This window comes from Leptodactylus fuscus, chromosome 1, assembly GCF_031893055.1.
Source record: "Leptodactylus fuscus isolate aLepFus1 chromosome 1, aLepFus1.hap2, whole genome shotgun sequence".
NCBI classification, from domain to species: Eukaryota; Metazoa; Chordata; class Amphibia; order Anura; family Leptodactylidae; genus Leptodactylus; species Leptodactylus fuscus.
The window spans coordinates 114586073-114874430 of NC_134265.1; the positions used below are offsets into that span (position 1 = coordinate 114586073).

The 288358-nt window shown below is 41.0% G+C and overlaps 1 protein-coding gene across 3 annotated transcripts; it reads left to right on the forward strand.

Annotated features, from left to right (window-relative positions):
• The first annotated feature begins 26272 nt into the window (after positions 1 to 26272).
• On the forward strand, positions 26273 to 197275 carry SCARF2 (scavenger receptor class F member 2). Of its 3 annotated transcripts, none has more exons than XM_075276277.1 (11): positions 26273 to 26736; positions 104098 to 104156; positions 111365 to 111466; positions 114455 to 114974; positions 116711 to 116929; positions 120937 to 121065; positions 132255 to 132358; positions 152424 to 152541; positions 156139 to 156260; positions 191903 to 192055; positions 193294 to 197275. In XM_075276277.1, exons 1-11 carry the CDS (start codon positions 26516 to 26518, stop codon positions 194547 to 194549), a joined length of 3003 nt encoding a protein of 1000 aa, XP_075132378.1. In that variant the 5' UTR covers positions 26273 to 26515; the 3' UTR covers positions 194550 to 197275. The 3 variants fall into 3 exon arrangements, with proteins under 3 accessions (XP_075132378.1, XP_075132386.1, XP_075132394.1); XM_075276285.1 differs by having other exon boundaries at positions 156142 to 156260; XM_075276293.1 differs by lacking the exon at positions 191903 to 192055.
• Positions 197276 to 288358: the final 91083 nt, after the last annotated feature.

The window sequence follows — 288358 nt, forward strand, 5'->3', positions numbered from 1 at the left end:
AAGTTTTATGCAAATAAGTTAGATGATGCACCAGGGGAGGGGTCCTTCAGCTGCCAGAGCAGTGCTTTTGATACTCAGACCGCTACCATCTTTTGCCAGAGTTATCCTGTGCAGTGGGAGTTGATTTCCCCCTGCTATGACATTTTCCATCCTACTTGAGCAGCAAAAGCAGTGCTCCCGTGGCAGAGGGCATGTGCCAAGTGCCTCATTTACATAAGAAATCAACGTTTATTTTCTCCAAATCAAAATACAAAACAAAAGTATGATGTTGATCTCTGTAAAATGCTGTATTTAATGTAATGGAAAGTGATGGCTTGTGGGGAGGTGGTAAACTCCCTTTAAAGAATGTGAAAAGTGATGACACTGGCAGTGATAGATTATCATGTAAGCATTTTGAGCAGTCATGACCACCCTGGGAGACCGGAGCAGCTTGCCCAAACTGTCTATATGATTATCCGTCAGGGGGTGGTGTAACTCACCTTAGCCTGCAATCTTGCAAACTAGGCCTTACGTTCTATTGTTGTTATTTAACTTATCAATTTCTCAGCTGTATTCCACTGAAGTATTTTCACCTGCTGTATGTGCTTTGTCTTCAATATCTACCACAGTAAAAAGGGAACTTCAGTGAGTATCCATGTGTGTCCATCATCATCGTTGGACGACTTTGTGTGACTCACAGAGGTTGGCGTTTGGATGGTGAGAAGACAGAGCAGGCATAGTAGCGGTTATGGTTTTGATGCAAAGCCTAACAAAAGCAACAGCAGGAGCTGCCTGATAACAGCGAGCAGTAGAGACAGCTATTTCAAATCAGCACAGTACTGCAAGCCAAGACAGACCTCCAGATGCTTTCACCAGCGCTAGCTGCGAAGTCAGATGGACTTTGCTGAATCCGAAAGTCTGAACTGTCACCAACAGAATGCCCCACAAACTGAAATAAACAAAAAAAACACTACTGACTTATAGAGCAGACCAGTAACAGGTGAACAGAGGTACAGGCATGGGTCAGAACCAAGAGACATAAAATCTCAAGGCAGAAGCGATATCTAGAAGCAGGTCAAGGATCAAATCCGAGTACGTCAAAGGCAAAATCAGTAGGCAATAGAATATCCAAAAAGCAAGTCAAAGGTCAGAATGAAGCACACATGAACCCAAACAAAATGCAGAGCCAAACTAGAAAGTAAAACAAGTCATCAACCTGAGTCAGGAGGGAGGGGTCATATTAATGCCTCAACTGCTAAGTGACCGAGCCAGGAAACTTCTAAATTACATAAGTTTCCCAGGTTGACACGGAAACTTTAAAGGGGTAGTGGCTGAACTGATACTCCTGACAGCCACTGGCAATTGCCCGTTGTCTATAATGGTAATAACCCTTTAAGTCTTCCACTGAACGTATATATTTTTTTCTACTTATACTGCATATACAGTATGAACATATTTTTTTTTATTTGTCATTTTCACAACAATTTTCGAATGAAAAATTGTATCTTTGTTGCCAAATAATGGTTGCAATACAAGTCTCCCTTTCCTTTCCATAGAAGACTCTTGGCTAACTATCACTATATGCTACAAATGTAACAATGGGGACCATCTGCCTAGATAAATTTACCATCACGGCTGCTGTATTTTCCAGCTGATGGAACAGATTTCCACTGCTTAGAATGAATTTTTTTTTTTATTATCATAGATTTACGGCAGCTCTGTGTCCTTCATATCAGCCAAATGATCTGTCCATCTTTGCCGTGCTGTGGGCTATTGAGGAAGATGAATTTGCTGTTATCTACAGCATTGAACCGTACTGAACCGGAGCTATTATACACATTTTCTCTTATTGGGGAGGTTATTTGCAAGGTCTTAAAATGTGCGTTTACAGAAATAGCACCACACTATTCTTCAGTATATAATATACAGTAGTTAAAATGCTTCAGCATGAAATAGAAAGTGTTTTCCCTTCAAAGTGACCCTGGGTGAGCTGAATATCAATCCAATGTAGGCACCTTTAGCCATAAAAAGAGTTAAGGCAAACAATTTCTATAAACAAAGCAAGGATGTAATTATTACTCTTCTGGGATTTTGCTCGACATATGTTCAGAACACTGGTGCTTTGCAAAAAGACATTTCCATGGTTTAAAGGAATGGACTTTGCGGTTAGAGATCTTGTGATTTTGGCTTCCTGGTCCCTTGACTCAGCCCTTCATGTGATCTGGAATACATTCCTACTATTTTACAGGGTATTCCGGAGTCTTAACCCTTAGGGCACCTAAATACTGACTGTGTTCTTGGTTTGGGACCATATGATTGCTGGCTAATGGACTGGCTGCTATGCCATAGAAGATAGCAGTAGGGGGTCCCCATTTGTTGAGATCTTTCTACTAGCACAAGGTCAGTGTAGAATCAGAGCCCTATAACCCTACCATGTGGTACTCATGAATCTCAGACATTGTCATAAGGATACATAAATGCCTTTCATGCTTACTAGTGAACCTTAAGGTCTAGACCTCGTGCTCATGGAATATAAAGTCTAAAACTGAAAGCAGTTATTTTTTTAGGCGCACTATAGCGTTCCCTGCTTCTAGTAACAGTGTTTCTTTAATGTATAACTTTGTCAGCTGTTCTTTCCACTGGAGCATTGCCCTAGTCATGTGAATCCTGCCTGGTCAGGCCATTCCTTTATTACTATTCCAGAAATTGGGTATTTTATGTAACATGAAGTCTGTTAAACTCACTACAAATGTGCATGAGCTACACTGTCACGTATATATGTTTTAAAACTGGATTGAGTAATATATGCTGAAACCATTGTGTGGACTGCTAAAGATTATACACGGTATATTACATAATATTTAGATTTTTCTTTTGTTTTTTTTAAGACAAGAATCCAAATCAACCATCTTTGTAACTAGTCAACCTTGTTGCAGTACATACTGAATCCATGTATGTTTTAATACTACAGTAATTTAATAGTTAAAATAATGAATGCTTCCTTTTTTTTACAATAAAAAGGGTCAAATGTGTATTTTTGCAACTATTAATCATCTTTAAGGAATAAAATACATAATAAATGATTGTTTCTTTTTAGCCTTAACAATATAAATGTATTGAGGAATATAAGCAGAAACATCACGTTACAATGGACACAGTCATCAAATGTATAGCTCAAGGATGTAACATGCAAGGGATTACAGCTCAAGGTAAAATATAGCAAAATATTCAGCAATACAATAATACAGAAATGGGAAAAACACATAGTATTAAAATGGAAAGCACATAATGCACATTAGGTGCATGGGAGGACGACAGCCAGCCACCCTGCACTCCATTGAATCGATCCATCATATCAAAACGGATAGCATTCAATATTTCATTAATCATAATATCAGTAACCCGGTCCACAACAGCTGAAAATCGTAAGGACGAGGAGCGCTACTGGGATACAATATAATATAAATATATAAATTGGCCAAGGCAAAAGTCGTTATTTTTTTTTACTTTGTGGAGGCAGGACAGATAAAGAGCAGCTTTACTTGAAATGTTATAAATAGTCTCAGCTGATTTAGTCTAATTTATACATTTTGATTACTTCATATGAAGGATAAATGTACACAAGGAACACAATTTTATTTTTTTTTTATGTAGATTTTCAGCCCCATATAGGAATTTTTTCCTATCAGTATGTCTTTGTAGAAAGGGAGGAAATCCACGCAAACTCGGGGAGAACATACAAACTCCTTGCAGATGTTGTTCCTGGCAGGATTTGGACCCAGGACCCCAGCACTGCAAGGCTACAGTGCTAACCACTGAGCCACCATGTTGCCCCTCACAAGGAGCACAATTGATATGTGAAAAGGGTTCTACCTATTATTATCAATGATTCTCAAATACCAGAGCACACTTCTACTATAATGTATTCTAGAAAATTGAATCCCAAAGCACTGAACAAGTCCAGAATGAAAAGTGATGCAAAGTAAGTAGTAGCTTATTATTTTTAATGTTGCCATATGGCGGCCAAATACTACTTATAGTGCCCATAAAATGCCTACTGCAAAGGCCACACGGCTTAGGTCTGCTGCAGGATGTCTATAATTGACATTTATTATGTATTTATTTATTTATTTCTCTTACTTGTATAGACTTATAATATTCCACAGCACTTTACAGACGTTATCTGCCCATATACAGCTCACATTCCCTATCAGTATGGCTTTGGAGTGTGGGAGGAAAACCAAGCAAACACAGGGAGAATATACAAACTCCATGCATATGTTGTCTTTGGTCAGATTGAATCCTAGGACCACTGGACCACTGTGCTGGCATCTCACAGTGGACACATCCACAGCAAATATAGAGCTGACATCGACACCCTGGATTTTCAATCTTACCGTTATCTGCGTCATAGTCTGTTGTTTGCATGCATGCTATCCTTCTGTCAGTATATCTAAGTTATGTTTCTGTTTTATGCTGGAGTCTTCTCTGTAATTCTGTGAACACATTTAATCTTTTGCATGGGTGCATTCTTCCTTCCGTTATGTGTGATAGGTCTTTGGGCCTTCCAATGTCTGCACTTGGACTACTGTGTAGACACATATACAGTATCCATTTATAAAGTATTCTGTGGATATGTTTGTCCTTGCACCATGTTCACATCTCTGCTTCCATGTGGACATATATGTCCTTCTGTTTTCTATGTTTGGAAGTACACATGTCCATCTGCTATGTTAGGACACATATTCTTTCTTTGGCCATGTTTGGATGCAGGTCCTTATCTCTGCAAGGTTTGGATGCTTTGTCCCATCTGCTATATATGTATTGCTATCTGTTTGTACTGTGGTCTCTGGGCTTCGGCTGTGAATGTGTAGCATGCAGGGTTCTGTTGTGTATATAACTCTGCTAACAGTTGTGAACTCCTGTCAGTTTGTAGTCTGTGCACATATTCTGATCAATAATCAATCCAGGCACTTGATAATGTAGCTCTAGGTGAATATTTTATTCTCACACTTCAGTGTTATGTAGTCGTACATCAAAGAAATGTATGAAACGTGTTAACGTTTTTGGTCCACAAAGGACCTTCATCAGACTGGATTGCCAATGTAATTAGGAGAAGAAGGTGGAGCTAGATGAAGAGAATATGAGCGTATACCGCTATAGGAAGTGTCTGCACGACGCTTCAGACATTGCAGACACTTCCTATGGTGGTATTCCTGCACATTTTCATCTAGCTCCAGCTTCTTCTCCTAATTTCATTGGCATTGACTGATGAAGGTAGTTTGTAGACCAAAAACAATAACACATTTCATTGGATTGCATTCCTTTGATGTACGACTACATAGCGCTGAAGTGTGACAATAAAATATTCACCTAAAGCTACATTATCAAGCGTCTGAATTGATTATTTTGCATTGGGGGTGCATATTGCATTTGGGGTGAAACCCTTTCAGAGCACCATTACCATATCCATCGTGACTAATCTAACATGGACACATATTCTGTCTGCTCTGATTTTAGTCTGTATTCTCACTCTGTGTTTTGCCTGATTCTGTGGTGCACTCAGAGGAAGATTATAATAAGGGCAAAGTGTGTGTTTTTCCTGGGGCCCATGGCTGCAAGGCTTTCAGGCCCCAGAGTAAAATTAGTGGAGACATAAGTGTTACTTACCTCACCTGGGCTCCAGTACTGGTCATCATCCTCTTTAGACCTGTTCGGCCTCTTGAATGGTCAGGGACCTTTGAGGAATTTTATTGGGCCTCAGCAGTCACATGGGTCACAAACCTCAACGGTCCCTGACATCATTCAGGAGGTCAGGAAACACCAGAAGATGTCTAAAGAGGACAGGGACCGCACTGGAGCCCAGGGGAGGTATTACTGTTTGTTATGTTTACTTCCTTGAGCCTTTGCTTATTATACTCTTCATTCTGAAGAGACCCCAGAGTATAATAGTAGTTCATGGGTGGGGAACCCCAAAAACTACTGGTTCAGTACATGTGCCACAGGACTTCTGCAGACAAAGGATCTCTACGTGCTATACTGGACACCAGCGTTGGACACCGGAATGCCAAGGACAGTGAAAATGGTTTTCTTCACATGAAATTTGTGGACAAACCCTTTAAAGCTATGTACTTAGTAATTCAAGAGTAAAATGTTGATATTGGAGTAGAAAAATAAGAAAGTAACTTATAGTTAGAAACAGTAACCTGACGGGCATGGATGCTTAGAAAAATTACTGATGTTTACTTTAGTTAGTTCACAAGTGACCAGGGTTACTTATAGACCAGGAATAATCTCTGGTGCTCCTGAGAGCCCAATGAAATGGTAAGACTTGTTATCCAATAAGTTATCAGTAAGGCTTTGCGGTGGAAAGGGGGACTTTCGATTAAGTCATAAATAAGCCGTGGATTGACGGGAAGTGGTTTAAAAATATCCTGAAATGTTTAGTTTTCACTCTTGAAATTGAGACCCATGATAGATCAATACTTCCCATTCTTCTGAGATCACTTTTCATTATTCATATTATTGTCATCAGAGGACAGGATAACTAATTGAGGTATATATTGTAGTATTACTCTACTTCACTCTCTGCACAGCTCACCTACTTCATCTCTGCATAAGTCACAGGATTGCACAAATGACTCTCACAGAAGTTAACAGGTTTGTAAACATGCTTATGTGGCTGCTGTAGAGCAAACCTCTGAACTTTCGTTCACAGCTCAAAGCAGCAAATCGGACAGGATGGGTGCCCTCATAATAAAATAAAGCAAGAGTCAGTAATAAGAGAAGATAATGAAGGACAGTTGGTAACAATGTGGGAGGTTTCTTATGTAGCTGCCACAAAGCTCAATACAGAATGTCATACTACATGAAATTCAATAAACAAGAATGAGGAAGTCTCTATCATTATGGAACAGTATTACTATTGAGGGAACAGTACAGACGTCAATTGGCATTTTAGTGCCAGAATCAGAAATAGCCTAACTTTCTATTATCAGAGGAGGCCGTACTTAAACAGTTGTTTTTTAGGATCTCAACAATGAGATCCTTCCCTCCCAGGCACAAGAAAAATGGCACAGCGTGGCAATATTCCAGTCAGAATGTCTTCTAGCATTTGCTTCATTCATTATATATCATACATTTGCAATATGTTTGTATTTGTCAGGACGGGTTCACACCAGCGCCCGGTCTCCGCTTTAGGCAATCTGGTGGGTTTCTGTCTTCTGCCCCGAGAAACTGGACAGTGGACAAATACCCGGCAGTCCGTTTTCAAACCCATTCACTTGAATGGGTTTGCAAAGTGTCTGCCCGTGAGCGTCTTGTGCCTCTCCGTGGCTAAACTTTTTTTTTTTTTTTTTTTTAACCGGACACAAAGTCCTACATGTCCAGCTTTGTGTCCAGTGTAAAAAAATGGTTTCGCCGCGGAGAGGCACAAGACAGGGGCAGAAGACAGAAACCCACCAGATTGCCTCAAGTGGAGACCAGGCACTGGTGTGAACCTGCGCTCATTGTGTACATATGTTAGAAAAGCTTAAAGGGGTTATCCAGCTTCCAAAAATTATCTGCAAATACATCTACAGCAGTGCTAAATACTCACTGTTTCCATGTGCAGCCTTTTCTTGGCTTTTACTTGAGACTCCTTGTATCTCTGTTATTTACATGTGGAGAATATGTGAAAAAACTACATTTCCCATGATGCATCTGCCTACTCTCATTCTGTGTGTTTGCTGCTCACAGGACAGGGGAGGGGCTTGAATGAAAGCTCAAAGCATCATGTGACCTCAGATGTGGGAGTGATTTATTACCTGTGATTTCATTGCAGGGGAGAGTGGAGAAGGGAGGGGAACACACGGAGTGATGCATCATGGTAAATGTTGTTTGTTCATAGATTCACTGTATGAGTATAACTTTGATACAAGGAGTCTCCAGTAAAATAAAGTCAAGAAAAGGCTGCACAAGGGAACAGCGAGGATTTAGCACTGCTGTGGAGTATTTAATCTGAGTTTGGCTTTTGTTTCTATACCCTTTTAGTTTATTATTGGCATATAGCATCCTTGTTTACCAGTCTGTATTATGGACCTTACACCTGATCTCCTTTTATATCATCATAAGGTCTAATGATCAGTAATGTAACCAAGGATACAGTCTATACATGGTGTAAAAGTTGGCACAGTGACTATAGTAGATTAAAGATACTGTAAGTGTATTACATGAAAAGGATGTTTATATAAGTTTAGAATTTCTCTAAAAGTTCTTGTATTACTGTTGCTTCGAAAACATCACAAGGATTTTCAGCTTAGAGGGGTTGTCTGGGATAAATGGAAAGCCCTACACTAATCTAAAAACCCTCCCCCCTCCTAATTTCTAAATAACATAATCAAAAATGTATATTTACTCATATCCCTGGGGCAGTCATGTGACCTTCCCAGGGACATTTGCTGATTATCTGGTGACAATCCATTTCTCCGTTTCCAGAAATGAAACATCTCTACTACTCCTCCCTTCATCCACTCCATCATACTTACTTTCCAGGCTTATTCCTGACTACCGGCACTTGTCCCATGCTGCTCTGCGCTCTGCTGCTGCTAATCCATGCCTGCGCAGTAGAGGTGGATCGTCGTTGCAGAGCACAGAGCAGCGCTGGGACAAGAGCGTGCGCCAGCAGTCAGAAAAGTAGGAGGGGCCGTCTCGCAGGAGGAAGAGAGATAAGTATATAATGGGGTTGGGGATTAGGCTGAGTAGGTTGGGAAGAGCTGACAATGGGCGGGATAGCCAAGAAAGACAGGGAGGGGGTTATGGAAGAGAGGAAGGAGGGAGTAAGGTGAGAGGTAGCTAGCGCGTAAGTTACATAGCAGGAAGCTGAACCAAATAAACAAATGTAGAAGATACCAGGAGCTCCTAGAGACACACAGAAATCACTCAAAATACTGCTAAAGGTATATGGGTGCATTTATTAACCCACTAATTAATAGCACTAACAGACCTTTTTTAAAAAATAAATAAATAAACAGAACAAATAAACATTTTTTTTTGCCCGGAAAACCCCTTTAAGAATGAGGTTGTATTAGCTATTATGGAGAACCTGGAAACTTGATAGAGATTTCCAATTTTTTTTTTATCAGAGTAAAATTAATTGCATTAGGCATTGTCACTTCAAAACATGAAATTTGGCAGGGTAATAACTCAATAACATTATATTAAACATTAAAGAAATCATTACTTTAATTGTTATCCAAGACTCTTCTGTTATATAAAACATATTACCTTTTGCTTGCCAAAGTGTTTTTTTGACTCATTGCATGGACTATTATTGCCAGTTGTAATTGTAATCCAGTGAATTCTGCTTCAGGTATCCTATCCTACTAATATTATACATGTGAAAGTTTGTGTGTTTGGATGTTTGTGTGTTTGGATGTTTGTGTGTTTGTTCCTCAGTCACGCAAAAATGGCTGAACGGATTTGGATGAAATTCGGCATATAGCTAGATTATAACCTCAATTAAAATATAGGCTACTTTTTTATCCCAGTAAATGACATGGCTTCATGACTGTTATTAATTTTTGTTCACATACTATATTACACTGCTGTTCTCTCAGCTTCTGAGAAAGCCAGGGCTGTTATCTCTTTGTGTAAAAACACACTAACCCTCAGTGTACATACATTTGCATATTATCTGATCTGCTCCAGGCACTGCTGACACACTGACATGGGCAAACACCTTTAATCCAAATTGGCAGTTTGCCAATTATCAACATGCCTGAAAAAAGAAAATCTAATTTGTCCCAAACAACGAGCTCTATGAAGGTAGTCAGAAGTCACAGAGTCCCTCCTCAATCAGAGCTGACGGGGATAATCGGCGCCAACAACACGCTCATTATATGGTGTCCCAGCCAACTGCTGAGATACCGGAACAATCATGGGCACAGATCGAGGAATGAGTTCAGCGGCAGGCCAGCTTGACAGCTGCCGAAACGCCGGAGCAGGCGGATCATCAACACCAACAACACACTCATTATATGGCGTCCCAGCGAGCTACTGAGATGCCGGAACAATCACAGGCATGGTGTGAGGAACAAGGTCAGCATCAGGACAGCTTGAGAGCTGCCAAAATGCTGGAGCAGGCAAGTCATCAACAGCAGGAATTTGCTGAATATAGGCGGATCATCGATGCCAGCAACCCGCAGACGAAATCGCGGGCAGAAGCTAGTCATTGATATAAAAGCATACATAGACATGCAGAGTTGACACGCAGCACAATCCTGATAATCTGTTACATGAGCAGCAAACTACTGTACTCATCTATTTTCTAATATGTCTTCAAGTACCACTAAATGATCATAGTTTCAGAAGACTGGCCCATGTGCCATTAAATCGGTTGACCACAAAAAAGAAGAAATATTGATGAGCTATCCTAAGAATACCTGACCCCCAGCGCCTCCACTGATCAGCTGTTCTAAGCAGCTGACACACAAAGAATGGAACAGGAAGAAGACAGCTGTATTCTCTGTGTAGTAGTCAGATCAGGTGATGCAGATAAGTTAATGTGCTCCATTCTCTGTCTATCAGCTGCTGAGAAGAGCTAAGAGGTAAGGGTGGGGGTGTCAGACCCCTAAAGGTCTGATATTAGTCACCCTTCTTTAGGATAGGTAACTAATATTTTAGCCCAAGGCTAAGGTCCCACATTGCAAAAACGCAGGTTTTTTTGTTGTAGTTTTTTTGAGCCAAAGCCAAGAATGGCTATAACACGAATGAAAAATATATAGGAAGTACAGATACTTCTACCTTCTGCTCAATCCATTCCTGGCTTTGGCTTAAAAAAAATCACAGCAAAATCTGCAACAAAAAAAGCTGCGTTTCCGCAACGTGGGGCCTCAGCCTTAAGCTGTTTTCCAACTTTGAAACATACGCAGATGGTATTAATGGTATAAATATGGCCAGCATGTGACTACAGGGGTCAGTCAGTGGCTGCAGTGGTCAGATAACATACTAATGGGCTCAGCGATTGGAATCAAAAACCATGATGAAAGCGGGAGTACTAATGTTGGATCCATGGGAGAAAGAAGATGTTTTATACCATTTGCACTTACATTTTTATAAAAGATGGATAAACCCTTACATAACATGTTCAGACCTCAATATATAACTTCTCGAGGGTACTTGAGAGTTATACATTATGTAAGGGAACAAAGTAGAAGTGTCTTCTACCTCCACATTAATTCTTTAGTTTGTCCTTAAACTGGACATACACATTAGATGTCTCCAAACAATCTGAAGTCCATCATTCTACAGTGAGAAAGATTATTCACAAGTGGAAAACATTTAAGACGGTTGATAACCTTCCCAGAAGTAGATGTTCCAGCGAATTCAATGCAATGCTCCGAGAAATTGGAAAAAAAAAAACAAGAGCTGTATGTACTTCAAGACTTCTAGAACAGTGCCCTCTGGATAGACAAGATTAGAATTTTTTTCAATTACTTCAATAAATAATTAGGAGGTGGGGTAATAATGGGGGTGGGAGAGGGGAGTAGTTTTAGTGTTTTGGTTGGCTAAGGAGGAAGTGGTCAGATGAACTAAAACATAACTAAAAACTAAATAAACTGAATAAATAAGTAGAAACAAACTTGCAATAACTAGTATCTGGGATTCAGATATCAATGGATAGCAAAATAGTATTTGTATAGCAGCTATTTCAGTAGTCCCTCTTTTTTTTATTTAGCAGAGTGTTCAGATATACCTGTGTCTGTCATGTAAGTCACAATACCTTCAGAGAAGAAGAAGGCAGTCTAAACCATTTCTATATAGCCCTCATATAGTTCTGACACAGTTACTGAGATAAATAAGCTCTCCTTCACAAAAAGCAGCATTGGTGCATACAGTGACGTATCTAAAGTTTTGTGGGCCAGGGTGCAAACTTTTGTCCGGGGGTCCCCTACCCACTTCCTAGAGAGAATTCATGATATTGGCAGTTACGGGCATTGAAGCGATATCTCAGATACTTAAAAGATATACAGCTTTAGTACCCACAACTGCAGTTATCAAGAATACAGTGAGTGAGCAGCATACTGGGATAGTATTACAAGCTCTGGAGTGGACCCCAGACAGTGTTACGTGCTCCACAGTGGCCCCAAAAAGTATTACGTGCTCCATAGTGGCCCTCAAACAGTATTACCTGCTCCATACTGTCCCCCAAACAGCATTACGTGCACCACAGTGGCCTCCAAACAGTAGAAGGTACTCCACTGTAGCTGCCACACAGTATTATATGCTCCATAGTGGCCCCCACACAGTATTATGTGCTCAGCAGTGGCCCCCACACAGTATTATGTGCTAACAGTACCCCCCCAAATCCTGAACCCCCATTCCCCTTCTTATTCCCATATAGCCTACTCTCCCATATACCCCTCTTGCCCACACCCTGCCTGCACCCCCATTCCCCTCCTCTTGCTCACACAAAGCCTGCACCCTCATTTCCCCTCTTGCTCACACACAGCCTGCACCCCCATATCACACATTTTCTCTTCTTCCTTACATCAGTCTCATTCCCAGTAGCTTTTACACTGTCCTGTACAATCCAGAAGAGTGTGATCATATCCTAGTGGGATAAAGAACCTTTGATGATGTCATGATATCATCAAAGGCCCTTTAGCCCAATAGGATTTAGCATCTACCACAGGAAGAGCCCTGAGCGGATTCTCAGCCCAGGACAGGCGACTGTATTTTTTATTCTTATATACCTCCCCTGGGCTGGCATTTAATGGAAAGGGGCCCAGTCTGGGGCCTGGCCATTTCCAGCTGGCTGCGGGCCCCATACCCCTCTGAGCCCAGTCGTGGTCCCTGTGACCACGATGATTACTCCCCTGGGTGCATGTATAAAGACTGCACTAACTACAAGTAAGGTGTAACAAGCGCCTCAACATGTTTAACCTCTAAAAAAGATCATCAGGAGGAGATATCATACAAAAACTGCATTTCCTAGCTTTTTGATGGTAGAAAGTGGTACTCAGAGTAATGCCGCCATGTTATGTATCCACACTTATATAAGGCCCCACCTCTATACCGCCTCCACATGACTTCATGTGGCTTTTGAATGGTTCTAGCGACCATCACTCATCAGCCATACCTCCGCTGATGCCAGAGGAGTGGGAGGGGTTGTGGAATGAGCTGTATGTTATCCTACCAATTCGACATCGCAGTGTGGCCGAATGGACACTTGTGTAAGAGGCCACAGGAAAATGGCCGAATTGATATGCACAGTCAACTCTGCCGGCTGATGACGCGGCGGAGAGGGGTCAGCAGGAGAAGACAGAGGAGTCACTGGAGAGTTTTCAATGAGCACAGAAGATGCCCCCTTGGGCACCACGGTGGCTCAGTATTTAGCACTACAGCCTTGCAGCGCTGGAGTCCTGGGTTGGAATCCTGCCGAGGACAAAACATCTGCAAGGAGTTTGTATGTTCTCCCCATGTTTGCGTGGATTTCCTCCCATACTCTAAAGCAGGGGTAGGGAATGTACGGCTCTCCAGCTGTAGCAAAACTACAACTCCCAGCATGCATACTGGCTCTGCTGTTCTTGGAACTCCCATGGAAGCGGATGGAGCATGTTGGGAGTTGTAGTTTCCCAGCAGCTGGAGAGCCGAAGGTTCCCTACCCCTGCTCTAAAGGTATACTGATAGGGAAAAAATGTACATTGTGAGCCCTATATGGGGCTTACAATCTACATAAATAGAGATTAAAAAAAAAAAAAAAAGATGCCCCCTGTGCTTTATGAAGACTCATTTGCATAAGGAATACAAAAGAAAATTCTCAGTAACAGCGGTGCGGATCAGAAAAAGAAAGGTAGGAGGATAGCTTTTCTAAAGACTATTCTGACGTGGTCTTTGTAGAAAAAGGCATTCCCCCACGTCCAAACCGCAGCACAACAGATGGGGTATTCCTGCCCCTGTGTGCAGTTTAGGACAGGTGGAATTTTAATTACGTCAAATTAAATGCAGCCGTTATCCCCCCTATAAGAAGGTAAGAGGAACCTCCTCCCCTTGTGTTTTTTTCTGTCCTGTGTCAGGACAGGTGGAAGGAGGTTTCTCTTACCTCCTTACCTTCCTTTTGCTTCCCCTGGGCGTTCTTACCTTCTCCTCTGCAGCTCTCTGCGGCTGGAGCGCCTCCCTGTGAAGTCCGGCGGCTGCTGCTGCTGGGGCCGGCGCGCGTCTCTCTCTCCCTGCGCGTCGGCCCCTTCTGCGCATGCGCGTGCTCCGAAGCCGGTCCCGATGTCGGCCGGCTTCTGGAGGCTGTTGGAGACGCGCGGCAGCGTCTTCAGAGGAAGAATCTCCTCTGCATCATCTCCCCCCCTTTTTGGGATAGAGGGGGGAGATAAAAATAATAGTCCAGGGGAAGCAGGGGAGAGGGGGTGCCTGGGTTAGATCCAGGTTCCCCCTGATAATTGGTGAAATTTTGTAATTTAGCTTATGCTATGGGTTGGGAGGAGCCAAGGCTCTCCTCCCTCTCTTCTGGGGCTATATAATTCCCCTTGGCCAGAGCACTTGTGCTTGCTCTGCTGTGAGGATCAAGCTCTGCTGTTCCTAGCGTGTTATACCTGGTTCCTTGCAAACTACGGGTTTCTGATTGTGGTTGTTCCACGGTACTGTTCCAACCTAGCTAGGCTATGTTTTTTTTTATACCTTAAATACTGAATGTTGTTTATATCTTTTACAGATGTCTTCCTCTCCTAAGGATGACGAACCTCCGAGACGAAAGGGGACGGCTAAGCGTAGACATCTCGCTTGTAGAGGCTGCGACATTCCTCTTCCGGACGGTTATGAGTTTAGTAGGTGCCGTCAGTGTCGGGCCCCTCCCCCAGAAGAACCCGCTATGCGCGATATGATCGCCTGGGTTAAAGAGTTTGTCTCGGATACCATGCTTGAGATGAAGGATTCTCTTTACCATACCGCCAAAAGACCCCGCCGAGAGTCGCGGCCTTTGTCATACCCCTCTGAAGGGGAATCTAACACTGGAGAAGTTTCCTCCTCTGATGAAGATCCTGAGCTCGTGGGATCTGCTTTTCCTGTGGAAAGAATGCCAAAGCTGCTTAAGTCCATCCGTCCAGGCGGGCGTGATGTTGACGAGGGGGAAGCCTCGGATTCCACCTATAGAAGGCCTAAGGTCTTCCAAGTGGATCCAGCCCTGGCCAAGGCTATGGAAGCCGAGTGGAAACGCCCTGACAAAGCGTTTTTCCAATCCAAGAAGTTCAAACTGATGTTCCCCTTGGAAAGTGGTGATCGAATTGGCTGGATGACTCCTCCCAAAGTGGATTTCGCTGTAGCCAAACTTTCAAGGCGTACGGTTGTGCCATCAGAGGATGGTTCCAATCTGGCTGATCCTATGGATAGGCGTACTGAGTGTGTCCTCAGACGTATACATTCGCCTGCTGCATCTCAAGCCTCCATCGGAGTGGCCTCCTCCAAAGTCTCCAACAAGCTATGGTTAGACCTGGCAAGACTCCAGCGCGACATAGATGATGGGGTTCCCCGCGATGACCTGCTGGCATCCTTTTCATCCCTCCTCTTGGCAGCAGACTTCCTGGAGGAAGCTTCCACATATCAAGTAAAAGTGGCCACCAATGGGCATGGCCTTATCTGCTGCAGCCAGAAGACCCCTCTGGCTTAAACCGTGGAAGGCAGACAACGCCTCCAAATATAATATTTGCGCTCTTCCATTTGAGCCTGGCCGGTTGTTTGGCAAGCGTCTGGACGAAATCATGGAGGGACTTGCTGACAGTAAGGGGAAATCCCTTCCACAGTCATACAGGAATAGACCCAGCACCTCGTCTCGTGATAGAGGCTCATACCGCCAGTCTTCATCCAGAGGGCAGTATTCCAGAAGATCCGGGTTTCAGGCCAGAGGATCTGGCTGTCGCTCTTCTAAGGAAGAGCCCAAGAAGTCTTTTTGACAATTACTGCAGTCCATAGGTGGACAGCTCGCTACCTGTCGTGGGTCACTTAACAAAATACCTTCCAGCCTGGCAACAAAACATCCAGGACCCTTGGGTCCTCCAACTAATTCAACACGGATACCGCATAGATTTCGTGTCTCCTCCTCATGACAAATATATCGCAACCCGCTCTTTTTTCAATCAAAAGCAGGTGTGCCTGGAAAGAATGATCCGAGAATATCTGGAAAAAGCGGCCTTAGAGCCAGTGCCACCGGCCGAAGAGGGCTTGGGCGTATATTCTCCAGTCTTTCTGGTGCCCAAAGGAGGCTTGAGATTAATAATCGATCTCTGTTACTTAAACCAGTTCATCTGCAAACTACATTTCCAGATGGAAAACATCAAGTCGGTGGTCGCCTTCCTGCAACCTGGCGACGTTCTCGCCACTCTGGACCTCAGAGATGCTTATCTGCACATCCCGATTTGTCCAGCTCACAGGAAATACCTGAGGATAGCCGTTCCTTTGGACGGCCGGTTATGCCATCTACAGTTTGCGGCTCTGCCGTTCGGCATTACCTCATATCCTTACGTATTCACGAACGTCATAGCTCCTATTGCTGCTTATCTCAGGTTGCAAGGCATATTTGTGGTGCCCTACCTGGACGACTGGCTGCTGAAAGCTCGCTCAGAGGAGCTACTGGTAAGTCAGATGCGGTTGACCACTTCCTTCCTCCAGAACCTCGGATGGATTATCAACTGGAACAAGTCAGACATTGTACCCTCCACAAGGAAAACCTTCTTAGGTTGCATCCTGGATTCCATCCAAATGACGTGTCTCTTCCTTCCAAGAGGAAGGAGAAAATCAGAGCAGCGGTCAACCATCTCCGCCAAAACAGCCGTGTGTCAGTCCGAACTGCCATGAAAGTCCTTGGTCTCATGTCAGCGGCTGCGGACGCAGTCCCTTGGGCCCTTTGGCACATGCGCCCGCTCCAGAGCGAGGTCCTACAGAGGTGGAACCGCAGCCCTCTAAGTCTGGATGCACCAATCCGCCTGTCCCTCGATACCCGTCTGTCACTCAGGTGGTGGTCCCATCTAAAGGAAGGAAGGTCCACGGTCCAGCCAGTCTGGACCTTGTTGACTACGGATGCATCTCTCACCGGTTGGGGAGCCCATCTAGAAGAGATGCATGCAAGAGGGACATGGAGCTACTCGGAGAAAGCCAAGTCATCCAATTGGCGCGAGATCAGAGCCATCTACCTGGTGCTTCTATATTTTGCCCCCTTCCTTCAGAGGAAGGCAGTCAAGGTATGTTCGGACAACCTCACCGCAGTCCTCTACCTGAACAAACAGGGAGGCACCCGGTCATCTGCCCTCCTGAGGGAAACAAATCTAATTTTCTCCTGGGCAGAGAAGAACCTCACCCACATCATGGCAGTCCACATCAGGGGGTCCCTGACTGAATGTATTGGCAGACCAACTGAGCTGGGGTCTGACGGTGTCACTGAACAAGCAGATCTTTCTCCAGATTACTGAGATGTGGGATGTTCCAGAGGTGGACCTGATGGCCACCAAGTACAATGCCAAAGTGGAAAAGTTTTGCTCTCTCTACCTGGAGGACAAGCCTTTGGCGGTAGACACCCTGTCGATTCCATGGAGGTTCAGGCTGGCCTACATCTTCCCTCCACTTTCCATGATACCGAGGGTATTGATGAAAGTCAGACAGGAGCAGGTGTCTGTAATAGCAATTATACCATGTTGGCCAAAGAGGGCTTGGTTTACCCAACTCATTCAGATGAGTTAAGGGACATATAGGAGGCTCCCCCCAGTGCACAACCTGGTCACTCAGGGTGCCAGAGTATGCCAAGATCTCAAGAGGTTCAACTTGACAGCCTGGAAGTTGACCAGTCCCTACCTGGACTAGAAGAATTATCCTCAGCCGTCCGCAACACCATAGCCCACTCCAGGGCTCCAGCTACTAATCAGGCCTATCTCAGGGTCTATAACACCTTTAAAGCCTGGTGTATGGAGAAGCAGAGGTCTTATAATGATCCATCCACACGAACTCTACTGGAATTCTTGCAGGACAGTCTGGATAAAGGCCTTACTCCTGCCACACTTAAAGTGCAGGTGTCCACCTTGTCTGCCTGTCTGAACAGGCGCCTGTCACAGGATGTCTTTATATCCAGGTTCCTTAAAGGTGCAACCAGGCTAAGGCCTGCTACAAGTCCTCTGGTGCCGCAGTGGGACCTTTCTACTGTTTTGATGGGGCTTTGCAGCTCTCCATTTGAACCTATGCAGGAAGCAAGCCTTAAGCTTATGTCTGTCAAGCTGGCCTTTCTTCTGGCGATAACCTCAGCCAAACGTGTAGGGGAATTGCAGGCTCTATCAGCACATGAGCCTTATACAACCTTTTTCCCTGATCGGGTGCAGTTAAGGTTTTTGCTGGGCTTCTTGCCTATAGTAACCTGAATCAGGTTATTTCTTTACCTGTTTTTTTCCCTTCCCCCTTCTCTCTCGAGGAGGAGAAATGGCACTCTCTGGACCTGGTGAGGTGCTTGCGCATCTACCTAGAACGCACCAGGGAATTTAGGAAAGAATAAAACTTACTGGTTTCCTTTTCCGGGCAGTCCAAGGGGTCCAAAGTTTCAAAACCTACGTTAGCTAGGTGGATTAAGGAGGCAATAAGATTGTCATTTGAATCTCAGGGGCTCACTCCCCCAGATTTTGTTAAGGCCCATTCCACCAGGGCAATGTCCACTTCCTGGGCAGAGAGGCACTCTGTCTCCTTGGAGCATATATGCATGGCTGCTACCTGGCAGTCTCACTCCACCTCTGTTAAACATTACCGTTTGGACCTACAGAGGTCCGAGGCTACCACCTTTGGTCATAATGTATTGTCATCTGTATGCCGAGGCGGCCCTCCCTAGGGGTAATCTCGCTACATCCCCATCTGTTGTGCTGCGGTTTGGACAAGGGGGAATCGAGGGTTATGAATGATAACCTGTTTCCCTTAGTCCAAACAGCAGCACAAGTTTTTATCCCTCCCTATACTTACGAGTATTTATTTTTTACTTTATAATTAACACAAGGGGAGGAGGTTTCTCTTACCTTCTTATAGGGTGGATAACGGCTGCATTTAATTTGACGTAATTAAAATTCCACTTGTCCTAAACCGCACACAGGGGCAGAAATACCCCATCTGTTGTGCTGCTGTTTGGACTAAGGGAAACAGGTTATCATTCATAACCCTCGATTCTACTCATAGAATCCTTTTAAGTCTGAAGTATCACCCTGATGAACCTGGGTGAAATGTCTGCCTACCATCGTGTCTCTTCCATTGTTAGTATCACAGACATGGTCACGGATCTTATATAGTCTCCGTGTCTTGCCCACGTAATTGTATAGGCATGTGCATTTTATTAGGTAGATAACCCCATGCATCCTTTATTTAAAGGGGCTCTATCAGCAAAATTATGCTAATAGAGCCCCACATATGCGTGAATAGCCTTTAAAAAGGCTATTCAGGCACCTTAAATTTAATCCCCCGTCCCGTTTTAAAATAGAAGCATAAGAACATATATGCAAATCTTACCAAATGTGCACCGGGGGTGGTGATGCACGATGCCGCGTCATCTTCGGGCACGCCTACCTCTTCTTTCTTCTTGGAGCGACGCCCTCTGGTCCCGTCTCTTCTGCCGGCTTCCTATTGGTCTTCTTTCGGCTTGAGGTCTTCAAATCCCGCGCCTGCGTAGTAGTGCTTCCCTCCGGAGCGCTACTGCGCAGGCTCACTCGCCATTTTACTTAATGGCAGTTCGCGAGCGTGCAGTACGCTTATGTAGTTCTACGCGGACTGGCAAGTGAGCCTGCGCAGTAGTGCTCTGGAGGGAAGCGCTACTACGCAGGCGCAGGATTTGAAGACAAGAAGACAGAAGAAGACACAGAACCAGAGGGCATCACTACAAGAAGACAGAAGAGGCAGGCGTGCCCAACGCGAACGTCGCACTGTGCATCCCCGCCCATGTTGCACGTTCAGCTACGATTAGAATATATGTTTTAATGCTTTTATTTAAAAACAGGACCGGGATTTAATATAACATTTACGGTGCCTGAATAGCCTTTTTAAAGGCTATTCACGCATATGTGGGGCTCTATTAGCATAATTTTGCTTGATAGAGCCCCTTTAAAGAGAAACTTATACCACCTCCAACAAGTCTAGTTCTTTACATCAATTAATAGCTGCTGCTTCACCAATTGCGGCATAGTTAGATAATTTTTCCTGTAGCCACCAGTGTTCCCAAGCAATCAATGCTGTTAGTTTTGGTGCCTGATATGCTATATTTAGACCTCATGCACACGACTGAGTGTGTATCCGATGTGGGGCTGAGTTTGTAGTACGGTCTGAGTACATTCCATATGCATTCACATTTGATGGCGGCTTCAAACGTATTCTTTTCTGGTGACACATAGAAGAATAGGACCTGCTCTATAAAAATCCATTTCAACAGAATCAATCAGAAGCCCCAACAGACGTGAAGGCATAACAGAATGAACTGAGGATCATCCAATTGAATTCCGTTGCAAACTCAGCGCCACGTGGGATGCACATTTGGTCATGTGCATGGGGCCTTAGTACTTAGTACTGTTAAAAGGGCGATGTCCGGTAGGAGCAGGCAAAGGGTATGAGCTCTGACATTGTCTTTTTCTTATTGGATGTCTTAAGCACGCCCCCTTCCCTTTTGACATTAAAGAGCTTAAATATCACATCAGGCACCAAAACTAACTGCACTTGTGGCTCGGGAATGGTGGGGGCTAGTGAAAAAATACAACTATGCCCGAATCAGTGGAGCAGCAGCTATTAACATATGCTAAGAACTTCTTGGTGGTGAAAGGCCCTCTTTAAGTACTAATTGACCCATAAACCTTGTTAAACAAGCAAGTGGCATTGTAAGCTTAATAGTGTATCCAGCCTTAGCACCATATACACAGAGTAGACTTCATTCAACCAGTAGAAAAGCCAATAAGCTTCAAGCAGCCAGTGGGAAAATTGCACGCACAAATACACTCCTCAAGTATAATAGTAATTCTGAGAATTGCTTTTAAATAATTTCCTTTATATTCTTCCTATTATTGGTTTAAAACATACTCCTATAGGTAAAATGCTTTATTTTAGCAAATGGAGCGATAAAATCACATCATCCTCTTGACTGCATTTTGCAGAGCGTGTGGTCATTCAGGCTTCAAACTATAAACTCATGTATTTTCACCATAGTATTTACTTGCATATAAGAAGAATGCATACACAGTAATTTCCTGATATATAATAGACATCAATGTAAACGTTCCATTGTTATGTCTGTAAATGATATTTGTATAAATAAGACATTCTAATGTCAGAATCCAAGGATTATACAAGATGAGTAGTGCTACATCCATACTTCAGAAGACATCTGTACTATGTGGACTCTTGCAGGAAATTCCTTCACTGTCCGACAGGTAGTGCTCCCTTTACCTAGAAAAAGAGGCTCTTCAGCAGCTGCAGTGTGTATTATACAGTTATTTATCTTTAATGCAAACAAATACATGAATACACACCACAGACTCTACAGCCTTTCTCTATGAAAAGGATACAGGAGTTTCATATCAATCAGTGGTGTTATGGAAGCCGACCTCAGCCGGCCTTACACATGGAGTACTGTAACTGTTAACTGAGCGCTCCTTCGTCCAACAGCTATTTAAGATTAATTATAAACATGCAAGCTCAGCTTGGCTAAGCGTATATGTTTATTAAGAGTCAAAAACAGCGATCTGGTGTAAAGTATCTACAAAAGAAACAGAAAACACAAAAGAGAGAGCGCCAATCCGATCCTCGTGTTATACCATTTAGGCGTCATCACACACACAAATACTTGATCACCTTTTTAGGTTGTGAGGAAGTAACCACAACCTAATACCATGTAGAAAACAAATCAATCCGTCCGGCAGGGCAGCAACTGGAGATCCACCACTAGGACAGGAATCCAGGATGGACCAACCAAAACCAGCAGGATTGGGCAGAAGGACCGGTGCTCACCCAATATCTTTATCAGGAAATCTTTTTTATTATTGCAGTCAAATAAACACAATATGTTAACCCTCGAAACGTGTTGTACACTTGAAAAAGAGGGTTAACCCTCGAAATTTGTGTTGTGTATTCGCGTTGTGTATATTTGACTGCAATAAGAAATAAGATTTCCTGCCCAGTCCTGCTGGATTTGGTTGGTCCATTCTGGTTTCCTCACAGAAGAAACAGTATCATTCGTACCCAATCCTTCCTTTTCCCAAAGTCTGCTGTAATGAAGAGTAGGAAAAGTCCCATATGCATTAGGGCAGTGATGGTGAACCTTGTAGAGACCGAGTGCCCAAAATGCAACCCAAAACCCACTACTGAAAAACTACTGAAACTGAAAAAACTGCACCTTTTTTTTGTAAAAGATACTACAGTCAAATGTAGCTCTATGAAGTAGGAAAATGAAACCCCATGGGTCCAAAACCACCAAAAATCAGCGACGAGAAAAGAGGATGGAGGAAACCAGCTGGATGCCCAGAAGACTCCATTACAGTCTGGGGGTCAGTGGGTGTGCGCGGACAGGCTCACCATCATTTGAGTCCCCCTCCCATATCAATAATAGTGATGTGTGCCTTTAATAAGAGCAGAAACATACCTTTGTAACCACAAACCAATGCAGAGGTAACCTGTTAAGTGCAATAGGGGTGGGGCCTATTTTGCCAGCTTTGTCTATAGACAACTGTAGCGCAGGAGAGGTTGAAGATGGCAATGACAGCTAAGGGGGCAGCATTGGGTAGTGACAATTCCATAGAAAGTTGGGACATTTCCAAGTGTCTTAAACATTCCAGATTAGATCAAGAGATTTAAGCCAAATGCTGCTAAAGAGTGAATAAAAAAAAAAAAAAAAAAAACTCAGCAGAAAACAATGCTGCAAAAATACTTGTGTTTTATACTGCATTTATCATTATTTGTCTCTCTCTTCTAAGTCTATGGGGAAAACTTGGCTTTCCACAAGTAAAATTAATATTCTGCGTTTTTCAAAAATACATATGATTTTGAAAAGAATGGAGTTTTTGGTAACACTTTCTTCTGTACTGAGTGGACAAGATTAAGTGAAATCTCATTGATATTGCTGGGACAGTTCTGCAATATATGGCCTTATCCCTGTACAAACGGACATCTGCTGTGTCAGTGTCCTGGCCACATTTTTAACAGATAGCACGGGTATAGTAGAACGGGTTCAAATAGGGGGCTGTGATATCAGGGGCAAAATTCAGGTCCTAGTCCTGTCTGTTTTGTGGCCCGGGCTCATTGCAAAAATGAATTGGCCTGTGAAGGTCATGGGCGGCACAGAGAAATCATCCACGTGCTGCCCGTGCCATTTCACCTTCATATGCACTTAGCCTGAATCAGGGTTGGATCTTGGCCTACCTCCATTTAATACTAAGGGTCCATTCACACGGAGGAAAATGATGAGGAATTTGGTGTGGAATTTCAGCGCTGAAAAAAAGTCACCCCATGGGAGGCTTTTTTTTTTCAGCGCTGAAATTCCACACCAAATTCCTCACCATTTTCCTCCGTGTGAATGGACCCTGAGAGTGATTTTACACATAGCATTGTCAGGAAACATTCTACTTTTTTTGTATTTTTGTGGCATTTGTCCTGTTTTGTTTTTTTATTCTTCAAAAGATACTGCAGTCAGATGTAGCTCCATATAGTAGGGAAACATAAAATGCACCATGTAAAATTAATGTCATTGTAGTGGTTTTTTTTTCACTTTGGTGCATTTTAGGGTCTTTGTTGTGTTGAAATTAATGGCACAATAAAAATCACATTCACAATTTAGAAAAAAAAAACCCACAAAACAGAGTGTATGTATGTGAATAAAGCCTAAGAAGAGTAAAATCACTATGCAGTGCTGCTGAGGAAATGTGCTCAAGGATCACTGCTAGAGCTATGCTGTCAGAAGAAGCTGTGATTATGACTATACTATGATTGGTCCATAGTGCTTGTGGTTGGGTGGGACACGTCTGCTATGCCCCAACTTTCTAGAGAATTAGGGTAGAAAATCTGGAATTTCCTTCTACCACTCCTGCCATAGAAATGAAAAAGTTCCAGGTGCCAAAACTGACCAGACGTAGAGGAATATGTAAGAGGGATGACTCTCCCAAGGAATATCTGTTTGTAGGTTTATTTTTATTTCATATGAATATTACTGAGTCTTATTAGAAATGTCACCAATATTCATGTAAAAAATATATCCAATAGCAAAGTTCCGAGCAACAACCCTTCATCTGGCTAGGCATAATGCAAAAATACTGGCGTAGATACAAAATACATACATAGATAAGTATACATATATAGAAAGAAATTACAGAGACCTCACAATAGCTAAGGACTTAGGAACACTTCATCATTATATCTGAATATATAAAGTAGATTAATTAGAATACAGCAGCAGGCCTCAGAATAATGAAAAGGATGCAAGAGAACAGTATATACTGACTATACAAGGATACAACAGAAAAAAACAAACAAATAACATAACACAAAAAAGTATTTGCTAAAAGTAGTAATGTAATGCACTGAATATAATCCAAACAAGCAGTATATTCTGACTATATAGGCATATTTAAATTAGGGAAAAAATAGGAAAAAACTGAAAAAAACAAATAACAATATCAAGTAATATAAATAGCAATGCTAAAAGAAATAATATAATTCAGTGACTATAATGCAAACAAGCAGTATATACTGGCTATGTAGGGATATTTGACCTCCTGTACCTTTGCTGTATTGCTTCCTGGGATTTTAACCCAGTGGATGCCATAGCTGCTGGGTCTCCAAGGCAAACATTACCAATGCGCCATTTTGGGCTCGATCACTGGCCCACAAAGTGAGATCTAAACATTCCCCAAAATGGTATTAATAAAAAGTACATCCACCATATTCTGATTGTTTCAAGTTTTCCATTAGATTGTACGGAATATTATACGTTACCATTACAAAGTACAATTTGTCCTACAAACATTAAGCCCTCATACCGCTCTGTAAACAGAAAAAATAAAAAAAAAGTGATGGCTTTTGGAAGGCAAGGAGTAAAACCAAAAATAAAAATAATGGCTGTAGTGTGAAGGGGTTAAACCTATCTCTCCCCCCCCCCCTGTTTTTCCTTCCCTTTTTTTTAGCCTACATTGGTTATCCTTTCACCTTCTTACCATATTACTCTATAGGTTCCCCCTGATTGGCATTTCACATTTGACAGCCCTATCTGTTCACATTGAACCCCCAGACTCATTACCTCATATATTATATTTTTACCTTTATGCGATTTTATGCAGATATTATTATTGGGACACCCAGTTATATTATTACTAAACATTCTTTGCAGTCAGTGCATACTGCTTGTTTGCCTTCTATTCATTGTATTATATTGTTCCTTCTAACATTATATTGCCGTTTCCTGCTGTTATATCCCTGCACAGTTAGTATATACTATTTTCTCACATTACATATATATTCCTACAGTCAGTATATACTGCTTGCCTGCATTATTTTACTTCTTTAAACTATATTGTTATTAGTTTTTTCAGTTTTTTTCCTTTCACTGTCAGTATATACTGCTCGCTCGCATTACAGACAAGCTCTTTGCTTTGAATGTCCCCTACATAGACAGTGTATACTGCTTGTTTGCATTATATTCACTGCCTTTTTCCTTCTAGCATTATATTGTTGTTTCCTGTTGTTGTATCAGTATCTACTTTTTACCAGTATTATATGCTCTTTGCTTTAAGTATACCTAGAGTCAGTCTATACTGCTTGCTTTATATTCATTGTGTTAGATTCCTACTTTAGCATTATATTGCCATTTGTTTTTGTTGTTGTATCCTTACATTGTCAGTATATACTGTGTGCTCATATTCTATTCATTACTCTCAGGCCTGCTTCTGTATTATAACTAGTTATTAGCTGAGCTATTTCCTATGCAGTCTGTAATTTCCTTCCATTATGCATATATATATATATATATATATATATATATATATATATATATACACTTCTATATGTGTTCTGTGCCTATTACCTCAGATATACTCTGCTGAAGGCTTGCTATTGGATAGACTTGGATTTTGGTGCCATTGCTAATGTGACTCTCTAATATTCCTATGAAATAGAAGGACAAGCAGATATTCGTGTGGAGTGCCGTCCCTCTTCTTTGATATTTGACTCCTGCCATAGAAATCACTTCAAGCTGCCTGGCAGTCAGAAGGACTGAGCTCCATTTCCGTTGTGTGTGAGCTGCGGAACAAAAACAAGCCGGTCCCTCCTCATCCTCAGCACATCCCTGCCTCAGCCTCCCCTCAGCTGCTGCGCGCCCACTCACTGGAGTCCACGAGTCTGGGAACTTGTGCCCTGTCCCGGCAGCGGGCACTAGCAGTCACCTTGTGGATTGGATTCTTGATAAGGAGTTTGGAGCCTTCCCCTCATGCCCCCTGCTGAGATGCCCATCTTCTCCCCCCTGCCAGCTGCCTCTGGGGGACTTTGAAACTTTGCAGTGAGCTGGGTGTCTGGGATGCAGATTGAGCAATCGGCTTCTCTGGGTCGGATGGGGATGAGGAGAGGAAAGTTCACTGGGATGGAGGGAACATGTGTGAAGGAATGGACTCGGCTTCTTGTTAAGGGGACACCAGGGTCTTACTTCTTCTTTGTGGTGATTTTAATGCTTTGCTGTATGAGCTGTGGAAGTGGCCAAGAACTCAATCCTAGAGGAAAGAATGTGTGCAAGTCTGCAGGGTAAGCGCCTGTCCTGGGGCAGAAATATACGTCTTAATATATATATATATATATATATATATATATATATATATATATATGTGTGTGTGTTATACTATATATACTATATCCTACGCCACTGCTGATGTCTTATGTTATTTAAAGGGAGACTCTGAAAAACATTTCTAAAGTAATTCGCCCAAGAGTGCAATATAACGGGTATTATGCAAGTTATGGATGAAGGAATCTTTACTGATAACTTCTTGGTACATCTACAACTATAGCCAAGTTGTTGCTGGTAGCCATAGCAGAAATCCTGCAACCCCTCATGTCAGACTCTGGTAAAACTCTTAGAAATAACTTCCAGGCATATTTGCAGAAAGTCCGGATTGTCTTAAAGGGAAACTCTTTCAAAGTTTTACGTAAAAATAGTATTCCTGCTTTGACCCCTTCACATCTTACACTGAAGCAGTGACATCTCACTAGTACATGCCACTGTGCCAGGTAATAGTGCCAGGGCAGACAGGGATGCCAGTGACATACCTATAGGACATACTTATAGGATGGGGGGGGGGGGGGTGATGCTGGCTCAACAGCTGAGGTCTGAGAAAAGAAGATGGACGAAGATGCTTGAAGTCCTAGAAGTTTGGAATATTATAAAAGAGTGGGTGTAAGGATAAACAAATTTAACCTGGAATATTTAGTAACGCTGCGAGGAGGAGATTATATTGTGTCACAATAAGAAGTATGAAGAACTAATCCGTTCCTATGTATCAGTAAGTTTCCAATAGGAGGGGCCGCAGGGTTGCATAACATAGTATTGATTGGTTCAGTGTGTTCAGCACTTGTAGGCAATGGCACACACCATAGGAAGTCTATATCTCTCCCTCTAGCTGTGAGCTCTGCTGCTTAATGAAGAGTGACAGTGAGCACGGATTTGTCATTGACAGGCGGAGAATTGCATAGAAAGTCTTCAGAAATTACCACCAAACAGCAGTCATCTCTAAATGATGTGAATTTCCAGTTCCTTTAATTTTTTATAATAACTTGCTGTACCTGAGACTTTTCTAACAGTTAATTACGTTACTTCTCCTCAACACTTCAATTATATTGCAATATATTGCTTTTGGAAGGCAATAAATCTCCGCTAATGTGATGAATATATCCTTTACCTGAATTCTTTATGGATTCTGGAATGAAATCCTGGAAGGTATAAATTGTAACAAGTGGCAGAACTTAATTAGGAGATTAATACTTCTATTTTTGCCCTAATCATTTCTATAGCGACAGATTTATTTCTGTTGGGGACACTTAAAGAGTAAATGGAGGGGTCGGACATAATTACCTGCATTAACTTCTACCGTTTTTTTTCTATACAACTTTTGCCCCCTAGCTTGGAACGACAGCACCATCGCTAGCATGTTGTAAATTGGTTGATATGCTTTAGGGCCTACAATAGGATGGAAAGAAAATCCATAGCAGAAATCCGAGACTGACCATAGATTTCTGCCATAGATTTGCACGCTGATGTAGCCCGCTCAGTGAGGATTATCCAATGGGGGGATTTATTATAAGGGGAATTTTTAAAGTCAGTTTTGCATAGAATAGCATAGAATAGAATAGAATGATACTTTATCCCCATGGGGAAATTGGATAACGCTTGAGTCTGTGTTGCTGTATTTGCGCCAAATTTATCAAATGTTGCACAAAGTTTGATACATTTGGTGCATCTATAAGCCAACGCTATTCTGAGATGTTACTCCTCTTTCTATTCTACCCACTCCAATCTAGAGTACAGACAGCTGGATCCAATCCATGAACAAATGAACTCATAAAGTCACTATTTCGCAATGTTGTGACTTTTTACAGTAGAACTCTGCAGTGCAAGACTTTATATATTACCCCCAAATGGGTCCATTCACCGTACATCCTTGTCACACCCCCTTTTTGGAAAGAGGTGAGAATGGTGTAAAGATAGCACTTGGAACAATTTGAGCTTTGCATCTTTTTAACATCATAAAAGTGGTGACTGTCAGTTTTCACGTGGATTTTGGTGCAAAACACATGTTTCGGGGTCAAAACTCAGCAATACATACATATATATATATATATATATATATATATATATATATACACAATATATATGTATACCACTCTGAAGACTACAAGCTGTAGCTTACAGCTGAAAAAGATATGTGGCATTTTTAATAAGAGGGTATTTATTACTAGGAGCCTCACTGTCCCTGTGTGACATCTGTTGCTTTAAGACATGCGGTCAAAGTGATAGTTTAGCTTCAGTCACAAAATGTGATCATCATCAAGTGGAAGGTTATAGGAATGTCCTTTTCATTTTGTGCAAGGTCATTGACTTAAAAATGCAGAAATTGTTCCTGATGTAACTCTGATATTGTTAACATTTGGGACTTTTTTTTAGCCAGACGTGGTGTGTAACAGTGGAGTCATTGTAAAAATGTGGTGTAAGCTTTAATGTGCTCGGGAGGGCCTTCAGAGGGGAAATACAGAGTGTTAAGAAAGTTATTGCCGCCTTTTCCTTACATTGTAGCAGTAGACAGAGTTACATATTAAGTGGCAGGCCCAGTGTGCTCTCGGCTCTGCAGCTTTTTAACTGAAGACTAATTCATGGATTGCTATTCATCAGTAGTATTAAAGGAGGTTTTCAGGCTAAAAAGATTGATGACCTATTCTAAAGATATGTCATCTATATCAGATCGGTGAGGATCTGACACTTGGCACATCCACTGATCAGCCAATACACAGAGAATGTAGCAGGAAGCTGACAGCGCTGTTCTATGTAGTGGCCAAACAAGGTTACTACAGGTCAGGTTAGATTCATTTGAATGGGAGCTAAGCTACAGTGACTTGGTTCAGCCACTAGACAGAGAACAGAACTATCTGCTTCCTGTTCCATTTTCTGTATATCGGCTGCTGAGACTTAATCTGTGAGAGTAAAGGTGACATCCTGATCTGATATTGATGACCGATCCTAAGGACCCTTTCAGGCTCAGGCCCCACGTAGCGAACCTCAGCGAAAAAGCGCTGCAGAATCTCATCCACTTTGCAGCTTGGAACCCCAGCTTTAGGGACCTAAAAAAATAAAACATACTCACCTGTCCCTTGGCTTGTTCCAGCAGAAGTTGTAAGGAAAGGAACCAGGACGTCTCTCCCATATGTCACCTGTGACGTCCTGGGACCTTTCCTGGCCTCAGCGCTCACGCGTGACGAGGATTTCTGCCGAAACAAGCGCAAGACCAGACAGGGAACCAACGCCAGGGACAGGTGAGTTTGTTTAGTTTTTTTTTTTTTTTTTACCTTCCCTGGCCTCCAGGAAAAAATCTGTATCAAGATCCTTGTGGAGATTTATGAAGCAAAATAAGTCAGAACTTTGTCATGAACTGCACCAAGAAAAATGGGAATACATGGCTTGCATCAAATTTATTATCCGTTCTAGAAAAATTGGTTTGGCTAAAAGGATTTGTAAAATGTTCCAGCCAAGAATGTTTAGCAGTATGTTGTAAACGTAGCATATAACCAGCATTATATGTAATAAATGTATTGTAGTTTCTGTCTATTCTAGTTTTATACTGTCTAAGACTGAGACAGAACTAGTAAATTTCCCCCATTTGTTGGACACAGACTATATAAATAGTTTTGACAGTTGGCCATACAGTAACCAGTCATACTACAGAACTTTAAGTTCCTTGGATCCAATGTCAAATCTGTAACAGGCCCCCACCTACCATGTGCCATATATATATATATATATATATATATATATATATATATATATATATATATATATGGTTTTCATATGTGGCTGTCTGCCACATTCACCATTGTTATGTTTGCTAAGTTCCCAATGGCTTCCCCTGCACTCTTATCAGAATGTCCCTGGGCTCTGTTCACATCTCGTTCTACCCTCCCATTGGTGAGATTTCCTATTGCATACATTCAGCATGCATTGCCCTTAGGCTTCCATGATAAAAAAAAACCATACACCTTGTGGGATGTATTTTTACTGTAGACCATAGCACACAATAACACAACAGACTGTGCTTTCCTATACAGTAAAATAAATAAAATGTATTCTGATGCATTGTGGTTCAGAAAATAGCAACGGAATACTTTTTTTGCATCCACTGGGTAAATGGAGCCCTATGGATACAATCAGTGTATGTGCTGGGATCTTTTCGGAGCAGATTGTAAATATATATATATATATATATACAGTCCTATGAAAAAGTTTGGGCACCCCTATTAATCTTAATCATTTTTAGTTCTAAATATTTTGGTATTTGCAACAGCCATTTCAGTTTGATATATCTAATAACTGATGGACACAGTAATATTTCAGGATTGAAATGAGGTTTATTGTACTAACAGAAAATGTGCAATATGCATTAAACCAAAATTTGACCGGTGCAAAAGTATGGGCACCTCAACAGAAAAGTGACATTAATATTTAGTAGATCCTCCTTTTGCAAAGATAACAGCCTCTAGTCGCTTCCTGTAGCTTTTAATCAGTTCCTGGATCCTGGATAAAGGTATTTTGGACAAACAATTCAAGTTCAGTTAAGTTAGATGGTCGCCGAGCATGGACAGCCCGCTTCAAATCATCCCACAGATGTTCAATGATATTCAGGTCTGGGGACTGGGATGGCCATTCCAGAACATTGTAATTGTTCCTCTGCATGAATGCCTGAGGATTTGGAGCGGTGTTTTGGATCATTGTCTTGCTGAAATATCCATCCCCGGCGTAACTTCAACTTCGTCACTGATTCTTGAACATTATTCTCAAGAATCTGCTGATACTGAGTGGAATCCATGCGACTCTCAACTTTAACAAGATTCCCGATGCCGGCATTGGCCACACAGCCCCAAAGCATGATGGAACCTCCACCAAATTTTACAGTGGGTAGCATGTGTTTTTCTTGGAATGCTGTTTCTTTTTGGACGCCATGCATAACGCCTTTTTTTATAACCAAACAACTCAATTTTTGTTTCCAAAATGAAGCTGCCTTGTCCAAATGTGCTTTTTCATACCTCAGGCAACTCTATTTGTGGCGTACATGCAGAAACGGCTTCTTTCTCATCACTCTCCCATACAGCTTCTATTTGTGCAAAGTGCGCTGTATAGTTGACCGATGCACAGTGACACCATCTGCAGCAAGATGATGCTGCAGCTCTTTGGAGGTGGTCTGGATTGTCCTTGACTGTTCTCACCATTCTTCTTCTCTGCCTTTCTGATATTTTTCTTGGCCTGCCACTTCTGGGCTTAACAAGAACTGTCCCTGTGGTCTTCCATTTCCTTACTATGTTCCTCACAGTGGAAACTGACAGGTTAAATCTCTGAGACAACGTTTTGTATCCTTCCCCTGAACAACTATGTTGAACAATCTTTGTTTTCAGATCATTTGAGAGCGGGCTGTCCATGTTCGGCGACCATCAAACTTAACTGAACTTGAATTGTTTTGTAGAAAGAAATGGTCCAAAATACCTTCATCCAGGATCCAGGAACTGATTAAAAGCTACAGGAAGCGACTAGAGGCTGTTATCTTTGCAAAAGGAGGATGTACTAAATATTAATGTCACTTTTCTGTTGAGGTGCCCATATTTTTGCACCGGTCAAATTTTGGTTTAATGCATATTGCGCATTTTCTGTTAGTACAATAAACCTCATTTCAATCCTGAAATATTACTGTGTCCATCAGTTATTAGATATATCAAACTGAAATGGCTGTTGCAAACACCAAAATATTTAGAACTAAAAATGATTAAGATTAATAGGGGTGCCCAAACTTTTTCATAGGACTGTATATAACACTATGGGGGATGTATCATTGTTTTTTATGCCAGAACTTGAGCTCTCTGGTCCACCATTGTTTACCAGGTGTAGTACCCACCAATCAGAGATGTTAGGCCATGAATATTGTAGTCCTAGAAAACCACTGTAGTGTACTGTATGTCTTAAAGTGAATTACACTTTATGTTGCGTGTACCTGAAGAATGGTCAATCTCAAATGTCTAGTGACACATTTAACATTTAGGTCATATACTGTATATACCGTATTTTTCGGACTATAAGACGCACTGGACTATAAGACGCACCCAGGTTTTAGAGGAGAAAAATAGGGAAAAAAAATTTTCAGGCAAAAAATGGTAAAATATTTAATATATGGGAGTTGTAGTTTTGGAACAGCTGCAAGGCCACATTGACAGGTGACCCTGCAGCTGTACGGGGATGTATAGGGCGTTTTTTTTGTGGGGCCAGGTGTAGACCGGGCATTTTCAGACACAGGGATACCTAATGTATATGTTTCACAGTAATGTTATACTTTTATATGTATTCTAGGGAAAGGAGGTGAACTTTTATTTATTTTATTTTTTATTATATTTTTTTTAAGTGTTTTTTTTTTTTTTTTTTTTACTATTTTATTATCCCCCGCCTAGGGGGCTTGAACCTGCAATCATTTGATTGCAAGTCCCATAGACGGCAATACAAGTGTATTGCCGTCTATGGGAGATTCTATACATTACTATCGCGGAGGGTCATAGACCAGCCGCGATAGTAATATATATCTATGACAGGCCTGAGAGCCTTCATTATGCTCCCGGCTGTCATCGGAACAGGTCGGCTCCTGCGGCCTCGCCGTGCAGGAGCCGGCCTGCATCACTAAAGGTATGAGGCCGGGGGGGGCTAACTGACTGTCGGGACCTGCGGTGGAGGAGTGGGTTTGCAGCATGGCCGCGCTACTGCCACCGCTGGTTTTCTTCAGCGGCAGTAGTGCGGCAATCTGCAGGCCCCGGCAACTAAGACAGTCCCCGGCATCTGCTGTAATAGACCGGCGGATGCCGGGGAGTGTCTTAGCTGCCGGGGCCTGCAGTATTGTCACACTTCTGCCGCTGAAGAAAACCAGCGGTGGCAGTAGCGCGGCCATGCTGCAAACCCACATTCAGACTATAAGACGCACCCTCATTTTCCTCCGAAATTTGGGGGAAAAAAAGTGCGTCTTATAGTCCGAAAAATACGGTAATTCATGTGGCTGGAGTATATCTGCACACATCTGCTTGTGCTAGATGCTCATTCTTCAGACCTCGCGATTCGGTCTGAAGACACACCCTCCTCCGGACTAGGTCCATTCATTGGGCCTAATCCGGAGCGGAGTGCGCGGCTGGGTGCCGGTGCAGTGCACCAGCTTTCAGTCGCGGCTACCCCGTTTTTGGTCTGGAACCTAAGGGGGCGTCTGAACTTACCCTAACCGTTTTGGCTTTGGCCTACTCCTAAGGGCGTTGTCCAACTGGGCCCCTGGTTTTTACCATATTACGCTTGTATAGGCATTTGGTCTTTGTTGCAGAGAATACCTCTAGGAGTAGTCCTGATGTTAGTGACAGCTGTATTTTACAGCAATATCTCAGTCTGGTTTTATACATATATATGTTTATACACTTGTAGTACTATCATTTGTTTGTGCACTAAATGCATGGATTGTTAGATTTGGGGGCTAGCCATGACCTGCTCCCCAATCTTATTTGAATAAATTCATTTATAATAACGTTTTTGTCTATGATATATGGTATTTATGGTGTATTTATTAGTAGGGGCACATTTGTAGGACTTTCTGTTGTGTGGTTGGTGTCCCCTGTTAAAACGGAGGCAATTTTTCTGGGTAATTGTAGGCCTACTATATTACATATTTTATTTATATGCCTTAATTTTTTATTTTTTTTACTCATTCAGAACACAATATGGTCATAATACACCTTTGGTAGAAATTTTAACATTAGTTTAGCTCCAATTATAAGAGAAATGTGTTCTCCAAATAAACACTGCAGATCTGATCTGGGTACAGAGCAGATTACATGACTATCAGGCTGGAAGGAAGTCGCATCATGGCAGCCTCCATAGCTATACTCACATCTCTCCTTGAGTGCTGTGTATAGAGCACTCAGGAAGGCAGGAATGGGACTAAACTGTCCCTGCCTTGTCTTTGGGATGTCCAGCTGTTCCTGGTATGGCTTAGTATGTCCTTTTAGAGTTACCAATATCTGGACATAAAAAGTCAGCAAAAGGTTAAAGGGCCAGTAAACCCTATATGCAAGGACTGAAACACAATGCCTATGACCAGGACGAAGTGCGGCGGGCACAGGGATGACACTGGCAAGCACAGACATATGGTTTTAATTGTTTAAGTTTATATTATAAGGAGCTATTTGTAATACATAAGACTGTTTTCATACATACTTTTATATTCTTGCGTACAGATCTTCTTTAAGTGTCTTATGTTTACACCTGTTAGCATCAAAGCAGTGAATGTAGACACATTTTAGGAAAAATTTTGGTAACAATTTATATGCAGTAGAGATGAAATTTGACTTACTCCAGTGTTGGAACTTCCATAAATTCAAGCTATTATTTGTTATTTATATTTAGCACACTAGACATTTAGTTAGCTGAACAGATTACCATTCATATTATTGTTGTGTCCATATAGTTCAATAAGTAATTTTGTTGATTTTTATGCTAAAGAGACATTAATGTCATCAGGTTTGGACTCTTCCACAGAGGAGTAAGGGAATACCTCTGGCACTATATATACCACATGTGCACTGCATACAGATAGGTAGCATATAGCATCTTATCCAGTCTATGTGTCCATATAATAAACTGGCAAGACAATTCAACACTGTACTCCATTTATTATATGTAAAGACACATCAGGTCCCTGAGATGACATTTAGGTGCAGGGGTATACCAACCATTAGTTTTCCTCACCAGGCCCTGCCATCTTGGCTTGAGGCCAACTGCTGTGTGCTCAAGTATTAGTGGCTCAGAGCTATAAAGGGCCTAGTTCAAGGCAAGAGCCAGTCAGCAGACAACAGATAGGATCCCCAGGACAGAAATTGTGTGAGGCAAGAACCGGGTAGCTGGGTGATACAGAAAAAAGTTGCAGTTTAAGGAGTCTGCACATGGATGTCAGACTTTATTTGCATTTATTGTACATTGTACTGACTGGCCTTGAACTCTGGATATCATATATCTACCATCATATGTTTTCAGCCCATACTCACACAGTGGTTTTCTCCACCAGACCCTGTATCTAATATCACAATAATGCTCTTTTCTACTGAGGTACAGAACGACAAGACTTATAGAGAATAGAACTCTGTATTTTGCATATCACTATGGCCAGCATTTTCCTTTTTGTTGTTGGTATATACAGTATGTATTTAATATGTTTTTTCACTTGTTGTAAAGTTGAGTGTCTCTTTGTGTGGTAAAGCCACAGACACCCCGGGGTGGACAGCAGTGGCAGTGTGGTTAATTCATTTTGCTAAAGCAAGACAGGACTGCATTTTACAGAACTGTTAGACTACAGTTTAGAATAGAAGTGTATGGAAAGGGGAGAGGGAGGAGTGAGCAGGAGCCAAGTGAGAGAGAAGAGACAAGAGGCACAGATAGAGCCTTCTAGAGATAAATAGGAAGTTGCTGTCTCACTTCAAGTGCTTTTTTCACATCAATACATGGCATCACTTCTTTGTAATATTCTGCAGTATATGTATATCCTATTGATACTTCTGAGTGTGGGAGAGAGAATTAGATGAGCAGAATCTCCTTTACTAGCTGTAACATCTCTGCCTGTTCGGGCCTCTGCGCCACCCTCTGCTCGCGTCCTGCGGCGCAGGAGGCGTGTGCAGTTTGATAATCTGCTTAAAGTTTTTAGTCGCACTGTGTGAACTCAGCTCTAGATCTGTGATTGCATTTGCACCACACCCGTCTTCTGCCAATGTTGCCTCTGTCCATTAAGTATTTGATTTTGTCTTGCCTGTGATTGACAGCCTGCCTTCCTATCAGGTTCAGGGTGGGTTCTTCCTCCCCTATTTAGTCTTGGCTCACAGTCACACTGGTGCCGGTTATTGCCTCTTGCTTGCTGGTATCTCTTGCTGTTATATTACTTGTATTCTTATCCTTGACCTCTGGCTTCCCTACTGACAATTCTTTTGGACTCTGATTTGGCACTGCATCGCTCTCCTGTTACCGAACCCTGGCTAGCTGACCTCCCTTTGTTGTTGTTCGTCTTGTCTGCGTTTTGTGTTTCACATATTCAGGGAGGGACTATCTTCGTGGTTGTCGCCTATTACCTAGGATAGGGTCTGGCAATATGAAGGGAAAGTGGGGGGCTTCAGCTTAGGGCTCACTCTCTCTGGTGCCCCATCCCAGGGTTTAAACAGTTACTGGGAATTGCTGTCCTAGCAATTCCCTTACACTAGCTGTATATTTTCTATAGCAGATATCATGAAAACTAGTCTCCATCCACCAGCTCTGAGACGCTGAAAATTATTTATTTATTTATTTATTATGCTTACTTATATAGCGCCATCATATTCCGCAGCGCTTTACAGATATTGTCAGTCATTGTCCCATATAGGGCTCACAATCTACATTCCCTATCAGTATGTTTAGAGCCTGCGGAAGAGAAAACTGCTAAAAAAAAGATGAAGAGTACACATGTATACGCACTGTACTATTGATATATGAAAGTTTGTAGACAGGTCAAGTACAGATTAAAAGATGTTCCTATAGGCAAGAGAATAGTAACCCTTTTGAGGTGTGTCCAGTTTGGAGTGTTAGGCATAGTTCAGGGTTCTATTTAAAAACTTACAGCCATCTTATATAAAGCATGTATTTCAAGTCTTCACGAATCTCCCAACTTCTAAACTTTTCCTAAATTTCTTATAGTGCATGACAGTCCAGACATATGGTCTCCTTACCACTAATGCTGCAAGACCTATGGAAACAGCTGCATGTGGCTGTGCCACACTGCTTGTATATTATAGCAAAGTGACATAGCGAGCTCTATTGTTTCTATAACCCAAACCCAGGAGCTACAGCAACAGTGTAACTCACTGTGTTATGCTGTTTCCGGAATTGCCCTCTACTTCTATGGGAATTATTGAAAAAAGCTGATTCCATAACCCCAGACTGTCTCAGATGGCCACAGAGACTAACAAGAGAATACCCTTTTAGGGCTAGTTCACACGTGGGCAAAGGGGAGGTTTTTGACAGCGGAATTCGCTTCAAAAACCTCTCCTTTAACATGGTGGTCTATGTAGACCACTAGCTTTTTTTTTCCTCCTAGCGTTTTCCGCCTGAAGAAGGGACATGACCTTTCTTCAGGCGGAAAACGCCTGAAGAATTGCATAGAAGTGAATGGGAGGCGAAAACCGCGTGGTAAAAAACCGCGCGGTTTTTTGCACACAAAACCGCGCGGTTTTTTGCAAAAAACCGCGCGGTTTTCGCCTGCAGTTTCTATAGCACATATAGGAAAAAAAAAACCCTAGCGAAAACCGCTAGCGAAAACCGCGTCAAAAACCTCGTCAAAAACCGCGTGGAATGCAAAAAACAGCGTCAAAAAAACTCCTCGAGGTTTTTTACCTCGCACAAATAAGCTAGGCGGTTTTCACGTGTGAACTGACCCTTAGACTTTGATATATTGCACACCCAAGGTGTTGTGTTACTCTTTGGTTCCTGTTTTGTAAATGAAATAACCTGGATTTTACATATGTACAGATTTCAAGATATCGTTTTCCAGAGGTTTAGAAAGTTCTAGTACTGAGTGACTTTCAAACTTTTCCTGAAATGTATTCCTGCATGACCTGAGAACGCAGCGAAGCTAGGCTGGAATCTAAAGTCCTTGAAAATAAACATTCCAAGTTAAACATTTTCACTGTGACATGTGATATGTGACATGGAAAAACTAGAAAACATTGCAGATCTGGGAGCTCATGTGACATAATGTTAAGCAGATGTATTGTAAACTCTTTGTTTGCACATAGGTACTTGCATCCTGCTAGATAGGAACAGGTCAGAATGATGAATATAATACATAGAAGATGTGGTCTTGTGGCCAATAGAGACTTGCAGTATAGGCGGTCTATTGATAGAACCTTTTAGAAGAGACATCCTGTAGTGGCCCTACTGCTGCCATACTAGTGGGCACATTAAATAAAAACAACCCGCAGTAAAACTTGTTTTTTAGGTCTGGTAAATAAGCATGGTGCAAGTGTACAGAGCAAGCCTCTTCCTCCAGGACTTCTCCAAGTCTCTGAGAAGCTCTGACATTACATGTACCCACTTCCATGACTATTTCATTTTGTTCTCTTGACTATTCACCTTGGCATGACATTATTTACTATATAGCAACCTGACAAGGATAAAATAGGAAAGGAGAATGTAGTTTTATGACTGAAATCCATTTAACACTGGCGCATTGTAAAATGCTGACTCATAAGCCTATATAATTGTTGGATTGCAGGCCAGGTCCTGGTTCTAATTGCTCTTGGAATGTACTGGAGAAAAGTGTGATGTTGCCGAATGTGTTTAATGTAAACTGTATGCAAGGACCATATTAGAATCCATTCCATATGGTACATTCTCCTCGCTCTAAAGTGAGTTTGAGTATCGCCACATGTTACTTAAACAAAGAGGGGGTTGATGGATAAATATTGTCTTGTTCTGCAACACTGAAGGTCTGTAGTAAATGCTCTGCTCGGCTTATGCTATAAGTATTCTGTATCTTTTAAGGGAAAATCTGCTATCCGCTGTGAATAACTTTTAGCACATTCCGTAATATATTGTGTTTACACATACTGGTATACGTTTTGGATGTTTTGTTCATTTTGCATGTTACTATTATCCTTTATTGCATTTAATTTTATTCCTTTAATGCTTTCTGTTAAATAATGCAAAGAATAATATACGGTAATGGAAAGTGTTCGTTAGTAAACTGTACTTGTGACTAATTCATGTATACATCATTTCTTTGGGTATGGAGTGCCAGGGACCATCATCTACAGTAAGAATGCTTATATAGTGCAGTGAATGCACCTCAAAACAGTTCTGTATCCCCTCACAACCCCTTTAAGACATGTTTAGTTAAAGAGGACCTTTCACCATATCTGGGCACATGCAGTGCTATATACTGCCGGAAAGCTGACAGTGCGCTGAATTCAGCACACTGTCGGCTTTCCTGATCTGTGCCCGGTGTGAAGAGCTTACGGTCCGGTACCGTAGCTCTTCTATGGTCAGAAGAGCGTTTCTGACAGTTAGCCAGAGACGTCCTTCTGCCTCGCGGCGCCTATCGCACTGTACTGTGGAGTCGGGAGGAACGCCCCCTCCCTCTGCTCACAGCGCTCGTCCATAGACGAGTATTATCACGCTCCACAGCACAGCGTGATAGGCGCCGTGAGGCAGAAGGACGTCTCTGGCTAATGGTCAGAAACGCCCTTCTGACCATAGAAGAGCTACGGTACCGGACCGTAAGCTCTTCACACCGGGCACAGATCGGGAAAGCCGACAGTGCACTGAACTCAGCGCACTGTCAGCTTTCCGGCAGTATATAACACTGCATGTGCCCAGATATGGTGAAAGGTCCTCTTTAACAATGTATTTAGTATAGTGGAAGTATATTGCTACATTCATGTTTTTGCCTTTTATTTTGCATATGATTATTACTAAATTGTGTAGGAAAGTCAACAAGTGGGACCCACTACTTAACCGCTTAAAGAGGACCTTTCATGTCCTCCAGCACATGCAGTTTTATATACCGCTAGAAAGCCAACAGTGCGCTGAATTTAGTGCACTTTTGCCTTTCCCGATATGTTCCCCTGGTTTGGAGATATCAGTGCCATTAGTTTCAGCACCGATCTCTTCCCACTGTCAGAAGCGTGTTCCTGACAGTCTAGCTGGGCTGTGAGAAGCGCCCCTCCTGACAGTACTTGTCCATAGACTTGTACTAGAGGAAGGGGGGCGCATTCCTCGCAACTCAGCGTCATTCCTGGGCGGTAATGAATGTCCAACTGACAGTACAGGGCTATGAGCAAATACTGTAAGGGCAAGCGTTCCACACAGTCCAGCTAGACCATCAGGAACGTCCTTCTGATGGTGAGCAGAGATCTTGGAGAACTAATGGCACCAATATTTCCAGCCCGAGAGCATGTAATGGAAAACCCACTAACTGACTACTGTGAGAGTACACACAGACTACACGCAGCTCCCCCTAACACGCGGTTTAAGCTGTTTACAGCCAAGACTATCAAGTCTATCAGTGTTTCTTGTCTCCAGCAAATCCCCTGAAGAGCACCCACTAACTGACTACGAAATATGTTGGGAGAAGAATTAAATAGGGTTTATTAGGGACAGTTGTGGGGCCGCCCTTGTTAAAGTGGGAGTCTTGTTATGGGACCTAGGGATGCGTTTTATACTGTAGTATCTGCAAAGTGGGTGGGATTCTAGCTAATCCCATCCACACATTGTAGAAGTATATCCACATCAGAAATGCTGCAATTTCAAAAACTGTTGCATTTTTGTAAATCGCAGCATGTCAAATATATCTATGGAAACTGTGGAATTTTCCATATAAGTATAATAGGGACAAAAAATCCACAGAGGAAAACTCTGCAGACTTACTGTACAAAGCACTGTGGAAAAAAATGTGATGTGTTTCTGCTGCAGTCTTTCACAGCACTTTTTGGCTGAGGCCTATCACGTGGGACCTTAGCCGAAAGGAGTTGTCTCAGTTGGCCCATTTTAAAAATGAAGCTGGTATCATTTGAAGGACTGTTCATTTATAAGATGTGTCAGGTCCTCCAGACCTCTCTGATATAACACATACAGGATATCTAGGTTCTTTGATGTTGATGTACCCTGATAAGTCATATGGGCAGAGCTTGTAATAACCCATTTAACCATGGGGTCCACAGGTCTTGGTGACATGTATCATTGGCCCTGCAAAAATATATAGATTTTTGTTATTTTTTCCATTATTTCTAACCCAGAAAATATAAGTGTGATGTCTCATCAGTTTAAGATCTGGGTTATGCTATTTGACTTGGACAGTATAAATATTAGAAGTCAGCAGCCGTGTGTGTTTCCATGTCTTTCCGTGTGACAGGAATTTTGCATCTGCTATCAGATTTGACATTTCTTATGTATATTGACTATGAAAGACTTGTTGTTGTATATGCAGAATTGATAACTAGAAATAAATGGGATGCCACTGAGATGTGTTCCGATGAGAATCAATGTCACCTTTCTACAGCAAAGGCAGCAACTAAATCGCTGGGGTTTACCAAATCTACAATTCAGAGTTTTTACAATTTATAAACATCTTGGATAAATTCTACATTTCTTTAAAGGGTATTTTCAGGACACACATATTAATGACCTTAGGATAGGTCACCAATATGTGATTGGAGGGGGGATAACATCTGGGATCCCCAACTTCAGCTGGTTGAAGAGGTTACAGTGTTTGGGTGAGTGTTACTGAATACCAATCATAGTGCTGTACATTGTGTAGGGGCTGTGCTTGGTATTGTGTCTCAGCCCCATTTACTTGAATGAAACTGAGATACTGCTGCTGGAGTTTTCGGGTTCATGAATACTGGTGACATATACTTTATCAATATCAGACCAATGGGGGTCCGACACCGCAAACCCCATCCGAACAGCTGCTGGTTCCAGAACCGATGCAGAGAATGGCCATGCTCAGTTAGGTAGCTCAGCTCTTATTCACTTTAATGGGAGCTGAGCTTTTAGCCTGATACAGCACGTGCACATAAACCAGAGCTGTATTTCTGCCTCTGTTCTTTGTGTCAGATACGGCTGCTAACAATCAATATTTGGTGGGGGTGCCATTGTCAGATCAGTCACATGTCTAATATTGATGACCTTTTCTAATCTGAATCTGTGCCATTGATGTCATGTTCACTGGCCACATGGTACAGCAGCCTCTCAGTCACAACAAAGGGGCTGAGCTGCAATACCAAGTAAAGCCACTATGCAGTGTACTTGATATTTAGCAAAGGGGCCGCAGAGCTTACCTGAACACTACAGACTCTTTTACTAGTTGGTTGGTGGGGGTCCCAGTTTTTTCACCAGACACAGACACAGAGGGCAGCTCCACTCCAGAAATTCCTAATTACATGGTAATGATCTATTGTTAGGTTTTTACAGAAAAACTCTTTTTTTCAAGTTAATAGAAAATGTATAATTGAGCAATATTTTCCATTACCTCCTATACAGTGCAGCTGTTACTCCTAAGTTCTGAATCTTGTAAAAGTTACAGTCAAGGATAACTTTTGTTGACCGATACATAGAATGAAAATGCCACATTTTGTCCCAAGCCCTGGTTAAATTAGAATAACCCTGTATGCTTTGCATTGTGATAGCATAGAGAGATATGTGTCTAAATCTGAAGGTCTGAACAGTCTATTTAAACACTTCCTATGAATGTGATATGGCTTTAGTAAATCCAGCTACTATTCATGATATGTACACTAAATCATTTCAAGTCCTGGCTAAAAAATACTGTATCATGACTGTATTAATGTGAAATATGAGCACCATTCCTACAGAAATATCTTTATAACTCTGTCTATAAGGATTATTTTCTAACATTTCTAGACATGTTTATTTAATAGTCCTGCAAACAGCTGCCATGTTTGAAAATAGTAGAATATGGAATGGCTGTAATGTATAGTATTTATAGTATAGGTAGTCTGCTGTCCACAGAGTCTTAACACTCTTTATGTAGCATTTACAACAAATGGTGCTGTGTGGAGTTTCTATAGAAAAAGGAACAAAGGCGCTTGAAACATTGATGGAGATTTATCATTGTTGACCTAAATTTGTCCTAAATTCAGGCAGGCAGAAGATATGGCATAGAGTACCTTACAGTAATAAACTGCATATTATGTATGATCCCTTTTGTACATATGGAGAAAAACAAGTCTAATGCTAATGAGGTAGTTGGTGCACTGGGGGTGGACCTTCAGCTCCTTGGAGCAATGATTTGGTCACTCAGGCCTCTACCATCTATGCAGTGAGAATTGATGTTTCCACTGCTCTGATATAACCAACCCTACCTGATCAGCAAGAGCAGTGATCACAGTTTTTCAGGCTTGCCCCCAGCGTATCAATTACCTCATTTGTATAAAACGCCAAAGTTGTTTTTCACCAAATCTACACAAGTAACATACATAACAAAGGTATGATGTTTATCTCCGTAACATGCTCCACATTGTGATAACACCAGTTGACCTCCTTTAAATGCCATCTTCATTGGTCTCTTGCTGATGAATGGAGCAGTTGGGCAGATGAAAACACAAACTGCATGTAGGTGTTGCTCTAAGCCGGATACGAACCCAGGACCCCAGCAATGCAAGGCAACAATCACTGAAGTCAAACTCCTCCTAAATACAGTCATGTAAGGAGGTGGATGAGTTCTAATGATCAAGGGTCAGTTATGTGAAACTTTAACCTCACATATACAATTCAGGAATATAACATAAGGAAGGTTGTTTGGTTTACGCTTGAGAATGGTTTTTCATTGGTGGCTGCCTGCTGTTTAGTGTACATGCGGTGTGCCCACATTTGCCAGTGCAACCATTTTCTGTTATACATCTCTGCAACAAGATTGTTCTTCGACATAAAAATTGTATGTCCACTATTCCACTAGCAGCCCCTACAACAGCAGGTAGCTATGAACCAGAAGATTCAGGATAAACAATATATATGTCCCATATATTCTTGTATGTGAGATAGTGGAACTAAATGTTAATAATAGTAGCAAGAATAATAATAAGAAGATAAAAGCATTTTCATATAAATCCTCAATTATCACTTGTAAACAGTGGTTGCAATGTATAGGATCATCCTGGACTAGTTACTGTATAATGAGGCATTGGTTCTCTCAGTATTCTCTATTATTTGAGAGTACATTTTACTATTCACTTTGTAAAGCCAGAGAGACAGGAGAAGGTTTCTGAAATGTAAACATTTTACATGGCGTTATACGTCGGATTTCCTGTTAACCCTCCTATTCTCTGTGGGCCTCTCTGGAACTGCACAATAATTGTAGCTGACAGCCTAGGCTGGTTGCACATGCATCAATATTCATGTACCGCTTGGAACATTCTCTTCCTGCATCTGCCTGTATTGTTAGAACACTCTCCTCCATTTCTACAGGATCACGTGAATGAAAAGTTAACTTCACTCTCGGCAGAGTAACGCACAAGCAACTACTGTCTGTTACTGAGGCCATGTGTACTCTCACGGCTAATAAACTCCTATCCAGAAATACTAACGCACTTCTAGCACTCTCAATTGCTTCTTTTATGGTGCTGTGAAGAACCCTGAGTTACCTGATGGCCTATACATATTCATATACTAAGTGAGTTTGTGGGTCTTCCATACGTTGCTTATAACTGCTGGTGTTGTCCATGTAAGTTATTACTGGCATAGGACAAAGGTAGCATACAGAAGGAACTAGGCTACAGCTTGAGAAGTCATTTAGAATATAGGCCGGCTGTGGATTAATGGGAAACTGTCAACTGCCTAGAATTGAGTCCCTGTCCGTGCTGTGGGACCCCAGAGACAAGCTTGTTCGTGGGGGTTTAGAGGCTGCAAAGCTTGTGATCAGCTGAGGAGACAGGTAACAAGAGCTTGTGTTACATGCTTGAAAAGAAAGCACCATTGAAATAAATGTCATCCATTCCTCTTGCCATAAAGTTTCTGCTTCACTCTCTGCTTTATTCTTTCACGTTGCTTGCTCTCTTTCTTATTACTTTCAATGCAGTTCATCCAGAATAGTTGTCATTTTTCTTTTCCAGTTGAAACCTTCTAGGAAGCAACAATGAATATTTTCTATCGTTATTTTCCTTGAAATTGTTTGACGGCCCCCGGATGGGAAATGGTGGCTTGTTTCCAACATAGGTTACAAGTGTAACAGTAACATTTAAGAGAAATCCTAAGTCTTTTCTACATTTCTCAATTGGTCCTCTAGCAGGCCAGCGCTGAAGCCTGAGTAGGACTGGGGGAGGGGGTTGGCAGCGCCGCACCTCCCATGAGGTGCCTCGGGAGGGCGGCATTTTTGCTGACCTAAGCCAGTCCAGGACAAGCTGTCCTGGAATGGCTTAGCGTCACTGTGTCTGCAGCCCGACACGGGAGGCGAGCGGTGTATTGGGGCGGCCCTGCTGGACGCAGCGCTGCTCCAGCGGCCGCCCCTCACACTCAGGCAGAGAGCAGGTCCTCTCCCTGCCTGCTCTCTGCCTGCGAACTCCGCTCGGCCCGCCCCCTTTCCACTCGGCCCGCCCCTCAGCTCCGGGGGGGGGGGGGCTTTCTGACGTCTGCTTCAGGCGTCAGAAAGCCCAGGTTCACCCCTGGGCGTTGGTCACTGCTGGAAACACTATAGGTGTCCATGAACTAGTGGCATGTCACTAAGCAGTCAATGAGATGTCATGAACCACGTACTAACAGTGATCACGGATATAGAAATCATGGATGTAACGTGATGGAATGTGCACAGTCTCAGCCTCATACAAAGGCTCATTTATCTCCGTATGCTTAAGGCTGTGTCCTGGTAGTTATTTTGTTCTCGCTGGTGGGTTTACCAGTCTGTACTTTATAATCATTGATGTACTGGAAATAAGCTCTCCATAAACTCACTTCCAGGTGAACCTGTACAGGACTTATATTTATATAAAGCAGCCAATAAGACAAGGCATAGCTATAGGACAACAGCCTGAATAGGACTATCTCAGATAACTGAAAGTGTAATGGCTAAACTATAGTCACAGATCAAAGTCCTGCTCTAATGGAGCTGTTCTGAACAGCAGCCTCAATTTTGAGCTGAATGAACCATTGCTTTAAAATTCTCTTCTTCTCTCCTCCATATATGTTCAGACATCCATTGTGACAGCAGACATGCATTGTGATATCAGTTAACTGTGGGAGTCAGTTACTGGCCATCCCTGTGGTGATCCAGCCTTAGTGATGTCATAACTGTAGCCAGTGCCTATAGAGGTTACATAACATGTCCCAACACTTGATATCACGTCACTGCACACAGAGAAACTATTTGGGCCAAAATGTAGATTTCAAAAAATCTCAGAAAATCGCCTTACTAGCTGGGGAAATTGTGTCATTGAAACAGGAAACACGGGGCAGTCTTCTTTTAGATATTTGGAATAAGACTAAAAAACAGTAAGGCAAAAGAAAGTCTGCCTAGTGATCAGCTGACCTACTCATTAGCCGCCCAATGAAGTAGGATAGTTTGGACGTTATTGCTTGGCAATTTTTTTTTTATTTTCCATCTTTGTCTTCCAAACTTCATCACTTTTTTATTTTTCTGTCAACATAGTTATGTGAGAACTTATTCTTTGTATGACGAGTTTCACTTTAATTTCACACCATTCAGGGCTACATATAATATTAAAACTAGTTTTTATTATTTTTTTTGGAGGTCTATATGAAAAAACTACAATTCTATCTTAATTTTTTGCATTTTTGACATTCACTCTGCATTGAAAATGACATGGCAGCTTTGTTTAGCAGGTCATTATGATTATGGCGATACCATATTTATATTACTTTTATTATGTTTTACTAAATAAAACATAATTTTTTATAAATAAACAATTTTCCTGGGGTCACCGTAACGTTTTACTGTTTTGTTAAACAGTCATAAAACATTCTAATACAGCTGATCATTACAGAATGTTCTAACAGAGCTGAGCATGACAGAGTGTTCTAGTAAAGCTGGTCACTAGAGAATGTTCTAGTAGTGCTCGTCATTATGGGATCTTCTAATAGAGCTGGTCATTAGAGAATGCTCTAATAGAGATAGTCATTATAGGATCTTCTAGTAGAACAGGTCATTATAGAGTGTTCTAATAGAGGTGGTCATTATAAAGTATCTAATAGAGCTGGTCATTATAGAGTGTTCTAAAGGAGCTGGATATTATAACTGTCATAACAGCACAATAACAGCCTCTGTAAGGCTAACTTCTAGCAGGAAAGTTAAAGGGATTCTATCATGAAAATGCTATTTTTTCTCACTAACACGTAGGAATAGCCTTAAGAAAGGCTATTCTTCTCCTACCTTTAGATGTCTTCTCCTCACCGCTGTTCTGTAGAAATCCCGGTTTTCTTCGGTATGCAAATTAGTTCTCTCGAAGCACTGAGGGAGGTCCCCAGTGCTCAAACAGCACTGGGGGCGTCCCCAATGCTGCGAGAGAACTCTCGCAGCATTGGGGACGTCTGGAACGGCATCTTCGTCTGGAACGGCCTCTCTCCACGTATTCTTCCGCCACTGGGTTCAAACTTCTATGCATACGCAATCGGTTCTGCCATCAAGCCTTGGGTTAAACCAACTGCACATGCCCATGCAGGCGTAGAAGTTTGAACCCAGCGGTGTAAGAAGATGCCGAGAGAGACTGTTCCAGATGAAGATGGAGGCGGCGCTGGAGAGTTCTCTCGCAGCATTGAGGACTCCCCCAGTGCTGCAAGTGAACTCATTTGCATACCGAAGAAAACTGGGATTTCTACCGAACGGCGGTGCGGAGAAGATATCTAAAGGTAGGAGAAGAATAGCCTTTCTTAAGGCTATTCCTACGTGTTAGGGAAAAACAATAGCATTTTAATGATATAGAATCCCTTTAAAGAGGACACTCATGGCTTTTGTAAAAAGTTAAAATAGTTAAGATGGCACCTACACCATGGTGGGTATTCAGATCAATTGGGTGGGTACTCTCTGAAGTCACATGGCAGTGCAACCAGTAACCTTATGCAGAACATTGGCTCTGAGTTGTACTTTCACAAGAGCTGGAGGGCCACAACTTAGATACCACTTCCTCAAATGACAGCCTATTTGTACATAAAATGCAGTATTCCCCTTTAAGTGTATCTGATGATGTAGAAAGGATACAAATCACAGACATTTTAATATCAACTCAGGTATTTTCAATCGTGGTTAGAAAGTGTAGACTGGACAGCTATGTACAGACCTCGTAATGTAAACTGGAAAGTTTCTGCCGAGCACAATGTGAATGTTTAAAAATAGCCGGCTGTGGATGGGATGACTAATCCGCGCTTCTTGTTTTGCAAAGCTTTCTTTATTTCACTTTGGAAAGATTGTAGGGTTGAATAAACTTCTAGATTTAAACCAAATGGTAGCTGCATTTAAAGGACAAGTTCCTAATGTTAGAAAAAATATATTTTTCCAAGTCAGAATAGGATCACACAGCCATCAATGAAGTCTGCTGCTCTGATTTGTCATAGGATCAGAGCAGCGAACTGATCCGCCGACAGAATGGCTGCTACATGTGAAGCACCCTCCATCTGCATTCACCACAATGTTGGAAACAAGACGGAAGCTTTCTTCTGTTTTGTTTGTTTACTTTTTTAATGGAAGATAAAGTTGTACTTGCAGGACTTTTTCTTCCATCTGAAAAGTAAAGATACAACTGTGAATGCAGAGAGAGAGTACTGTCTATTGCTCTAACCGTATGACGGATCAGAACAATGGTCTTCAGTGACGTACCATTAGCCAAGCTTGCAGATAACTTTGAGATACACGCAAGGGTACATACTTCAGATGTGTGAAAATGGTTAACTGTATATTCCCAATTTGTCTTAATGAGGGTCACACCTAAGTTTATGTTTAGAAAACCTTGATTAATATTGCAGCTTGAGATGAGGAATGACACGGTAAAACTGCAGCCAGTATGCTTTTCCCTTCTTTGTCATCAGTGAAGTGCCAGTCCAGCTAATACATATCTGACAGTCTGGTTGCTATGGATGAGCTGCCTAACAGCCATAGCTTTATAAATATATGTATTTATTAGTGAACACATCCCTAGTAACCTGTCTTTCCCAAGTCCTGAAGGGGTCAAGACTAGACACAGGATGTTCATTACTATAGCTAGGTTCACACCTGCACTTGGTCTCCGCTTGGGAATTCCATTCCCTATTCCGCTTTAAAAATGCAGAGAAGATTCTTGCAAGCAGGACCTTTTACATTTTTCTGGCCATTTCTGACAGAAATCTGGCGGAACCCATTATAGTCTATGGGGTCCGCGGGTTTCCGAGAGTAACCGCTTTTTTAAGCAGAGTAGGTTTTCATTCGGGTGGTCTCCAAATGCAGGTGTTAACCTAGTGTATTGCATTTTGCTTTCCTCATCATGGTTGGATGAACGTTCCATTTGTCCCAGCAGCCGTATTTATGAAGTAAGCTGATGCAGGAGGTGGGGTTCTCCTAGTGGACCATCCCTAAAACTTAGCTGAGGACAGAGAAGGTTTAACTAACCATATTATAATGTACAATATTAATATAGATTGTACAGTATGGACAGAGCGAAATGAAGTGTTTATACATATTTGAGGTCAATGCTTTTTGTACAGATTGAAGTTCAGGTTGCGTACACATGAAACCACTGATATGGACATCACGTACCGAATGACTGTGGGTAATATTGTTTAATAAAGGGATTTTAGAGGAAGAGAAAATGCTAATTGTTGACTGGCGTGTCAGTAAGAGAGAAGGAAAGAATTGTGAAGATAGGTTAGGAATTTTGGTATTTTTAGGTTTTGAATCAGATTTAAATGTGTCTTTTTTTTTTACAGCAACCCCTCTTTCACTAGTGAAAACAGTCTACTTTTGGGTCATATTGTGTATTTAGCTCCTTTATGTATGTTAAAATGATACAGACACTACTATTTGTCGTACACTACCACATGGCACTGTGGTTTGGACTGCAGGTACTAGCTGTGATCCTTGTGCCATGCTCTACATGCTGGATGAGAAACTTTGATAGAAGCTGTCTCCCGGAAAGGAATAAATGCACAGTAAGCAATGGACTTTTACTGCCAAAATGTCTCAGTTGCTTTGGGAATTTATCCATTTGTATGAGCAACTTTAAATAATAGAAGTTTTCATACAAACCATCAAGGATCTGTTACTTTTGATATCCTTATGTAGATACAGTCTTATCCTGTGCGCACTACGCTTCAGGGCTAATTCAGGGATGCCATTAGTGTCACTAGTTGTGGGTATTTGAAGAATACAGGACATGAATATTCTGAGATTAAAATCCAGGGATAATATTTTAAAGAGGCTATTTCATTGGGAAAGTCATTTTTAGCGAAGCACATACTGTACTTGTATAGCCTTTAGAGGGTCTATTTCACATGTACCTTTTGTATGTAAATTGCCTCAGTAGTTTTTGAATAAGTCAGTTTTTATTCATATGCTATTTTTTTTTTTCTAAAATGAAGTAAAAGTTATATTTTATATATATGGCATGCTAGAATTTTATATCCATTTTTTGCATCTGTATTGAGCTCCTCAGCAGTCCAGAGTAGTATATTCCGTGCAACCTATAGTGCCTACTCTACACATATGATTGTATATTGCTTCACAGTTGGTTGAGCGATACTATTTTTTTTATTGTGTTAGTAAATTATAATGACCAGTACATAGTTTTGTGACTCCCAAAAAGGACGTAGCAGAATAAGTATGTGTAAGTCTCTTCTTAAGATAGCAGTAAGCTAACTATATATATATATATATATATATATATATATATAAACTCAGTGGCATAACAATGCCCGGATGGGTACGGTGCCCTTGTCCAACTGGAGATGGCCAAGGCCCCGGACCACTATTATAGCGGTCGGGGAAAACCTGGTTCTCAGACCGCTATACGTATTGTTAATGGAAAGGGGCCTGGCAACATTTCCAAGAGATGCCAGCCCAGGGAAAGTGACTAAAAAACCCCCAAACTTATACTCACCTCTCCTAGACTCAGCATCCTCTCCAGAGCTTTTCCGGGCCTGTGACTAAGGTCATGCATCCCAGATGTCACTGCTGGGGCCTGTGATTGAGCCCCAGCAGTGACTTGGGGTGTGTAGGCATAATGACATCAATACGCCCCATGTGACCACTGAGGCCCAATCACAGGCCCCAGCAGTGAAGTCTGGAGTGCAATACATCAGTCACAGGCAGAAGAGGACCAAGAAGATGCTGAAGAGAGCCAGACAGAGCGAGGATGCGCAGCAGAGGTGAGACAAGATGAGTATAAGTGTTTGATATTTTATCTGAGGAGACCCTAGAGTATAATAGTACCAAAATGGAGGGCCAAACCTCATAAATATTCATCAAATTTCATGGAGTTCACCAGAAGTGACTCTAGAGGGATTATTGGAAGCATTTACTATGTGGGGGCCGGTGTAGAGCATATTATACTGTGTGGGGGCTACTGTGGAGCATATAATACTGTGTGGGGGCCACTATTCAGCATATAATACTGTGTGGGAGCCACTATGGAGCATATAATATTGCATAGGGTCACTTTGGAGCATATTATGCTGTGTGGGGAGCACTGTGGAGTACATTCTACTGTGTAGAGGCCACTGTGGTGTATATTATACTATGAGGGCGCCACTGTGGAGCATATTATACTGTATGTGGTCCACTGTGGCACATATTGTACTGTGTGTGGGGGCCCTTCACTATTCACATCACATGCCTTCTGTTTTATAGAAGCAGTTTACGATTATTACATGCTGTAATAGCATCGCATGATTATTAAAAATCAGATGTTATCCAATATAAATAGTGAAGGAATCTTGGTTCATGCAAAAGCACTACAGTACCTTCGAACAGTTAATAAGCAGGGACCCTGTATGTTGGACTCCAACTAATCTCTTAAACTGTGAGGACCCTGCAGATCAGCTGTTTCCCACAGCATGCAGCTATCAGTACTCTTTACATGCAGGTACTAAAGCTGTATCCCTTTCAAATATCTGAGATACCGCTGCAGCACCATCACTATCAAGAATACACTGTAGGGATGGGGTAGCGGTCCCCCAGACAAAAGTTTGCCTTTGGGCCTACAAGACTTTAGTTACGCCACTGTATAAAATATCACTTTTACTGATAAATAATTAAAAAGGCTCTGCGTCATTATTTGCTAATATACCCCAATAATAACACCCTGGTATGACATCGAAGGGGCATGATGAATGGGAAAGCCGAGCGTCATGCTGGGGTCTCTAAATCTATCCGACTCCGGAGCATCTGTTTGCACATCCTATTGGTTACCAGTGCCCACCATCAGGGCACTGGAAAATACAGTTTTTACTGCACATCTTTAGGGTCATCTCTGTCTCTTAATTCATCTATACTGCGGGAATATGTACTAGTGGGTGATCTTGTGTATATATCCAGCTAATCATACTCTGTCCTGCAACAAGAGAATAATGGGTTGTTTGATTATCTTATTCCCTTTCCATTTCTTATCTAGTCACATACTGTTCCTTCGTATGAGCCCAAATTAATATAGTTTTGGAGAAATACATTGAGGAGATTTAAAGGAGATTTTCTGAAGATACGGGAGATACTTTTATTGGTTCCTGTAGCTATAAAGATTGAGCCTGGTGGTTAGATGTTTGTGAGGTTATGTTGCAATTTCTCACCAAACCCTCCTGTATTTTTGGCACATCATTACCTTTATGTGTGAATGCTTTCTTACAGTTTTCAAACAGTTAAATAATCATGATATCCCTCCTATTGTGAAAAGCTGAGATCTGTGACTTCCCTTCTAGTTGGCCTATTCCCTCCCCTCCTTACTTTCCTACAGGCCTTGTACCTGGCACCAAGCACGCACTCAGTAGTAGAAACCTTTTCTTCTTCATTTGTTTAACTTTCTCACTTTCGGCAGGGCCTCTGCAGGACGATTAATACAAATACCGTGTGCTATTCATCATTACACTTGCATAGTTTTCCCAGCTGCCCCATAACACATGGCTTCTGTATAGGAAGACAAACAGCTGCATCCTGTCAGACCCTGCTCTTATTTTATAGATAGCTGCATATAGAGCAAAATAAATATTTCTTCAAGGTTGAGTATTAAGAATTGTCACCATGTTTTAGATGCCATGCTATGAAAAGATTCACCAATAAATTCTGAGATTTCACGCCTAGCACAGTAGAAAATATGGACAGCTGGCATACACAATACAGATTCTAGGATTAATTGTAGCCACTTCCTTTCCTCCATAGTTTTAGGTAATCAGAGGAAATCAAAGCAATGCTATAAATAAGATTTTTTTTTTTACTTCTTTAGAAGACAAGCGGAAGAGCTGTCGTGTTGGAAATAAGATCATTTGAGCTGCTGAATATTGTATGCTAATATATGAGGGAACTATGAGAGATGTAAACAGCTTTGTTATGTAGCATCCCTTTTATACCTCAGCATTAATCATATCTGCATAAGAACCATGTCATCACGAATTCTTCAAAACAATAAAAAGGAAAAAAAATATGCAGACTTAAATTCAAGGTCAAATAGGGACAGGGTGTGTGTACAGAATTGGTAATGTAAGGTAAACATATGGAGGCAGGCAATATGCATTATAATCCATGTAAGCAGTATATAATATGGCCATAGGGGAGGCCATGTAAACATAACAAGGCGGGCAATATATACTGTAAACAGTATATAATGTAAATATAAAAGCAAGCAATGGTCTGTATAAGATAAGCATAAGTAGGTAGACTATATACACTCTTCAACATTGAACTTGCAACACCATGAAGGACAAGCCATAAAGTTACACAAATCGAGGACGTAGTAGATGTCGCTCAGATCTGCAAATGATGACATTGTCAAGCACCTAGCTCCAATCTGTGGCATATGGGATGGGCGTAAAAGCCCAATTGAAAGCAAAGTTCTTTCTAGTTCTTTAGCACTTGAAACCTCAAAAATCAGTTGAAGTGATGCTGGATGATTATGTGACAGAATCTGTCAACGGAGAGACCTTGATTTATCAATGTGGCAGATCACTACATACCTAGGCCAAGAAGATCATTCAGTGTTGTGTTTCCTGGTAAAAATATAAATATTGGTCCATGTCACCCTTTGAATATAATGGGAGGCAGATTCAGGCCAGAATTTGGAGCTCATTTTTAGGTATGTGAACATACCCTAAACCACCAGTGTCTCAAAACCTACTGACATGTTCCCTTTTTTCCCTTTATTTTAGCATTTTCATTTCTTTTATATTTTGACTTTATGCTTTTGGCATTTTTATGAATCCTATGAATATTATTGCTAGAGACCCAACTAATATAACAAAATGAACTGTAATCTGTAGAACTGTGCTTCTGTCCACTAGATATAGTCATATAAATCAGTTTGTGTTATGTGACTGATGTCTGAAAGACACAGGAAACAATGTGGCTAAATCCTATTGTCCTGTGAAGTAGTTCTGCTCTGAGTTCAGACCACATCTGGAAAATAAAAATAGCCCATGTCAAAATTCCAGCTCACTCTAATAAACCAGTGGTAAAGATTGATAACCTGAAGTAGCTCTTTCAAATACATCATTGCTGAGAGGTAGCTCCAGTGGTGGTAGAACCAAAGCAACTCAGCAATATCTGTGAGGACCCAAAGAAACATCCTCATGATCATGGAGGTTTAACCAGAAATACACAGTCCAGTCACATTAATGTGGCCACCTGTCAAAATCCAGAATAACCACCTTTCGCAGAGCGGACCGCTGCGAGATGTGCAGGAAGAGGGGATGTTGTGATGATGTTCACTGGTATGTCCCATAGATTCTCGATTGGGTTCAAATCCGGGGAATTGCTGGCCAAGGGAGTACGTTAATCTCATCCTGGTGCTTCTCGAACCACACACGTGCACTGCGAGCTTTATGACATATTGCATTGTCCTGCTGGTAGATGCCATCATCCTGAGGAAAAACATTTCACATGTAGGGGTGAACATGGTCTGCAAGGATAGATGCATACTTGTGTTGATCCATCGTGTCTTCCACAATGATGAGTGCACCCAGATGGCTGATGACACGTGCCTTCTGCGATTGGTTATTTAACGTTGACGTCAAAAGTAGGTGGTGGTCACATTAATATGACTGGACTGTGTACAAGTACAGTGCTCCAGATTGGGCAGGTTTATTGTGGCTGTAATATGAACAAAGTTTACTGGCTGCAAAAACTGGTCCTTTAAATGTCCTTCTGAATGTTGATCAGTCTAGGATTGTGTGGTGACCTAAGTTATGGTCAGTAGAACTGCAGCTATGTGAACAGGCCTACATAAAAATGGATGCCTTTAAGGGGATACTTTAAGTAGATGTTCTTTGTTGCTCTCTGGGACCACAGCTGTATGCCTGGATATAGCTCATCTATGAATGCATTATATGTAACACCTTTCGCCCACCCTTCTGAACAGGAGTCATATTTACGACTATAAGAACCTCGTGCTTCTTTGAACTCATTTTTGGAATGAAGCCACGACCCTGAGTACAATATTAGTTAATATCAATAGACTCTTATCTCCTTAAATCATACCTGCAATTATAAGAAACGTTGTTATATACCTTACTAAAGAATTCTGTTAACTTCACTTATTAAGGCTACATTCACACAAGCGCTGTGTAACCGTTCGAGGATTCCTTCCTCCATTCTGCTTGAAAAATACAGAGAGAAAAATCCTCAGGACTTTTCTGTCTGTATTTTTTGGGGCAGAAAAGCAGCAGGCCCCATTATAGTCTATGGGGTCCATGGGTATCTGCGGGTAACTGCTTTTTAAGTGGATTTTTTTTCTGTTTTTTGGATACACAAGCGTATTTGAAGTACATAAACAGCTGTATGCCTGGATATAGCTAATCTATGGATGCACTATATGTAACACCCTAGCATTAGCTTCTCTCCTCTTCCTTATCTTCACTCAGTCTGTTTGTTTACCTGGAGCCTTTATGGAAAAGGGAGGGGAAGAAGACATTGTGGATACAGAAGGGTTCCACAGAATAGTGCAGTGTAGCAGCTGCAGGTATTAGTTTGCCTTTTCCAGCAGGCTCCTCCAACCCCCTCTCCTCTCCATAGACTAGTATGTAAAAAGTAAGTCAGCTTGATAAATGGAGAAGGAAACATATTTCTTAAATGCGATATATGACAAAGCTTCTTATATTTATGGGTACTATTCATTTATGAAAACTCGTTTTATATTTGGAGGTATGCTTTAGATACTTTGCGCTGCTGTAAAAATCTGCATTTTCTGATTCTGATGACTTAAAACACCAGCTATTACATAAATTATTTAATTTCTGTGACAATAAGGAATGGGGGAAATTTCTTAATTTTGCTACATCATTTTTGGCCATTTACCCCAAAATCCATGGTCTGGCTGAGATTGGATCTGCGAAGTTAAGTTCAGCGTTGGGTGGAGTTGGAGTTGGAAAAAAGTTACCGACTCCAGCTTCAAACTAAAATGAATAATTATTTTGAATTATATTATACAATTATTTATATTGTATAATTAACTATATGCATAGTTTGTTGAATATTTGCTTTCATAGGAATATATTTAGTTTTTTACATGAATTAACAGAGCTTTACTGCTTCTATCTGACCATGACTGCCAGTAGTTGGAATTGGGGTGTGGAGACTGAATAGGAATTGGAGTTGTTATATATTACTATAGTTAGGAGTTGTTATATATTTCTATAGTTAGGAGTTGTTATATATTTACTATAGCTAGGAATTGTATCTGCCTCAAAATCTGCCGTATCCACCTCAAAATCCTGTCCAAAAAGATGGCTCTCATTGAAATCAATAGGAGCCGCTTAGGATTTTTTTCCGGGAGCAGTTTCTTTTGGCTCCCGGGAAAAAAAGCAGCGAGATGTTCATTCTTCAGGCCAAGTCACCTCGGGATTCGGCCTGAAGACACTCCCTCCTCCGGACTAGACCCATTCATTGGGCCTAATCCGGAGCGGAGTGCGTGGCTGGATGCCAGTGCAGTGCATCAGCTTTCAGTCACAGCCTCCGCCTCAGGTTCCGGTCCAAAAAACTCCATATGAACTTACCCTTATACAGTATATTTACTATAGCTAGGAATTATACTTCACATAAATTTTAATTTGGATTCTCACTTATATGAGTTTGGATTCCTTTTAATGACTGTCATATCTATAGCCAGTGTACAATGCACCAGTCTTAATAAATTCTTTGTGCTGCACCACCATATAATAATAGCACTGGTTTATTTACTTACTCTCTTCTGTATCCTTTTCCTCCTATTTTACGTTAACCCTGCAAATTTCATACATACTTTTATACAATTGTACATGGCTAGTTGTATGAGCTGGATGGTATGACACATGTGTGCTGTTCTGACATATGGGTATAATGAAGTAAGAGATTGATTTATTAGTCTTGTGCTTCTAGACTGGAGTGGGGGTGGGGAGTTGACCCTGCAAATTTCATACATGCTTTTATACAAACATACATGGCTGCTTTTATGAACTGGATGGTATGACACGTGTGCTGTTCTTGCATATGGGTATAGGGAAGTAACAAACACAGATTTATTAGTCTTGTGCTTCTAGACAGGACTGGGGGTGGGGAGATGACTTCTCCCACCCCTGAAACAACCCAGCTCAGGAGCCTTTTTTAATGAATGCTTAAAGCAGGAACATGTGCACATATGGACCCAGAGATCATAATTTACAGTTTCCTGTCTCACACACTCAGTTTCATGCTGTGAGCACCGCTTAGTTAATGAAACCAAATCCTGCTCAGAGTTTTTGGTTATTAGCACAGTTGTACCTCAAAGCAACAGTCCTGGACTAAGCTTGCCTGAGTTTTCAATTTCAACAGTGTATGGGGCTTGCCGAAATAATTTGAGCTGGCATTTCTCCAGTGCTGATAAATTGGCCTACACTGCTGACTTCATGCTGTTGCAGTCTAAGTGCAGTTAACTCCTGCTGGATAGACCTAGTCGGTGTAAATTTGGACTTGTGAAATCCAGTGGGGAAATGTGTTTTGTAAAGGGATAGCATTCACAGTAACCTGGAGCATTATAATTAGAGATGAGCGAACACTAAAATGTTCGAGGTTCGAAATTCGATTCGAACAGCCGCTCACTGTTCGAGTGTTCGAATGGGTTTCGAACCCCATTATAGTCTATGGGGAACATAAACTCGTTAAGGGGGAAACCCAAATTCGTGTCTGGAGGGTCACCAAGTCCACTATGACACCCCAGGAAATGATACCAACACCCTGGAATGACACTGGGACAGCAGGGGAAGCATGTCTGGGGGCATAAAAGTCACTTTATTTCATGGAAATCCCTGTCAGTTTGCGATTTTCGCAAGCTAACTTTTCCCCATAGAAATGCATTGGCCAGTGCTGATTGGCCAGAGTACGGAACTCGACCAATCAGCGCTGGCTCTGCTGGAGGAGGCGGAGTCTAAGATAGCTCCACACCAGTCTCCATTCAGGTCCGACCTTAGACTCCGCCTCCTCCGGCAGAGCCAGCGCTGATTGGCCGAAGGCTGGCCAATGCATTCCTATGCGAATGCAGACTTAGCAGTGCTGAGTCAGTTTTGCTCAACTACACATCTGATGCACACTCGGCACTGCTACATCAGATGTAGCAATCTGATGTAGCAGAGCCGAGGGTGCACTAGAACCCCTGTGCAAACTCAGTTCACGCTAATAGAATGCATTGGCCAGCGCTGATTGGCCAATGCATTCTATTAGCCCGATGAAGTAGAGCTGAATGTGTGTGCTAAGCACACACATTCAGCACTGCTTCATCAAGCCAATACAATGCATTAGCCAGTGCTGATTGGCCAGAGTACGGAATTCGGCCAATCAGCGCTGGCCAATGCATTCTATTAGCCCGATGAAGTAGAGCTGAATGTGTGTGCTAAGCACACACATTCAGCACTGCTTCATCAAGCCAATACAATGCATTAGCCAGTGCTGATTGGCCAGAGTACGGAATTCGGCCAATCAGCGCTGGCTCTGCTGGAGGAGGCGGAGTCTAAGATCGCTCCACACCAGTCTCCATTCAGGTCCGACCTTAGACTCCGCCTCCTCCGGCAGAGCCAGCGCTGATTGGCCGAAGGCTGGCCAATGCATTCCTATGCGAATGCAGACTTAGCAGTGCTGAGTCAGTTTTGCTCAACTACACATCTGATGCACACTCGGCACTGCTACATCAGATGTAGCAATCTGATGTAGCAGAGCCGAGGGTGCACTAGAACCCCTGTGCAAACTCAGTTCACGCTAATAGAATGCATTGGCCAGCGCTGATTGGCCAATGCATTCTATTAGCCCGATGAAGTAGAGCTGAATGTGTGTGCTAAGCACACACATTCAGCACTGCTTCATCAAGCCAATACAATGCATTAGCCAGTGCTGATTGGCCAGAGTACGGAATTCGGCCAATCAGCGCTGGCCAATGCATTCTATTAGCCCGATGAAGTAGAGCTGAATGTGTGTGCTAAGCACACACATTCAGCACTGCTTCATCAAGCCAATACAATGCATTAGCCAGTGCTGATTGGCCAGAGTACGGAATTCGGCCAATCAGCGCTGGCTCTGCTGGAGGAGGCGGAGTCTAAGGTCGGACCTGAATGGAGACTGGTGTGGAGCGATCTTAGACTCCGCCTCCTCCAGCAGAGCCAGCGCTGATTGGCCGAATTCCGTACTCTGGCCAATCAGCACTGGCTAATGCATTGTATTGGCGTGATGAAGCAGTGCTGAATGTGTGTGCTTAGCACACACATTCAGCTCTACTTCATCGGGCTAATAGAATGCATTGGCCAGCGCTGATTGGCCAATGTATTCTATTAGCCTGATGAAGTAGAGCTGAATGTGTGTGCTAAGCACACACATTCAGCTCTACTTCATCGGGCTAATAGAATGCATTGGCCAGCGCTGATTGGCCGAATTCCGTACTCTGGCCAATCAGTGCTGGCCAATGCATTCTATTAGCTTGATGAAGCAGAGTGTGCACAAGGGTTCAAGCGCACCCTCGGCTCTGATGTAGCAGAGCCGAGGCTGCACAAGGGTTCAAGCGCACCCTCGGCTCTGATGTAGGAGAGCCGAGGGTGCACTTGAACCCTTGTGCAGCCTCGGCTCTGCTACATCAGAGCCGAGGGTGCGCTTGAACCCTTGTGCACACTCTGCTTCATCAAGCTAATAGAATGCATTGGCCAGCGCTGATTGGCCAATGTATTCTATTAGCCTGATGAAGTAGAGCTGAATGTGTGTGCTAAGCACACACATTCAGCTCTACTTCATCGGGCTAATAGAATGCATTGGCCAGCGCTGATTGGCCAGAGTACGGAACTCGACCAATCAGCGCTGGCTCTGCTGGAGGAGGCGGAGTCTAAGATCGCTCCACACCAGTCTCCATTCAGGTCCGACCTTAGACTCCGCCTCCTCCAGCAGAGCCAGCGCTGATTGGCCGAATTCCGTACTCTGGCCAATCAGCACTGGCTAATGCATTGTATTGGCGTGATGAAGCAGTGCTGAATGTGTGTGCTTAGCACACACATTCAGCTCTACTTCATCGGGCTAATAGAATGCATTGGCCAATCAGCGCTGGCCAATGCATTCTATTAGCGTGAACTGAGTTTGCACAGGGGTTCTAGTGCACCCTCGGCTCTGCTACATCAGATTGCTACATCTGATGTAGCAGTGCCGAGTGTGCATCAGATGTGTAGTTGAGCAAAACTGACTCAGCACTGCTAAGTCTCTGCATTCGCATAGGAATGCATTGGCCAGCCTTCGGCCAATCAGCGCTGGCTCTGCCGGAGGAGGCGGAGTCTAAGGTCGGACCTGAATGGAGACTGGTGTGGAGCGATCTTAGACTCCGCCTCCTCCAGCAGAGCCAGCGCTGATTGGTCGAGTTCCGTACTCTGGCCAATCAGCGCTGGCCAATGCATTCTATTAGCCCGATGAAGTAGAGCTGAATGTGTGTGCTTAGCACACACATTCAGCTCTACTTCATCAGGCTAATAGAATACATTGGCCAATCAGCGCTGGCCAATGCATTCTATTAGCTTGATGAAGCAGAGTGTGCACAAGGGTTCAAGCGCACCCTCGGCTCTGATGTAGCAGAGCTGAGGGTGCACAAGGGTTCAAGTGCACCCTCGGCTCTCCTACATCAGAGCCGAGGGTGCGCTTGAACCCTTGTGCAGCCTCGGCTCTGCTACATCAGAGCCGAGGGTGCGCTTGAACCCTTGTGCACACTCTGCTTCATCAAGCTAATAGAATGCATTGGCCAGCACTGATTGGCCAGAGTACGGAATTCGGCCAATCAGCGCTGGCCAATGCATCCCTATGGGAAAAAGTTTATCTCACAAAAATCACAATTACACACCCGATAGAGCCCCAAAAAGTTATTTTTAATAACATTCCCCCCTAAATAAAGGTTATCCCTAGCTATCCCTGCCTGTACAGCTATCCCTGTCTCATAGTCACAAAGTTCACATTCTCATATGACCCGGATTTGAAATCCACTATTCGTCTAAAATGGAGGTCACCTGATTTCGGCAGCCAATGACTTTTTCCAATTTTTTTCAATGCCCCCAGTGTCGTAGTTCCTGTCCCACCTCCCCTGCGCTGTTATTGGTGCAAAAAAGGCGCCAGGGAAGGTGGGAGGGGAATCGAATTTTGGCGCACTTTACCACGTGGTGTTCGATTCGATTCGAACATGGCGAACACCCTGATATCCGATCGAACATGTGTTCGATAGAACACTGTTCGCTCATCTCTAATTATAATGACAATATGAAAGGGGTTAAAGGGGTTGTCCCATCACAAAGATCCTATCTATACTGCATGTTAATGTGAATGTAAGACTTTTCCTAAATACACTGCTTCAGCAAAACTGCTTTGTTTGTCCACTATCTTACTTTATTCATTTTTTTTTTTACACATCCCTTGACTTATCTGGTCATAAGTTAAGTGATGTATCTGCTGCTCTGAGGGGGGAGGGAGGAGGGGCTAAGTGCACGGGAGCGAGCCTGGAGGGGGGGAGGGGTAGTTTACCCTTTGGGGGTAAGGGGCCGCCAATACAGACCCGACATCCGCTGTAATAGAGAGGCGGATGCCGGGGACGGTTAGACGCCGGCACAGATGCCTGCAACATTGCTATGCTCCTGCCCTGCATGAAGCCAGCAGCGGCAGAAGCGATGCTGCTATTCCGGGGGGGGGGGGGGCGGCTTCATGCAGGGCAGGAGCATAGCGATGTTGCAGGCATCTGTGCCGTCGTCTACACTCCCCGGCATCCGCCTCTCTATTACACTCTCTTCACATATGCAAAGCCAGCGGCGAGATGTCGCTGGCCCTGCGTGCACGCTCATAGATGGTGGGACCTTCACAATGCGAATACAGACACGGCATCCGCTGTAATAGAAAGTGGTGGATGCCGGGTGCGACGTGGGAATACCCCTTTAAAGTGGATGTGAAAAGCAGCTAGTCATAGAAACACAACATTCAGAATTAAAAACAAAAGAACTAGTAAAAAAAAAAAAAAAACCTCTGCTGTAGTTACAGTAAAACAACTTTATAGCATCTGTTCTTTTGTTGTGCTGTTATTCCTCCTGGAAATGGAAGTTTACAGGCATATTTCCCTTATTCATGTGGCATTTTCATGGACACTGTCAAGCCTGTGCTGAGATTGTAGAGACAAATCTTATAGGGGCTCTATCACTAGGAAAAGTCATTTTTAACTAATCACACCTTTGCATAGCCCTTAGAAAGTCTATTTCACACCTACCTTTTGTATGTAGATTGCCTCACTGGTTTCTGAATAAGTCCGTTTATATTCATATGCTAATTAGACTAGTGCACGATAGATGGTGCACACCTCTCCTATTGTCTTCTATGGGAGACGGCTCCTGCTGCTGCTGATGACTCGCTTCCTGTTTGCTTCACACACATAGAAGATAATAGGAGAGAGGAGGCTGCTGGGAACTTCCTGTGCTGGCTGGAGGCTCATTAGCATATGAATAAAAACGGACTTATTCAGACACCACTGAAGCAATCTACATACAAAAGATAAGTGTGGAATAGCCTTTCTAAAGCCTATGCAAGCATGTGTTTAGATAAAAATGACTTTTCCCAGTGATAGAGCCCCTTTAATGACAAGGTATGCATACGAGCTGTAGAATTTGTAAGTCAGGACTGTTTGCAAAGTTGCCTCATTTTTACTTATTTTGATAGGCTGGAAAAATAAAGAAATAATGCAAAGATGAGCATATGCTTTAAAGTGAACTGTCATCAGGTTTGGGGTCCCTAAATCAGCAAAATGTGCTTATGCAGCTGGGGTTTAGCATCCCAAACTTGGTGACATGTCTGGCTCTGTTCGACAGCTTTTTAAACTGTGATCTGACAGTGATGAATCCTTTACCATTGGCACAGTGGACTCTTGGCACAATAACAGTGCAAAGTTGAATGTGCAGCAAAAATTCCACCTACTATTCAACTTAAAGAGGACCTTTCATAGTTTGGGGCACAGGCAGTTCTATTTACTGCTGGAAAGCTGACAGTGAGCTGAACTCAGCGCACTGTCGTCTTTCCCGATCTGTGCCCCGGGTAAAGAGCTATCAGTCCTGATACCGTAGCTCTTTACTGTCAGAAGGGCGTTCCTGACAGTCAGTCATGTACGTCCTTCTTCAAAGCAGCACCTATCGCACTGTACAGTGGATACAGCGGAATATTACAAGAAGAAGAGCAGGAGCAGTGCAACTCTGTATAGCAATGGAGATTTATGCACTGTTTCAGACCTTGAAATCTGAGTAAGAATGCTCATGAAAATTGTAATGTGGGGACATCAGTGGTTTTCTGCTGGACAAAGATAACTCACAAATTATGGAATACAATTTTACACAAGGCTTAACACAAGAGGACAACATGGGACGTTTACACTGCCTACTGTTTATGTCTACCATACCTCAAACTGCTCCAGCTAGAGTAAAGCGCCTGCTATTTAAATAAATGTAATTTTCTAGATTGTTGAATGTCTTGTAGATAAATTTCTATATTGCAATTTCTGGACCTTTAATTACAGAGATGTGTGCAGTGCAATTACCTTTCCTAGATAACTCAAATGATGAAGGGCGAGGGAACAGTGTCCCAAAATGCGTTGATCCTTTTTTTGTCACTGTATGATTGTCAAACATGCACAGTAAAAATGAAATATTACAGTAATAATTACTTTAATCTAGCTCTAGCTGTGACCTGAATAAGTCATTTTTGAATGTCTGCGCTTGAAATATGATGTCGACTTCTCTGAATTTTTAACACCACATTTGCTTGTCACATTATTTCAGTGCAACAAAACAAAAACGGTGTTTATTTATAATACTACAAGATATATCATTTAACAAAACGTATGGATGACTTATAAAAGAGCTGCCATTTCATCAAATAATTTCCTAATGAATGCTGCACTATTCCCATTGGACAGCCTATTTCTATGCATGAGCACATTCTGCAGAATCTTAATAATAATGATGCAATTTTACAGGCATAATGAGAACATTCAGTGCGCAAGGAATCATACCTTCAGTTGGGTCGTGTTCCCATTACAGCCGTGTTTCCTGGAGGAGGATTGTGGTATGGTTTACATGGAGTGAAATACCAGCTTTAGGCTAAGGCCCCATGTAGAGGGCCATAGTGAAAAAGCGCTGCGGGAAAAACCGCGGCAGCAGTGCATCATGTTTTTTTCCCGCAGAGCTTTTCACAGGAAGTCCAAAGAGGTTTCCTCTGTGGACTTTCTGCTTCCATTATACCTACGGCGTTTCCGTAGGTATAATTGACAAGCTGTGATTTCCAAAACCACAATAGCAGATGGTAGCTCAGTGGTTAGCCCCGTTGCCTTGCAAAGTAATCACGAAAGTACTAAAACAAAACTAATGAACAAGTATTGGTCACTGAAGAGACCAACTAAACTTCAACCTTAAACATAACTTTTACTTATAACATTAAAATAAAACAGTAGCCCCTTAAAATGAACAAATAAGATAAATAGATGCAATGAGACACAATATGTCTATGCAACAATAGATACTGAAATATGAGTTTCAATGTCCAGATGAATTAAAAAATGGCCCAGGAGGTCAGGTAAATAAACTCTCTTTAGAAATCCTTGATCACTACATCCAAAAGGAAAAACACAAGCAAATCTCATGTCAGTCTATATAATGAATAAACGTCTCATCCAAAATGCTACCAGTGGATGCTCCAACACGTTTCCCCTCCAAATTTCAGGACATTTATTTGAGGTCTAAAATAAAAGATGCCCCGTAATCAAGAAGCTAAGGGTATGTTCACATGGAGTTTTTTGCAGGTGGATTTTGACGCGGAATCCATCTCAAAATCTGCCTGCAAAAATGTTTCCCATTCGTTTTATTGGGAGCCACTCGCCTTTTTTTCCCGCTAGCGATTTTTTTCAGCTACCGAGGAAAAAAAAGTGTCATGCTGTATCAACACGCAGATTCCACACACGTGTCCACGGCCCGAGACAACCTCTGATTAGGCCTATTCATCTAGGCCTAATCAGAGGCAGGATGCCGATACACTGCATTGGTAACTTGTCGCAGGTAGCCGTGCTAAAAAGCCACACGGCGGAAAAGTTTTCCGCTGTGTGAACTTACCCTAAGAGGTAATAAGGCCCTAAAGGTGAAGGACCAAAGTTATCACCCTCAAAAATAAGAGGTCAGCATCCTGATAGTAGCGCATGCAATGTTGTGCAGTGTCATAGGAACTTAAACAGCCAGGAAAGGGTTGATTGGCCAATCTAGATTAGATCTGATAGCTCTGCACAGCTAGCAGTCAACTAAACATCTCTCTGATTGGGCCTAGGTATGACCCATAGGACATCCAGATGATGTAATGATGCCACCCAGATGTGAGCCTAGATGTAATGATGTCATCCAGGCACATGTCCGGATATGGACGCCATTTTGAATCCCCAACAGAATAATATAATATGGACATGTCAATACGTAAGCCGGGATGAGGCTGATAAGGAAATTAGCTGAGGTAATGACGTGATCAGATATACAAGCAGACGCAGGAACCATCTTAGAAACCCCCTAACCAATAATAAAGCACATTAAAAAAGGGGGAGAATAATATAACTAATATGCAAAGATGAATGGACAGACAGTCTTTTAGCTCCTGATCAATGTTCAGTTTTATATAGCGCTAGAAAGCCAATAGTGTGCTGAATTCAGCATTCCCAGTATGTGCCTCAATACTGGAGATATTGGTGCTGTCAGTTTCGGCACCTATATCTCCCCACTGTCAGAAGGGCGGGCCTTACAGGCTAGCATCATCACTGGGCTGTGAGGCACTCCCAACTGTACTCTCTCATAACCTTGTACTGACAGAGGGGGCATTCTTTACAGTTCAGCATCATCGCAGCGTCATTAACGCCACCGATACCTCCAGCAGTAGGTATTTCTCTGAAGGAGATCCGATGTAGTTTTAGGTCAAATTTATACAGAAATATAAAAAACTCTGAAGGGTTCATAAACTTTGTGGTACTGCAGCTTTGCCCCATTTTATTAATTTTTTATTGGGCCCGAGGTGCTGTAACTTATGCCTTTGGCATAAGTCCTTGTTTTGTATTTCCCATTTCTTGTTAACCTGCTCCTGGGTTCAGTTCAAAAAACTGCAGCAACATCTGCACCAAAAAAGCCACAAAAATTCCATCTGTGTTTTTAGTCTAAAGGGAGTTTTTGGTGCTTAGACTGTGGTATTGCAGCTTACCTCCATTCAGTTCAAGGTGTATAAACTTTAACAGCATGTGTGGTTATTTCTGGTAAAACAAACAAATCTACTGTGTTTAAAGTGGCTCTATCAGCAAAATCATGCTGATAGAGCCCCATGTATGCGTGAATAGACTTTAAAAAGGCTATTCAGGCACCGCTAGTCTAATTTTAAACCACGCTCCCGTTTTAAAATAAAACTATAAAAACATATATGTAAATGATAACTGAACGTGCATGCTGGGCTGTCATGCACGATCCAACATCATCTTTAGTCCCTCCTTCCTCTTCTTTCTTCTTCCAGCAATGTCCTCCTCTTCTGGATCTTCTCCGCCTTCATCTTCTGTTTTTCCGGCGGGTTATGTTCAAATCCCACGCGTGCACAGTAGCGCTCCCTCCGGAGCACTACTGCGCACGCACCACCAGCATTTTTGTTGTAGTTCTAAGTATCCTTAGAACTACGCGAGCATGCGCAGAACGCTCTCGAATGGCTTCATATCCGGAAGAAAAGAAGATGAAGGCGGAGAAGAGCCAGGACAGGAGGACGTCGCTGGAAGAAGAAAGAAGAGGAAGGAGGGACCGAAGATGACGTCGGATCGTGCACGACCGCCCGCTGTGCATGTTCAGGTATCATTTACATATATGTTTTAATAGTTTTATTTTAAAATGGGGGGGGGGTTAAAATTGGATTAGCTGTGCCTGAATAGCCTTTTTAATGTCTATTCACGCATATGTGGAGCTCATACAGCATATACAGCTCTTATAGTCCGAAAAATAACTCTGTATGTTCTTTAACAAAAAAAAACAACAAAAACCTCACCTTTACTAGAGATCCTCTTTAAGTTACTGCTGGGTGAGTTTTCTCACTTCACATTCAATCATCCGACTCACAAAATTAACAAGACAAAATATCAATATTTATAGATACATATAATATCACAAAAGATTCCTGTGCCGCCATAAATAATGATGCATTAGTCATCTGTTTACCTGTAGTAGACAAGTAACATAGTCCTGTAATGTCTATAACATAGCTCATAGAGCAGTGCAGCAGGAATGTCGCCAAACTTTACAATGTGGCAGGGCAGGTGGCCTGCCTGAATGAACACATCAAGCAACATTTCAGAGCTCAACCGTTTCTCAAACACATTGTTGGGCATCTTTAATGAGACTGAGCTGCACATAGGCCATATCATGAATAAGAATGACATCACTGGCCTGTGAAGTGGAAGTGGTGCTCACTGATCATTACTGCCACTTAGTGATGCGCCGCGGTCTCCCGCGGCTGATTCCAGTGCAGAAGATAGGTCACGTTGCTTCTTTTTTCCGCGAGTGGAACAAATCCGCTCACAGAAAAACGATATGCCCGGCTCCCATTGAATTCAATGGGAGGCAGTATGAACTTAGCCTAACAGGGAGTCTTGGTAAGGGTATGTTCACACATCAGTATGCCATCTGTCCGTTTGAATTCAGTTTGACACTTCAAAACGGACTGATACACATACTGATTGTATACTGACACCTTTTTATGCTGATAGCAACCATTCTCTGTCCCCTAGAGGACAGATAAGGGGATTAAAAGTAGCAATTGTAAACAGAGTAGAGATAAGGAGGACATAAGGACATTTATTATATCTTGTGAATTTTCGTGAATTCAAACGGACGGATGGCATATTGATGTGTGAACACAGCATTAGTCTGAGACACAACATTGGTAAAGGCTGATATTCTGCCCTCTCCCCCGCATATCTATCTCATCAGATTGTAAATAGTCTGTCAAAGCCTAAGCAGGTCAATGCATGGGGGCTGAGAGTAAGGGGAGAATGATTGTAAGGCATGGCACATTAAACCAGTAAAAAAAAAAAAATGGACATCAAGTAATTTCTGCATACAGTAACTAAAAAAATATATTTTTACCTCAATAGCACTGAGTCTCAATCATGTTTTATGCTTTATACTTATTATATTCAAACTGTGTCTTCTAAGATCATCATTCATTTCAGAATGAAATAATAAGCGTTGTGTCTTTCAGGTTGGTCAATGATCATTGCAAACAAGCTAAAGATTGTGTTCCAAGACATCTAAAACAGTAGCAATAACAGGGATGATGGACGCAAAGAACATTGCTATTAAAATGCCCTCTTAGTATAAATTTCTCTCAAATAGGATTAGAAAATGCCCTTACATTGGCACTCAGCAGAAGAATATTAGAGTTATTCGCTTTATACAAAGAGAATTTGTAAAGGCTTACTGCTGCTTGGCATGATATGTCTCAGAGTGGCAGATAGCCAAAATCTCTTACTTGTGGCCTTCCAGTGCTGGCGTTGACGCTCTAAAAACACTTGGTTGATGGAGTGTGGCCAATGGCACAATGCCACAGCATCCTCCTAAGTCTGCTGCTCCACCCAGCTCTTTGTACAACATAAATTGGAACAGCAAACACTTTCACAAACTCAATAGCATTTGCTCATACCCATAGATGTAGCAGAGCTGTGCTTGCTTGTGCAGGAGAGATGACCGTGTGCTGTGATATCATAGAGGATTGTCTGTCATTTCAAGCTATTATCAAAACAAACCCTTTGTCAAATTCACTTCTGCTATATTTTTTGTTAAAACAATGAAAATTACATTCTAAAAATACCAGCAACCCCCCACAACTTATACATATAGATAGTTCTAGATAAAACCATAGCAAAAATTTTACATAAAAATAACCTCATAAAAAATATATAGCAATCCGGTCCCTTCATTAATGTATATGCATGTCTTTCTTTTTTTTTTTAATGTGGATTGTGAGCACCAGGTGGGTCTCGCGGTCTATGTTTTTCACTGTTGGTGTATCTTTGGAGTGTGGGAGGATGTCCAGGCAGTCGTGGGGGGGTGTGCAGGTTCCTTGTGGATGTGGTACTTGGTGGTGTTTGAACTCGGGACTCTGGCACTGTAGTGCTCACCATCTTGCCCTGATCTGTTTTTAGCCTGTCTTTTGTGTATTAATAAACAACAGATCTCTTTGGAAATGAGGTTTGCACATCCAGGGATTTGTCTTTAATGTTTTACATGTGCGTTCATTAGGGCACACCCCTCGTGAGTGCACTCTATGGTCTGTATCCTTTATTTATGTCAGTATGTGGTTTGCTGTTTACACCAAACAATATATTTTGAAAAAGGAGCATATGATCTCTGAAACACATAATGTAAATGGTTTTATAATAAAGCAATTGAACTTGAAGACATCCTGGCAAGCGCAGACTATTTATTCCTTTGGCCCTTCTGCAGAAGATCCATTCACATTGCAGGTACTGTAAGATGCAGTATTTTTTGCTGCAGCGTTTCCGAAGCACTGAAAACACGGTGTTTCATAATGAGTGGTTTCAGCTTTAGCCTAATGCCCAAAGTAGCTAGCTGCAGCCAAAAAGCGCTGTGGAAAACACCACATCACTAAAGGTCCGCAGAGTTTTCCTCTGCAGACTTTCTATACTATTAGGGCTAGTTCACATGGGGCAAGAGGGGGCAGACTTTGGCGCAGAATCCTCCTGAAAATGTGCACCCTCACAATAGAGGTCTATGTAGACCGCTAGCGTTCTTTTTTCCACTAGCAGTTTGTTTCTGCTAGCGGAAAAAAGAAGCGAGCTGCCCTTTCTTCAGGCAGATTCTGCAGCTGATCCACCTCGCGACACCACCCTCCGGACTAGGCCCATTCATTTGGAACAGAAAGCATCCCAGCCACGACGGAATATGCACACATGGAATCCCCATGTGAACTAGCCCTTACAGAAAATACAGAAAATGGTAGTGTTTCTGTAGGTATAATTGACATACTGCAAGTTACAAAAAGTGACAATATTTAAAATCTCAGCATTTCCGCTGGGGATATTTTTCTGCAATGTGTGGATGGGATTAGCCAGAATCCCATCCACTCTACAGGTGCTGCAAAGACTGTAGCATTTATGTCCTGTCCAAATTGCACTTTTGCCCCTGCCTTAAAGGGAAATTTTCTTTCAGATTCTTTAATCCTATTCTGTGAGCCACATTTCAGCAAAAAAGGGCCATGACTTTTGCTTCTATGCAGATAGGCTTCCAGCATTTCCAGTCTCAAGTGCTAGGAATCATGATCATGTGATGCGTGGCTAGGTTCTTTTTGCTGCAATCTCTTGGAAAGGCTGGATTTTTTTTTCTCTTTAAGGGTGCATGCACACTACGTAACGCCGGGCGTGTATGAGAGCCGTACACGCCGGCATTACGGCAGACTGCCGAACACTTCCCATTCACTTCAATGGGAGCGCTCGTAACAGCGGCGTTTACGAGTGCTCCCATTGAAGTGAATGGGAAGTGTTCGGCAGCCCTGCTGTAACGCCGGCGTGTACGGCTCTCATACACGCCCGGCGTTACTCAGTGTGCATGCACCCTCACATGCTACTGACATAAAAAGAGGTGCACTGGGGAAATTTATTATTTGCATATTTTTTTGTGCTTTCTAGTTCCATTAATTTTTTTCCAAGGTTTATTTTCCTATGTCTTATGCACTAAAAAGGTGCATGGCGTGTAATAAATTGTGTGCTAAACCACCGTAAGGCTGGTGTCCCATGTTGCAAAAATGCAGTGTTTTGGACACTGGATTTTACATTACCTTCAAAGTGCATGGGAAAAAATCCACTTCAGCAATAAGGAAATGTTTTTTTCTTCTAGCACAGTATATGGACCTTGAAAAAACAGTTAGTGGTTTTTCAACATGATTTTTGCTAATTCCATGTGGATTTTCTGCCACGCATTGACTACATTAGTTCCGCTAGTGGAAAAAAAAACTAGCTACAGAGAGGCGTTTTTTCTACATGGATTCTGACAATTATTCAGCGCCAAAATCTTCATCAAAAACTTTGTGTGAATGGACCCTTAAGGAAACGCCGGCGTCTTCTGTATTAGTATAATCGGGGCAACAAGTTCACGGACTCTGCGGACTTTCTGTGAAAAACGTTACGTAATGTGTTTTCGCCACCGTCTTTTCTACAGCGTGATTTGGCTGGAGCTCAGTACATGGCCAAATAAAAAAAAAAAAAGTGCAAGAGGCTGGATGCATTCCTCCCATTGTATCTGTACAAAATAAAAAGGATGGCTGACATGGCTCTCCTAACAAACAGGGCTGTGAAGATGTGGAGTTGGCATCAGGGATAGTTTGGGTGGAGTCGAAGTTGGAAAAAAGCTTTAAACTCCCAACTCTGGCTTTCTACAAAAATTATTACTAATTTTAAATTATATTATAAATTATCAATATTGTATATTTCATTTGATGCAAATTTACCTTACTTGCATAGTTAGGCCTGGTTCACATCTGTGTTCGTGTGGAGGAACAACTGATTATGAAGATAATCTTGTTTCCCTTAGTCCTAACAGCGGCACAATGTGGGGTATTTCTGCCCCTGTGTGCTGGTAGGACAGGTGGATATTTAATTAGCCAATCAAATGCGTGGCAGGCCCTATAAGAGGGCACAAGAACCTCCCCTCTGCGTGTAAATACAAAAGTACCTCCATTACATTTATATACAGTTTTATACATAAGATATGATTCCCAGGGTGGGAAATCTTGTGCCGCTGTTAGGACTAAGGGAAACAAGATTATCTTCATAATCACTCGTTCCCTGTCGTCCTCAACAGCGGCACAATGTGGGGATATAGCAAGCAGGTCCCCAAGATGGGTGGGACAAACCCATGACAGAACTTAAACTGGTCTGGGCAAAGGCAGTGGAATCTGCCACTTGGTCCTTCAGGCGGTAATGCCGAATGAAGGTGGATTCAGATGCCCAAGAGGCAGCTGCATATATTTGGTCCACAGACAAAGCACTTCTTTCTGCCCGTGAAGTGGACACTGCCCTGGTTGAATGGGCATGAAGGAAAGATGGAGCCGACAGCCCTTGGGCGGTATAGGCGACTCTAATAGTCTCGGTAACCCACCGGAATATTGTAGCTTTGGCGGCTTTGGCGCGCTTGTTTTTCCCCGTGTAGCTGACCAACAGGTTTTCAGTCCACCTAAAGGGGCGAGTGTGCTGCAAGTAGATCTGCAGGCATCTAACCACATCCAGCTTGTGCCATCTTTCTTCTTCAGCAGAAGAAGGGAACGGAAAAAATACTGGAAGGGAAATCAGTTGGTTCCTGTTTACAGCAGATGGCACCTTGGGACGAAACCCAGGGAGGAACCTAAGCTGTACATGGTCAGAGAAAAAGGTGGTATATGGCTCCTCAGAGGACAAAGCTTGTAGTTCACTAACGCGTTTGGCAGGTGTGACTGCCAATAGCAGCGCCATTTTGCCGGTTAGCGACTTGAGGGAGACCTCTTCCAGAGGTTCAAATGGCTGGCCACATAGGGCGTTCAGGACCGGAATAAGGTCCCATTGGTGGACAGGGGTGTTTACCACCGGTCTCAGCCTAGTTGCCCCTTTAATAAAGGTGCTCACTAAAGGATCCTGAGACAAACGCCTCCCCAGATAGGCGGACAGGGCCGCTACGTGTACCTTGAGTGTGGCCGCAGCAAGACCTCTGTCTAGTCCGTCTTGAAGGAAGTCCAGGATCGCCTCCGTAGGGGGATCGGTGGAGTCCACTTGATGCTGCAGACACCAGGCATTAAAGATGTTACCTATTCGACGGTAGTTCCTGTTAGTCGAATCTGCTCTGGCGCTGGATAGGGTCTTCAAGACGGCTTGTGACAGTCCTCTATTTCTCAATAGGGACTGGTCAACCTCCAGGCTGTCAGGTTGAGTCTCCTCAGATCCTGGCATCTCAGCTCTCCTTGGGTTACCAGGTCTGGGAGTGGGGGAAGCCTCCAATATATGCCCTGACTCATTTGTATGAGCTGAGCAAACCAAGCCCTTTTTGGCCAGAACGGGATTATGGCTATTCCCGAGGCTTGGTCCTGTCTTATTTTTATCAATACCTTCGGTATGATTGGAATTGGAGGGAATATGTAAAACAGCCTGAACCTCCATGGGATGGACAGGGCATCCACCGCCAAGGGATTGTCCTCTTGGTACAGAGAGCAGAAGGTCCCCACCTTGGCGTTGAGTCGGGTAGCCATAAGATCGACCTCCGGGAGACCCCATCTCTGGACGATCTGTTGAAATACGTCTGGATTGAGAGACCATTCTCCTGATACGGTAATACCCTGACTCAGCTGATCCGCTACTATGTTCAGGGAGCCCTTTATGTGAACAGCGGATAACTGGACCAGATTCTTCTCCGCCTAGGCAAATATGAGATTCGTCTCTCTCAGCAAGGTTGGTGACCTGGTGCCCCCTTGTTTGTTTATATAGACTACCACCGTCATATTGTCTGACCGGTTTTTGACAGACTTGCCTTTCAATTCTGGGGCAAAGTGTACTAGGGCCAGGTACACTGCTCTGAGTTCCTTGAGATTGGATGACCCCAGCTCCGGACATCTCCATCGTCCTTGTACAGTTTTGTCTTGACAATGGGCTCCCCATCCCCACTGGGATGCATCTGTTGTCAACAGGGTCCACACTGTCGGGACCGTGGACCTTCCGTCTTTCAGGTGTATCCACCATCTGAGGGAAAGACGGGTAGCGGGAGAAAGGCAGATCTTCTTGTGCAATCCCCGTGGAGACCTGTTCCAGGTTCTCAACACTTCCATCTGCAGGGGACGCAAATGCCATAAAGCCCAAGGCACCGCCTTGGCCGAGGATGACATCAGGCCCAGGACTCTCATGGCGGTCCGGATGGTTACCTGCCGAGTGCGCAATAGGAATCGTGCACTGGCTTGGATTCTTTCCTTCCTTGGACTGGAGAGGAAGATCTGCATCGCTTCTGAATCCACTATAAATCCAAGGAATTTTCTTCAGGTGGATGAAACGATTTCGGACTTCTCCCAATTGATAATCCTAACTCCTGTAGGAAGTTGATGGCAAGGTTGAGCTGCTGGAGGAGGGCAGCAGGAGACTGAGCTTTCAGTAGCCAGTCGTCTAGATAAGGGACGATGAAAAGACCCTGAAGTCTGAGGGCCGCGGCGACCGGAGAAATCACCTTGGTGAATACCAGTGGGGCGGATGTGATGCCGAATGGCAGAGCTGTGAATTGATAGTGCTCCCTGTGGCCGGCCATAGCGACGGCAATCCTGAGGAACTTCCTGTGGAAATGAGCAATGGGGACATGTAGATAGGCGTCCTTCAAATCGAGGGTAACCATCACCTCTCCTGGCTGAAGAAACACAGCCACGGAATCCACGGTTTCCATTCGAAATGACCTCTTCCTGATAAACCGATTGAGGTACCTCAGATCTATTATCATCCTCCAGCCCCCGGTGAACTTGGGGACCAGAAAGACGGGGGAGTAGACTCCAAGACCGAGGTCTGAGGCTGGTACCTTCTCCAGGGCGCCCTTGGTAACATATTCGGCAACCAAGGCTTCTAGACTGGCCTGCTGAGAAGGTGGAAGAGTTTGGGTGGAAACGAACCGATCTGGAGGTGGAAGATGAAAGTCGATGTGATACCCGTGTTGTATGATCTTCAACACCCATGGGTCTTGGATATGGGTGAACCATGCTCTGGAAAAGGAGGAAAGACGTCCTCCCACAGGAAGGGGGGCCACAGGGAGCTGCCCCACGTCAAAACTCAGGCTTCCTCTTGGTGTCCTCCTTGGAAGCGCCACGACCAGCTCCCCTAGGGCGATATCAAAAACGCCGTTGTTGGGAAGGGCGTCTATAATTAGAGGAAGAACCTCTGCCTCTAGAGGGAGCATGTCTGCCCCTGGATGCTTGAGGTAGGGACCTTCCCCTACCTTCAGCTAATCCCTCCATAATGGCGTCTAAGCTTTGGCCAGACACCCTTCCCGGCTCAAAGGGGAGAGCACAGAGTGCTGCTTTAGACGCAAAATCTGCCCGCCAAGGCTTTAGCCAAAGGGGTCTACGGGCCGCAGTAGACAACGCCATAGATTTGGCGGAGATTTTTAATTGATGGCAGGAGGATTCCGCCAAATAATCTGCAGCCCTATGAACTCTTTTCATAGAGGCCAGAATCTCATCTCTGTCTACGCCCAAGTCTATATCCCACTCCAAGGCGGCTAAGCGGTTGCGCAAAAAGTCACCAACCATAGAGGAGGCTATGGCTACAGAGGCTTGCGCGGAGGAAGCTGAGTAGACCTTCTTCAGAACGGAGTCCGCCCTACGATCCAGAGGGTCCTGAAGATTTGAACCATCTTCCAAGGGCACCAGGGTTCTGCGGGACAGCTTTGCTACGGCCAAATCCACCTTCGGGGGAGGCCCCCAGGAATTCCACTGGGTAGTGTTAACAGGAAACAAACTCTTGAAGATCCTGGAAAGCGAATGTCCTTTCTCTGGCTGTTTCCACTGCTGCGCCATAAGGTCGGTCAGCGTGGCGTCCGCATGGAAGGCAATATGTCCCCCAGAGGCAGACGTGGAGGCTTCCCCGTCAACATCTCGGCCCACTGTAGACCGGATGGACTTCAGCAGCCTGCCCGTTTGTTCATAATGGAACGCAGTTCTGCTGGAATAACTGAGTCGTCCTCGGAGGAATCATCCTCTGCAAACCCGCAGGTGTTACAAGGGGGGGGGGGAGAGACGAGGAACGGAGCTCAGAGCATGGTCTCCTGGTGAGCTGAGACAAGGTGCAATGGATCCCTTTGAGGGAATCATCCTGCAAAACAAAAAGGAGAGTACAAGCAAGGGAAAAACTATTTACCCAAGCGATGCCCAAACTCACCATCTCCTTGACCCATGCCATCATATCTCTGGGAGAGGGCTCCACAGGTGGAGGACCTCTGCACCCGCGATAACGGGCCCACTCATAGCCTGAAAATAGGCAAGTTATAGGACCAGTAGTACCCCGCAGGGCACAACCTTTCAAGCCGCTACCTACCATCAGGGAGCTGTGTGTCGCAATCGAAGCAGGAAAGATGTTTCCTCTTGGAAGAGGTTTTCCTCCTACCATCCCCAGGAGGGGTAGTAGAGGATGACATATCCTACAGAGAGAGATAATAGACCATGCAACACTGTCACCATGACATCATACCAGCTTTTAAAAAAAGGGTAAATCTTACCAGGTCCTGTAGACCGGACAGCGAGGTGACGGATCCCAATAAAGTTTGCAAACTGGAAAAGAGTTCAAGATCAATGAACACCACAATCGCACCCCTTCAGCAGATACTGCAGGAAGGTCTCTGACACCAGGCCAGCCAGCCTCTTAATTCTGGCCGTCTGGAAGTGGGCGGAGCCACAATCAAAGCAGGTGAGGCAACCTGCCCAGACAACTACTCCTGTAATCAGGGGTCTGCAAAGATATACATTCCCCCCCACCAAGAGGCCCTTAACCCGGGCACTTACCCCCACATCTCCCCGTCTTTCCCGGCCTTTAATAAGGCCTGAATCTTCCCTGAGTGAGCGGCCGCCAGCGCCAGGCCGTTGCCATGGCGCTATGATACTTCCGGCGAAACCGGAAGAGCGCGCTTACAGCGGCCGGCGGGGAACAGGATACACAACAGTGTGGTTCCACCCGCCGGCAGTCCGCGCGGCCACCAGAGGCGGCATGCGGAGTCCCCGGACTCTCACCAAAATGTCAGGTAAGTCACAAAGAGCAGGGGAAGCGGAGGAGAGGGGGGGCAGGGGGGATAGAGGGGGGTAGCCACACATGGCTAACAAGCACCTTCTCCCCGCAGGGCACAGAAGGTGACAAGAAGAAAACAACCGCTCAGGAGGTGAGTGATCCTGCTGAGCTTCTCTAAGAGGACACAAGTCCTCCCACCTGTCCTCTGTCCACACAGGACAGAAAAAAACACGCAGAGGGGAGGTTCTTGTGCCCTCTTATAGGGCCTGCCACGCATTTGATTGGCTAATTAAATATCCGCCTGTCCTACCAGCACACAGGGGCAGAAATACCCCACATTGTGCCGCTGTTGAGGACGACAGGGAAACCTATATGCATTAAAAAGCGGTTACCTTCAGGAAACCCACGGACCCCATAAACTACAATGGGATCTGTGTGGTTTCCGCTCGGTTTCCGTATGAAACGTGAAGAGAAAAGTGCTGCTTGCAGGACTTTTCTCTCCGCATGTTTCGTGCGGAAACCAAGTGGAAACCACACAGACCCAATTATAGTCTATGGGGTTTGCGGATTGCCCAGGTAACTGCTTTTTAATGCGTATAGGTTTATGTTCGGGAATCCCAAGTGGACTCCCTGAACGGAAACCCAAACGCCGATGTGAACCAGGCCTTAAGAAATCAATCACTACATTTTTTGGGGGGGATTTAATACATCTGTTAGACCATGGTTGTCAACCTTATATGAAGGAGTTGGAGATGAGCTTCGGAAAATTAGACAAGTCAGAGTTGTTGCCCACTTTCTCCGCAGCGTGCTAACAAAACCAATGTCTTTTTCAGTTGAACGCAAGCGCTATATAATGTGTACCTTATGAAGATGTATAGACAACAGACATGGAGGATACAATCTCCTCTAACGGCCATTTCTGTTCTAAGTGTTGGTAAAAATTGCTGATTTTGTTACTGCAAAGTGCAATTTTTTTATAGTAAAGGAATAGTTTTAGGTTTAGTGGTTACTATATCTAGCTGAGGTGAAATTTTTCCTTTCTTATTGTACTGACTGGATTCGGGAAGATGCATGGCATGAATTTCAGCACATAAAAGATAAAAGTATGTGGAGTATACGCAGGATGTTCTTTCCTCTTGGACGGTGTGAGTTCACTGAGAAAGGAATGTACCATTTGGTACAATAGAGCTGTATACATCTGTAAGTAATATCACTATTTTATTAATATTACTAGACATATGCTTAGCAAAATTTAAAGGGAGTCTGCAGTTTTGACCTGTTGCAAGTATTGATCGAGCTATATAGTAATGTGGAGAGCGGTGTAAGCATACACATGGACATGGCTATGCTTCCTGAGTGACCAAGAAATCCAAGTTTGAAAACTTCTGACACTGCAAAATGTCCAAGAGATGTATTTTTCATGTGCATTCCCCAGGCCCTGCCCCTTTGTGTAATGGCGCTAGTTGTCTTCTGATCTGATGCTAGAGTTGTCACTTAGAGGGGTTGGGGGGATGTTCACTGCAGATAGCACAGGGGCTACACATGAACCCAGAACATGGATGACTTTTTAGTCATGCAAGGCCATATACATATGTATGTTTATAATGCTGTCATTGATCTCTGGGTAAAGCATTAAAGCTCTGGTAATTCTTTCCACTTAATGCCCATATGGGGGTACATAGCTGGAACCTTTAACATTCTCCTTGTTAAGAAGTGCCAGAACCAGCTGCTGCTTTCATCTTCTTCCTTTGTTGAAAATTTCCATAAACAGTTATTACATTTTAATTAACGGATGCAAATAAAAGATTTGCTATGTATCATACCAGTTCAGTGATCAGGACCATGCGGTAAAATCTGTTTGCACTCTAGGATGGAAAGCAAATCTTCCCCTTTGTTTTCCTGAGTGCCTATGGGAAACATGTATACCTTATCTCCAGATTCAGAACACATCTTTTATTTGTGCTGGATAGGAGAAGCCCTGTGGGGATTGCAGTCGCTTCGCAAATTACCGTGTCTTGGCAATCGTTTTCTGAGTTGAATAATTTCCGATAATGGATCACCCATAATAGTTTGCATGTTACATCTGGATGTGAGGATATTGGTTACAAATAAGGCAATTATTCTAAACCCTTGTGACTTTAAGTCACCAGACTACAATGCTTTATCTGTCTTTTATTATGCATTTGTTCCTGCTGTAGATAATTAGGTTATCAAGCCAAGCAATAAAATGAATATACATCAATTGTAGATCTCTTCCCATGGAGAAGTCTGGCTGATGTCCCTGTGTGTCATTAGAAGCCGTATATCACTGACTCTACATGCAAATCTGCTATCAGGTTATGTAGTCTGAGGGGTCATATACGCAAAATTGTTGTATTGCCCTGGTGGCAATTTACATGAGTGTCTATTCTCCACGTGACTCGCTACGTGCTTGTGATCAGTATAAACCAGTCTTATGTGTATGCCTTTCATTGCTTGGAATATGCTACTATTATTGCCAGTTCTACAATAATGCTAGCCAACAGTAACCCTAACTCTAGTGCTATCACTTCTGCATATGAAGCAAGCTACTGTATAAGTGTGTACGTGCCCAAACATATATACTATTACTGTGATAGAAAAGAGTACGATATTATGTGGGCATTTTATTATCAATTATTATTGTTACAGTGTATCAAATGTGTCTTTTGTATCAAGTGGAAATACTGAATATGTCAGAACAAAGGAGAAGTATTCCATAGTGTTATTCCATATTGTCATTACATTAATGTTATAGAAAAGTACTGACCACCATTGAATTGTATGACTGAGGCTATTTGCTGCTGTCTGTGCCCCTCCTCCCTCTCCATAGACTTCTATGGGCACATATAATTTGATAGTTCAGTGAGCTAACAATTCAACCTATAGGAATTAAGCAGATATTTCAAAGTGAAGGAGGGGAGTAGATGGAAAAGGGTCTGATAAGTAGAGAAAGAGGCATATTTTTCTGATATTATATATTACAAGACTTCTTAAAGCATATCCGGAGAAGAAGAAAATGCTAACTAACATACATCCATTGATTCTTGCCGTTCCCCTGATCAATTTGGTGTTTTTTCTTTGTAATATCCATTCACCCATTCAAAAGATGTGACCCATAAAAGATTATACACACGTGAACAAAATTGTTGGTACACCTCGTTTAATGAACCAAAAACCCACAATGGTCACAGAAATAACTTGAATATGACAAAAATAATAATACATAAAAATAGTTGACAAGCCACAAAGCTTCTGGAAGAATGTCCTATGGACAGATAAGACAAAAATCAAACATTTTGGCCAGGCACATCAGCTCTATGTTCACAGATGGAAAAATGAAGCATATCTTGAAAAGAACACTCCCTACTGTGAAAGATGGAGGAGGCTTTGTTATGTTCTGGGGCTGGTCATGGGCCTTGCAACAGGATAATGGTTGGTTGGTTAGTGGCAGTGAGAATAAGCATGTGATAGACCTCCATGTACAATACTGTATAGTCTATAAATGGATCCCAGATTACAGGCCATCCTATAAAAGCCTGTAGAGCAGACAATAAGCTATAGCAGTATATTACTGCTGTTATATAAGCCTTTATGTAAAATGCCTGCAAACGTATTTTCACCTACTGAATATTTTTTTTCTTTACACCCTCGAAACAAGGTTATTATGTGTGTGATTTTCAGTCTTTCCTCCTGTTCTGTACATTTACATTTTTCCATTATGCATGCCTTCTATTATCCTAGAACTTTTTCTTGTTTCTTTTTTCCATTGCACTGTGAAACTCCTTACATCTATTATTATTAAAAATGTCTCTCTAACACTTAATTCATAGTAGAGTATCTGAACATTTTCATTCACCACCTTTATTGTTTTCTGTGGCTTACAACTGCCTCCATATTTCATGAGTATTCCTGGCTCACAGTATAGCTCAATATTATTTCACTTTATCAGACTTGTCGTTGGTTTGTATTGTCAGCGGAAACTTCTAGGTGTTTCACACACCCGTCATACTAATCTTTCATTAATTAATGAGGATCTGACCTCTTCTGACCTATACCTTTATTTCTTATAAATACATTCTAATGTACTTTTTCTCAGAAATCTGCAGTGTTCTGTTCCTCTGTTCCTAGAAAGTTAGAAATAAATTGACAATATGCAACAATGACAAAACAAAAAAAGAATCACCACATTCTAAGAAATAGTCGATATTTGTGCATTGTAGAGGAGCATCAAAAGTGTAAGGTTCACATCTGTGTTTGGTATTCGGTCCGCTTGGGTACCCCCCCCCCCCCCCGAATGGAATACCGAACGCATTGACAAGCGGTGAGCAGTAAACGCACACAGACCCCATAGACTATAATGGGGTCTATGTGTTTTCCATGCGGTGTCCGCACTGAACATGCGGACAGAAAAGTATTTCATGAACTACTTTCCTGACTCGTGCAGACTCTGGGCGGAAACCACACGGACCCTATTATAGTCTATGGGGTCCGTGTGCATTTACTGCTCACCGCTAATCAATGCGTTCGGTATTCTGTTCAGGGGGGTCCCCATGTGGACTTCCCCAAACAGAATACGGAACACAGATGTGAACTAGGCCTTAGGAACATAAACGGGAAGAGAATGCAGTCTCACAGACACACAGACTGAAAGTGACAGAGAGTAAATGTAGTAGTATTCCCTCAGGTTTTTTGAGTGCTGAAGAATTTTCTGAAAGTGGATAAGTAACTTACAAACAGGGAAAAGGGTGCTACAGTCTGCTGAAAGGTGATAGAAGTGAAACACATTTTATATACTACTGAATTATGGAAAAAATATAGAATCGATAGAGTCTGCATTATTTAAAAAATACCAGGTGGTGACATTAAATGGTGACTGCACTGCTTTCCAGTAATATTGCTCAAGCTTCCAAAATGCCAGGCCTTGCCTGATGTATTTTATGCACAATATTCTCATTCTGGGTTCCTTCTAGACATGCAGTGTGTGGTTTCTAAGGGTTTGTTCACTCTAGCGCTTGTATTCCGTCTGCTAGCAGTCCGCATGGAGACCCCCCCGGATGGAATACCAACGCTAATGCAAGCGCTGTGCAGTTAAGCACACAGAGTCCATAGACTATAATGGGCTCTGTGTGCTTGTCGCGCACTGCCCGCACAATTCATTTGCAAGCACATCGCAATTCATTTGCAAGCACATCGCAATTGCAAGCACATCGCTTGCAATTGCGATTGCATTCTGTCTGGGGGGGGGGTCTCCATGCGGACTGCTTGTGGACGGAATACAAGCGCTAGTGTGACTCAACCCTAAGCTCCAGGTCAGTAGTTGCTTATCTAAAAATTGCCATTGTTTTACATCTTCACCACTTGTTTATCTTCAAAAGTTAGTAGTTTGTAGAGGGTGATACAACTATTCACAGGATAGGAGGTGTTCACACTATGGTTGGATTCCTTCAGCAGTGTCCATAGTTATTGTCCGTACAAGATTTTAGCAACGGACACTAGCTGAACTGTAAGAATTTCCATTCATTTCAATGGGATTTTATCTTGTGTCCGTTTACACCCAAGTCCATTTTTTTTCCAGTGGACAGAAAAATCTTACATGCAGGACTTGCCATAATCCGCCCCCTCACAATGGTGGTCTATGGAGACCGCTAACTTTCGTTTTTCCGCTAGTGTTTTTTTGCCGCTAGCGGAAAAAAGAAGCGACAAGACCTTTCTTGAGGCGGATTCTGCCTCAGGAAGTCAATGCAAGTGAATGGGAGGCAGAAATCACGCCCAAAATCCGAGATGCGTTTTTTTAAGGTCCATTCATTGTCTGGGAGGGAAAAAACAAAAAAACGTAAAAAAAACCGCCTTAGTGTCCAAAAAACGCATTTTTTTTCCGGAGCAAAATACGCCACATGGTATTCACATGTCAACTAACCCTATGGAAAGTCTTTCCTCAGCTAGTGATGGTTTATACAGAGAACAATAAATTACATTCAGAAACTATTGATAGGGAAATCAATATGAAATGTATATCTAGTGTGTCTGTCTTTAAGTGTGAGACATATACTTGCAGCTAGAATATAGTTTTTCTCTTGATTCTGTTAAGTTAGTTCAGCTTGGACCCTGAACCAATACTGGTGACAGCCGGAGAATGGTACGGCTTAGAGAAAAACGGTGTAATAAGGCTTATTGCTATAAAATGATAAGCTATTGATTAAATTACAGAATCTTATAAAATAAATATGGAAATTGATATTGAATAGACTTTGGTACGTCATACCACCAGATGGCCGTGTACTAACATAACCTTCCTTTTATACAAACATTAAGGGAAATAATTGAAATATTCATGATAGGGGTGGGATAATCTCATAATACAAATTTATGGAAACTGCTGAATCATAATGGTTAATCATTGTAATTGTAATTATACACCCATATATGTCCATATACGCCTACTAAAATTCCTATAAAAAGTGATAATATGCTCAATAAACTTATGCATTAGCTCAGATTCATTGTGTCTCTGTGTTCATTGCATCATTGATGCCTCGAGGCCTAAGCACGGTTTGGGGAATCCATCCGATATACCTATTAGTCTGACTTCAGACTACCTTAACACTATAGATGAGGTGGATACTTTCCTTTACAGATTTCTTTTGTTGGGCTTACAGGATATCTTTAGATTTATAAAATTGTTACAGTTTATGTTGGAAGAAATATTATTGTACATTATTAAGGAAGTGAGACATTTCGTGTACATTACCACTATAGTTTGAAGAAGTGACTTTTGTACTTGTTGTTTATTTCCAAGTTCCTGACATGTCATGTTTCTTTTTGCTTATTCATATCACCTGTTAGTACGCTACATTCATAACTTGTGAAATGAGTCTCTCAGGCTCGTGATGGCAAAATCTAAAAGGGGATTTGGAGACCCGGCTTAGGCCTTGTATTTCAATAATTAAATATTATACACACTTTAAAAACCAGTGAGCAGAATAATAAAGAGGGAAGAAAACAAAGTCTATGTTTCATAAAATATTGAGCAGTAAGTAAATGTAAAATAAATGTACTGAGATGCTGAGATATTAAAACTGAAATCAGGTAACATGAACTGAACTTAGCATGCTGGGCATACAGTATCTGAATATGGATGGCGAGGATTACACATCATGTCTGAGTTCTGTAGGGAGATTCTATAGAAGATATTGGCATGGAGCACAGTGTAACTAGATACAAAGGGCCAAAGAAATAACTTTTATACTAATACAACAGTGAAATGCATTCATCCAACATAAAAAGCGTTTGTGGCAACCATTAGCCACTGCAGGACAACAGAATAAGCTGGCAAGAAATTGCATATAGTAAAAGATCAACCTGGAGGCTGCATCATGCAAGTCCCCTATTATATAGAATGGTCTTACCACATGTCTGGTTGCTCCTTGTAGGGTCCTCCAGAGTGTTTTTCCTGTCAACATAAAAGACAAGAGCAGGTGAAATGCCAACGGGGTACACTATCACATAGATGGGAGTCAACGGCCATTAAACTGACTCTATAACAAGCATGCCCTAAAACAAATTGACCCTAGAATGCCCTCTCCCTATATGTACTTCATCATGGGAGTAGAAGGACTCATTAGGGGAACTGAATATAAGGCCAAAGAGCACCTGGAAGAGGAACAGCAACTCCACTTTGTAAAATGGAAGAGAGCTGCACTATAGTGGGTGAAATAAAATGAGGCAAAATGAATGCCATAAACAAACTAGGAGCCAGCACCTGGTAAAGGATACAGAGAGGTAGAGTTGGTGGAGGGAGGTGGAAGGTCCTCTATACGTAACAATGTATTATTCATTTCCTTACTTAAATAGCACCAAAATAGTTCACAGAACTTTACACATACAGTATTGTCATAATTGTATATTTAAGTAACAGCAATTGGAAAGCATCATTGCATTCTATCCAGATCCATTTTAATTCCAGATCTTTTGTGGTCTCTTTAGTTTTTTTTATTTTTCTCAGAATAAGGTTAGAAACCTTATGGTTTTGATTTTTCAAGGTGTTGTTTATATAGCAGCCGTGTTTGTGGCATTTACATAGTGACTCAAATCATAATTTAACCATTTGGAGGATAAAATTAACAAAACTGCATCTGGTCCCATACCAGGTCACTTGATTTATACAGCACAATGGCATCTTCTGACTCATGTAATGGTACCTTACTTTACTGTATATAGATGACAATAATAAATCAGAAGGCAGATAAGCACTGAATTCTACAGTTTTCCATCAATCATCTTTGGTTAAGTAAATTGTCAAAACGTGACATCTCTTGACTACTTAAGACACTCACCAGAGAATATTTCTAATGTTCATCTCTTTAGTACAGGCATAGGGATATGTAATTAATAAGATCACTCTCTCGACAGCTCCTGTACTGTATCCAGCCTCGGAGCAAGTCCTGGACAATTTACACAGCAGCTAGAAGACACTTTTCCTGTGCAAGACTGTGACACCCTAAATGTAAAGCTCACAGACTTACACAGAAAACAGGGACTTCTGGCTGCTGTGTGAATCAGACTGTCAATCACATAACCAAACAAAGGACCTTTTCAAAGGCTAAACACAATGACAAACCCACCAGGTGTTCAGTACACCATCTACTAAAGGGCTAAAAGTTAGCAATATTCTCTCAGTGGCTGAGTGGTTACCACTGCTGCTTTGTAGTGCAGAGGTCTTGGGTGCAAGAACATCTGTAGGAGTATGCTGCATGCTCACTGTGTTTGTTCTGGTTATTCCCACATGCCAATAATATACATGGCCTCTTGTAATAAAAAAAACTGATGTTAGGGATGATCGCCTGTATGGCAGCCACTGACTCCCCTACTCCACAATGCTTCCTATGACAATGCTTGTCTTTTGCTTTAAGAACTGGATGATTGTTGATGTGTCTTAGATGCTTGATTGTTACCTGAAGAAATGGGAATGATCCAGTGTCTGTTGGCTTTGGGGCAGATTGAAAATGAACATACCAGGTATCTATGGAATATCAGTTGGGCCGCAGAGGTGGACTTCATTCATTTTGCTTACGCTAGGTTCACACCAGCGCCTGAACTCCGTTTTCAGGTTTCTGTCTTCTGCATGCAGAAAACGGAAACCTGTCATGCCGAGTCCGGCCGTGAGCGGCGGTGAGCGCTTTATGCGCTCCGTGGCGAAACCGTTTTTTTATAACCGGACACAGAGTGCTGCATGTTTGACTCTGTGTCCAGTTAAAAAAAAACGGTTTCACCACGGAGAGCATAAAACGCTCACCGGCGCTCACGGCCCGAGACTTTTCAAGCCCATTCAAATGAATGGGATTGAAACATGCTTGCAGGTTTCCGTCTCCTGTACCTGTTTTGTGCAGGAAACGGAAACCTGCAGAATGGAGTACGGGCGCAGATGTGAACGAGCCCTGACTTGTATAGTGACAACATATTCTACAGCACTTTACAGACATTGACGGTCACTGTCCCATTTAGGACAGTCATAATCTAAATTCTCTATCAGTATTGTCTTTGGAGTGTGTGAAGAAGCCCACGCAAAAACAGGAAGAACACATAAACTCTTTGTTATACTTGGTCACATTCAAATCCAGAACTGCAGTACTGCGAGGTGACAGTACTAACCACTGAGCCACCATGCTGCATCAGGTGGACATTTATAGCATACTCTGGTGATGGGGATAACCATTTAAGCACAGAACCAAATCTGGCTTTAATGTTATCCAGACCCCAAGTATGGTTGTGCCTCACATACTGCTACAATATATCACTTATATGTGCTATGCTTAGGCATAGCACATTACTGCTTCCTACCATCAAGGATGCAGGAACTGCAGTTTTAACTGCAAACAATAGCGGCTGTATATATTTAATATCGTCCTCCTGAGGAGCCATGCAATATACATTGGCGAAACGCGTAGAGGAGCTATGAGGAGTACATAGCCCACATTAGGTCAGAATAGGAGAGCAGTAATATCTACTTTATGCCAAATCCATATACCCTTTCCTTCCCCAGGTGTGTAATTAATCACAGGGGTTTAGAGTGACTGTTATAACCAGTACAGGTTAGGGTGCTATATATATATATGGATGACTGAGGGGCAGTTGCTCATGGCTCTCCTATCTACATTCTCCTAATTGGGTCACTATCCTTCTATACAGTGACTACAGTTATATATTGAGGAATTTATTAACGCACACGGACACCATCATTCCGTATAGTGTGTGTCATTTCTCAATTTTTAGCGCACATTGGGGCTTTTTTTGTTTGTTTGTTTTTTATCTTAAAAATTAAAAGTTATGTTTTAAATTTACTCTTTCTGTGACAAAGTTAATAATTGAGTAAATTACCCGTCAGTGAATTAATATATCACTTATAGGTCAGCCTTTGAAAAAATAAATAAATAAATAGAAATCAAGGTACAAAATTATTGTACCGTGTATGCTATATGTGACCTGCAATACCATGCACAATACAGTTCCATATAGTGCACAATATTACACCACACTGAGCTCATTAAATAAGTAGATACAACAAGTTCTAGTAAATAATATATTGAAACCTTTCCCCTTTGCCATGAAAAATGTTTTCAGCATTCAAAATCTAATTGATATTGTGCGTTGGGGCATGTAATATTTTAGCAGCAAAGCTGATGAATAGAAATGTGTTCCTATAACAGACAGCACTTTTATGACCCATAGATGGTATTTGTTAAATGATTACATCACGGGTAATCCATTATACTCTAATCGTTCTGAATTTAGCTGTACAGAATTCACCTTTCATCGATTAGAAAGAAGCTTACATGAGAAAGCTGCTGCAACTTGCATTTCAGATCCATAAATCATTTCTAAACCTATTCAACATGGATGAAGCCAAATCTAATCACTATGAGAAATTACTTCCAAAGCATCACTTGACAATGTAGATAAAACGGTAGAGGCGACTCTCCATTTTTTCTATTCACTTTTATTTTCGTATTAGATGTACATTTAAGGTTTTCTCTATGGGTTTCCATGTTTCTTCTTTATTTGTCCAGTTAGAACTTTGTCCTTGGGCACCCCAACATTCCCATTTAAGGCCCCACAAAGTGAACCGCAGAGTTTTCCTCTGCTGTCTTTGTGATTATATTATACCTATACAGAAAACGCCAGCGTTTCCGTAGGTATAATTGGCATGGTGCGATTTGCAAAAATACCCACATTTTTGAAATCGCAGCATTTCCATGCAGATTTTTTCTGCAGTGTGTGAATGGGATTAGCCAGAATCCCATCCACTTTTCACGTACTATAAAACACTATGTTGTAAAACAATATTTCAACTTTTCTAAGCCTACCGTCCAGATTCAGAGAGAATTTGATGGTCGGCTTAGCCTGTATAATGTACAGCTCAGACTACTCCTAGATAAACAATGTGCATTGTCAATGTCATAGTTATCTATGGATTTAAATACAGAGATAACCAGAGACATTTGTCAAGCCCTGTTTGATCCTTATCAGGGATCAACAGCAGAGAGCACTTTCCAGAGCTATTATCTGTCAATCCCAGTGAAGGGAAGAAAATATAGGTGGCCGGGAACTGGGACTGAGCAGCTGACCACCGCAGCTAGATCTATAGACACTACTCAACAAGCTGTAAACACTGAGGACACATTCATCTGATCCGACAAACAATACTTCAGTTAGCTTAAGCTACTAGTATATATATGATCCATGGGATGAGAATACCCCTTTAAGTCTCATTGACGTTCTGTTCCATCACCCTTCTGAATACAAAGTATTTGAGGTATAATGTAGTCTAGCTTTGAGAAAAAAAAATAAGAGGGAGATCTTGTCCTCTTGTCTATTGTTTTTCCCACCAAAAGCAAGGAATTTGTTTGTTCATCAATAAATGAATGTATGATTATGATACTGTAATGTTTAATCCTGAAACCATGAATAAAAAGATTCATTAACCACATGAAGAATATTGATATTTCCAGCAGTCCTTAATTGATGTTTTGTTACAATGGTGCTGGCAGAGGATCGCTAAACCTCTTAATTCACTTTATCATGTCTCCCCATTGAAGTATATGACAATCTTTTCATTGTTAACTGTTACCTGCAAGTTATCATTAGTACATTGTTAATGGAGTGAGCATGTCTCTGTGAAATCTTTTTATCCCAGTTCTGATTATTATTAGTATTCCCATCCTGGATAGTGATTTAATATCTGTACAAAAATGGTCAAACCTCCAGCCTCAATAACGAAGATGGTTTGGTCATACCCTGTGTAGACTCATCCAGTTGATATGAGAACCGGTTATGAGCTCAACTGCATAAGTAGCTGGTTGCTATATGTTTTAGACACCAATCAGCAATTCTCAGTCAACCACTATGGTACAGTAAGTAGTTTACCTACGGTAGTTCCTAATTTCCTAGTTCTGCATTCAGATTTAGAAGATGTTATACGGTATAGTAGGCTACATCCCATGGAAATGACAGAATAAAGAATAACATGACCGAGACTGTGTCCATGAGCAGTAAGAAGAGTGGACATATTTCTGCACTATGTATAAAACATGTTTGTATTCAGTTTAATGTATAATAGTTATTCATGGATATAATTCAAGCACCATTTATCTTAGGTATGCTAGCAGCACACACCGTATAAGGCTGAGTGCGCACTGGGTTTTTTGGTCCGCCTTAGTTTCCAGACCAAAAAACGGGTAGCCACGACTGGATGCCACCGCAGTGCACCGACATCCAGTCACGCACTCCGCTCCGGATTAGGCCCAATGAATGGGCCTAGTCGGGAGGAGGGACTGTCTTCAGGCAGATTCACTAGGCGACTCTGCCTGAAGAATGAGCATGTTCGTTCTGTTTTCCTGGTGCCGAAACAAACGGCTCCCCACAAACGGCTATCTTTTTGGTCAGGATTTTGAGGTGGATACGGCCTCAAAATCCTGACCAAAATACTCCATGTGAACTCAGCCTTTTAGTCCTTCAGTTTTATGGTTTTTTACATTCAGCATTGCAGGGCCCCACATAGTAGGCCACAGGCAGGAAAAACCATGGCGGAAACACAGTGTCCGCTGTGGGTATTTTTCTGCAATGTGTGGAAGGGATTTGCTAGAATCCCATCCACTTTGCAGGGACTATAAAACTCTATGGTTTTTGCTATGGCATTTTCGTCGTGGTTTATGCTACATAAGGCTTCAGCCTAAAAGCTTTTCATTCTTGGTTCCTATTGAAGTTTGCAGAGTATGAACAAGTCTCCAACAGAGAGCGGAATAATGCTAGTTATGCAGAGACACCTATTATTTTAAAACAACAGTTTTTATTTCTGCCTAATCTTAGTAGTATTTTGAATAAATTTGCATCATTTTTAGTGTTTAATAGTTGGAATGGACATAGATGATAAGTCACTGTACCTCTAACTGAAGTCATTTATTGCATCACACTTTAGATGATTGTACGTGTTCTCATTACACTATGTCAATGTCATGTTCAACAACAATCTTTTTATTAGAGTAGATCATAGTTAAACCCAGTGCATGACCAATTAACCCCTTTACCGCTAGAAGTTAATTGCATACAAGTGTGCTTTACATTTGTACAACACAGACGGTCTTAAGAGAAACACATGTGCTGTTTTATAATTAGGTGTCAGCCTGTGTGACATATCTTCAATTCTCAGCCAATAACAACATACTGGAACTGGACAAAGCTATCTTGTGAATACTAGCTTGGAAAGGTTAGAAAGTTACTGTACTTAAACCAAGCTCTGGAGACAGTTTAGTGGGAAAGGACCAAATGCAGATCAAGCAATCGGACAGGAAAAATAACACCCTCTGGCTATTTCTTACTTAAGAGTTGGGAATTGCACAGTGTGAATAGTCTTCTGTCTGGGTTTAAACCCATCATTGGTACTTACTGAAAACTTGGAACATGCTGGGAGAACTTTCTAAGTATGAGGTTTGTAATGCTGCCAGACTAACTGGCTCTCACTTAAGATTTCATGATCCTCACCGGACAATCATAAACAGATTGTGCAATTTCAGCACACTTACGAGAAGATGAATTGTAAATTTAGAACTTTTAATTTTCTTGTACTAGCTAGTGTATGGTTCCAATTGACTATATGTAGGACTATGAAAAAGACTGGGTGTATCTTTCCAGAACTGAGAATTACTGGAGATCAACAGTCAGTATAATGTATGGTTGGCATTCTTATTCCTGGGTTGCTGCCCCAGAGAGAGCATGGAATTGTGAGAAACCCCTATGTGAACAGGCTTTTTTTTAGAGCACATACCAACCCTGATGCTATAAAGGAATCTGGAGTGTTTTTTACATATTTCAGTTCTGAATATTGACACAAATGATCTGGCAAAAAGAGTGTGTCAGACTAAAGTTTTGTAAATACAGCACCCTTAGACTTCTATAGCTCTATATTATATATTTGCATGTATCAGGTCAGCACGTATATGGGGCATATGAAGGTTTTTCTCTTGGAACAATATGGAATGTGTCATGTTTTACTGGATGCATAATAAAAATATTTTCGATTACAACTTTGAATAGTCTTATTTCCGCATTGTTCTCAGGAAAAATACTTTCATAATACAGGGCAGTACGGAGGCACCATATGGCAGCGCAAGTGCCTATGATAAAGGTGACTGGTTGTATATATGACATGTCCATGAACTTGTGTATTGACAAACTGGTGACAACTATTTAGGCAAAAGGTAGGACAGCGTACACATACCCACTATATGTGAAAGGCTGCACTTCTTGCATATCCAAGAATCTAAGTTCTAATGTCTTTGTGCCAGGTTCTCAAGTGAGTGATGGCTGCAGTGTCCAGTCACGAGACCAGTAGAGTACACTGAAGAGAATACCGCCTGGGCACTTGTGCCTGGCACCAAAAAACATTAAAGTACCTATTTAGCATTGCCAATAATTTTGTGAAAGTCTAAAACTGCTGGCAGACTCACTTTAAATAGTGATTCCTTTAGGGCCAGAGTAGCCCAGTATATATAAGTAAATCCATTTTTTAGGTCGGGGGCCCCCCACAGCGTTTTACAGTCATGTCAATGTAGAATTCCACACATTGCAGAAAAATACATCGCTATGATTTCCAAAACCATCAGATCTTTAAAATTGCAGCATGTCAATTATATCCACGGGAATGCTAGAGGTTTCCCCATAGGTATAATGGAAGCACAAGTCTGTAGAGGTTTCCCGTCACTTTCTGTGAAAGTGCTGTGGGAAAAAAACCACAATGCGTTGCTGCTGCTGGTTTTCCTGCTGTTCATCTTTGCTGCAGCTCGCTATATGGGACCTTAGTCTTAGAGGGAAACTGAATTTAAAAAAAAAAAAAAAAAGGTTTAACAAGGGTATATACTGTGTGACTTGAGATCTAAAGGGTTAACCGGTGCCAATCCAGAATCTGTATATTTAGTTGACCAGAATAACCATATACAGTAGGTCCTAATTTGTTGACAATTTGTTGAATTCGTTAAGCTGTTCTTAAGTAATAGTGCAGAAACAATGGAGTGAAAAATCCTTGCTTCATTCTGGAGTATTGGACATATGGTAAATGAAAGATTTTCATTTTTGCATTGAAATCCATATATTGACATGACAATTGCTTTTTGTCTTTCTATAATGTAGCTCGCTGAAGTGATTGGACAATTAACCTAATAGCTGAGTAATGGCTTTCCTATAGAGGAGTGGAGGAGGCTGTCATGGCCGCATTACATCAGAGGCCGATCACTGATTACTCTTCTACCCTTTGGGTATTTTTTGGAAATGAACAAAAAGACTCTTGTGCTATTACTTATCAAAGGGACTCGATATAATCCATTTGATTATATTCTGAGCAGGATCAGGATGTGCTTTACTTGCACTCGCACTCCAAATCAGTATCTTCTCAAAAAGAACGGAAAATTGGCCAGTCAAGGACTGCAGAAGTATTCAATCTAAATGGTTGTACCAGATGGGTTATTAATGTGAATGCTTTCTTTGTCCCCTTAAGTGTCTGAACACGCTGGATGTTATACATGTAAAATGTAAACAAGTGAAAAGTATGCGCCATATATCTTTTTATTAGTCTGCAATCTTTGATATTCCTGGGTTCCTGGAAAGGTCTTAGCTCTCTGTCAAAGTAATTCTGTGCATGTACCGTATGCATCTTTTCAGCAACAGTTATTCCCCGTGCTCATGTATTTAATACATATATGGATTATAGCTGCAGAAAATGAGTGTAAGCAAGCTTTCAAAGGATATTCATTTGGCTATAAAGGAAAAAATGCAGTCCAAAACCAGTTTTTGAGTTATGAATATCTCATAGCCAGCTATATCAATAGAAATATAATATACACAGGAAAAATGTAAAGCAGTACTAAATGTACTGGCATCTGGATGAATTTTATAGCAGGTCCAAAATGCTTTCCAAATCAATAATAGCACTGTGTAGGGGCCCAAAGTAATCTTCTTATGTGTATGTAAATCAGCCAGCAAGTGTTCCAGGGCAGGCCCGCTTTACCAGATTTGCATACAGACTACTGTGAAGCAGACAGAGGATGAAAATGTCATTCCAAGGTAAAAGGGCAGTGCTCGGGCAGTGATTCCAAAGAAAATCACTTGTGGATGTCTGTAAGCAAGTTTGGCAAATCAGACCCGATCCCCAGTGCACTTGGAGGCTGATTTGCATATATATCATATGAGAACGTGATTTTCTTTGCTTTGCTTCCATCAGTTTGCGGACTCAAACTATTAATGGCCCCTAAACTGCACTATTATTGGTTTGTGTTAGGACCTGATAGACTCCCTTAGGACAGAGGCCCAGTGTTTTAGAGCAACTGCAAAGTGGATGGGATTCTGGTTAATCCTATCCACATATTGCAGAAAAAAATACAACAGAAAAGCTACGATTTAAAAACGCCCAAGTTTTTGTAAATCACGGCAGGTCAATTGTACCTATGAAAACACTGGCATTTTCTGTATAGGTATAATAGAGGCAAAAACTCTAGAGATTTTCTGTGAAAAACGCTGCGGAACAATCCACAGTGCATTTCCTCTGCACTCTTTTCCAGTCTTTTGCTGCGTGGGCCCTTAGACTTAAAAGGGTTGTCTGGGCTTATTTTTTTTATGGATGGCCTATCCTAAGGATAGGCCATAAATATATGATTGATAGGTAAGTCGATGGATGCTGAGCTGCAGTGAAGGCACTATACAGTGCCTTTGACAGGTCCAGTGGTGGAGTGTTGGCGCCCTATCGATCATATATTTAAGACCTAGCCTGAGAATAGGCCGTAAAAAAATAAGCTTGTACCCCCCCTTTAAACATATCATAAAAATCGTTATTTGGGATACACTTCTTTAATCTTAATGCTGGGCATCTTTCATATTTGCAGATGAAAAAATGTATAAAAACATCCAGCGCCAAAAAAGTTGATTAAAACATAACCTTTACTGTGTTCACATTAAAAGTGATTGCAAAATGGATCCAAAGTGCAAAAATAAACCGAATAGCTTACGCGTTTTGGGACCTCTTGGCTCATCCCTTACTCATAGCTCAACTGCATAACAACACAAGAGCAATTTTTAAATGCCATATTGGCCCCTCCCACCGTTAAAAGCTAACTCCATAAATGTGTGATACCATCATCCAAGAGAGTTTCTTATTCTCACATTGCGGTAATGTAGCATGTAGAACTAATATCTTGTAACCATTTTCGAATCAAAGCACACAATATAGATTCTATAGATTCTTTTGTTGTTATTCAGTTGAGCTATGAGTAAGGGACGAGCCAAGAGGTCCCGAAACGCGTAAGCTATTCGGTTTGTTTTTGCACTTTGGATCCAATTTGTAATCACTTTTAATGTGAACCCAGTAAAGGTTATGTTTTAATCAACTTTTTTGGCGCTGGATGTTTTTAGACATTTTTTCATCTGCAAGTCATTTCCTTCTCAGTCAGGATTTGTTCCGAGCAGCCTATTTATATATGCCTTCATTCCATGTCCTATATTGGGTGTGAGCGATATTTTTGCATCTCTCATATTTGTCAGACTTGCCTGCTAATCATGTCTCTTACCCAGTTTTAGACATATGCCATATACAGACATATACAGTTTACCTCTGAAGGCAAACCAGCCAATGGTTTCTTGTTCCAGGCTAGAAAGGTATGCTGGTAGTTGTAGTTTTTCAGCCACATGTTGGGAAACAATGGTTTAAGATTATATGCACTTTTGTACTTTGCAAAGACCCTAAGTTAGTGTACACAGCACCTCTGCAGATCTATGTGTCTCCATGAATTACATGCTGCAAACAACCCATGCATATAGTCTGCTCCTGCAGTCGTGTATTACCCCCTTACATCTGTAACCTACAGACAGTAGAGACAGGGTCATGTAGAATAATTGCTATGAATCAAGTATTTCTATAAATACAATACCTTCTTTATTAAATGTCTCTTTTACAGCTGCTTAGCTATGCTGTTCAATGTGTCTTATACTTCTGACTTTTCATAGCAATAAAAGCACTGAAGAATGGGAGAACACATTACAAGGACTGCTACACATTATATTTTATTGTGTTTGCTTTTACCTTTTACTGCTTAAAATCTACTGGGTACTTTTAATTAACATACATAAAAGAAGAAAAATATATGTTTTACAGATCATCAAGATCTCAGTCACTGCATAGAGCAAAATACAAGTTATGACTTATTGGCACCAGCCACGTGTTCGCTCTGTGTCCATGATTCTGCATAATCTGTTCAGTATTTTCCATGTGCGCTGTGCAAAACCCCATCAGCCTGTGGCAGTTTGGCTATTGACCAAGTTGTAAATGATACTTTCCATGTGTAATTCTTTAAATGGCAAACATCTAAAGGAGTCATTTAGTGAACTGAAAAAGAAAGAATATGTTAATACAGATATGTAGCTTTCCAGGCCAGGAGGTAAATAAGAATCTTGCACTCCTCTCCAAGCCTGTGCTAAGCCAACCAGTAATAATGATCATTTTCCTCATGTATTCAACAAGAAACAGAAAGCAAGTTTAGTGATGCTCATAGACGTCTTCCGATGTGTGATTTGGAGAGTGCATGCTCTATTAGGGATGTCCTAAGAGTCCCCTTTTCCTATGTGCCAGGGGTTACAGGCACTGAAACTTTTAATAGGTATCCACATGGATTTTCATTCATCAACTGCAATTTTTGTTCTTCAATTCCTCCTTATTTTCAAGATGCCTGTCTGCATTCACAACCACAGTATTTACATTGAGTGTTTTATAGGTGTTCATCTGAAGTGTGTTGGAGTAAGATGCGTCATATGTAGTAAGAAACACACATTAATAACTTTGGTTCATCTTGTGTCAGTCTGTGCACCACAAAAGCAAATGTCAGCCAATTTCTGCTCTAAATTATAGCAAATCTGTTACCCACTTTTCACAGGTCACAGAGGAATCACAAAACTGACACAACAAATATTTTTGCACAAATGAGGCTTGCAACTGCAACTTTTTTTTCAGGAATTTCCTTGCCCAACTTCCCCATATACATGCACATGCAATTTGGTTGAGCTGGATCAGGCAAGGGGAAAAACAACTGCTAGAGTCCTCTCCCTGATAAAAAAAGGGAGTGTGTGATATAGGATTTGCTTCTAGTGCTTTCCCCTAAATGTTTGGAGTCTGTATCAGGACATTTACAGTTTATTCAAATGCTGCTGCCCATGCCGATCTCTCAGCTTGTAGTATCCTATGGTTTCTAGTATGTGGTAAGCATGGACAGCAGTAGAAAGAAATTTGGCAAGCAATACTCCAACTGTCTTGCCATGTACACCCACTCCTCAAAAGACAAGTTCTGTTACTAACCGTAAATGAGGTAATTGGCGCTAATGTAGAGTAGAATAGTAGGAAATGTCATTGACAGTTTGGAAAAAAGCTACAAACTCCCTATAGGTCCAATTGTCAGATATTTCACTACTTCACATGTGCATGTTGTTCCCTGACCTAATTGAAATGGATCTTTATAAAAATATGTGTGTGTGTGTGTGTATATATATATATATATATATATATATATATATATACAGTCCTATGAAAAAGTTTGGGCACCCCTATTAATCTTAATCATTTTTTGTTCTAAATATTTTGGTGTTTGCAACAGCCATTTCAGTTTGATATATCTAATAACTGATGGACACAGTAATATTTCAGGATTGAAATGAGGTTTATTGTACTAACAGAAAATGTGCAATATGCATTAAACCAAAATTTGACCGGTGCAAAAGTATGGGCACCCTTATCATTTTATTGATTTGAATTCCCCTAACTACTTTTTACTGACTTACTGAAGCACAAAATTGGTTTTGTAACCTCAGTGAGCTTTGAACTTCATAGCCAGATGTATCCAATCATAAGAAAAGGTATTTAAGGTGGCCAATTGCAAGTTGATCTCCTATTTGAATCTCCAAGTGGCAGGCCAAGAAAAATATCAGAAAGGCAGAGAAGAAGAATGGTGAGAACAGTCAAGGACAATCCACAGACCACCTCCAAAGAGCTGCAGCATCATCTTGCTGCAGATGGTGTCACTGTGCATCGGTCAACTATACAGCGCACTTTGCACAAATAGAAGCTGTATGGGAGAGTGATGAGAAAGAAGCCGTTTCTGCACGTACGCCACAAATAGAGTTGCCTGAGGTATGAAAAAGCACATTTGGACAAGGCAGCTTCATTTTGGAAACAAAAATTGAGTTGTTTGGTTATAAAAAAAAGGCGTTATGCATGGCGTCCAAAAAGAAACAGCATTCCAAGAAAAACACATGCTACCCACTGTAAAATTTGGTGGAGGTTCCATCATGCTTTGGGGCTGTGTGGCCAATGCCGGCATCGGGAATCTTGTTAAAGTTGAGAGTCGCATGGATTCCACTCAGTATCAGCAGATTCTTGAGAATAATGTTCAAGAATCAGTGACGGAGTTGAAGTTACGCCGGGGATGGATATTTCAGCAAGACAATGATCCAAAACACCGCTCCAAATCCTCAGGCATTCATGCAGAGGAACAATTACAATGTTCTGGAATGGCCATCCCAGTCCCCAGACCTGAATATCATTGAACATCTGTGGGATGATTTGAAGCGGGCTGTCCATGCTCGGCGACCATCTAACTTAACTGAACTTGAATTGTTTGTCCAAAATACCTTTATCCAGGATCCAGGAACTGATTAAAAGCTACAGGAAGCGACTAGAGGCTGTTATCTTTGCAAAAGGAGGATGTACTAAATATTAATGTCACTTTTCTGTTGAGGTGCCCATACTTTTGCACCGGTCAAATTTTGGTTTAATGCATATTGCACATTTTCTGTTAGTACAATAAACCTCATTTCAATCCTGAAATATTACTGTGTCCATCAGTTATTAGATATATCAAACTGAAATGGCTGTTGCAAACACCAAAATATTTAGAACAAAAAATGATTAAGATTAATAGGGGTGCCCAAACTTTTTCATAGGACTGTATATATATATATATATATATATATATATATATATATATATATATATATGGGTTGCTAGGTGGGGTGGCAGACACAAAAGTCAAGATTCTTTAGTCCAAAAACAAAGGTAGAGTTTATTTTAACTCAAAAAGGTACAGCAACAAAAGGAAACAATACAAAAATAAATACCTGCCTGGCTAGGCTCTAACTAAACATAAGAATAGGTTACCTCACCTATAATAACAGAAATCCAAAAGCCAGTAGAATCATTCAGAACACAGCTCCAAAAATATGACTTCTCTGTTTGCTCTCCAGCCAAACTCTGCCAAAGTGTTGCTGCTGGAGCTGACTTCTTAAGCCTCCTTGACGAGGATACTCTCTACAGCTGAGTCGCTTCCAGAACATCCCAAAGTGTGGACTGGAGGGGGGTGGAATGACAGGTCCCACTACCATCCTACCTGTCATTCCTAGAAATCCAGCCCAATACTGAGCATTTACCAAAATGCTCAGCAGACGAAAGTTGTCTGCTGAGAACAAACATCCCTATATATATTTAGATGTACATACATACCACTCATGTATGTGATCAAATTGTGTATAAGCAAAAATGAAATCTATCTGTAAATCCTTAGACCTTAACAACTATACAGCTCAGTACTTGGAAGTATTGCTGAAGCTGGTTCACACACCAATAATTCTTTTGTGTTTAGGATCAATATACACTGCATTGCAGCATTTGCCAGAAGCATTGTTGTCTTGCATTTGGAAAGATGCTTGGCAGGTTTGAAACACTAAGTAGATACAAAATGCTCTCTCATGTATCATAGAAAGAGGCAAAAAGTGAATGTGTGTATATATATATATATATATATATATATATATATATATATATATATATATTTGCCAATCTATGTTTTGGGCTGGGATGTTGTTCTGGTGGAACACAGGAAACACTGATCTAGAAGGAATTCACCTGGCCGCCACCAGTGATTAGATGTGCTAGGGCATTTAGATGTGGGCCAGTTGATATCAGGGGAATGAGTGTCTGCCAGGGAAACACTTCCAACAACATTACTCGATAACTACGATGCTTTACTGCTCACACTGGGTAGAATGAGTATCAGGTTTCATGTTGTGTTCAGTGTTTAGTCTGTGAAAACAAAATAAGAGCAAGGAAGCATGTACATAAGACTCAAAAATTATGTAAATTAAAGTATACTATTATTTTAACAAGATATGGATTAAATAGCACTTTAAAATTTGGAAAATGATCAATACTTATTGTTCAGATAAGTATTAATTGCAATAATGTTGTATCTGCCACAAAATGTGATCTGAGTAGAGATGGGTCAACCTCTCAAGATTCGTTTAGTTTTGGATTTTGGTGTTTCTAGATGTCAAGGGAAACTGAATGGAAAGCAGTGGATACAAACTTCTTTTACGCATTTTAATATTTGAAATGCTACCAAAATTGCCCATGGTTTTTTAGACATGTGGTAGCTATATTGCAAAAAGCAATGTTTTTATAGAACAATTAGCCTGTTTTTATGTCTTGTAAGTGTTACAGGCTTGCTGTTATTTGGGAGACAAATTTTTGGCTGTGAGACTAGTTGAAAAAATGGTGAAGAATTGGTTTTTCAAAATGAAAGCCTGCAACTAGTTTCCCGTCCTTTTACGATGCCACCATTATCTTGCTACTCAAGCCAGATAAGGACCCGCTGGACTGTGGCTCTTACAGACCTTTTAAGTTTGTTGAATATTGATTATAAACTCCTGGCCAAAATGTTGGCTAACAGACTTAACTCGGTAGTCCTAGATCTGGTCCATCCCGACCGAACAGGTTTCATGCCAGGTAAATCTACGTCTGACAATCTCAGACGCGTCCAGGTGGTGACCCAGATTGGGTCGCTATCTTCTGATGATTGGGCGATAGCCTCCTTGGATGCAACCAAGGCCTTTGACTTGGTCGAATGGCCTTTTCTTTTGCAATCTCTACGTAGATGTGGATTCGGGGATGGCTTCATCACTTGGGTGTCCCTTCTGTATTGTTCCCCTAGGGCGGCTTTGTCCATCAATGGCTCACTGTCCCCATATTTTTCATTGGGTAGAGGCATGCGGCAGGGCTGTCCACTCTCACCGCTGCTGTTTGCCTTAGCTGTGGAACCCCTGACCATACTTCTCAGACGGGACCCTGTTTACCAGGGTATACTTATTGGCTCCCGGGAGGAGAGAGTCACGCTTTATGCCGACGATCTCCTTCTCTTTCTAACTAATCCTTCTGCATCATTGCCCCGTGCTATGGAGCTTATAGATAAATTTGGCAATTATTCAGGCCTACGCACTAACTGGGCGAAATCCTCTTATATGCATATTGGTCATACCTCAGCAGCGGTGGGAGCTGGAATGATGTGTGGGCTGCCGGTTGTTCTGGCCTGTAAATACCTTGGCATAGTGATTCCTAGGGACCATAAGAGGTTCCTGGACCTGAATGTATTCCCACTCTTTTCACATGATGTGCCCCTATCTGTTGCAGGTCGGATTAATCTGCTTAAGATGATAGTTCTGCCCAAATGTTTATATGTTTTGAGCCATTCAGCTATGCCCATGCCTCTTTGATTCTTTAAACAGATGGACTCTTTGATTACTTCTTTTGTGTGGGGCCACTCCAGATCCAAGTTGAGATTGTCTGCTCTCCAGAAACCGAAACAGCTCGGTGGTTCATCTCTTCCCAACCTGTTTCTCTATCATTTAGCCGGTCAGCTTCACTTTGTCAAGCCTTGGCTTTCCCTGAAGCCACTCCGGGGCCCCAAGGCGCATTTGACTCACCACCTGGACTTGCGTATCCTGTGGCCAGTGTTGGAACAAACTTGATTGTTTAGAGGCAAACTTTTGCCCCTTCACACTCTGGCAGCACAGGTTTGGAAGCAGGCCCGGAAAGTGTCTTCGTACTCTGACACCCCTGCGGAGACCCCCCTGTGGGACAATCCTGGTTTACCTGACCTTTATGAGTTACCTGATGCCCAGTCCTGGTCACGATATGGTGTGTATTCCTTATCAGATCTGTACGTACAAGGAATCTTTGTTACATTTGACTCTCTAACTGCCTCACGTGAGATTCCCCGCCATCAATTCTTCTGCTTCCTCCAAATTCGACATGCCCTCTGCTCTTTATTCCCCACCCAGCCGAGTGCTATCTCTGAATACCCGCTAATTGGTGTGCTGTGCTCTCAGGGTCCAGGGGGCCTGATTTCTGCTCTTTATGAACATCTCATTCATGTGAAAGTGTCTTTGACCGAGGCCCCGGCCCTGACACACTGGCGCACCAATATCCCAGAGCTGACGGATGAGACATTTCAAGATACTTTGGAGTCTCCTCTATACGTTTCACCCTCGGCCAATAACAAGCTGATTCAAATATTTATTTTACACCAATGTTACCTAACCCCGGTCCGTCTGCACAAGATGGGTCATTTGCCTGGCCCAAATTGCCTCAGGTGTCCGCATCCCCGCGTGGATTTCGGGCACATGGTGTGGAGTTGCCCGACTATGCAGGCCTTCTGGAGAGGGGTGGTGGATCTCCTGGCTGATGTTCTGGGTTGCCCTGTACCGTTCTCTCTCAAGGTTTGCTTATTTGGTGTGCTGGAGGAAGAGCTGTGGCAGCATCACGTCCGGATCTTTCTATGACAGGAAGGCCATTGCCCTCCAGTGGATGGCCCCACGTTCTCAGTCAGTACCTCAATGGCGGAAACTGGTTAATTTGATCCTCCGATTTGATCAGATTATATATAAAGGTAGGGGCTGCTCCCAAAAATTTACTGAGGTTTGGGCAGCGTGGTGTGCTTCCCCGGTTACCCCATACTCTGCCCGCTCACTGCGTTTGGCCTTGGGCGCTTTTATGTCTTAAGACGGGTCATCCGTTGGATGGACCCGTAGCCCAAGTGTTGGTATACCTTATGACTGCTGACAACGAGATGCCCTGCTACTTGTTGCACCTTTCAGTGTTTGGAGTGAATTTGGACTGAGACGAGATGGCGCTGTGGTAGTTTGTTTGTTTGAGATTTTTCTGTAATTTATTTTATGCTCTTCTGTATATGTACGAGTACTCTCCTGATTGCATTATCTGTTTTGTTATATCACCTTCAATAAAACAAGTTAAAAAAAAGAATCACAAGAAATATGGGAAAAAGCTGTTATAGGTAAAATCCCTTCAAAAGACAAGTGGACACTCACTCCATCTTGAGAATAAAAGTTTAATCTGAGGAGCCGACAAGGCTTCTTCACTGTAAGGATCTGTGGAATAGCCTACCCCAGGATCTGGTCACAGCTGACAGCTTCAAAAAAGGATTATATGTCTTTAGAGGAAAATAGCATTGATCCTTTTGGAAATATATAGAATGTCTTGCCCTTTTCCAGCCTCTGGTTGAACTTCATGGACATATGTTTTTGTTTTTTCATCTGTACTATGTAACTTGTGCAGGTAGTGGCATTTATGGGGTTATATTAGTCATAAATGGTGAGAAACATAAGAAGTGTCAATGTTATTGTATTTTGTATATTGGTGCCTGTATAGTATTCTCCACATGCCTAGATTCCTAGTCGATGACTGTGACTTCTGTTCTCCATTCCTTGATGACATTTCACATTTCAGTGGCATGTTTGGTGGGTTGGTGAGAAGGTGACGTCTGACCAAGCCTCTACTATCCATGTGGTCTAGCTTGCTTGTGGTATCTCCTCATTTTTCATAGTGCCAAACTGTTCTCTTCTCTTCAAAAAATGTTTTTAAATTTATTTAAATTTTAATATTGTACTATTTTTTTCTCTTTCTTTTTAAAAATACAGTGGTCCTAGTTTTGTCTGCTGCACAGGATGGAAACAGCTTGGAGAAGAATGCCCAACTGGTGAGCATGAATATATTGGTGTATTGTAAAAACTAGCATCCGCTAGTCCTACAACCTTTACCATGAATTACTAAGGGCTGGTTTTGGCAAGCTTTTTTTTTTTAATTTTTCTTTGTAAAGAGTAGAAGGGTGATTGGATAGGATAGGTAAAGTACAGGTGAGTGGTTTGCCTTCTTTGCTGTAGTCTTGATGGAGGTAAACTTGTTAATGTATACCTTAAAAACATTAGCCAAAGTGGTACAGCGCTTATTGTCGCTCCTGAACCCTTGCCCTTGAAATTTTGCATTGGAGCTCAGGAGCTTCTGTAATGCCTCTGACTTTCACAAACCAAGTTTATAGGAACCATCTATTGTCTGAATATTATATACTGTAATATTGACCACAGTTTGTAGACTCAATAGCAATACATCCATCATCACTGACAGTCGGCTGTGCATATAGAAAATCTTTACTAATCAGTAACCAATGTAGTTTCGGTTTCATACATGTGTGTTCCATAGAAGTCTTATAAAACTGGACACATACATCAGAAATCAGAATAGTCTGCTAGCACTGCCTACAAGTAGGAAAAATTATATTATTATGATTAATCTGCTGAAATTGCAAAACCTTTGTGAACAAAATTGGAGAGATCCTAGAATACTGTGATGTAATGTCTTTATTCAGTTAGCTGCAGGGGCGTAACTTGGGGTGCAAGGGTGCAGTCACACACAGGCCAGTGGTCTTAGGGGAGGCAAGGTTGATTAAACTTCTTTGACCTCTTATTGATTTCAAGGGTCATAGCTATAGGGAATACAGCAGTAGCCCTGAACCCTAGATGCACAAAAAATCCCTCTCCCACATAAAATATACCACTATTCTAAATGACATAATGTAGGAATGGGGAGTTTCAAGTTATGCCTCTGACCATGAGCCTTTATCATAGAATATTAAACCTATATATCCACAGACTGCTATTATGGCAGTTTATAGTCTGCCTATAAAACAGTTTACAGACTGCATTCATGTGTAGAGGATAGGTGTCTTATCTGTGGGGGTCTGACTGCCTGCACCCTCACCATTCACAACACTAGGTCCCTAACCTCTGTGTTTAAATGGAGCATGGGTTGAGCATATGCATTGTTGCTCCATTTATGTCTATAAATCCCACAGTAGTCCTATAGATCAGATCAGGCACGTATCTCCTATCCTGTAGATCCAGTACATGTTTAAATTGTGCTACAATCCCTTTCATAAAAGGGCTTTAGAGAAACTGCAGAGAATATGGATTACTCATATCCTTAATGTAACTGAATTAACTCATTTTTATAGCTATCATAATTAGAAACAGAAAATTAAAGAGGACCTTTCATATCCTCAGGGCACATGCAGTGTAATACTGCGCACTATTGGCTTTCCCGTTCTGAGCCCCCACTGAAGAGTTGCCTGTACCGTAGCCTTTCAGTGTCAGGAACGCCTCCACAGTACTAGTCTATGAACGAGTACTGTCAGGATTAGGGTGGGCGTTCCTCGTCACTCAGTGTCAAGGCTGGGCAGTATGGAACTTCCCCTCTCATGGCCCAATGTCTGTTGAAATGAGTCTGCTGAAGGACCCCAGCACATGCTTATTGCACACAGTGAAGCCATGGTCAGTATACTTAGCTTCACTGCGCATGCTCTGCACATCGTGTACATGCGCAATGTGTATTGACCTCTGGTGATTACAGACATTTGGCGTCCTAAACCCCAGCTTCTTAAAGACATGCTGGTGCTTCAGTGGAGCCAAAACAGCAGACTGGTTCTCCTTTAAAAGCAAAAGTGGTACATGGGAATAAAACAGAAGGAGATTAGTTTACCATTATGTGCCTCCAGTCACCTGCTGTACACACTTCTTGTTTTATATTCTTCTGACTGTCCAGTACATCTACATCAGCAAAATAACACTGCAGTATATCTATATGAAATAGAGTTTACTTCAATGGACTATTGTCCAGACTTTCATTAGATTATCCAATATTTTGGCTTTTTAAAATCCCCAGTGCCTATTCATATGGCATATTTACATAAGTATATTTATTTAGCACTTCTTAATAGAAGCCTGATTTCTGACTACATAATTAGAGCTAGAATATTACTATATAATAGTTGCACATTTTATTGTGCCACAAATTGCATTTCTGTCAGATCACTAATATCCGAATTCTGAGCTGATCCAAGTCAATCAGTAAGGCAATTTCCTTTCTCAGCCACCAATGGTAAATTGCCAAATCTAAGACTGATGATATTACAATGTCAATCTGCAGCTTTTTTTCTACTTGTAGAATGAGATGGTATAGCAGAAGGGGCACGACTTAAAATGAAAAATGTATTATTACTTGCTGGCTATTCAGGTAAAAGGTGCTCCATTTAAAGGGAGTCTGTCAGCAGGAAAATCTGTATCAAACTAATGATAGTGTCTTTTGAGGCGGCTTTTATAGTTTCCAAAGATACCTTTCTTATTCTGTATTGTACCTCCATTTTTATCAAAATTGACATTTTATTCTAATGCAAAGTATGTTTGGAAAGTGTAGAAGCAGCCCTACAAGTTACTGTCATTGGTTTGATACAGATTTTCCTGCTGACAGACTCCCTTTTAATCTGGCTATACATATTATAATACAGTTTTTGGGGATAGCTGTTTACCCTTTTGTTCATAGGGGGAATAAACCGCAACCAGAGGTACCTGGAAACAGGTTTTTCTCCTGTCTCTATTTACAACATATGCCCAGCCAAGTGACCATGTGTGTGAGAAAGGAGGGGGATTAGGAGAAATAGCTATCAGCTGAATAAGGTTGTGGACAGTTTAATAGATGAACATCTGTAGTCTGGGCCCCATCTGACACCCATTTCCCTATTAGGAGTGGGGTGACAACAGGGGTTGTGAAGCCACTGTTTCCCATACCCATCTGCACCTTTACTAAATGCACTTTACTGAAAAATGCTTTGTGTTCTGTCTTTTTACTTTTAGCCTAGTGTGTCCTGAAGTTAATATTACAAAAATATATTTAGACTATTCTGAGGGGAAATTTCATTGTTTCACTTGACTGATTTTAATAGATATTTGAAAAACATATATGGAAAATACCTTGGGATAAATATTGTTCAGCGGAGTCATACAGAATTACATTTGTCCCCCTCCCCAACATAATATCATATCATTGTTCTTTTATTTACACAAGCCGCACAACTGTATGGAGAACTGAGCAACTGTTTCCGATGTGTTATAGTTCCCTTCACCATTGTATTCTCTGCCATAGCTATGTCTCTGCCTACTGCAATTTACATGAGGGTTCTCTGCTGTACTGTATACCATATACCAGATACTTTATTTGATACACACATAGACAAAATTGTTGGACTCCTCATTTCATGAAAGAAAAACCCACAATGGTCAGAGAAATAACTTGCATCTGACAAAAGTAGTAATAAATAAATAAAAAATTCTATGAAAATGAACAAATGAAAGTCAGACATTGCTTTTTGCTTCAACATAATTTATTTATTTTTTTTTTTTTTTATAAATAAAACTCATGAAATAGGCCTGGACAGAAATGATGGTCCAGTTATCTTGAGTTTGAGGGGTGCCTTTTCCAGACGGCATGTTTCAGCTCATTCCAAAGATGCTCAAGAGGATTTAGGTCAGGGCTCATAGAAGGCCACTTCAGAATAGTCCAATGTTTTCCTCTTAGCCATTCTTGGGTGTTTTTAGCTGTGTGTTTTGGGTCATTATCCTGTTGTAAGACCAGCGCCGCACCTCCCATGAGGCGACCTGAAGCGAGCGCTTCAGGCGGCGCTATGTCAGGACCCCAGGGAGGGCGGCATTTTTGATTACCTAAGCCAGTCCAGGACAAGCTGTCCTGGACTGGCTTAGCACCGAGCGGTGGTTTGGGGAGGCCACTGGAGCAGCGCTGCTCCAGCAGCCACCCTCACGCTAAGGCAGAGAGCAGGTCCTATCCGTGCCTGCTCTCTGCCTGCGAACGGCGCTAAGCCCCACCCCTTTGCTCAGCCACGCCCCCTTCGTTCAGCCACGCTTTCTGTAGTTCGCCTCGGGCGGCGAAAGGGGAAGGTTCACCCCTGTGTAAGACCCATGACCTGTGACTGAGGCCAAGCTTTCTGACACTGGGCAGCACAATTCTCTCTAGAATCCCTTGATAGTCTTGAGATTTCATTGTACCCTGCACAGATTCAAGACACCCTGTGCCAGATACAGCAAAGCAGCCCCAGAACATAACAAAGCCTCCTCCATGTTTCACAGTAGGGACAGTGTTCTTTTCAAGATATGCTTCATTTTTCCATCTGTGAACATAGAGCTGATGTGCCTTGCCAAAATGTTCGATTTTTTTGTTTCATCTCTCCATAGGATATTCTCCCAGAAGCTTTGTGGCTTGTCAACATGTAGTTTGGTCATTATTACTTTTGTTAGATTCAAGTTATTTCTGTGACCATTGTGGGTTTTCTTTTATGAAACGAGGGGTACCAACAATTTTGGCCATGTATGTATGTGTATATATATATATATATATATATATATATATATACACACAGTCCTATTAAAAAGTTTGGGCACCCCTATTAATCTTAATCATTTTTTGTTCTAAATATTTTGGTGTTTGCAACAGCCATTTCAGTTTGATATATCTAATAACTGATGGACACAGTAATATTTCAGGATTGAAATGAGGTTTATTGTACTAACAGAAAATGTGCAATATGCATTAAACCAAAATTTGACCGGTGCAAAAGTATGGGCACCCTTATCATTTTATTGATTTGAATTCCCCTAACTACTTTTTACTGACTTACTGAAGCACAAAATTGGTTTTGTAACCTCAGTGAGCTTTGAACTTCATAGCCAGATGTATCCAATCATAAGAAAAGGTATTTAAGGTGGCCAATTGCAAGTTGATCTCCTATTTGAATCTCCTCTGAAGAGTGGCATCATGGGCTACTCAAAACAACTCTCAAATGATCTGAAAACAAAGATTGTTCAACATAGTTGTTCAGGGGAAGGATACAAAAAGTTGTCTCAGAGATTTAACCTGTCAGTTTCCACTGTGAGGAACATAGTAAGGAAATGGAAGACCACAGGGACAGTTCTTGTTAAGCCCAGAAGTGGCAGGCCAAGAAAAATATCAGAAAGGCAGAGAAGAAGAATGGGGAGAACAGTCAAGGACAATCCACAGACCACCTCCAAAGAGCTGCAGCATCATCTTGCTGCAGATGGTGTCACTGTGCATCAGTCAACTATACAGCGCACTTTGCACAAATAGAAGCTGTATGGGAGAGTGATGAGAAAGAAGCCGTTTCTGCACGTACGCCACAAATAGAGTTGCCTGAGGTATGAAAAAGCACATTTGGACAAGGCAGCTTCATTTTGGAAACAAAAATTGAGTTGTTTGGTTATAAAAAAAGGCGTTATGCATGGCGTCCAAAAAGAAACAGCATTCCAAGAAAAACACATGCTACCCACTGTAAAATTTGGTGGAGGTTCCATCATGCTTTGGGGCTGTGTGGCCAATGCCGGCATCGGGAATCTTGTTAAAGTTGAGAGTCGCATGGATTCCACTCAGTATCAGCAGATTCTTGAGAATAATGTTCAAGAATCAGTGACGAAGTTGAAGTTACGCCGGGGATGGATATTTCAGCAAGACAATGATCCAAAACACCGCACCAAATCCTCAGGCATTCATGCAGAGGAACAATTACAATGTTCTGGAATGGCCATCCCAGTCCCCAGACCTGAATATCATTGAACATCTGTGGGATGATTTGAAGCGGGCTGTCCATGCTCGGCGACCATCTAACTTAACTGAACTTGAATTGTTTGTCCAAAATACCTTTATCCAGGATCCAGGAACTGATTAAAAGCTACAGGAAGCGACTAGAGGCTGTTATCTTTGCAAAAGGAGGATCTACTAAATATTAATGTCACTTTTCTGTTGAGGTGCCCATACTTTTGCATCGGTCAAATTTTGGTTTAATGCATATTGCACATTTTCTGTTAGTACAATAAACCTCATTTCAATCCTGAAATATTACTGTGTCCATCAGTTATTAGATATATCAAACTGAAATGGCTGTTATAAACACCAAAATATTTAGAACTAAAAAAGATTAAGATTAATAGGGGTGCCCAAACTTTTTCATAGGACTGTATGGCGACTGTGTGTATATATATACATATATAACCGTCTTATATGTCTCAATATAAAATACTTGGCTCCTCTTTTTACAAGTTGCAAGATACATAGTCCTATATTCACAGCTGAAATTCAGCAGAATGCAGTTAGGCCTCATTCACATGTCTGCCAATATGTTAGGTCTGTAATATTCATGAACAACACCCCACTGTGCTATACTGCAGATGATGTCTTATCTGTGGATGATCCACTATTCAGGTCCATGAATAACAATTTTTTTGTATAATTTCATACAAAATCTGTGAGAAGCAGACAGTGCACATGTGCTGTCCATGATGTTCACAGACTCATAGACTTTAATAGACATAACGGTTTAGAAAAAATAACGGAGGTCTGAATGTGTTCATTACATAAAAATGGGCCTACACACAGTAGGTTAATGTTACAAATCTATAGCCAAAAATTATTTGTGAACTAATAAAATATGAAACTTTATTTTGGGAATGGAATATTTTATCATATAATGCATTGGTTATGTGAATGCATCCATTATTTTCTATGGGACATGTGTTGGCCGTTAATAAATGGTTAGCCCATGGCCAGCAAATCCTGTTGTGTGAATAAGGATTTAGACTGTATAGTGAATCTGTGAGGGGGAGTTCACACTACCGTTACTAACGTCCATCGCTGTCTCCCGTCATAGAATGACAGCAATGAACGTTCCCATTGATACTGATGTAAATAACACGACGGAAACTATCTTCTTCATGTTTGTTTCCTTTCTAACAGAAGATAAAATCATGCATGCAGCAAGACAGCAACGGACATTCGCAATGGTAGTGTGAACGCCCCTTAAGGAGTTACAATTCTATCTAGTTCAACATATAATTTGTTTTGATTTGTTGAAAAATAAAAATCACTATTGAGAAAGATGTCAGTTGTCCTTGTGTGACACAATGTTCTCTCTTGATATGTGATGGAATTATGTCTTGTATTTATTCTATTTGGTAACTCTCCAATAATGCCATTGTCATGTTAATTGTTTCCTAGCAATATGTGAAGGCAATTTTACCTGTAACGAAAATGAAGTCTGTGTCCGGCCAAATGAATGTCGCTGTCGTCATGGCTACTTTGGTGCCAATTGTGAAACAAGTAAGGATTATTTGTTCATTTATGTAATTGCATCATAATGACTTTTTATCAATGACAATTCTATGTATTATAATGATACAATACTGAGTTTACATAGTTCCAAAATCACATTCTGTATGACCAGGTTTAAGGAATGTCTCATATTTAATTGCAGTTTTACTAAAGGGAATATGTAAGTTCCTTTTCACCCCCCAAATCACCATTACTAAGTATCTCACGCCTTCAATCTCATGTATTGAACCACTGTGTCTTTCTAACTTCAGTCTTCCGTCACCATCTACAGAAAAATATTCTGCATGCAAATTAGGACCTTAAAGTCAAGGGGGTGGAGAGGTAACAACGCTAGTGGCTGACTATTGCAGTGATGGTAGCAGGGATGAGGGCCATTAGTTACAATGGAAGGGGTTGTGTGTGTGTGTGGGGGGGGGGGGGAGAACATCATTTCTCCCGTTAGCTCTCCGCCCCCTTGACTTGAGGCACATAGTTTACATACAGTATAAAAGTTATTTTTTACAGATGGCAGCAGCTGACTGGTGTTATAAAGACACTGGGGAACAAGACATGAGGAGAACTGATGGTGATCTTGGGGGTAGAAAAGAGCTGATGGCTTCCCTTAATATTCTGTAAATATGAAAAACAGGGTATGTTCACACTACCGTTATTGCAATCCATTGCTCTTATTCATCATAGGATGAGAGCAATGGACATTGGCAGTAGTAGAGTAACTACCACAGATGGGGCCTCCTCTGTCTTTGTCTGTTCTCATTGAATATAATGTAAAAAACTTAATGGACACTTTTTTCTGTCATGCTTTTTTACTTTTGTAATGGACAAAAAAAGTCCTGCAGTCCATCTTTTTTTTTTTACATGGGTGTCAATGCAGATGGACACCAGACAGACAGCGCTTTCTCTGCATCTATTATTTACTGTCCATTTTTCCCATTCTGTGACAGATGAGAGCAACAGACATTAAATGACAGTAATGTGAACTCACCCTTAGGTTGTTTTTTATGCTAACTGTTTCAGCTTACTTTAGGGCCAGTGGTGTAACTACCGCCATAGCAGCAGAGGCAGCTGCTACAGAGCCCGGGACATTAGGGGCCCGATGACAGCCGCTACCGCTGCTATCATTATACTCGGGGGTCTTTGCAGACCCCCGAGTATAATGTATAATGATCAGCGGACCGGGAGAGGTAAGAAACATAAAAAACACTGTTAATTACCTCTCCACGATCCTGCCAGGCCTCCTTCCTGACGTCCTTTTTGACGTCACATGAACCCGGCCTGCGTCCCGGGTCATGTGACATCTGACGTCATTGAAGAAGGCCGACAGCGGAGAAGACAGCGTAGGAGCTGGGTACAGTTAAGAAACAGTAGTTTTTTTATATTTTTATTCCTCCGGGTCTCCAATTATTATACTCTGGGGTCTGAAAAGATCCCAGAGTATAATAATTGTTTATGGGTGTCCACAGTGGACATAATACTGTGTGCAGGGGCCACTATGGGGGCTAATACTGTGTGCAGGGGCCACTATTGGGGATAATACTGTGTGCAGGAGCCACTATTGGGGAAAATAGAATGCGCAGGAATACGTAGGAGGGGGTCGGTCGAGGTCTTCGCGTCAGTGTCGGTCGGGGGGGAGGCCCATGTCAAAAGTTCACCACGGGTCCCCGCCATTCCTAGTTACGCCACTGTTTAGGGCAGTCATATTGGAGACACACTCCTACTTCTTGTATTGTTTGGACACAGTGTGTGCTTTATGGCAGCTGAAATGAATTGGAATTATTTGATAGAGAATATTACATGAAGTGTTGGCGTACAGCCCCTTTCCCCAGAGACCAGAAAGTGATGGGGAAGTATATACAGAGCCTTATCTGTGTGTATAGTATGGATGTCCCTCATTAACTAGGCTTTGGTCCATACAACGGAGCTGTTATTAAATAACCCATCATATTATGATAGTGAGATGATTCTCCTTGTCACCTATAGAGGATAAGCTGGGTTAACATATGTGTTTAGTTTGTTCTTCTGCTCCATCATAGGAATGCAGCAAATGAACTAAACGTTAAGAGAGTTCCATCTAGTGATGGACATCAACACATAAAAAGGGACGCCATTGGCTATAATAGGTTCCATTGGGTATCTGTTTTCTTCATTTTATTGGCCAAAAAAGTTGTTTGTAGAATATTTTTGTCTGTGATGTTGGATTTGGACTTTTCTCAAGGGCCTCTGACGCAAATATGAATATAGTCATATATAATTTATACACGTGAACTACAAAAACAAGAAGTGTAAGCCTATTATGATTGCCCTAGTATGTGGATAGCCATATAAAAAACAAGTATTATTGTATACTCAACAAGAAGAAAGAAAAATAAAGTTAGAAATGTCTCAAATGAGTATTGAATGTACCTTATATTGCGAAAGTTACAATTTCATGATTTTGAGTGATGTACTTTCATGCTTCATCTTTTCACAAAGTAAATAATATGCTATAAAATTGCAGTAAATTGATAGCACTTAATCAGTTGCTGTAAACTAGCCAGAGATTGCATTGCCGAGAGCAGTGGAAAGATGAGAAGTTTTCAGACATTTTACAATCAGCTGTACATCATGGATTGCCCTGTACAGTGTTTTAAAAAGATTTCAGTGTTACCCCAAAAAATCCTTTCTTCAAAAAGAAATATGGAACAGAAAAAACAGTCTGTCTTAAGAGGTCAACATATGTCAACTTGATGACATGTTAAAAGCATCATATCTATTAGTATTCCATAGAAAAATTGCAGTAATAATAATAATAATAATAATAATAATACATTTTATGTATATAGCGCCAACATATTCCGCAGCGCTGTACAATTTGTAGGGTTATTAAGCTTTTTCTATATATGTATTTATTATATGTATTGGATTACATTTGTTTAACAAAATGTATGTTGGCTATTTATAAGAATGGATAATATGTTTTATTAATCTTTTATATATTAGAGTGTCCAAGACAGTTCTGGGGTCCAGACTGTAAAGAAAAATGTGCCTGTCATCCTCATGGACAATGTGATGACATAAGCGGCCAATGTACATGCAATCCAAACCGATGGGGACCCAACTGTGAGAATGCCTGTCTCTGTAAACATGGCAAGTGTGACCAAGAGACTGGAAAATGTACTTGTGAAGCAAACTGGTGGGGACCTCAGTGTGCGACTGCCTGTTACTGCAGTGCAAACTCTGTGTGTGATCAAGCCACCGGGAGATGCATTTGCCACCAAGGATGGTGGGCTCGGAGCTGTAACAACCAGTGTTCATGTAACAACTCGCCATGCGATCAATTGACTGGACGCTGCTTGTGCAGAGAACGCCTATGGGGCTCACGATGTGAACGAATATGCCAGTGTTTCAAAGGGAAATGTAATCAGTTGGATGGAACTTGCACTTGTGAGCCTGGTTATAGGGGCAAATATTGTCGGGAGCCCTGTCCAGCTGGACTGTATGGTCAAGGCTGTAGGAGGCGGTAAGGAGACATTAAAATTTGAATTACTTTTGTAAAAGATGAACAGAGAAATAACATGATATTTTTACTCAATTGGTTATATGCAAAACAATACTTAAACAGGACCTTTCATGTCCTCGGGCACCTGCGGTTTTATATACTGCTAGAAAGCTGACAGTGCTCTAAATTCAGCACATTGTTCTTTATAAACTTTAGCTGATAAGCGTAATTGTGATTGAGGGCGGGTTCACATCTGTGTCTGGTCTCCGCTCTCAGGTTTCAGTCTTCTGCCCGAGAAACTGGACAGGAGACAGAAACCGACAGTTTTCAAACCCATTCATTTGAATGGGTTTGCAAAGTGTCCGCCCGTGAACGTCTTCTGGTCTCCACAGCGAAACCATTTTTTATTAACCGGACACAAAGTCAGACACGCAGGACTTTGTGTCCGGTTTAAAAAAAAAAAAAAAAACGGTTTCGCCACGGAGACCAGAAGACGCTCATGGGTGGACATTGACTGCCGGGTTTCCGTCTCCTGCCGGCAGAAGACGAAAACCCACAAAGCAGAGAACGGGCACAGATGTGAACCTGCCTTTATATGGTTATTATTTGTCATTTATTATTATTGTATAATATTATTTTTAGCTTAAATTGTTTTAGATGTATTTTACATAATGTTTTGGATCTGCTTGTGCTTCCACAGCAGCCCTTTTTGGCTTCCTAAGGCCCCACCTTGAAGAACACAGCTATAAATGTTTTCTTCCACAGCATTTTTCATTACATTTTTCTCTGCGATTTTTCTTCTCTTATTAAATCATATTCAATTACTTGTGTCCAATACTAAATTACATTGCAAACTTAGGGCCCGTGCACACGGAGTTAACGCGAGCACATTTTAGCATAATACACGTGTATAGAATACACATGTTAAAATAACACTCCCATTGACTTCAATGAAATTTTTTACACAAATTTCTTTTTCATTTTGGATTTGGTGGCCAAAGTTTGCTCAAAGACAGAAAAATCAGAGGAGAAGCTCTCTTCTTCATTGGACAAGCTGAATGGATTTGAAGCCGCCTTTGCAGATCCAGAGAATTCACTTGTTTCTGCTGCTTTAAATACATTTCTGTTCTGTGTCTGCACCTTATAAAAGGCACAAGACACATGAAAAGGACATGTGCATGGAATTTATCAACTGCTTGTGCCCAATTAGTGAATCACGCCAGAAACTAAAAGGGCTCACAAAAGGCGCAACTGCGCAAAATTTTGTTGAAAAGAGGCGCAATTGATGAATAACCCCCATTGACTTGTATTGGGTCTGTTAGGCCATGTATATATTACCAAGCTTTCCTACAGACATATACATATAAAAATTGTCAGGATTGTATTTTTACAACAACTAGTGAATTTTATTCAGTAAAATAATGGTTAAAGTGGTATTTGGGTATTTTTGTGCTAACAAATAATGGCATATAGATAGAAATTGCAGCCACTTGCTGATCTTTGGGTGTCTAACAACAGGGACACTGACTAAACACAATAACAAGGCACTTTCACTGAACAACGCCACATGGATACCTGTGATGTTGTGCACAGAATAATTCCAAGAGTTCCGGTCTCTTCAATTTGCTGTCATTTGCTGCTGGTAGCCCCCTTTAAGCCCTAATACTTTTGTGTTCTTTGTCATAGATTCTGTATTATAAGTGATTCTAAAGATGATCTTTGCAACTTGAATGAATCTAATTTTTTCCTTCTTCTAGGTGTGGTCAGTGTAAGGAACAACATCCATGTGCAACTCCTGATGGCAAGTGTGTTTCATGTGAACCGGGCTGGAATGGGACAAGGTGTGATCAAGTTTGCTCCCATGGTTTCTATGGTCACGAATGCTCCAAAATATGTCCTGCTTGTAAAGATGGACACACCTGCAACCACCTTACTGGGAAATGTTCACATTGCAATGCTGGCTGGATGGGTGATCGGTAAGGAGAGACGTATAGATTTTACCTAACTTAGCAGTGACAAAGATATGATAGACCAGAAAGCCAGAGAAGGTGTTTAAAGACAAATTAGGTTAAATGAGATGAAAACTAGACTATAGAAGGTATGAGAAATGTCATGAAGACCATTCATCAAAGGCTCTATGAGAATTGTGGTTTTACACATCTGGCTAGCATTCTTAAGACTTGTGCAAAATGATATGCTTAAGAAGTACAGAAAGAAGTAAAATTGCCTATTTCAAAACACCTTCTCTGTATACTATAGAGAGAGAAAGTGTGTCAAGTCCTGCTCTATTTGGATGTGGTCCAAATGGTGGATATTTTACCTTTCTACAGCTGCTTACAAAAGTTGAAATAAATTAGTAACTATAAGCTCTGTATGCAAGGAAATACAATCATTGTCTTACAGAGACCCCCTTTAGAGGCTCCAAAGTAATTGGACAGACGGCTCTTCAACTCATTCCAGAGAATCACACAAAATGTCTGGAGGTGATATTTCACTGTTGGCCAGTGTAACAATCCAACATTAAGTGGAAAACAACTCTGGTGGACGAGAGAAGAATTGTTTCCTTGGTGAAGAGCCCTCATAAACAGTTGGCCAGATCAAGTACTTCCTCCAGGGGTAAATGCATCTGCGTCAAAGTCAAAACCAGAGGGTTTGAAGATGTAAATCATTAATAAGCCTCAAAATAGGAAGGAACCAGATTAGAAAAAACAAACAAACCCCGTTCAGTTCATATGGACACATTAGACAAAGATCAACTAGAATGGTTGGAGATAGAAAGAACTGCTTATAAACCAAGCCATGTCACCACACATGCCAAGCATGTTGGATGTAACGTTACAGCATGGGCATGTATAACTGTTGACCTGACAAAAGCCGCAGGTAGAATTCTGCATTGCATATGGCTATATTGTGTGCACACGTTCAGCCAAATGTACTAAACCAAGTTGTATACTGCTTCATAGTGTAGATGGACAATGACCCAAACCATAGGGCGAAGTAACCCAAGACCTTTTGAATAGTTGCCTAGATAAATCACCTGACGTCGGTCCATTTAATAACTTAGTACACTTTCCAAAGATAAAACTTAAAGGGGCTCTATCAGCAAAATCATGCTGATAGAGCCCCACATATGCGTGAATAGCCTTTAAAAGGCTATTCAGGCACCGCTAAAGTTATATTAAACTACGCCCCAGTTTTAAAATAATACCCTAAAAAAGAATGTGATCTACTTATGGATCGTGCACGCTGGGCGGGCATTCAGGGTGCGCCGTCTTCTTCATCGACGCCTCCTCTTCCTCCGATGTCTTCGGGTCCTGTCCTCCTCCGGCGCTCTCGAACTGACATTGATATAAAAAAATGGCCTGGGCGCATGCGCAGTAGCATGCGGCTTCTACTACGGCTACTGCGCAGGCGCCCAGGCCATTTTTTTATATCAATGTCAGTTCGCGAGCGCCAGAGGAGGATGGGACCCGAGGATATTGGAGGAAGAGGAGGCGTGGATGAAGAAGACGGCGCACCCTGAATGCCCGCCCAGCGTGCACGATCCGTAAGTAGATCACATTCTTTTTTAGGGTTTTATTTTAAAACTGGGGGGGTAGTTTAATATAACTTTAGCGGTGCCTAAATGGCCTTTTTAAAGGCTATTCACGCATATGTGGGGCTCTATCAGCATGATTTTGCTGATAGAGCCCCTTTAAAGGGATTCTATCATTAAAACCTCTTTTTTTGTGGATAAGACGTCGGAATAGCCTTTAGAAAGGCTATTCATCTCTTACCTTTAGATGTGATCTCTGCCGCGCCGTTTCTTAGAAATACTGGTTTTTACCGGTATGCAAATTAGTTCTCTCACAGTGATGGGGGCGGGCCCCAGCGCTGAAAATGTGATGGGGGCGTCCCCATTGCAGCTCGAGAACACGATCCTGCGACACCTCTATCTTCGGCTGGATCCTCCCCTTCTCTGTCGTCTTCCTCCTGCGTCATCTCCAACGCCTGCGCAGTTGGCTAAGGAACGGCGCGGCGGAGATCACATCTAAAGGTAAGATACGAATAGCCTTTCTAAAGGCTATTCCGATGTCTTATCCACAAGAAAAGAGGTTTTAATGGTAGAATCCCTTTAAAGGGTACCTGAGTTTTCATGAAAAGTTGAAATATGTGCAGGGTCTTGCTGGGTAATCTGTATAAACCTTTATATAAACCGTTTTTCTGCTGCTAATAATCACATTATGGCAGAAATCCATATTACCTTTGACTCTCAGGCTATGAGCATGTATAGTAAGGAGCAGTTTGCCCCCCTTCCCTATCCATTACTGTCGTTACTGATACTGTTCAGCAATTGTTCGAGGAATAATTATACAAAGTAAATAAATAGCTGAGACAAGCCCAAGTGACCATAACGTAAAAAATCCAGGAACCCTAGACTGTAAGTACGGTCCAAATACATGTAGTCAAGCAAATAAAACACACAAAAAAATAAGAACTATAAGAACAGTCACTAAAGCTGCTTGTTGTCTGTGAATAATATCTCAGCTGTGATCACACAAGCAGCCAAAAGTAGTTACAAGTATGAAGAAGACTTTTCTACATTGTAAGTTGTGAGATATGCAGTCATTTGCACAGAATAACAGTTTGCAGACACGCTGTGAGGAGATAAAACAGACCCTTCCCCTCCAGATGTCTTCTTTATCTAAAGTATCAATGGACAGACTTCCCTGGTAACAAAGGAGTGAAATTAGATAGAAGGGAGGCATCTAGTAACAGGAACTGTAGAGAAGTTTTTCTGGCAGAAAGCCACCATATTTTTAAATTAAATAAAGTGCATTACATTTTGGTCCAGGTTCACAGGCTCTATTAAAAGAGACTAAGTTGCCTGAAAAGTTAGTGATCATTTAAAAGGCAAGCAGTAACTTAAGATGGCTACAGTAAAGGCTATTTATGAAAGTGGTTGTAACATGGTCATCTGATTTACAGATAAATTCCTTCTTCATTGTAGTAAATGAATTTCATCTAATATTATAGATAAACTAATTTCCCAATCCTGCTATAAAAATATTTTGAGCTTAATGTTTTTTAACATTCTAAATCTTTATTAAACACACATTTAAAAACACATTAAAAACGCATAATTAATGGATGGATCCACATAAGCCCTATTACAACTTACTCATAAGTACCAATAGCTGGATACTAAATCACCATAGTACATGTAATGGAACAGAAGTAAGGTAACTTAGCCATAATACTGCACTACTGTGCCAACATACTATAGTACAACTAACATGAAAAATAACACCAGAAATGAACAGAGTTGACTCGCCCAAAATTAACACTAAGCTCTGGCGTCCCAAGGTGTATTTTGCTGTGGCTTTTTCAAGAGGCATTGCATTTTCTTTTTTTTTTTTTTTTTGCTTACTTATATAGCGCCATCATATTCTGCAGCACTTTACAGAAATATTGTTAACACTGTCCCAAGTAGGGAACACAATCTAAATTCCCTATCAGTAAGTCTTTTGAATGTACCATCATAAGTGGTACTATGGGACCTTTTTTGTACCGCTTTTATACCACAATTTGTGACATTTGCACCACCATGCCACTTTAACAAGAAATGGACTTGTTGGGGCAGTGCTTAGCAAGAGGGGTGTGGCATCCCAAAGCCCAAGTTTACTATGATCTATATTAGAAACTGCCATAAATTGAGGCTCAAATCTATCCCAGCGCCTACTTACTGCCATACAGAGTAAGTGCACAAAGGGCAGGAGATAATAGCTTAGTATAAATTGGTACGTTTTACTGATTATACAGACTAGGACATATGGCCAGAAAGCCTTTAGGATTATGGATTGACACATTGACCCAGTAAAACTCATTTCAATAGGCCACGCTATGTAACTAAAAGTATACTGATGCATTATTACATTTGGATTTGATTCCCGTACATGTATATAAAATAATGAATAAAAATGTATAATATTTTTTTTTCCAGGTGTGAAACAAAATGCCGCAATGGTACGTACGGAGAGAACTGTGCTTTTGTCTGCACTGACTGTGTTAATGGAGAGTGCCATTTTGAGACGGGGAAGTGTCTTTGTAGTGCAGGCTCTCATGGACCATAGTAAGTGTCAGTGCTCTCCTTCTTTTTCACATCTGTTGAAGAGGCATCACTTTAAGGGGCTTTTCACAGGAACAATTTTTCTGTGCGAGTTAGGTCTGCAAAAAAATGGACATCACACATATCCATTTTATTGAATAGAGCTGTTCATAGTTTTTTTCACAGACCCAAAAGATCGTGATAAAAAAAAAATCATTGCATAAGTAAGGTTTCCTCTACTCCTCTCGGCCATGCAAGTCTGTGAGTCAGTGTTTTGTCCATATACTAAAAACAAAATCTAGGTTATAGGCTTGAAAAAGGCAGCTGTACACTGCTGAAACATGTTGCCTTTAGTTTTACTTTTACTTCATTTTATGTTTTCATAAATTACTAATTTTTACTATGGCAGCTCTTTTAAAAGTTAATTTTTTCCGGAGAAAAAAAGTTCCTCTGTTTTTACATCTAATATTTGTTAGCCTGTATAGAATTTCTGGGCTAGTCTGAATTACACCGCTTGCCTCACGTCCAAGGCTGTTGAATTGGAATCATAGAGTCAGAGATGGAGTCGGCATTGGGAAAAGTTTTGGGTGGAGTGTAAAAAAAAAAGTTACTGACTCCAACTCCAGCCTCAGACTGAAGTGATCAGTTATTTGTGATTATATTAAACAATTATTGATATGGGATAATTGATTAAATGCAGATTTGTGGCATATTTACTTTGAAGGTAAGAATCACTAAATAATTTTTAGTAAGTAGAAAAGCTTTACTGATTCTGTCCGACCTGGCTGTCCACTATTTATGTAAGAGTTGGAGCAGGAGTCGGGCTATGGAAAAATAGAGTCGTCAGATTGGGTAGTTTGGTCTTTCATTTTCACAGTCCTGCTCGCTAGTGGCTCAGGCCGCTTTTATTGAATAGCTAAACATGGGAGTGCCACAAAAAAAAAAAAAAAACCTGATAGGAGGTGTCTATCACAAAGCCCATCTCAAAAGAGAATAGGCTCCCAACTTCCACAAACCTCCAGAACAAAAGACACCAAGACGCCTGAGGCTACAACTGCCTCCTGCTGGAACAGGGAGGTTACCTACTCTAGTTTCCTCATGGGCTCTCACCCAAACAAATACTTCCAGGGACTGCAACAATGTCCACCTCTGCTGAAGCAGAGGTGAACCCAAGGAGCAGGGAAGGAGGGAGTCTTACACAACAGTAAGTTTGGTCCGCAAATGGTCTGCAATTGTGGGTTCTCAATTGCGGACCATTTGAGGACACATTGTATTCAGTGCGGCCTCTTACACCACTGAATATTTTATAGAACTCTATGGGCGCGTGCCGATGGACACGGACGTGTGCGGAATGACATTTTGAAATGAAATTTAAGTTGTTGATCAGCAATTTGCGGACTGCAAAAACCTCTTGTAAGACCAACCTAAGGGTCACACAACTCTTTCCCCTAGATCTCAGGAGGGACCCACAAGTGGCTGAGACTGCTGCTTTGCCTCTTCCAATTGGCTGCCATGTATAAGAAAATTTGCAGCTGAAGATTTGTAGAAATCCAGTGTAATATTGGATTTTTCTTGCAGGAAGGAGAGAATGGTAATATAGTAAATGCAACTAAGCTCAATGCATTAGCCAAATGAGCTTGAGTTAGGGATTATTACATGTTACAAAACAAACGCTTGCCTCTGACTGACATAAGGTGACACTGCTGGTCTTGCTCTGATTTAGTTTTGACACCTTTTCTCCAAAAGGTTTACGTTAATATTGTTTGTTGAATTTGACAGGTGATAGTGACTCATAGAGACTGCCAGGAAGTCACTCACTCACCAAACAAAGGAAACAGGCAAGATATAGTTGGCCCTGTACACCATTGTTTCACTAGACCCCTTTAATGGTATAAATAGCTACCGGCTGTGTTGTTTGTTTGCATTTCCAACACATTTTACAGTCTTCTTTTCTATGCCAAAAGATATTAGGCAAAGATTCATGTTCAGCACATGATATGCGGAAATGTAATGAACTTAATTTAAATATAAATGACTTGTGCAGAGATAATCTGAAGGTCTGAACAATTTCGATGTATTTTCCAAGTTTCTAGGGGAGTTATGTAGGCCTGTTTTGCAGATTAAAGTTAGTCATATAGAACAGATGAAAACAAGACATGGTTTTCTAAGTAGAAACATATGATAGGATATTCAGTGACATTTTTCATTGTACAATATGGGAATGTTACCAAATAAGGTCAAGGGTTGAATAACTAAAGAATCAAACAGGCGTTATGGTAATTTCAAGTACAACAACTCATAAAATATGATCCATGTGTTACAAGAAACAAACATTGAAAGGTGGGTACAAATCTGCCCAACACGGCAACATTTTCATTAGGACAGGTCAATAAATATCCATCAGCCCCCCTGAGTTGTATATATGGACGTTTCATTATATCTGAATATGGAGAAGTTATTACAATGCACACCTGGTCAAGACATAGTAAACCATAAAGGGCTCAATAGTCGCCAGACATAACGACTTCCACAAAATGAATGCTTGTACCATTATGGATTTACCACCATGTTTAGTCTAAAATAAAAAGATCATGAGAGAGTCTTAAAAACTTGAGTGGTTATTAGGGTTGCCATCAAGAATTTTGTGCTTCCCCCTTTCCCCCAGCATATATTCTTGTTTCACATCCTTGTGATTAGGTACATGACTGGTGGTGGGGTAACTAGATGACTAGATGTGTGGGAAGTGTTTTCCAACATTTTCAGACTTGGATATCACTGGGAAAAAATTTTCCTCGGTGCATCATAACAAATAATATCAGTAATATAGCATACTTCATCATAAGTGCAGTAGTTCCTTCAACACAGTATAATGCTTCCTGATGGAACCCACACAATAAAATGCCCTCCAGTGGCCCCCACATAGTATAATGTTCCCCAGTAGCCCTCATACACATTATAATGCTCCTACACAGTATGATGCTCCTCAGTGGAGCCCACACAACATAACGTTCACCAGTGGCCCACACACAGTATAATGCTCACCAGTGGCCTCCAAATACATTATTCACTCCTTCGGAACGTTATCGTTTACAATGTTGGTCATCAACCAACTTCCCCTGACCCAGAAATATCCATGAAAACATTTTCTTTTTGTAAAGGCTGCTTTATATGTGCAATTTTATTTAGTTTGTCTAACTCCTCCAAAGAGCAAATGGAGATTATTAATAACTCAGATGATAGAATCAAAATCGGGAAGTTCATTAGTAAAGAAACACTTTGGTAACTGTTCTGACAGATTTGGGGCAATTTTTTTTCAGATCTCCTCCATGTAAAGCAACAGTTTCTGTCAGATTTCTCCACTTAAACAGAGTTTCATTTAATCCATAATCTTCTCGTACATATGGTTATGATTACTTTAGTATTTACCTAGCACAACCTTTAGGTTAAAGAACAGCTTATAAATTAGTTCTATAAATTTTCTCAGCGGGGATTGCTTACATTTACCTTTTTGTAATAAAAAAAAAAACTCCAATAGCATAGCTGTTCAGTATGTGAAAAGATGAAAGGTATGTGGAAATAAATAGTATGCAGAACTCCACATACCAAATGCATTGAGAATAAAACCAAATTCAAAAAATGGCATCACACTGGTGCCTTTATATTTAGATCAGCTGTATATTAAGAGGACAGAAAAATACTGACTGTTCGCAGATTAGAATTGCTTTTTTTATGAGTATTAAAATCTAATTTCCTGTATTATGGAGTTATTAAATGTATTAAATCTTCTACATTGAACTCTACCTTATTAATAATTGAAACGGAGTCTGTCAGCAGGAAAATCAGTATCAAACTAACGATAGTATCTTGTAGGTCGGCTTCTATACTTTCCAAAGATGCATTTCTTATTTTGTATAACTGCTCCGTTTTCTTGAAAATTTGATTTTTAATTTTATGTTTATGCAAATTAGCTGAAGAGGCTTTAGGGTCATCTCTTTGCTTGCCAGAACTTTGCTCTCCACTCCAAATAACGACCTCTAATGGCAGGCAAAGTGGGTGATGTTGCATAAGCAATGGTTGGTAGTGAGGGGCGATTACCTAGAGCAAAGAGTGGAGCCTCAGCTGGAGAAGAAATGCTCCAAAATGACATTTGAGCTAATCTGCATTAAAATGAAACATTGATTTTCATGAAAATGAGGCTGCAATACAGAATAATAAAGGCATCTTTGGAAACTGTAGAATAAACCCTGCAAGGTACTGTCGTTAGTTTGATACCAACTTTCTGCTGATAGACTCCCTTTAAAGGGCCAAAAACCTATACCATGAATTGATCATGGCTATAGAGTCAGCAGACCAACTCATCTATTTTTCCACAGCCTGAATCTGACTCATTCATAAATGAGTGATAGCCATGGTTAGTCAGTAGCAATAAGGCTGAATCCAGAAGAGGTTACTTTGGTTAGGATTTTGAGGGCGTATTTGCTTCAAAATCCTGACCAAAAAGACGGCTCCCATTGAAATCAATGGGAGCCGGTCAGGTCTTTTTTCCTGGAGCCGTTTGTTCCAGCTCGGAGTAGAGTGTGCACTGCACCGGTATCCAGTTGTAACTACCCAGTGTGTACTCAGCCTAAGGCTCCCCCGATTCATTAATAAGCTAATGATTGACTTCCTATGAAAGTAATTATGTAACAAACTATGTCTTTAATGTATTTTATAATATTTTATAATATAAAAAATTGTATGTTAAAACATAATGAATTATTTTATTTTGAAACCGGAATCAACTTTTTTTCCCTTCACTGATTCAACCCAAAATTGGTCACAACTCCTACTCCACAGACCTAATTCTACACAATCCCATATATATATATATATATATATATATATATATATATATATATATACACACACTCACCGGCTACTTTATTAGGTACACCTGTCCAACTGCTCGTTAACACTTAATTTCTAATCAGCCAATCACATGGCGGCAACTCAGTGCATTTAGGCATGTAGACATGGTCAAGACAATCTCCTGCAGTTCAAACCGAGCATCAGTATGGGGAAGAAAGGTGATTTGAGTGCCTTTGAACGTGGCATGGTTGTTGGTGCCAGAAGGGCTGGTCTGAGTATTTCAGAAACTGCTGATCTACTGGGATTTTCACGCACAACCATCTCTAGGGTTTACAGAGAATGGTCCGAAAAAGAAAAAACATCCAGTGAGCGGCAGTTCTGTGGGCGGAAATGCGTTGTTGATGCCAGAGGTCAGAGGAGAATGGCCAGACTGGTTCGAGCTGATAGAAAGGCAACAGTGACTCAAATAGCCACCCGTTACAACCAAGGTAGCCAGAAGAGCATCTCTGAACGCACAGTACGTCGAACTTTGAGGCAGATGGGCTACAGCAGCAGAAGACCACACCGGGTGCCACTCCTTTCAGCTAAGAACAGGAAACTGAGGCTACAATTTGCACAAGCTCATCGAAATTGGACAATTGAAGATTGGAAAAACGTTGCCTGGTCTGATGAGTCTCGATTTCTGCTGCGACATTCGGATGGTAGGGTCAGAATTTGGCGTCAACAACATGAAAGCATGGATCCATCCTGCCTTGTATCAACGGTTCAGGCTGGTGGTGGTGGTGTCATGGTGTGGGGGATATTTTCTTGGCACTCTTTGGGCCCCTTGGTACCAATTGAGCATCGTTGCAACGCCAAAGCCTTCCTGAGTATTGTTGCTGACCATGTCCATCCCTTTATGACCACAATGTACCCAACATCTGATGGCTACTTTCAGCAGGATAATGCGCCATGTCATAAAGCTGGAATCATCTCAGACTGGTTTCTTGAACATGACAATGAGTTCACTGTACACCAATGGCCTCCACAGTCACCAGATCTCAATCCAATAGAGCATCTTTGGGATGTGGTGGAACGGGAGATTCACATCATGGATGTGCAGCCGACAAATCTGCGGCAACTGTGTGATGCCATCATGTCAATATGGACCAAAATCTCTGAGGAATGCTTCCAGCACCTTGTTGAATCTATGCCACGAAGAATTGAGGCAGTTCTGAAGGCAAAAGGGGGTCCAACCCGTTACTAGCATGGTGTACCTAATAAAGTGGCCGGTGAGTGTGTGTGTGTGTGTGTATATATATATATATATATATATATATATATATATATATATATATATATATATATATATATGCTAAGGGGGGATTCTAGTTGATCATCATTGCCCTGCAAATCCCTACATTTATTTGTAATTACCCTAAAGCCTCTCTCACATGCACACGGATTTTTACTTTGTGTACTAAAAAGTGATGTCAATTATAAATATTCTGGCAATCCTGCAGTCCAAAATGTAGCTTTAAAATCAGAGATTCTTTGTTAAAAGCAAGGTATACATGTTGTGCGTTTCAATCAGTAAACCATAATACCCATGTATTTCAAGCAATACACTTGCCGTTTTTTGAGCCATTTGTTTCATACCATACTATGATTAGCAGCTTAATGTCAGATAGTTTCCTGACATGAATATCGAAAGAGGATTTCTACTGGTAAAACTCATCATTTGTCAAGATTTCAGTACTTTTAGAGTTGTGAAGTTTTAACACAAACCTAAAATGTTGGAGCTAGAACTCTACTGACTTTATGCCATAGTTTGTCAGACCTAAATTGGGATCATGTATTTGTTTAGTAGTCACCTTCTTGCTGCCATTTGAGACAAGTATATAATAAAAGAGGTAATTTGTCAAGCCCTGAGCTAAAGAATTTGGGGAGTCAAAAAGCTTGTTTGCAGAAAAAAAAACTGCAACATTTTGCATTTTTACACCACTTACTCCACACCTGATGAAATGTGGCTGGGAAAGTGAGCATGGCTAGTCTGTCAAACTGTCAGGCCAAGGCACCGCATTGCGGAAGCTCATCGTGTTTACGCCACGAGGGGCCCCGACCTCAAGACAATATAGCACAAGCTCACGCAAGTAGGGGAAGAAAGTAGAGTAACATCTCAGATGTTGTGATATTTGACACATACTGATATTTGACACAAACTATGGTAATACATACTCCAGAAAAAATGACTTTGAAAATTGCTGGTACTGGCCATACAGATGCATACTTTTGACACTAAGCTTAATGTGGTTGTTCAAAAGTTAATGTTGAATTCCCAGATTTAGGATCATCAAACATAAGATCGCTGGGGGTCTGACAACTGACCTATCAATTGTTCAGAGCACAGAATACAGGGTTAGAAGCAGAAGTATAGTGGTCATGCTTTGCTATTGCAGCTCCGCTTCACATGCAAGTGAAATAAAATTAAAAGAAGTAAATAAAATATAATTCTTATCACACAAGGAGATGGCATTGTAGAACAGATTTTCTATTTGATCTCTTCTGAGTTGTTTTTTTATGTAGCTAACATAATGGTCATCGTGTCCTAGATGGCCATCTGTGTTTCAGTATTATGCAGCATGCATGGGGGAGGAAAGTATACAGTTTGGGAAATGTATGCATTTAATACATTGCATCACAATAGATAGGAGATCTGATATATGGTCTCTGAGAGTAAAATCAGTTCTCTGTTTTCCTTTGAAAGAAAATGTCATTGTGATAAGACCATGAAGCATGTCATGCATCTTCAAGATTCTATTCTGTTTTTCTATTATTGCCATTCAGGACTTCAAAGTCATATAAGAGACCTTGTGAGGATTTTGATATTGAAATGTGATCGATATAGATCTCTTGTTGGCTGCTAGAATAACCATGAGGAAATCCCGAATTGTTATAAATTTAGAGGTTAAGCACGGATCAACAATAAGTTCTTTCCCTTTTAAGGGGGATGGTGACACACTATGTATCCGGGCCACAGGTGCTTTCACTTATAATGGGGGGGCGGGGGATATGTATCAAATGCAGTTAATACTGCACTTATTTCTAAACCACAGGTACTGTCCCTTATAAGGAAGGAGTGACATACTATGTACCAAATGCAGTCACTTCTAGGATCACAGGTGCTTTCCATTATAAGCGGGGGGGGGGGGGGGGGGGTCATGTGACTAGCCCCCATTCACTTGCATTGAGTTCAATTCTTTCGTGTGACATCTGTTAAAGGAAAAGACACCCTGGGGCGGATAAACTCATAAATATTCACCAGAATTCTGTAGTAATTTGTGCTGTAAATCTGTTGCTGGGCCATTTCAATAGATTAGTGGTTCTTGTTCAAAATTTTCCTAAGTGGCCGCCATGTAAGATCCCTGACCTCCTTAATCACCAGTAGTACATGCAAATGAAAAAAAAAAAGTTCTAATTACGTAACACTTTTCCCACGGACGTACCTGCAGTCTCAAGTTGTAATGATGTTTGTGACTCAGTGCTTATCACACCGAAGGCTGAATAATGGAGCATGGAGCCTATAGCTTTTGTGCTCCACCATTGTATTCAACTCTATCTGTGCCTAGTGACACAGAGATGAAAATGTTACCTGCTACCTGAAAGAGCAGGACAGCACCAGTGGGACCATCACACTCAATCAGGGTCCGTCAGACACATCACGGTTTTTCCCACAGTGCTTTTCACAGACAGTCCGCAAAGTTTTCCTCTGCAGACCTTCTGCTACAGTTCTACCTATAGGGTAACCGCTGGCGTTTCTGTAGGTATAATTGACATGCTGCAATTTCCAAAATTGCAGTGGTTTTGGAAATCACAGAATTTCCGCTGCGTGTATTTTTCTGCAATGTGTGGATGGGATTTGCTAGCATCCCATCCACTTTGCAGGGACTGTAAAACACCACGGCCATACAGTGGTGTTTGTACCACGTGGGGCCCTGGTCTTAAAGAAGCAATTGTAAGGAATATTACTGCAGCAAATTATTTCAACATCTACACAGTTTGTGTTTTTGGTGTTTTCCAGTTATACCAGTAATCAGGCTCAATGGTTACAAACGTATGCTTAGTGTGCTAGCTTTTTCATTATTTTACCCATTATTTTTTATGGCCTCAAACATACACCCATGTATTGGTTGCGGGCCTGTGTATGGGGCTTTGATCACATGGCAAAACTAAAGATACGTCCTATTCCTGTCCATTTTACACCACAAACTAGCTTAATCAAATCAAAGGGTCCATGGAGGCACTGGTAGCACACAGATAACATCCATGTGCCATCCATTCTGTTTTACCAAAGACCTGGCACATTCACATGTTCATGTGCATACAGCTTTAGACAATTCAGACAGGTAGTCTGGAAATGTGCCAGATTAAAGACAGTGACTGGATGATAAATGTGGCATATCTTCAGACCATCTAGTTTACGTTTATACCACTTTTAATTTGGCTTACATTGAGCAAGAATCTTTTTTTACACTATTTTGGTGCATTTTTGCTGCATCGTGGCACATTTAAGGCTAAGGCCCCATACAGTGTGCCACAGAAAAAAAGTAAGTATAATTAACATACTGCAATGTCCAAAAACACATCGTTTCCACTGTGGGTAATTTTCTGCAATATGTGGATAGGATTTGCTAGGGGGACTGTACGTCGCTGCGTTTTTTGCCGTGGAGTTGACACCTCAACCAAACTGTATCATTTATGCCATGTGGTATGACATGAATTTTCTGAGAATCCAAACCCACACGCCTAGCATGACAAAAGTTTTAGTCCAAACTAGATGCACCATGAGGCTACAATGATGTGCCATGTTTACACCAATGTCTAGTCATAGCTACAAATTATTTCTGCTGTTTCTTATAGGCCTCTCAAAAAATTATCAAAAAAATCCCCTCCCCATTGAGTTTTGGTGGCTTCTTTGGCTTTGGTTCTAAAAAAAAAGCACTAGAAACTCAATGGTGGTAGTTTACTAACTTTTCTATGACAGACATCTGGCACATTAGTGGTGCATCTTGTGAGCACAGTCCATATATGTGATGTTTTTCTGCAATGCTCCTCGCTACATTTTTAAGCAATGAACAGAGTAGGGGGGTTTTCTCCACCATGCTATAGAAGAATATTGCCATTTTAGCATCTAAGTTGCAGTTGCAACAAGAAAGCAAACTTCCATCATGATAGAACCCTATGATAATCTAACTTTGCTTCAGCAGAACTACAGACATCTGGCTGTTGCTGCCATAACACAGAACCTAAAATACATATTCCAGCCATGTGCAATCAGCTTTATTGGTATATCAGCATTACGAAACAGCATAAAACTGCCAAATATTGATGTACAAAAGCAAATAAAATAAAGCATAAAACCTTGCTCAAAATCAGAATAACAAACATTATGTAGGAAGAAGCTTTTGCTATGCACAAAAACATTCCAGCCTCCCTTGCAGGGTACAATATATCTTTCCATGAAACGTTCTTCTCCTAAAATCAGTCCGTGTCACACAACTACTTGGTTCCCGTGGCACTCACTCTGGATCCACGTTCCCTTATTGTTTCAGCATGCCGACACTACTCCACATCTGGATTCTGCTCTGTACTATTTATGTATTTGATTGTTCATGTATTCATTGTTTTCCTAAATAAGAAGTGTTGCCAACATTAGCTATGGCTGTCTGCTCTAGTAGTATACATCATCCACATGTGTGCCTGCAGACTTCTGTCACAAGATCATTCCACATCAATGTGAAATCCGTGTCCATGGGAAATAGTCGAAACATGCCAGGGAATACATAAATATGTTTAGTGCCATGGCACACTGTCATTTTTCTTTGTTATTGTGATTTATAAGGCAATTTCATGTACAGTTGTAACCTTGACAATAGCACAGTTTACAAAATATTAACCTGTTAATAAAACATATGGAATTTCACAATGTAAGCTTTGTGTTTTTACCTCTAGGCTATTTTATAGCCGTCCTTTGTTTATTAACTCCATGTATTTTGCTTTGCGTCTGCACTGCTTCTCGCATTATATCTGTTTCATGTATTCCATTTATAAATATTGAATATGTAAGCCGCGGAGCATACTAATGCCAGTGGTGCCCATGCACTGGTTCACTTATTCACAGCGCCATCTGTAGGATTTAAAGCAATATTCATAAAAAATCAAAATGCAGACAATTGTATGTGATCTATATTCTTCATAGGAAGCCAGAAAGCTTGTTCTTTACTTTGTTGCTTTGACGTCTGTATTTTAATTCCAGACACTTGTTATATAAATGCCTATTACAATATTTATTCCAAATGTAACACTATTGTTTGTTTCATTTGTAGCTGCAACCTGACATGTCCAACGGGCCAGTTTGGAGTTAATTGTGACCAGATTTGTAATTGTCATGACAATAAGTGTGATACTGTTACCGGAGCCTGCCACATGGGTAAGTCTAGGACAAGATATTGATTCAAATATGGATCTATACTCAATATTGATAATATTCTATGTTCCTGTAGTTGTGTTATGAAATGGTCAGCCATTTATACTTGAAAAAAGAAATAATGCAGATAGACATATCAGATAAAATTTATCATGCAGTTCTGTCTCAGGCATATATGGAAATGGTCTGATTATTGGCGGAGGAATGTAAAAGAGCTTCCCCCAATACCCTCAAAAAAAGGCTCTCAGTGGCTTCGTATGGGCCAGTGACTTACAGACATGCCTCATGACAAACTAAACATTTAGCCCAGTTGCACGGTATATCATTGGGCTTGGCCAAAGAGAAACAGATTAGCCATTTTGGTGATTTGACCACCGTCTGTGTTGTTGTGACCTAGTTGTTAGGAAGTGTCGGGAACAGCGGTTATTAGGTTAGGGCATGCACACATGGCCTGTCATTGAAAACCAAGTACCATTATCTACATTTGCAGTGGTGTCATGAGTAAGAAACTTGGGACTGCTACAGACTGGAACTGTATTGACTTTAGAGATTAATCCAGGTTCTGTTTGAGAGCCAATGACAGTTGGGTTTGAGTATGGAGCCTCATGGTGAGCGCTTCAATTCTGCCTTTGCTGTGGAGTGACACACTGCCACAACTGCTGGTGTTGATACCTGGTAACACAGCTCAGGTAGTGATACCAAGACCTTAGCCCAGCAATATGTACAGGACATCCTGCAGCTACATGTGTTGCCTGTCATGGCCGGGCTTCCACCTGGCATTTTTCTGCAGGATAAAGCTTACCCACACAGTCAGGATTTCTCAGGAATATCTCTGCCAGATTGAAACACTTCCGTGGTCTGCCAAGTGGCCAGGTTTATCATTTGACAATGGGATGTCACCAGTTAGGGGTGTGCACATTTTGAGCCTGTAATTATTTCAGAAATTAGGGACACTACCTAGTCACAGCTTATTGTTCAGGGATACACCCCTTTGCTAGTGGAATAGTAACGTCCAGTTGTCAATTTATTTAATATCAGAGGAATGGCACTTTTATAGAAAACATGCTTTAGAATTCATATTTGCTGAACAAGTATTTGCTAAGATAAACATGTTGTGAGCATTACCAGGACCTCCTTAAATGGAATCTGTCAGCAGGAATTGACCACCCAAAACAGCTCCAGTATCCTATAAAGCAGGTGGAACGTGGCAAGTGGTTGTCAGCTGATACAATCAGATACTCCATACCCCAAACAACCACTGTGGTTTGATTGATGTCCCTGAGTACCGGGACATCACTATACAGCTTTCCTGAAATTGCATGCACTGTCGGGATGAGCCTAATGGAGGTGCACACCTTATTTTCCTAGCACCTGATTCTTCCAGGACACTTGCAGAAAGCAGAATAAACCAAGGAATGTCTACCTAAGTAGAAGATGCAGAATCAGGCGACCAAAGAGTATGACTGTATCAGCTGACTCTCCACCATTTGACAAACGGGATCATTTTGGGAAATGTGTGCTTTATAGCAGTGTCCCATTATAAATAAGTTACTTTTCCACTGAACACATATGCCTTTTAGAGTTAATGCACTACGAGTTGTATGGAGTAGTGTAGTAATTCTCACACACGTAGTAGATCTATGGGGTCATACTTCTTTACGCCTTCACTCCTAGACAGGTGAGTTTAGTCACATTTACATGTAATCAAGGAGAACAAACAGATGACATGTTATATTGTCTTTGCTATGTATCTGATAACTAAAGGATGCAGCGGAGTTTAATATTAATGCCTGTGACCTCATTCATTTAGTGCTAATTCATACATAATTCAATGGCCCAGCTATCTGTCCGTCTTTTATCGATCAGTCAGTATGTCGCAGTCATTTGGAGGAGTGATGTACATGAACGCCGTCTCTTCTAATTAAACAGTGCTTGCAATCTCATTTAAAGTGTAATTACGGAATGAAATAAAGAATGCATGGAGGTGAGGAATAGCTACTCCTCTGTGGTTATTTTCTGCAGACGCAAATTAGTTTTCCTCAGGCTACCACAGGCTCTCTCACTAATAAATACATTAAGTAGACTCAGGTTTGCTAAAGTTGGATAAACCAAATGATGAATTAAAGACACTTAAAGAAATCAATGGCACTAACGGTACATTGGTGCGTACTTGTCAATGCTATTGCGCCAATGTTTTGCCACAATTACTATGAAAAGAGGGGTGTTCTTGCATTGCACCCTATTTATCAAAGTGGCTGATGCTGTTTGTTAAATCTGGTCTTCAAATCTTCAAACTATCCAGTTTTACTTTACACCACTTATTAGTTAGCATACTTTCCATCAAAACCAAATTTTGGGAGCACAGGCCCAGATTTACTATTTTGGTTCCAACTAGAAACTGGGGTAAACATGGTACATCTTTGGTGCAGTTTGGTCAATCTAGCTTGAGCTAAAAATTTTCAACTAGCTAGACATGTTGGTTTGGAATCTCAGAAAAAGGGTGTTAGGCTTAATGCATCATGATGCGCCAAAAATGCACCAAGATTGTTAGAAAATTCTGGCTCAAAGTAGACAGTCCAAGGGAGAGTTTTTCCTACCATTGCTAATGTCCATTGCTGTCTTCTGTCATAGGGTGACAGCAATGGACATTACCTGTCACAGAGAATGGCCATGTTTGTTTACTTTTGCATGCAAGACTTTACCTTCTGTTACAAAACTAAACAAACATGACAGAAGATAGCGTTCATCATGTTGTTTACATTAGTGTCAATGGGAATGGACACAGAATCAGTCCGTGGCCGTTCTTTGTGCCAGCTAATGCCCATTGCTGTCATTTATGATGGAGACATCAATGGACATTAGTAACGGTAGTGTGAAATCCCCCTAATGATACGGAATATTTATGATCCAGCAACAGCCATTGTGATTTAATATGAAGTGTTTCAGACACACTTGTCTACGTTTACACTGACTGTAACTATTAGTAAATCTGGATATTTTATGGAAGTATTTTCTCCTAGAAGCAATGTCGTCAGGACAAAATATTAGTTGGGTGCTAGTGAGAAAAATGTTCATATATTCTTCTGGTTTCAACTAAAATAATTTTTAGTTTTAAGGCTAATGTAGGACCTTTACTGACTCAGCACTCAGCTATCTGTTTTCTCAGCCAAGGAATATGTGGGAATATTTTGTCTAGTCCACTTATATCTTCATTTTCTGTACAATTTTACCGATTGAGACTGAGGATGACCATAATGTTGGGTATGTGAAGGCCAGCTCTGCGCCAGTAATAAATTGTAAAGCACTTATGTCAGGATGACGCTCATGCAGTTTGGCAGCTGAACCAGGTGTGTAAGGACCAAACATTAGCAAACACCGGATGTGTGGAGCATCACAGCCACTTATACAACACTGACCACATATGCACAGAGGGTTACTTTATACCTAACAGGACCATTCCAGCAGCGGAGGGAGGAAGTGTTTTATCCAGCAGGCAACATAACAAGCATTTTATTTGCTCCTCCTGGGACACCGCTTCTTGGCTCAACTTGCTTGGCTGAAGTTGTGCGTCTGATATTGGAAAGAGTGTGGAAAAGAATAAGATTTGCCAATTGAAAGGTTGATTTATTGGACGTTAGAAATACTTGTTACTGTAATCCTTAGTACAATAAATTTTGGTGGGTCTTAAAATATGCTGAAAGTCATTTTTTATTTGATCACAGGGCAAACACTTTCTGCTATTGACTTGTTAATGTTTTAAGAGTGTTTTATAATGGTATAAAAGTTCATTGAGGAGAAAGTGTTTTTGGGAAAGTGCCTGGGCGTTGATGTCATACTCGGGGAAGCAATTGTTAAACTAATTTATTTGGAAGGTTTGATATGAGACTGAATTGTTCCTATATAACTGTGCATCAGGGTCAGTTTCTTTTTTCTTATCTTTTACTAGTTAGGGCTGCTATATGTCTGTTTTCACAGTTTAAAGAAACACACCAAACAAAGCTGATACATGATTTTAAGCCTTGTGCCGGATTTTAAAGGGTGGTACGCAATAATTTCTCATTAGAATTCTTTGAATGCCTGTGTCATATACAGCCGCCTCAGATACTAAATCTGCATTGGAGTTTTACTTTAACTACAGTATTAATATTCAACTAGATACTGGACACTTGAATGCCACACATTTCTTGAAAGGATAATCCCAAAATTAAACTTATCACTATGCTAAAAGATAGGTATCAGAGGTAGGTGGTCTGGACAGTGGGACACCCACCAAACAGAGGTTTCATGTCACCCCATATGAATTAATTATGCCCGCTGCTGCCCATTCAGCTCTTTGGGACTGGCAGGCATAGTGTTATACATGGCCTCTCTCGGAGTCTTGGACTGGCAGCACACACACTTGACTACCAATCATATAGGGGGTAACAGGACACCTATTTCATAATTGATGGTGCCCCAAAGGTCAGACTAATATACCTATTTTATACAGGATGTCATAGTAGAGATGTACAGATGTATCACATTACACACATAGAGTCTTAACACTATTCTTTCCATTGGCTTTTGCTGTTTTCTGTGATAAAGATTAGAGATGAGCGAGCACTGTTCGGATCAACCGATCCGAACAGCATGCTCCCATAGAAATGAATGGAAGCACCTGGCACGCAGACATTGCCGGCGGCCGGCTGCTTAACCCCCTGCGTGCCAGCCTCTTCCATTCATTTCTATGGGATGTCATGCTGCAGAAACTCAAGTTAATTCTGATAAAACTGTATATGATAATAAATGTTAATAAAAGTGAAGTGTGGATAGTGAGAAATCACAGAATTTACCAGCATTTTTTCCCAATGACCTCATATATTAAAAATGTACATAAGGTACACAACACACATGGTTTCATATAAATGAATTCTAGGGAAATTTCCTACAACTGTTTTATTAAAATCAAACTTAATCACAGTAAAAAAACATATATTTTTGGTATGAATATTATATGGTTCTAACCAAGCATGTGGCAGCTATTAAATTTCTATGGCTAGAGTTAGCCTACTGTGCTTTAGAGTAGTTCTCCTGTTTCATCTAAACAAAGTTCTGTTCACATCTTCGGTCACTATGAACACCATGACAGAATATCATGGACTTCATTATAATTCAGCGATGTCCCATAAGTATCATTGAATGATTCCTATTACAGGACAGAAATCTAGAATTCAGAACACAGCGTTTCACTGCATACCGCTTGCAGTTGAGTTCGGTATTCCATTCGGGGGTGTCCTCCCTGTCCTCCCGAATACCGAACGCAGATGTGAACGAAGGGACAGCCTTTAAGGATTTTCTGGACTGTGTTGTCCAAATATACCTCACAGCTGAAAGTTTACTACTTTTTTAACCAGTCTAGATAAACCTCTATAAGCTAAATATAATGTGTAATTCTCTGTCTCCATCCCGATATCAATCAATGTACAGTACTTGTATCAGCGCAGGCTGTAGAGACAATTTAATTCAATGCTACGCCTCTATGGTCTTTAGCTAATAATAGGTAGTTGTTTTGTGGACTGGAAATGGTGGATTAGTTTGCTCTTAAATCTTTCTGTGCAAAAGTTATGAAATCATTCATGAACGAAATCAACACATCGTGAAACATTCACCAGAATAAAGCCATTAAGATCCCCCCCCATCCGTAGGCAGCCAATTTCCCACGTCTCACAAGAGAAGCACATACATCTAAGAATAGAACTGTGGGCCTCTTCGTAATTGACATCATTTATGCTGAACATTCTGCTCATTTCTCCCCATGTTTTCATCTGGTCTGAAAGAGTTACTTTGCTCCTTTGACGTTCTACAGAATAAAAGGTTATTACAAAAACAACTTTGCCGAATTCATAATAGAAATTCAGATGCGTAGTCAGATTACTTGCAAGTTGCATTTTCCCAGAGGTAGAACACCCACACAGCACTATAAAAATTAACATTAGACAAAGCAGACAACATCTGAATATAATTTCCAGAACCTCTAGTTGTTTGGAGACATTTTGGCCATCTTAGTTTGCTTATTGTGAAACAGAGTAAACTGGATAACATAATGGCAAAACATATACAATGGCTAGGACAAAGAATGATTGAAAAATGTGTTACCAGTGAAATCTGATTGGGTGATACAGTATTTGCAACTCAATTATTTTAATAGCAAATATTTATACGAGTACTAACTTACCCTCGTGTGCAGTATATGGAGAATATAGTAGTTAGGGTTATTTTTTTTATAGTGTGCAAGCTTTTGTTTTGTCTCTTGGAAGTAGTTCCAAAGTTGTGCATTCATATAAGATACTATACTATAACCCTATAGTTCTGTTTTTCTGTAGCTGCTAGCAGAACAAATAACCCATTGAAGTCAATGGGAGGCTGTTTTTTGTAACGTGGATTCCACACCAAATTCAGCGCCATTTTCCTCTGTGTGAATGCACCCTTAGGGTGCATTCACACTACGTAACGCCGGGCGTGTATGAGAGCCGTACACGCCGGCGTTACAGCAGGGCTGCCGAGCACTTCCCATTCACTTCAATGGGAGCGCTCGTAACAGCGGCATTTACGAGCGCTCCCATTGAAGTGAATGGGAAGTGTTCGGCAGTCTGCTGTAATGCCGGCGTGTACGGCTCTCATACACGCCCGGCGTTACGTAGTGTGAATGCACCCTTAGAGTAAGTTCACACTACCATTATTAACTCCTTTGTGACCAGCCCACTTAAATTAATGGGCTGCAGATTTGGTCCTTGTGTCTGCAGTAGTGAGGGAAGATATTGAGACTGGTTTGGTGTAGATCCCAATGAAGTGATGACCATGGTAAACATGGGGTTCACATAAAAGTTTGACATTAGCAAAGTTTGACACTGCTTGTAGATTTTTTTTTCTCCTCTCAATGTGCCAGATTGGTCTTGAGAGAAGAATCAATGTGCCAAGTAACTGTAGTATGTCTGTCATAAAGACACAAAAGTGATCAAAAAACACACATCTACCTCTCCAAAAGTAGTCTCAGTTTAGGTAGTGCTATATTAGGTAGATAGTTTAGGTAATAAGTATATACATTAGATCAGATTGGGACTTTCAATCAATTGTTAATTATTAGAGATGAGCGAACAGTGTTCTATCGAACTCATGTTCGATCGGATATTAGGCTGTTCGGCATGTTCGAATCGAATCGAACACCGCGTGGTAAAGTGCGCCATTACTCGATTCCCCTCCCACCTTCCCTGGCGCCTTTTTTGCTCCAATAACAGCGCAGGGTAGGTGGGACAGGAACTACGACACCGGTGACGTTGAAAAAAGTAGGCAAAACCCATTGGCTGCCGAAAACATGTGACCTCTAATTTAAAAGAACAGCGACACCCAGCTTCGCGTCATTCTGAGCTTGCAATTCACCGGGGACGGAGGTTTCCGTCCAGTTAGCTAGGGCTTAGATTCTGGGTAGGCAGGGACAGGCTAGGATAGGAAGGAGAAGACAACCAACAGTTCTTATAAGAGCTAAATTCCAGGGAGAAGCTTGTCAGTGTAACGTGGCACTGACGGGCTCAATCGCCGCAACCCAGCTTTCCCAGGATCCTGAATGGAATACACTGTCAGTGTATTCCCGTATACCCGATATATACCCCCGATACCCGTTCCAACGGTGTGCCCCCCCACCTTCACCCCAGAAATACCCTGCAAGTCCCCTAGCAATAGAATTGGGGCTATATACACCCACTATTTTTGCTACTGCCATATAGTGCCATTGTCTCACTGGGAATTCAAAGAATATATTGGGCTTACATATAACTTCAATTCCAGGGAGAAGCTTGTCAGTGTAACGTGGCACTGACGGGCTCAATCGCCGCAACCCAGCTTTCCCAGGATCCTGAATGGAATACACTGACAGTGTATTCCCGTATACCCGATATATACCCCCGATACCCGTTCCAACGGTGTGCCCCCCCACCTTCACCCCAGAAATACACTGCAAGTCCCCTAGCAATAGAATTGGGGCTATATACACCCACTATTTTTGCTACTGCCATATAGTGCCATTGTCTGACTGGGAATTCAAAGAATATATTGGGGTTACGTGCACCCACAATTTTTGCTACTGGTATATAGTGCCATTGTCTGACTGGGAATTCAAAGAATATATTGGGGTTATAAATACCCTCATTTCTTGCTACTGGTATATAGTGCCATTGTCTGACTGGGAATTCAAAGAATATATTGGGGTTACAAATACCCTCATTTCTTGCTACTGCCATATAGTGCCAGTTTCTGACTGGTAATTCAAAGAATATATTGGGGTTATAAATACCCTCATTTCTTGCTACTGGTATATAGTGCCATTGTCTGACTGGGAATTCAAAGAATATATTGGGGTTATAAATACCCTCATTTCTTGCTACTGGTATATAGTGCCATTGTCTGACTGGGAATTCAAAGAATATATTGGGGTTACAAATACCCTCATTTCTTGCTACTGCCATATAGTGCCAGTTTCTGACTGGTAATTCAAAGAATATATTGGGGTTACGTGCACCCACAATTTTTGCTACTGGTATATAGTGCCATTGTCTGACTGGGAATTCAAAGAATATATTGGGGTTACAAATACCCTCATTTCTTGCTACTGGTATATAGTGCCATTGTCTGACTGGGAATTCAAAGAATATATTGGGGTTACAAATACCCTCATTTCTTGCTACTGCCATATAGTGCCAGTTTCTGACTGGTAATTCAAAGAATATATTGGGGTTATAAATACCCTCATTTCTTGCTACTGGTATATAGTGCCATTGTCTGACTGGGAATTCAAAGAATATATTGGGGTTATAAATACCCTCATTTCTTGCTACTGGTATATAGTACCATTGTCTGACTGGGAATTCAAAGAATATATTGGGGTTACAAATACCCTCATTTCTTGCTACTGCCATATAGTGCCAGTTTCTGACTGGTAATTCAAAGAATATATTGGGGTTACGTGCACCCACAATTTTTGCTACTGGTATATAGTGCCATTGTCTGACTGGGAATTCAAAGAATATATTGGAGTTACAAATACCCTCATTTCTTGCTACTGGTATATAGTGCCATTGTCTGACTGGGAATTCAAAGAATATATTGGGGTTACAAATACCCTCATTTCTTGCTACTGGTATATAGTGCCATTGTCTGACTGGGAATTCAAAGAATATATTGGGGTTATAAATACCCTCATTTCTTGCTACTGCCATATAGTGCCAGTTTCTGACTGGTAATTCAAAGAATATATTGGGGTTACGTGCACCCACAATTTTTGCTACTGGTATATAGTGCCATTGTCTGACTGGGAATTCAAAGAATATATTGGGGTTACAAATACCCTCATTTCTTGCTACTGGTATATAGTGCCATTGTCTGACTGGGAATTCAAAGAATATATTGGGGTTACAAATACCCTCATTTCTTGCTACTGGTATATAGTGCCATTGTCTGACTGGGAATTCAAAGAATATATTGGGGTTATAAATACCCTCATTTCTTGCTACTGCCATATAGTGCCAGTTTCTGACTGGTAATTCAAAGAATATATTGGGGTTATAAATACCCTCATTTCTTGCTACTGGTATATAGTGCCATTGTCTGACTGGGAATTCAAAGAATATATTGGGGTTACGTGCACCCACAATTTTTGCTACTGGTATATAGTGCCAATTTCTAACTGGGAATTCAAAATGCGCAAGGCTCCCGGAAAGGGACGTGGACGAGGCCGTGGGCGAGGTCGGGGGAATGGTTCTGGGGAGCAAGGTAGCAGTGAAGCCACAGGGCGTCCCGTGCCTACTCCTGTGGGGCAGCAAGCATTGCGCCACTCCACAGTGCCAGGGTTGCTTGCCACATTAACTAAACTGCAGGGTACAAACCTTAGTAGGCCCGAGAACCAGGAACAGGTCTTGCAATGGCTGTCAGAGAACGCTTACAGCACATTGTCCAGCAGCCAGTCAGACTCTGCCTCCTCTCCTCCTATTACCCAACAGTCTTGTCCTCCTTCCTCCCAAAATTCCCAAGCTTCACAGAACAATAACCCCAACTGTCCCTGCTCCCCAGAGCTGTTCTCCGCTCCTTTCATTGTCCCTCAACCTGCCTCTCCACGTCACGATTCCACGAACCTAACAGAGGAGCATCTGTGTCCAGATGCTCAAACACTAGAGTCTCCTCCATCTCTGTTCGATTTGGTGGTCGATGACCAGCAACCCACCCTCATCGACGATGATGTGACGCAGTTGCCGTCAGGGCATCCAGTTGACTGGCGCATTGTGCGGGAGGAGGAGATGAGACAGGAGTTGGAAGAGGAAGTGGTGGATGATGAGGACACTGACCCGACCTGGACAGGGGGGATGTCAAGCGGGGAAAGTAGTGTGGATGTTGAGGCAGGTGCAGCACCAAAAAGGGTAGCTAGAGGCAGAGGCAGAGGTCAGCAGCTTAGGCGAAGCCAGGCCACACCCGGAATCTTCCAAGATGTTCCAGTTCGTACCCAGCCCCGAAAAACTCCCACCTCGAGGGCACGTTTCTCGAAGGTGTGGAGTTTTTTCAAGGAATGCGCCGAGGACAGATATAGTGTTGTCTGCACAATTTGCCTCTCGAAATTGATTAGGGGCTCTGAGAAGAGCAACCTGTCCACCACTTCAATGCGCCGTCATTTGGAATCCAAGCACTGGAATCAGTGGCAGGCAGCAACGGCAGGACAAAGGCCGCCTGCCGTTCACGCCACTGCCACTGCCTCTGCCACTGCCTCTGCCACTGCCACTGCTGACTGTGCTGGCGATGCACTCCAGAGGACGAGCCAGGACACCACTTCATCTGCCTCCGCCACTTTGTTGACTTCTCCCTCATCCTCCCCTGTTCCTGTCTTATCTCCTTCTCCTGCACCATCAAAAGCACCATCAGGCGCTTCTTTACAACAACCCACCATCTCTCAGACATTGGAGCGGCGGCAGAAATACACTGCTAACCACCCACACGCGCAAGCCTTGAACGCCAACATCGCTAAACTGCTGGCCCAGGAGATGTTGGCGTTCCGGCTTGTTGAAACTCCCGCCTTCCTGGACCTGATGGCAACTGCGGCACCTCGCTATGCCGTCCCTAGCCGTCACTACTTCTCCCGGTGTGCCGTCCCCGCCTTGCACCAGCACGTGTCACTCAACATCAGGCGGGCCCTTAGTTCCGCGCTTTGCACAAAGGTCCACTTGACCACCGACGCGTGGACAAGTGCATGCGGACAGGGACGCTACATTTCACTGACGGCACACTGGGTGAATGTAGTTGAGGCTGGGACTGCTTCCCAAACTGGCCCGGTGTACCTCGTCTCCCCGCCTAACATTCCTGGCAGGGACACGAGAAGAACACCCCCCTCCTCCTCCTCCTCTACCGCCTCCTCCTCCGCCACCGCCTCCTCCTCCGCTGTTAGATTGACCCCAGCTACGAGTTGGAAACGTTGCAGCACTGGCGTTGGTAGACGTCAGCAGGCTGTGCTGAAGCTGATCAGCTTGGGGGACAGACAGCACACTGCCTCCGAGGTGAGGGATGCCCTCCTCGATGAGACGGCAATATGGTTTGAGCCGCTGCACCTGGGCCCAGGCATGGTCGTTTGTGATAACGGCCGGAACCTGGTAGCAGCTCTGGAGCTTGCCGGACTCCAACATGTTCCATGCCTGGCCCACGTCTTCAACCTAGTGGTGCAACGTTTCCTAAAGAGCTACCCCAATGTTCCAGAGCTACTGGTGAAAGTGCGGCGCATGTGCGCCCACTTTCGCAAGTCGACAGTAGCCGCTGCTAGCTTAAAATCTCTCCAGCAACGCCTGCATGTGCCACAACACCGGCTTTTGTGCGACGTCCCCACACGCTGGAACTCAACGTTTCAGATGTTGAATAGAGTGGTTGAGCAGCAGAGACCTTTGATGGAATACCAGCTACAAAACCCTAGGGTGCCACAAAGTCAGCTGCCTCAGTTTCACATCCATGAGTGGCCATGGATGAGAGACCTTTGTGACATCCTACGGGTCTTTGAGGAGTCCACAAGGAGGGTGAGCTCTGAGGATGCGATGGTGAGCCTTACAATCCCGCTCTTGTGTGTTCTGAGAGAATCCCTGATTGACATCAGGGATAACTCAGATCACACAGAGGAGTTAGGGATAGCATCCGATCCGTCACAGCTGGAGAGTAGGTCCACACATCTGTCCGCTTCACTGCGTTTAATGGAGGAGGAGGAGGAAGAAGAGTTGTCCGATGATGTAATGGTGATACAGGAGGCTTCCGGGCAACTTCGAATCGTCCCATTGTTGCAGCGCGGATGGGTAGACATGGAGGATGAGGAGGAAATGGAGATTGAACTTTCCGGTGGGGCCAGAGGAGTCATGCCAACTAACACTGTGGCAGACATGGCTGAGTTCATGTTGGGGTGCTTTACAACCGACAAGCGTATTGTCAAAATCATGGAGGACAACCAGTACTGGATCTTTGCTATCCTTGACCCCCGGTATAAAAACAACATCTCGTCTTTTATTCCGGTAGAGGGGAGGGCCAATCGCATCAATGCTTGCCACAGGCAATTGGTGCAGAATATGATGGAGATGTTTCCAGCATGTGACGTTGGCGGCAGGGAGGGCAGTTCCTCCAGTAGGCAACCAAGTTCTCACCGGTCCACACAAACGAGGGGCACACTGTCTAAGGTCTGGGACACCTTGATGGCACCCCCTCGCCAAAGTGCCGCCACGGAGGGTCCTAGTGTCACCAGGCGTGAGAAGTATAGGCGCATGTTGCGGGAATACCTTTCCGACCACAGCCCTGTCCTCTCCGACCCCTCTGCGCCCTACACGTATTGGGTGTCGAAGTTGGACCTGTGGCTTGAACTTGCCCTATATGCCTTGGAGGTGCTGTCCTGTCCTGCCGCCAGCGTCCTATCTGAGAGGGTGTTCAGTGCAGCCGGTGGCATCATCACTGACAAGCGCACCCGTCTGTCAGCTGAGAGTGCCGACCGGCTCACTTTGATAAAAATGAACCACCACTGGATAGAGCCTTCATTTTTGTGCCCACCTGTGTAAAGCACCCCAACATGAAACTCCATGTCTGTACTCAACCTCTCCAATTCCTCCGCATCCTCATACTCATCCACCATAAGCGTTGCACAATTCTGCTAATACTAGGCTCCCTCCACCCTGATTTCCCCCAACTCTGCTGGTTAGAGGCTCCCTCCACCCTGATTTCCACCAACTCTGCTGGTTAGAGGCTCCCTCCACCCTGCTTTCCCACAACTCTGCTGGTTAGAGGCTCCCTCCACCCTGCTTTCCCACAACTCTGCTGGTTAGAGGCTCCCTCCACCCTGCTTTCCCACAACTCTGCTGGTTAGAGGCTCCCTCCACCCTGATTTCCACCAACTCTGCTGGTTAGAGGCTCCCTCCACCCTGCTTTCCCACAACTCTGCTGGTTAGAGGCTCCCTCCACCCTGATTTCCACCAACTCTGCTGGTTAGAGGCTCCCTCCACCATGAATTGGTCCAAACTGGGCTGTTTAGCGGCTCCCTCCACCATGAATTGGTCCAAACTGGGGTTTTTAGAGGCTCCCTCCACCATGAATTGGTCCAAACTGGGCTGTTTAGGGGCTCCCTCCACCATGAATTGGTCCAAACTGGGGTTTTTAGAGGCTCCCTCCACCATGAATTGGTCCAAACTGGGGGTTTTTAGAGGCTCCCTCCACCATGAATTTGCCCAAACTGGGCTGTTTAGAGGCTCCCTCCATCATGAATTGGTCCAAACTGGGGTTTTTAGAGGCTCCCTCCACCATGAATTGGTCCAAACTGGGGTTTTTAGAGGCTCCCTCCACCATGAATTGGTCCAAACTGGGGTTTTTAGAGGCTCCCTCCACCATGAATTTGCCCAAACTCTGCTGGTTAGAGGCTCAATCCACCCTGATTTTCAAAACAAATGTTGGTGCCAACCTCAACTTACTACAAGGGCCAAATTCACTGCTGGTGACAAGCTCTCCTCACTGCAAGTGCCAAATACACATGTTTCAAGGTGTTTTCCTACTGTCAGAGAGGTGGTATTGAGTGTGTAAAGTGTGTAGTTGTTAGGCTGTAATGTTGGGGTAATAGAGGGTCTTTGGTGTGTTAGATGCCCCCAGACATGCTTCCCCTGCTGTCCCAGTGTCATTCCAGAGGTGTTGGCATCATTTCCTGGGTTGTCATAGTGGACTTGGTGACCCTCCAGACACGGATTTGGGTTTCCCCCTTAACGAGTATCTGTTCCCCATAGACTATAATGGGGTTCGAAACCCGTTCGAACACACGAACATTGAGCGGCTGTTCGAATCGAATTTCGAACCTCGAACATTTTAGTGTTCGCTCATCTCTATTAATTATATAATAAGTTATTTGAAATTGGGTGATTTATGTGGGGCTTTTAATACTTAAACCTCAAAGACACCTCAAAACTGAACTGGACCCTAAAAAAAATAGGCTTTGGAAATTTTGTTGTAAAATTGCTGCTAAACTTGAAGAGATTGTCCAGGAAATACAGTTTTGGATGCTGGCGAAGGTGGACAATAGAAACCCCCCCCCCCCCCCCCCAAACAAAAAAAAAAAAGAAACAAAAAAAAACAACAAACAAGACAAAACAAAACATACTCATCTGTTTCCAGGCCACTTCCCAGCTTCGCAGCACTCAGGGGCTTGTTCCAGCGGAAGTCCTCACCGCATGTGACTGCTGTGGCCAATCATTGGCCTAAGTGGCCTGAGGAAAGGACCCGGGATGTTACAAGTAATGTATGTGAGTGACGTCCCAAGTCCTTTCCTTAAGCCACTGATTGACTTCAGTGGTTACGTGCGACAACAATTTCCACTGTAACAAGCTCTGGGGAGACGTGGGACCAATATTTACCACTAACTAAGTGCAACTAACTACAGTCCTATGAAAAAGTTTGGGCACCCCTATTAATCTTAATCATTTTTTGTTCTAAATATTTTGGTGTTTGCAACAGCCATTTCAGTTTGATATATCTAATAACTGATGGACACAGTAATATTTCAGGATTGAAATGAGGTTTATTGTACTAACAGAAAATGTGCAATATGCATTAAACCAAAATTTGACCGGTGCAAAAGTATGGGCACCCTTATCATTTTATTGATTTGAATTCCCCTAACTACTTTTTACTGACTTACTGAAGCACAAAATTGGTTTTGTAACCTCAGTGAGCTTTGAACTTCATAGCCAGATGTATCCAATCATAAGAAAAGGTATTTAAGGTGGCCAATTGCAAGTTGATCTCCTATTTGAATCTCCTCTGAAGAGTGGCATCATGGGCTACTCAAAACAACTCTCAAATGATCTGAAAACAAAGATTGTTCAACATAGTTGTTCAGGGGAAGGATACAAAAAGTTGTCTCAGAGATTTAACCTGTCAGTTTCCACTGTGAGGAACATAGTAAGGAAATGGAAGACCACAGGGACAGTTCTTGTTAAGCCCAGAAGTGGCAGGCCAAGAAAAATATCAGAAAGGCAGAGAAGAAGAATGGTGAGAACAGTCAAGGACAATCCACAGACCACCTCCAAAGAGCTGCAGCATCATCTTGCTGCAGATGGTGTCACTGTGCATCGGTCAACTATACAGCGCACTTTGCACAAATAGAAGCTGTATGGGAGAGTGATGAGAAAGAAGCCGTTTCTGCACGTACGCCACAAATAGAGTTGCCTGAGGTATGAAAAAGCACATTTGGACAAGGCAGCTTCATTTTGGAAACAAAAATTGAGTTTGGTTATAAAAAAAGGCGTTATGCATGGCGTCCAAAAAGAAACAGCATTCCAAGAAAAACACATGCTACCCACTGTAAAATTTGGTGGAGGTTCCATCATGCTTTGGGGCTGTGTGGCCAATGCCGGCATCGGGAATCTTGTTAAAGTTGAGGGCCGCATGGATTCCACTCAGTATCAGCAGATTCTTGAGAATAATGTTCAAGAATCAGTGACGAAGTTGAAGTTACGCCGGGGATGGATATTTCAGCAAGACAATGATCCAAAACACCGCTCCAAATCCTCAGGCATTCATGCAGAGGAACAATTACAATGTTCTGGAATGGCCATCCCAGTCCCCAGACCTGAATATCATTGAACATCTGTGGGATGATTTGAAGCGGGCTGTCCATGCTCGGCGACCATCTAACTTAACTGAACTTGAATTGTTTGTCCAAAATACCTTTATCCAGGATCCAGGAACTGATTAAAAGCTACAGGAAGCGACTAGAGGCTGTTATCTTTGCAAAAGGAGGATCTACTAAATATTAATGTCACTTTTCTGTTGAGGTGCCCATACTTTTGCACCGGTCAAATTTTGGTTTAATGCATATTGCACATTTTCTGTTAGTACAATAAACCTCATTTCAATCCTGAAATATTACTGTGTCCATCAGTTATTAGATATATCAAACTGAAATGGCTGTTATAAACACCAAAATATTTAGAACTAAAAATTATTAAGATTAATAGGGGTGCCCAAACTTTTTCATAGGACTGTAAGTATAGTGTATTGGAAACTCTCACAGAATTACATGGATATGTAGAAACATTCCAAAGTTATTACTACATAAAGTGACTCATGTCAGATTTGAATAACGTGGCTGAGTCTTGAAGGTCAAAACTGCCTGTGTCCTTAAGGGGCTAATGACCGTTGCTCTCATCTGTCATAGGAGTGACTGATACAGACAGAGCACCCATGAAAAACATGAAGGAAACTTTCTTCTGTCATGTTTGTTGCTCTTCTAACTGAAAAAAAAGTCATGCATGCAGTACTATTCCTTACATTACAGAAGTAAATAAACATAACAGAAGCTGCTGTCCAACACCTGTAATACATGACAATCATGATAAAATGCACCCCGTATCCCTTGTGAATAAAGTGGCCATCATGCATGCACAAAGTGTATAAGACTGACAGAGATAACCAAGTACTCTATACTTGGCTATCTTTGTCGGTCCCACAAAAGTTGAACGGAGCAGCAGTGAACATGGGGGACACAGAACACATCTTCTATTCATGAGGGGGACACATTTGAAGAGTTATAACTTGTTTATGGCTTCATTGAAAAATTTGTATGACGACTTGCAGGATGAGTTGTACTTTCCATTGGCACCATATGGAGGTACATATAATTTATAGATTGACTTTGATTCATTGTTTTGGAGAGGGAATGAAAAAAAACCCAAAAAACGGAACAATTCTTCCATTATTTTTATGTGGTTTATTTTTGCTGAATAAAAAGGAAGAATTATTTTTGGGCCACCTTTCTAAAAACTAAGTTTTACATTTTTCAGAATGGAGACTTGTTTTTGGAAGGACGAGTTGTATATTTTTTGCCACCATTTTGGGTTACATTTAGGGAGGACCTTTTATCACCTCCATCTCTACCTGCATAATTGCTAATACGGACCTGAGGGCCATAGTAAAGCATTGTACCCCCACAATTGTGCCACAGGGCATGTCATCAGTAATAAAGAGAGCCCCAACCCTCTGTCCTGCTCTTTAACTGTTATGGCCGTTTTGTAGTGGTATCTACATTGCAACTGGACCTGATGTTATAGATCCACCCTGCTTTCTCCCTACCACTGTATTGCCTTTTCTAAAACAAAGTGACATATTGGATGTGAAAAGACAAGTGGTGAGAAGTTAACCATACATATACAAATAATTGTTTTTATTGCCCCTTTTCTTTTTTGTCTTTCTTTACTAGAACTCTGGCATTTATATAGGAAAATATTTTTTGACATGTCACTGATGTCCACAAAAAAATGTGTCAGATGTGGTTTTTACCGTAATGTCACAATACAGAAAAGAATGTAATTACATTCTGGTAACCATTTTGATTGTTCTAATAAAATTTTTTAAATAAAAAAAAAAAAATAGTTTTGATCTAAAAATGTTCTACCAATTTTTGTAGACATTTCCTATGCAGACTAAGTCCTTTTCACATGTCCACATATCACTTAAATGTGGCGTCCGTATTTTCCGGGGAGACTATAAGTACCAATTTATTTCAATATGTGTATTCAGACATCAGAGGGTTTTTTTTTGCAGATCGTAAGTGTGTAAATAACAGAAGAAAAAAAGGATAACATTTGTGTGTGAAAAGCAGATTAACCATAGACAGCAGACCACTTACAAATGAGGAAGGTGGGTGTGCTGTCCATGAATACCACAAACTTCATATGACCGGTGTCACCATGCAATGACTAAGGGCATATGCATACCTGAAATGTGTGTTTCTGTGCTCTTGTTTACCATGCTGGCTTTTTCCCATCCTAAATAAAATCATAGCTTTTACTTAGCACAATTGAACGCCATGTTCTTCTGCAATTACCACCTTTCAGAAAAAGGAAGTTATGCTTTTTTTTTTTTTTTTTTTTTGGAGACAACTAATTGGTTTGGGCACTTTTTCTGTACCATACGGTCAAGCTGCTCCCACAACAGTGCAATGGGGTTGAGATCTTGTGACTGTGCTGGCCACTCCATTACAGATAGAATACCAGCTGCCTGCTTCTTCCCTAAATAGTTCTGGCATAATTTGGAGGTGGCTTTGGGTCATTGTCCTGTTGTAGGATGAAATTGGTTCCAATCAAGCGCTGTCCACAGGGTATGGCATGGCATTGCAAAATGGATTGATAGCCTTCCTTATTCAAAATCCCTTTTACCTTGTAGAAATCTCCCACTTTACCAGCACTAAAGCAACCCCAGACCATCACATTACCTCCACCATGCTTGGCAGATGGCGTCACGTTCTTCCAGCATCTTTTCAGATGTTCTGCATCTCACAAATGTTTTTCTATGGGATCCAAACACCTCAAACTTTGATTTGTCTGTCCATAACACATTTTTCCAATCTTCCTCTGTCTTATTTCCGTGTTCTTTTGCCCACATTAATCTTTTCCCTTTATTAGCCAGTCTCAGATATGGCTTTTTCTTTGCCCTGAAGGCCAGCATCCCCGAGTCACCTCTTCACTGTTGACGTTGACACTGGCATTTTGCGGGTACTATTTAATGAAGCTGTCAGTTGAGGACCTGTGAGGACTCTAATGTACTTGTCTTGTTGCTCAGTTGTACAGTAGGGCCTCTCACTTCTCTTTCTACTCTGGTTAGAGCCTGTTTGTGCTGTCTTCTGAAGGGAGTAATACACAACGTTGTAGGAAATCTTCAGTTTCTTGGCAATTTCTCGCATGGAATAGCCTTTATTTTTAAGAACAAGAATAGTCTGTCTGTTTCACGTCAAAATTCTCTTTTTCTGGCCATTTTGAGATTTTAATGGAACCAACAAATGTATTGCTCCAGATTCTCAACTAGCTCAAAGGAAGGTCAGTTTTATAGCTTCTCTAACCAGCAAAACTGTTTTCAGCTGTGCTAACATACTTGTACAAGGGTTTTCAAGGGTTTTCAAAACATCCATTAGCCTTCTTACAGATTTAGCAAACACAATGTACCATTAGAACACTGGAGTGATGGTTGCTGGAAATGGGCCTCAATACACCTATGTACTGTAGATATTTCATTAAAAACCAGACGTTTGCAGCTAGAATAGTCATTTACCACATTAACAATATATAGAGTGTGTTCCTTATTCATTTAATATTATCTTCATTGGAAAAAAATGCTTTTCTTTAAAAAATAAGGAAAATTGTAAGTGACCCTAAAGTTTTGAACGGGTGTGTGTATATTACATGGTAATTTACTTTTTTTTATTAACATTCACCACTGAAAGCAGTTTCACTATACAGGTTCTTTTACATGCCTCAATATGGTATTCCTTTAATTCCACTAAAATTTCTATTTTTTGGTAAATACAATGAATGAATCCATCCCACTTGACATTTTCTATATCGCCTTTGTTCTACTTCTGTTCTAACTTGTACTTGTATGTAATGAATGCCTTTTCATATTTCACTAATTGTACAGAGCTTAAGAAAGGGATGAGGGCTAGCGAGATACTCGGCTATTAGGATTATGCATAATACCTTGTATTATTTCTTTTCTTTTGCAGAAGCCAATCAGCGTATGGGTGTAATAGGAGCCGGCGTACTTGTTGTAGTTCTGCTAATTCTCCTGCTTTCATTGTTATGTTGCTGTTGTGTCTGCCGTAAGAAAGAAGAATCTGCAGAGTAAGTTCATAATTTCAGTATTATTGACCTGACATTTAACAAATAGCAATGTGTATCACCAATGCATGTAGTCTATTGATCATCAGTCATTATTGTTGGACTAGGGCCAGCTATGTACAATAGGTAGACATTCATTTTAAATTAAGTTGTATATTTAGTTGTTATCATTGTACTCACTGCATATACAGAATCATTAATATAGATTTAGAGATTCTTTGTCAATCAACCAATAACAAATAGTCCCTTCCGTCAATTGTCTCCAATGTCATCTGTAAAAGCAGTTGTTTGAAGCTGGATTATTGAAGATACTCTGGTGTTATGATCAGACAGTCTGAGGCTACTTTTCCATCTAACTTGGACTCTCCATAGAAAACTCTGTCGCACCGGAAATCAGCGGACAATAAAAGCATTCAATAAAATTATGGCTTTTTCGTAAACTGCTTACAGTTTAAGAACAACAGACACCCAAATAACCCTAGTATTGTCAATGGCACTGTGTCCACTATTTTATTGTATTGTTTTTGGCCCTCCAATGGACCAGAACAATGGAGAGCCTGGCGTAGAGGTGAACCTAGCCTTACCCTCCCAAGAATTATCCTCTTAGTTACAACTATAATTTACACATATATTAGGTTTACATGTCTAGAGTTTCAGAAATCTCATTCTTGAGAACTGTTTGAGTCTATTTTGTGTTATGATTTGGGAAAAGTCCTTTCCTAAGGAGGAGAGCCCTCCTACAATTTTTGTACTGGGACCTAGGAGAAATAAAGCATACGTAAACTTTTAGATGGCCATTTAAAGATGAGTTGTAATGTGTGTACATGAGGATTACAAAAGTGCTTGTTACATTATTTGTATACGCCATTTATTAACAGTTATTCCCTTTCCAGACTTTGTCTCTAATTCTTAGTTGCATTGAGTTGCATTGAGCCAATGAGCCAAAATGTGCAGTCTATGATGTCTCATGTCTGCACATAGAGAAACAAGATATTCTGTTCAGTAAATTTCTAACTCACTCAGAATCGGCATCATATAGGACAATATAGAGAAGTACTAACAGTGTTGATGTGAACAAAGCACTTGGAAAGCTCACTATTCACTTCAGCATCATGCCTGTATATGTCTCGTTTCACTTTCCCTCTCTCTCTCTCTCTCTCTCTCTATCTCTCTCACTCCGTTCCCATTCTCTAACCTTTATTGATCTGACAGTTCATCATGGGAGACCAAGATGAATACAGTAGAGACTTCAAAATGAGTGAAGCATTAAGGGGGTGGTTTGATAACCTATTGTAAGGGAATTGCTAGAAGAGGAAACCTGTGTGAGCTGACAACCTGTATATAGGAAGTCCAGGACCAGCCCCAGACTTGATTGGTAGACAAGCTGTCAATCACACAGATAAGGCTAAGATTAACTATTTGGAGAACAGAGGGAAACAAGGTACAGGAGATGGGTGTGGTGGAAATACAATTACAGAGGATAGATAATAGAGCAGTGTTCACAAAAAAAAACTCTAAGCAAAGAATCAAACTGAACACACCTCCTGCACCACAGTGTGCGAGCAGAGAATGGCTGTTAGGATGGGATCTCGCAGGCTTCCCGTCCAGCGCATAGCGCCACCTGTGGGACAATCCAACCCTCGCCCTCGGCGTCATGCAGTGAGGTGTCTGGAGGCTAAGTCCAGCTTTCAGCCTACTGAGCATGCTCAGACCTTTTGGAGCCACTCAGAGGCTAAGTGCCATTCTTCAGAATGGTGACAGAAGGATACTGTCTGTGGTGACCTCCATGCGGGAGAACAAATTCCACCCCATGTATGGGACCTTGATGGGACTTTGCAGCACTGTAAGTGACCGTCTGCTTCACCCCAAGTGTGAGAAGGAGCGCTATCGCAGGTCCTTCCTTCCAACCGCGACCAGGCTGTATAATCTACATCAAACCAAGCGAAGATCACTCCACGCAGAGAACTAATGATTATGACGATGACCATGAGGTCTTCCTCTTTCTCTTCCGTTTTTCCTTAGCTGCTATGGACTCATAGTATATCTTCTCTTCTCAGCATATGCGTGCCTACGTCTGTATTATATTACTGTGTATTATCCTGTAACTGTATTACCATGCTGCTGTAACATGCTGAAATTTCCCCAATGTGAGACTATTAAAGGATTATCTTATCTTATCTTCCCCTACTGAGCACGCTCAGACCTTTTGGAGCTGCTCAGAGACTAAGTCCCATTTTGCTCATACTGAGCATGATCGGTGAGGTCATGACCACCGCCCCTGTTGGGCGGGTGACTTGCCTTTCTATAGTGTGAGCCGACGCCCGCCAGGTGCTCACACTTTAACTAAAATTGAGACAGGAGGTCAGGGGGTTCCTGTGAAAGGCAGGTTGTCAGGTCAGGGATCTTAGGGTGCATTCACACTACGTTTCCTGAAGCTTATTCTGAACGTAAAACACGTTCAGAATAAGCGGCGTATAAAGCAGCTCCATTCATTTCTATGGGAGCCGGCATACGAGCGCTCCCCATAGAAATGAATGGGCTGCTTCTTTCACTGCGAGCAGTCCCATTGAAGTGAATGGGAAGTGCCGGCGTGTACGGCTCGGCATGAGCAGAGCTTGCCGTATACGCCGGCACTTCCCATTCACTTCAATGGGACTGCTCGCAGTGAAAGAAGCAGCCCATTCATTTCTATGGGGAGCGCTCGTATGCCGGCTCCCATAGAAATGAATGGAGCTGCTTTATACGCCGCTTATTCTGAACGTGTTTTACGTTCAGAATAAGCTTCAGGAAACGTAGTGTGAATGCACCCTAAGTTAGGATTCTTTGGCTCTGCCGGTAGGGACCTGTATTGCCTATAGAACTGTCCATCAACTTGGTAGCTCCAAGCTTTTGTGGAGTCCTTTGTGTTGCTGACCAGGATGACGGTTAACCCTTGGCAGCCTTTCCTGTGTAGCCGGGTGAAGCAGTTGCTGGGTCCATCTCTCTGCTCATAGTTCACAGATGACTTTTGCAAGGCTTCATTAAGCTTCACTCAGCAGCTGTACACAGGTGCGCTCTCCCAGTGAAGTTAACTGGTGAGAGTTGATTGCAGGCTGTTCACACATGAACCGCACAAACACCACTGCCAGTGCAGTTTAACTGGTAGTTCGCTTTGCAGACAGATGGCTGCTCTGCTAGGGCTTGTGGACCTTACTGCAGTATCTTGCAGTCTAGCGGTTCTGTCAACGTTAAAAAAAAATATTAATTTTATATATATATACACAGAACCGTAACAGTGGCGCAGAGACCTGAACAGGCAGAGACCTTACACATATATTATAAGGCTTCTTATATTCACCTACACCATACATTTCTGCAGAGTTTGCCGAAAAGTTTGTGACCATTTACTTTACACCTCTGTATATACTGCACTGCTAACCCATGAAGAGGACAGTCACTAATGGTTCCTAGAAATGATGATTATGGTTGCGCACTCAAGTTCTTTATGCTTTATTAAAAAAGACTGTTTATTTCTTATCACAAGAAAAATATTTCTAGTTATTCAACATTGCATTCTATGATACCAAGACCTCTAACGTGAAAACTTTCTTCTGGCTACAGCAGAAATCAGGAACAAGTAACAAACAAGAAACCCCCTCGACGCTTCTGTGGCCGCTTTAGCCGAATCAGCATGAAGTTACCTCGAATTCCCTTACGCAGACAAAAACTGCCAAAAGTTGTAGGTAAGATTATTTATAATGATTTTTCAAGCTATTTCTCCAATGGATTCAGAGAAGTTTTTCTGGAATAGATGGAGAATAATTTACTATGAAGATGATAGATTGCAGTAACAGAGTATTGAAAGGGCAGAGGTTAGGTCAACAGAGCAAACAGAGGATGAGCTGAATTTGTCACTGAAGTAGAGCTGAGATCATAATGTGCTGCTTGTTATCTGTCATTTTCCGCAGAGCTATAGGTAAACCTAGGATGTTTCTTCAAAGAGAAAAAAAACAGGGGTTTGTTCAAAATTAAAAAAATATGTATCAAAAATTGCAACACCGTGGAATGTGATAAAGCTAGGTTTATTGAAGGGGTTTCCCAACAAAAGAAATGTATGGTGTATCCACAGGCTACGTCATAAATGGTTGATCCTCCACCTACTCCTACTATCCCTCTAAAATTAACCCTACAAAATATCATCCTGTAGATATGCCATAAATGTCTTTTGTGGGTACACCCCTTTAGTACTATGATCACACAGTGTGAAAAAGGTCCAAGACTGGCTTATTAGGCTCTATTCGCACACCATAATGTGGAAGCATTTTAGCATTGTTATTTTGGCTGAAAATCCTATTCTGGCTGTGCCCCAAATTAATATAGGACCATGCATCAGTTTGGCTGGCTGAATTGAACATGTAGTGTCCATGTATAACACATTTTATGTTTTATACTTTTGTACCCTGGTTTTCGCACTTTTCCAGCTTTTCTCTGGTTACTTACAAGTTATTTAGACATTCATATGCAGCTGTGTAAACCAGAGTGTTTGTGCTCTGTGTTTTTTAGAGGGTGGGTGGAGTTAGCTGTTTGCTACAGTTCGGGTTAGCTGGTAGCTAGCCATATGAGGGGGTACCGAAAAGTTTCCAGAAAAGTTGTTTTTGAAGCATGTATTTAATTTTTTGTACAAAATTCCTTCAATCTCCTTCAAAGTACTCTCCTTTAGCAGCAATACACTTGCAAAATCTCATCTGCCATTGTTCAAAACAATTTTTAAACTCAGCTACTTTGATGTGTGTAAGCGCCTCCATCGTTTCCTCTTCACCTCCTCCACGTCAGTGAAACTCTTCCCTTTGAGGTTCCTCTTCATTTGTGGGAATAAAAAAAAGTCACTGGGAGCCATATCAGGTGAATAGGGTGGGTGGGGCAAGACAGCCATGCCGTTTCTTGCCATGAAAGTGGTCACCGAGATGGCGGTGTGGGCTGGGGCAATGTCATGGTAGAAAAACCCAATCACCAGACTGCCACATTTCAGGCCTTTTTCGCCGCACACTGTTGCGCAACCTCTTGAGAAACCACCAAGTAGAAAACCTGGTTGACGGTCTGACCTGTTGGAACAAATTCCGAGTGCACAATCCCTTTTGCATCGAAAAAACAAATGACCATTGTCTTCACATTGGACTTCACTTGATGAGCCTTTTTAGCGCGGGGCGAGGATGGCGTCTTCCAGTGGCTTTCCGGGTCGAAAGCAAAGCACCAAGACTCGTCTCTCATAATAATTTTAGAAAAAAATTCTGGGTCGGTTTCGGCATGTTCTTTCATGGCACGGCATGTTTCGATGCGACGCTCTTTCTGTTTATCAGTCACGAGCCACTGCACAAGCTTTGCATTGACCTGTGACATGCCCAAATTCTCCGATAAATTGCGCTGAATCGAGCTCCAACTCACTCCAGACAACTCTTTGAGTTCCTCAATGGTTCGTCGTCGATCTTCATGCATGAGCTCGTTGATTTTTTGGACACTTTCGTCCGTTCGGGAAGTTGACGGACGTCCAGAACGCGGTTGATCATCAATTGACATTTCACCATTTTTAAAGCGGGTGAACCATGAGTAAACTTGAGATTGACACATAGCGTCATCCTTGTAAGCGGTCTTCAACATTTGAACAATTTCCGAAGCTTTTTTCCCCGAGCAGAAAGCAAAACTTCACAGCTGCGCGCTGCTCATAAAACTTCTCCATGAAGAAAAACGACGGCTGGACAAAACAGCTCTTGCAAGAAAATTCACTGCAGGTAGACGAAACCTTCCGCATCAACGCCGCTTGGCACACTGACTGAGAAGGCATGGTTGAACAAATAACTAGCTGCAGAATCGCGTACTACAAAAACTGCACACGCAGCATCTGGAAACTTTTGGGTCCCCCCTCATAGTTGAGGACACTGGTTTGTAAGCAAACTCCTTAATTAGTGGCACTTAGGCCACAACAGGCAGTTCCATGCCAATGGATCCCATTGCTCGCAAAAAAAGTCTTGTTTTTAAGTGAACTTCTCCACTGCTTTATTAGTGAGGAAACCTGGTGTCCAGGCATCTATGGCCAAAACGTGCCCTGCATTTCCCCAATAGTGGCACAAAGAGGGGACCGAGTCCCAGGGGTCGCCCCAGATTACAGTGGTGGGAAGAAGGATTCTTCTGAGGACCCTTCAGTGGACTAGAGTTAAGAGTGAAGGAAAGATGGCACTTACATTTGTGTTTGTAGAGTACCAAAACACCACTTGCCTTAAAGGGATTCTACCACTAAACCAACATTTTTTCTAATTGTCACGTCGGAATAGCCTTCAGAAAGGCTATCCGTCTCCTACCTTGCTCAGTCGCCTCCGGCCCGCTGTTCCGTAAAAATACCGGTTTTTACCGGTATGCAAAAGAGTTCTCTCGCAGCAATGGGGGCGGGCCCCAGTGCTCAAACGGCAATAGTGGTGACACCATTGCTGCCAGAGAACTGTCTCCAGCGACACCTCCATCTTCAGCTGCAACCGCCTCTTCTGTCTTCCATCTGGGTCAAACTGCGACGTCTGCGCAGTTGGCTCTGCCAGTAAGACACCAGCAGAGCCGAGTGCGCATGTCAGCCGGTAGACATTTTTGGGAGTCCGCCCCTTTATTGAACTACAAGAGCAAGAGCGGCCTCCCAAATATGGCTGCCGGCCGGCATGCGCAGTCGGCTCTACTTGGTTCTCACTGGTAGAGCAGACTGCGCAGACGTCGGAGTTGACCCAGACGGAAGACAACGAGAGAAGGGGAGGGTGCAGCTGCCGTTTGAGCTCTGGGGCCCGCCCCCATTGCTGCGAGATAACTCATTTGTATACCGGTAAAAACCGGTATTTCTACGGAACAGCAGACCGGAGGCGACTGAGCAAGGTAGGAGACGGATAGCCTTTCTTAAGGCTATTCTGACGTGGTAATTAGAAAAAATGTTGGTTTAGTGGTACAATCCCTTTAAGTTAATTCATAGTAACAATGACAAACATTTGTAATGCGCTCTTCTCACACAAGAGACTGAAAGTGCAGGGAGCATTGCGGAGTAGGGGAGCTAGTTCCTGCCTTACAGCTGCTCATCCCCAACACTCACAGGGGTCATTTGTTTTACGGGAAACCAGTATCAGTATATTTTTGGCATGCGGGAAGAAACCTGAGTATTCGTGAGAATCCCATGCAAACTCTATATAGAGATTGTGTGTGGTTGGATTTGAAACCAGGACCCCCAGTACTGTAAGACAACATTGCTGACCAATGATTTACCATGTACCCTTCATTTTGCCTCTATCACTGAAAGAAGCCTATTAGGTAAACCATATCACAAGCATTTCCTGTTCAACTACCATTCTGCCTCCTGTGTTTCATCTGCACCCACTATGAAGGGCATCGTCTGGAGACGCCGTGGAGAGCTATCTGCTGCCTGCAACATCCTTCAGCATGACCGGTTTGGCAGTGGGTCAGTAATAGTGTGGGGTGGCATTACTTTGGAGGGCCGCACAGCCCTCCATGTGCTCACCAGAGGTAGCCTGACTGCCATTAGGTACCGAGATGAGTTCCTCAGACCTCTTGTGAGACCATATGCTGATACGGTTGCCCCTGGGTTCCTCCTAATGTAGGACAATGCCAGACCTCATGTGGCAGGAGTGTGTCAGCCATTCCTGCAAGATGAAGGCATTGAAGCTATGGACAGGCCCACCCATTCCCCAGACCTGAATTTGATTGAGCACATCTGGGACATCATGTCTCAGTCCAGCCACCAACGTCACGTTGCACCACAGACTGTCCAGGAGTTGGCAAATGCTTTAGACCAGGTCTGGGAGGAGATCACTCAGGAGACCATCCACAACCTCATCAGGAGCATGCCCGGGCATTGTAGGGAGGTCATACAGGCATGTGGAGGCCACACACACTACTGAGCCTCATTTTGACATGTTTTAAGGACATTACATCAAAGTTGGATCAGCCTGTAGTGTGTTTTTCCACTTTAATGGGGGTGACTCCAAATCCAGGCCTCCATTGGTTAATAAGTTTGATTTCCATTGATGATTTTTGTGTGATTTTGTTGACATCACATTCAAATTTGTACAGAACAAAGTATTCAATGAGAATATTTCATTCATTCAGATCTAGGATGTTTTATTTCAGTGTTCCCTTTATTTTCTTGAGCAGTGTGTATACCTCTATATAGGAAAACAAAATAGCTGTAACTTTCTCATAGTGGGTACTAAAATAAACCAGATACTACCTTTACCAGTTTACCTGATTTCAGTAGTTTTTTCAGCTGCGTATTCTTGCTGCATGGAAGGATATGATGAGGTGAGAGGAAGTAGTAAAATACCGCTCATTTACTATATCCTGTTTGCGCACTGTTTATTTATTTCCCTGCAAGGTCAGGCAGTGGCGTACATTTCTCATGAAACTGTCCCTATTTTATTACATTTCACCCTGTAGATGTAATAAAGAAGGAAATGGAGCACATTTAACAGGTGACTTTTTTCAGACTAACATTATTTACTTTGTCATATCCAGTCTTCAGAAGCGAGCATTCAGACTAAACACTGGTAGATGGGCTGGATTTCCGGCTTTCAGCACAAAATTACTCATTAAAAAGCAATCCAAAAAACGATAATCTCTGTGTGATGATTTTAGTATCAAAGAAAAATAATTAATTGGTTTAGTTGAATGAAATAGCTTTGCCCGGGGATAAATTGCTATTAATCTCTGTAAGGATATTGTTTACAGATTATATGTGGCAATTATAAAGTGGGATATCACAGTCATAGTGCAATAATATCCTTGTTCCCCTAATCTCTTGTAAGGCAAGAGTATAATAACTATAGAAGCAGGAAAGCAAATGCCATAAGCTCTATGCTCACCACTTTCATGTTCTATAATAATCACTTTAGTGTTCTCCGATACCATGTAGCCCTACATACTGTCGCTCTAACATATCATACCTTATGTCTTACAGTCCTATGAAAAAGTTTGGGCACCCCTATTAATCTTAATCATTTTTAGTTCTAAATATTTTGGTGTTTATAACAGCCATTTCAGTTTGATATATCTAATAACTGATGGACACAGTAATATTTCAGGATTGAAATGAGGTTTATTGTACTAACAGAAAATGTGCAATATGCATTAAACCAAAATTTGACCGGTGCAAAAGTATGGGCATCTCAACAGAAAAGTGACATTAATATTTAGTAGATCCTCCTTTTGCAAAGATAACAGCCTCTAGTCGCTTCCTGTAGCTTTTAATCAGTTCCTGGATCCTGGATAAAGGTATTTTGGACAAACAATTCAAGTTCAGTTAAGTTAGATGGTCGCCGAGCATGGACAGCCCGCTTCAAATCATCCCACAGATGTTCAATGATATTCAGGTCTGGGGACTGGGATGGCCATTCCAGAACATTGTAATTGTTCCTCTGCATGAATGCCTGAGGATTTGGAGCGGTGTTTTGGATCATTGTCTTGCTGAAATATCCATCCCCGGCGTAACTTCAACTTCGTCACTGATTCTTGAACATTATTCTCAAGAATCTGCTGATACTGAGTGGAATCCATGCGACTCTCAACTTTAACAAGATTCCCGATGCCGGCATTGGCCACACAGCCCCAAAGCATGATGGAACCTCCACCAAATTTTACAGTGGGTAGCATGTGTTTTTCTTGGAATGCTGTTTCTTTTTGGACGCCATGCATAACGCCTTTTTTTATAACCAAACAACTCAATTTTTGTTTCCAAAATGAAGCTGCCTTGTCCAAATGTGCTTTTTCATACCTCAGGCAACTCTATTTGTGGCGTACGTGCAGAAACGGCTTCTTTCTCATCACTCTCCCATACAGCTTCTATTTGTGCAAAGTGCGCTGTATAGTTGACCGATGCACAGTGACACCATCTGCAGCAAGATGATGCTGCAGCTCTTTGGAGGTGGTCTGTGGATTGTCCTTGACTGTTCTCACCATTCTTCTTCTCTGCCTTTCTGATATTTTTCTTGGCCTGCCACTTCTGGGCTTAACAAGAACTGTCCCTGTGGTCTTCCATTTCCTTACTATGTTCCTCACAGTGGAAACTGACAGGTTAAATCTCTGAGACAACTTTTTGTATCCTTCCCCTGAACAACTATGTTGAACAATCTTTGTTTTCAGATCATTTGAGAGTTGTTTTGAGTAGCCCATGATGCCACTCTTCAGAGGAGATTCAAATAGGAGATCAACTTGCAATTGGCCACCTTAAATACCTTTTCATATGATTGGATACATCTGGCTATGAAGTTCAAAGCTCACTGAGGTTACAAAACCAATTTTGTGCTTCAGTAAGTCAGTAAAAAGTAGTTAGGGGAATTCAAATCAATAAAATGATAAGGGTGCCCATACATTTGCACCGGTCAAATTTTGGTTTAATGCATATTGCACATTTTCTGTTAGTACAATAAACCTCATTTCAATCCTGAAATATTACTGTGTCCATCAGTTATTAGATATATCAAACTGAAATGGCTGTTGCAAACACCAAAATATTTAGAACAAAAAATGATTAAGATTAATAGGGGTGCCCAAACTTTTTCATAGGACTGTATATATTCATATACAGGCAGTTATTACTCTTAGTTGTTCATAGACAGTAACCCCGGTCCATATCCTCTTTTGGAAAAAATGGACATCATAAACTAAATCTCCTCGGTCAGCACACCTTTGTGTCCCAGAATGAAGAGCAAATCTGTGAAAGTAGCTCATATTATGACCTATACATCCATGCTCTATATGGATTGCAAAGCTAATGCTACATGTTCCTTTCAGTAGCCAAGGCTCACATAAATCCCCATCAGGTTCAGTTTAAAATAGAGGATTGTCTTAGTAGAAATCCTTTTTAATCTATATATACAATATACTGAGCTTGCAGATGCTTTCACCACCTTCCCAACTCCAACTCTTTGCATCCTCCTTATACTGATTCCAGTGCAGCTGTAATTTCTTAGGGAATGTTCACACGGTGGAAACCTTTTCGGCCGTATGACTTCTCCCCACGGCTAGCTGCAACGGGGATGTCAATGTAGTGCATCGGCATCCCGTTGCGGCATTCCGCTCCAGATTAGTCTCGAGCTGCGGACGCCGCGGCTGACTCAGGCGTGGAATCCATCGGAAGATAGGCATGTTGAGGGGGGGGGAAGCAAGGGAGTGCCATTGAAATGAATGGGAATCATTTTTGCAGGCGGATTTTGAAGCGCATTCTGCGTCAAAATCCGCCTGCAAAAAACTCCATGTGAACATACCCTCACTCTCACCATTTACGCCACATGAGCAATCATTCTGTTAGTTCTTTACTGTCAGGTGGGCGATCTTGGCTAAAGTAGAAAGTCAGGGACCAGAATAAGAGGCGCAACACTTATGAAAAGATACAAATAGTTGGAGTTGGATCAGGTGGGGAAAGGTTCTCTTTAAGCTCCTTTTACAACTGATGTCTTAATTAATTGTGGGGGGCATTAAGGGGTCATTGTACTGTGTATGGGGGCACTGATGGGTCAGTATAAGGAGCTCCTAGATATAACTTTGCTTCAGTGAAATAGTGACCAGGATTGTACAGAACACTTTCCACTAAATTCTGTGAAAGTTACAGAAAGAGACAGTAATGCAGCGAGGTGACAACTCCTTTGAAGTGTATGGAGAATGAAGCTCACTTTCTTTCACTGCCAGCATTATGACCAGCACATTGTTGTGGGTTCAGTCAGGACCACCATCATATATAATGGAAATTAAGATCTGGTCAGTATAATGGGGATGGTCTCCTCTAAGAGGTGATCTTTTGGGGAGGTTTCACTATAGCCTTGCAATGACATACATAAGAAAATAAGGAACATGTAGCAGTTAGGACTGCCATTCTGACAAGCAAAAGCATGCTATTAATAGTCAGACGCATATGACAAGTAAAAGCATGCTACTAGCCCGCCGCATATACATTTGTTACAGAATTACAAATTGGAAAGGCCTTTAAAGGATTTAACTTGTCTGGCCTTTCAATTACAAAGGGCCAATAAATTGCTTCCTTTACCTCTTGACTGCTTGGGAAAACTTCCCCACATATATTCTGTTCTGGGATGTAATAGGACAATATATTATGTTTGCACAGCCGGCTCACATGATGATTAATTAGTTGTGACCATAACAAGGCAGATGTTCTGAAACCTTTCTCCCCTGTCAGCCCCACACAAGGGGGATTGACCAGGCCTCCAATTGATAACAGGAAAAACTACTTATTAGAAGAAACAACACAAGTCGGGTTATCGCAGTAAGTGGGAATTAAGAACCACTCAGGTTACAATACAAACTGATAAGGAACTTAATGTGTTTTACATTTTTTGTAAGCAAAATGGAAATGGATTGGTTCCGTCTGATTTGAGATAATGTCTATATTTACATATTGTACTTTTCTCTTATCTTGAGAAATGTAGCTTTGTCCAGACTCTGGTAACTGTGGAAATTACCAGTTATCTTTAGACTACTGCATGTTTGTCTGCTCTCTAGTATATTAGTTCCCAGTACATAGTGGTGGGTCATCTCAATGACAGAACCATTTATGCAAGCTGTCTCAGATATGTGAATAGTCATCAGTGCGATGTATACAAACAACGCCATCTTTACTATAGTGATTGAGGAGTATCGACATAAACTAATCTTCATTGTTGCAGTCTGGCAGCTTAAATTACAAGTATTTGTAGTAGGAGGGTCAGTGGCCATTTTCATGGTAGGCCAGTTAATCTATCAGTAAATTTTTGGAATGTGGGAGAAAACAGAGTACCCAGGAAACCGACAGTGAACATACAAACTCTATGCAGATGTTACCCATGGTCGGATTTGAACCCAAGACCACAGCCCTTGGGAAAACCCTTTTGGGATAAGAAGCCAAAGCAGGCCCTACAGGTTGCTGAGTGGAAATTGGGCTCTGACTCATAAATGTTCATAACTCTGAATAATCATCACACAACTGAAATAAAGAAAATGCACAATGAAATGAAAAATCACAGCAAAGCTTCTTTTAACATTTTGCTCTCTTTGATCATATTTTATTTCACATTTCAATGAAACCTATGAGAAATATATTAAGAATTCTTATGATAACTTTTCCCAGGAGGTAAGCCGTTTCTCCCTTTCTGCCATCTCAGAAAAAATGCCTAGCTGTAAGGAAACTGGCTGTAGAAGTAGCCTCCCTCCATTTCTTGGTCTGTAGTTGGAGACTTGGAACACCAAGCCCTGGACCTGAGGTGATCTGCCAACAAAAAAAATTGAAAGAAATTAGGAGGAAAAAAATCTACATGGCTGCTTGATCCAAGAAAATGCAGAAACTCATCCAGACAGATAACCAGTGTGGTTTTCATCAACTTACTTTTATCATTCATTTCTAGTTTTAGTGTTCTTTAAAACGGGGTTTGTTGGCATTTTGATTTATGGAAATCTATGAATCCGAGGCATACAGAAGAGAACAAGTCATTTATTTAGGGCCATCACCCTTTTATAAAGGTTAAAGCTCTCAGACACCATCTTCTGGTCTGTCACAAGATTCTAAAATAAGAAATTCTTTACAGGATAGAGTACAATAGTATATATAAAGTTAGAATGTCTATGCAATGTAATAAAAAAGGCTACTTTGAATGTCACCTGTCAATCTAGTACCTGAAACTAAGAAAAACAACCAAACACTGGTCTACATTATTCTACTTGCAGTACACTACCGCAATTTTAGCAAGATGTACAATCCCAACAGAGTGAGAAAAAGATTGGTTTGCATTCAGTATGCATTTGTATAACCCAATGAGAAGGATTTGCTTCAGGAATTTAAACACCAAGGTCTCTAATGATTCCCTTAACAAATGGCTCCTAGATCAGAGAAAATGCACCAAATCTGAGACCAATTCCAAATGTTTTACTTATTAGAGGGAATTTTTATTATCTTATGTACAGATGGCTGTTCAATCTATCCAAACCTCTCTCCTATTTTCCTGTAATATTTCCTATTCGTTGGCAAAACAGCAGATATTTTATTTTGCTTATCTAGTAGGAATGTCAAAAATTAAAGCTCTTTGGATGAACGACTCTGCTCTATTCACACAGATTACTGACTTGGAATTTGCCCAGAACCCATTGGTTCCTTACGTGATAGTTCCAGTAATGGATGGGAACTCACTAAAACATTCTGTGCATATTTTAAATACAAACAGATGCTCAGAAGTTGGAAATAAGAAGCAAGCTTTACATTCAGTGCATCTTAGTGCTCACTGTGATGTGCTGCATCTCTAAGGTGCATCTGGAAACCATTTATATGTAGAAAATGATGTGTTTTTTAATGAATTTATTTAGATATCCTCAAAAGTTAAATACATAGCAGTATGATGAGTGTACATTGTACTTTCCAGTTCCTAAAATAGTGTTCCTACCAGCACCCTTCCTAATCTTGTGTTTCCCCAAAGCCAAAATGTGACACTGAACACTCACTATTCTTGGCTTTATATGCAGATCAAGAATTAATCAGATGGCCAGAATTTGACCATATTATATGAACCAATTACGGCAGCAAATCTTATCCCAGGCGCAGGTCTAATAACCCAAACTCATAGCATCATAGATTCCTATAATGCTGCTAATTTGGGTCATTAGACCCAAAGCCATAATAGGATTTGTGGACTTAATACAACTCATATAATGCTGCCACATTACAGCCATCTGAAAAACCCTAAGAGTTAAATTGTATTTGGCTTCTATTTTTCAGGTAACCAGGGCAATCGCAACCCAGAGCTATAGTGAGGGTTTACTTTATCCAGAACAAAGGTTACATGTAGCACCCTAGTCCTGAATCTTTATAGCCCTATCAAGGCGGAGGAAATTTTTGGCACGTTTGTAGTACCAAGCACCCAGGGTACATGTTCTAGTAGCCTTCTTCTACGCTATGCCATAGGTACCAGCAAGCAATAATTGACTGTGACAGCGTTCCACACAGCTCAGCGCTGTTTCTGGGCGGTAAGGAACAACTCCTCTGACAGTACAAGGCTATGTTCATTCGGGAAGGGGGGGGGGGGTTCCTCACAGTCCAGCAATAACAGTAGGCTGTATAGCCCACCCTCTGATAGTGAGGAGATATTGGTGCCATTAATTCCAGCATTGGGGCACATTGTTGGCTTTCTGACGGTATATAAAACGGCACATTAATGAAGACATGAAAGTTCCTCTTTAACCCCTTCCCAACATCCGCCATAATAGCATGGCGGATGCCAGGTGTTTAACTATGGCGACTGCCCGGGAGCCCGGACGGCCACCATAGCCACCTGGTATCTGCTGTTTCATACAGCAGACACCATACGCTAATGCCAGCGGTCGGAGCACGCACCAATCGTGCGTATTAATCCTTCTGGCACCTCGATCAAAGCTGACCGAGGCGCCATTTTCCTGGCAGCGCATGGGCACCCCCATTTTGACGGTTATCGCTGGTACCTGGAACAAGCTCCAGGGCCGACGTCACGTTGGCATGACATCTAGGATCCTTGTAAAGGCTTGTCTGCAGTGATTCTGTTTTGCAGGCTAGTCTATGTAGCCTGCAAAAGAAATAATGATTTTTTGCGATGCATTAGCATTGTAATGCATTGCATTAGTGAACACATTCCCTGGGGTTCAAGACCTCTAGGGGTCTAATAAATGCAAAAAGAAAAATATATAAATAAATATAATTTTTTAAAAAAAAGTATTAATTCAAATCACCCCCTTTTCCCTAGAACACATATAAAAGTACTTAAATACTGTGAAACACATACATATTAGGTATCCCTGTGTCTGAAAACGCCCGCTCTACAAATCTATAAAAATATTTTTCCTGTACGGTAAACGCCGTAGCGGGGACAAAAGTCAAAAGTGCCAAACCAACGTTTTTTCACAGTTTTGCCTCTGATAAAAATTTGAATAAAAAGTGATCAAAGCAATACCAATTCCCCAAATAGCAGAACTGAAAAGTACACCCGGCTCAGCAAAAAAAGATGCCCTATACATCCCTGTACACGGAAGTATAAAAAAGTTACGGGAGCCAGAATTTGGCGACTTTTAGGGAAAAAAAAATTGGCACAGTTTTGGATTTTTGTAAAGGAGTTAAAATGGAAATAAAACCATATAAATTTGTTATCTCCAGAACCGTGCCGAAACATAGAATACAGGTGACATGTCATGTTGGCTGCACGGTGAACGCCGTAAAAACGAGGCCCGTAAGAAAATCGCACAAATGCACTTTTTCTTCAAATCTACCCCATTTTGAATCTTTTTCCAGCTTCCCAGTGCACTGTACAGAATAATTAATGGTGGTATCATGAAGAACAATTTGAAAACATTAAGACCTCTTATGGCTCTGAGAGCTAGGAAAAAAAAGTTATGGGGTTTGGAAGGGAAAGGGGGAGACGAAAAATGGAAATCGAAAAATGCCCTCGACGGGAAGGGGTTAAAAATACACATGCATTTAAAAACCTTATTTACATGACCATGTTCCATCTGTGAAAACGTGGTCTGTGTACAAGTCGTATTTCTCAGTCTTACCATCCATGACCAATTGAATGGAACCCACTGTATCGTAGAGAGTTATGATGCATTGAGCTCTTGAATTTTTAGGAAAAGCTGCCCTTTGTGTGCACGAGGAATAACACTATTTCTGCAAGGAGTTTGTATGTTCTCCTCATGTTTGCGTGGGTTTCTTTCAGGTACACTGGTTTCCTCCATCATTCCAAAGACATACTGATAAGTGATTGACAATGTCTGTAAAGCGCAACAAAATATGATGACACTATATGAATAAGCAAAGTAATAATATTTTTCTAGAAATTCTATGACTTGTATCTTGTATATTTTCACCAGTTTTCTCATCTGCAGGCTCTATCTCTAATTTCTCTAATTCTCAGTTGTTCCTGTGCTTTAGAGGATTTTATTTTCTGACACAAGAATAAGTCACATTTGGCCTAGTTTGGCCTGAAGCTCATTTTTCTATCACCTGGTCACCTAGAGAATCCAATGATTTCCTTTCTCTTCCATTCATCTCATTTTACAGGAGGCTACATGACTTATATTACACATGACTATAAGTAAAGTCTAAGGAGAGTGGATTGGGAGGCGTGAGTAGGAAGTGCAAAAGAAAAAATAGGTTTAAATTGATGCTGGTACAAAGTAATGTCACAGGCAGTGGATCATTGACCCTCTGCACCACCTAGCCAGTTTGGCGATGGGCCACTCCCAAGGGCATTATCTAAGTAGTCCCCCTGGTCTTAACCCTTTAGCCACTGTACAGGGATGTGGTCTTTGAACTACAGGTCAGTATTCTCTATATATGTGTTGCATGATCCTGAGTGAAAGAGAAAGTAATGGAGCAGAGAGTCCGATACTTACCGTGAGCTGTCTCCACTCACCAGCTGAAAGCGAAGGGCAAACTGCAGATTTAGCAGTTTTAACACTCTTCTCCTCTACAGGATACAAGTCATATAATGGACAGAAATAGTGTGTTTCCACATGGCAGTTTAAGACAAGTATACTTAAAGGGGGCTAGTTCACACGGGGCCAAAGGGGCGGATTTTGACAGCGAAATCCACGTCATAATCCGCCCCTTTACAATGGTGGTCCATGGAGACCACTAGCATTCTTTTTTCCACTATCAGCAACTGCCGATAGCGGAAAAAAAGAAGCAAGCTGCCCTTTCTTCAGGCGCTTCCGCCTGGCAGCCGCAACCTCTGGCGTCGACCCATTCATTTGAACCGACTCCGGGGTGGGGGAATCTGCGACCACGACATCGTGGCAGGCGGGTTTTGACTACATTTTGATTTGGCTCCCCAAGTCAAAATATGGTCAAAATCCGCCCCACTGCCCCCTGTGTGATCAAGCCCTAAGTGTGTTTCCAGCTTAACAGGGAACCAGAAAGTATATTAGATTGGTGGCATGAGTAATACAAGAAAATATTTGTGAGGGTCCTTAAATTATAGGATATTGAAAAGGAATTAATGTAAAGCAGCCCATACACATTACATGGATGTTGACTGAACCTATTTTATCAGGTTTGGCCAACTAATGTGTATGATGTACTCCTGATTCTCCCAAAATGCAGCTGATGGCCCAATATTTTTCTTCTTGGGGGAAATAAGGCACTGCAAGGCAAGATGACGCTCGTCTGACAGCAGTCATGGGTATAGTCTTCAACCAATTTAATTTATTTTTTAAGGTGTGAGTTCTAAAATCGTCCATACCTGTTCTAGAAGCTGGAAAACAATGTAAAATGGGGGGTTTTTTTATCAGTTGTTATATTAACATTTGAGAGGCAAACATGTCTATTTCATTAATGGGACCTATAAAATCAACATTGGGACCCACGATGCTGTAGCATATTTTGTTATAAGGGAAATGACTATAAACTGATATTATACTGTTTTGATTTATTACTTGTCATAGTTTTTTCAAACATACTGAAAAAAACAGTATTTCACTTAAACAATGCATCGGGCCTTCATCATCCACACAAAGTGAATAGTATGGAAAAGAGATCTGTGAGGTTTTTCTTGCAGTTTGATTTTGCTCTTAATGTTTGAATTCTGAAATATTCTAAATCAATAAAATATCATTTTTAAACACCATAAAATATTTCAAGCTTTCAATGTATCTTCCCATCTAATCTAAGATCCTTGTCAGAGGGACCATTTTGTCTTAAAATATAACTCATAGCTGTTTTTCATTAGTGATACATACAAGTCAAGTAAACCACAGTTGTTATGGTTTTCTCAATAGAGACCTTTTCATGAAGTTCTTCCATTTTTTTCATCACAGTCATTTTGTTTCACACAAAACAAAGGGAGAGAAGGGGAAATGCTATCCTCAATGTCTGTTTTTATTGCCAGAGGCAAAGTGTTATTTCAGTGAAATAAAATGTTTGGTCAGAGGCCCTGTTTTCCTTGGCAGTCAGTCTTTGCCATGTGTTTGTGTTATTATACAATGTGCATCTAAAAACAAATCTACATATCAGTGGAAGTAATGTAACAGATTCAATTACCAGAGAGATGCCATGTAGGAAAGACAGCATGTTTATATGTGCAACAAGGCGTTACATCTGCTCACGTACAGTATCTAACAGGGAAAACTTACACAGAAAGGATATGTATACACTGTATGTTAGATATATGAACTTGTTACTTTGTAGTGTATTTGTGAATAACCTTCAGAAGGGGCTAAACCTTATACCTGTGTACAATACAATACAGCGTACAATACAGTGAATTGGACACAGTATTGTTTTAATAACTGAATCTTTTTTGTTTTAGTAAATAATTGTATCCTCTATAATATACTAATTCTGGGTCATCTTTTCTTATAATGCTCTTGTGTGCCTCTGTTATTCCTTCTACAAATTTATGAATAAATTGACAACTGAATGTTACCAGTTGGAGGTTTGTCACTTCACAATCTCATGCTGCCCTATCAGCACTGCAGGAACACACTTCTTTGACAAAGGGAACAGTAACACCAAGTTGCTATATATTTCTAGGGCGAATAATAGAGGAACGGCTCAACATACAAGCAAAGATGCTTCTGAATTGTTATCTCATAGAGAATACAAGTATTTTAAAACTGGAAAAATGACAGCTTCTCTTTATCATTGTGAGAGTTTGCTTTAATGGAAAATGTTTGTTTGGCTGGGGCCTTGATTTTAACATAAAGGTCTTAAAATTGTAACCTACATAGGGCCATAATTGTGTCTTAGCCCTAGTTTACTTGTTTGACATGTTTCACCTTAAAATATTGTGGCCTGTATATCATGAGTGGATTTTTTATGCCACTTTCCTAACTTGACTTACTTTTTCACGGATGTGTTTATTTGCGACAAATGCATCTCACATGTCTTACACTGGCACATTTTTTAAGCCAAGTTAGAAGAGCAAATTATAAATTGGGCATAAACCTATGCAAACTGTAAAGCAGTTTCGAAAAAGATCACTATAAAAATGGCGCACAATTATAATAAATTTGGCGCAATGAAGAAAACATTGAAAAAGCACTAAAATATGCCACGATTAAGGCACGCACAAATTGAATAATAAATGGCCTTGTTATTTTTTTTTTCATTTCATAGCTTATAGAATACGTTATATTTGGAGAGTGTTGCATTGCATAGTCACAGTTGACTATTTTGAGAATGGGACAGTCCAAGCAATAGGTGATTTGCTCTTCTTTAGCATTCCAGTAAAAAGATTGGAACAAACCCTTCCTCTTGTTATGTTGTCTGATCTTTAAGATGTTTACGCAATTTTGTTTAAAAAAATGCTTGAGATAGAAAGTTCATAGAGCATCATGCAACCAAGTGTAGCCACTAAGATATAGATCTCTGACCAAAAACATCCACCAAAGATAATACAAGAAAAGGGCAACCTTAAGAAAGGCTCCTGATCATGGACCTGAAATGTTAGCCATGGGATAAATATCACTAAGTGTGTTTTTTCACCTTTTTGGAGTTCTACCTCTTTCTTGGATGGATAGATAGATAGATAGATAGATAGATAGATAGATAGATAGATAGATAGATAGATAGATAGAGGATCAATAAAGATGTCTAATGGGATATTTCATTTGGCCTTCATTCATTGTTTCTGGGTGTGTGAAGTTAAAATGGACTTGGCACTGGATAGCACTGCAGATTTCTTCATGAGAAAATAACTGTCTGGGTTGTTTTTTTCTATATTGAACTATTGAGATAACCTCGGCTTTAAAAATGTTTTGATTTTAACAAACATCTCTACCCAACAGCTGGATATATTTATAGCTCTGGTAGCAAGTATATAAAAATTTCCTGGATGTCTGCTTGAATTTACTCAAACTGTATATATAAAGTTACTATTTATATTATTTTTACTAAACTCCCAGCCTATAGATAACCTGAAATATCATATAAAATTATAGCCCACTACTGCCTGCTATGAGAACTAGTGAGGCTATGTTACATTTCACTTCATAAAATCTGTTACTTTCATCCGTCATAGGTGAAAGCAATGGACTTTGCAATGGAATGACATATACAGATGGAGCACCCTCTATCTGTATTCACTCCTGTGTAAAAAATGGCGTAAGCTTAATGAACAGCAACGTGAACTCAGCCTAAGGGAATAATACAAATACACAAAAATATGAAAATCAGTACAGAAACACTTATTGCACAAGACTAGAGATGAGCGAACAGTGTTCTATCGAACACATGTTCGATCGGATATCAGGGTGTTCGCCATGTTCGAATCGAATCGAACACCGCGTGGTAAAGTGCGCCAAAATTCGATTCCCCTCCCACCTTCCCTGGCGCCTTTTTTGCACCAATAACAGCGCAGGGGAGGTGGGACAGGAACTACGACACTGGGGGCATTGAAAAAAATTGGAAAAAGTCATTGGCTGCCGAAATCAGGTGACCTCCATTTTAGACGAATAGTGGATTTCAAATCCGGGTCATATGAGAATGTGAACTTTGTGACTATGAGACAGGGATAGCTGTACAGGCAGGGATAGCTAGGGATAACCTTTATTTAGGGGGGAATGTTATTAAAAATAACTTTTTGGGGCTCTATCGGGTGTGTAATTGTGATTTTTGTGAGATAAACTTTTTCCCATAGGGATGCATTGGCCAGCGCTGATTGGCCGAATTCCGTACTCTGGCCAATCAGTGCTGGCCAATGCATTCTATTAGCTTGATGAAGCAGAGTGTGCACAAGGGTTCAAGCGCACCCTCGGCTCTGATGTAGCAGAGCTGAGGCTGCACAAGGGTTCAAGCGCACCCTCGGCTCTGATGTAGGAGAGCCGAGGGTGCACTTGAACCCTTGTGCACCCTCGGCTCTGCTACATCAGAGCCGAGGGTGCGCTTGAACCCTTGTGCACACTCTGCTTCATCAAGCTAATAGAATGCATTGGCCAGCGCTGATTGGCCAATGCATTCTATTAGCCCGATGAAGTAGAGCTGAATGTGTGTGCTAAGCACACACATTCAGCTCTACTTCATCGGGCTAATAGAATGCATTGGCCAGCGCTGATTGGCCAGAGTACGGAATTCGGCCAATCAGCGCTGGCTCTGCTGGAGGAGGCGGAGTCTAAGATCGCTCCACACCAGTCTCCATTCAGGTCCGACCTTAGACTCCGCCTCCTCCAGCAGAGCCAGCGCTGATTGGCCGAATTCCGTACTCTGGCCAATCAGCACTGGCTAATGCATTGTATTGGCGTGATGAAGCAGTGCTGAATGTGTGTGCTTAACACACACATTCAGCTCTACTTCATCGGGCTAATAGAATGCATTGGCCAATCAGCGCTGGCCAATGCATTCTATTAGCGTGAACTGAGTTTGCACAGGGGTTCTAGTACACCCTCGGCTCTGCTACATCAGATTGCTACATCTGATGTAGCAGTGCCGAGTGTGCATCAGATGTGTAGTTGAGCAAAACTGACTCAGCACTGCTAAGTCTCTGCATTCGCATAGAAATGCATTGGCCAGCCTTCGGCCAATCAGCGCTGGCTCTGCCGGAGGAGGCGGAGTCTAAGGTCGGACCTGAATGGAGACTGGTGTGGAGCGATCTTAGACTCCGCCTCCTCCAGCAGAGCCAGCGCTGATTGGTCGAGTTCCGTACTCTGGCCAATCAGCACTGGCCAATGCATTTCTATGGGGAAAAGTTAGCTTGCGAAAATCGCAAACTGACAGGGATTTCCATGAAATAAAGTGACTTTTATGCCCCCAGACATGCTTCCCCTGCTGTCCCAGTGTCATTCCAGGGTGTTGGTATCATTTCCTGGGGTGTCATAGTGGACTTGGTGACCCTCCAGACACGAATTTGGGTTTCCCCCTTAACGAGTTTATGTTCCCCATAGACTATAATGGGGTTCGAAACCCATTCGAACACTCGAACAGTGAGCGGCTGTTCGAATCGAATTTCGAACCTCGAACATTTTAGTGTTCGCTCATCTCTACACAAGACCTTTCATTTGTGGTCAAGTATGAATGTCAATACAATTGAGAATTTGTGGTGGACTTAAAAATAGCTGTTCACTCATTTCCTCCATGTAATCTAAAAGCATTTTTAAAGGGTCTAAGTAAAATGGTAACAGAAATGTAACAGATATCTATCAGACTATTACAGGGGCTAGACTATGGTTACAGGGAGAGGTCAAGACTACAAGCCAGACTGCCGTCAGAGGGTACTGCAGGCTTCACAGCTAGACTAGTTATAGTAGGTGCTGCAGACTCCACAGGTAGACCATGGCTTTAGAGGACACTGCAGACCACACAGCTAGACTGCTTCATAGAGGTGCTCTATTTGGGGGAGAGAGGTAAATATTATTTCCTGACATTGAGTAGTTAAAGCTTGGAACAGACTCTCAGCAGATGTGGTAAATTTAAGCATACCAGGGATAAACACATGTCTAGCCTAAGATAAAATGAAAATAATATGGTTTCAGACAAGATAGATCAATCTTTTATGTCCTTGGTAGGCTAGCAAACACTTCACCAGGATTTACCTATCCTTTAAGTGCAAGGCCTAATACTTAATGCTCTAATATAAAAAATATATCCCACCACTGCCATCAATTGACAGAGATTGAAGCTCCCAAACAGATATATCTGCTCACTGTATACTAATTCTATTAGTATACACCTTATCACACACACCTGCAATTATACAAAGGGGTACTCCACTTCCACACTCCCTTCCAGCTCACCTGTCAGACTATGCTACACAGCCCTAAGCAAACCCTATTGCACATCTACACACAGAAATGCCAGCCACCCGCTAATAAAGGGTAGACAAGACACCATCATACCCACACCAGACACAAAAAGGGTAACACGGCTAGCGATAGTAACTCTCTTCGAAATTGTGAGGGCATTTTAGATCAAAATTCACTGTGAATCTTTAATAATGTCAGAAATTCCTATAATATGTGTTTCACTGAGGGGGGATTGACAAAGCCACCCATAGGAATATTAAAATGTACCTTTTATTGATAACCCTTAAAAACATGAAAAAAATCGGTAAAATCACGTTTCACCAAAAATACTTTTCCTAAGGTGAGAAAATACTAGGGGAGCTTGCTATATTGTTATCTCATAAACAAGAGCAGCTGACTCCCTTTACCATAGGCGGTCTTCACTCCCCATAGAAGTCTGCAGCAGGACCTTATTATGATGTAGGCTCAACAGCAAGTCCCCCACCACTCAGAGGTCACTGGCCTAACGCCAAACCAACCGAGAGGTGAAGGGGCCGATGGTTAGGTTCCTGCTCAGACTGCCGTTATGGGCGGATAGACTACACCAAAGCTGTCTAGTTTAAGACCCTACGCATTTGGCTCTACACTACTGTTTAATTGGCTCTGCTCCAGACTGCATAAGACTGCTAATACAGACAGTGGTCCAGGCTACACAGTAAAACCGCTGTAATAGAAGATGGACCAGGCTACACAACAACACTACTGATGTAGACAGTGCTCCAGACTACACGGTAAGACAGGTGTAATAGAAGGTGCACTGGGGTACACAACACTGATGTAGACCGTGGTCCAGACTACACAGTAAGACAAGTGTAATAGAAGGTGCGCTGGGGTACACAACACTGATGTAGACAGTGGTCCAGACTACACAGTAAGACAGCTTTTAGTAATGTTTATTATGTTCCACCCTCCATAACAGCTATGTTACTGTGAAGTCTGGGCCACTGTCTATAATATTAGTGTTGTATATTCTGTTCCACCCTCTATGTTATAGACACTGGTCCCGACTACACAGGAAGATATATTTTGTAGAAGGTGATCCAGACTATACAACAACAGTACTGTTATAGGCAGTGCTCCAGACTACACATGGAGACAGCTGTTATATAAGCAGATCATACAGGGGTACATCTGCAGTATAGTGGGCATTTGCTGTTTTTTTTTTTTTGTTTTGTTTTGTTTTGTTTTTTCTCTGCCCAGGAGGTACTGCAGGAGACAAAAAAATAAAGCTTATCAACATATGTAGCAAAATATTTACAAAAATACATTTTAAGGCAAGTTTTTATTTTACTCTTGGAAACTGCTTTAATTTCACATTACAGCATCCTCACTTCTGAGATAAACAGGTGGTTCAAAGGTTCTGTGTACCTGCTGTGATCAAAGCTCAAAAAAGTAAGGCAGGTTTATTCTGAGCACCAGAACTCAATATACCACCTTAACAGTAAGATACACTTGGTAATGCTTTGATCAGAGTTAGCAAAGAAGAATCTTGAAGTTGTCATTTCTAACCTATGCAGATGATAGTAATTTAAGTTTCCTTGTATTGTATTTGTCTTCATGAAAATGTATGCAGGAGCATGTGCACATTTATTTTCCTGGTGAAAGAAACATCAATCCTTTGCAGTTGCTACCCATCATATTTTAGAAATAACCTTATATCAATATTATTATTATAGCAACATAAAATTACTACTTTCCTTTTTCTTTCAGTTCAATATATATTACTCTAAGAAGTTTGCTGGTAGAATTTATTATAAGTAATGACCCAGGTGCACACAGAAAATAAAAATCCCTTTCTATAAATCGTTACATCTCTAAAACGACATTTGTTGATTGATTTGAAATGTCTTCTAATAATCTGAGGATTTTTTAGGAAACCAAATAATTTCAACACTAAAGTAAACACTGCAAGAAAATTATTTATTTTTATATATAAACTTACAGACACTGAGGGCTTAAGCCACATTACGGATGTATAATAGCTATTTTAGCGTTGTCCATCACAAATCTATTTAGACACATTAGTTCACTGTGTTTATTCACATGTCCATGTTTTTAATGGTCTGTTTTTCATGGGTGTTAAAAAACTTGTCCATGAAAATAGTGGTATATGAATTGAAACCCATTGAAAATCATGGGTTCTATAACGGCCATTAATCACTGTCATGTACTTGCATGGAAACACACAGTTGTTTTTCACTGATATTAGGTCTGCGCATTTTTCAAGTGGAATGGGGGACAGAATCCCTGAATGGGCAACAAGCGCAAATGTGAGCTCAGTCTTAATGAAAACATGACCATATATCTAAATTTCCTCCTGCTTTTTACCAGTAATCTCTGCTGATATTTAACTAAATGTTTATTCGTCCTTAGGGAGCCCTCACATGGAGTTTACGCTCCGCTGATTCTGAACGTAAACACATTCAGAGTGAGCGGCATAAAAAACGGGTCCCATTGACTTGAATGGGTGCCGGCATACGCGCACTCCCCATTGAAATCAATGGGAGGCTTTTTTACCTATTGCTTTCAATGTGATACGTGCGTATCACATTGAAATCAATAGGTAAAAAAGCCTCCCATTGATTCCAATGGGTAGCGCTCGTATGCCGGCACCCATTCAAGTCAATGGGACCCGTTTTTTATGCCGCTCACTCTGAACAAGTTTACGTTCAGAATGAGCGGAGTGTAAACTCTGTGTGAAGGCTCCCTTACAGTCATAATCCTTACACTTACAGAAAAACACTTTCTGTTCAGTATGTTTTCAGGGAGTGTTTCTTTGAGTCTATTCCCTTGTGCTATGACTGAAAAATTATTAGTATATACTATAAATACAGTAGTATACACAAGGGGGTGGTTACACATTTAACTAGCCCTTTGCAGCTCCCTCGCACTTCCAAATGATGGCCACCGATGCTCTCTTTCTGAGCTGGGACATGATGATGATGATGATGATGATGATTCATCATAATCAACATTGTCTCACCGGTCTGCAGTGACACAGCAGGAAGAATGGCAGTGGAGATCAGGAAGGTCCTCTGTCTTCAGCGGCAAGTCATAGGAAGGGATTACCGCCATGCTGAGTCCTAAGAGATTTGAATAAGGAGGCACGACTTAGTGTCACAGCAGTAACCTGTGGTTACTCTGACATTTAACTAGTTGTCCTTTACAGATATTATATCTAATAAAGAAGTAGTTGAAGAAATAAAAAACTTTTTTGCTCAGTAATATCTGTGTTATTGTGGACTTGAGATTAAAAGTATGGTCCCATTCATTTCTAGGGGCCCAAGCGCACAACTGTAATTTCTGCAGCCACGTGTCTGTGCCATAGACAAGGACTTCAAATTACCAAGCATGCCCTACTTTTGGCAGACCAGTGTAGGAAATGATCTATGACTGCAGTTGACGTACTGTTGCAACGTGGACATGTTTTTGCGCTGATTTTGGATTAGTATTTGCGGACTGTAAATCCACAATGGTGGAGTAAAGTTTTTCAGGAAATGTTTCTCTATACAAGCTTATCCCCTTTGTATGGTCTGGGATTTGTCATGATCTCCTTATTACGGCCGTTTATCTTCTTATTCATGGTGCCCTTGCCTGATAACCTGTCCAAAATAAGGAAATCATGGCTAAGTTTCTGACAAGTCCCAGACCATAGAAAGTTCCTGCATTCATGTTCGTATCCTTTGGCAGCTGATCAATATAATATACTCTCTGAATTGTTTAGAGAACCTTTAAAGTTAAGGCTCCATGTAGCGGGCCACAGCAAAAAAGGGCTGCAGGAAAAAACGCGGCGGGGAGGGGACAAAGACAAACTGAGTGCGCTTGTCCTCAAGATGGACTACAAGCTGTATCCATTTGTAACAGTGGTAGGGAAAGGGGAATTTCGTTGGCTTTTTATAGTGATGCATACAATATTAATTGCTTTCAATGGGTGAAAACTATATTTTATAAAGTACTTCTATATGAAATATGATTGTTGTTGTGGGAACCCCTTTAATGGGGCACCGCAGCCTGTTTTCTCCTGCAGATTTCTTCAGCAGTTTGTGGATGACATTGCTTAAACTTGATACACGCTGTGTATACTTTATAACAGTTTAAAAATAAGCAGTTAGATAAGTATCTAATGTGGGTGTAATTTGCGTAACTCGGAGCCTTAGGCCAGGGCCCCACATTGTGAACACGCAGAGTTTTGGTTGTGATGGAAACGCATGTTAAAAATGCTGCATTTTACATTAACTGCAAAGTAGATGGGATTCTGGCTAATACCATACGCACATGGCAAAAAAAAAAAACATGCAGTGGAAATGGTGCAATTTCAAAAATGCTCAGGTTTTTGCAAATTACAGCATGTCAATTATACCTAAAGCTCTTGGGCAACATGGTGACTCACTGGTTAGCACTGCAGCCTTGCAGCACTGGAGCCCTGAGTTTGAATCCTGCCAGGAACAACATCTGCAAGGAGTTTGTATGTTCTCCCTGTGTTTGCATGGATTTCCTCCTATACTTCAAAGACATACTGATGGGGAAAAATGTACATTGTGATCCCTATATGGGGCTCACAATCTAAAAAAAAAAATAAAAAAAATTAGAGGTTGCATGGGCCGCAGTGGACCCTGCAACCTCTATAAATAAAATAAAAAATTATACGTAAAGTTCTAACCTCCCTGTCCCCAAGAAGGTTACAATTCAGATATGTATACCACATTTCACCTCACTTCTAAAAAGGACTCCAGCAGCCAGTTGTATTATTATTGAATGTGTTCATTTCTCTTCAACAATTAATACTCTATTAATACTATGTAAGATTACAGATATGTAGCTATAGCATTTCACTGTAATTCTCAGCTATCTGTGTGGGTGTCAATGTACAGCATTGATCACTTGGTGTATGGAAAAGTGGATTCTTATGATCAGAAAGTGATGTACTTTGAGCACAGATAGTACTGCTTTCCTGTCTCTTACTGTGTGATGGTTGTACTGCAGTCTCTGTACATACAAGTAGATTGCATACCAAATAGCTGCTTCCATGTGTCCTTGTTTTCTTAGGACTGAGGAACAAAATTAGAAGAATTAGATTCCTACCATTGTTCTAGACTTAGATGACATCCTAAAGGAAAGCCAGGAAATCTTTGAGAACAACTTTTATGTAACAGCCATGTCCGGTGTTCTTTTTCTACAATACGGGGTAGCCCTGCTTGTACTTTACTGGAAATCATGCTCTCACTGTATGACATGTTTTATAGATGGAGCTTTGCTTCCATTCACTTTGGCTCTGTGCTGTTCAGATTGGAGAACTGGGATACTGCCAACGTTTCCTCTGGATTCCTTGTGCATTGAGATCATATGACCGCCATATGATTAAACAAAGAGTTGTGGCTTAAAATGGAAATTGTGTAGCTAGCTAATATATCTGGTCATCTGGTGCTAGATCATTGCTTTGTATTTGTGGTAGCATCTGACTGAGGAAAAAGTATGATAGAATAAGCTGTTATAAAGGGAAAATCATCAGTAAAGAAATAATGTAATATATTGTGATATAATGAGGAATATCTTATATAAATACACTATAAAAAACTGAAGGACAAGTTTGAGTATGGAGTTATAAATTCTCAAGTGTTGAATGCCACAAACTGTGAACTGCTGTAACTAATATAACAGATCCATCTTCGGTCAAAAAATTGCTGGAATTTTAGTTTAAAAAAAAAATCCATTACAGTCACTGCTGTTCCTTAGGATATGTTTCTGTCTTTTTTCCATTTTTGTTTTTTCTCCAAAAGGACCAGAAGAACAAAATAGAAAATGCAGGATGTGAACATTGCAATAGAAATACACCAAGGGACATTCATGAAACTTTAAATGAAAAATTGTTTTTTCTTACAGTGTTCTTGAAAAATGAAAACTCCACTGTGATTGGTTGCTATGGACAACAAAGACTGTTTTTCCTTTAGACAGTTTCTTAAATCTCCCCCAGTATGTATAGAAAGGTCAGTGCAGAGTTATGCCTCAATAATGAATGTACAGGCTAAGGGAGAAGAAATTTTGTAGCGACCCTGCGTCCCCCATTGATTTTAATGGGGAGATCTGTTCCGCTCAGTTGTCACATAGCAGGATAGAACCTGCTCTATAATTAACAGAACGGAGCCTTGGACCCCCCCCATATTAAGACCCTTGGCCTGCACACTCAATTGTGTACATGAGGCCTTAGGTTAGACAGTCTTAAAAGGTGCCAAATTTATCTCAGCAGTTCAGGTAAGCTGTCCATTGCTTATTCATGCACAGGAAATAAAAACTGATTAGAAAAAGAAGATATTTCACTGTTTGGTTTTAATAAGAAAATATAGAGGTTATTCATTCACTTTAAAGATCCATTTTGTATAAGGAAAAATATCTTTGTACCATGTTAGCCAGTGGATATGAAATATAAAAAAAAAAATTTAAGCAGTCTTCAGCAGTTGATACCTTTTTTTAATGGCTAACTAAAAATTATGACATATTGCAAGCTTTCGGGACTACTAAAAAATTCCCTTCATCAAGGTGCCTTCAGATATTGTTATACCAACCTGATGAAGGGACCTTTTTAGTAGTCCCGAAAGCTCCCAATATGTCATCATTAAAAAAGGTATCAACTACTGAAGACTCCTCAAATTTTTTTTTTTATATTTAAAGATTCAGTGGCTTGCTGGAAGTCCCTCCTCCTGGCACATAGGGATCATGCCCCACTACCCCCCATTTTGCAAGGATGTGGATAATGACTATTGGACATTTTCACTGGAATGGTTGCTTATCTTTTTTAGACCAATCTGCAGAATGGTCAATAATATTAGTAAAAAAAAAATGTGGTAAATTATCTTTGGCTTGCTCTCTGAATTTCAGCTATGGGGTCTTTTTGTCTTTTTTTATTTTAGAAAAGGTGTGAGATGATAAATCACTCTTCTGCGCGGAATTAGCCCATTTATTGAAGCGGCAACCTAGACCATAGAGTCAAAAAGTAGCACTGAACACTTGTACTACAAACAAAAATATTTATAAAGTTTACAATTTACACTGCCCCTATCCTGTCCAAACTTGATGTCTAATATAAAATATGTGAACTCTTTTAGAGACATAGCACCCCTTTTAACCTACATCTATGACTTCTCACCCAGCCAAACCAGTATCCCACTTTGCACCAATGAGGGGCAATAACTTCAAAACAACTGTCAGTGGATAGGTCTCTTAATTTTGAGAAAGATGTTTTGGTTTAACTTTAGTCCCAGACAATGGGGATAATTCATCATTCCCTCTACATGAGTTTTCTGGCATAGAGGGATGATATTGAGTCGCACGTTTGGCGTAAGGCACAATAAGTCCTGTTCCACACTTCGCCAGTGACAGATTTATTTTAATTCATTCATGCCAGTTTTCTGGCATGAGTTAGAACTGAAATTTATTCCTGCTCCTACCTTGTGTAGATTTCCATTCTGGCACAAGGATGTCTGATAGATTAATGAAAAGGCCAGCGCCTCTCTATAAACTCCCCATTCCCTGTGCCAGTCAGGCCATTTATAAAAAACTGGCATATGATATCTTAATAAATTTGCCCCAATGTCTCTAGGTTTTGTAGAAAACTAGGCATTGAGCTATAGGGAGCTACCTTCCAAAAGGTGGCACTAGAGTGAGTTTTCCTTTTTCCATCAAGGAAAACTTATTTGCGTATTCCTTTTAGTGATATCCGTTATATGCTACTGTAATAGCAATAATGATTATCACAAGATAGGAATGTATAATACATAGCTGACAGGATAAAATTCTGAAAGCCAGAAAAAACGTTCCCCAATGACTGATGCCACATAAGAACATTTTCACAAACATGCATACAAAAACTGGTTGGTTCATTCCTGTGGTTTTGGTGTTTGCTAAAATATGCATTTTAGTCCAAACTTTGACATTTTTTGCAGTTTTTGTTTATAAATATTTTGCTCAAAATGAAGGTGGTTGGGTGTATGCATTATTGAGCTGTATCTCTATAAATAGTATGTTATGCATTCTCAGAAAATTTAGATTTTGGTAGCATGGTTGGTGTTTGCCATGTGTACCACAATTTATATCTTTAATACATTTATGGTTTACAGCCAAATATTGCATGGCCACTGTTTAAGCATTTTCTTAGGCCTAGTTCACATCTGCGTCGGTAATCCGTTCGAGGGAGTCCACATGGGGACCCCCCAAATGGTCTACCCTATGCATTGGCAAGTGGTGTGCAGTGAAAGAACACGGACCCCATAGACTTTAGTGGGGTCCTTGTTCTTGTTTCAGGCTGCCTGCACGAATCATGTGGACAGGAAAGTAGATTGTGAATTACTTTCCTGTCTGCATATTCCCTGCGGAGATCTTGTGGCAAGCACACGTACCCCATCATAGTCTATGGGGATCCGTGTGCTTTCACTGCACACCGCTTGCATATACATTTGGTAATCCATTCGGGGGGTCCCCATGCGGACTCCCCCAAACGGATTACCGATGCAGATGTGAACAAGGCCTAAGAGAACAAGCTATTGTTGATGTAGATGCTTGTGATATATAGTATATGAACTTTGAACATTTGGATCTATTACATTCATATTGTTTTATGTAAAAGTTTCAGATTGGATATGAGATTTTGCCCAGGTTTAATGCATTGTTTTTACTTTGCTTGTCATAAAGTGACATGGACATATCTGTGAACAACCTGTCAAGTTTGCTTGCTTTCAGTAACTATAATATAGCAGTGGTTCTCAACCTGCCAGGGGGTATGTGCCATGGCTAAGAACCATGGTCTATATTACTTGTTGAACTGCATGCAGGTCCCTCTGCCTAGGGCAAATTCCTGGGCATGCCATCCTTACTTTAGAAGCACAATGAGCATTTCCGTCAGTACTGATAAGGTTGCTCAGCACTTATTACTCACCTTCTTCTCCGATGTCTATTTTGGAGAAAGTGCCCGTCACACGTGACCTCTGAAGCCGATCAGTGGCCTCAGCAGCCTAAGGAAAGGACACAGTATGTCACAGGGGAGGTTTCCGAATGATGTCCTCTTAGACCACTGTTTGGCCTCATTGGTCACATGCAATGGGCACTTTCTCTAAAACAAGACACTGGAGCAGCACGACCAGACCATGCTGGGAAACACCGAACCACCAGGGTCAGGTGAAATTTTTTTTAAAAATTATATTCTATTCCCCCCGCCTCATATAGAAAAAAAAAAAAAAAAAACAGTTATCCTGGATAACCTGTATAAGTAAGGAGGGTGCCAAATCCATGCATGGGCCTTAGGAATTGGGGACCTGCATGCAATGCAGAATGTGATATAGAAATCACTAAGGGCCATTATGTTACATGTGTGTGCACTGTGGGGACTTTTATGTTACACATTGGGACATAGTGGGTTTTATTATGTTACAATGGGGGGCCAGCACGTCACTGTTATAAATGATTTATAAGACATCACTTTGGGGGTACTTGGTTGGGATTTTTTTCTCACTAGGGGTACATAACTTGAAAAGGTTGCTAAACACTGGTATATAGAATATAATGGTGCACTTATTATCAAGGCGTCTTATCTCTGTATTTTGTAGGTTATTACATGTTCAAGCATTTCCAGCTTAAAACTGGTTTGTCCATTTCTAGTGATTTTTTTGAAAATCTGAAAATTATATCTTAAATCAAAATTGCATGAAGGAGCCTGTGTGTATAAAGTGCTGAGCTGCCGGCCAGGTGTCTATTTAAGAAAAAATGTGTGGTTGTGGGTTTAGTATAATTTTATTTTGTAATCAAGGTTTAATTTGTACATGTCAAACATGTGAAAATTGTCAGAAGTGCAGAATGTCTGGAAAGTCTTGGCAGTGAAAAGGTTAAGTCGTTATGGTGAAATAGTCTTACAGAACTCTTTCATTGTAAAATATGGCCAAGTAATGAGGACAGAGGGGGGAGAAGTGTTGCAGGCACATTGAATAATGGTGAACAATTAGATTAACCCATTGTAAGCTTTCCAGTATACTGTAGTAATTTGGCTTTATCACTTATAGTGTGTGACTAATGGTGCTCATAATAGGAACCACTAGTAATTGTCTAATATGTGCGCTATAAAGTAACAGAATTTAGCTACCTTGTGCATTACAGTCAGTTTGATATTTTCTGATAAACATTGTGTATGTGAAACCCTATTTCACTCGTATATCATAGGAGGTTCAAATTGAATAAAGACCCTTTAGCAGTCAACAGTAAAAATTTCTCATGTAGTTTAATCTACTGTATGGAGAAGTCCCATCAATTGTACACTTGAAAATGTCTGAGTTGTGAAACCTCTGTACGTTGCACTATTATTTATGAAGACCTTAAGTGTTTATTTGCTGAAGGGTGTCACAACCTGCCACAAATCATCTTCTCTGCAGAACCAATATCTTTACTAGGACATTGTAAATGCACAGGACACTTTACAAATAGAAACATTTTTGTAGAAAACAATACAATATTCTAATAACCATGTATTTTGATTTAGGTATTTTTGTTTACCAAATTCTAATGTTATTTATTTATCTGCAGTTCTGTAGCACCAACTTATTCTACTGCACTGTACAAGAATTGTTACCATTCACATAAATCCTGGGGGGCCCATAATATAAATTACCTATTTTAGAGATACACTTTAAGAGCAATTTCTTAATATACCTAAACATTTGGATGACTTTTCAGAAAAACAAACTATTTCTGGCCATTCTATGACTTGTATTCTACATTTGGTGGAGACTACCTACTGTGATATAACTTATACATAGTAGAGGGAAAAAAACTGGAAATCCAGAACCTTAACTCTATCCTACTCACTTCAAAGCAGCAGCAGTACTATATAGGACATTACAGAGAATTATTGACCAGAAATGATATCAATAAAACTCATTGGGTGGGATGGAGAACTTACGCTGGGTTCACATCAGCGCCTGAACTCCGTTTTAAGGTTTCCGTCTTCTTCATGCAGAAGAAGGAAACCTGTCATACCGAGTCCGGCCGTGAGCACCGGGGAGCATTTTATTTTTTAAACCGGACACGGAGTACTGCATGTCCAACTCTGTGTCCGGTTTAAAAAATCCGGTTTCACTGCAGAGCGCATAAGATGCTAAAGGCCAGAGACTTTTCAAGCCCATTCAAATGAATGGGATTGAAACATGCCAGCAGGTTTCCGTCTCCTGCCCCTGTTTTGTGCAGGAAACGGAAACCTGCAGAACAGAGTACGGGAGCAGATGTGAATGAGCCCTTAGATGTGAATGAGCTATCTGCAGCCCCATGTCTGTGCTTGTTTCTGCTTCTCTCTCATTCGGCTCCTCCTTCATCCACTCTCCTGTCTTCATAGACTTCTATAGGCAGCATTTATGTGATATCTGGTCTCACAAAGGAAGGGAAATAATAGGAAGGAATGGAAGAGCCTGAATAATAGAGAGAAAAATATGTTAAAAAGATATATTACAATATTTGTTAGATTTGCTTTTAGTGTTGATTTGTTAGTCACCATGGACTCCCACTATGTTTTGGGGAAAGAAAAAAAATTTAAATGTTGCCCATGGATGGATTCAACCCCAAACCCCAGAGTGTTGCAGTATAACAGTAATGTCCATTGAGCTGCTGTCCTGCACCAATTCTCTAAATTTATCAGATGTCTCCGTGCTCATGTGCCTTGCTTCAGGACACGCTTGGCTGCTGTGCTTTTATCACAGGTCATAGTCCACTTTTGTTTTGATGCCAGTGAAACTGCAGTATTTTCTGCATTTACATAACATGATGGTACATAGACATCACATCAATATACAGGGAACTAGAAATGGCAGACCGTATACCCACTACACATTTTACATATGACCTCACAGTTTATGTATAAACTGTGAGGTCGTAAATATGTTTCAAGAGGTTGTTGGTTCATTTCGTCCACATGGTAAACTATTATCATTAAATTTGGTTTCCTTTATACTGGAGCTGATATATTAACCAAGCCTGCTTCTGAAGACTGCATGACCTTACTTTATACTACTAAAATGAAAAGCTTTTCTAAGCTTGACTATTTCTTACATAAGAAACAAATAACTTTTTGACACCAGCACCACTTAAAGTCTTGTATTGATCATTTTTCAGTAAAGATGTTCCTATTTCTCCAGCAATATTACAGTGCAGCATACTGTATGTAATTGTATTCCAGACCATATCTTTGAATGTGCTTTCTGCAGTGATACATTTGTACTTTCCACTTGACAATTCTTGTCTGAATTACTTGAATTTTTGGTTATGGCCTTTAGACCTTGAATTAAAATTAAATTGTTGGCTTCTAACTTCAAAGAGGATGAGCATTTCTATAAGTGTGGCGATGTTCTGGCTGGAAGTAGTCAGAAGTCAGGGAAAGCTCTCAAGCTGCTATGGAGAAAATATTCTTCTCTTTTGACCGCTGTGGCTACAAAGAACACTAATATTTTTGATAAACTATTTTAAGGATCATAGTGCAAGAAAGTGCTTTTTCTTAGCCAATCAGCTCAATGCTGCAGCATGAAATACATGGTTAACATTTAGATAATGTTGAGACTTTTTTTTTCGCGATTGCATTTCCCTTACATTGTTGTTTAGCTTTATTTGAACTCAACATCTGATTCATCTTTGCCAAGCAGGCCAATTGCTCCAATATGGAAACACTCCTTGATTCTTAATACAGGGTGCAGACTACCTTTGTCTAGGGCAGTTTGGGATTTCCTGTGAACACATTGCTGCAGAACTCATTTCTTAGTTGCAGGTGCTCAGGATTATTTTACCACTCCGCTGGCATTTTATCAAGGTTAAAGCTGCAAGAACAGGCTGAGGGTGGGAAGTCCTGTCTCTGACAAACGTTTTACATTTAAAAGCACGGATTTTGCACTATTTAAGCAGCGTAACACACCAGGCAGCACACTTTAGGGTGGATTAAGCCACATAAAGGTCAGACGCAGGCGCTTTCATTATTATGGTATCACTACAGTGCCCTACTATTTTTATTATTTTGCTTACTAAAGTGAAATCCCTACTTCATGGGGTCAGAGCTTTGATTACCTTTCCTTGGTCTCTAAGTCATACAAATATTAAACAGAATTCTATTTCAAGAGCCGGGAGAGTTGTGTTGGAAGACTCCTTGCATCCATTAGAAAGGTTAATCATCAGAACACAGGCACAGTAAGCTAGTCTTGAGGATGAAGTACAAATTCTCCTAAGAATGCTGCATTTCGAGCCAGATAAAAATTGAGTCTTTTTGCAGCATTACAATTTTGCAGTCTCTCTGAAACAGCATAAGTGAACAAACAATTTATATTTTTTACATTATTCTACACAATAAAATGCAAATGTAGTTACTTGGTAAGGTTGGGTTCACAACTGCGCCCAACTGCACAAACCACAAAAATCATCGGAGAGGAAAGTCCTGCGTGAAGGACATTTCTCACTTTCAGTTTGAAAACAGTCAATGGGGTCCATCAGGGTCTTTATGTAACAGTTGTTTTAGCAGTCTTGATCTCCATTGTTTAGGTCCCATAATGTGAGTGTGAACCTAGCGTCACTTAACCTCAATGCAGCATCCCAGTGGACACTGCTTATAATATGAGATGTTTGCATTGTTTTTGTCTGTGCTACTGTATATGCATATAGTTCTACAGATTCCATGTGTTTTTCCTTGTGTTAGGGATCATTCCACTGTGAAGATGGTACACCCCTCCTTTTGAGAGAGGTTGGTCCACCCACACCAACTGGTGGCTGGGGTAAGGTGAGGAGACTGATAGTCTTCTGTGAGCAGGCAAAAAGAGTAGTCTACTGAAAGAGGGAATCCATGATGTCCTCTGGTGAACGAAGTGATGTTTAGAGATTTCTGTTAGAGCCTTAGCCCAATGTCATCTTTTCTGCAGCCATGAGACAAGGAAAGAACCTGCTTCCACCCTACAGGAGAGGAGAGAGAAGGAGAGAGTGCTAGTTTGGTGGAGAATTTGAGGTGTACCAGAACCTCACAGTCTACACCCTACATTATGCCAGGACTTACTCATTTACAGTCCCTATACCTAGTGGGAGAAGTAGATATATAGTGTTGTCAGAGTGGAGACATAAGACACTAAAAACATCTTTTACTGGGAATTCTCTTGCTGAGAAAACCATTACCAGAATCCTTACCACCCTCTACCGTGGATCTCCCATTGCACTAATACCCCCACATGGAATCTGCTACTGCTATCTCCTAAATCATTCCTACTTTTACCATCGAGGGCCTTTTCAACCACTATCACCTGGCTCTTTGAAAGTAGAGGACTCCTACAGCTGGGGGAACTACCAGCACTATGAGGTACACCGCAGGCCCCCTTAACACTGCCCCAACTTGGGAGGTGGGCTGAAGGATTCAGTTGCCTTTTTCTGGCCACTCTTGACTACATTGACTAGTACTTCCATCCTAAAGTTCCTTCCAGTGGGTTGCAGCATAAAGCTGGTTATAAACATTAGATCACTATCAGCAAAATTGGTAATGTTTTATTAAAACAGCAGACTATCTAGTGTGTGAGAAGTCTTTTCTTGTCAGCAGATTAAGAATTAAGCTGTAACATTTACAGACTCAATTCGTAGGTCACTGATATTGGTGACAAATATAAAGAGTGTTTTGTTGCTGATACAGCATGACTGATCTCTGATGGTCAATGATTAAGGCTACTTTCACTCTTCAAATATTTATATGGTCATCAGTGGATCAGAATAAAGGGCATTAAATATGCCATATGGATGTAAACATGACACTTTCCATTTATATCCATCACCACTGACTTCAATGTTAAAATAAAAATGGAAGATTCCTTCCATCTTCTATTTTTTTAGGTTGAAAAAAAAACTCAGAATGTTGTTCTTTTCCTACCATTTAAAAAAAAATCTGACATATGGGGCTCACATGTTTATTTTAACATAGCAGTCAGTCATGATGGATACAATGAGTTTGTTCAGTTTCTATCTGTCAGTCTAGGAACTTTAATGATCATGGTTCTGATTCTCTTATGGATGAAGAGAACTGAAAACAGTAGTGTGAAGCTAGCCTTATAATGTATGGTATATACATTGTTCTCATCTCACCCATGTTGGTCAACAGTAGATATAGCTGTTATTACTTGGTGGTCAATTAAGCTTATCTGTCTGTAATCCCTGATTGAAATCATCCATCTAAACCCAAGACAGGTGCTAAAAATGACTACTTGGTAATCTGGCTGTACATCTGTTATATAGCCAGGAGAAAACTTACCATTTTACAAAAAAACTGGATGACCCTTTGAATATCAAGAACACAAAAATAAATAGTAATAGCCTACAATACCTAGGTTTTTGCTGCAGACTTTGCAGGTACAGAGTGTTGATTATAATATTGAGTAACTATTAATATTGGTCATTTCCATGTCAATGCCATGAAATAATTCCATACTTAATGTATCATATGAAGTGATTGTATTCATCACTACTATATTATTAGCTCAAACTACAAGCTATTAGAAGGTTTCCCACCAACATTATCACATTGCATTTTGCTTCATTTCAGTGGCTCATCATGACATGGAGAATACATTTAACTGCAGCTTCATTGAACCACCATCTGTTGTTGATCAGCCATCTCCTTCATGGTCATCCCGTGGTTCTTTTTCATCCTTTGATACCACTGATGATGGACCTGTGTACTGTGTACCTCATGAGGGTGAGTGAGACAAACCATTCTGCTGTATAACTATCAAAATGTATACACATGTGGAAAGTTCTTCCTCCCAACCGCAATCAGGCTACATAATCTACATCAGTCCAAGTGAAGATCACTCCGCACAGAGAGCTAAATGATTCTGAAGTCTTTCTTCTTTCTTTCTTCTCTTCCTTAGCTGCTATGGACTTCTAGTATATTTTCTCTTCTCAGCATACGTGTGTCTACTTCCGTAATATATTACTGTTTATTATCCTGTATCTGTATTACTATGCTGCTGTAACATACTGAAATTTCCCCTCTGTTGGACTATTAAATGATTATCTTATCTTATCTTATTACAAATGTGTTCTTCCTTACCATTCTCTTGGTTCCAGATATCCAGAGATGAGTGACATGAAATGACAAGATTAGAATTAAAAATTGCTCAGCACCCCGCAAGAAAAACACAAAAAAGTAGAAGAATAATACCAAAATTTAGAAAGACAAATTTGGTAACAGTATCTTGTAAAAAAAAAAAAAAGTGATGTGTCTTTTATCCAGCAGCGTATATATGCACTGGTTTGACTTCAGTGATATATTGGTCATAATGAGAATGAGTGGATTTTTCCTCCTAGGCATACATGCATTGATTCTCTCCATAAGTGTGGTCCTGTCTTTCTCTTTTTTTACAAGATACAATGACATAAAAGTTTAGGGTTTTTCAAAGCTCATCATCTTGTGCCATTCATCTCAGGCTATCTATCTACACATCTATCACAAGACAGTGGCACTTTACAATAGATGCCTCTATAAGATGCCTGTGAGCAATAAAGACAGTATACACAGAACAAAGGTTCACGGGTGCTGTTTGCTACATACACAGTCCTGTTGAAAATGGTAGAAATTGTGTGTCCTGTCAGTCAGCAAGTCATCTGCAATCAATGGTGCCAAGGGTTCGAGGGACAATCGGTACCAGCTGAACTTCAGAACAAAAACAATGTGGAGAGCACAAGTGGTAAGATATAGCTCACAGATGCAGTGACTAAACGGACCAGTTTCCCATGAAGACTCTGCACAAATAGCGATAAAAAAAGTTTGTTTCTTCAGAGTACGTATGTCTTAACTGCTCAAAGACTTCTTGCAGATATATTACTACTACCTTTACATTAAATGTGCACAATTATAGTCACGTTGTACCTTACTTTCTTATTCCTCATATTGATATTAATTTGATAAAGTTATTTGGTTTTATATTTTAGAATCAATGACAGACTGCAAAGAAAAAGGCAATACCAGCGTTCTGGAAAAAATGACCCCTCCAGTTAATGAGGAGGAAGCTGGGGAATATACCTACTTAAAAGATTCGGGATCTCCTAAATCATCCCAAGTTGATAATAGTGAAACTCCATTACTGAAATCTTCTGACAGTGAAAGATCATCATGTGGTTCAGGATCAACTGGTGGCGCATTGTATGCTAAAGTTGCAAGGTTATCTAAACAATCGAAAGATGAAGATGAGGCCACATTGGATAACAGAAGTGCTACAATAGGTGCAAAACCCCCATCTCCAGAAAGAACAAAACCACCTCCTCCTGATCCTTCTACAAAGCCAAAGGTTTCCTGGATTCATGGCAAGTTTAATTCAAACCAGTCCAATTCATTACCAGCATTTAATAAATCTCCAGATAAGACACCCACTAGTACAGACCATTCAGAACAAAATTCAAACCTTAAAGACCATCATAGAAAGAGAACCCCCAGTGATACTTGCCCTGCTGGTCAAGGCAAAAGTGAAGACAAAGTCATCATGAGGAATAAGGACAAGGGGCAAAAGCACTTGAAGGATGTAAACACTACAGAGAACAAACCTGATGAATCTCTGTCTCCATCCAAGTCAAAGCACAGAAACAAAAGCCATGATCACATAGAAAGTATTAATGGGACAGTTCAAAATGCCCTAAAACGAATAGGAAACCTGCATATTGACAAAAAGAGTGGTGATAATAAAGATGCACCAAAAAGTCCAGACCACAGCAAGTCTCGGGCTGAGGTTTTTCATCCTCATTTGTCTTCTGAGGCAGCTTCCTTGCTGGCTGCACAATTAAAAGAAAAAACACAAAGCCTTAACCGAATAGAGAGCAACAGCAATCAAAATGGTTTAGGCCCCTTAAAAACACAAAAAGAGAAACCTACTCCTCCACAGAAAGCCAAGCGATCTCCTGCAGCCATCAATAACAAGACCAGCAAAGCAATTCTGCCCACAACCACCAATCTGCAAAAAATGATCAGTCCAGTTTCAGAATCAGTATCAGCCACAGGAAATCTGCTTGAAAAACAAAACTCTAATAGTAGCCAAGAGCAGCCTGCATCGGTCAAGGAAGAGACTGGCGAGCCAACCGTTAAGAAAACACCTATTAAGAAGCCTCCGAGAAAGAAAAGCAAAGATGCTACTTTAGATACTGATGGAAAAGTACAACCAAAGATGGCCATAATGCCACCACAGTCAGTAAAATAATGGTGAGAGAGTTGTACGTGTTGGTAACACTCCTAAAGGGGCATTACAAGGAAATATCTTGACTTCTGCAATATACTTTGATGTATTTTGCTATAGCCACATTTGAGCCAAAGAAAACTGAGAATGCCTTTGTGATGAGGGCGCATTCATGCGGCAACAAGGTTGTCGAATTCAGTTGTTCGGAGCCAAGGAGATACATCAGTGGCAAAACTTTTTATGAAACAAAATCGAGAATACCATATATGTGCCTCTATATGCAGATTCTAATGTCGGTGCATACCCATGGCAAAAGAGCCATGCATAAGAGGGAAGGATGGTCTTACAAGGACACATATATCTCTTATCCAACATAGAGAGAATGTGGTAGAAATACACCAGCAACTATAATACCTTCATGGTATTGATTTGTCAAAGAAAGACTATTTAGCAACTATTTACAGTTCTTATTGCCTACTGCCAACCTTGCCTTTATTATTTAGATGCTTTTTCATACTTTATTGTTTGAAGCAACTAAGTTATTTAAAGAAATGCTTATTTTTGTATTCTATTGAAAAGTGAAGATTATGAAGGATCTTTTGCAAGAGGGATCATAAAACGCTATCAGTCAACATGAAATGCCAATGCTCAGCATAGCTGTTGACTCTCAACCTTAGCATCTGTCTTGTAAAGTGCATAAGCAGTGCTTATTTTTAATATAAAATACTTTATGAATCTGTTATAGTTATGCAGTATTGGATAAGCTAGGTTTTTTATTCTCTTTGCTTGGTTATTTTAGACCAGGATCAGTATTACCATGGTTAGAATAGCCTGGATTAAATGCATCAGCATACAGTATATTAGGGCATGATTGCTGCTTATGGATGGACTTCACAATAGACATATATATCTAAATGAATATTTAACTCATTCTTATATGTACTAAAGGCAGTCATATCACATCATCTAAAATAATCTTTCCAAGAATACAGAATAATAGAGTTCACAGGGGAGTGCAGTTCAGCCCAAGTGATTTGCTGGGCACACTTTCTTAAAACTGGTTTTCTAGGATCCCAAAAGAAGGGGTTTTAAGTGGCTGGTTTCTGGTGTTGCGCTGGTGTAAATGAGGATTACCTGCCGTACTGGACACCATTCATAGGCAAAAGTGGTGCTGTTTCTATGGGAAATAACAGACCAGTTTTACTGATTCTGGGCATTGCTTCAGTCAATATCATTTTCAGTATTTACAGTGCTAAAGGGGTTATCCAATTTCTGCTATTGATGGTTATCAGTAGTATATCAGATTATTGTTTACATCCTGGGAGCTGCAGTACTCACTTACTGTACAAACTGTAGCACTGTCTCATTGAAGCACTGGACACTACAGTTTGTACTACGAGTGCGCGCTGCAGCTCTTTGCATATAAACAATACCAGAAGCTGTGCTATCTCGGGACAGCTGATCTGTGGGGTCTCAGGTGTCAGACCCCTGCAAATCTAATATTGATGGCCTATCCTAATGATATGACATCAAATAGCCGAAACTGGATAACATATTCCTCCAAGCTTGTGTTAGAATTTATTGCATTACGTATCCGCACACAAGAACTCACAACATTCTCTTTCAATCTACTCTTTCAGTCAGTTTTTAGCTTTCATGATTGATGACGAAAAAGGTGCCGCTATTAAATGGTGTCGAATGAACCAATGAAAGCTAATGTAGAAGAAGAATTCTGCAGGACCCACCAGTTAGCTGGCCTATGGTGGTTTTGCGTAAGTCTACACTTTATAAGTGCCTTTACAGATGGCCGTAGGCCAGCCTTTCCTTATTGTAAGATCTTCCAGTATGTTATACAAGCAATGCCCACTGCTACAGTATCTCCCCAAACCTCTCCAAAACATGCACACCATACTTATTACAGAAGAAGAGCTCCTGGAAGAGCAAAAGATCTGAAATGTTGTAATTGAAAATATTGATCCTCATTTCCCCCACAATTCAAGGCGCAGTATACACTCAAGATTGTCAGCAGATCAAGTTAAAATCATTGCAGTCCATTGACATTAATCTACTGTATGAGGACAACCTAATGGTCTCGGTACTGTGGCTGCTCTTTATTTTAGATGTGCGTCTCTCAAGTAGATTTCTCAGACCTGAGACCTGTATAAGTGTAGTAAATGTATCAGATCAGCATATTTATAGCTGCTTAAACTCTAGGTCCAACATTTCAACAGAATCATTGCAAACGTCCCTCCTCTGGAGTCTATTTTAGAAATTTTGAATCTATTTCTGCCAATGTGTATGTTTTTTGGCTGAAGTTACAATATTATTTTTGGACAGGTTCCCACTCACAAAACAACCATTTGAGAAAATGTATATATTTCTTAAGTAACAGTAATCTTAAGTAGGCTGAAAATTCAAGATTCTTATCGAGTATTTCAGCTGTATCGTAGTGTCAACAGAATCATTGGCTTTAAATAACTGAATTTTTCTAGTAATGACTTCGAATAAAGCCGTCTTCCAGGCAAAGACTTATCCTTAAGATAGGTCATCAGATGGGTGGGGTTTTGACACCAAGAAGCCCTATAGATTAGATGATATCAGTATGTATGGTGTTGTTAAAACAGTATACAGAGCTGGAAGTAGACAGTGATTACTGAAGCTCATCTTTTATTTATTAGAATGGGACCCGAGCTGCAGTAGTCACTGCCACTACACTGTTTTAATAGACTATAAACTCCAGCATACTCCAGTTAAGATATAAAATCACTTCACCTTTATTGCTTCATCTTTAAAAAAGTTCAATGCACATGAAGTACTTTGTCGCGGTAGAATTAACGCATCACAGGTGGAACTATGGCCTACGCGTTTCGGATTACTCCTTCATCACTGTTTTAATAGCACAGTGGATCAAATGATCGGTAGGGCTCCTGAATGTCACAACCCAACTAATCTGATTATGATGATCAATTTGAATTGGGATTTATTATTGTTTGCATGGAAAACCCTCTTAATCCCAAATATCATTGATCTAGAATGGTTGACTTTCGCGAGCAGAAAAAGGAACCCATTGACGTTAATGGGAGGCTTTTTTTTCAGAGCTGAAATTCCACACCAAATTCCTCACCATTTTCCTCCATGTCAATGGACCCTAAGTTGGCCATACACCTTCACTAGATATCAGATGGATGATCATTTGACCAACAGATATTCCTCTATGTGTATATGTTGTCAGTGGGGATGTGTTGCTGCTATTCTCGTCTGGCAGTGACATATTTCCAAGACAAAAAATCCTGCATCTTGCAATCCTGGATGCTGCATTAATAAATTGTCTGATTCTTCTTTCCCATACTTCATCATCCATTAGGAAAGTTGGGAGGCCTCATGCACAAGATAGCCGTTTGGATTTGCTGTAATCATCACATTTTGCTGACTTTTATATGTATGGGGCCCATTTGGCCTTGCGACTGAGGCAGCCATATAGGGTGTATCATTTATCACTAGTGAAGGGGATGCCACTAGTCCTAATGTCCTGGGCAACAGGTACTCTGTACCAAGATACTTTATGCTTTGTGCCTGGAAAGTCTGCTGCACAGGAAAGAATTTCTTTATATGATTGCCTGGACACCAGAGGCCCCATGTTGCGGAAAGATGCTTTTTTTATTGTAGATTTTGCTGTGGTTTTTTGAGCCAAAGCCAAGCGTGTTCTTCAACAGGAAATATATAGGAAATACTTATTTCCCTTCTGTTTAATTCTCTCCTGGCTTTGGCCTCCTCCTCAAAATCTGGTCTAAAAAACTCCTGTGTGAACTTACCCTTAGCCTTATAGAGCTGTTTTATGGCAGTATGTTTGTTCTCCTACTGATATTAAATGTACTTATTGTTGACACCTATGCTCACCCCGTCCCCGTTGGAGATTCACCAGGCATATGTATGGTGGACAGTGTCATAAATAACTTTACAACAAGTAGGATAATGAGGGATTGACCAGTATTTGATTGAAAATTGATCAACCATATTTTCCATTACTGCTTACTTGCATGAAAATGTCTTTCGTTTAAGAGTCACTTACCTGACAATAATCTGTTCTCAAACATTCTGCTGCTAACCGTTACCTTCCACTTCTTACAGTTATAAAATGTAGCGACATATGCAATAATATCATGTTCTGCCTACAGGTATAACAAAAAAAAGGTATAAAACCGGCAGTTATCTTATCAAGTGTTTTTCAATGATGTCTGACTGTAGATATATAATATAAGAAATCATATTGTACCCAGGAACTTATTTCAGATCAGGTCTGTCCCTATTGTCATATGCACCATACCACCATGTACAGTATAAAACTCCTTATGTTTTTTATGCTTTTTTCACAAACAATTGTATGTGGTTTTGATTAAAAATGATGTATTTTGCTGTCCTGATAGCTGGCTCTATATTGCAATTACTGTATAGCATTGTAATATTTAGGAGAGACGGCTTGAATATGTCATTTGAATACAATTTCGCCTTTGTTAGTTTAGGATTTATTTCATGTTTGTCATCTCGTGAATGTGTCATTGTGGGTCAAATCGGGGTTAGGCTGAAAGGTCAAGCTGGTTTTGACTGATTCCCTTGTACCTGAGAACATAAATTACTTTCTTGTAAAACTGAAAGCTATACACTGCCAATATTAAGATATTGGTGATGGAAATTTCCTATTTATAACCTGACAACTGAACCAGTGTATGAGTTGATTTTCTGTAAAGTTGTTTTCTAGTAGCTTTAGCTACTATTTTGTATTGAAAGACTGGTACTGCACCTGATCTTGTTGCCCCAAGGAAAAGCTTTGTTAATAAATTTCTTTTAGTTTCCATGTTTGGCTGGGATGTTTGTATTATTAATAAGTTTTATGTCTTTTCTTTATGATATTAAACTTTGTTGTTAATATTGGTTGATATTAAATGAGTAAAGTAATTTTACCTCCCCTATAACGATCTTCCAAAACAGGATGCAGAAGTTTTTGTTTTTTTTCTGGCAGTGGAAGACAAGTTTGCAGATAGAAAGAAAACTGGTAAGTGACAGCTTGTGCCATTTTAATCCAGGAACTAGGGCATAAATCTATTGGACGTAAGGGATTGAGTGCAAAACATACCTTGGACTGGATAGAAGAACAATACACACACAATAGGGCACAAACATTTACAAACCACAAGTAATAAGATGGTTAATAAAACAAGAAGTTAGAAGCTATGGCACCAAATCATTAGGTATAAGGAGCGATGTTGAAAATGATCTTACCAGGTCACTCATTGGTATATACAATGAACCATGAGTTCAACAATATAGGATCTCCTATATCTCTGGTTCTCCGTCCAATCCTGCTTATGCTTGTTCTTTTTATGTTAATGTAATCTTAAGATCAAATTAATTTGTCCATTATGTACCTCATTAGTTTTAGAACATCACATTAGACTAGAAGCATCTTTACTATGGATATTCAAGATATGTATGCATAGTAAATTAGATTTATAAGTCTATAAGGAAATGTTTAGCAGTGAATTAAGTACAAGCCAAACACATCAAAGGGATCCAATTTTTAAAAGGGAAAAACAGGAAGACCAAACCAAATCACTTCAATGAAAACAGGCCAAATCACTTGTATAAATATCAGAAAAGTAGGCCAACAGATGTTTCTCAACGACTTAAAAATACAGTAAATTGCATAGCACACAAGTAAATGTTTGTCCCAATGAAAAGAAGTCATTCATAACAAAAATGTGAACTGACTGCCATTATGTTGTAAATATAGTTTCTGCCAGTTACTATTTCAGATGAGTTAAACAATATAAAAAAGCAATAAACTGACAGAATGCCACATTGTTTCATAGTAACCTTGAAAAGACTATCATGTATTTTCTGCGCCATCTCACCTTTCCACTTCTTTTCTTGGTAGTGATAAAGTGGACAGTTGATAAGGAGCTGAACCTTGATGGAACCGCAAGATGACTAATGCCAGTTTCTGGTTTAAGTAACTCCTGGAATAGATGTCCATTTTTGGATCTTTTGAGATATGCAAAAATTAAGAGGCCTTTGCCTCTTAATATTCTTGGCATGCCTAGTCCTGGTCAGTCATACTCTAACACTGATCTATAAAACATTGGTATTAATAAATGTGCCCAATAGTAGTCAGGCATTCAGAAAAATACCCTGTGCCACTAACATGCTTTGTATTTTTCACTAAATATGATTTCTACAACTCAAGCTGGAATGATTTATCATACATTCTGTCCGATCCAGATCGATAACCTGGAGCAGACAGTCCAAATTCAATAGTTAAAGGAGTTATCTTACCAATCCTGTTAATTTTTTTTTTTTTTTGGGGGGGGGGCTATTAACTCTGCTATGAATGCAGCACCAAGAAAAGCTGCCACATGCCCTGATGGACACAGATTCGCCCATCCTCCCTTCCAGGTGCTATACTTTAGCTCTGGATGCTCAGTGGTAAGACAACCCAAACAACCCCCTCCTTCAGGCTCTGCAATTTATTCCCTATCCTCTGGATAAATATGTTTTGTGGTATAACGCCTTTATGTTTTCTTGGATCTGAATTGTAACATTGCACATCCAGCTCACCATAGGCAATAAATTGAAAGACCTGGTTTGATCTACTTTGCAGAAGATACTGCAGACATGTAAATGAATAAAAAGTTCTGCACTCCTGGATCTTCAAAATAATAATAAAAACCTTATAAAAATAATAAAACCTTTTAAATTGCATGGCCCATGTACTATAGTATTATGTCTAAGGGCAGTGTGTCAGAATGGCTATGTACATGCGGATTTAAAGGCTCTAATATACTTCATTTTATGAAGCTCCCGGGAGTGCTGGATTTTTGCTTCATTTACATACACTAAAGTACAGTTACAAAGTTTCTTTAAAGGCATTGTTCACATTTGGTAATCTTTGCGTTCCTAAGGGTTCTCAGTTCTGAATGGCCAAAGGAGTCTTAGCAATTGGTATTTTCTCCCCTATCTTGTTTCAGTTTCTTATGGGCAATGAAGTTCCCGCCTATATTTTCAGAAATGTATTAAAGGGAACAATAGACATAGAAGAGAACAGATGTGCTTTTTTATGTTATATTGATTTATGGTACAAATACTTTTATAGAGTAGGCATAGTTGAGGCACACATTTCCTCCTTGTATTGGGAGCAGCAGTAATTAAACATTAGCAATAGACTAGTACACTCTCTAGGAATGACTAAGTACAGCTCCCTACAGACCAGAAAGTAGTTAGCATTGTTGCCTTGCAGAGCTGGACTCCTAGGTATATAATATATGCGTGGAGTTTGTATGTTCTCCCTGCGATTGCATGGATTTACTTTGGATGCACTGCTTTCCTCCCATACTCCAAAGACATACTGATAGGGAATGTATATTGTAACAATATACTGTACTTAAAGGGCTTTGGAATATCTTGAAATAAACAATAAATCAAGGTAGTGGGGGAGATGCATATATAAAGCCTTATGTATATAGTGGTACGATCTTAAATTATCTAGTAGTCCAATAGTACAATAGAGCAGAAAGTAAGTCCTTGGACGATCCACTCCCAAACCCAACAGCAAGGGTGAAAGGTGACCTGCAGAAAACAGGTAATTTTAGGACAGAGTGTGTTCTGTTTTTATAGGGATACTGGCATTAAAAGATAACATACCCAAAAACAAAACAAATGTTTAGAATCCAAATCTGCTATAAATCATTTTCTGATGATACCTGCTCTTCAAATAAAAGAATAAACTGTTATGGAAGTATTGAACACCTCTATAGGTAGAAGAATGGTAGGTGAAATAGCGTTAGCATAAATATTAAAGTCAAAGCCCTACTGCTGCTTTAAACTGAAGACAAGAGGGCCATTCATGGCCTAACAGCCAATGCTCTGTGTGCGGGTCATGTAGCTAATGTATCATATGCAGAATATTTGCACTCTCAAGGGGAAAAGCATGGCAGTAAAGAAAAGAAAATGCCGATCATGTGGCTCATAATTGGATCCAGATGCTGTCAAAGTGATGACATAGTGCTGTGCTTTCCACACGAAGGCAGACTAAACAAGAAAAGAACCCTTACAATTTACTTCGTTTATTCAAGCAAAAAGAAAAAAAAGACACCAGCCACGTATTTGTACTTTTCTGAATCCTGTAAAACTTATGCCCTTGAAAACAAACTATAAAACCTTCCCATTGCTTATACTTACATTTAAATGCACATTATTCAGTATCCCCCACATTGCAGATTTCCCTGTCAAATGACCCTTTGCCTGTCCTTTCAACCTAACCTGACCCTCCAGGGACAACAATGTGTTTCTTTCCAAGTTATGCATACATGTAGATTTAGTCTGACGGGTGGGACACTAGTAGTCACAAGGTATATTGTCTCCATTATACTGTCCATATTGTCTTCACATTAAATACAGTGTATTGAAATAACCCACAAACCTTGAGGCTCCATTCACACGGAGGAAAATGGTGAGGAATTTGGTGTGGAATTTTCCACACTGAAAAAAAAGCCTCCCATTGATTTCAATGGGTTCTACTAGCTTTTTTTTTCACTAGCAGAATTTTCCACTAGAGGAAAATTCCGCTATTGGGAAAAAAATCTAGCAGAACCCATTGAAATCAATGTGAGGCTTTTTTTCAATGTGGAAAATTTCACACCAAATTCCTCACCATTTTCTTCTGTTTGAATGGACCCTGAAATGTCTGATATAGTGGACAATGAACTTCAACCCCAAGTCCAAAAATATTGGGACGATGTGTAAAATGTAAAGCAAACTAGAATGGAAAGATTTATAAATCTAATATAACCATATTTTATTCACAGTATAACATAGAACACATAGAAGATTAAACACATTTTTCCATTTAATTAAAAAAAATAATTTATGGCAGCATCGTATCTCAAAAAATTGAGACAGGGTTAATAAAAGGCAGTAAAATGAAGCCAATGAGAAACAGCCAGAGGGTCAATTTTCACATAATTGTGCAAAAAAAATTATGTTAGAAAGGCAGAGTCTCTTAGAAGAACAGATGGTCAAAGGTTCACCAATCTGTGAAAAATTGCACTTAAAAAATGTGGAACAATTTCTGAAAAAATAATTCTCAACATAGAATCACAAAGACTTTGACCATTTAAAGTACTTAATATAATTTTTTAAAAAACCTCACATAACATAGAGAAAGCCATGTGCACAAGGGTCAAGGGTAACAATCAATATTAGATGCTCATGATGTTTGGCTTCAGGTGGCACTGTATTAAATACAGGCAGAAACCGGTCATGTAAATGTGATGAAAGGGCCCCACTTTTGTATCTTATTAGTGAATAATTGAATATATATTTATTTAAAAACTCATAGACTTGCATAGAGAATACCTTTCACATATGAAGAGGCAGATTTAGGCTGAGGCCCCATGCTGTGGAAATGCAGCTTTTTTTTTTTGTTGTTGTTGAGATTTTGCTGAGGTTTTTTGAGTCAAAGCCAGGTCTGAATTGAGCAGAAGGTAGATTGAGCAGCAGTGGCTCAGTTGTTAGCATTGCAGTCTTGCAGCGCTGGAGTCCTGAGCTCGAATCCTGCCAGGAACAACATCTGCAAGTAGTTTGTTTCCTCCCATTCTACAAAAGACATACTTAAATGAAAAAAAAAAGTACATTGTGAGCCCTATATGGACCTCAGCCTTATTCTGGCCATACACATTAGTTGTTAGACTGATGAAGTGACAGAATGTGGGCTATCTGCTGTTAGTTGGTCGTACATTAACCTATGACAGTTCGTCCCAGAGAGTCAATCATTAACTAAAGATGGCCTAAAATCTGTTGTGCTGGATTTTTTTCTCCCATCTGTCTGCTGTGACCTCTTGTGTATGAGCGGGACTGACAGACCTCTAGGAGATTTTTATATTGTGGGCATGTGTTTGTACTACTAACACACCCACAAAGTGTCAGTCATTTCCTGTTTTCAGCACTTTATTACCATTGGACAACTGTTAGTCTAACTGTACACCCATTACTAGTTGGCTTAGATTACAACAAAATATGCATCAAAACTTTGGTGGATTTTTGTGCCTATAGTGTCTCAACTTTGTCCACATTCTGATAAGCAACACCCCATTACCACAAATCCATAACCCTTTTGTATACAAGTTGTGCCTAAAAACAATCTAAAACACTTATAAATGTGGTGCAGGGCATGTTAGCAGGTTTTTGAGTCTTATTGTTGGTCACATGACACAGATGACACCAGAAGGGAGTGAATAACTTTCAATTACAGCCAACGACAATTAATTACCTTCACTACAATGTAAACCGTATATGCTTTTTATATGCCAGAAAATACACATTTTTGTTGGGGTGCTTCTTTAAGGCACAATGCCACTATCTTTCTAATGTCTGATGCAGTTCCTCCTGCCAATTTAATAGACTATGTTTTATACTTTACTCTCATATTGAAAGCAATTAAACTTTAAATTAACACCTCTCCATGAATTGTAGGGTTAATTTTAATAGCACTTACACTACAATTCACAAAACACTGTTTGGTAAATAAGGGAGGAATATGATAACGAGTTCCTTTCAATTAAAATTTCAATTAAAACTAAATCAATTTGCCACCGCTGTGCTGAAATTACAAACTTTTGATGAGAAACAGCACCAGTGTACTTTGACAATCAATTTTACTGCGCTGATTACGTTTCTCCGATAATTTGGAAAAAAACTTTTCAAAAACTGTCTCAAAGTAGTTTAATAAATCAACAATATTGGTGTCAATAAATCTCCAGTGCAGTAAAGATAATGAGAAAATCCTGCGGTGAACATAGGATGTTCTGAACTGATTTTAAAGGTGTTTGATGGACTGCTGTGTTTATTAAGATTGTAAATCGTTAAATGAACAAAAACTACATAAGGTTTTCAATTATAGTGTTTTTGTTTTCCCTTTTAAAGAAGCTTGAACCAAAGTGGTACCATGTCAGCTGTGAGAACAGGTTTCTTTTCTTTTTTTCTTTATATAGATTCCATTCTTAATTTGTATCTAAATACACACATGGACAAAATTGTTGTTACCCCTTGCTTAATGAAAGAAAAACCCACAATGGTCACAGAAATAACTTGAATCTAACAAAAGTAATAAATAAATAAGTTCTATGAAAATAAACAAATGAAAGTCAGACATTGCTTTTTGCTTTAACAGAATTTATAAAAAAAATAAACCTTATGAAACAGGCCTGGACAGAAATGATGGTTCCCTTATCTTAATATTTTGTTGCACAACCTTTTGAGGCAATCTCTGCAATGAAACGATTCCTGTAACTGTCAATGAGACTTCTGCATCTCTCAGCAGGTCTTTTGGCCCCCTCCTCATGAGCAAACTGCTTCAGTTGTCTCGGGTTTGAAGGGTGCCTTTTCCAGATGCCATGTTTCAGCTCCTTCCAAAGATGCTCAATAGGATTTTTGTCACGGCTCATAGAAGGCCTCTTCATAATAGTCCAATGTTTTCCTCTTAGCCATTCTTGGGTGTTTTTAGCTGTGTGTTTTGGGTCATTATCCTGTTGCAAGAACCATGACCTGTGACTGAGACCAAGCTTTCTGACACTGGGCAGCACATTTCTCTCTAGAATCCCTCGATAGTCTTGAGATTTCACTGTACCCTGCACAGATTCAAGACACCCTGTGCCAGATGCAGCAAAGCAGCCCCAGAACATAACAAAGCCTTCTCCACATAATTGTATTATATATATAAAACACAGAACTGAGCTAGTTGTATAGGCAAGGTACCAATATAAGTAGTAAGGCTACAAATATAAAAAACATGAAAACTTGGTAATCTTCAGTAGTTGATACCTTTTTAATGGCTAACTCATAATGATGACAAATGGCTGACGTTTCGGAACGCAAAAGGCTCCTTTATCAAAGTAAATTTAAAAACATTTCTGAAGGAGCATATTTATATACAGAGCAGGCACAAAGGGTGTTAGATTTCAGGAGGAGGGGGGGTTGTTAATAATTGGTAGAGACAATGTAAACACTTATAGGTCCTTATCAGTTCACACGTTACTGTAAAAAGACATGAAACCCTGTGATGCATTAAGTCCACACTCTAGTGTCTGAAGCAGTGTCATGAACTTATACTCATGTATACGCCGTTCTCTCTTTGATCTGAAATTCTCTCTCAAAACCAGAATTTTCATGTCATTGGTGATGTTGTGATCCCCACAGGAACATTTCCATGTGGAAATAAGAGGTGCAAAACCTGCCCCCACATACTCACAGGAACATTTCCATGTGGAAATAAGAGGTGCAAAACCTGCCCCCACATACTGACCACTGACAGGATAGAGATACCTAACTCGAACAAGGAATATAACATTCCAGGTACCTTCACCTGCAGCACTTCCAATGTAGTGTATTTAATTATGTGTACCAAATGTTCCACCGAAAATCTGTATGTTGGAGAGACCGGACAGCAGCTTAGACTGCGTATGAACTCACATCGCCATACTATTAAAGAACAAAGAATTGACCTTCCCGTGTCAAAACATTTTTGCAGTGGGGATCACAACATCACCAATGACATGAAAATTCTGGTTTTGAGAGGGAATTTCAGATCAAAGAGAGAACGGCGTATACATGAGTATAAGTTCATGACACTGCTTCAGACACTAGAGTGTGGACTTAATGCATCACAGGGTTTCATGTCTTTTTACAGTAACGTGTGAACTGATAAGGACCTGTAAGTGTTTACATTGTCTCTACCAATTATTAACAACCCCCCCCCTCCTCCTGAAATCTAACACCCTTTGTGCCTGCTCTGTATATAAATATGCTCCTTCAGAAATGTTTTTAAATTTACTTTGATAAAGGAGCCTTTTGCGTTCCGAAACGTCAGCCATTTGTCATCATTATGAGTTAGCCATTAAAAAGGTATCAACTACTGAAGATTACCAAGTTTTCGTGTTTTTTATATTTCCAACCCACTGGCTAACACGGTACAACAACGAACATTTTCCTTTTAGTAAGGCTACATTCACACAACTGAGAAAAGCGTCAATTTTTCACATCCATCTTGCATCCGAGGGGCATCCATTTTCACGGAACCCTCATACAGTTGAGTGTATGGAGAGGTTTGTGAAAATGGACAAAAATAGAACATGAATGATATTTTGATGCTCTATGACAATGGACTGTCAAAATACCAGTCATGTGAATAGTTCCCATTCACAGACATTTAACTTAATGATGCTCTGTGATGTCCTTTAATAAAAATAAAAAATCTCAAAGGATATCATGGTGCACAGCAAGACAGCAATGAAGGATAAAATGGAGGCCTATCCTCTTCAGTTTTGAGTCCGTCTTTTGTCTCTGACACAGTTACAGCCACGCCATGAATAAACCTTCTCAAGGGAACATCACAGCAGCTCTACTCCCAGGATCATAGTGTGCGTGGCATAATGTAGACTTTATTTCAGACAGCTCAGCGTTATTTTGATTTGCTCATGGAACTGGTATGACTATTTCTCCAAAGTGTCCCAAAAGCCATTTTACAACAGAACAATGCTGTGTGTGCTATGGTCAGCAGCTTCCCTGGCCTAATGTACTATCATGGCCTGTAGCATTTCTAAACCTGTCTCTCATCGAGCACATCTGGGATGTCATTCATCACCAATTGCAAAGGGAGTTGTCAGCCATTAGTGATGATTTGCATGCTGAATTGCATTCCATGTCCCCAGACGGCCATTAATAATCTCATTAATAGAATGCTAAGGCAGGTAAGTGTGTGCATTTCTGTTTGGTGCTTATACTTGATAATAAATATATTGAGATGTTTAGGATTTGAATTTGTTTTTTATCATATGCATTTGCATAAACATGTTTATTGATCCTGTGATTTGCATAATTCCAAGATTTTTCCTTCTTGGTGTTGCACTTTTAATGTTGAAAAGTGTAATTTTTGCAAATAGCCGTGCACAACTTTAATAAATTTGTAGCATTTTATTTGACTCTCCTAGATAGCATTACCTTGGCTGCAACTTTGTGTCCTCCTCGTAATGACCATAGAGATGAGTACAAGTAGGTCATAGAGAGGATCATGCAGTTATAACTGTTCAGCTGCATTGTTCGTTCCATCAGTATAGGACTGAGGTTCCTTTGGCACACCAGATTAAATGATTTGGATGCCCACCCTTCAACAACTTCTAGCACCCTTTAATTTTGGAGTCTTCTGCTGGACCTTCAACGTGTTAGAGCTGGGACTCATCAGAGGATCCTCTCGCTGCTCTCTCCGATTATGTCTAGGATCATTCGTTGCCTAATTGTGTTGATGATAAACCAACCAGCCAGCTGATTGTATTTTCCATGCAGGAAAAAAAAAAAAGAAGCAGACTATCAGCAAGACCTCATCTTATGTATTCAGGGATTTACTCCCGATAATCTGCGCAGCCTGGTTAAGGAAAAATCGCAGTAGTGATCAATGTGTTTCTCATCAATTAGCCCTCATCCTGGTGAGAGTGGTCAGAGTAATAGAACCCTTAGTGTTATGAAGAAGGCCTCATGGCACTTCTGCCACCTCTGCAACCCCTATAGCTGCACCATCATGTCTATATGAAATTTAATGAAATTGGACTTGACATATAAACAGCAACAGATAATCCACCGTGTGTTCTATGTTTTATAATCATAGTAAAGTTAGAGGAGTCACAATTAGAGACCTTAAAGGGGTATTCCTTGCTGTGTGCTCTGTTCACTTCCTGGTTTACTCAGTACATTGGTGGGCGGGGTTTCACTTGCTGTCTCCCAGGCAAAGCTCTGCTATCTCTCTTCATAGCAGTGCATGTTTGCAGTCAGTAATGAGGGACTGGTTGTAAATAAATTAGTATTGTATCACTGTAAGATGCACTATATGAAGCTGATGTAGCAGAGCTGGATTTGAGTCAGCTTGCATTACATACAGAGGTAACAGACTCCTTATCTCAGCCCTTATCCACCAAATTCAATTAACCGACTGATAACTGAAAGAGCAGGAGATAAACATCTCAGAAATACAAGCTGCTCCAAGCACTCAGCTTCCCCTCCACTCCTGGAGCAGTGAGCTACGTCTTGCTGAGGAGTTCCTTGATCATTGTCACATAGCAATAGCTCTAACTATTTTTTATTTTTCCATCCATATAACTACATGAAGGTGCTTGTAGTTGCCGTGTATAATGGCACCATTATGGAGTAAAAAGATTTTGTTGACTAACTTTTATTATTCATTTCCTCTTTCTGGCCGGGAATAGAAACAAAAATTGTTGTTTTCAATTTTGCACTATTTAGCGTGTAAAATAATACATTTGTCCTCTGGATTAATACAATGACAGTGATACCAAATTTATACTTTTACTGTTCTTGCACAATAAAAACCCTTTCCCTTCTAAACTTATTTTTTGCATCACCACTTTCCGTTACCATAACGTTTTTATTTTTTGTGGCCACATAATTATTTGAGTGCTTTTTTTTTATGGGAAAACCTGATATTTTTATTGATGCAATTGTAAGGAACATAAGACTTTTTGTAACATTTTTTTGGAAACAGACAAAAAACAGACATGGTTTTTTTCTTTTTCAACTTTTGTTTTTACATGATTTGTACATTTTTTTTTGAAACTTTTTATATTAAACTTTAATTCTTTTTCTCTTATTTTTTAATTTCCCTCCAGATGACTTGAACTTGTCTTTTTTTGATTGTTTACATAATACATTGCACTTCTTATGTAGTTGTCAGTATTATGTTGTCAGTATGAAACTGGCAGGTACTGTGTTAGGCCATGCCTCTGGCATGACCTAATGGCAAAGACTGTAGGCAGATCTGCCATGTAATAACATCAAAACCCAGACTTACTTTTGCCTAAAAAACCATTTAAAGCTAAAGCCCCATGTGGCGTCCCGCCTCAAAAAAGCACTGTGGGAAAAACCGCAGTGGCAACGCATCACAGTTCTTCCCACAGCGCTTTGTACAGAAAGTTCTCAGAGGTTTCCTCTGCTTCAATTATACCTATAGGGAAAATGCCTGCTTTTTTGTAGATATAATTGAAATGGTGCGATTTCGAAAACCACAATGGATTTGGAATTTGCAGCATGTCCGCTAGTGGAAATGGGATTTGCTAGAATCCAATACCCACTTTTCTAAAAAAAAATGCTGCAGAAGAAAACGCAATGCATTTCTGCGGTGGTGTTTTTGCAGCGTTTTTTGTTTTGTTTTTTGCTGTGACAGTGGCAAGACCTAAACACTCAGAATCAGTTTTTACACACCTGCGTGGTTCACCAGTTTGTCAGCATAGACTGCTGATAAAAGGTGTATTATCAGTCACTAAGGGTAAATCTATACATACAACATAATGAAGTCAAATAATAACTGTACGTGACATTGATAAATATTAAATCATTTTCAATATTATTACTAAATACATTGCAACACAAAAATTGAGCATACTGTGAGTAATGTAATAGAGGTTAATTAATAAATCTCTATGAATCTGAAATCATTTTGTTTTATTGTAAAGCTCCACTAGAGCATCGACTCAATCTCATCACATAAGATTAAATAAGGACTTTGATATGTGAATTAAAATGTTCTTATTAGTTTGATAACTTCAACTTCTAAAGATACAATTATGTATAGTCTTCCCCTTGCGCCCCATAGCTCTTCTAGAGTCTCCTTTGCAGTACATTGGCAGTGTTACTTGTTCCTCTCTGGTTCTGTTGTGAGTGAGATAGTAATCTGAAAATTCCACTCTTAAATTCAGTTCAGCCTCCTATCATAGTGTGCAGAATGAAGTAGCTACAAAAACATATGTAAATCATAACACAACTTTTAGGCCATCCACTTTGCAGGTACTGTAAAATGCAGAGAAGACAAGACATTGCATTTTCGCAACATGGGGCTTCAGTTTTAAACAACTTTTGATTTTCTGGTAGCTTTTGTATTAGTAATACATTTTGTAATATGGTCTATTAACAAACTTTGGCTTATGCACTTCTGTATTCCCTTCCCCAGTTTTTCTGTTGTCATCTGAAATATGTGTACTGTTGTTCCATATGACATATATGACGTCACACATGACAGATGAGATTTTCAGCTACTAAGTTGTTCCTCTATTATTTACAGAAATATCATCAGTTGAAAACACAAAACACCTGACTAGAACCCTGTAGTTTGCTGCCACAGTGGTGGCCATGTTGTTACTCCTATGTAACTACTGGCAACATTTTAGTTTAAGAAATAATGTAATAAAGGTTTCATGGTTTTAATACTCAAGAGTGAAAGTGTAACCCCCTCACAGGAGTTGCTAATGGTTATTTGGCCATAAAAGTGCTTTACATGTTATGATGGTTAGTATATTGTATGTTATCATGTTCATGTTGTATTCAGTTGTGAAATGTTTTCAAGCTATTGTTCTCTAGTATCACTTGTCCTGGTGAGTTGTGGTCCCTGTAAGGTTAAATATAGCACCACAAAGTATAGTGGGCGGATCTGTATGTGGAACAGGAAATAGTCATAGCAGAGAGAGGAAGTAGTATTCTGTAAGCAGAAGTACGTAGTAGTGTGGCAGTAGCCAATTTGTGTTTCTGACACTGTGTGCTGTTAGGAATTGCCACAGCAGCAGGGGAGAAGCTGTGTGACAGCGCCCTGCATCACTATCTGTAAGAGGACAGGATTACAACTGGCTAAGCAGAGCTACAACCCTGGTAGCCTGCACCTACCTCTACAAACTAACTGAACTCCTGCAGTGGACCTGAAGTTGGAACTGCAGACATTTAAGACTCTGCTAATGCATGGGGAGATTTCAGCCAGCTACAAGCCACTGTGCCACAGCTCACTGCTACAGGACAAGTGAACCAGCCTGTTACAATAAAGCAGTAAGTACTTCTACTGATCCTGGCCTGGACATTGCTTTTCTTGCAGATAATCCCTAGGCTCCAGCTCCCAGTTGGAGAGGAGCACTGGCACCCACATCACCATCTCAGCCCAGGGACCTGCGAATGTCTCTTTACTCCAACAGGTGTCACATTTAACTCACTTTACCTATTACCCTGTGCACCTCTCTTGGGAGTTCTGGTGCCTATAAGGTCACCGTGATAGTCCAACTTCCTGCACAGCTCTCCTGGGGTGGTTGCAAAAGATCTGCCAGATCCAGACTGTGTTTTCAACTGGTTATATCTCTGGAAATAATATAGGTAGAATTGCAATCTTGATGTTATATCAAGATGGGAATCTCATCTTTCATGTGACACTAGAATAGTGACATTGTTCTAGGATTTGTAATGCCCAAAATATAATTGTTTGAAGTGACCTCCTTCATCCTCAGTTTCCCTGCATTATACAAGCCTGTACACCTAGTGAAAAACAGTACAGTACACAGATTTCAGGAGATAGAATAAAGAAGGGACAGAAAGTAATTATCAGTACGTGTTGACAAATGGATACAATACTCACTGGATAAAAACCTTCAATATGCTTACTTAGGCTTGTCATCTTAGCTAATGTCTACCCTACTACGTTTAGCCTTTTTGTAAAGGCCTTATAAAGATCTGCCCTGCACTGTTGTGTAACATAAAAATAATCCCTTCATTCACAAGCTGTTATAATGCTTTTTTTTTTGGACTCCATCATTTACAGAGATTTAATATAATAGGGAAAAGCAGTAGTGTTGAGGAGAAGCAGGATATGGCACCTGCACAGGGATGGACCCCTTGTTTTCCAGTATCTCAGTATACAGCACTCCCTCACATCTCCCTAACAATTAACCAGTAAGGGCTCATTCACACATGAGCACAGGGGAGGTTGTTGACAGCGGATTTCGCGTCAAAAACCTCCCCTTTACAATGGTGGTCTATGCAGACCGCCAGGCTTCTTTTCTCCGCTAGCGGCCGGCTGCTGCTAGCGGAGAAAAGAAGCGACATGTCATTTCTTCAGGCGGAAGCCGCGTGGGCTGAGCCGCGCGGCTTCCGCCCCCCGCAGCACCCTCCTATGTCGGCTCATTTATTTGAGCTGACAGCGGAGGGGAAAGCCGCGACCGCGATGGTCGCAGCAGGCGGGTTTTGACCAGAGAGAGACGCGGCTCGACGCGGCTCTCTCGGTGTCAAGACCCGCGCGGGCAGTTCACATGTGAACTAGCCCTAAGTATTAGCCATGCTTTTCATTAGCTTAGGCATTTACCCACAATCTAATACACAGTGGAAAGTTGTTATTAAAGGAATAAAGCTCCCCCTTTCCCCCAAAAAACGCTTAAAGTGGTTGTCTCATCTCAGTGTTTCCCCTCCACTTCCAGGTTATCCGCTCAGTTCAATAGCATACTCCATACAATGTTATGCTTGCATTTATGTAAATCGCAGCATCCTAATTATACCTACGGAAACACTGGTGGTTTGTGAAAAGTTATGATAGGGACAGAAAGTCCGCAGAGGAAAACTAGGTGAAAATCGCCATGGGAAAAACCCCAGTGGAAATGCATTTTCCCCTTGGCCTTATGCCTTAGCCTCATGTGGTTTTATATCGTTCTCCTTCTAACATCATAAACATAAGTCAGGGCCACTGTGCTTTTGGGTATGAAACATTTTTATGTTGGTCTCCTGTTGGTAGTTTTTTATGAAATGCAATTAATGATGTTTTCATGAAGATGGTTTTATGAAGTTTTTTCACCTGTGGAGAGTTGGACCCTGAGCAAGGCTAGAGTCACATCTGCACACGGGTCTCCATTGTTCGGATCTGTCAGAGGACCCAAACAATGGAAAGCCAGAATGCTAAAACAGCGGTTACCTGCAAACACCCATAGACCTCATAGACTATAATTGGGAGTCCGTCGAGTATCTGCCATTTTTACATTGAATACTGAGGAGACAAAAGTCCTCCATGCAGGAAGATTTTTGGTGGTTTCTGTGGCGAAGTCTCCAACAGAGACTCAGACGCAGATGTGAACCTAGCCTAAGATAAAATTTCTCTTTAACGCTACTCACATTTCCTAACTGCTTCTTATGTGTTCATCACTGTTAATGTTACATGTTAGAATAACATTATTGAATGGTCTCATATCTTTGTTTAAATGAAACTATTGATACTTCTTTTTATTATACCAGTAGAACAATACCCTAAATATACAAATATTAACGTTTTCATTGTTTTAATCATCACATCTATATGAAATGTAAATGTTAGGCTGGACTTTGACAGATAAGCAGTAACAGTGAGTCCATCGTGTGGTCTGTGGTTATGATTCATAGGAAAGTTACATGAGACGCTACTACTGGAATTGCTAGCAGGCATTTTTTGCTCCTGCACTGTAAATAAACACACCGTCTATCTAGTTTTCACTATTAAATAGAACTCTTTGGAGGTCATGTCTTTTAGAAAGCTCTTGTTGCTTAATAGCTGTATCATTGCTTTAAGCCCATATCTGACTATTTAAAAGCCCCCAAATCCCATATATCTTAATTCAATGTCTACTAATCTTGTAAAACTTGGAGATTAGGATGTCATACTCACACTGCCAGATAGGACTGTGGATAAGTGCTCTTGTGCAACTGTTATAATGTCTGCTTGTCTACATGTAAACAAGAGGAACCTTTGGGCTGTGCATCTATAGGTTGTACCCAATCTAAAATTATAATAACTGATAAATAAAACCAACTTCCACAAAAAGGTTTACGGCTAAGGCGCCACGTAGACTCCCACAGCAAAAAAGCGCTGCAGGAAAAACCATGGTGGCAACGCATTTTTTTTCATTATGTATGGCAGTAATTCTTTCCTAGCCAATCTCTGCTAGTATGTAGGTAAAAAGTCACACCTTGCTTGAGAAATTAGGTTCTTAGCCTGCTGGTGTTTCTGTAAATGTGTTTCTGTTTATTGCTTGATTTACTGAGTTTAAATTTAGCTTGTTCTTTACTTTGTCCCTAAATGCTACCACTCTCTTCAGTCTACCCATTGTTGACTCTGTCCTCTTCCTGGCCACTGAATTTGTGCTGGTAGCATTGACCTCGTGCCTGTTTACTCTGTATGTACTCTGCCTGCCCTGTCTATATATTTGCCTCTGACCTTGCATGTAAACTATCAGCACTGACCCCAGGCAGTACTCAGAATCAGCTTCTGTTGGATTCCATAATGCTCTACACCATAGTCCATTACCTGCCTGTTCAGCTGTCAACAATAGGACCACTTCAAGAGGTTACAACTTGGTGTTCTTGCCGGAGCAAAAGTCTAGATCCCAGTATGTAGGTTAAACGGTGACCCTTAGGACAGGCATAAACCAGTGGCAGCACAACATGTTGATTGTTACAAATGCCAGCACATAGTCTTTGAAATATCAAAAAGTAACTCTATCATGCAGTGCCCTGTGGTGGCATAGTATAGACAAGACAAGCTGAATATATAAATATAGAATTTTATGAGAAAAGATTCAGAAAATCTTGTATTCAATGAAATCCCTGTTTTTTCTATTCTTATTGGTCCGGTGGGTGGTCCTACTCAGTAATAGAGAAACTGAACCACACTTACTTGATACTAGTAAAATACTAATAGAACAACAACCCACACGTCTAAACTCCATGAGAGGGGTGGATGCCAGCATTGCACGCAGATAAAACAACTGATCACAGGTTTTTCACTGATATCCAAAATGAGATACACATAATCACATGACACTTATGGACATACACACAAACCACATACAAAATACACCAGTGCAAAATTGGACATTTCTTATGGGGCCACTACACAAACATAAAATGTAATGTACCCATGCGAAGCCGGGTCCTCCTGCTAGTTTTCTATATAAATCTGCAAGACCTTGAACTGTGAAATGTTTTATCATATGTTATACTATAGAATTATTTACTATGAGAAATACAGTATAGCTTCAGATATGAAATATGGCGCCTCATGACGCATAATACTGCTTTATACATACTTGCCAAATACTTGCAAAACACACTACCAGATTTATTTCAACAAATTTTCTGCAGACCACCCCCAGTTTATGGGCCGAACCTCCTTACACAGACACAACAGTTACTCAATGAATATGTCTATGGATGCCGGTGTAGAGTCTAGAAGACCTGCATCCTGGTGTTCTGGTATTCATGGAACGTAACTTTACAGGAGGCCCTTGAGGAACTTCTACGTACCTGGAAGATTTGCCAACTTTTCCGGGAGTCTGGGAGTTCTCCCCTTTTTCTTGGAGTCCCCCGGACATTTCAAGAGAGTTGGCAAGTGTTGTTATATAACACATATGAAATATAAAATAATCTATATATTAAATAAATAGGTTTGTATTTTTTGGCACTGAGATTTCGTAGTCCAATCTTTGAAGGTTTTCAGAATGTTCTACCGTATTTGGTGAACTGAAGTAAATTGAGTTAAATGTGCACGTCATGTAAGGAAAGGACTTCAGTACTGAATCATAAAAGACTCTTTTCTAAAGTGTTAAAATTTCTCTGGCATACATTATGCTTGCCTTTGCAGAAAATTGTTGAATGTGTTTTTTTATCCCAGCCATATTTTTCTTTCACAATAACTAGCAGATGTGGTGGGTCACATGCTGCAACTTCCATGGTAACCGAAAGATCTCATTATTCGACTAGGCCTAACTAGCTGGCTCTAGGACAGGACTATTGAAGGACCTATTTTTATGTGAGAACTGGCATGGCCTTGAAACCTGCCGAGTAATATGATGTTTAACTTGGAGACAGGCTTATGGTTTTTTTCACATTCCCTCCCCCTCTGTTACAATATGGATTTCTGTCAAAAAAATAAAACATTTGTCCAAAACCATGACATAAACATGGAGTAAACCCAGCGACTTCTGCGAAGTGCAGCTCCGACAAACAACATTGCCCTGGTTTCCACTGCAGGGATAGTTTAAAGCAGTGAAGAGAACAAAAAGCTATTCTAATGAACCTTTGTAAACTCCTTGAGGTAATGACGGGATTGGGCAGACGACTGTAACTTACATTTAGAGATCAGACCTCTAGACTGAAGACAGTAACAGGATTCTTCTGTGGTTCCTTGTCCTAAATGTTAAGGGAGCACTAAACCTAAAAATGATGGAATAATATACTGGAATATTTTTGTTTCCTTGTATTTTCTGTGTTTAGTGTTATGTTAGTTTCACGCTAGCGTCGCCTCTCTGTTGTTGAGGTCCGTTGGGAAGCCAAACAACTGAAAAGTGGACCACTAAAACAGCAGTAGTACACAGAGTCTGAATGGCCCGATTGACTATAATGGAGTCCATTGTGTGTCGCAATGAATGAGAAGCCTTGACATTGATTTACCTCATGGTTATTTAACCTTATTGGCAGATGCTGTCAAGCACTGGTATGTTTGTAGGATGCTGGTCTTATTGGGGTGCACGTTTGGAGGTGCTGGATAGCCAAACTAATCTAATAATATGGATGTGATCAATAAGTTGTTCCTTGGCACTGAACGCCTCACTTTATTACGTGACCAGCAACTACTATCTAATCGTCACCTATGTGGTATTGTGTGCAGTGGCGCGTATCTAATCCTCCGGCATGTGGTATTGTGTGGAGAGGCGCATATCTAATCCTCTGGCATGTGGTATTGTGTTCAAAGGCACATATCTAATCCTCCCCTGTGTGGCATTGTATGCAGTGACATGTATCTAATCCTCCGGTGTGTGGTATTGTGTGAAGACGCATGTATCTAATCCTCTGGCGTGTAGAACCGTGTGCAGATGCGTGTATCTAATAATTTGGTGTATGGTACTGTGTGCAGATGCGCGTATCTAATCCTCCCCGTGTGGTACTGTGTGCTGAGATGCGTATCTAATTCTCTGGCGTGTGGTACTGTGTGCAGAGGCATGTATCTAATCCTCCCCTGTGTGGTATTGTGTGAAGAGGCGTGTATCTAAACCTACAGCGTGTGGAACTGTGTGCAGACGCACGTATCTAATCCTACGTCATGTGGTACTGTGTGAAGAAGCGTGTATCTAATCCTATGGCGTGTACAACTGTGTGCAGATGCACGTATCTAATCCTCTGACGTGTGAAACTGTAATCAGATGCGCGTATCTAATCCTACGGCATGTGGTACTGTGTGCAGACGTGCTTATCTAATCCTCTGGTGTGTGGAACTGTGTGCAGATGCGTGTATCCAATCCTCTGGCATGTGATACTGTGTGCAGACGCATGTATCCAATCCCCCAGCGTATGGTACTGTGTGCAGACGTGCGTATCTAATCTTCCAGCGTGTGAAACTGTATGCAGACGCGAGTATCTAATACTACGGCATGTGGTACTGTATGCAGACATGCATTTCTAATCCTCTGGCGTGTGGAACTGTGTGCAGATTTGCATATCCAATTCTCTGGCGTGTGGTACTGTGTGCAGATGCGCGTATCTAATCCTCCCTCGTGTGGTACTGTGTATAGATGCGCGTATCTAATCCTCTGGCGGTGGTACTATGTGAAGACATGTGTATCTAATTCTCCAGCGTGTTGAACTGTGCGCAAATGTGCATACCTAATCCTCCCCTGTGTGGTATTGTGTGAAGAGGTGCGTATCTAATCCTCCCCCGTGTGGTACTTTGTGCAGACACACGTATCTAATCCTTCTGCGTGTGGAACTGTGTGCAGACACGCATATCTAACCCTCGGTCATGTGGTCCTGTGTGCAGACGCACGTATCTAATCCTCCCCTGTGTGGTATTGTGTGAAGAGACGCGTATCTAATCCTACGGCGTGTGGAACTGTGTGTAGACACGTGTATATAATCCTACGGCATGTGGTACTCTCTGCAGATGCGCATATCTAATCCTCCCCCGTGTGGTACTGTGTGCTGAGACGCGTATCTAATCTCTGGCTTGTGGTACTGTGTGCAGAGGCATGTATCTAATCCTCCCCTGTGTGGTACTGTGTGCAGACGTGTGTATCTAATCCTATGGCGTGTACAACTGTGTGCAGACGCACATATTTAATCCTCTGGAGTGTGGAATTGTGTGTAGATGCGCGTATCTAATCCTACGGAATGTGGTACTGTGTGCAGACATGCTTATGTTATGCTCTGGAGTGTGGAACTGTGTGCAGATGGAGTATCCAATCCTTTGGCATGTGGTACTGTGTGCAGACGCATGTATCCAATCCCCCGGGGTATGGTACTGTGTACAGACACGTGTATCTAATCCTTCAGTGTGTGGAACTTTGTGCAGAAGCACGTATTTAATCCTCTGGTGTGTGCAGACGTGTGTATCTAATCCTCTAGCGTGTGATACTGTGTGCTGATCTGTGTATCCAATCCTCTGATGCGTGTATCTCAGTTTGGATATCAGTGTTGTATTTTGCATGTGGAGTGACCGTGTGTATTGCAGTTGGAATATGAGTGAAAGACTTGCAGGTTTGTATTGGCTAAGGGGGGGGGGGCACTGTGTTTGGAATGCTGTATCACAGCAACAGTACGTCCGAGCGAGTTGGAGCCTGGTCTTAAACCTTCCTGGATACCTGAAGTATCTCTGTACCAAATTTGGTGAAGCTCGGTCCAGTCGTTTGGTTTGCAATAGAGAACAGACAGACAGAAATTCATTTTTATAATATAGAGAGATACTTTGAAACAGGCACATAGAGATACATTATGTGGTCATTGCAGTCTATGGGTGTTGTTTGATCCCTAAAATCTGTCACTAGTCTGAAGCGGTCAGGACTTACCTTTTACTTACCATTTACCTCATGTGGGGCCCCGGCAGATTTCCGTTTTATTTTACTGGGTAGCGTATCATGGTACCAAAAAGCAACATAAAATTGATGAAAAAGAACAAAGCTTAAAATCTCCTGCACACAACAAACCTATGGGACTGTGTCCTTAGCTGCATTTGTTCCTCTATATGTCACCCTGAGAAATAATTCTTTGTGGGCAGAATATCTGCATAATCATGGCATCCTATGGAGAAGGACATGATTCCCTTTCTCATTAGAAGAATACAACAGCACTCCAACATTCTTTGGAGCCTATTTTAGCCCTTTCAGTGGCTTAACCCAGGACATGCCTATCCTGAGGAAGGGTATATCTGCCTGAAATGTTACACTATGTTGATTATCAGTATATAGGCACCAGTTTCTGAATCGGATGTTCTATATTTGAATCTATTACCGCATGTTATGTGCAGACTGGATGTACAATATTCTGCGGTTGTTTATCTTATATGGATCTCAGTATTATTTAATAAAAAATAAAATAACTTGTAAGGTCAAAGGAAAACTGTTGGAGTGCTGCATCATTCTTCCAATGTGATATTGTGTTTGTATCCCACTGTGAAAATTGCACCCACTACTACAAAATATGAGTGTGCTACCTATCCATTGAACAATGATTCTCTCTCTTTCCAATTCTTTATTACTTATAGTCTCATAATAAATTGTATGGAGGTACAGAAGAACTCCATATACCTACATGGGGGCATTCAATGGAACTTGAATTGATCCATAAAATGGCATGTTAAAACGTGTGTGTATATATATATATATATATATATATATATATATATATATATATCCCGAACTTCCCAAGGAAAGAAAGAGGGACAAAATAAGTGGTGTATGCAGTGCAGCAATTTTACATACTGTAAACCCTTCCTCCAATCCCGTCCATGCCTCTTTTGGTTTCATCCATTTCCAACCAAATCTTTGTGCCCTCACACACAAAATAATGCTCCATTAGTGGCCCCATATAAAAATGTGCAAACAAAAAAAAGTGAATACCTTGGCCCATTCCCTCACATTCCACTGACATCACTACATTGCCCCTACCTGCTTCAAAGTTAAAGGGAATAGAGACAGGGGCTGAAGGATACTGAATTCTATGTGTGTACTCCCTGGATGCAAATGGGATTGAAGCTGAGATATTACACTTGGTGCCTAAGACAAAGTAACAGCACCTGATTCCAGAACTGTCCCTTGAATCTGGGATGGTTGGAAACTATATGAACCAACAAGCTATATGCAAATTACTGTCATAGTTTGAATTCTAAACAGATTGTTACATTTTTTAACATGCCCAGTATTAATATGAACAATGGGGTCAGTCCATAATTGGCCCAAGCATAATCCAACAAGAGTAGAAGGAAGGCTACAGGGCTTGATATCATAATGACATTTCTACTCAAATACTGGCTTTAGAAAGTATATACCAGTCCAGTGATGCTTATTTCCTTGATAATAACACTTATAAAAAAGTAATGAAAACCATGGCACAGAAAACCTCACAATAGTTTATAGAACTAATTAAACGTAACCATTTATACTTTCTCCTTTCAAAATGGAAATGGTAAAAAATGATTTCATAAATCTGTCAAATCTGCAATATGCTATTTTATTTGTTTCATTTAGAACAGTTTTATGTATGTTGTAAAATATTTTGTCGGACCAATTTAAAAGTGATTTCTGTAGCGATCAATAACTTTTATACAGAACCTGTGGGTACTTTATGTAAGTGAACAACGTGAAACGTCTAGTCACACACTGCTAAATGGAGGAAGTTACAGGTACATTAATACAAGAAATATCTGAAAACATGAATAGGATTTATGCAATTGTCTGAGACAAAAACAGAATCTAAGACCTTACTTATTTTCCCAGCTAAAATGGCATAGCACTAAGAGCCATCTTATCTTCACATGTTTCTGTAATGTAACAATAGTCTAAACCAATTACACACTGTATAGACAAAAGTTTTGGGAAACCTACTGTTCACATTCCACCTTCAGATTCTGTGACATTCCATTATCAATAAATATTCATTAAGAGTTGGTATACTCTTTGCAGATAAAATATCCTCAACTTTTTTGGAGAGAGTTTGTGGGGATTTTTACCCATTCATCCAGAATTTGTAAGGTCAGACCTTTGATGTTGGGCAGAGGGTCTGCTCACAATATCCATTCTAATTTATCCAAATGGTGTTCAACCGGGTTAAGGTCAGAGTTCTGTGCTGGTTAATTAAGCTCTTTCACACCAAACTCACTATATGATGCCTTTATGGACCTTGTGTTGGAACAGAAAAGGGCCTTCCCCAAACTATTGCCACAAACTTAGAATCATACAATTGTCCAATATAACTTGGTAGACTAAAGCATTTATGTTTCCTTTCACTAGAACTAAGGGGTCTAGGACAACCCCTGAAAAACAACCGCATAGCATTATCTCTCCTCTGACTACAATGTAGTCAGCCAGATTACACTGTTCTCGCACTCACCAAACTCAGACTCCATTTAATAGACTTCCAGATATTGAAGTATGATTAGTCACCGTACAGAAGCCATTTACATTTCTTCATGTCCATTGGTGGCAGGCTTTATACCAGTCCATTTAATGTTCCCTCCTACTCAGGGGTGAACTAGCCCCTTTCGCCGCCCGAGGCGAACTACAGAAAGCCGCACCCCCCCCCCGGAGGAGGGGGCGTGGCGGAGTGTGAGGGGGTGGGGTGAATCAAAGGGGTGTGGCTTAGCAGCATTCGCAGGCAGAGAGCAGGCACGGAGAAGACCTGCTCTCTGCCTGAGCGTGAGGGGAGGCTGCTGGAGCAGCGCTGCTTCAGTGGCCTCCCCAATCCAGTGCTCAGTGCTAAGTCAGTCCAGGACAGCTTGTCCTGGACTGGCTTATATAATCAAAAATGTCGCCCTCCCTGGGGCCCTGACATAGTGCCGCCTGAAGCGGTCGCTTCAGGTCGCCTCATGGGAGGTGCGGCGCTGCTCCTACGGAGCATCAGTAACTATGATATATGACAAAATGTTTACATTTATGCACATACATATTAAACTTTCACTATGTCTGTGATTCAGTGTTGTTTAATGTGGTTGTGTCTGAAGGCCTATAAACCAGTATAACTTGGAGCTTTAGTTCTGTTTTAGATGTGATCTGGTACCACACGTGGCTTGTGGCTTGACTTCTGGCTCCCTAGTGTCAGCTGGCTCAGACGACTCTCTTGTTTCAACCAAACATTTTACTCTCTGAAGATGTGACTTATCTTTAGGGTTGAGTGATCGGGATCAAAAAAGATCGGATCCCGATCAATGATGAAGTAAATTTCATGATTGCAACTGGGTTCCGATCCTGCCTAAAAAAGATTGGGAACAGAATTCCAACCCTGATCACTCAACCTTACCTGCACAGAACCGCTGCCGCTCCCCTGAGCCGGGCCGTTGTTCTCTGTATTCTCCTCTGTCATTCACACGCCGGCACTCACGTCTCCCTGCCCTGTATCCGCCCACACTCTACTACACCACAACAAGCCCCTTCTCCCAGCATCAGTAACACTAGGCTGGTGAGGCGGGGGCTATTACGGCACTCTGCCGGTGTGTGAATGACAGAGGAGAAGACAGAGAAGAGTGGCCGGGAGCTCCGGGGAGCGGCAGCGGTTCTTGTGCATGTAAACGGTCAGCAGTGAGGACTAAGTAGCCAGCCTTCAATTTATGGACTCCATGCTGTGTAGTGAATAGGATTGTTTTTAAAATCCAATTTTCGATCATTAAAAAATCCCATTGACTTGCATTAGGATCGGAATTGGGATTGGGTTCGGATGGAAAATGATGAAAATCAGATTTTAAAAACGATCTTGAAATCTCAAGATCGGCTCAACCCTACTTATCTTGTTTCAATCACTGGTCAGCTCTGAATACTCTGGTGTCATGACACTCAGCGTGCCCATGTTATCTCTGTGGCCCAATCATAGACCTCAGAGGGAACCCCAAGCCATGACGTCACAGGAGAGTGCCAGATGCTTCGAGGAAACAGAGGCTGACACTGAACACCACAAGAAGGCACAAAGTAGGTAACAGAAGGTGAGTGTAAAAGCTATTTTTTTCTTTTTTGTCACCTCCCCCAGACCTCTACCTATTATACTATGTGGTTTGAAGAGGTCCTTGAGTATAATAATTTACAATGATACAATGTGCATTATATTTAAATGCCAAAAATACACATTAGGTTTGTTACGTCTTTTGTGTAATACTTATGACAGTGCCTTTTTTTATTTTATACTTCTATAAACTTCTGTAAAGTTGTGAGACTGCAGTGTCTGGGGTAGTTACTATGCAGACATCCCCATTATTTGCTTTTTGTTGTTCAATAAATCATCTTAAACAATTCATTTAAGCAATTAATTTAACAACTATGGCACAAAACAGCAAATGAAAGAAAAATACATTTATTTTCATGCACAACACATCAAATCATCTAGAGTTTGTTTTGATCAAATATTCACATGATCCAAGAGAACACATCCGTCTATTATATTGGCTGATACTGAATAGTAATAAATAGATATGAATTAAGGATTCCATTAGAATGTGATATGCTCACTGCTAAATCACAAGCTCACAAAATAGAGTTGACACAGACAGTAAGCCACAGACACTTTATTTCTATTTTTTTTATATATATATATGAAAAAAAAAACCTGTTAATGTTATAGATTACCAATCTGAGATATATATTAAATTGTGAAATTGTGTATATTTGCAAATGTAGTTATACTTTCATCAAAGACAAACATAGCCAACTCCAAAATTGTGCAGGAGAATCTGACTCAGTGTTTTTCTAAAGTCTGATATTTTTATGGCATGGTTGTGTCGTCTTAAGCTTTATTTTATCTCCTGTTAGAGTGGCTTGTTTTTCTTAAGTAGAAGATTGCAGAAATTCAGTTGCTCAATAGCCCACAGGCCACCTGAGGATATTGGCAAGGGAAGTATTTAATATAAATTAAATCTAGACTGCTGCTTGGCCTATTTTACTATTATACTAGCAGGCAAGATTTATTACTATCTTTTAGTTTGTTATTGTTTTTTAGCCACTGATGATGTACTTAATGTTTTATGGACTTTTGTAATGCAAAAAAGTACAGCTGAGAAATACTCGGTTTACCTTATTTGTCCTTAGTTGTTATTGTTCTATTTAAGCAGCAACTTGTTTCAATAAGATTCAGCTAATACAATATCCAATATTTGCCTAACTAGCCTGAAAATACAAGGTAAAATCTGTATGTATTAGCTAAAATGTTGCGAATGTGCACACAGCTATTAAAGAATCATTTCTGCCTTACCCTTGGTTCACATATGCGTTTGGTAATCCATTCAGGGAGTCCACATGGGGACACCCTGAACAGACTACTGAACGCATTTGCAAGCGTTGTGCAGTGAAAGCACATGGACCCCATAGATCGCCACACGAGTCATGCAGACAGGAAAGTAGATTGTGAAGTATTTTCCTGTCCAGATGCAGAGATCTCGCGGCAAGCACACGGACCCCATTATAGTCTATGGGGATCCGTGTGCTTTCGCTGCACACCGCTTGCAAATGCGTTCGGTACTCCATTCGGGGGGATCCCCATGCGAACTCCCCCGAACGGATTACCGACGCAGATGTGAAGGAGGCCTTAGACACTTTTTGTGTCTCCATCAACAAGAAGCATAGCTTAGTGGGGAAGGGCTGTGGGATACCAAGAAGGGGCATAACTTCAATGTGCTTTTGCACCACTATAGCATCTTTAGACTAGTCCATTGTAAGTTTACTCTGTCTAAATATTAGGCAAAATGAGTAAATCCTTGCAATGTTGCGTTTTATTAGCCAAATCGAGCCAGATCAGTATTAAAAACTTGTACCGTGTTGAAAGGTTATACATAGCAGATGATATGTAATATCCATAAACAGTCTATTTTCTACAGTAAATCTATATATGATAGATTGCAGTCATCGATATAGCAATGTAATGAAAAATGTATCTTCCTTAATTTTTTTATTTATCTTTTCATGTGTCTAATTTCTTTTATTTATTTTTTTTGTATATTTTACAAATTGTAATGGACACAGCTCGGATATCATTCAGCTATATGCAGCCATAATAACAGATCTCTTATTAAAACAAACACTATATGAATATTTGCGGATTTGAATTATTAAAACCTTAAATTGACTTTGGGATGTTCTGGTTTGATGCCCAGAATCAAAAAAAATTTACTTTCCATTCTAGTATTAAAGTATACCAACATGGTGCCAAGGAAGTACAAAAACAAGGCTGTCATGTAGCCACTTTTGCAATGCAATTGGTTTTGACTTTTAGATCTCCAAGTCAGCAGATATCTCTTATGGAAAACTGTGGCGCCAGTCAGATAATTTTGGTGGTCTGGGTTCAGATGTTTAATAGATAGAGAGGTTTGATATTTCTCAGTTCTAATTTATCTAACAGTTGGCGTCTACTACTAAAACTTTAAGACGTAGATGAACAATTCAGGCAATCCTGCCCACAGTCACTATTATTTATATCACTTTATTTATCCCAATGTTGAGATTTTTTTTTTTTTTTTTACATTTTGTTATTACCCGTGAGTGAAAGTCAGTTGATGGATCTAGAGAAAGTGATGACCGCAGCTATATAGACTGGGAAATTTTCTGTAATGCTACTTCCTGACCAGGTCACATATAAGGCAAGGCCCCACGTAGTGGACTGCAGCGAAAGAGCATTCACAGATTCGCTTCACGTTTTTTCTTGCAGTGCTGCTCACAGAAAGTCCACAGAGTTTTTCTCTGTGGAATTTCTGCTTCAGTTATACCTATAGGAAAACCACCAGAATTTCTGTGGGTATGATTGACATGCTGCAATTTCCAAAAACGCAACGGTTTTCAAAAACACAGCATTCTGCTGCAGGTATTTTTCTGCAATGTGTGGATGGGATTCACTAGAATCCCATTCACTTTAAAGAGGCAGTAAAACGCTGCAGTTTTTGCCATGGCGTCTCTGCCATATGGGTCCCTGGCCTTATATAGCTGGCCCTGGTCTTTCTTGCAAGTTGTCTACCAGAGTTTTTGATTGGCGAAGGAAAGGAAATACCAAGGCCTTCACTGTAGGGTTCTTTATTAAGTGACAGATGTAGGTACTGTGGGGTAGAAACACTTGATGCCAACAGCTACAAGCAGCTCTCAGGGCCCCAGGTGATGGCCGTTGGGCTTCCACTAGTGCAGGGGATATAATGATTACCTCATAGAACGCATATTATCACTTAACAGAGTTTGGCTTGTGCCCCGTTTCCGAGAACCAAGAGTCAAGGGTGCCAACGCGCCTTCTTATCTCTAACTAACCAGCTGTATGTGTAGACCTCTGAAGAGAAAGCTGCTCTTCTCTTGACAGCTGCACAAGTTCCACCTCCCTGAGTAACCACGCACTTCAGTGGGTTGTACTACATGAGAGTAACACACAACTTCTGCTGCAGTGCAACTCTTAGACCCAACCTTGTTCAACCTACTAATACCTGTTACAGGATCCGGCCTCTGGAAAGCATCTAGCGCATGACCAGGCAATGACCTGTACCAGCCTAAGTAACAGACAGTATTCAGTACACCTCCTAGTGCAAGTCATATACCAGCACAGAACAATATGCAGCACAACCTGAGTGACAAAGGCTAAAGAAAGCCAAGCTGTGTCACACTGCTCCAAGACTGTGCCATGGTCAATCTTCACACACGGTGTGGACACTGGCTGAAAGCTTCCCCTGCCTATCTATGCAACTGTTTTTGTAGGCCAAGGAGAGAATATCTAAATAAGGTGTGAGTCCATGCCACCTTATTACCAGCGCCGCACCTCCCATGAGGCGACCTAAAGCGAGCGCTTCAGGCGGCACTATGCCAGGGCCCCAGGGAGGGCGGCATTTTTGCTTCCCTAAGCCAGTCCAGGACAAGCTGTCCTGGACTGGCTTAGCACCGAGCGGTGGTTTGGGGAGGCCACTGGAGCAGCGCTGCTCCAGCAGCCTCCCCTCACGCTCAGGCAGAGAGCAGGTCCTCTCCGTGCCTTCTCTCTGCCTGCGAACGGCGCTAAGCCATGCCCCCTCCGTTCGGCCACGCCCCCTCCTCCCGGGGGGGAAGTGGCTTTCTGTAGTTCGCCTCAGGCAGCGAAAGGGGAAGGTTCACCCCTGCTTATTACCTTACAAATGATTACTGATATATCATAGCTGGGCACAAAGCCTGCCAGAGAATATGTTGCATTTATGATTAGGCATGGGCAGTGTAGAAAATACAAGCTTGATAATCTCCACCACTGTGTTAGCAGCATGTGTGCAGTGCAGGTAAATGAAGCATAGATAGAATAAACTCTATTTTGCACTTTTTGTTTTGAGTTTAAATGGTGAGGAACTCGAACAAACCTCTTACACAGGGGCTCTTTGCTGTCAGCATCTGCCAATGAAGTGGAGGAATCTGTGTTCCGATATTGCATTGGGGTCTTGGAGCTTCAAATTACTTATATGCCCAGCTTGGATCTGGAATTGTTACACTGTACTTCAATGCAAGCAATAAGATTATATATACTGCTTCAAGATTCATTGGTAACTCCTAAGGAATAGTGAAAAAAAAGTTTTGCAGTAAAAATGTGGTGACTGACTCTGCTAAGAGACTGGGCCTGTGATGGTGGCTTGGCGGTATTCCTGCACAGGCTTTGCAATTTGGAAATGTCAGAAGGGATGTTTTCTTGGAAGGTAGCCACCAGCGCAGAGCCTGCATACTCTATCCTTGGAGTTAAGGAAGCTTTGTTTAATGGGAAACAGATTACTTCTCTCCCTGCAAAGGAAGTTCTGTGGTTAAAAGGTTTCAGCTTTCACATTCTTTTGGAGCTGTTCATGAACCAGAAAAAAAATACCCTTTCACCACTATCACATTTATTTAGTGCATTTCTAACACCAGCCGATGAGTCCTTTATGGTGTATAAATACACACAGGGCTCCTCCATATTTCTTATAAGCTAATATGGTCATCTAACAATTCTCATCACGACTGTTTTATTTTACACATAGCCTTATATAGATTCCTATCTTCTCATCTGTTTACCTTTATTTTGCTGATGTCTTTCATGTAACCAATAGCAATACCAGAGAAAGTATATATTAAAACCAACACATGGCTGCCCAGAGCAGTGCAAAGGAAGGGTCAAATATTCTAAAAACATTCAAGTTAGTTCATAGTCTGAGCAGAAGTTTGTTCATATTTGACCAGAACATGTCTTGTCTCCTCTGTTATGATACCAGGTAAACTTTTCTGTTTATTCTTTCAAACAGGTTGAAGGAGTTATCCAGCTTCCAACATGTATTTGCGAATACATCCACAGCATTGCTAAATACTCACTGTTCCCTTTTACACCCTTTGCTTGACTTTAGTTTACTTGCTGTCTTGTGCGCATGCTCCTGTAGACTGGTCCTGTTGCGTGCCGCGGGCAGAATCGAGGTTTGGCTTTTTTAGCCACACCTCGGTTTCAGTAGGCTGGTCACGTGATCGGATCAAGTCCTATGCAGTGGGTATACGCCGATTATGACAGTGCGCCTGTACTTAGCCATACATCGGGTTCAGTTGGCTGGTCACATGATCGGGTTAAGTCCTACACAGTGGGCATGCGCCGACTACGACAGTTCGTCTGCTTTTTCCGGCCCCTGCCTGTGTGCAGGTAATTGGTTTATTACTTGGATTGGACCTTGCGATTTTCTCCTCCCACCCCTCATGTCAGGATAGATAGATATATATAGGTAGCTATGCCCACATAACTCCACCCCCGGAAGAAGGCCGGTGTCACGTGCCGAAATGCGTGTCAGGTGAGCTATACCCATACAGCGGGGTCCTGTGCTAGCACCTTTGATCACCTAAAACCATGGGTAAGATATGCTATTAACATTCTTTGATACATATTAGAGACGGAGGTGTAGCTGAGGATGCTCTTCATTGAGTTTCTTACTTAGTGTGCAATACTTTTTGTATTTACTTTTCTGTGCACACATAATTGGATAGATATTCTATTTCAGTATATCTTACTCAGCAGCCTCCATATTGTAGTGGCTTCTTGTTCTATACTTCTTCCTTCTTTATACACTTGTGCTAATACAATATATGAAGGATATTGATGATACTCTGTTTACTTGTTGGTCTCTCATGGTGATCTGTGCCACAGGTTCCCTTCCAGGGTTGCCCTGTTTTGTACAGTATGTAGTGTCTGTGTCTATGTGTGATATTTTTCATATTTATATGTATTTTTAGATATTTTCATTAATAAAAATATTTTTATATTATTCATATGTTGAATGTCTTGACTAATTGGACTCTGAGTCTTTTTTGTCTGTATTCCTTGTATCACTGTTATTTACATCCAATGAATATGTGAGCTAACTACATTTGCCTTGATTCATCTTCCTGTTGTCACGCTCTGTATACCACCCTCTTCTCCACTCTCCCCAGCAATAAAAAGCACTGTGGGAAAAGCTGTGGAGGCAACGCGTCACGTTTTGTTCTCCCAGCCCTTTCCTCAGAATATCCGCAGAGTTGTCCTCTGCAGACTTTCTGCTTCCATTATACCTATAGGGAAATGCCAGTGTTTCTGTAGGTATAATGGACATGCTGTATTTCTCAAAATATGTAAAATAATAAAGATGGATCAAAATGCATAGTCAGCGTATGAGCTTCTATGATTTCAGTTTCTTTGCCAATGTTACTTAGTGAAATGGTAACTGAACATGGTTGTAGTCACTAATAAAGTGCTATAATATATAGTTACATAGGATGAAAAAAGACACATGTCCAACTTCAGCCATTCTCAGACTCGTCAAAATCCCAGGAGTCATTATGGTCAATTTCATCTCATAAGGAAAATGGCTCTGTACCCCAAGACAGTCAGTTTCCCTTGACCAAGTTAATTCAATACTTCTCTTATGAATGTATACTGTTCAATGCCAATAATATGTTTCCTTATTTTTAAAGAGGATCTTTCATGTGCTCATCAATGTGCAGTTTCATATACCGCTAGAAAGTCTACTGTGAGGATTGTACTCTAACATAGCCTTGTACTGTCAACTATGAGGAACGCCCCCCTCCCCCTTCCCAGTACAAGTCTATGGAAGAGTACTGTCAGGGGGGACATTCCTCACAGCCCAGCGATGACGTTAGGCTGTAAGACCTAACCTTCTGACAGTGGGGAGATATTGGTGTCGAAATTGATTGCGCCGACTTCTCCAGCACTCCAACACATCAGCTTTATAGCAGTATGTAATATCACACATTAATGAGGATATGAAGGTTCTCTTTACTAATGGTTTTGTTTTTGCCATTACTACTCTTTGTGATGATAGGACATTATTAATTTTGATTTCTCTTATGCCTCATGCATATGGCAGAGCTTGAACAAACCTTACAGTGCCTGCATACATTGCTTTACTATGGACATATACAGTATTCCTCTAGATGCTATGCTTCTTGGGAAAGATAGTACATGGCATAGTTTTTTTTTTTTTTGTATCCAAAAGAGTAAGCCTCATCCTTCTTCACATGTGATCATGAAGTATAATATAGCCCCTAAAAGCTGCCAGCTTTGTAAAAGGTTATTAAACTGTAGTGTGCCCAGGCCCTTTATGTGAGGAACCTATTGTCTTACTCACTGCACCAGTCTTGGTTTCAATTCATTGTGGCACATTTATTAAGCTACTTGCACCTATTTTGGCACAAATTGAAATTTCTGTGGTCTCTTTCTGTCCTGAGCTTTATTTATGGAGCATTTGGAGCTTTTTTTTTCCAGATGTTATGCTGCCCTCTCCTCTTTTGCTTTTTGTTAAGAGAAGGGGGCATGGCCCAAAGGGTATTTATGACAATTTTAACCACTTCCGGACCGCCCATAGACTATAAACATCCGGGAAGTGGTTGCCTAGTTCTGACAGGACATACCGGTATGTCCAATCAGAACACAGCAGCTGCACAGAGACTGTGCAGCTGCTGAAACTGGGAGCCAGCTGTAACTTCAGCCGGAGCTCCCAGAGAGAAGACGGAAGGTTTATTCCCTTCCCTGCCATCTCGATCACTGTGTATACAGCGCTCAATGAGCGCTGTATACATGGCTATGGGCGCCGTCATGATGCGGCCACCCTCCGACCCAGCAGTCACGTGATCCGCCGGGGCAGCGTCTTGCAAGAGCTGCTGGATCCTACAGGACCCAGATCAGCTCTGTAAGTCTAAAGAACAGTGTGCAGGAGGCAGATGTTGCAGATTTTGCTGTGGTTCTTTTGAGCCAAAGTCTGGAGTGGCTTGAAAAGGAATGGAAAATATAAAGGAAATATGTAGACGTTTCCCTTCTGTTAAATCCAAAAACTGCAGCAAAATCTGCAACAAAAAAAGCTGAGTTTCACAATGTTTCCTTTTATTGGCCCAGCTATACCCATTTGAACCCTGCCCAGCTGCCCTAAATCTCTTAGCCTACTGGCCAAATTGAAACCCTGTATTTGATATGCCACAATACAAGTGATTTACAGTAATAACAGATGTAATTACAGATGTAATTTTACATTTCAACTACAATTTCATACCTAAGCTTAAATGGGTGGACCATTCACACTGTGTTCAGACATTACATTCAGAACGACCATTTCAAACATTCCACCACATTTATGCTACAAACATATGTAAATGTAATGTGAGCATAGTTAAGTAAAGGTCCAATGAAGTACTGCACTGCGGCCTAATAATCCATAAAGGTCATTCTTTGGGCATTTGTTCAATGATGAAAGTCAATTTGCACAATGGCCTTACTGTGTATGTATATATGTATAAATCATGAAAACTTTCCATTGAATCATGAAGCTAAAGAGTGGTATGAACCTAGCTTGAAGGATAGTTCACACGGCCCAATTACTTGACCAATTTTCAGAAACGACTAGGCCAAAAATCATCCAAAAAAAAATGTCATTTTGACATAGCCAACCATTGAGCAATGATTGAGAATGAACATTCCTAGGAACTTCAGCTCTGGATCTCTTTGGTTCATTTAAATCTTTAGCTATTTCTTTATATTTTGTTCATCCATTTTCCCCCAGTAGTGTCTAAAAGAGGACAACCTATTGAAATAATGAAAAATAATGAAAATCTTCTGCATTCACTCTTATCCATTGGACTATTCTGTGGTTAAGTTATCTGCACTATAACATTCTCGATTTAATGATATCATAACCCCAGAGGGAATTCACTGCCGTCAATACGGTCTCTGAGAAACGCCAGATGTATGTTATCATTATTAATTTTGTCAGCATTTCCTCTAATTAGTGTAAACGGAACTCCCACCAAATTGTCTTTTCATCTGCTCATGATTGGTAAACATGAAGAATGCTTTAAATCTATGGACATTTACAAGAAAGCCATGTACCAAAAATCAATCAGTTCTTAATTTTCTGGCATGCAAACCAGCGGCTATTTAAACCTTGTATACAAGTCCCATTGAGGAGCTTTCAATTAGATTGGAATGTGGCTGTAAATCAGCAGCGCAGTATAAAATAAGCATTCACAGCAGTCTTTTTACACGGCTACTATAGGGAAATGTAATCTACTGATACATATTTGATACAGAAAGGGTCAAAGTGTAAACAGTTAAGTAGTCTTTAAGACAGGATAGAGTAATTTATCTTGGGAAGATTCCAGATGTGTACAAGCACTTGTTCAGACAGGTATACTGTTACATAAGGTTTCACATCCAAAGGATTAAACATTTTTTTCCAAACTGAAAGTGACACTTTGCACCATATATATAACTATTTAAAAAACTAAAGATGACACAAACTAGAGGTTGTCACTTAAGGGGTGTCTGCCACCACCAAAATCATGTCTATACTATTTATATGCTGTTTTAAGGGAAGTTATTGACGTAATAAGCGTAATATTTTGGAATCAAAGTATAATTTTTCTGTTGAGAAAATCCATTTTTAATCCATATACAAATGAGTTGTTCACTGCATTGGGACTGTTGCACAGTTATCTTGAATGAGAGGCAATACACAAGCTCAACTTGCAGGTCCAATTCATGTTCTTATGCCAGTTGCAGACAACTGTGCTACAACCAGCCTGCTGTGAATTATAAGCATGGGCTGTACATGGGAGACACAGGGATGTCCCTATGTGCCGCCCATGCATGTGCTGTGCTTTCATTAAATGAATAGGAGCCACTGAAGAACAGGCTGCAATATAGGACAGGAATAGGACCTGTCCTATCTGATGTGGCCCAGACTGTCGACCCTCACATGGGACTGTTAAAATCATGGTTGTGTATATGGACCAATAGAAAAGAATGGGTGAGTGTGCTCTCCGTGAAATACACAGATAGCACACTGACCCACACCATGGTCATCTGCAACTGGCCTTAGGATCAGTGGAATTATCTGCAAGTTATGACCTAGCCAGAGGATAACCATCTCCTAAAAGCCACCTCTCATAACCAGAGAATGAGAATGCGCCAATATGCCAAAATACACAACAAAGTAAAAACAAAGGCATAAATGCATACTACAAAAAAAACCTTACAGCAAACCATAGTGGCCCAGCTACAACACCCACAAACAAGCTCGAAAGGCAAAAAAGCTTTAGAAATAGACCAAGTAGCCTCAAGCCACAGCTCTGTTAGATTTGGGTTGGCTGAAAGCTGAATATTATGGGGATTGGTATCAAATTTGGTTTTGTTTCCAGTTTGAGCATTACAGCTTCAATGGTAAAAACACACACACATGTAGCAAAACCTGCTGATGTATTTGCTCCTTAGAGACCCTCTCTCTATATATATATCATCTCCCTGTGTACATACTTGTATAGGAGATAATTCCACTATGTTCTTTGTCCTATCATGCACTAGTTTTCATGTCTCATGAGTAGTCTTGGTATACCTTGAAAGAAATGCATATGGGGACTTGGACTTGCTAGAGCTTTAAGCATTAGGACTACTCCCGGTTATTATCCTTGTATAGGCAGGAGTCTCTAAGGGGGGTTCCGGGCAAGGGTGAGGTCCAAACTAGGGTAAGGAAGGATGCACCTCAGATTTCTGGACTACTCTTGAGATCATTGAACCTGTAATGTATTTGACTCTTGTACCTATATCATTCGGCTACCTTGTTGAAATCCCAGTAAGACCAGCCAAAGCCTAACAGATGTGATTTGAAGCTTCTTGGTCTCTTAGGTTTTTTGCCTTTCAATTTAGTTTAGTTTATGTTTTTGGATTTTGGCATGTTGGCGCATTCTCACTGATATTGGGCCTTGTAGAAGATGGGATCTAGCATTAAAAATGTAGTTCAATATAAATGAAATAGGGTGCTTCATACTTGGTCTCATGATCTTTTTTACTTGCACTAAAATGTTTTTTTTTTCCTTTATTTAAACCTCACGTGTTTTGCATTTTTGATCAGTGCTAGTCATTTTCACTGTTGTAGAAAAAACACAGCACATATGTTAATGTGAGTAAAAACAGCACATATCTAATATCATTCTTGGCAGGTTATGGAGGCAGATCACAGCTAGAACACTGCCTAGAGTTCGTTCTACTTAAGCCAATTTAAGGCATTCATGTCATGAGACAGGAATCACATGAAAGCTGGAGTAAATTTTTCTATAAGGCCTGGTTCACATCTGTGTTCGGCATTCCGTTTACGGAGTCCGCTTTGGGACCTCCCGAGCGGAATACTGAACATATTGACAAGCGGTGAGCAGTGGAAGCACACAGAAAGCACTTCAAGAACTACTTTTCACTCTGCATGATTATGTGGACATATATTGATGTGGACACCGCGCGGAAAACACACGGACCCCATTATAGTCTAAGGGGCCCATGTACTAGCACTACTCACGACTTTTTAATGCTTAGGTATTCTGTTCGGGGGTCCCCAAGCAGACTTCCCAAACGGAATACTGAACGCAGATCTGAACCAGGCCTAAAACTTATATTTTTACCTAGGTAATCACTGCTATGTGCACAATGTACAATAACCCAAGGCTAAGTTACACATTTGATCTCATTGTCTTAGTTACTAAATATTTTGCAATCAACAATTTTAAAAGTTATTTTACTTGTACTTCCCTAACAAAAGCAATATTAGGTTATATTCACATCATTTTACTGTTTGTCCAGCATATGCGCTGGAAATGCTCCCAGGGTAAACAACAAATATATCCATAACCATCAATTGACCTGATACAAGCCAGAATAATGCATTTAATGTCCAAAATTGCAGCGGTACAACTTTTTATTCACATTAGTAAAGAACTAATTTGAACTGAGTTTTTCAATACAAAGGGGTTTTGCCAAAAGTGAATAGAGCACAGTATAGACTTATAAAAGATAATGGGAGTCAATGAGTCATGTATACAAGTGTATGATGGGAAGTTGCATACATTGGGGCTTCATGTTTGGCACATATGTTGAGAGATTTACCAACGTGCATCAAATGTAATAAGAAAAAGAAAGAGCCTAAAGTTTGGAAAATAAGATATAGTAACAGAACAAGAATTTCATTTTAGTGACAAATTGGGACCTGTGACCTCTAAGGGTAAGTTCACACAGAGTTTTTCTGGACTGGATTTTGACGTGGGAAGCCTCCTCAGAATCCGGACCAAAAAACGCCTCCCACAGCCACATCCAGTCACGGCATTCCACTCTGGATTAGGCCCAAATGAATGGGCAGCTTGCTTCTTTTTTTCCGTGAACGGGAAGAATCCACTAGCAGAAAAAAGAAGTGAACAGCTCCCACTGAAGTCAATGGGAGGCGTCTTTTGGAGCCAGTTTCTGAGGCGGATTCCGCTTCAAAATCCAGACCAAAAAACCCTATGTGAATTTACCCTTAAGGAGCTTGTGGAATGGATAACTAAAGGAGCACAGAGTTTCGTTTTTATTTCCTTTATGTTGAGATATTGTCTATATTTCTAGTTTTAATCAGAGAATGATCAAGTTTAAGAAAATGATCAATAAAATGATAAAAATGTTATGATTAGATTAGATTTTTTAAAAAAAGTACAGCTATTTTGGAAATAATGGTCCTTCATTTTCTAACTTCCAAAATTCAATGAATCAAAAAGTCTGTGTGATGAACATTTCAGGCAAGAATACTGCTGTGTAAATATTATCTGGGCTGCTAACATTGCTTCTATGGTGGCAATAAAGAAGAACAATAAATTATAGCTAGAGATGAGTGAACGCCATTCGATCGAATTGGTATTCAATTGAATATCAGGCTGTTCGAGGTCTCCGATTCCAATCGAATACCACGCAGCAAATGCAGTAAAAATTCGTGAGACAGGAACAATGACAACGTAGGCATTGAAAAAAAATTAAAAAAACCCATTGGCTGCCGAAAACATGTGACCTTGAATTTATAAGAATAGTTGGCGCCATCTTCGTTACATTTGCGGTCAGAGATAGGGAGAGAGAGATCTGCTGAGGGCTAGATAGGGATTTGCTTCTGCTAGGCAGGGAAAAACTGAAGAACAACAACAGCTCTTTTCAGAGTTACATACTGCAGGGAGAGGAGTCGATGTATGCTCAATCCAGCTTTGCACGGTGTGTGTCCCCCAAACGCCATAGTGGGATACACAGCACTTGTCAGGCTATATACGCTCAACCCAGCTTTCTACGGTGTCTACCCTCAAACGCCAAAGTGGGATACACAGCAATTCAGTCAGGCTATATACGCTCAATCTAGTTTATAATGCTGTACCCCCCAAAAGCTAAGTGGGATACACAGCAATTCAGTCAGGCTATATACGCTCAATCCAGTTTTTAATGTTGTACCCCCCAAAAGCTAAGTGGGATACACAGCAATTCAGTCAGGCTATATACGCTCAATCCAGTTTTTAATGCTGTACCCCCCAAAAGCTAAGTGGGATACACAGCAAGTCAGTCAGGCTATATACGCTCAATCCAGTTTTTAAGGGTCTACCCCCCAAATCTTAAGTGGTAAACAGAAAATCTGTGTACAGTATATATACGCTGAATCCAGCTTTCCTGGTTGTATTCCACTCCCAAATAAAAGTGGTATACAGCTAAATATAAAATCGCATTTCTGTTTATGGGCTGAGGCTGAATGGTGGGCCTGAAACTGTATACGCTGCTGGGGAAAGTGACAACTACAAAAGAGGGGTAAAAGAATTAATCCTGGGGGTGGCATGGCTGAATTGGCACTAATGGGCACAAAATAACATCTCTGTTTATGGGCTGAAGCTGAATGGTGCATAAACTTAAAATGCAGGGACCCCAATCTATCTCTAACTCTAGAGAACATACATACGCAGGTTCTATCATGCAGTTACAAGTAGAAGAGTGGCTCAGTAAGTTTTCAGCCTAGCAGAGGCTACTTTTCACTCACGAAAATGGCCACACTTTGAACAGTATATCAGGTACAATGGTGTAGGTGTCAAAGAACCTTTGCACCAACAAGTTAAAAACGTGGACCGTGTTTGAATCTGGCTAGCTCCAGATCTGCTACCAGGTTCCAGCCATTATCACATATGCAAACATTCCTGGTCCCAGGTGCAGCGGGGAAAACCCCATTGCCGTCTCATCGACGATGGCATCCCTAACCTTGGGGAAGTGTTTTTTCTGTTGGCCAAGCTGATGAGCTTCAGCACGACCTGCTGACGTCTCCACACCCCAGTGCTGAAGCACTTACAGGTCGCAGGTGTGGTCGAGGTTGCAGCGCAGGAGTAAACTTTCAGAGAGGCTTTCCCCAAAGTGTCAGAGACAGATGTGGAGGTGTCCAGGCTGGTGGTCTGGACTTCAGCACAGGCACTGTAAACAGGGGAAGAGACAGTGTTGGCAACACCGGGCGACGATTGTTCTGAGATTGCTCTCTGCCACTGAGCCCAGGGCTTGCCTTCCAAATGACAGCGCATGCAAGAGGTGGTAAGGTTGCTCTTTTCAGAGCCCCTACTCAGTTTAGACTTACAAAGTGTGCAAACCGCACTAAATTTGTCCTCCATGTATACATTGAAAAATCTCAACACCATCGAGGAACGTAGCCTCGATGGGGAAGTTTCTCTCAGGTGGCTAGAAGAGGGAACATCTTTGTGCTTGCAGCCTCAGGTCTGGCTTCTGTGAAGCAGCTGTCCTGTGCCTCTGGACATGCCTCTGCCTCTGGCCACCTTTTTTCCTGCTTAACTTGCCTCCATATCTACTTATAATTTTTTCCTCTCCCTTACCAGAACAAAGGACGAGATTTTTTACTTATACCGGGGGTCAAGGATTGCAAAAATCCAGTATTGTTTGCTCTCCATGATGTGAACTATGCCTTTATCTCTTGAAAAGCAACCTGACATGAAGTCAGCCATGTGTGCCAGTGTGTTACTTAGCATGACTTCTAATGAGCTTCTAACCAGCAGAGTTGGGGGGAATAAGGGAGAATTGAGCCTAGTAGGAGCAGAATTGTGCAACGTTCATGGTGGAGGAGTATGAGGAGCAGGAGGAATTGTAGAGGGTGAGCACACACATGAAACTTCATGTCGGGTTGCTCAACACTAGTGGACATTTAAATGATGGGTCTATCCATTGGCTGTTCATTTTGATGAAAGTCAGCCGGTCAGCACTGTCAGCTGACAGCCGGCTGTGCTTATCCGTGATGATTCCACCAGCTGCGCTGAAGACCCTTTCCGATAGCACACTGGTGGCAGGGCAGGAAAGGACCTCCAAGGCGTATAGAAAAAGTTCCAGCCACAAATCCAACTTGTAGACCCACTAAGTATAGGGCGCAGAGGGATCGGAGAGGACAGGGCTGTGGTCGGCCAGGTACTCCCACAACATGCACCTATACTTGTCCCTCCTGGTGACACTAGGCCCCTCAGTGGCGGTAGTTTGGCCAGGGGGTGCCGCTAGCCTCCTATGTGACAATGAGATCATCTGCCACTTCGTCATCCTCCTCTTCCTCCATCAATATATGCTGTGAAGCGGACAGGAGTGTGCACTGACTATCCTGCTTGAATGGTTCTGCTCCTATGCCCAACACCTCAGCGTACAATGCGTTATCCCTGATGGCGCTGAAGGATTCTTGCATCACACACAGGAGCGGGATTGTTACACTCACTAATGCGTCGTCACAGCTGACCCTCTTGGTGGACTCCTCAAAGACATGCAAGATCTCGCATAAGTCTGCCAACATGGGCGAGTTTTGCGCGAGTGTCTAGTACACGGAAAATCTTTGACCTTGCTGCCTCTGGCCATGTCTCTGCCTCTAGCCACCTTTTTTGCTGCTGAGCTTGCCTCCACATCTACACTGCTTTCCCCCCTAGACATCACCCCTGTCCATGCCTCTGCCTCTAGCCACCTTTTTTCCTGCTCAGCTTGCCTCCACATCTACACTGCTTTCCCCGCTAGACATCACTCCTGTCCATGTCGGGTCAGTGGCCTTGTCGTCCACCAACTCCTCTTCCAATTGCTCACTCTCCTTTTACTGCAAACTGCACATAACCACAGCTTGCCCTGATGGCAACAGTGTCTCGTCATCATCACTGAGGCTTAGAAACGCCAGTTACGGGTCCACAACCACAAAATTGGTTGACCTCACACAACAGCCGGTGCTTCAGGCAGATGTAGGCATTGCTGGAGTGTATTGAGGCTAGCAGCAGCTACTGTAGACTTTGCCAAAGTGGGCGCACAAGCACCGCACTTTAACCAGTAGCTCGTGTAAATTGGGGTACGTTTTTAAAAACCGTTGCACCAATAAGTTGAAAACGTGGGCCAGGCATGGACCGTGTTGGAGGTTGGCAAGCTCCAGAGCCGCTACCAGGTTCCAGCTATTATTACACACGAAAAAATGCCTGGGACCAGGTGCAGCGGCAAAAACCACATTGCCATATCATCCAGAATGGCATCCCTCACCTCAGAGGCAGTGTGCTGTCTGTCCCCCAAGCTGATGAGCTTCAGCACGGCCTGCTGACGTCTCCCCACGCCAGTGTTGCAGCATTTCCAGCTCATAGCTGGGGTTGATTTAGCGGAGGAGGAGGAGGAGGGTGGTGTTTCAGGACTCCTGCCAGGAATATTGGGCGGGGAGACAAGGCAGGCCACCACAGTTTGTGACCCATTCCCAGCCTCAACTACATTCAGCCAGTGTGCCGTGATTGAGATGTAGCATCCCTGGCTGCATGCACTTGTCCACGCGTCGGTGGTCAAGTGGAACTTTGTGCAAAGCGCCGAACTTAGGGCCCGCCTGATGTTACGGGACACGTGCTGGTGCAAGGCTCAACTCACCCTAAGGGCCAAAAACACTGCTGGTGAATTTTGTTCAGTTTAGATTTGGCTCAGTCACAGCTCCAGAACATGCCTTGGAAGGCAAGGTTTCCTTTAGTGGCTCCATCTCAGCAGGATGATGATGATGATGATGATGATGATGAAGCTTGGTTAAATCTGTTGTCGGAAGGGAAAGTGGTTTCTGATCTACATCTAAAGTACTGGAGCATGTTGTTATGACTATTAACACATGATCAGAACCCTGTAGAGGTAATGTAGAGTCCGATATTAAAGGACAATTACCAGTAATAGTGGTTGCAGCCAGTTCTCCACCTTTGCGGTCCTCTAAATAAAAGTTACCCCCAGAACTTGATGCCAAAATGTTATCAATTTCCCAATCAAGGTCAATGTCTGGGTCCTCAGTCCAATCCACTGCATCAATCCCACACAACGAGAGTGATGGTTCTGGAACCACCGTTTTAGGGGCTAACAATTTTAAAGGGGCTAACACTCTGCTGGTGCAAGGCTCAACTCACCCAAAGGGCAAAAATCTCTGCTGGTGCAAGGCTGAACTAAGTTAAAGGGCCTAAAACTCTGCTAGTAAAAGGCAGAAGTCACCTAAAGGGCCTCAATCTCTGCTGGTAGCTCAGCTTAAGGGCCTCTAACTTAATTTGGAAGGGCTCACATTAAGGGCCAGAAAAGTGAATTTTTGAAGGTCTTACCACATCACACACACATCTACAATGACAGTTCAGGGTGGGCGCTGTTGGATTTCCCATTGCCTATTCCATCTGTGGTTGTCATGGGCAACATGATTTAAAAGGGTACTTGTTAAGGTTTCATTAGAGTAAAATTTGGGTTTCTGTCCATACAATTGGGGAGGAAAGAAGGTTTCCAGGTATTTTTTTTTTGAGTGTGGAAAGTGTGTAGTTGTTAGGCTGTAATGGTGGGGTAAAACTGTGACTTGGGCTTGTTAGATACCCCCAGACATGCTTCCCCTGCTGTCCCAGTTGCATTGCAGAGGTGTTGGCATCATTTGCTGAGGTGTCATAGTGGTCTTGGTGACCCTCCTGAGTCAAATTGTGGGTTCCCCTGAAACGAACGTTTTTTCCCCATAGACTATAATGGGGTTTGATATTCGTTCGAATTGTTGAATATTGAGGGGCTATTCGAAATGAATAACGAATATTTCAATGTTCGCTCATCTCTAATTATAGCTATTTCTAATTTTCTTCTTCATTCACACTGGCTATTGTCATGATACCTTGAACATTAGAAAATTTCCCTAATAATTGGCCAATGTAAGATCACTGGCTTATTTATTTATTTATTTATTTATTTATTTATATATTTATAGTATATATTTTTTTAACCCCTTAGTGACCCTTGACGTAACTGTACGTCATGGGTCGCATGGGGATGTATGGAGCGAGCTCACACGCTGAGCTCGCTCCATACACGGCAGATGCCGGCTGTATAATACAGCCAGGACCTGCCAATAACAGTAGCGGTCGGTGCCCGAGCCGATCGCTGCTGTTAACCCTTTACACACTGCGGTCAAACGTGACCGCAGTGTGTAAACGGCGCCGGCGGCACGGGCGCCGCCATGTTTCGCCGATCGCCGCCCTCTTGAACGTCACATGAGGGCGGTGATCGGTTGCTATGACAGCCGGAAGCCTATTGAAGGCTTCCAGGCTTGTCTCTGCACTAGATCTATTAGACGATGCCAGAGGCATCGTCTAATAGAAGTGCTGCGATTTTCCTATTCACTGCAATACTGTAGTATTGCAGTGAATAGTATGAGCGATCAGACCCCCTAGGTTTCAAGGTACCTAAGGGGTCTGATCATAAATGTAACAGAAGAAAAAAAAAGTTTTTAAAAGTATTAAAAAAATAAAAAAAATATAAAAGTTCAAATCACCCCCCTTTCCCTAGATTAGCTATAAAAGTAATTAAAGAACATTAAACATAAACATATTAGGTATCCCCGCGCTCCAAAATGCCCGAACTATTAGAATATTAAAATATTTATCCCGTACTGCGAACGGTGTAGCGGCAAAAAAAATAAAAACAGCCAAAAAGCGTTTTTTTCAACACTTTGCCTCCTATAAAAAATTGAATAAAAAGTGATCAAACCATCAGATCTTTCCCCAAATGGTATCAATAGAAACGTCATCTTGTCCTGCATAAAAAGACACCACAACCAGCTCCATACATGGAAATATGAAAAAGTTACAGGTGTTAGAACATGATGACACAAAAATTTTTTTCTATTTTGCAAAGTTTATCATTTTTTTAAAAGTATCAAAACATTTCAAATACTATATAAATTTGGTATCACCGCGTTCGTACTGACACGTAGAACACAGGTAACATGTCATTTGTACCAAACAGTGAACGCTGTAAAAATTAAACCCATAAGAAAATGGCGCAAATGCATTTTTTCTCCAATTGCACCTCATTCTGAATTTTTTTTTTCCAGCTTCCCAGTACATTGCACAGCATATTGAATGATGCCATTACAAAGTAAAATTTGTCCCGCAAACAATAAGCCATCATGTGACTCTGTGAACTGAAAAATGAAAAAGTTATGGCTCTTGAAATGTGAGGAGGGAAAAACGAAAATGCGAAACCAAAAAATGGCCTGATCCTTAAGGGGTTAAAGTGAATTTTGCTACATTTTTTCTTTTCTTTTTCTTTTTTTTTTTTGCAGATTAAATGCAGTGGTCAAATGGTACAGGTTATTCAATAGGAAGATATGAATAGCCTTACATAAATGCATTTTTTCGCACATAAAAAAGTCCAGTGGTTTGTGACTTGTACACTACTTGCAACATTTATACACCACCCCACAACTTTCTCAGGTATGACCTGATGCAGCTGATAAACATGCCCTGATGGAGGGCTGCACCTCGATAGGAATCATGAAGCCTCTGCCATCGTAAGAGTCATCAAGATTGGTATATGTTTAGTCTTGATGAATCAAGCCCTGCACAAAAAGCATTGAGATTGAACAATGCCCAAAAATGGCATTTATGGTTTTGATGTTAATACTCCAGGCTAAAAGCTTAGTGTACCAGAAGCCTGTAAGGTACTTAAATTCAATGCCCACTTTTTTTTTTCAGGTCCTTATTAGATCCGTGCTGATCAAGTTCTTAATACACAGTCCAGTCATATTAATGTGACCACCTCCTACTTTTAACGTCAACGTTAAATAACCAATCGCAAAAGGCACATGTCATCAGTCATCTGGGTGCACTGATCACTGTGGAAGGCACGATGGATCAACAGAAGTATGCATCTATCCTTGCGGACCATGTTCACCCCTACATGTGAATTGTTTTTCCTCAGGATGATGGCATCTACCAGCAGGACAATGCGACGTGTCATAAAGCTCACAGTGTAGGTGGTAACACATAATGGTTTTTCCCGCAGCGCTTTTCACTTTTCACTTTCTCAAGTCCACAGAGGTACCCTATAGGGAAACCTCCAGTAGGTATAATTGACATGCTGCAGTTTTGGAAATCGCAGCATGTCCACTGCAGATATTTTTCCACAATGTGTGGATGGAATTCGCTAGATTCCCATTCAGATTGCCTAAACTATAAAACACTGCATTTTTTCCCCACGGTGTTTACACCGTGGCCACGCATTGGCACTTGCACCATGTGCGGCCCCAGCTTAAAGGAGTTTTCCAGTTCATTTTTTATTTATGATCTATCCTCAGATTAGATCAACAATAAGAGATCAATGACTCCCCGCTGATCAGCTGTATGAAGGGGCTATGGTGACAGTGTATATCACACGCTGTCTGTTTATAGTGACTGTGTTATGTAATTCCAGCCTTGTCACATAGACATGTATAGGACGAGGCTATAGCTAATCCGGGGGGTCCCGGGTATTGCAACCCAACTAAAAAAAATTTTTATTGCCTGGGACATTATTAATAATTGAAAATAGCATTAAGATAGGTGTGCAGATTTGCCTGTACAAGTGAGGAACCAAAGATGCCTGTGTTGCAAACTTTACAGAGGTTGAAAGAAGTGGTTATGGTGGTCCAGATGGAAGAGAAATGGAATGAAAAGGTGAACAATTAGTCAGAGACGTCACCTGTAAGTCACTAAATGTTACTGCATTGTATTCACCTAAAACGTCTGCAGAGCCCTCTGTACAGCCACTATCTACCATTATACGGTCACTGTATAGTGTGTGAGAAAGTAAAAGGCAGAGTGCTGGAATCTCATTATATCTCCGCCAGCTGAGTAGGCCTCAGCTCCAGGTGTGATTCTTTGTCTCATTTCTGGGCCAGAAAAAGGCTGCAGATCCTGAACTCCAATGCAGATCCAGAAAGTGAGAGGAGGCGTCTGGGTCTGTCTTGTAACCCTGAGTTCGGGGTGACAATATTGTGCTTGTTTTGTTCGTGTGGCTGGTAGTAAGCCACACATATAGTTAGGTTAACATTTCTGTTCAGTTAGTCACTCAAACGAGCAGGTGTTTGTTTTGTTTTTGCCTGAAGTTAAGGCTGTATTTTATTTTGTTCATTTTGTGCCTGAAGTCAAGGTTTATTTATTTTTCTGTTGTTTTTTTTTTATCTAAATAAACCTCTTTGCTGCATATTTTTTGTTCCTGTCTTTGACTGTTTGGGTCCTCACCACTGCTTCTACCGAGCTACCTTCCCCATAAGTGATATATCAGTATACCTAAGTTGGGGGCCCACTTGGACACTTCATCCCCCCCCCCCCGTGCTCAACCCCTAGCTATGCCTCTATATAACCTATATCAGAACAAAACTTAATAAAGAGATATGTAATGTTTATATAAAACAAGTTTCAAACCAATATAAAGGCTACATTCTGACGACCGAGGTACAAAAGGGCCATCTTGCATCTGAGGGACACCCGTTTTCACAGATCCCCTTACATTTGAGTGTATGGAGGGATCTGGAAAACTGAAAAAAATAGGACATTACTTATATTTTGATGGTCTGTTACAATAAACCATCAAAATAACATCTTGTGAGTAGCCCCCCGTCACTGACATTGAATTTAATGCTGCTGTGTAACTCAATTAAAACAACGGATGTCACACGGCCATTAATCACTGTTGTCTGAATGTAGCCATTATTGTTCGTATAATAAATAATCTATAATCAGTATACTTTCTGTATCAATTCCTTGCAGTTTTCTAGATCTTTACGTTCTGTCTTTCATTCCATTTACCCCCAGTGGCTAAAAATCAGTCCATGGCATTGTGATATACAGTCTGTGGTCATGTGATGATCACACAGATGAGCACATATCTATGCACTTGTATGCTCATCACATGACCACAGACCGTAAATCACATGACCATGGATGATTTTGATCCACTAGAAGTAAGCAGAATGAATGAGAGCAAACAGCGACCTAGAAAGCTTTTAGGAATTGATACAGAATGTATATTGGAAAATTGTACCACTGCTTATAATGCAAAGAATAACATTGGTCTCTCAATATTGGTCTGAAAATGGACAACCCCTTTAAGCTACATAATTATTTGGCATGCACTCTTTACTCTTAGAGGATAGATAGATAGATAGATAGATAGATAGATAGATAGATAGATAGATAGCCATATGTTATGTTTTTATAGTACATAGTGAACAAAAAACACAATTGCATATGCTTATATTGCCTACATGAATCTTTCTGACAGTATTTTTATTTTTTTTCTCTCTGCTGTTTCTCTGCTTACTTTTTTGTCATCACATACAAATCTTTTATGTTCCATGCGGTTAACCACTGTAATTTATAATTGTAGCGTTTGTTCAGTGTTGCGTCTATATAACATGATTAATATCATTTTAATAGTGCCATCTGCTGGCTGAGAATCTTCCCATCTGTTTAATTTAATTAATTTTGGAAGTATGTTTCTACACAATGCAATTTTTATTTTATGGTTGTGTTTTATTCTTGATAGAGTTTTAACATCTATTTATTACTTTTTTACTTTCTACATTTTAGTGCTGTTTGAACAATGACCTTTAGGATCATAACAAAAGCAGTTTGTTCAGTGATGAATAAAGAAAAAATAAGTCATATTTTCCAAATGTTATACTGTAACACATGAAAAATATAAATTCCTTTTTTTTTTTAATAACAGAGCAGAGGAGTTCAAGTACACGAATTCCATTTACGTTGCATAGAAACTATTGGCAAATGAATGAAAAGATGCAGTTTGGACATTCTCAGTATAATCTGGTTCTTTATACAAAGGATGTCCAAACTGCAAAAAAAGTAAAATAATAAATGTAAAATTATACAAAAGTTAGCCAAGTAATACCAGCCTTTGATTACATTTTTTAATATGTACCAATCTAAATAATTGTTATAGCAAATGAACAACTAGTTGAATAACAAGTTATATTTGTAAAACAAAATGAAAAAACAATATGACAATAATCCCACATGTATTATTCAGTTTATATCGGATAGTGGTGGAAATCGCAGATGTTAAAATGTTGCAACTTAAATTGTGCCAAATTTGGATTATTTGTCTTCTAACTGTAAAAAAGTAAATAGGACAGAAACAAAGGTACATTTACTTTAAATTTACTTTTAGGATGGGGCCCCATATTGTGCAAATGCAGCTTTTTTGTAACAGATTTTGCTGAAGTTTTTTGGCTTTGGTTCAAAAAAACGCAGCAATATCTGTAACAAAACTGGGACCTTAGCCTTAGGTTGGTTTTGCACACACAATTATAAAGGAAATGTCATCCATATTTAATTAATTGTAACTGTTTCATTACCAGACATAGCACCAAGTCTGTAGGCTTTTTTTTAATATTTTTTATTTTTTATTTTATGTAGCTTGTGAGTACCAAATAGGGCTCAGAATGTACATTTTCCCTATCAGTATCTTGGGAATATGGAAAGAAATCACACAAATATTAAAAATAGTGTAACAGTTATGTGTACCAACACTTTAGAAATAATAAAGAAGGATAGGGGATTTGTGTACACTTTAAAATATAACTTTTAATAGTTTTCTTAAAAGTAAAATAATACATTTGTGTTTAAAGACGTTCAAATAACACTTATATTGGGTGTGTGTTATTTAACAAGTGTGTGTTAGCTCCTATCCGCAATTGTGCACCGCACTAAATAGAAGTCATTACCCCTCTACTACAGTTAGGGTTTCTAGAGTCAAAAGAGCATTGTATTATAGCCTGTAGGCACAACGCTCCTATAAAGAACCAAAAGAAAACCCCCTGGTATGAATTAGCTGCAATGTAGCATAGACCATTCACACAGCATAACCCGCTTGCCACAATACACGGAACACTGGAACTAAGGGCCGGCTGACTGGGGTATTTTTGGTTCTAACTACAATGCAGTGCTATAGCTAGTTGTCAAACATGTATCCACACACATCACACATCACCCACAGGATGGCTTGAGAACCGCCAATTAGCTGTCTGACGCGTTTCTGCTAGGATTTTAGCTCATCAGAGGCATAGCGATTTGAACATATATAATGGAAGCGCAGTCACGAGCATGGGGCTCCCGGTTGGCTCAGATGGTAAGCCGCAAGTAGCGCTCAAAACAACGGGGATATAAGTACAAAACTCCTCCCCTCTGTATGCATCATCCGGGGGCACGACCAATAGACATCGGGCGAGCCTCCCGTGACGTCCGGAAAGTCCTGCCTCTAGTGACTCCACGCAAACACAGGGAGAACATACAAACTCCTTGCGATGTTTGTCCTTGGCAAGATTTAAACCCAGGACTCTAGCGCTGCTGTTGCCCCGTTTTTAGGCTTTTGTTACACAGCTTATTATCCATATAATTCACAATAGCTTCATGGCTCAGTCTCCACTGGTTTTTCAATATTCATAATTTTGAAGACAAAAAATATTTCTTTGAGTCACCATATTCTGACACCTGTACCTTTTTTATATTACAGTGTACGGAGCTTTATAAGGTGACTTTTTTTTTATTTCATTTTGTTAGTGAGACAAAGTGGTGAATAAAATGCCAATTCAGCCACTTAGATATTTTCTTTTCCTGCCATGGTACAAATGTTTTTATATTTTCAACCCTTCTCAACACCCTTATACAAATGCACATGTAGGTCGCTCAACCTTCCAAAAAATTGCTAGGTATATATGAGCATGAAAAACATGGGCTATCCGAGTGAAGCTCTGGGAGGTTGCTCAGAGCAAATACCATATATGGAGAAGAAAAAGGAGGGTTTTCACCAGCATGCCATATTAAAAATGAACTTTTACTGAATCATATTAAAAATAAACACAAACATGGATCCAAAACATATTAAAAATTGCGGTTAAGGTTATGCATTTTGGGAAATCCAACAGATCCCTTACTCATAGCTCTAGCACATGAGTAAGGAATCTGTTGGATTTCCCGAAACACGTAAGCTTAATCACAATTTTTAATATGTTTTGGATCCATGTTTGTGTTTATTTTTAATATGATTCAGTAAAAGTTCATTTTTAATATGGCATGCTGGTGAAAACCCTCCTTTTTCTTCTCAACATCCACCATAATAGTATGGTAGATGTTGGGAATTTAAATATGGATTTATATATTTAATCAATTAAATATGGATTTATAAATATTGAATCGATTAAATATATTATACAGCGAAGATCCGGCACTGATGTCCATGGTCAGTGCCTGCACTGATCGCGGACATTAAGGCTCCTGCACCTTGGTCAAAGCCATTTTGCCGCCAGTGCCTGGGTGCTGCCATTTTACTGCGGATTGCCAGCACTCAGACCAAGATACATATATGTATGTACTGGTGCATGTAAAGGTTAAAGAACCATCATTACGATAGCTAAAAAAGTTGCACAATTAACGCAGTTTTTGTTATCGGCTGCCTCCATGTCTTTTAAAGAGGACCTTTCATGGTCCAGGGCACAGGCAGTTCTATATACTGCTGGAAAGCCTACAGTGCGCTGAATTCAGCACACTGTCAGCTTTCCCGAACTGTGCCCCAGGTAAAGAGCTATCGGTCCCGGTACCGTAGCTCTTCACAGTCAAAAGGACGTTCCTGACAGTCAGTCAGGTACGTCCTTCTTCAAAAAAATTTTTTAATGTCTGTTAGTGCTACTAATTGGTTAATAAATGCACCTATATACCTTTATCCATGTTTTGAGTGATTTCTGGGTGTCTATGGGAGCTGCTGGTATCTCCTGCTTTTGTTCACATGCTTTAGCTTCTTATTATGTAAGTTCCTCACTAACCCCTCTCACCTTACAACCCCTCTTATTCCTCACTATGCCCCTCCCATACACCCCCTCCCTGTCTTTCTAGCTATCCAGCCCTTCCCTACCTACTGAGCCCAACCCCTGACCCATATTATATACTTATGCTCCACACTTCTTCCTGTGAGACAGCCCTATTCCTCTAGTACTGATTCAGTCTTCTCATCTAGTGATGATCCATCTCTACTGCATATGTGTGGATGTCCAGTAGAGGTTAATTACTGGCAGCGCTGCCACAGTGAAGAAGAGCGCACACCCTGCCGAATCATTACAGAGGTAGGAGTAGTCTCGCTGGAAGAAGCCTGGATAGTAAGTATAATGGGGTGGAGTAGTAGTGACGATCCGTTTCCAGAAATGGAGAAATGGATCGTCGCCGGATAATCAGAAAATGTACCTGGTCACAAGACCGCCCCAGGCATATGGGTAACTACTATCCATTTTTTGATAAATTATGTTATTTAGAAAGTAGGAGGGGAGAGGGTGTTTAGACTAATGTAGATATTTCTAGTTATCCCGAACCTCCTCTTTAAAGCTCGGCTCACATCAGTGTTCAAGTTGCCGTTCAGGGAGTCCTCCTGTGGACCCCTTCCAAAAGGAATCTTATATGCATTAAAAAGCGGTTACCTAAGAAAGCACACAGACCCCATAGACTGTGTGGTAATAATATATTGAAAAATTCAGGCAAATTCTTCTAAAGGTAGGAGAAGAATAGCCTTTCTTAAGGACATTTCTACGTGTTAGGGAGAAAAAATGGGATTCTTATGATAGAATCCCTTTAAGATGTAAACCTATATATCAGTTATTTAAAAGTATGTTTACGTACAGCAGAAATTTTGCAGCAGAAAAGCCATTCAATACACGTGGAAGAAGTTGCTTCTACAGTATGTGCATGGATTATTGCAAGTCCCAAACAGATGAATGAAACAGTTGCAGAATTTTCTTGAATGCCAATGTGAACCGAGCCCAGCTTCCTGGTAAGGGCTTAGCTTAATAAACTTTGCAAAAAAAAATCCTAACTGCACAGCCAAAGACCACGGGTTACTGGCAGGAGGTGTACAGTAGTTTTCATATTTTCATTAAAATATTTGCTTGACTACTTTACTTTCAGTGTGTACATGTCTTGTATATTCAGACTGTCTTCCTGCTGTAGACTGTTAATCTATAATAGCAATTTATATAGGTTGTCTGCAATTAAAGCTAAGCCTGTATATATATATATATATATATATATATATATATATATATATATATATAAAGCTTGTACTGTAAACATATCCCCAGCTATCTATATGATTTCTACCCAGCTTATTTATTAAATAATGATACTTTTCATTTATTTTATTATTTTATTTCTCATGGAAATGATCTTAAAAATGATATCACTTCCTTACATTACCTTGGCGTTGTTTTGATAAGGAAAGAGCTGGTTGGATTTGTTTTACTTTGAGCATAATCAAACAAAGGCCCACAAAAAGTCTCTTTGAGAAAGTGAAAAGGAAATATCCAAACACCTCAAACCGAGGAAGTGATGTCATACAATAGATGTATTCTGAATGGGAAGGTCATTATTATCCCCTGCTTAGTTCAGTATTAATAAGGCTGCCAAGCTCTGCTTAGAAGCAGTGTCTAGTTTCCGTCTGTGCCAGGCATACAAAAAGGCCTCTGTTGAGTATTTCGGGAAACTAAATACAGTCAGGGACCTACATATTTTTATTAAACGCTGTGAAAGGTATGTTAAGATCTACTAAAGGATTAACATTCAATGTGCACAGATATGGAAATAGCCTCAGGCTAAAATCCTTACTATTATTCATGAATTAGCATTCCGAAATTGGATGAAGAAATGTTTTGGACAGTTTGATCATCTTCATTTACTGGAGGTCATTAATGACAAGTAATCAGGATTAGGATTACAATGCAAAGAACGTCTCTCTACATTTTTCTCCACTTTGTCCAGTGGTTTGGAGTTTTATGTTTGATTGAAGTTATTTCTAATATAGTTTGGTTGGAATTTGTCAATACTGGTATTTCATGTGCCAGTCTTTCTCGCTATTGAGATCTGCGTCATTTTTTTAAAATCAGGCATATATCTTTCTCTCTGTTCCCCAGGAACATAAATTTACACCAGCTAGGAACAGTTTCTGGCATACAACTTGCCAAGCTTTGTAAGGCCATGTCTCCTCCTGTGACACTTTGCCAAATTTTTTGGAAAAACTACATCCACATCATAAAACAATTGTTGCACAAAAATGGGTTTATGCAAAAATAGGTGACTTTTTAAATCTGAAATAATTTGACATACATACCTTGGTAAATGCTCCACTTTATATTTTAGTACCTAACTGGAGAATTGCTATAACTCTACTACAGTATGGCCAAAAGTTTTAAGACACAATTTTTAGTTTTCGTAAAGTTTGCTTCTTCAATTTGTTTTTAGATCTTCTATTCAGATGTTTCCATGGTACAATTATATTCAATACTCAATATGTACAGTGTTGACCTTTATGTTGACCCTTATGTTTTATGAGTTCTGCATTTGGCCCTAGCATCCTGGATATAAACATTTGGGCCATATCCTGACTGATGCCAACCTATTCTTACTTAATCAGTGCTTGGAGTTTATCACAATTTCTGTGTTTCTGTTTCTTCACCCACTTTTCAGGGTTGTCTACAGTATCTCAGTGGGATTGACAACCGGGTGGCCATGAACTCAAAATTTCAATGTTTTGTTCACCAAGCCACTTATCACTTTTGCCTTGTGACATAATGCCCCATCATGCTGGGAAAATACTGTTTTTTACCAAATTGCTCCCAGATGTCTGGGGAAGTTGCTTTTGATGGATGTTTAGATTTCATTCTGTATTCATGACAGTGGGACTCAAGAGATGCTTTACTGGTGGCACAATTCAGGACTCATGGCACAGCTCCTCTTTTCTTCCCCAGATAACCATTCTTCCAGATGTCCAAAACAGTCCGAAGGGGCATCAACAGAAAACATACCTTTACTACAGCCCTCTGCACTCCAATACCTATTCTTTATATCAGAATATCAGGTTGTTCTTGATGTTATGGGAGATAATTGATTTCTGGAAGAATGATTATGTTGCTTGAAGGACCATCACCTCCATATTAATAGCTGTCTACTCACAATGTCTCTCCTTATCCTTCTTTCACTTTCTTGTGACATCTTAGCATAGATTGCTGCAAAAAGGATGACTTTCTTCTCTGCCTGCATATTCTGTTGAGAACTACCATGTGATCTGAGATTCATAGTCCTGCCCCACTATACTTTAGCCTTATCTCTGCCTTCCTGCCCCTCCTTTGCCTCCTACATAACCTGCTCCCCATACCCCCCTACACACAGGATGTTAATAATTAGAGATGAGCGAGTAGTATTCGATGTAGTAGGTATTTGATCAAATACTACGGTATTCTAAATACTCGTACTTGATCGAGTACCACTCGCTATTCGAATGGAAAAGTTCAATGCAGAACCAGCATTGATTGGCCAAATGCTATACAGTCAGCCAATCAACGCTGGTTCTTCTCCTACCTTTAGAAGTCTTCTCCGTGCAGCTTCCCCGTGGCGTCTTCCAGCTCTGAATTCACTCTGTCAGGCATCGGGCCTGGGCAGAGCCGACTGCGCATGTCCGCTTGTAGTGCGGGCATGCGCAGTCGGCTCTGCCCAGACCCTATGCCTGGCAGAGTGAATTCAGAGCCGGAAGACGCCGCGGGGACGCTGCGAGGAGAAGACCTCTCGGAGAATCCAGCCCGACCCTCACTCGTGGACTTGGTAAGTATAATTTGATCGAACGTTGCCTACCCCTGAAACGAGCATTTCCCCCCATAGATTATAATAGGGTTCTGTTATTCGATTCGAGTAGTCAAATATTGAGGGGCTACTCGAAACGAATATCGAACCTCGAACATTTTACTGTTCGCTCATCTCTAATAAAATCAATAATTTGAGGCCACCATGTCTACACCTCAGCAGCAGTTGGTGAGCTTGCAGGAACTGTGGTGACCTCAACCTCACAGTTTAAGGTTTTTAGCTCTGCGGTGATTTACAGAAATAGGAAATAGACTTAGACAGGTGGTAGACATGGGTAGAAGTACTAGACAAAGGCGCAGGTCCAATACAAGGGTGACAGTATCAACAATAGAAGATTTGGAATTACTTCTAGGACTACCTTATATAGCTAACAAAATAAATACTATAATAATTTTCAGGGATGGTTATAACGAAAGCTTTGTCTCATCTGTTCAGGTGTCAAATAAGCTAAAACACAAATCGACCACCATTTCTTTATTAATGTGGGTGCAGGAAAAAGTTAAATGAATTTGAAGGTGACTCACTGTAAGCCCTATTGGGTGTGAGTTTTTATAATGATTATGTCAGTCTTCTCACCTATTCTGAATTTTATCGCTAACTGAAGACTACAAGTAAAACCGATACACTGGTATGTCAAGGGCAATGTTTGACGGTGCATGACTTCTATCTTCCAATTACGAGTCATGGCATACCCCTTTAGATCCTGCACTTGGAATAACATGAATATCGGTTTAATAAAGACGCTCTCACGCTATAAGTTAGCAGCTGCTAATCTTTCACTTTAAGAAAACCATATAAGTTTCAAGAAAATAATATAACATGTTAATTCCCTTCTTTTTTTAAGTTGAACTTTTCTTTAAAGCTTTCTGTGAACAGTTCCCATTGGACCTAGTTATTAAATAGAAAAAATGATTTCTTCGATTTATTAGTTTGAAAGCTATATTTTTTTCTCTTAAAGTCATCAACATTCATAGAACATAATTTGTCAATTTCCATTTGCTGTACAGTAAAATCCTCCATGTATTCAACTGTGATTTTTTAATCAAACTTGTATTGTGGAAATTTCTTAAGCATGCAGATTGATCAGATGCTATGGGATTTACATATTATTCAGATATCTCTTCCCTTAACGTTTCGTTTTGTAATCAGCCCCAGTGTGCAAAATTAGTTTTCCAGATGCTTACTGCAACTTATAAGCATTAATTAGGTATGATAGGTGCTATACGCCAGGCTGTACAACTTGACCCCTTCAGACCTGCTTTCTATTCTGTTTGAAAACCAAATATCGGGAGACTCTGGTCTTTGAGTAAGTAACAGACGTGGTCTACTGTTACTTGATAACGTGGAACTGTCAAGGTTTAAGCTGAAGATGAATTATAAGGCATTTGTGATCATAGTGTTACATGTTTATTAATGGCCATGGACAGAAAATTGGCCAATGGACAAGTGCAGTCAGCGCTTTCGGCTGAAGACCCGGCCGATGACGCGGTGGAGAGTCAGCCGGGAGAAGATGGAGGCATCGCTGGAGAGTCTTCGGACGGCACAGGGGATGTCCCCTGGGCTTTTTGAGCAACACCCCCAGTGCTGTCTGAAAACTCATTTACATATGGAAGAAATAAGTAATTTCTCAGGAATGATAGTGCAGATCAGAAAAAGAAAGGTAAGAGAAGAATAGCCTTTCTTAAGGCTATTCCGATGTGTATTCAGTTAAAAAAAAGGGATTGCAATGATAGAATCCCTTTAAAAATGCCATCCTATTAATATTATAAATGTGAAAGTTTGTGAGTTTGGATGTTTGTGGGTTTGTGTTTTCGGATGTTTGTTAGTCAATCACGCAAAACTCGCTCAACCGATTTGGCTGAAATTTTCCACAAACATAGTTAATACACTCCATTGCGCAATAGGCTACTTTTCGTTACAATAGCGCACATACGTTTTTCCCAGGACCCCCACAAACCCCAAACTCACATCACCATCTCTGCAATCTCACACACTTTGGACCATAACAAGCCACAAAATTCATATTGCCCTCTGCAACCTCGCCCCTAACCCCACACAATCTCATATACATATACTTTACCACTTTGCCCCTCACCTTAACGATACTCCAGGAGGCTCTCTTTAACGCTCCGGAGCAGCCATGTTTGCCAACCCCCACCGCTATGACAATCTGCGACACCGCCCACCCATGTCAATACCCCTAGGCGGTCTAATAAATGCAAAAAAAAAGTTTAAAAAAAGTAAAAAAAATATTAAAAACAAAAAAAAGGATTAAAAATTCAAATCACCCCCCTTTCCCTAGAACACATATAAAAGTAGTTAAAAACTGTGAAACACATACATGTTAGGTATCCCCGCGTCCAAAATCGCCTGCTCTACAAAGCTATACAAATATTTTTCCTGTTCGGTAAACGCCGTAGCGGGAAAAATGGTCAAAAGTGCCAAACCGCCGTTTTTTCACTGTTTTGATTCTGATAAAAATTTGAATAAAAAGTGATCAAAGCAATAACATTTCCTGAAGATGGTAGAACTACAAAGTACACCCAGTTCCGCAAAAAAAGACACCCTATACATCCCCGTACATGCACGTATAAAAAAGTTACGGCTGTCGGAATATGGCGACTTTTCAAAAAAAATTTTTTTTACAGTTTTGGATTTGTTTTTGAGGGGTCAAAATGTAACTAAAACCATATAAATTTGGTATCCCCGGAATCGTAACAAAACACAGAATACAGGGGACATGTCATTTTGGTTGCACAGTGAACGCCGTAAAACCAAAGCCCGTAAGAAAGTCGCAGAAATGCATTTTTTCTTCAAATCCACCCCATTCTGAATTTTTTCCCTGCTTCCCAGTACATTATATAGAATAATTAATGGCGGCATCATGAAGAAAAATTTGTCCCGCCAAAATTAAGACCTCATATGGCTCTGGGAGCGGAGAAATAAAAAAGTTATGGGGTTTAGAAGGAGGGGAGTCAAAAACGAAAATCAAAAAATGCCATCGGCGGGAAAGGGTTAACTTCAAATACCTCTGTCCCAAAGTCACTATGTAAAGTTTCTCACAACACCGTATATATAGCAGCTCAAATACAAATTAACTTCAACACAAAAGTCTCACGTATTCTCAGAATTACAGCAAAAACAAGATACACAGTTACATTTCATATCCCATACCTTATACACAGTACGAAAACCTTACCCCCGCCTGTATATACCCACTGCTACAATCACCGCAGACGAAGTCGCGGGTACCAGCTAGTACTAATATATACCGTACTTGTAAACAATATGCATTTTACATCTATATAATTCCCCTGTCATATACATCCAAATAGTCAATATATTTAGTACAATTTCATGCATGTACATGAGGACTGCCTAAGACCTCTTCAATCCACAAGACTTTTTTAATCTTTTATGCTTATTCAACACCCTTCACCCTTAATACACAAGACAAAACTGCGTGCAAGAAGGCTGTACAGTCAATGGAGTCCCTGCAGTTTCATACTACAGAAACACAGCCAGTCCATATACCAGCTTAGGGCAGGGCCCCATGTGGTGGAAACGCCGTGGAAAAAAATGTGGTATTTTACAGTCACGGCAAAGTGGATCTGATTATAGCGAATTCTATGCCCTCTTTGCGTTAAAATACGGACTGCAGACACACGGTGATTTCCAAAAAACGTTGGAGTTTTGGAAATTGCAGCATGTCAGTTATACCTATGGAAATGCCAGCGGCTTCCTTATAGGTATAATTGAAGCAGAAAAGTCTGCAAGGAAAATTCTGCCAAAAGCACTGTGGGAAGATCCACAATGCATTGCTGCCGCGGTTTTTCCTGCTGGCCTTAACCTAAGGGGGCATTCATACAGAGTAAGGGTGCATTCACACTGAGTAAACGCTAGCTTATTTTGTAGAGTAAAATTACACTTGTAAATTTTGCTATCCCATTGACTTCAATGACATTTTACAGGCGTATTTTTACAGGCGTATTTTTACAGGCGTATTTTTTACAGGCGTATTTTTACACTTGTAAAAAAATATCATTGAAGTCAATGGGATAGCAAAATTTACAAGTGTAATTTTACTCTACAAAATAAGCTAGCGTTTACTCAGTGTGAATGCACCCTAAGGGTGAATTCACACTGAGTAAACGCTAGCTAAGGGTGCATTCACACTGAGTAAACGCTAGCTTATTCTGTAGAGTAAAATTACACTTGTAAATTTTGCTATCCCATTGACTTCAATGACATTTTACAGGCGTATTTTTACAGGCGTATTTTTTACAGGCGTATTTTTTACAGGCGTATTTTTACACTTGTAAAAAATATCATTGAAGTCAATGGGATAGCAAAATTTACAAGTGTAATTTTACTCTACAAAATAAGCTAGCGTTTACTCAGTGTGAATGCACCCTAAGGGTGCATTCACACTGAATGTCAGTATACGGCAAGCTCTGCTCATGCCGGAGCGTACACGCCGGCACTCCCCATTCACTTCAATGGGACTGCACGGAGTGAAAGAAGCAGCCCATTCATTTCTATGGGGAGCGCTCGTATCCCCGCTCCCATAGAAATGAATGGGAACTGCTTTAGACGCCGCTTATTCTGAACGTGTTTTACGTTCAGAATAAGCTAGCGTTTACTCAGTGTGAATGCACCCTAACACAGCGCTGATTCTGGCACAATAACTCACATTAGAATCAGTGCTGCAAAACAGAATCCCATTGAGTTCAATGGGTTACGTTTAACATGCTTAACACATTGAAATCATTGGGTTAAAAAGCCTTGCATTGATTTCAATGTGTTACTTGCGTTAAATGGAACCCATTGAACTCAATGGGATTCTGTTTTGCAGCGCTGATTCTTACACAAGTTATCGTGCCAAAATTAGTGCCGCATTACTCCGTGTGAATGCCCCCTTATGGTGATCAATGCAACACGTTGTTATTTCAGTTTTTACCCAAAGAAGCAATGCTATTTTCCTTTGAGAATTGGACCATATCACAGTTGTTTCCTGTTAGATTCTGTATCAAATTGGCGTCAAACAGACAAACAGCGTGGGCATAAATAAGTATATGAGTGCTGTACAGTAGGGTTCTGTACACACCTGTGTCATAGTATGAGGCTTTCATTTTAGACAGTTTTGGTTAGGAACTTTTTTAGTTTTTTTTTTTTTTGTCTATTTGCAGGATATGTGATATATGAAAGTTTACAACATAACATTGGACCTGGAAGGACCAAGGTTTCTTGGCGATATCTATTAAGAGATTATGTTTAACTCAAGTGCACCTGACTGTAATTAGAAGTTTTTTATAACAGTGCTCCTTTCCAACAGGCTATATTGTACTTTGACCGGAGTACAAATTCTTCAGCTTTCCTTAGTTCCTGGGAATCATGTGTAAAATATGGCTTCTATCCAATTAACATGATATATTTTTAAGTCCTGAGAGGGTTAATATTACATTATTATGTGGCAAAACCTGTAACCAGATGTAAGAGTCTAGTAAGTCATGAAGCGAATGCTTTGAAAAACATTACTGAATCGGTTATCACAACTCTTTGTAGCAAAAATGACAAATGTCTAGGGTTATTTTTTGCAACTCACGCCAGCTATTTTCTGCATGGCCCCAGACGTGTATGCGGCACTTTACAGAATTAGGATGTAAGAAATTATAATATCAGGCAGTGAATAAGGTTCTTCATATTAAATACTGGCTGCCAAGTTCAGCTCTTACAAAACAGTACCAATTTAATGCCTCCCTGGCATCCAGCCATATATACACTCACAGTCACTCTCAGACACCCAATCACTGTGACACACTTTCCAAAACTGGGATTTTTTTTTCCCTTTTAACTCACACACCCTCACAGACGTCCCGGCATATAGCCATCATCTGTAAATCGGAACTAACCCATTTAACAAATACACTCAGGACCTGCCAAGGCTCCAGGTTTCTAGTAAAGAACAGCCCCTGTCACCTGATCAATCATATAGCAGCTGAACAAATCTCCATTTCATAACTCGAAAACAGCTTAATCTCACCCTTGGCTTGCGGTTATGCTGCCTTCTATGCTATTTAGTTACTGTCAGTAAATGAGTTCCTTCTAGGAAAACCAACTTATTTGCCAATACGCAAAATGCATTCATTGTCATGTATTTAGAAATAAATAGAAACAATTTAGTGTTTATGGGAAAGGTAAACGCTCAATTGGAATCACACAGCCATTTTTGAAGCAGTTTTTGAGCTAATTCCAAAAGCGGATCCGAAAAGAAGTAAAGGTTGAAAGGACAGACTGAAACTTGTCTTCTTTGTATCCACTTCTGTTCTTGGCATAAAAAATTGTCCAAAAACTACTACTACATTGCATGTGTGAATCCGCTTTTCTTATTATATTTATCTAGACAACTATGATTGATAACTGGCCATAATGCATAACATAAATGACCCGGGGCCACACGGTGGCTCAGTGGTTAGCACTGCAGCCTTGCAGTGCTGGGGTCCTGGTGTTCAGATCCCGCCAAGGGCAAAAAACCATCTGCAAGGAGTTTGTATGTTCTTCCCATGTTTGCATGGATTTCTATCCCATATTTCAAAAAGATATACTGATAGGGAAAAATGGACATTGTGAGCTCTATGTGGGGCTCACAATCTACATAAATAACCTGATAAAGATATTTTCCTGGCTGAAAATATTGACAATCTAGCCTGAGAATAACCTTGATCTAGTGTTGTGACATTGAAATGTTCCACATGACTGCTGAGACCCAATCACAGACCTTAGCAGTGACCTGGGAATGTGTGGAATCAGCCAGAAGCTGGAGGGCCCTGGATGCTGGGAGGCTCTCAGACACTGCAAGGATGCCCAGGAAAAGTGAGTCAAGGTGAGTAAAACTTATTTTTACTCACGTGACCTGGGCCTCACTTATTATACACTGGGGTCTGAGGAGACCCCAGAGTATAATAGTGTTCTGTGTGTGACAGATTGAACCCTAAAAGTCTTGAAAATATGGGTCGAATCTCAATCCAAATGGGTAGCTACTGCCTAAGGCTCCGTTCTCACGGAGTGACGCGCCGTTCACGTATACACGTGTCAGAGTGCGGCTCTTCAAAACAGATCCCATTGATTTCACGCGCGCTACACATTGAAATCAATGGAAGGCTTTGTAACCCATTGATTTCAATGTGTTACGCGCGTAAGCCGGCACCCATTGAAATCAATGGGATCTGTTTTGAAGCGCTGCGCTCTGACACGTGTATACGTGTCTAAATGAGCGGCGTGTTACTCCGTGAGAACGGAGCCTAACTATAGTCAGAAATGACCAGCATGGTTTCCACAGATGTAATCACCTTAAATTTCACTTGAATTTAATTGGTTAAGAACTGCAATTTCTCATTAAAGCAATTCAATACCATATCACAGGATACTAGAAAAATGGTTGGCAGGCTGCAACCACTGGGTAGCCACACATATAGCATATAACTTTGTCGTATGATATTGCAAAACAGGATGTTTTGAAAAGCTGGTCATATTGTGAAAAACATATCTGCACATGTCCATCTAAGTTAAAAAGCGAAGGATGGACACATCTGTATGTTGAGCTGATCGTAGATTTTTCAAGTGTATGTTATAAATGCTATGAGTCCATTAACATATTCTTCAGCTTTTGCAGCAGTAAAATGCCTTCAGGCCATTACAGTATCCTCAATTTTTGGACCCCCATAGACGTCATTGCCAAACTGCAACCACAACATCCACAAGCTCATATAGTTTTGATGCAGCAGCCAGTATCACGTGTGCCATAAGTAAAAGCTTAACACTGAAGTTTAATAAAATCATAAAGACTTGAGCACTTGCTATAAGGATTACTTTGCTTAAAAATGATGATTTCCAACCGATTCCAATTACCATCCATAAAACAGGAAGCGTTCTTATTATTTACACAGCACAACCCTATGTGACATCACATTTTTCATTGCTAAGTACTACTTTGTGTCTTTTAATGTCAGCTACTACCACACAATCCTGGCTGAGCCAGATGTAATGAAAGCAAACGCAAGAAACCTAATTGCTCATCCCTTCTTCTATTGGTAGGGTCACTCCGTGACCTGCTGCTTTGTCATTCCTCTCATACTAACCCCGCGCTCTAATTATATTTAATCTGCACCGTTGCTTTGCAAACATTGATTTTTTTGTATTTATTTTTGCTACAATCCTTCACAGCTGAGAAAAAGTGGGTGTTAATGAGAATGGGTCAAAGTAACTCGCTCTAGATAGGTAATGCAATTCACTAATTGAAGATTCTGGTGACATCCTGGACATGTGAGACACAGTAGCAGCCTTATTTGTAATAGTAAAGAATAAATGTCTAAAGCCAAGCGTAATGAACTTGAAAAACTTCACATTGTCCTTAAACTCTGAAAAATGTGATATACCTATTTCTAAGTTATATTTGTTAGTGCTTAATTATTGTACCCATATTCATGGATTGTTATCCAGCTTTCCTAGACTTGTGAACAACATCTCATTCATGCAGAAATGTATGACCCAAATCCACAACATGAAAAATTCTACACTGGTTGTTGTTATCCATGGGAACCTGTCCTAGTCATTTGGGTACCTACTGTATGTGATTGGCTTAGGATTGGCTGGAAAGATAATTATTCCCTTTACTCCTATTACTGTAAGCTGTTAGGACAATATGATGGGGTAAGAGGACCCCTTTAAACCCAGAAGAAACTGCCATTGAAAAAACATCAAATTAAAGGAAAGTAACATGTGCTGGTCATGATTATGGGCATAGTCCAGGCACCTTCTTGGCCTCTTTCTTTTATCCCTTTCGTAGCTGCTGAAGGATAACATAAGTTCAATCTAACAGTTTGTTCAGGTTATCAAGCTAATGGGTATTGATGGCAGTCAGTGTGGCTTTGTTTGACTCTGAGCTGCAGTAAAGCTTTTATAGAGGTGCATTAGCTTCCTATAGACTTCATATGCCTTTGTTCTCATATGGAAGTATACACAGTTTTCTGCTTTTCCTGTGTCAGACTTGATCTACTGTGAACTGGAGTAAGATGTGTCTAATGAATACCTCCCAACATTCAAAGAGAAACAGAATGTGTGGTGTGCTGTGTGCGCTGCAGCAAATTTAGCCACACCCACTTTCAGTTTGACTCCGCCCATTCCCATTAATCTCTTTGTGTCCCCACACAGTATAACTCCCCTAAAGCCACCCTAACATGATATGCCCCCACAGTATAAAGTCCCTCTCCTATTGCACCCACAGTTTAATGTCCCCCTCCAGCCACCCCAACAATTTAAGGACCCCTCCAGCTGCTCCCACAGTATAAAGTCCACCTTCAGCTACCTCATAGTTTAATGTCCTCCCTCCAGCTAACTCCACAGTATACTGTTAACCTCCAGTTGCCCCTACAGCCTAATGTCTGCCCTGCAATCGCCCCCACAATATTATTGGTACTAAACAAACATAAAAAAACACTAATGCTCACCTTTCCCAATTCCTCTGCTGTTCTTCTTTGCTGTCTCTGTGTTTCAGGGAACTGATGGCATGATGTAAGTGACATCATAACATCATGCCTACAGGAACAGAGACAAGGGCCAAATGGTGAAGCAGGGAGCGGACAGCTCCCTGCTTCACCATTCTTTTATTTAACATTTTATTCATACTATTCACCATTCCCCTCTGGACACTGATGAGTTGAAACTAGGACATACCTCCCACCAAGTAGGACAGAACCTGGAATGCTACTGAATCCGGAATGATTGAGAGGTAAGGCCTACATCTCTGGTTCTCTATGTGCCAGAAAATTAAATCTATGTCAGCTACCGTAGTAGCTGGCATAGATTTAACCAATAATTTGTAATCAATCAATAGTTTCTGTCAGAAATCATAATAATCTGATGGTTGCTGGTGGCCATGCACTCTCCCTCTAAGCCCTCCTTTGACATGAAACTTTTTGGAAAAGTAAAAAAAAAAATATATATATATATATATATAGAGAGAGAGAGAGAGAGAGAGAGAGAGAGAGAGAGAGAGAGAGAGAGAGAGAGAGAGAGAGAGAGAGAGAGAGAGAGAGAGAGAGAGAGAGAAAAAAAAACTAAAAAGTCACATTTTTGTTAAAAAAAAAACCCAGCAATTTGCAATACACCAAATTCTGGCATAAAACTACTGCTAGCATCTCCTCCTCCTCCATTCCGACAGTATCTGTTTCATACATGTTATACGGATAGTGTATTCCTGTATTCCTGTTCTTGATCCGTATGACATTGATGTCTTCCTTATTTCTTAGCATCATCTAACAATGAATCTGTGAAAAATGGATGAAACACGGACAGCACACGGATTATATCTGTCTGCAGTTCCTTTTTTTGCAGCCTCGTAAGCTTGAAAATCCGAGATGGGTAATAAAAAGAGAAAAAAAAATGCATGAAATGATTTTTTCCCCCAATAACCTTGGTCCATGGGAAAAAAAACCTAAACGGACAACCACTATAATGGGTTTTGTTTACGTGCAGTGAGTACAGTTGAGTTATTGTTGCTCATAGACATTTCAGTTTGTAGCAATGGCACACACAGTACAGTTGGCTGGAACACATTTAACAAACCAGAATATGACAAAATGTCTTTCTATAATGGCATTTTCTATGATGTTGTTATGGGGATTGGCGATGTGCTTGATGTGATACACTAGTCAGCAACCACAAGGGGTATGCATATACTTTTGGCCATGTTGTCTATGTACGCACCATCTATTGTAATACTTATATGTTCCTGTTGAAATAATGAGTTACTTTCCTGTTTTTGCCACGTTTAGTTAAGTTGAAGGAATGTTGCATGCCATTCATTTATGTCTGTAAAGAAATAGCTTTTCAATATAAGCCCCTTGTGTATTAACTTTCAGCTTCAAAGCTTGCTTCATTGTTGTAGGATTTTTTTTATATATAAAACCAAGAAATACAAGTTTCATTTCCCATGAGAATAAAGAAGATATTTCTTGGTACTGTAATTCACTTCGTGGAACAATAAATCAGAAGTTTCAATATGCAAACCACTACAATACTGTTAGTGTTACTGAGGAAAATGACCTGCACAACTCAGAATTTGTAATTCAAGAGAAACATACATTCCATAAATCTAGCGAAAAATGGTATTACGCCATGCCGATTCCAAGTGAGTGGTTAAAAAAAAAAACTACTGTGAATGAAATGCTTTTTAGCCAGTGTTTTAGCCAGTGTCAGGCTAATGACAGTACCTGGTAGGACTGCTATTACACTTTCATGAAACTCAGCAATTAATTTCTTTGCAAATTAGCTGAAAAGGACTTTAGGCAAAAGACCATTGTAGTGGTTCGCAGCAAAAAACTGCTGCGGGAAAAACCACAGCAGCAATGCATCGCGGCTTTTCCCGCATTGCTTCTCATTGAAAGTCTGCAAAGGTTTCCTTCGTGAACTTTCTGTTTCAATTATACCTATAGGGAAATCACCAACATTTCCATACGTATAATTGATATGCTGTGATTTCCAAAACCGTGACAGTTTTGGAAATAGTATAATTTCCGCTGCGTGTATTTTTCCTCAATATGTGGTTGGGAATCACTAGAAGACCATCCACTATGCAGGGACTGTAAAACCATCTGAGACCCCGGCCTTAGGGCCCCTTCACATGGAGTTTACGCTCCATGTATTCTGTGTATGCTCGGTGTATTCTTTACATTTTACACGTGTAAAATACACATGTAAAATGTAGTTAGCCATTGAGTCTTTCTCACTTGTAGTGAACTACACTGCTGGACCTTAAAGCAGATTTGCTCTACATGAGAACATCATATTATAAGTACAGATTCATACTATTACATTCCAAAATTGCACAAAATTGCCATATTTCTACTACTAGTATAAAAGGAATACAGTGGTCTTCTTGTTTGAGTCCATGTCTATTTATAAGCAGAGTACTTACCTCACCTCCACGTATACATTAGGAGCCGATCTTGAAATTTCAGGATCGTTTTTAAAATCCGATTTCCAATCATTTTCCATCTGAACCTGATCCCAATGCAAGTCAATGGGATTTTTTTAAATTATCGAAGATCAGATTTTAAAAACGATCCTATTCACTACACAGCATGGAGTCCAAAAATTGCTTAGTGATTAAAAAAAATTCCCCCTGCTACTTAGCCCCCCTGGTGTCTGCTTACCTGCACAGATCTGCTGACGCTCTCCGTTCTTCTCGGTCTTGTCCTCTCTCATTGACATGCCTTCAGAGCGCCGTGCGCGCCCCCACCTCCCTAGGCTAGTGTTAGAGATGATGGGAGTAGGCGGAGCTTGTTGTGGCTTAGGAGAGTTTGGGTGGGGAGACGTGAGTGCATCACTCACGTCTCCCCTCCCACTACCCGCCCACACTCTCCTAAGTCACAAACTCCGCCTTCTCCCAGCATTTCTAACACTAGTCTAGGGAGGCGGGGGCACGCAGGACGCTCTGAAGGCATGTGAAGGAAAAAGAAGAGGAGCAAGAAGAATGGGAAACGGCAGCACTTCTGTACAGGTAAGTTTAACGATCGGGATCAGAATTCCGTTCCCGATCTTTTTTTAGGCAGGATCCGAACCCGAACGCAATCGTGAATTTTACTTGATCGCCGATCAGGATCCAATCTTTTCCGATACCGATCGCTCAACACTAATTAGGAGCCTTCACACACATGAGTTTTTAAACCGTGGTGAAACAGGTTTTTTTGCACGGACACAAAGTCCTGCATGTCTGACTTTGTGTCCATGCAAAAAAAAACAAAACAACTATTTCACAGTGGAGAGGCTGGATACGGACACTGGCGGTTTGCTTTAAAAACCCATTTAAATAAATGGGTTTTTAATCTGAATGCTGGGAAGCCGTCCCTATGCAGTTTTTCTGGGGATTAGGATGGAAACCCAAAGGCCAGACAGCGGTGCATGTGTGAACGCTGCATTAGACTGTCCTGAGTGGTAGGGGAAGATGGGGGTTAATGTTCTGCTCAGCCAGATTTAAATTATGTGACCGCTGTATTCTTTTAGCAACACAGGTAGAGAATCAGTACATTTTTATGCTGTTTTAGCTACATGACTTACAGACCTCTAGCTAAAATTTGCTGCTCATATATATCTATATATTTCACAGATCTGCTTTAACATGAAAGAAATGTGGCCTTTATTAAGAAACTAGTTGTAGCAAGGTGAAACCTATATCTAGCATGAGACAAAATCAGCATGTACTGAAATCTATCAGACAAACCATTTAAAGGGGTTGGCCACTTTCTGATCAATATTGACAAACAAATGTACAATAAAAAGATATACAATTTTCCAATATACTTTCTGTATCAATTCCTCATGGTTTTCTAGATTTCGGCTTGCTGTCATTCATTCTGTTACTTCTAGAGGATAAAAGTCTGACCATAGTCATGTGATTTACGGTCCATGGTCATGTGATTTACGCTCCATGGTCATGTGATGAGTACACAGGTGCCGCTCATTACAGTCACAGCTCAGTAATCAGACATCTTCCTGGTAATCAGCTGTGCACCTGTGTCCTCATCACATGACCATGGACTGTAAATCACATGACTATGATCAGACTTTTATCCTCTAGAAGTAACAGAATGAATGACAGCAAGCCGAGATCTAGAAAACTGTGAGGAATTGATACAGAAAGTATATTGGAAAATTGTATAACTTTTTATTGTACATTTGTTTGTCAATATTGGTCTGAAAGTGGCCAACCCCTTTAAGGCTAAGGCCCCACTGGGCAGAAACGCAGCGGAAAAAAAAGCTGCGGTTTACAGTATCAGCATAGTGCATGCAATTTTGTCTAATCCTAGTCCCACACTGAGGGAAAAAAAACGCTGCGGAAAAGCTGCATTTTTCAAAAACATTTGCGTTTTTGAAAAATGCAGCATGTTAATTATAGTTGTGGGACCGCTGAGTTTTTCCCTCCATAGATTTCTATGGAAAGTGTGAAAACCACAGCAAAACGTAGCATGATAAATGAGTTGCTGAAATTCTGCAGAAATGCTGCAGAAAAGCATCAAAATCCGCAGACAAAACCGCCGGCGTTTCCGTAGATATAATTCACATGCCGCGACGGTTTTGGAAATCACAGCGTGTCCATGCTGCGATTTTTTTCCACAAAGTGGGCATGGGATTCGCATGAATCCTATCCACTTTGCAAGTACTGTAAAACCCCGCGACAAATCATGGTGTTTCCAGCCCGTGGGGCCCCGTCCTAAATAGCAGAAGACCATAATTCCTTAGGATTTTCAACATAGCCTTTCAATTAACTTTATTGCACATGACAAACTCGAGCAAAAATGCAATGAAAAACTCAACAGTAAACTCCTATGAATTTCCGCAGCACAAAACTGAAAAACGCAATGAAAAACGCATGTATATACGTGTTTTTTTCCCTGACAAAAAACACAGCGTTTTCTCTGAGTTTTTTTACGCTGCGTTTTTTTGCTGCGTTTCCGCCCATAAATGCTATTTGTATTTACTTGAACGGCCCCTTTTTTAATTGCTTGGACAAATCCTAAGCAAGAACCCCATGAAACCTTTCACATAGAGGAACCTGGCCATAACAGCAGTTGTTAAAATCTTTATGACTTCTTCATGAAAAATGGTTCTCAATAATAGCTCTTTTGTATAACACTGATCACCTTGAGTTTCACTCCACTTTATATATCAAGAAATTCAAGTACATGTCCATTTGGTATGACAGAAATATTTGTGTAAGAATGTTTGGGAATGAAGTGCAACTGTATGACGCCATACAAATAATACTTCTATATTGCAAATCACTCCCAGAGTAAGACAGGTGACTTTACTCACAGATGTGCACTCCTCTACTTACATACTAGGATATCTGCACAATGTATCACCATCATTTATGACATGGTGAATATACACTCACCGGCCACTTTGTTAGGTACACCATGCTAGTAACGGGTTGGACCCCCTTTTGCCTTCAGAACTGCCTCAATTCTTCGTGGCATAGATTCAACAAGGTGCTGGAAGCATTCCTCAGAGATTTTGGTCCATATTGACATGATGGCATCACACAGTTGCCACAGATTTGTCGGCTGCACATCCATGATGCAAATCTCCCGTTCCACCACATCCCAAAGATGCTCTATTGGATTGAGATCTGGTGACTGTGGAGGCCATTGGAGTACAGTGAACTCATTGTCATGTTCAAGAAACCAGTCTGAGATGATTCCAGCTTTATGACATGGCGCATTATCCTGCTGAAAGTAGCCATCAGATGTTGGGTACATTGTGGTCATAAAGGGATGGACATGGTCAGCAACAATACTCAGGTAGGCTTTGGCATTGCAACAATGCTCAATTGGTACCAAGGGGCCCAAAGAGTGCCAAGAAAATATTCCCCACACCATGACACCACCACCACCAGCCTGAACCGTTGATACAAGGCAGGATGGATCCATGCTTTCATGTTGTTGACGCCAAATTCTGACCCTACCATCCGAATGTCGCAGCAGAAATCGAGACTCATCAGACCAGGCAACGTTTTTCCAATCTTCAATTGTCCAATTTCGATGAGCTTGTGCAAATTGTAGCCTCAGTTTCCCGTTCTTAGCTGAAAGGAGTGGCACCCGGTGTGGTCTTCTGCTGCTGTAGCCCATCTGCCTCAAAGTTCGACGTACTGTGCGTTCAGAGATGCTCTTCTGGCTACCTTGGTTATAACGGGTGGCTATTTGAGTCACTGTTGCCTTTCTATCAGCTCGAACCAGTCTGGCCATTCTCCTCTGACCTCTGGCATCAACAACGCATTTCCGCCCACAGAACTGCCGCTCACTGGATGTTTTTTCTTTTTCGGACCATTCTCTGTAAACCCTAGAGATGGTTGTGCGTGAAAATCCCAGTAGATCAGCAGTTTCTGAAATACTCAGACCAGCCCTTCTGGCACCAACAACCATGCCACGTTCAAAGGCACTCAAATCACCTTTCTTCCCCATACTGATGCTCGGTTTGAACTGCAGGAGATTGTCTTGACCATGTCTACATGCCTAAATGCACTGAGTTGCCGCCATGTGATTGGCTGATTAGAAATTAAGTGTTAACGAGCAGTTGGACAGGTGTACCTAATAAAGTGGCCGGTGAGTGTAGATGTAACGCCCACGGTATGCTTTCACCAGCATACTACCTCCTTTAGTAGGCATGGCCACTAAGTCACCACCTTTCCTCACTGTTTCCTGGTCCTCCACAATGAGGTGCACATGCACCCCCTAGTGCTGCTGTTGGCTCTGCCTGTACAGTGAGTGCACACTCCCTTCTTGTAACTTAAATACCTCTTTCCTATACCAGTACACCTTCCCCAGTCTATACCTGCCAGTCAGCATGTATAACATTCTGCTTCTCTTCAAACACCCTGCCTGAGAAATCAGGTTCCCTGCTGGCTAAAATCCATTTTGCTAGAATCAAGGTGTTTCTGATTACTATTGGTTTTACTGTGTTTGACTGTGACTTCTTGCCTGACTTTGTCCAAACCTGCTGTCACTATCTTCTGACTACCTGCTACTGACTCTAGCCTATTCCTGGTCACTGAACCTGTGAAAATTCTGCCAGTCCTGACTATACTCCTGTCCTCTGACTCTGACCTTGCATGTATACTGCCAGCCCTGACTTCAGCCAGTATATAGACTTATAGGCTCCTGCCTGTCACCTTGGTGCTATGTATCATAGTCCCAGACCTGCCTGGTCACCAGTCAAGACCAGAATCGCTCCAACAGGAATCGATCAGGTGGTCCAGATCCTGGTAAGTAGATTAAAGGGTAATAACCCTGTAGGCTGCTTAGACAATGCTATCAGAAGTGGCCCAAAGATAAAGTGTTTTGGTGGTTTGGTGCATTTTTACAACGCACATTTATCTATTTAGTCTTCTTTCTCTCCTACAAATCCAAATACTAATAACCAAGGGGAAGGAAAAAACATATCCTCTGATATCTTGCTAAGACTTTGGATTTGTTTCAAAGATTTTGCTATTTAAACAGCCAAGTAAGATTACTTGATAGTCCCAGACGTGAGGCATGTAAAGTGGAAAGTGACTGATGTAGTTGCTGGATTGAGAAATGAGCAGTTTAAGAGGATCTGTAATGAACAGATGCACATGAGTTATAGAACCTGATGTATGTTTTGCATATTTATATCGATGGTTGAGCCATCTGGACACACAATGCAGGAACTCTGCGCTGCAGATGTTTTCACATTTTTGGTTCAGTTATTTATAAGACAGACCCATGGGTTTATAATAGGCTAGCACCAATGAACTCATGATGTGCTCAGCCAGGCACATTGTTATCCCATATTGTTGTGGCAAAATGCAGCAAACCAACCATGTTTCACAATTCACACCTATGTGCAACTTTATTGCTGCTTTTGGTTTCGGTACAAATAATTATTTATATCACAATTGCAAAAACTTATATGCAAAACGTGAAATTGTTTTTACTATTATTATTTAATATGAAGTTTTGTTCTTACCATAGCTGTCAGTAGCCAATACAAATACAGTTATGGGAGACAGTTACACTTCATTGTACGTATGTTACTTGCTCAATCAAAATAAGTTGGACATAACAGCTTGTGCGGCTCCAGTCACACCATATTAATGGGCTATCTTAGCAGGATTCATTTGGTTAGCAAAAAAATGATTTAAATGTATTCTGTGACCTAAAGGCTTTGATGGGCCAAACATATGTCAAAATAGTGTCCTCATGGCATTTATATGAAGTGCTTATTATATCTTTGGCAACTGTTACTTGGCAGTATTGAAAAGCGTCGACCACATATTATCCAACGCTACAAATAAACTTATATTTCTTTTTACTATAAAAGTCATTTGAAAATTTTAATAATTCTGCTTAAGCCTTAACAGTCAAATCTAGTAGGAATCTATGTGGAATGTGTTACTCTGGCATTAAAAGGATGTTATTCAAATAATTTATCACAATTATAGTAATCTGATTGATTGTATAATGTTACAATATACTGTAGAGCCTGTAAATCCAGCCAGATGTGAATGATATACGACGCTATTTTATGTGGGTGATACATGTCTAACCCCACAATGACCTCCCTCCTGAATTAACTTAGGCTAAAATATATAGATGTTGTAATATTTTATACAGGGTTATATTCATTAATTACATAAACTGGTATTTGTTAATTTCACAAGGAGACAAATGCAATATAGATACACTGTCACATATTGCTCTTTTGGGAGCTGCCAATTTTGTACTAGCTGCATTACAATAAAGGTCATAGATGTGCTATATGTCTCTATTGCTCCATCTATATTTTACTAGTAAAGGCACTTGAATCCAATTAAAATTTGTAAAAAGGTTAAATTCTTATACGTTAGAGGATAGCAAAAGCATCTTTATGTATGTTGGTAAATTAAAACAGCTTTACTAATACAAGTGATTTTTTAATGGAAGTGGGTGAGCAGCTGATAATGGAGGACCAGTTTCTGTAAGAACCAGAAAAAAAACAGCTGATACTTACAAAGGCGTCGTCTTCATGATGAAGATTCCTGATGACAATCACTGTAGAATTAAGAGTATGTTCACAATGCTTCTCATGGAGCTGTTTTTAAGACATTTTTGACTAAAAAACTGTTTCAGGTGGTGTTTTACATTACCTGCAAAGTGGATGGTATTATCCAGAATTTTGATTAGCCCAATGTATCAGGTTAAGGGCCTTGGTGGTATTATCCCTAGCCTCCCTTGTTGGGATGAATCCTGTTTAGTCTAGGGGTGCATTCACACGAAGATGGTGAGGAATTTAGTGTGGAATTTTAACGCTGAAAAAAAAGCCTCCCATTGACTTCAGTGGGTTCCTTTTCCTTTTTCCGTGTGGACCCTAGATGGTACAAGCCACATTGGGGAAAAGGCAGTTGGCTAAGACTTTTGCGAATAGGTTAAGGTCGATGTTGAGAAGTGAAACTGACCTGATGCTGGAGCCGGAGGAGGGGTCCCTATTCTATTTTGGGATGACCATAATAAGTGTTTGTAAGATATCGATAGTCAAAGAGGCACCTGACATCAGTGTGCTATATGCCGTAACCAAGAACTTGGAGAGCTGCATCAGAAAGAGTTTGTAATCGGGTACCATGAGTCCACCAACAAGAGCAACTGCGAGTTCCTCCTCCATTATGGAGGACTCCAGGGCTACCCGGGACTCCGCTGAAGGGGTCAGCAAACCCGAAATTGAGATATAGCTTGTGGACTCTGCTGGAGTGAGGAATCTATGCAGTTCTAGTTAGTATAGGGAAGTATAATATGCCTGGAATGCATGAGCCAAGATAACTGTTTGGAGGTGATATGGGAGACATAAGTAATGTGCTGCTAATGGTTAAACTTAGGTTGTGCAAGTTTGATTTAAAAATGGTAATCTGCTACTTATTTACTCAAGTAAAAAAAATCACGTCTACTGCATTACCCATGTCCAGTCTAGAACTGACCTCCTCATAGAAGCTGATGAGATAAGTCTGACAGGACCAATTCCTCATAACCCCATGCTGATTGGGCGTTATAAGATTATTTACATTAAGATACTCCAGGATAGCATCTCTTAGAAAGCCCTCAAATATCTTACATGCCACAGAAATCAAACTTACTAGCCTATAGTTTCCAGGTTCACTTTGTCTCTCTAGTTATCCTGTCCTTCCCTACCTACTCAACCCAATCTTTGACCCATAGTATACACTTACCCTCCACGCGTCTTCCTGTGAAATGGCCCCTCCTAGTCCTGTACTGTGTTTGTGCGAGCTGTTCTCCTCCAGCAACAATCCACCTCTATGGCACACGCGTGGATAAAGAGGAGAACATTGTGCAGCCTGCAAAATTTTTAGAGAGGGAGGAGCAGTCTCACCAGAAGAAGCCTGGAGGGTAGGTATAATGGAATGGATGGAGGGGTGAGTAGTAGTGACAATCTGTTTCCGGAAACGGATTGTCACCGGATAGTCAGAAAATGTAACTGGGGTGGTCACATGACATATACACTCACCGGCCACTTTATTAGGTACACCATGCTAGTAACGGATTGGACCCCCTTTTGCCTTCAGAACTGCCTCAATTCTTCGTGGCATAGATTCAACAAGGTGCTGGAAGCATTCCTCAGAGATTTTGGTCCATATTGACATGATGGCATCACACAGTTGCCGCAGATTTGTCGGCTGCACATCCATGATGCGAATCTCCCGTTCCACCACATCCCAAAGATGCTCTATTGGATTGAGATCTGGTGACTGTGGAGGCCATTGGAGTACAGTGAACTCATTGTCATGTTCAAGAAACCAGTCTGAGATGATTCCAGCTTTATGACATGGCGCATTATCCTGCTGAAAGTAGCCATCAGATGTTGGGTACATTGTGGTCATAAAGGGATGGACATGGTCAGCAACAATACTCAGGTAGGCTTTGGCGTTGCAACGATGCTCAATTGGTACCAAGGGGCCCAAAGAGTGCCAAGAAAATATTCCCCACACCATGACACCACCACCACCAGCCTGAACCGTTGATACAAGGCAGGATGGATCCATGCTTTCATGTTGTTGACGCCAAATTCTGACCCTACCATCCGAATGTCGCAGCAGAAATCGAGACTCATCAGACCAGGCAACGTTTTTCCAATCTTCAATTGTCCAATTTCGATGAGCTTGTGCAAATTGTAGCCTCAGTTTCCTGTTCTTAGCTGAAAGGAGTGGCACCCGGTGTGGTCTTCTGCTGCAGTAGCCCATCTGCCTCAAAGTTCGACGTACTGCGCATTCAGAGATGCTCTTCTGGCTACCTTGGTTGTAACGAGTGGCTATTTGAGTCACTGATGCCTTTCTATCAGCTCGAACCAGTCTGGCCATTCTCCTCTGACCTCTGGCATCAACAACGCATTTCCGCCCACAGAACTGCCGCTCACTGGATGTTTTTTCTTTTTCGGACCATTCTCTGTAAACCCTAGAGATGGTTGTGCGTGAAAATCCCAGTAGATCAGCAGTTTCTGAACTACTCAGACCAGCCCTTCTGGCACCAACAACCATGCCACGTTCAAAGGCACTCAAATCACCTTTCTTCCCCATACTGATGCTCGGTTTGAACTGCAGGAGATTGTCTTGACCATGTCTACATGCCTAAATGCACTGAATTGCCGCCATGTGATTGGCTGATTAGAAATTAAGTGTTAACGAGCAGTTGGACAGGTGTACCTAATAAAGTGGCCGGTGAGTGTATGTCACACATGTCACATATGTCACATATGGATAACCATACTTTTTTTTTATTACTAATGTTATTTAGAAAGTAGGAGGGGGAAGGGTGTTTAGGCTAGTGTAGGGTTTTCAAATTATCTTGGGCAACCCCTTTAATGGAGAGCTTACGTTATCTCTAATCATTTTGCTGGCCATTGGATTTTCTTGGGTAAATACAGTAGAGAAAAAGACATTTAATACATCTGCTTTATTTATTTTTTAAAGCACAAAGTGCTAATAAAAACTTTTTTTAAAAAATAGTTTTCACTCTCTGTTATGGTAATTTTTATTTTTTATTGTGTTGTTGGGGGCGGAGCTGAAACCTATGATGTGGACAAGGTATTGGTCTATTATATATATATATTTATTTATGTTACATTGAGTAATAATAAACTCTGGGGAGCATTTTAACCCCTTCCCAACATTCATCATATTATACCTAAAATGCATATCTTGCCCTGCAAAAACACGGAAATATAAAAAAGTTACTGGTGTCAGAATATGGAAACTCTAAGAAAATGTATTTTTTTTGTAAAGTTTAGAATTTTTTTTTAAGGAGTTAAATCTTTATAAAGTTGGTATCCCCAGAATCATACTGACCCATAGAATACAGGTGACATGTCGTTTTGGCTGCACAGTGAACACCATAAAAATGAAGCCTGTGAGAAAATCGCACAAATGCAGTTTTTCTCCAATTCCACCCCATTCTGATTTTTTTGTCCAGCAACCCATTAAATTGTACAGAATATTAACTTGTACCATTTTGAAGTTAAGAGTGGACTAAAATGTCTATGGGAGGTCCAGAATTGGTTAAAGGGGTTGTGCCCTGAAAAATATTATTCAGCTATTTCGCATGACTATTTTTGCAACTGGAATTTCTCACAAATGCTGTACTGTACTCTTGTTACACAGGACTATTCTTTTGTGTAGCACCAGAAATACACACATAGGCACCGGAGACTCTTCCGATACAGCTCGTTCATCATCACTTCAGCTGTTATTCCTTCTGTCTCTCTGCGGTTAGAAACTTCAATTTATGTGTGCTCTGTGTGTCAGGGAAGTTTGCAAGCAAGTTTTACATCAAATAGTTTCTAGGGTCTATCCAGGGAATGAGAAGGATGTTTTATTATACTAAGTAGTAAAGTAGATTATAATATAAACATTGATCTCACAGCTAATCCTTAAAGGGAGTCTACCAAAGCAAAAAATAAAGCGAGTTTACATAAATAAAACCCTTTATTCTGCTTTCTGATTGGTACTTCTGTTGCTGAGATATTAACCTTTTCCTGATATGCTAATGAGCTGTTTGGTGCAAGGGTGGCGGTGCCGGAATCAGATCTCTTGCATAAAATATGATAAATCTAGTGGGGCAGATGACGACACCTCCTGCACACCTTTTGCAATTTTTTATAACTTGTATGCCAGAAAATTGACATACAAGGTATAATAAATTTGGACCATAGTGTATATTTTTCTTCCTAAAGTAAATTGTGAGGTCAATTGAGAGAGTCACATTGAGAGGCATATAATGTAATCTTTCTGTCCTTATAAGACTTTATGACATAATGGGCAACCAAAATGATTGGGGAATGGGTGGACTGGAGTACAAGGATAGATTAACAAACTTGGGGTTATTCAGTTTAGAGCAAAGACGTCTATGGAGAGATCTAATAACAGTGTACAAATACATGAAGGGACAATACAAAGAACTTTCTAAGGATCTTTTTACTCCTAGGCCAGTGACAGTGACAAGGGGACATCCTCTACGTTTGGAGGAGAGAAAGTTTCACCAGCAACATAGAAGGGGATTCATCACAGTAAGAACAGCGAGGCTCTGGAACGCTCTGCCCCAGGAAGTGGTGATGGTGGATTCATTAAACAAGTTCAAAGAGGGCCTGGATGTCTTTCTTGAAGAGAAAAATATAACAGGTTATGGACTCAAGATTTTAAGAACACATTGATCCAGGGTTTTTATACTGACTGCCAGATTTGGAGTCGGGAAGCAATTTTTTTCCCCTGAAATGGGGCAATTGGCATGAGCCTCACTGGGTTTTTTTTGCCTTCCCCTGGGTCAACACTGTAGGGATTGTAGGGTTATAGGTTGGACTTGATGGACTAATGTCTTCATCCAACCTCATCTACTATGTAACTATGATTACTTCTTTCAACTCAACATCAATCTATGTTATCAAATGCCAGTCTTTTAGTCTACCAGTGTGCCACCTTTAACCCTTATAAGGCCATTCCAATTAGTGACAGGGAGAAGAATCAAGTAACCAACCTTCACATTCATGGACTAATTATCACTAACACAACTTTGCTCCATGGAATAAAAGCTACCTCTTATTTCTCATTACCTCTTCAGATTAACTGCTCTGTAGCATAGACATCGGTATGACAAGCACACAATCCACCAAGGAGAGTTTCCAGGAAAGAATAGTACAGTATATAGAACCATCATGAGAAAAATGAAAAATAACAGTGTAATATCTTTCATCTGCAAGAAGATATGCCATCACATTGAAATGATCAATAAAGTATGCATGACCCCTTTGAAGTGGATTACTGCCAAGGCAGCATAACTTTCACTGAAGCTTATACTGAGACCTTCTACTAATATATTTTACAATATGGAAAGTGAAACATTAAACTCAATAGCAGAAATGTTGATCATACAGAGAAAATGGCATTTGGATGTTTTTCTCTATTTGTGTATTTCCTTTTCTCTAATTGTTACATTTTTTACATCATTAGTTTTGTAATAAATAATTGCTTATCAATTTCAGTTTGTTGCATAGCAACAGCCCATGTGACACAAGGTGACCACTATGTCTGGGTATAGGAATACTGTAAAGTGGTGGTTACTTTGTTAGAAACATAACTCACATCTTTCAAAGAGCTGAAAGAGGAACAAAATCTGCAGAGTAATCTGTCTTCAGCCCCTCCAAAAACTACTTTGGCTCTACCCACCCAAATCTATGTCCCTTTGTGTCCTCACACAGTACAATCCTTCTTCAGTGGCTCTAACACAGTATCATGCCCCCTTGTGGTTCCCATATAGTATAATGCCCCCTTGTAGTTCATACAATATAATGTCCCCCTCATAATTCCCCCACAGTATAATGCTTTCCACCCTCAATGTGACTCCTACAGTATAATCCCCCTTAATATGGCCCCTACAGTATAATGTCCCCCTTAATATGGCCCCACAGTATAATGTCCCCCTTAATATGGCCCCACAGTATAATGTCCCCCTTTATATGCCCCATATAGTATAATGTCTTCCTAAATATTGTTCCATCAGTATAATGCCTCCCTTAATAGGCCCTTACAGTGTAATGTCCTCCTTAATATGGCTCCACAATATAATGTCCCCTTTAATATAACCCATAATGGATGGGTGGTATGTAGTAAAACAAAATGAATTAAAAAAAAAAAAAAAAAGACTTCCTTCCCTATTCAATAGAAAAGCCAGTGAAAACATGGCTGCTGGAAGCATTTAAATGAAGAATGCATATATCTGAAATAAAGCAGATTTTACATATGCTAAGAAGAGTGAATTGTTTATCAATACGTAACAGTTAACTGGCTCCTACTGAGACAAGGCTGAAATTTATACTCAAAGATTGACATTATATCAGCAATTGTTGATGTCATATGCAAATACATTCTGTGCCACTGTTTATTACCCAGATATAATGGGGGAAAAAAATCAGAAAAACACTGCTGGATTTTCCTGATGGCAATTCAGTATTGTGTCCATCCTCTGCATCCCCAGCCTAATAAAGCAATAGTAACCTTTCTCTAATAGGAAGCATAATAGCAACACATTGTATAACATAACATAATAGCAGCAAATAACCTAAACTACAATGCTACAATAGGTTTTCAATATGTAAAATTTCGGGTGATTTTGTATTCCTTGACCTATTTTTCAATATGGTCTAAAGTTCTGTTTTCCACTAACTAATATAGTGACGACTGAATAAATATTCACAAAGAATTACAGTATCGCAGCTCCAGTAAAACGTCTATTTCCCAGACAAAGCGTTCTTCTGTATTTAAAAGCTAAACAGTACAATTTAGTCTAAATAAAGTAGGCTTCCTCTATAAATTGGACTATAACCGAGGTTTAATGTTGCATGGCATTTTCTGATTTCAATAAAGCAATGCAGAGCATGTGTTGCAAGCAAAAGGCTGTAGAGCTGTAACTTGTGAATTCTGTCCAAAAAGCACTAGCAGAGGTATCAGTCAAATGGAATGACTCATAATTTATACAAGGAGAAAACAGTGGACGGGCAGAAGCAGACTATAGTTATTCATGGGAATAAAGAAGACTCATTTTTTGCTCATGCTTTGCAGATCATTAAGACGGCAGCTGCGGAAAGGAATTTCTAAAACACCAACTGCGGTTGCCTCCGAATCCATCAGGTCATCTGGGAAAAGTAAAATTGTTTTATTTTTCAAATGTTGTATCTGAGCTGGAAAAAGTCCATTTATCAGGCTTAGCTGCTTTTTCACATTGTGCAGTTACATTTAGAGTATTTTAAACATTTTAAGGGTCATGTAAAAGTCTCCAGAACAGAGTGCCCACACCCTAACATGTAAGTGTTTTAGCACAACCTCAAACACCTTTTACAGCGAGAACATGAATCACTATGTTAAGATGGAGTCAGATGCCCTAATGGACACTGTAATTGATAGCCAAAAGCCTCTATGGTCATTTCCATTGCTATTTCTGCCAAATATTGCAATTTCTGCCAGAAATACTACCCATCTGTAGATTATGGCTCTAGGGCAAACAGCATGTAAATTTAATTGCCTAAGAACTCTGCATTTTATCCTTGCAGATGATTCCAGAACAGAAAATTCCCTGGGCTAAAGGGGCGAATTGAAAAATGAAATTATCATTTTGGTAAACTGCAGTCAATCGATAACGGTATTTTATTATATTAGGAAATTGCATGAGAAGAATGCACATAATACAAGTCACAGCACCAGTGGTCCTATATGAACAGTTAAAGAGGTTGTCAAGAATAACAATAAAACCCTACACTAATCTAAACACCCATCAGTAAGTAAGGCCACAGACCTACAGCAAGTGTATTTATTGGGTGAATCTAGTGGGATTCTTCTGACAAGGATCGCCTGGTGGTTTTGTTTTGTCTGAATACGTTCGACCAGAAACTGCTATTATTATGCTCTAAGGCTCTTCAGACTCCCAAGTATAATGATCGGAAGCCATGGGGAGGTGGCATAAAAACCAGTGTTACTCACCTCTTCTGGTCTCTAGTCCGACTTTATGCTGTTTAGGGGCTCTTTAGTGACATTACAGATGTCATGTGGGTTAGGCTGAAGTGACGACGCATAATGATGCTGGTATAACCCACATCTGTGACATCATTGAAGAGGGCAGTAGTCATCAAGAAGTCGCACTGAAGCCCAGGAGAAGTAAGCATTAAATTATTATTTATGTTTGATCACCTACCCTGGACATTCAATCATTATACTCAGGGGCCTAAAAAGACCCCCATGAGTATAATAATAGTGTGTGGGTGGTGAACCCTAAAAATTTTTACTTCTGCTAAACCTGAAATGTTTGCAAGGAACACAATAGGAGCCACATTGGTACAAAATACTGTTTGAATGATTCTCTATGGGACATTATATACAGTGGAGGGGCTGCTATGGGATATTATACTGTTTGTAGGGGCTGCTAATGGACATTATACTGTGTACAGGAGCTACTGTGGGACATTATACTGTGTGAGTGGGCCAATGTGTGACAATACTATATACTGTGTGGATGGGACTGCTATGAGAGATTATACTGTGTGGAGGGACGACTACAGGACATTATACTGTGTGGAGGGGCTGCTATAGAACAATATATTGTGTGGAGGGACCGCTGTGGGACATTATACTGTGTTTTGGTACTGCTATGGGACATTATACTGTGTGAGGTGATTATACTGTGTGTTAATGGGTTGTTTTACCATGTGGGGGCCAGGAAAGGGGGTACTATGCTGTGTGGGCCCAGTATTTGCCAGTAGTCAGTATACAGCTTGCCATCAAAATCACACAGCACACAGCCATTAATGTCTAAACACCTGGCAACAAAAGTGAGTACACCCCTAAGTGAAAATGGACAAATTGTGCGCAATTAGCCATTTCCCCTACCACTTGTCATGTGACTCGTTAGTGTTACAAGGTCTCAGTTGTGAATTATCTTACATTTGGTGTTATCCCTCTCACACTCTTACATATAGGGCACTGGAAGTTCAGCAGGGCACCTCATGCCATAGAACTCTCTGAGGATCTGAAAATAGTGTTACTCTACCTAAAGATGGCCTAGGCTATAAGAAGATTGCCAACATCCTGAAACTGAACTGCAGCACGGTGGCCAAGACCTTAGAGCACTTTAACAAAACAAAGTTCCATTCTGAACAGGCCTCGCCATGGTCGACCAAAGAAGTTGAGTGTCCATGCTCATCGTCGTATACAGAGGTTGTCTTTACAAAATAGATGTATAAGTGCTGCCAGCATTACTGCAGAAGTTATAGGGTTGAGGGGGTCAGCCTGTCTGTGATTAGACCATACACCACACACTGCATCAAATAGATCTACATGGCTCTCGTCACAGAAGGACTCATGAACCAAAAATGTAGTAAAAGGTCCAGCACAAAGAAATTAATGAATCTTTATAGATAAAAATTTACTTTAATCCATGCAATATAAAAAACAGACAGACTCCTAAAAACAATGTAAACTATGAGTAAGAGATGGGTGAATCCTGAAATATCTAATCAGCTTTGTGGGCCATTTTAAGGATGTTAACTAGAGATGAGCGAGTACTGTTCGGATCAGCCGATCTGAACAGCACGCTCGCATAGAAATGAATGGACGTAGCCGGCACGCAGGGGGTTAAGCGGCCGGCCGCCGTCAAAGCGGAAGTACCAGGTGCATCCATTCATTTCTATGGAGCGTGCTGTTCGGATCGGCTGATCCAAACAGTACTCGCTCATCTCTAATGTTAACCTGTTTAGCGTTGAGCGAATAGTATTCGTCAAATACCTTGCTCCCATAGGAGTGCGTGTAAGCGGCCGAACACCAAGGGGTTAAGCGCTGTGAATATTTGATGCGCTTGACCCCTTGGTGTTCGTCCGCTTGCATGCATTCCTATGGAAGTGAAGTATTCGATGAATACTATTCGCTCAACACTAAACCTGTTTTTATATCAAATGGATTAAAAGTTAATTTTTATATATGAAGATTTGTTAATTTCTCAACGCAAGACCTTTTACCATATTTTTTGTTCACGGTTCCTGTCTCCTCAAGTCCAGGAAGTGTTCCAGGTATTGAGTCAACGTATTTGAGTACATTCATGAAACTGTAGGGTGAGCTGTAAATGACTTTTTTGGAGTTTTTTTTTTTAGTCCCAGAAGGGAACCTCTTCTAAAGATGATGTACAAGGAAGCCCACAAACCGTTTGCTGAAGACAAGCAGACTAAGGACAAGGATTATTAGAACCATGTCCTGTGGCATGATGAGGCTAAGGTAAACTTATTTGGTTCAGATGTCAATTGTGTATGTCGGCAACAGAGGTGAGGAGTACAAAGACAAGTGTGTCTTGGCAGTCAGTCAAGGATGATAGTGGGAGTGTCATGGTTTGGGGCTCCATGAGTGCTACCAGCTGTGGGGAGCTATCATTCATTGAGGAAACCATGAATACCAACATGTACTGTGACATACTGAAGCAGAACATCATCCCTTCCCTTCTGAAACTGTGCCGCAGGCCAATATTCTACATGATAATGACCCCAAACACACCACCAAGATGACCACTGCCTTTCTGAAGAAACTGAGCATGTCTCCAGACCTAAACCCTATTGAGCATCTGTGGGGCTTCCTCAAAATGAAGATAGAGGAGCGCAATGTCGCTAACATCCACCAGCTCTATGATGTCATCATTGAAGAGTGGAAGAGGATTCCATTGGCAATCTGTAATGCTCTAGGTAACTTCATGCCCAAGAGGGTTAAGGAAGTGCTGGAAAATAATGGTAGCCACACAAAATATTGACACGTAGCACAATTTTTCTGTTTTTACATAGGAGTGCACTCACTTTTGTCGCCAGGGGATTAGCCATTAATGGCTGTGTGTTGAGTGATTTTTATGGCACATCAAATTTACACTGTTAAACAAGCTGACAAAGCTGTACACTACTTTTAGATTGTATCAAAGTGTCATATCTTCAGTGTTATCCCATGAAAATATATAATTATATTACATATAATTAGAAAAATGTGAGTGGTGTAGGCACTTTTGTGACATACTGTGTATATATATATATATATATATATATATATATATATATATATAGTGAGAAGGTGAAAGGAAGAGCGCTGGAGTCACGGTGCATCTCCCCCAGATTCCTGACCTATGTGTGGTCCAGGGCGGATCTTGAATAAGCTGCAGCCCAGCTGTGGGTCATAGGCTGGTTACTGGTCCATAAAAGGCTGCACAGCCTGCACTTCAGGGCAGATCCTGGGAGGAGAGGAAGTGGCTGAGTCTGCTGTGACACTGAGAACCTTGTGTTATGGTACAGTGTTGTCTTGGTTGATTCAGGTGGCTGGTTGTAAGCCACATGTACAGTTAGTATTTCCTATTTAGTTAGCGCTCAGACGAGCAGGTTTTCTGTTTCCTTTTTGCCTGAAGTTAAGGCTGTATTTTATTTTGCTTATCCTGTGCATGACGTAAACCCTGACATAAAAGTTTGTTTGTTTTGCTTTTTTTATTTTTTATTTTTTTTTATAAACCATTTTTTTGCTGCAATAATTGTGCCCCTGTCTCTCTTATTATATTTTTAAAATAAACAAATTAAATACAGCCTTAACTTCAGGGAAAAATACTAATGCAAACCTGCTAGGTTGAGCTCTAACTAAACAGAAATTCCTTCACTATATGAGTGGCTCACTACTAGCCACTCAGGGAAACAAAACATAAACCACAGCAGGTTTTGCTCACCCAACCCCGTATAGACCCAGACACCGCCCGACACTTCCAGGGTCTGGTTAGAAATGTATATACTGTGTATATACACTCACCGGCCACTTTATTAGGTACACCATGCTAGTAACGGGTTGGACCCCCTTTTGCCTTCAGAACTGCCTCAATTCTTCGTGGCATAGATTCAACAAGGTGCTGGAAGCATTCCTCAGAGATTTTGGTCCATATTGACATGATGGCATCACACAGTTGCCGCAGATTTGTCGGCTGCACATCCATGATGCGAATCTCCCGTTCCACCACATCCCAAAGATGCTCTATTGGATTGAGATCTGGTGACTGTGGAGGCCATTGAAGTACAGTGAACTCATTGTCATGTTCAAGAAACCAGTCTGAGATGATTCCAGCTTTATGACATGTCGCATTATCCTGCTGAAAGTAGCCATCAGATGTTGGGTACATTGTGGTCATAAAGGGATGGACATGGTCAGCAACAATACTCAGGTAGGCTTTGGCATTGCAACAATGCTCAATTGGTACCAAGGGGCCCAAAGAGTGCCAAGAAAATATTCCCCACACCATGACACCACCACCACCAGCCTGAACCGTTGACATGCTTTCATGTTGTTGACGCCAAATTCTGACCCTACCATCCGAATGTCGCAGCAGAAATCGAGACTCATCAGACCAGGTAACGTTTTTCCAATCTTCAATTGTCCAATTTCGATGAGCTTGTGCAAATTGTAGCCTCAGTTTCCTGTTCTTAGCTGAAAGGAGTGGCACCCGGTGTGGTCTTCTGCTGCTGTAGCCCATCTGCCTTAAAGTTCGACGTACTGTGCATTCAGAGATGCTCTTCTGGCTACCTTGGTTGTAACGGGTGGCTATTTGAGTCACTGTTGCCTTTCTATCAGCTCGAACCAGTCTGGCCATTCTCCTCTGACCTCTGGCATCAACAACGCATTTCCGCCCACAGAACTGCCGCTTACTGGATGTTTTTTCTTTTTCGGACCATTCTCTGTAAACCCTAGAGATGGGTGTGCGTGAAAATCCCAGTAGATCAGCAGTTTCTGAAATACTCAGACCAGCCCTTCTGGCACCAACAACCATGCCACGTTCAAAGGCACTCAAATCACCTTTCTTCCCCATACTGATGCTCGGTTTGAACTGCAGGAGATTGTCTTGACCATGTCTACATGCCTAAATGCACTGAGTTGCCGCCATGTGATTGGCTGATTAGAAATTAAGTGTTAACGAGCAGTTGGACAGGTGTACCTAATAAAGTGGCCGGTGAGTGTATGTGTGTATATATATATATATATATATATATATATATATATATATGATAAATATATCTGTGGGGGGCCCCTCAGTTTCTGCATTGAGCACTTAAAGAGGACCTTTCATGGTTTGGGGCACAGGCAGTTCTATTTACTGCTGGAAAGCCGACAGTGTGCTGAATTCAGTGCACTGTCGGCTTTCCCGATCTGTTCCCCGGCTAAAGAGCTTTTGGTACCGGTACCGTAGCGCTTTACAGTCAGAAGGGCGTTCCTGACAGTCAGATACATCCTTCTTTACAGCAGCGCCTATCGCGCTGTACAGTGTGAGCGGGGAGGAACGCCCCCTCACCTCCTGATAATACTTGTCTATGGACGAGGACTGTGAGCAGAGGGAGGTAGCGTTCCTCCCCGCTCACACTGTACAGCGCAATAGGCGCTGCTGTGAAGAAGGATGTATCTGACTGACTGTCAGGAACGCCCTTCTGACTGTAAAGAGCTACGGTACCGGGATCGATAGTGCTTTACCTGGGGCACAGATCGGGAAAGCCGATAGTGTGCTGAATTCAGCGCACTGTCGGCTTTCCAGCAGTATATAGAACTGCCTGTGCCCCAAACCATGAAAGGTCCTCTTTAAATTAATACAGATGAAAACATTCATTGCACTGTTAACAGTATCAGGCCCTGTTCACACATTGGAAGCTGGCACTGATTTTTGTGGTGGATTTCACCCAAAATCAGTGATGAAGTCTTCCCTCATTCTTCCTCCCATTGAAAACAATTGGAGCAGGACACTGGAAAGAAAATTCATCATGCCTGATTTTGCTGCGGGTTCTGCAGCTTATTCGGAGGCTGTGGCTTTAGACTCACCCCAGATTCATTTGGGTCTAATCAGCAGTGAAAAGCTGCAATAGAATTCTGATGCTCTGCATCCACCACCGTGATTTGGGGGAAGAAAATAAAGAGAAATCCAAGGCAGATGGCCACCTCAAATTCTTCTTTACGTTCCGACATCTGAACAGGTTCTTTCTACTTGTATCGAATGAACTTTATTACAGTCCACTCCAGTAAGTCCAAAAAATTTCCAGTAATCTGCTTTCTCATCCCATCATAGGATAAAAAGATTTGCAGATTTAGTGTTTCGAAAGACACAGTTTTGCTTTTTTTAAAAGATGTATTTTACTGCAAGCCCACATTAATGTCTTATGCTTTTCTCTAAAATATGTTCTGCTCTTTTATTTTTTATATTTCTACTTAGTGTAGAAGAATCCTACTGTAAAGTAAATGTCTGAAGCAGAAGAAGCTAAGTAATGTAGTGTGGATGTATGATAATTTAATGGTTGCTGTGCTGTAGACTGTGTGCACCATGTAATTGTACATTTTCGCGGCATGTAAATGAAAATGACATACTCTAGTAAGGCATGGCTACTCCCTAAAAATTAGAGCCTATAAAGCAATGTGGTGAGGAACAAATTTAAATTAGAAAGCAAAGCCGCTAATTTTCTCCCAGGCTAAGCAACAGGACATATTTAGTATCTGGGTGTATAGTATTTTACTGCATTGCAAACTCCTACTTAAAAAGAAAGTGTGAATCATGACTGTAAATGTTTTACTTTCAGCCGTTTCTGGTTAAGGATAATAATATAAAATAAGAAGGAATCAAATCTTAAATAACACAGAAGCAAGGGATATAACTACACATACATAGGCTCTGTTCACACCGCCGTTACAGATAATCGAGTAGATTTGGTCTATATACCTGGAAAGTTTTCAGACATATAATGCAATGTTTCCTAAGATAACATGTTGTACTAAAAAGTATTCTTTTACTATAATAGCATATACATTTTTTATTATGAAATTCAATATTTGTTGTTGTTTTTTTCAAATTATACATAGTTGCCTTTCCAAGTCAGTGGTTAGTGAAACAAAAAGTTACAGTATGCAAGAGCCATCAGTGTTCAGTTCTTTTTTTCACTTGTGGTTGGTAGGAAACACTTACTGTATTTTTCGGACTATAAGACGCACTGGACTATAAGACGCACCCAGGTTTTAGAGGAGAAAAATAGGGAAAAAAAATTTTCAGGCAAAAAATGGTAAAATATTTAATATATGGGAGTTGT

What these genes read in the sequence shown, in the direction of transcription:
- SCARF2 (XM_075276277.1), top strand. Translation starts at nt 26,516, where the DNA reads ATGCAGATTGAGCAATCGGCTTCTCTGGGTCGGATGGGGATGAGGAGA. An exon ending in GCTGGCTGGATGGGTGATCG is followed by an intron (nt 116,930 to 120,936) that starts GTAAGGAGAGAC and finishes TTTTTTTTCCAG; the next exon opens with GTGTGAAACAAAATGCCGCA. An exon ending in TACCGGAGCCTGCCACATGG is followed by an intron (nt 132,359 to 152,423) that starts GTAAGTCTAGGA and finishes TTTCTTTTGCAG; the next exon opens with AAGCCAATCAGCGTATGGGT.